Source organism: Micropterus salmoides, unplaced genomic scaffold (assembly GCF_014851395.1).
Source record: "Micropterus salmoides isolate LMB-PRFRI ecotype aquatic unplaced genomic scaffold, ASM1485139v1 Ms_hic_scaffold_8, whole genome shotgun sequence".
Classification (NCBI taxonomy): Eukaryota; Metazoa; Chordata; class Actinopteri; order Centrarchiformes; family Centrarchidae; genus Micropterus; species Micropterus salmoides.
The window spans coordinates 10,301,163-10,589,520 of NW_024044570.1; the positions used below are offsets into that span (position 1 = coordinate 10,301,163).

The window sequence follows — 288,358 nt, forward strand, 5'->3', positions numbered from 1 at the left end:
GTTACATAAATGGTTATTACCAATAAGTTTTGTATTGTACCTTGCAGAAATGAAGTGTCATAGTGCCATTTTGCAAATGGGTAAACGTAATTATTGCTTTATTTCTTAACACTGCAGCAGAAAGTCTCTGACTTATTCCCTCCAACAGAAAATACATTATGATTAGAGAAAATGCACAGTTAATATTCACTTGTACTACTCAAAGTAGCTGTTAAAGCTACTGCTGTGAGTTATCATATTGAATTCAGATCAACAAAAATTTGCTTTACTATTTCGCATGTGGAAATATAAATCAAGGGAATTGGCATATTTAAGAAGGATTTTAAACCTTCACTATTAAGTCATACAGAGAAGGTCTATACCTCCATATTAGGTGTTAGAGGTGTTCATAATTTGTCTTTACACTGAATATATTAGTATACAGTGTATATCTCATCTCCGGGATGAACGTTTGACAAATTGGCTGGACTTTAGCTGCCAACAGTGCTAAGATCAGCCAATTATTTCAGCAGCCGGAAATGATGACAAGACAAAAATGTAAGTGAACAATCTGTTCCTCCGGCTGATTCTGAAGCTACCTACTGAGAGCAACTAAGTGCCACAGTCCACCTCATGTCCTAAAATATGAATGGTGAATTCCTTCTTCCTTTACACATTTTCACGTGATGTTTAAAATTTAATTTGCTTCCATCACCTTTTTAACAACCTTTTAATTTATGTTTTTAATTGCAGTTGTTCAAAATAATTTTTTTTACCATTTCATTAGCTTGCTGTTTGTATGTTTTGTCCTATATAGCCTACCCTAGGACTTAGTTAGGTCCATTGCCTTTTTAATATCCTTTTTTACATTTATGTTTGTAGTATGATTGATTATTAATTGATTGATTTGTCACTCGTAAAGTAATAACTATCCAATAACAATTTAGGGACAAAAAATTATTCTTTTTCTGTTTTTTGAATGTCACATGTTCATTTACAGTTGTCCAAAGATAAGAAAAATTTAATTGAAATTACAAGTTACATGGTGGTTAAACTGTTCTAATTTAAAGGTGAAACACAATGAGAGTTTTTATCTTAGATACTTGATTGCCAGACATTCGACCTATGTTTGATTGTTTCACATTGCATTATACTGATTTTATATATATTTAAATACATTCACTCACACATAAGCATACATAACATATAAACAACACCACAGTAAGAACTACTGTATGGCATATTTGAAAATCAATAAAGGACAAAAATCTCTTTCACATTTTCCCCCCTTTTCAAGATTTCTCCCTACTCTGTTCTTACACCGGTGCAACAACATGGAGTTGCTCATATAACACGGACATAATACCTCACTTGCTTCCCACTAGCAAACACTGCCAATCTGATGAATAAGTGCAATCAAGAGCGCAAGGATAAAACAAGGAACAGAACCCGGTAAAACCCGTGCCTTTCAGACCCAACCTGAATGAGCCTACCTAAGTTCCGCTAAATAGACCCAACACCGTTCAGAGACTCAGGCTCTTTTCTGGGAAGGCTTTCCCAACAAAAAAATAAAATAGTAATAATCTGACAACGGCCGTAGACAAACACAGAATATGGCACAGCAGCTCACCAGCAAAAAATATAACTTCTTCTAGCCAGTAAGCCACAGGTTTAGTCGCCATGCACACATTGCAGTCAACTACTACAATGTAATCTCAAAATAATAGATGATCTCCCTTACCAGTTAGTAAAGTAATTTAGCCTTTTACCAAAATCAGCCAGATAAACAGGGCTGGTAAACTCAAAACATCTTTCCCAGCTGAGCTTGGCAGTAGTCCAAACTGTTATAATCCAAAACACAACAGGCATGATTGCAATGCTCTTTAAGATCAGGTGTTGTGGAGGATCACATGTTGTTGGGACCCATCCAGTTTGGGTCAGATTGCTAATCTAATCTAATCTTCTAATCTTATCTAAACTGTCATGGCTCAAGTATGTGACAGTAAGTACCCTCAATAATGTAATTTTAAAAAGATGTTACATATATGTATGTGTTAAATAACAACAGTATGTTTTTATGGCTCTGGACAGAAATGCTCTTGCCATATAATTTGGGAAACATTTCTATGAATTTTCATTAATTATTTCTACATTCTGTTTAACAAGTGACTAATATACAAACATCTCTCATTAAATCTAAAAACTATCATTGATGATAGTTTAATGATAACAATGATAATGATAATGATGAACAATATTGATATGTTGGATTTTGTCAAATGTTACGTAGTTCATCCATACTATTGAAAAAGTTTCAAAATCTTAGTGACTGATATCTAAAATTCAGCAGATAAAACCAAAATTATCTTTTTGTTATTAGGATTTGAACTGACTCTTTCAAGGTGATGAGCATGTACAACAAAGAATGCTCTATGTAAAAACCATGACAAAGAAAGAATCACTCAAGTACTTTTTGTGAAGTATAAGAGAAATCCTTTTATTACATTTGATTTCTATTCAGCTTTAGGTTTGTCCAGGTGTTTCAAATGTGTTATTAACCAGGTGTATTTTAAAATGTTTATACCAAATTGTCATGATTTACTAAGCTTGTTTTCTTCCAAGGAAGACATGTGGTAAATGACACTTGTTCCTTCAGTAATCAGTGCAAAGCTAAAAATAAAAGTTTTTTGTTGTTGTTTTTTTAAGCAAATCAGGGGAAAGAAATAGCTCCCAGGCTAACCTTCATCATGCTGTGAAACTAATCCAACTGAACTCTATCAAAAGCCACCATCTCTCACCAGAAGGACATATGAAATTATCCATTCTATATATTATGAATTTAATTGAAGTTTCTAACTACTACACAGAACTATTTCTGTAAAAGACCAAATGCAGACTCTTCACAATTTCAAAACAATGGTGAATGAAAGTATGATCCTGAGCAATGAAATTTAAATTACACACAAGCTCTTGGAGAGCTTTGCTTCTTTTGTTTGTGATTCGATTAAGTTTGCATGTGAAATAAGCCAGCAGAGATAGATTGCTGAGCCTGCGGCAAGAACACAAACATACCTGAAATGATGATGTAGGTTTTTCTGTGTTGTTAGGATCTACTGTGTAAAAGGTCTTTTCAAATAAGAGACTTTTCTCATGACATAATTTTTATATAATATACTGTATAACAATAATTAATGATCAACTGATTTGGTTTTTCAGTTTTCTGTCCTTTGCTAAAAACAGCAGCAGTCGCCATCTTGGTCACTCTGCCTTCAGATAAAGTAAATTTATATTTTTCAGAGAGACATTTAGCGATTATAGTCTGTTAATATTAAAAATTGGGTTTGTCCCAGAATGCTGTACAATAATTGGGGCAGATTATGATTAGCAAATTATGGACTGTGCCTTTAAGTTTGCATTTCAAAATGGAGCAGTCCTATCCAGAAAGTCTCCTTCAGCAGGAGGGGGGGATTCATTTGAGGCAAACCTTTTACTGACACACTTGGTATTTCTCATCTCATTATTGGGGCTGATTATAATTCATAGGCTATATTAAATGTCAGAGAAAGGCCAGGGTTTGTTATGCAAATGTTAAGCATAGAATGTGTTATTTTATTGAGATTTAGTTTTTTTTCACTACATTTGGTCAGAAAAAAGACAGAAAGCAAATGCCAATAAGAATTTAATAGTTTGTTGAAAACACAAAGTGTTGACATGGAATAATCCAAATGAACTAAACACAATGCAAGATATATTTTTCTTTCTTATGAGTCAAGTAGTGCCCCTAAAATACAAATTTAAAACACCTTTATCTCACAGCCTTGATGTATAGTAGATCAAAGCAGGGAGAGAAAATTGTGAGTGCTGCCTCTATTGGTCAGCGGCAGCAGCAGGGAGAGTGTAGGCAGCTGCCGTTCTCAATAAACATGCATTGCTCTTTGCCGCTGCATTCTGAGTTTAGGATGGTTCAACCTTTTCAGCCTTTTGAGCATGGCTAGCTGTGTGACCCACAGAAACCACAGCGAGGAAAAAGAGTGTATTTTATTGCTTTCTCAGTTGTCACAGCCAGTGCTGTGAATTTGGGTTTTTATATCTCTGTTGTTTCCCATCCCTTTTTGTTGGTCTCTCTGTATGTGTGTGATGGGCGTGGCTTCACTTTGGGCACCTGGTGGAACTACACACATGCTACGATTCAACACATCTACTGCCTGGTTAAATACTGGTTTCCCGTGACTCATTGCCAGTTTGTTCCTAATGTCATGTGGTAGTGGTGGAGTTTTTTCCTGAATTCTATTTTTGTGATTATCTCTTCAGCTCTGAGTAATTTTTGTGGTCTCTTCCTGTGCCTCAGAACTCCTGTGCTTCTACCTGCTTCATTACATTCATTACCAACCACCACATCCAATTCCTACCCGATGACGCCATCTCAAGCCAGCCTGCCTCTTGCCCACCAGCCACCACTTCATCTGTATGTTTGCTAATGAAAACTGTTAACATTTACATTGCCTGTTAGTGTTCTATTGTCTACTCTTGGGTCCACCAACACGAAACATAACATCACTGTCCTGAACTGTCCACCTCTTCAGAAGAAAAGAACTGATGGGACAGTTATTGTTTGATACTAGTTAGCAAAACTTGCTATATTAATCATGTCATTTTGCGGACATGGTTGGATTTTGTTGATTTAATAATAATAATAATAATGCATTTTATTTAATGCCGCCTTTCATAACACCCAAGGTCACCTCACAGACAATATACAGATCACTGCATAAAACAATACACACAGTGAACAAGCCGCATACAGATAAAATGCATTAAAAACTCAGTACAACATGTTATAAAAAAGCTTGTATAAAAAGATGTGTCTTAAGACGCGTTTTAAAAGTCAACAAGCAGTCGCTATTGCGAACATCAAGGGGAAGCGAGTTCCATAGGCGGGGGACAGCATAACTAAAGATCTGGCACCCATGGTATTTAGTCGAATCCGAGGTACCACAAGAGAAATTGAAGATGAAGATCTGAGAGCACATGGATAAGTTGTGTAAGGTATTGGGATGCAAGATTATGAAGTGCCATATAAGTAAGTAGCAGGATCTTAAATTCAACTCTATACTTTACTGGAAGCCAGTGCAATCGCTGAAGAACTGGAGAAATATGCTCAGTATAAGGAGTTCTAGAAAGGTGCAGAATTCTGAACTAATTGAAGCTTATGTAGCAATTTGGAGGGAACACCTGTGAAAAGAACATTACAGTTGTCTATACGTGAAGTGACGAGTGCATGAATAAGAACTGCAGTATTATTATTTGAAAGAAAGGGGCGGAGACGGTTAATATTACGTAAGTGGAAGTATGCGATCCGCGTGATATTATTAATTTGAGCTTCAAAGGATAGTGTGCTATCCATGATGACACCCAAACTTTTAACCTGTGAAGAAGGATAGATTACAGTATTGTCAATGTACAAAGAAAGACAATTAGATCTAGACAAAACAGATCGAGTGCCAGTAAGCAAAGCCTCAGTTTTGTTGCCATTTACCTTCAAGAAGTTAGCGGAAAGCCAATCTTTAATTTCAGCTAAACAGCTGGACAAAGATGGTGGTGGGAAAGAACCAGTGGGTTTGGCAGACAAGTAGAGTTGGGTGTCATCCGCATAACAGTGGAAATGAATCCCATATCTCCTCAAAATATAACCAAGAGGGAGCATGTAAATAATGAAAAGAAGCGGGCCCAAGACAGAATCCTGGGGAACACCAGTAGTGACTATGGATGTTCTTGATCCTTTTAATTGGATATGCTGACTGCATCCAGATAGATATGACCTAAACTAAGACAGAGCCGTGCCAGTAATACTAATAGAAGCTAATCTGTCAAGAAGTATCTTATGTGAGACAGTATCAAAAGCAGCGCTCAAGTCTAGAAGGACAAGTATGGATAAAAGCCCAGAGTCAGCTGCCAACAGTAGATCATTGGTTATTCTGACAAGAGCAGTCTCAGTGCTATGGTGGGGACGAAAGCCAGATTGAAATTGTTCATACAAATTATTATTAGAAAGATGTTCATGAATTTGAACTGCAATACACTTTTCCATTACCTTAGAGATAAATGGTAAATTTGAAATTGGACGAAAATTATCAAAATTAAATGGATCACCCCCTAGTTTCTTAAGAATGGGAGTAATAATAGCAGATTTAAGAGATGAAGATACAGAACCAGACACAAGTGAAGCATGAACAATTTTAGTAATCAATGGCGACAGGGCTGGTAAACAAGCTTTCACTAGAGGAGTAGGTAGAGGGTCTAACTGACAAGTCGAAGATTTAGATTTACCTATCAGACCCGTTATCTATGAAGTAGTTGGTAGTGTAAAGTTAGAGAAAAAAGAGTGGGGAGGTGTGTAAGTGATAGATTGACAGGAGTCATTGTGAAGAGTACCAGTAAGTATGCCTAATTGCTGATGGACATTTTCAACCTTAGATGCAAAAAAAGTCAAAAAATGATCACATAAGTCAGTGGAATACATATCAGATGGCAGAGAATCAGGTGGTTGCAGAATATTGTTGTTGTTAGCAAGAGTAGGCACATAAATGTTCTTTATATTCCGAAATGTGATCGAACGACACAGGTTTACCTTAAAAACTGCCAATTTGGCACAAAAGGACACCAGCGGGTGATCTGATATGGACAGATCAGAGACAGTACAATTATAAGGTGTTATACCAGAACAGCAAACGAGATCCAGAGTATGCCCCTTAGTATGAGTGGGCAATGTGTTAAATTGTTGCATACCAAAGCAATCCAAACATGATAAAAATTAACATGTAAATGCATTACTGACATTGTCTATATGAATGTTAAAATCACCCAGAATGATTACATTTGGAGACATGGAAGATAGATAAGTCAAAAGTTCAGATAGTTCAGTTAAGAAGACATTATTGCTCTTGGGAGTACGGTAAATAGTTGTGAGGATGGTAGGAATTGCACCATTGATTTTTAAAGCAGTTGTTTCAAAAGAAGAATATATAGACAAAGTTAACTGACATACTTTCAATTTCTCTTTATAAAGTATTGCTAGCCCCCCTCCCCGTTCCGTATCACGGGATTTACAAACATAACTATATCCTGGGGGAACAGACTGGTTTAGATGAAAAAAGTCGTCTGGTTTCTGCCATGTCTCAGACAGAGAAGTCACACTTACAGTCAAACAGTAGATCGTATATTAAATAATCCAAAGGAAAAATTGTTTTTACCAGAATTGTTGCCAACCGATCTGGCCAGGTAGGTTAATACACTGTGATCGACAGTCCGTGAGAGCCTCTTTGGTGAGCGTGGTTTAGATGACCAAAAGGACCATATTTGACATGAGCCATCAATGTTATAACTCCGCAGAGACCCGCGATGTATATATTTCCGACGTGGTATGTACACAATATCCGAGGGAAGATATGGAGCTGACGGAGGATTTAAAAGGACGCAAACAGAGCTGAGTAAGTTCCGCCGCCGAATACTGGAGCATCGACCATGCCACAGAATGGTGTATAGCAGAAAGAACGACCCAGATGTCGTTCATCCGCACCAGTAGCTCAGTGATCTTCATAGCTGATCCAAGTGCCAGAGGTACCACGAAGAACAGTCAGTAACCAGCAGGCAAACCGGATTTGGTAATCAGTGTTTGCATTTTGTGCTTCTACTATGATTGAGTAGGCTACTTAGTTAAATGATTTCTTTTTGTGTGCGTTGTAACCGTGTTTATTGTTGTTTCACGATCGTGTTGTTTCATGATCGGGAGTCTCCACAGGGATTATTTTGAAAATGAACCTGCTCTATTCTCTGTGGAGAGCCGCTTGTGAGTCTGGTGGACACAAGCATTGACTATAATGGCCGCGATTAGCTCCAGCAACCTCGCCGCAGCTGTAACAAGCCAGCGTCAGTGGATTTTAGGGGTAAAAGTAATCATCTGGATGAGCAGGAGGGTTGTGTGTTTCTTTAGCCTTTCCAAAACCCAAAACAGAAAAGTAAAAGTAAATAATTAAATTGTGTGTTTATCTGCTCTAATATTTGCTGCTAATTATTATATTAGCGAGTAACTAACTTAGTGCCTAAAGTGTACACAGGTTTCAAGTTCATAAGATTGATTATCTGAGAAAGCGGTACTTTTACCAAAAACATTGGTTATTCCTCATTGTATCTTGTTACATTAAAAATTAAAAATATTGTTTGAATATTTTTGCAATATAAATTGGTCAAATAAAGGGGATTGCTATTGAAGCATGTATTATGTGATACAGCAACAATTGTACTATTTGGTATTTCTCTACTCTTTAATTTGTGGAGGTATAGTGCAGTTCATTGGATGTACATTGGAAGTTCTAAATAATTAAGCTTGTAAAAATTAGAGCAGTAGCGATGAGCAATCTGCTGCTGATCTGATGCTTGATTAAAAGCAAGGTTGAGAGCTAATTCATCAGCCTTTAAATCCAATGGCAGGCTCATTACCCTTAAGGAGGTGGAGAGAAGTCACAGAGGTTTACAAGAATTGTTTGGCTTCCTAGGGGAGGTGGCAAAGAAAGATAATACCCTATTGGTTTTTTTCCTTGCACTTTCTCTGCATCATTATGCAAGATTAATAGAGCCCTGATGAACAATGAGGGCTTTGGTGGATTTCCATTCAGTATAGTGACTGTAACGGCCTTATTTTTGCTGTTATACAACCAGCTGCCTCATATAATGGCAGAGGTGGGGACAAACAGCAAAATAAAGCTCATGGACAAATTTTACGATTTCATCACAGTGTAATTTAGCTTTGACCATGGCTGTAAAGGCCTGTTAAATAAATGGGAAGCCTGCAAGTCGCATCTGGCACATTAAAGCTGACCCCCACTTAGTTCTGCTCTGGAGTGATGCATATTTTGAATAATGCAGAAGAGTTAAATTACTTCTCTTTCCTTTGAATTTTATTTCTGTCAGATATGATATTGATTTGCTCAATTGTGAGCAAGTATATATTTTTTATTTATTTACACTGATCACTTTAAACTTCATAGACGAACCATTCTAAAAATGTACATGCTTAAATGGTGTTACTGTTTGTAAGCTCCAACGTTTCCAATTGCCACAAAGTTAAAGAAAATTGTTTGTACATAGAAAACTAACTGATCAGACATTCCATACTTGTGACATAATTTATCTAACATGCCTAACATTATCTACTTGCAATTTGATTCTTCATAACAATGATGCCACATAACACTAATATTACAGCTGTCTTATCTTTAAATTACTCTCAGATTTGTGATGATGATGATGATGATGATGGCAATTAGCAAACAGAGCAGATGCTGAAATGTGCACGTGATCCCCAATTTTAAAAGCATTATCAAACTCAGGCTCCACCAGACGTTAGCTCGTCCTTGCTGATATGTTCATTTAAACCAGAGAGGAGCTTAATCAACACAAAATCTTCCATGAATCCACTCAAAAAGCTTAAGGGATCCAGAATACAATGAGGTGGGTTATTTAAGAGGACCTGCCATGCACATTTTCATCAATAAATAAGCCATAAATAAATGAGACCAGAGTGAGACTGAGCATAAACATAGCCACAGGTGAAGCTGTCAAAATGGCATGTATTTGAGTTTGTATACTGTGGATGAAATTATACTGCCCTACACTCCAAAAATATTCAACCAAATGAGAGGCAGGATTCTCCAAATGTCTCTCAAAATCCAAATAATGGTCATGTTGCGACTGTGACCTGCATTACATTTTGGACATAAATTTAAAAACAAACTGTATATAAGACACAAGTTTGTCTTGAGTTGATGTTGTTGTACACTGTAATGTATGATTACATACTTTATGTACTGTATACCTGGTGTTCTGCTTTTCCATCAGGACTCAGTGGGACAACGTGTCACTACCAAGCTGTTTGTTTTTCCATGTTTGGAGAATGTCATGCTTAAATAGCACGGTGATATGGGTCTGTATAAATTACTATTTTGCAGTTATACCATCAGTACTTGCATTAATGAATTTTCCCAAGGTCCCTGATGATGATATTATATGGATCCAGATTCTGTATTAACAATCGCATAAACAGGTACTGGTGGCCCCAGAACATGTATGATACCAGTTTAGCATATATTTTTAAAGAAATAAGTATGTATGAGTAAGTTTTTGTCTATATGTATATATCCTGAATGCAACACAAATGAAAGGAGAAAAAAAACTATTGACTAAGTGACTGGAACTGGATGGGGTTTGTATTATTAATGGAAAACCTCAGAATAGTCTGACATGACATTAAATGAATAATGGTGCTTTCAGACCAGCCGCAAATTTTCACCTCACGATACTTTCCTCGCGTGAGTACATTTGCTGAAAGTGCAAGGGCGATTTTAATGCGATAATGTGAATATAAACAACTCGCCATTATTACAACTGTATGAACCTATAAACATTTTATTGTGATTAAATAGCAATAAACGGATTAAACTGATGCCGAAATAACTACAACATGATGCAGATTTGTTAAACATATGAATTCGTGCTTTGTCAGGTCTGTCAGCAAGACAGCAGGACAACAACTTCTAAAATGTTTGTTTTCTGAATGGCTGTTTGGGTCGATCAGGGCTATGCTATGGTAACTTGGTCACAGTAAAGTACAATGATAGCTGGAATAAAGTTACAGACGCATGTTTTCTGAACTCACCAGGTAGTTCAACCTCCTCACTTTCTTTTCTCCCAGCAATGTCCAGTTTTGTCCAGTTTTTATATAAATATGAAGTTGTAGTCCGACAGAGCTAACGACGCTAACAACAACACTGGAACCGGATGTGCACGGAATCTAGCTGCTGAGAAGGTCCAGTAAAGATAAATCAACGTTAAAATCCCAAAAACTAAAGTAAAAGGCTAATTTAATAAAAGCAGTTAACTCCGAGCTCATCCTGAGAGTAAATGGCGTAGAATCCGACCGACTACGGGGGTTTATTTGTCCAATGGTTGCAGCACTGCTCCCTGCTCCTCTTCTCCAAATTTAGCAGTTTTCAGCCGGCCAGCAGATTTTCAATCCCCCGCTCTGCCTGGCCCTCTCCACACAACGGTCTGAAGCCTCAGTGACTTAGCGTCATGCGAATTCCTTCGCGTCGCTTCGCGCCGACAGACAGGAAAACGCGGCTCTACGCGTCTTTGCATTGACTTTGGATGTAAACTCACCACCCCGAACGCTCGCTTCGCTTTTGGTCTGAAAACACCATAACAGATTACACAATTTTAGCGCTTGATTCTCATTCAACTACTTATCAAAACAAAAACAGGAAAGTAACAGTTACACTGGGTCCTGGCTTATATTGGGAACAGTGTCACTGTCATCATAATCTGGGTACTTTTAGCAAGTACTCTCTGTATTTTGCACACAGTGGTGGTAATCAGTTTAGGTAAGTGGACATGTGGGGCTTTTTACAGGCTTGGGAAATAGAGGCAGATGTTGTAACTGTGCAGCAGGGAAATGTAACACAGCTGCTCAGGGGCCACCAGCCAATGTGGTCTGACAACACTCTGTGGGGAGAGAAGGGGCAGAGGGTGACCTGGAAGGCGTTTGGGGGTGCAAGGGAATGGCATCTTCATTTGTTGTAGATGGTAAAGGGGGTGTCTTGACTCTGATGCCCCCTCATCCTTCAAACTCTGATGTCTTTGTTTTGACTTCCCATAATCTTCCAAATGATTACCTCCCCACTTGCCCTTCACACTCATACAGTGCTATGTCTGTTGAGGGTACTCCACATGGGCAGGTGAGGTGTTAATAAACATGTAAAGTGCAGGATGCCTTTACTAAACCCCACCATAAACAGGAGACATCTGTCACTGTGGACACTTGATGAGGATAAAATGCAATATAGTATGTGCATCTCTAAAGTAATGAAGGTGTTTTCTTGATTCTCCAAGTGGGGCATTAGGGGCAGTGGAGTATGATAAGTTGGTATTGGTGAAGATACACTGTTGCAGTGTCTTAAATTCCATTTTCACTCTTCACTATATGGAGGATGGCAAATAGGATGGCGCTTAATATGGTAAATCCTCCATACAAACAAGCAAACTAAGGCAGTATGAGGATGTAGTGTGTAGAATCAGTTCTAGTTTTGTTTTTAAAGTTTTTTTTTTCAGCATATAGTATAGAGGCAGACAGGATGTGGGAGAGTGGGGGATACTTTATAATAATTATAATTATATAATTATAATAATTATTATTAATTAATAACCATTCACCCATCAGCACGCCCAGTTTGAAGTCTTATGAATGGAGATTTTTCCTTTGTTATTAGAGAGATAATACTCTTTAATTCTACATTTTCTCACCAGCCCTGGCTCATCATTATATTGTAACAAAATACATTAAAATAACTACTCCATATTGACATGTAACCTGGTGAACCACCACCGAACACTTGACCTCCATCAGTCACTTTGTAGACGGCTCATAATGGCAATGCCATTACTAATTGATTGGGACAAGAAGGATTAGACTACATGAGGTGGCACTGTCATTTTTCCCTTCTTGTAACAGCAGGCAAATACCCTGTGGGAGGGTTTTCTCATCATGATGGGAATCAGTCTGCTTGTATGCATGTGTTTCTCAGTGGCCTTTATTTACCTATAAGCCATGGTACTCTTGCCTGCATGCAAGAGTCAATATAGCATGGGTAATTAATTTGTTTGCACTTAAAAACCAGATGATTAAAATGACGTTTAAGATTATAACTGCTTCCTGCTTAAACCTGTCAACAGTTCTTTGATGACCACATGCTCTGAAAATTCGTAGCTCCTTTTGAGATGTCATAGCACATTCTGAGAGCATGAAAGTATCTTACATTGCAATGGAAAACAATATCCAAGTAATTAATTATTGTACATTACACAGAGAACAAAAATGTAAAAAGTGCAAAATGTAAATCAGTGTTAAAACAAAAGAAAAGTTTTAATGATCTAGCACCAACATAACTTGCATCTAATGTGTATGTTATTTTTAAAAGGTAAGGCACATTTTTGTATCATTGCGAATATAAATATTATTGCAATTTCTCTTTCCCAATTTAAATTTAAGGACCCTAATGTTCCATTCAAAACATACACATATAGCACAAACAGGTTGTGCAGTAATAAAGAATAGGCTATTTAGTGCCAGAGCCAGAGGGATAATAAGCAAAAGGAAAACACTTGTCTTCATGGCATATTTTCAGTCTTGAGTTTCCCTCCAATGTTTAATTTTATTTGCAGTATTTCCATTTTGTGTGACTGAGGTGGAACAAATCCTTGGTGTAGTGAACTAAAGTAATGCCACACTCATTCTGAGAGACCAAGGCAAGGATGCACTAACTGCTAACTTGCCTCCAATGTCATTGCTAGCATAATGAGCCCTGACATTCAACATTTCTCTCTCAGCTGACATGGTTGCTGTGTCACTGTGATTAGCCCCGACCTTCCATCTCCAGGATCAGAGTGGTTGTGACCCCTTGTTGCAACTAGTAATGGGTACCAGGACCTCAACTGTGACAGCCTTGTGTAAGGGTCAGATTGGAGACAAACCCAACAGAGCAACAATGGTGACAGTCGGGCACGCCAGTTCAGGATAAATGATGGGCTCTACAATGTAGATTCAATCAAAAAGGAGCTTAAGTTGATGATTGAATTAGTCCTACTCTTAAATGCATGTCATGTACTGTAAAGGCTAGTTAAACCTGTTGGATGGGAACCAGTAGCTGTCAAACTTGGGCTTATCCAGTAGCTTTTATCCTGGGTTTGGACTGGGTGATTTGTGCTAGATCAGCAGCTACTAGGGGTTATATGACTACCAATTTTTATTACTCAAAGGATTTTATCAATAGTCACAATGCTATTAATCCAATGACACTGTGATTTAGCTACCATGTTCGACTACATGTAACAGTGATAGTTTCAAATGTAGGATTATATCTTACAAGCTTGATGACTGCCCAGGCTGTAAAAACACTATTGCCCTACATCTAACCACTTAATATGTGTGGATCCATCTTTTTCTTCTTTTTGCTCACAAGCAAAAACCAAAATGCTCAACATACACCTGATAGAATTTTCTCCAGGAAAGAGTTAATTCGTGAAGTCCAGTTTTACAGACAAGACAAGTATTCACTAGCTATGTCACAAGCAAAGTCACTTTTTATTGTTTTTCTAACAGTAAAGGCTTACCTTAACATTTAAAATACATTTATTTACACATAAGTTTTGTGTTTGTAGCTTTATATAAGCATACTATAGTGAATGAATGGTGCTGAAAAAAGCATAAATGCACTGACTACTACACTAGACACATAATGTGCATCCTGTGGCAAACAGAGAAGGACACTGGGACTTAATGATGACATCTGATAGTACGTGGTCATTCAAAGATTTCAAAATGGGAAAATTTCAGTTATTACAGCTTTAAGGACAAGCATCAGGGGATACAAGCTGTCATAATGTCCGCCATATCCTACCTGAGAGCATGTTTCAAAATGAGTGCTGCCAATGACCAGCCATTAGTGCTTGGCAGCTGTGCCTCTAGCATTTCAATGTAAAACTGACATTTAGAAGAGAGCAGAAGACGCTATTGACACTTGGATAGACAGTAATTAGTTCCCCCTTTAGCATTCATTGTGTGAGGCATTTCATCACTAAATGTCAATTATCATGGCAGCTTCCATCAGTGATAACCTTCAGTAATCACTGTAAGCATTAAAGGGAAGGGTGCCTTTAAGAATAAGCTGACTTTATCCCCATTCTGACAGTTCTCTTTGACTGTACTAAATAATATGGAATAATGTAATGCTTATGAATCCAAAGGGATTCACCTGCTTTGACTGTTACCTGTGAAATGGCCTGCTCATGCTTCCGAAAGAAATATACCTTAAATTCTCAAACTTAATAGTAAATCATTGCTACTAAAATGTATTGACAAACATCTGTATTTTTGGAAATCATTTGAAATATATAATGGTACTGTATAGCTCTCTATTTCTACATGATTCTCTCAACGTTGGTTTTAATAATATACTTATGTCAACAAAGATGTTGTGAGTCGAAAAATATGTTACAGCATTTAATTCTCAAATTCACTTTTCCGCTGTTGCCAAAGGTAACAAGGTGTCTGTGTATTATACTTCATGAAGGAGTATATTAAGTAATGTGATGCACTAGTTTCATTTTACCCAATAGATTTCATAACAGACAACGAAAGAGCTTATGAATCCAGAAGAGGATCACTCAAAGCCATTCATCCATTCATCTGGATCCATTCATGTTGGGTGCAGCTGAATGTATGTAAGTGTGTCTGTGGGTGTGTGTTTGTACGTATGTATGCCACACACACAGGGGTATTGAAGCTCAGAGAGGGATAATCTGGAATGGCTCCAGGTTGCGGCTCAGTGCATCTCTTTTGAAACACACACACACACACACACACACACACACTTAAGAGTCCCCAGTTGCAGACATCCTCTGGCTCTGGCGCAGCAGAATGAACACTGGCTCCACATTAACCAGCCCTCTTCAAAAAGCTCTCTGAATAACCCTGCTACTCCAGTAAAATATCTAATCCAGGTCTCTCCGACTTTTTGCTGTGTTCAATCTGATATTTGTATTCTACTGCAGCCAAAGGCTGATTTCAGCACCATGTTATAGAAGGCAAACTCCATAACTGTGAAGAATTCGGACTTCAAACCATGGTGTAGAGTTTCATTAAGTTAAGTATTGTTCACCCAAAAAATGTTTCTCAGTTCTCTTCTAGGAGTGTCCATCCTAGTTTTTTGGAAGTGAATGGAATTTCATATTTGATTGCTCACCTCATTGGAAAATAACATTTAAACATTCAATTGCAACATCAATTTCACCCTTAACTCTGGATAATCCACCGAACACAGTGTATACAGTTTTCAATGGAACAACTTTTACCAATAAAACAGTAAGACAGTGGGGTCTGTGGAGGCAATGAGTCACCAGGAGGATGTGACAGGAGCTGTGTGTACCTGGTCTGCTGTTTTTAAACTAGTCTTCATAGCTACCAAAGATATACAGGAGTGAGAAGGTAATAACATAATGAATTAATGAGTCAACATTCAAAATACCCACCAGAAGAAGGTTCTTCACAGAACAAATGTGAATAAGGATAATATGGATCAGAACGGGAAAGGCATTAAGTGCTGTCCAACTTGGGGGCACAGGATGAATATATACAATTAGTAAAACAACTTCTTTACACAAAGGAAATAGCTGTGTTCCAACCATTAGCCAAAGCAGCTGAATCAAATAAAAATATCTAATAACCATGGCAACAAACGTGGATGTTGACATGCCCCAGATACATCTTCATATCATATTTACAGTCGATATTTACCCTGATGCAAAGGAAGTAAAATATGCATGGCGTCGTGTGAGAGCATCTAGATGTCTCATTATTGTAATACTATTACTTCCCTTTGAGAACTGATAGCTTTCAGAAAAAGTGAAAAGACAGGGACCAGACAGGCAGCAGTGCCAAAATACATGTATTATATATTAACAACATAACAATTTCTAATGATATACTTTCAGTGCTGAGAAAACAAACGTACGCCTCCATGGTGATTCACAAAGATGGAATACCAACAAGTACCTGCAATGTCCTGAATTCAAATTAAGCCCGGGGTATGAATTCCAGGCTTTGTCATTTTAGCCCCATCTCTCACCCATCGTCCCTGTTTCTTTTCTACTGTGAGTTATCAAATAATATCAGATGTCATGAGTTGAGAATGCATTCATTGTCAAACTTATTAAGCATTACATGTGAATTCCCAAGGCTAGTGTCTAATTAAAATTGGTTAACCACTAATTTGGGCCACAATGCACAGAATTAATAAGACAAAATAGCAACAAAGCTCACATCTTAAATAATGCAAAGGTGGTTCTTTATGCAGATACACAGTTAAACATTTGTGCCACTAACAGTGGGATGGGATCTTAACTTTTTCATATTCTTTTCAACATTTATGCCTTTTCATTTCAAATATTCATGGTAGGGCAGGGGAGGTCACATACTGCAAAATTCTTGGCAGCAAAATTGAACAGTTGGAGGAAGTTTCCACTGCAGGTAGCCCAGAGTTATGAGCATCACACCACCAAACAAATTGCTGGACAATGATAGCGGGCTGACAGAGTGAAAATTACTTTGTTGCTGTATGACACCTTAATATCCTTTTTTTTTCTCTCTGAAGAATAGTCTCCTTTGTAACAGATACAAACAACCCCTTTTTCTTTTTCTAAAGTATAATAGGATTTCTGACATTTTTTATGCACCCAAAACGGTTTCACCTACAATGCAATAACTAAAGTATATTCAAAAATATACATGCATAGATTCACATAACCTACAAAAACCTTGACAACAAAGCAAAAATTCTTGACTGTAATTCATAAGGGACCTGTTTGATGTTTCAGTATATTGCAGTGTCTAAAATCTGACAGCAAAGATAAATCTGTCTGTTATCTAGCTAGATAAGCCCAATATAAAAGCAAAATAAAAAACTTCCATAATCATGCCAAAATAGTGAAGATCTATTCAATCGGGAATTAAAATTTAGCTATACTGGCCAGGGTTTGTCCCACTCCACATTACTAGATGAGCAGTACAACCTTGGTTCTACAGACTGAAGATATCTCCAAAATAGCCATAATACCTAACTACATGTTATATTATGTGTGACACTACCAGTTTTCATTTAATCAGCCTCTCTATTGCCAAACAGGTACCCTCGAGAGCTTTCCTGACAAAACCTGAAAAGTTAAATAAATACCCACTCTGAAGGCACTTGTTTTGGGACATCAGTCACTTTTGCAGCACATTTCCCCTGGCAACTAAAAGTCAGTTTTTTCCTTCATCTTGATTTTTAGGACAAGTATCTGTAAGTCGAGGTATTAGGAGAAGGTGATTTTGCAAAGTAAAGTCATCTTATGTTTTAACATAGGTAATCCTATTCTATCCTCTTTTGGCAGGAAGTGTACCCTGCTGTAGTTCTATGTAATCATGTTGTATATAAGACACCACAGGAACATTCAGGCATATTCTAGCACTGCAATTCATACATTAAGCAAATAACTGATCAAAGCCTCTGTGCATACAGTACTTTACTAAATGTCATACTTAAATGGCTGTTATGGCATGTTGTTGTTTTTTTTAAATGTTCTACATTATATGTCAGGTCAGCCACAAATGTGCATGACTTACGTAAAGAAAAAGGAGTAGCATTAAACAGGAAAATGGCAATTTTGCATTTGTATTGAGTGGAATCATAGTTGAATGACCACAGACAAGTCCAGATGATTTATATTTGTACAGTGCCTACTGTGGCAGGTATGTACTGATTCATTCTTTTGAAATTGTAGTAAAATATTGATTGACATCTAACTGATTCAAGGATATTTTCTGTCAAACAATCTCATCACTACAAAGTCTGATACTTATCCAGCACCCCACCTTGTTCTCCTCCTGTGTTGTTCCAAGTTTAAGAGTGACTTTTAAGCTGATGATACAAGGGGCAACTTTTTGAGCAATGTTGCTGGCGACAAGTCCGACTATGTTTGAACAGATAGCGGCGGGGCAAGATGCGGAGTGGTGGGGGAAGGGGATCTTTACTCATTACCATTGACGGGAACATTGCCCAGCACCACTGCTCTAAAAGTTGCTCCGTGTATCATCAGCTTTAAGGGCAGCATTCACGACAACATGTGACATCAGCACATTGTCTTGCATCTCTTATGGTTGTCAGCCACTAACCTTAGCGTCAGCTAGCTATTGAAAAGACAAATGTATAACAGAAGCCTAAGAAATCATACTAAACAAACTTGGCTGGTTATAGTCACGGGCTAATATGATAGTTCAGTGTTTAGTTCTCGCAAACTTTTCAAAAATCGAAGCGCAAAAACTGCTAAAAACTTCTAAAAACTTGTCTTCCATTTTTTGTGAGGTACTGCTGGTACATTGATACTGCCTTCAAAACTGACCGTTATGGGGGCTGGTATACACACAGAACTTGAGAGATAATTAAATATATATAAGAATATTGTAACGTATAAAATAAATACAATAAAATATGTGTATATATCCATCCATGCATGCAATTCTGCAGTGCATTTTTGCATCTGTGAAGTTCGTCTACTCTCATCTTGCCGGCGTCTTGCGGTCTGTTGGCTCAGAACATGCTCCGCCCTCTGAGTGCTTGATCTGGGATGATGATCTTTCTCTGTAAAGACATTAGCATAACAGTGTCCAATTTCTGGTTGCTTGGCCAACCGGAGTCCTCTCTTCTGGGACGATCACAGCACCCACCGTGGTGCCTGGTCTGGTTTGATCGTCTCACGGTCTGCTGCTCTTTAATCAAAACCCTGGCTTCCTTTTCTGATGACTGTATTTCTGTCATAGGTAATACATGTTTCAGAAATTAAGCCAGAAAGAAAAATTGTAGCGGAGTTCGTAGGAGCTACTGGGCACAGCATTGGCATGTGCAGCCATTGCCATAGTCAAAATCTCCTTATCTAGTTGATCTCAACAATTTTGGCCTAGTCCTTTAACAACATTCACTGATATTTCAGCAATAAAGCTGAAAATAAATAACAGATTAAAACAAAATGTAGAGAAGTTAGAAGGAGCTACCAGCCACTGTAAAGTAAAACATAAAGTAGCACTCAACATGGAGCCATAGCCGGAGAACAAACAAAGAAAACAAAGTACAACAACCCAGCAAAGGACAAGAGAAGGTAGAATCAGTACAGCAGGCCAACAGTAGCACAGCTGCAAGCAGCACAGCAGACTCAAACAAGGAACACAATCAGACAAGGCACATTGATACAAATACAAACAATATGAGCATCAGGATAGATCTGGGGAACAACAATAGACATTGTATCTCTGACTTACAGACAACAGTAGGAACAGGAACAATCAATACACACCTGAAAGCAAATAAAACAAACATAAAAGCAGCACAGGGAGAGAGGATTGTTAGTGCAGTTATTGAACTGGAAAGCAAGCACAAGTATGCAAAATACTGTCTCGGACAAAGTCCTTGAAGGCAAGGAGAGATGAAATTGTCTAGGTTTATAGCCATTCTAGCTAACTTCATGATTTTTTCGCCGGTTTTCCCCTTGGACAAATAATTTTAATATAGCATGTTGCTTGTTTATGTAGAGCAGAATATGCAAGGTTTATTCTCCATCACTCTTCAATGCCACCTGTGATCCCTGTGATCCCAAAAGGTGTAAAAGTCTGCCAAGCACACTCGCTTGTGCTGTCTCCATTGAAAAACAGTCCTGTGGTGGATAATGCCAAAAATCTGATATAATGGGCCCCAAGATAATGATTACTTTGAGTGATGGCATAATGAGGTCTTTATAAATATGCATGGGTCACCAGGGGTAGCAATATTGTGGATTATTAAAACTGCAGGGTAAGAGGTCAAGCTAATGAGAGGAAGCTGAGGGGGTCACAGCCACTAACACAGGAATTAGCCAGGCCAGATGTCTGGAACATGGGTTGTTTTCACACCACTGAACAGTAAACTAATACATGCTTGAATCACCAGAGCTGAGGCTAAAACAAAGCTTTTGTCTCCATTATTTCTAAAACTGATTCAAAAGACAAATTTCCTCAGGATTATAGACAAGAAGGGTGTTGAAATTGAGGTGGGGATTCAACAGGAACATTTGCTAGCTGTCCTCATACAAACAGCCAATAAAGATGAGCAGGACTTATGAGCAGAATCTTAGTTAAGCAAATAGGAGTTGCATTGGCTTACATTTTTAAACAGGCTTTAAATAGGATTTTAGATGCTATTGAAAATGAAATGCCCGTCACCCCTGTGTTTACTGTTTTAATGACGGTTTAAAAGATCTGAGGTTACCAGAATGAAGTGTATTTCGACTTTGTATTTGCAAGACAACACGACAGTTGGTTCTACTAAGTGTTGCACAATGACTGTTTGAAAGATCTGTGGTTACCAGAGTGAAGTGTATTTTGACTTTGTATTTGCAAGACAACACGACAGTTGGTTCTACTAAGTGTTGCACATTAGCCACTTATTGAAATGCTTGTTCAAAGATAGATAGCAAAGCTGGTCCTCTATATTTCAACTTTAGCTTGACTTTGGAAACATCATTTGTTGAAGTTTTAAAATTGAATACAGTGTTTCCTCTAGGATGACTGTTTTGGGAGGGCCGCTGATGGGGGCTCTGTGTGTGTATGAGTGTGTGTGTGTGTGTGTGTGTGTGTACACATGGAGTGGAGCAGAGCAGGTGACATGTGAACTACTTGAGATGATGACAACTCGTTACATTACATAATACTGAAATTCTACCGTGGTGTTCTGTTGGGAGATCCAGGTGCCTAAACCAACAGTGAGTAAGTAACTATATATTGGTATTAGCAGGGGCGTAGGAGCGACTTTGAACCTGGGGAGGACACTGAAATTCTAGGGGGGTTTGGGGGCATGCTCATTTCTAATAACTTTTGAAAACAGAATGTATTTACTAGTGTAGTGTAAAGAGGGTATGTGCAGTGACAGAAGATGGAGAATAGACTGGGGAGGGGAGATGAAGACTCGGGTTCACAGTCAGAGAGACAGAGTATAATATAACTAGAACAACATCGACTACATACTTCTGTATATTATATTATTATTACTAGTTACTAAGGCAAGTAACGCTGCGTTACTCGTTACTGAATGCACCATCCTTGACGTAAATCCACGACTGTGTGACAGGTCAGCGGGACCGGACTTTGTTGTTCACGTCTGCTGATAGCCAAAACTAAAGGAAGAATGGAGAACGAGGGAGACAGGCGTTCTTTCCACAGCTGGAAGTAGCTACTGCCATTATTGTGTCACAGTCTAAGATGCAAAGAACATTGTGGTCAAGTGTAAACTCTGTGCGACCAGCAAAAAGGTTTCAACCGCGACATTTCTACATGGGGGTAGTGAAGGCAGTGTTTCCCATAATTAGCCTATAATTTGTACTGAGGAGCATATATTTCTGCAGCACCTCCTGGCTCGCTCCCTCTTTCTCTCTTCCCCTCCCCGCTGTCATTCTGTGGGAAACACTGGAAAGTAGCCTAATATAGTAACGTAACTGGTTACTTTTATCACCCATTAATAAGTAAAGTAATAAAATTACTTTTTAAAGGAATAATAAGTAACTAGTAATATATTACAATTTCTGAGTAACTTGCCCAACACCGGCCTAACAAAGTCATTTTACTGTGTGAATATTAGAAGATACTATACAGTATGTCTACTCCATTCAACTTACAAACCCATCCTCCTCAGTTATTTCTACTCCTATGGCCTCTGTCCTCTTCCTCTTAAAATACTATAGATACATAGCATTGACACATTCACACCTCAGGACAAGTTTTTAAGGTCAAGGATGGTCTCATACAGAAGCAAAAAGGTGGCCCGGGGGTTTGTCCCTAGTCAACCCACTCTCCAGACAAAGCATTTGACTGCGCCTCTGGGTCTTTAGAGACCTTTATTCCTGCATTCTTGAGAATTTTATGCAAGTACAGTACATCACTAAATGAGCCATTTAATACATTTTCAAAACTAGAAACACCTCTCTAACTCTCCTAAAGTAAAGCAATCACCTTAGCTGAGCCTTTGAGTACAATAAATAAATAAGCCATATCATCATCAATCTTACCATAAACTGGTGCTTTGGGCTGTGCTGGTTTTGACTCTGTTGTGCTATTGCCCTCATCTCTGCTGTCTGTCTCACGTTCACCCATGTCAGCCCTAGTATTGTGGCTGCTGGACAGTGGTGGATAGAGTAGAGTCTGAAAATCTTTACTCAAGTAAACGTACAATTACTCCCATAAAACATTCACTCAAGTAAAAGAATAATATATTTAATAATATATTTCATCTGCTGTGCATCATGTTAAAAAACAGCCGCTGTGCAAAATGGTTATTTCTAGGGAATGCTTTTCTTGTTGATTATCTGTAATTTAGCTATTTCTGTTTAATGTAGTTATTTTCCTTTTTAAAGCTACATGAAGTTATTGATAAGATCATTTTAAAATATCACGCTTGCTGCCCAGTCTGCTTTTGTTGCCTGTATATTTTATTATGGACATGTAGCCAGCCAAACCACTTGCTTTGCAATAGCACAGGCAGCCAATACAATCTGATTATTCCTATAGCACTGTTGAACATAATCTTTACAACGCAAAGAATTATTGTGGCAGTAACACGGGAGCAGCTCGTTGTTGAAGCTGTGCGTCATAGGTAAGCCCAACTGGACTGTTTTATCCACCGTATTCTCTCTCTGTGATTCTCAAAAATTTGCTGAATAAACAGCAGCTGGTAGCTGCTGAGTGAAAGCCAAGATTAGTTTCTCTGTCGGACATTGCTATAAAACAAATAGCAACCAATGTAAATTAGGCTAATTTCCATCAGAAACAGTGCTCTGCGCAGCGAGAGGATACTGTTAAGCAGGGGTGGACTGGCACAAGAATTCAGGCCGGGAATTTGACTCGACCCTAGGCCACCTCGTTAACACAAACCACCAAACCACTAATTTTTGTGGACTAACCTTTTTATATACAGTCTATGGCAGGGGTTTTCAAAGTCTGAGACTGCGGGCCTCTCCTCATCCAAAGCTTGGGAAATGCCCCCACCTCCCTCCATCTTTAATTTACTTGGTAAAATTCGCCTCAGTTCCTGGATGTCTGTGAGATCATGATTATATTATCTTATCTCAACATTTGAGCCAAAATAGCCTAATATTGCTGTTTGACATAACTTCTGACTGCACCAAATAGTTTTAAAAAAGGTCTGTCCTAAGCCATTTATTAGTTTCTGACTCTGATGGGGGGGAAACTGTTCCCCAAAACTACTGTATCTCTGAACTCTCAAACATGTGGGCTATTCTATCTCCTTTGGATAACTAATGCAATAAGTAATGTAACGTTAATATTGTTTCATTTCCATTCACTGATCCTTCCCTGAAACTGTTTGGAGACCCCCTAGGGAGGCCCGCCTCACACTTTGAAAACCCCTGGTCTATGGGACAAACCCTATTTGTTGATGTAACAGGCATCAAACCAATTATAGTCTTTGCCATGTTCATCTACTGACTTTTGGGACTGATCATTAAAGTAGCCTATTTGAACACTAAGTTTTCAAGACGAGGGCGGAGTTTCATCACAGTGCCCATCTGCTACCAAGTAATTTAATACCAAGTTTACATGACCCTGGACTCACTGAGTCTGCCTGCGTTGCCATTCTGTGAAAAAGCACTGCAGTCAAACCCTGTACAGACTCCGAATCGCATATGAACAATAAACGCAGTTAAAACAGACAAAAAGAAACAATTTAACTACAAAGCCTGATTAATCATAGTAGACATACATTAAGCAAGCACTAAGCACCAAATCAACCAAATCTAAACATCAGCAAATAACAAAAAACGTCAGCAAAATCACACAAGCAAAATGCTCTTATTCTGAAATGCTCCTTGTGGGATGAGGGAACTAATGCGGGCTGCAGTGAAGAAGGAAGTAGAATCACAAAGGACAAACAAGTTATTAACGTTGTGCAGGCTGCACACTTTGCTGCTGAGATGCTGAGGGGCGTCCAATGGAAGTTGAAGCCTGTCAGAGGATGGAACTAAACCGCGGTTCACACGCTGCCTGTGTGAGTCCGTGGGTGATAGGCTACGTAGCGTAAGTCTGCCCCTCAGACTTCCCATGATGCAAAGCGGTGAAGGGAGTTTTTTTTTATTTGCTAATAAGTTGCATTTGTTTGAAATACATATGTTACTTCATGATTGACATATTCTTAAAACATGTCTGCTTAGAAGATAATGTTTTTTGTAGGTAATTGTTATTGTTGTGGTGGTTTACATTGAAACCATGAGTGAAAGGACTGTTTCATTTGATAAGATGAGTTGAAGCTTTCTAAATGCTGACAGAGTAGAACTACATTTGTAGAAATTCAGTAGAGTGTGCGCTGGCCAAAATTTGCTACATATCAGAATTAATCCAGTGATCATCTGAGTTAGATGTTACAGTGTTTAGTAGTGATGTGTGATATTACTTAATTCCTATCCGATCCAATACCAAGTAATAGCCAGGCTGGTATTGCCAACACCGATACTTTTTACATATTTTATTTCTAGTTTAATGTGACCTCCACCCTCCCATTTCTGTATTTATGAGAAAAATAACGAGCAGGCTGTAGCCTTACCAATTCAAAATAATAGATGCATAATGACAAGACATCAAACTACTATCATATTCTTTAATTATAATAAAAATATCCTGCTCAGAACTGCTGCTTCATAACATCATCCTATTATTGTGACAGACTTAATCTCAGATGTTTAGCGAAGTTTGCGGTGTTGCCAAAGTATTTCACTGTCTTTGCACACACATCACACAGAGCAACATTATTACCTGTGACATTGCTAACAAAAACAATCCAGTTAAGTTTACAAAGGTAATAAGGCCTAATGTAAATGCTGAATAATTATATTTCCTGGGCAAACTGCTGTTTAAGCACAACGGAATATGAAGGCAATTAAAAATAGTATACTTTTATTTCGATTGTACATAGTAGCCTAAAAAGATTTTTAACTTTAACTTTCCATTCATTTGAACTTATTTGATTGTAAATTAATTGTATATTATTTGTTAATTGTATATTATTAAATTATTAAAACATAATACGAAAATATAGAAGGAGTATTTTACAGAATTGTAATGATAAATAGTAGTAATGAAAAAATAGTGGTAATAATAATGAGTACAGGTAGAGTTGATGTGGAATTGATTAAAATATTTAGAAAATCCTTAAAAGCTACAGTATTAGACAGAGTAACCTGAGTACTGAAACAGAAAATAAGTATTAGCTATATACTTAATAAGGCACAACAGATACTGTTGGCCTATGTGTGGCACAGATGTGGGATTTACATTTCATTATACACTTACATCTTCTTAAGCAGTGTGTTCATTTTCATTATGAAAGGATGGTGTTAGAGATGCTAAAATATATCCCAATAATAAAGGCTGATGCATTCCTTACTTTACCAGGAAAATGTTAATCAGAGTCAGTGTAGCTCTAAGCCTGGAAAAAGTTAGGTTGTCTGCATGCATACTGCCACCCAGAGACCTAAACATGTGGCAGTAAATGATGGAAGTTTTTTTCCCTTCTTTTCTTCCAAGAAATTAATTAGTAAATATTCCCAATGAAGAAATGTTGCACCTGCAGTTTCTCTGTGCGAGGCAAACAGATTATTCTGCCAGGTTATGGTTTGGTGCTTGCAGCCAATCCTACACAACCATGAATTATTAAATAGTACCTCCAGCTAAGCCTGGACTTTTTGTCCATCCACACAGAAGACAGTCCCAGCTTTCATTGCAATCCAGGCATTTGCTCTTGTCCTTGTTTAGCATTTGCAGTGCGGTCCGTGGGGTAATGCAGGCACAAAATCATAGTCCTGTGCATGACCGCATTTCTCTCTTCTCAACACCATTGTGACCCCCAAGAAATGTTCAGCCCCTGAATTCCCCTGTGTATCACCCAGCCAGTGCAGCATATGCATCAAGGAAAATGGTGGAATTGATTGCTTCAACAACAATACAAATTGCTTGCGCTCAAGCAATCTGTTGTGTATCCTCTGCAGGCGTGGAAACAGCAGCTTAGTTTTTGAATCTCTAGTAACCCATGGAAGCTACATACACCTATATGACATTAGTTGGCACTATTTATTCATTACTACGTTTTATCATTACGATACTGTTATTACTGTAAAATACTCCTATATTTTTATATTATTTTTTTAGATTGTATATTTCTTTATATTTTCTACATAACAACTTTCTCTTATTATTTCTGCTACCTAATGCCTTGATATGCATAGTGACCAACTTTAACAAACTGTTTTCCCTCAGGGATCAATAAAGTATTTCTGATTCTGATGTTGATACATTAGAAAATGTTCCTGTTTTAATTTCCTACTATCTACTATAACCTTTATTATAATGGTCATCTCAAAATCTCTGCTATCAAGATAGTACTCCAGGTGTGAGCTAAGTATCTATATTCTCCACAATAATGGCTAGTCCTGTACAGAGTTCAAATGATTGAAAGTTAATTAGGATTGGTCACTTACCACTGTGAACAACTGTCAACAACTAACTAATGTCACACTTTACCTATTTATACTTCAGCAGCAACAATAAGTAGAAAGACAGAAAAGTGATTAAAAGGATTGAACACACAGCTAACCTTTTCCACCATGCAACTTCTGACTGCACATTGTTGATGTTACTGGGAGTCATTAATAAGGAAAAAATTGTGCATCTATGAGGATTACTACAGAGTACAGAAGTCCCATAATAATGTGTTTTTTTTAAACTCTTGTACACACAAGTAATTCTCTTGGTCGCACAAGTTATTATCTTGTTCTTTCTGATGAGACATTGTATAGTGCCTCACAACTTTTGTGCATACAAGACAAAACAATATATGTTTTACAGGCATTCAGGGGCACCGTAGATTATTTAAATGCCAATATTTTCTGATTTTTATGCCAGCTTTCTTTGTAATGTGGGGAAAATCTGGCCTGGCTATATCCCAAGGCACAAAAATCCACCCACCAGAATCTATAAAACTCACAAAATGAATACATTATATCTTGATGTTTAACCAGTACACACCAAAGTGCAAACACAAGAAGTTGCAGTTTTATGGGAGGTTATTTGCAAGACTATGTCTTAGCCAGGTGCAGTTGCAAGGCAACAAATGGAGCCTCCTGGAAAGTACTCCTCTGCCCGAGAAATAGTTCAGCCCATCTCCCCCGTAAAGCGTTTTTACACTTGTTAGTACACCTAGCTAAAAATAATGCAGTCTAATACAGATTAGTATAGACTTTCAGTGTAATGTTAAAGTATAGTAAAATTTGTTGTGTTTGGTAAAAAAAACTAAACACAGGAAAACACCAAACACGGCAAGTTAGGCTGAAAAGCAGTTAACTAAATTAAGGTTCAAAGTCTAACAAAGATAACCGATGGCCATGCAGAATGAAGCAAGCTTCTCAGGTTAGCAGTCAGTCAAGAAGATAACGAGATTTACATACAGTATGGCTGAGAGCTGTGACAGAAAAGCTATGCAGACAATCTGGCAACCAAACACAGGAAACTGGCACTATGTCTGAAATCACTACTTCATACACTCATTCACTATTTCATGAATAAGAAACACTCTTTGCGGTGCTTTCCTGAATTATAAATTGAAATTTCAGAAGGATTTCAGACATGGAAAATAGAAAACAGTAAAAGCCACAAGGGAGGCAGAATGAATTACAAAGTGCAGGCTATCATGACCTTTGATCATAATCCTGACAAACATCCATTGGAGCCTGCTCTTTACAGCTATCCAAAGGACACAAACATCTGCTGTTCTACCAAGTGACCAAAAGACAGTAAAAGACAGTTTCACCTCAAAGGTTAGAGGCTCATTGCTTCCTCAGAATCCATTCATATTTCACTCACATTTATTAAATTCTATAACAACGTGGTATTCTGTTAACTTCCCATACAAGCCGTCGATTCAGGTCAGCATAAGCGGCATGTGCTGCATCCATACCAATACAATGATGGTGAAATTTTCCTTGGACACTTCAGGATCATAGGGACGTTTTCGTCATTAGGAAATACTCCCATGAAAATTGTAGGCAGTTAATTCTGTGTATTGTGTATTCTGCTTTATTGTGTTTGTCAGTGATTCTGGAAAGAGATGTTGAATAACGTGTATTTATTTATTTATTTTTATGTCGTGAGCAACACAAATTAAATTCCATTCATCAATCAAGGAGTGACTTTGAGGGTTCCTCTTATGTGGCATGAGATTTGTTTGGGTGGCGTGGGAGCCTGAAAAGCATGCGAGTTGGCAACCCTTTCTAACCACTTTGGTTATCCCTTAACTTTGCATATAACCATTATCATTATCTGGTAATTTTTTTATTTGTGCAATACTTTGGTTTATAACCAAATACCTGGAATGTGTTTTCCCATTAGCCATAAACATTCCATTTAGCCTCAGCTGTGCTTTATATTTAATGCCATCGAGCAAATGTTAGCATACTGTCAAGCTTAGAACGTGAAGATGGTAAACATCATACCAGCTAAACATTGTTTGGGTGGCATGAGAGCCTGAAAAGTGTGAGAGTTGGCAACCTTTTGTAAAAACTTTGGTTATTCCTTAACTTTGCATAAAACCATTATCATTATCTGGTCAAATTGTTATTTTTGCAATACTTTACTTTTGCTTACTTACCAAATACCTGCAATATGTATTCCCATCAGCCATTAAACATTTAGCCTGAGCTGTACTTTGTATTTAATGCCATTTAGCAAATGCAAATGCATAATATCTTGCTAAAGCCTAGTTCACACTACACGATTTTTAGCCCGATTTGCCGCTCGGCGAGCTCGGCGACCGTCAGGCTGTGATCGGGAGTAAATCAGGGGTTGATCAGCGGTCGCCAGTCGTTATTTGTGAACTACTCAATGACACGTCAAAACGGCTCCCCGACACATTTCTGACACATCGCCGACGTCTGCCAGATATCTAGCATGGCCGACTCGACATCCACATTCAGCCAATGAGAGCAGGCTGCTCACGGAGCAGGCAGCTACTTTTTCAAAACACGTTTCACTCCCCTCCAGCTCTCTCTGTAGCACAGACGATCCCTGCTACCTGTGTGTGCTATGTAGGTTCGCGTCATTTCCCGTTTCACATTTCATGTGTGTTTTCTTGACAAAACGTGGTTTGGGGACCAGTCTCGGGTGACAGAGTCGTTGTCAGCTTGCGTAGTGTGTGACCCCCTGTAATCGAGTCAGTCACATACTGTGAACGCCACAACGACGTCAAGACTCCCGTCACAAGACGGCAAGTTGTGTAGTGTGAACGGCACAGCCATTGGCCGACGCTGAAAGTCGTGTAGTCTGCACAAGCCTTAAGAAGGTGAAAATGGTCAACATTATACCAGCAAAACATTAACATGATAGCATTGTGATAGCATGTTGGCATGCCAATGAGACCAACTTCAATGAATCTATTTAAAAGTGTTGCATTTTTATTCATTTATTAATGAGTTTCTTAGTCAGTTTGCACCTTGAAGTGATAACATTCAATCCAGCTGTGTAAAGGACAGTCATCTTCATCCTTTAGCCTAACCAAGTGCCTCAACCACTGAAGGATGACCACTGACAACCATGGCTACACTGAGGAGAGAGATATCCTCTGCGCTCAACCCACCAGCCTCCCATCCATCCACCACTGATTCTTAATCCTGTAAACTGAGCACAATGGGGTGTCCTGACCGCTTATACCCACCCATACTCTTAACCCCTGCCTCGAAGTGTACGCTGATTTAGAGCATGAATCATCAGTGTAGGATTATATAGAGTGAGTCATGTCAGCCAAGGGATGCCCGCTGTGCTTTTCAAAGTATGTGTTGGCGGAAATATTTTGTAATGTGCGTGGTTGGTTGGACAATTCTGGAGGATACATTGTTGTTAAGGCATAAACCCAAGGATAAATTTATCAAGTCCAGTTTAACTTTCACCGAAGTTGCTGCAGGAAGTGTTGAGTTAAAGAAAAGTTGGTGTTTTTGTCTTTTTGCTTAGACTTTCAAGACAAAATTACAGTTACTTTTGACTTAGTAGTTTCACTTCTCACAACTATGGTACATGCTTAGATTTTAATATTATTTCAATGGTAAAACATATTTCTGGTGCAGTCGAACATAATGAAGATGCGCAGTACTACAGAACAGTCTTTCTTTTACTGTGATTTTCCAAGATTTCTATGTCACGTACTATACAGTGTTAGTATACATCGGACTGTGGTCATGACTAGCTGTAAGTTTGTATCCATGTAAATGTGATAAAAAGGAGATGGAAGCTAGCGACTGCCACAATTAGATATGGTGTTGTATCGTTGTTTGCAAAGTTAGTTTATATTCACCCAGTTGATATATTATCCTACCCAGGGTGTGTTTAGATCTTGGCTATCTGCCCGAGTGCATCAACCTCTTTCCATTCTCATCTTTCTCAGCCATCTTCCCAGCTTGTTTATATGTTCGGCTTTGTGCACGAGAAAGAGGCATTACTCAGCGTTCTGATACACAAACAGCTCTGATTGTAACAGAATCAGTGGTGTTTGCTTTCATCCCTGTATTCAGCTGTGCAGCATCACCTGCAGTCTTTTCAGATGTAGATATGGTGAAATAATTTCATTAACTCCCACTGTTAGATATGTGCAGTTCACACTGCAGTTCAGAATGAGGGAGAAATAAGGAGGGATGGAGAGACTCTCCTCCCCTCTTCCTCCTCCCTCCCCTCTCTCAATCTCTCATCACATACTGCAGCTCCTCCCTCCACCTTGCCCTTCTCCAGATCCCCTCCCTTCCGCTGTGTCTCTCTTTCTCTCTGTCTCCATCCCTCCTTCATTCTCCCTCAATCTTTCAGCCTAGCTGAGACTAACAGACGATACACCCTCCCTGTGTGTGTGTGTGTGTGTGTGTGTGCATGCGGCTTGCCGTGTGAACCACATGTGTCACTGTGTATACACATGTGGCTTCGCAACTGACGGGAAGGACTCATGAAGTGCTGTGGACTTGGATATCAGATCCTTCTCCTTATGCATATTTACCACATTTTTTAACAACACTCCAAATCCTCTATTAAAGAATCTCATTTTCCACCTCTCGGGGCAGCATCTTGATGGAATCTTCAATCCTTCCCCCAGTATCTTGGATTTAATGAGCAGCCTCCGTATGAAGAAAGCAATTTCTGGATTCCCTTCGTTACAGCTCTGGTAAGGATATCTCTCTCTTGTCTCCTTCTCGCTCTCACTCTCACTCTTGTTCTTTATATCCGTCACCTTTTCTTGCACTTCCTGCCTGATTTACTTCTCATAACATATTGACAGGTGCTAGCGATACACATTATGGGATAGGGGAGCAGAGATATAAAGCAAAGGAAGCTATTTAGGACATGGAGAGAGGGGGGAAATGAGGGCTGATGGGCTGGCTGGGGAGTGTGAGAGAGTGTAGGGAAAGAAGCAGGGAACAGAAATGTGTGCCGACACCAGCGCCGTTGCTAATGCTGTCAGAGGCTAGAGAGAAAAATGCTCCACTTGGTACTTGCTATTGATCTGCTGTTATTTTCAGCTCCTATCCCTTAGATACAACTTTGCATGGTCGCCCTGACAGTAAAAGTATGGGGTTTGGGAATTTGTTAATGCTGACATAAAGGTACTTTGTCATAATAAGGAGGTAAATCCTAATTCTGAAGGTGGATGTGCATTACAAATGGCTGAATTTAACATACTTGTGTGTGCTGCCTTCCGTTCAGAGCATGGAAGGACAGCATGAGAATGTGTGAATTATGTTTGTATGCAATGTGTGCATGCTAGGTGTGCTTATGTAGGTGTGATGCGACAAGGTGGGACTTCCTTTTTAGGATGCTTGCCTGCATACTTACACATATTCTCGTAGAGACCTCCTCAGCTGAAGTGGGGGGAGCTTCCCACCATGTTGATTTGTCTGATTACCTGATGGGGCCTTTTGACAACAGCTTTGACTTGTAAAGAGGACGTCAGACACTGATTTGAGATGGCTAACTTGCAGATGTGTTTAGAAAGTCATTTAATTACATGTAGTTTTACTGTTTGTTATCATTCTTATCTGTAGGAATATAAAACCGCTAGTCACATATTGATGAAGATGCCATCTTTATTTCACTTCACTCTCTCAGATGGAAGCATTAGGTAAAGTTGATGTTGCTATTTTGGTCCCCTTTGCATTGTGGATGAGCTTCTTTCCTTTTATCTTAACTGATGTCTCGTTATTAATTCCTGTTCTTCCAATCTCTCTCTTGTCTCTATGAGCTCTACAGGGAGAGGAGTAAAGAGAGATTGTTAGAAGGGAGAGAGTGAGAGATGCTTGAATACAAGAGTGAAAGGAGGAAGCTGGTACTGGTACTGAAAGCGGTGAAGAGAATAGGAGAGAGATGCTAGTGGAAGGTGAAATAGGGAGAGAGCAAAGGAGAGAGAATATATGAATGAATGATTGACAAGAAGCCAGAGACAAGAGGACGAAAGGGACAGAGAAGGAGGTAGTGTGCACTAACAAGCCTCCGAAAGAGCTTTTAGGCAGGCAAACCTCTTTTAAGGGTCAGGCAATTGGTAGGGGGTCAGTTTACACAAACATCCACGCTCTCTGAAGGAAAATATGCCGTAGATAGGCCAGAGCCTGCATCTCACACATGCCAGGCTGAATTTCCTATAAAGGATATCAATATTTATCCCGTTTCACATTTCAGAGAAGAAACCATGATAACACCGGTGGATGGAAAAATAATAAAAGATAAATCAAATTACCCCACCTTGGGTAGACCTTCTGCTTCTTTTTCATTTATAATTCCTTTCCAGCACTTAGGCAAGGTTGGCTGATATTGTTGCATATTGAAATACAGGTGCAGCCATAGTGGTTCGTGTTCATGTATTGCAGAGTTTTAGTATTATATTTGCAATGGTAATTGTGAAACATATATCAGATTAGATTAAATGTAGTGTATTTAAGGGCTTTGTCTCACTTTGTTTTAATTCAGTTTCTACAGCAACAACTGAACAGTCTTAATGAAATCTCAGTAAGGGTTTTAAATAAACAACACAAATCTGACTTCATTTAGTGAAGCTTTTATGAAGGTTTTAGTGCAGATGAAAGATTCAATCAAAAAGTTATCCCAGGATGCACCACCATTAAATCCAGATGCTGATGTATTTTGAACTAGAGGTATTCTGCTAATTGATTGGTTAATTTGGTAAGTATTAAGTGATGTCTCCCTCTTTCCCTCCCAGTCTCCCTTAGGCAAACACACACACACACACACACACCCATGACGTGCCTTAGTGTGGCTAGCAGGAGTCATTCTTACCCTACTCGGCTGCAGTAAAAGCTTGTCATGTAGTGGGTGACTTGCATCCAAGGGTGACTCAGAGTGCACATGAATGCCTCTCCACACACAGTAAGCACTGATACTGCCCATCGCCAAATGAGAAGTTAACAACTAATTTTTCCTCAACCTCCAAGGCAATTATTCTCAAGGCCGTAAAAGCGAATAATGGTTATTACCGATATGGTTTCATGATTTACCATGATGCATGAAATGAAGTTGGCAAATTTGTTCCAGCAATTCACAGCTAATGGTGTCCATAGTGGTGGACCAGCATTGAAAAGTTGTGTGGATATGGGCTTCCCATCCCAGTGTACTGTATTGCTAGACAATATTTAACAATTGGTAGATGTAAAAAAAAAACACTATTTCGATAACTGATTTACCAGTCATCTTCCTTTTACTTATACCCCATCAAAACAATTCATAACCCAGGTTTCATTCCGAAATGTAAAACATAATAACACTAAAATGTTTAAGAGTAAATTCAATTAAAGTTTTAATACACCTTCTGGATAGAGGCTGTCTATGACTTAAAAGGGATGAAGGATTAGCTGATTGCCAATTATGGATCCAAAATCCAGATCAACCTTTTTTCTTTTTTTTTTTACTCAAAACGAAGGAGCAGCAAAATTATTTTTTGATTGAATTATATTGATGTATTACCCTATTGCTCTCATGGATGTAAACTGGGCAATAAAATTAATAAACACCTTTCAATATAATGTAGTCCAGTGCAATTTGCATTTACAGTAACCACTGCCTAACAAATGACAATATAGTAGAATAAACTCTCAGTGTTGTCACAATGCTTGTCAAAGAGAGGTGTAACCCAGTACATAATTGAGCCCTGTAATTTTATTTTATTTGCTTTATTTTCCAATATTATTTTCTGTTTGGAAGAATAATCTGTCAATTAAAGACACTCTGTTCAGTAATGTTTCCTATTGGTTATATCAGGCAAGGCAGGCTTCTGATTGGTTAGGGTAGATAAGTCCCTCCCCTCCAGGCATCAGGCCGAGTGAGAGAGGCAGTACGAGCAGACGAGTGCTACATAATGTGAGAAGTAATAAGATGAGTAAAATGTTAATTGTGGTAAATAATTCTGTCATAAGCGCTAAGTATTCACTGAGACGACAGCTGTGTGAAGTGAATGAGTTGTCCAACAGACCAGTAAGCCAGGAATTAATCGCTTTTGGCCATGTCTTGGTGAGTTAACCAAACTACGACTTGAACTAGCACAGCTAACCATGTAGCCACGTTGTCTGCCGACGCATGGTCCGCAGATGCCTGTGGTTTCCCTGTTGATATGTGAACTTGACACTGTGTGCATTTAAAGTTTTAATTAATGTCGCCTATTTGTGCCTTGTAGATGGATACAGAAACATGAAGTATGAGTTGACATAATTTCTTTTACTTTGATGATATTGTCATTTACTTTTGTATATATAATACTTCTGTATTATGGTTGCACTGATGAGTACAGCTAGTGTTAATATTAAAGGGCAGCATGTTTTAAGAATATTAAATGTGTGTATTTAAGCTTGAAGACAGTGAAATGTGTGAAAAATGTGATGTTAATTCATTTCATTTAAAAAAAGGGGAAGGAATCATAATCCATGTGGTTAAAATAGCAATAAGGACATTTCATTTAAATACTACTATGTAAGAGTAGTGTTGGCCATAGTGTATTTGAATTTTTGTGATTGCTGTGTAGTAATAGCCTAATAGCCTATACAGGCTAGGTTTTTGAGATCCTGTGAAAACACCCTTAGATTTGGATTCTCCTTTATGGAGATGGCGAGCCACCCCTGAACCTGATCAACTTCTTAACGCAAAGAGCTGGACCTAGATCACCTTTTGGCCTTGTGGAGAACATCCATCTCTTCATTTTCACCCAGAGAGCTCCAGTGTGGTAGGAGGTTGAAGCTGCTAATCTCACGAGTACTCAAACTGAATTTGACTTGACTGACTGTTTGACTGAATCTAACTGAACTTAAAGGAACTTACCTGAAATTAAAGGATCTTACTGGAACTTAAAGGAGCCTAAGTAGAATTGAAAGGACAGGACGAAGGAGCCCACACGGTAGTTACGCTTTAATCTTGAAAAGTTGCATAGCTGTCTCTATTTGTTAGTCACTGTAACTTATGCTGTACATTTCCAGTATTCCAGAGTCTAATTGTTGACCCTGTTCTCTCTGCTCGCCCGCCATTCAGCGGTCTTGTGTATAGTTTTGCATGCATGCCGTTCGGCCGATAGCTGCATGCACATCGCGGTTCCTTGTGGGTCTATTTCAAGTAGCCTACTATTTAAAAACGATGTAATATTCTTTGTTTGATCAGTGGTGATAAATGATCCGAATGCCCTGCGAGGTGCGGACAACTCTGCACAACAATGGTGAAGTTAAGGCTCCATCTCTATAGCAAGTTCCTCTTCTGCCACTTCACACTCACACACACACATACATGCTACGCCTACACATTTCCCCTACCTTGAGGGTTAGGGTTACAATTCTGGATTTATTCACGCACTTTAAAAAGCATTTATTAAAAGCTTTTTTCATTTCTCATTTTTTTATTTACAGCATTAAATGTTGAAATGTATATTGTAATAGGCTGTATATTAACTTATTGAGAGAAAACTGGTAGTTCTATGTAAAATCAGACGTTGAGCAACCCCCATATCGCTAAAATGGAATGATGATGAGATTGACAGTCGAATAAGGCTCCGCCCATCGAAGCATCGAATCTTCGACTACTTGGGGTCAACCCTATCTCAGACAAAAGAAAATCAGCCTGAATAGCATGAGTCTTCAAGTTTTCAAAAGTGATTGATAAATAAAAATCCTGTAATAACAAATCTCTTCACCAACCTGGGATTTCAGCTGGCGGAGACTGAATAGATCTATCTGCAATCAGTTGTAGTATATCCCGCTTTTTATTAGACATAAAATATAATCAGCATTCCACATCACAGACATATTATTTTATCAAACACTGAAAAAGATGAGTCAGTAGTTCACTTAATAAATTTGCCACAAAATTTACCATGTTATTTTTTTTATAGAATCAGCACCTCGCACCACACTCACATGCATTCACATGCACTCATATTTGGGATTGGTCAAATACAACTGTAATTTGCAGCCATGGTTAAGAACGTTATTCTGCAGATACTCATGAAGGATGAGAGAGCAATATTTGTTCACTTCCCCTGCCTAGTTTTTTCCGTCTGGCTGAGTGAATCTAAATGGTATAAATTGGAAATTGTATAAATAATTCAGGAACAGCTTTTATCTTCTGTATTTGGATGCATTACTAGGCCAACACAATAGAGAGTTTTGTATCGGAAAGGATTCACCCCTCTCTGACCTTTTGTGTTCTACAAAATCAAATCAGATGCCTCCTTTGGTGCCCTAGTTTTCATTTGAGATACATTGCCTCTATGGAGAATTCCTTCAAGTGCAAATAAAATGTTACTCAGATTTTTTTTTCTTGTTCTTCATGATGAAATAGTGCAAAGGGTAATAAATCCTCATTCATTTGTTCATTTGTTCATTCATTCAGGGGCTAGACTACTACTAGTTGTTTTGTTATTCATGTGACATACAATATCTCTGACACCACTGATTAAATTAAAGTGAACTTTGAAATGACGGCTTTTGCCACTGCACTGCAACATTTTCAGAATTACATTGAGTGGCCTCACAGAGTGCAACAGTTACAATGTAATTCTGATTGGCCAATATGACTCCTACATTATATATAAAGGAAGACAAGACTAATTTAATTAACAAATTCACTAATTCAGATCGGCACCAGAAATGTCATCCTAGAGAAGTGGGAAGCCGTTATTTATATATAGTACTTTTACATAGTTGAGTGGTGTAGAAAACATTTGTGCTTCCATTTCACTATATAATTCATAATTCACTAAGTCCATATCAAGTAAACATCAAAAGTATCACACAAAGTAAGTAGAGACACAGCAAAATACCGGAACCCTTCTCTATTTGAGGACATACACTGAAGAGTTTGCTACGAAAATTAAAAGTGTACACAGGCAAAATCAAATTATCATCAAAACTTGAAATCTTTTTTGCAATACTCAATAATAAGAACTGCAATGTGAATAAACCTGTTTCCAAATTCATCATCATCATTATATTCAATCCAGTTATGAATAATTAACTAATTTAATCTCTCTTTAATGAAACCTTGCCTCTATTTAAAAAATGACTTGCTTACTGTAATTGCTGGGACACAACACAGTACGGGTTTTATTGATCATAATGCGGGGAGGGTTTCTTGAAAATGCACTTTGATGCACGTGAATAATATAGATCCATACTTCCTGTACTGTATATACATATACAGCATGTTCATTAAAATTATGCTGGGAAAAAGAAAGCATCAACTTTCTTTCTTCCACGTTACACAGCAAAATACAGTTTGACACTAAACCACAGCCAAGGGAAACTGTTTCCAACAGAGTTTCACTCCCTCTGAGTGACATACATGTGTGCAATGAGGAGTGAAACACAGCTGAAGAAAACCCATCAAAAAGCTCTTCTAAGAGTTATATACGTTTCTTTCTGCCCAAACCCAAGGAGATGGCCTTATTGTGTCAAAACACATTTCAATGTCAATTTACAAAAACTGTAGCCATTTGTCCCAATTATTAGTTTTGTCAAAATTGTTTGTGTTAGTCCATTACCAGCACTTGAAATTATAATACTTCGGTGTTGAATAGATTGTCTTTTATTGCTGCAACACTCAAAGCTGGGGAAGGTCAGATCGGAGAAATCACAAATGTTTGCCCAGATGCTCATGTTTTTTTTTTGATAGATGTGAGTGAAGAGATTGTGTATTGTTTTAAGCTGCTAGTCTTCAACATGTAAAGCTGTAGCCCAATATTAATAGTAATAATATAATAATAATTAATAATAATAATACCTCTTGATATTTATAGTAAATCTGTATTTTACTTTAAGACAGCAAACTGCATATAACATTTAATCATACTGGGGTAAACTTGGGTTAACTTCCTGCTCAGTTACAGATTTTATACTTAAAGTGTTTTGTTCAATAGTTGATAAGTAACAGATATTTTATCGTAATTATATTTAATATTAAGACCATGATACTTTGTTTAACCCGCAATCAATTTGCATTAGTAATAAAGTGTGGGACAACACTTCAGAAGCAATTTCTCAGACCTGTTCTTGCATCTGTGAGTGCTGGAGATTGTCACACCTGATAAGAGAGAATACAATGTGCCACTTGATCCAATATCAATATGTGGTCCAGGACATTTTTCACAGTCTTCACGGGTTATCTATTTTAGAAAACTGTCAGCCTTAATGTGTGAAGAAAATTGAGACCACTTTTATGCAGGATCCCTGTGCATACAGCCTTTGAAAATGATAAATGTCAGTGAGTCAGCATGATGACGTACAAACGCTCATTATTAAAATATTGCATTCTAGGCTGGTTGACAGCACTTTTTAATATTGAAATTGGTCCTACCCCCTCCACCCATGCACAAACACACACATTCACAGTTGGAGGTAAATAAAAAAAAAAAAAGCCCATTTAGTTGAGACCTCTCCGTTGCCCCCCAGCGTGTGTGTTACTCTGATGCCCTGGAACACACACTCCTTACAAATACTGGCGTGTGACTAATATTTCAAAAGCTGTAACACTCACAGCTTGCTTGCAAACATGCTAAAAAAGATATAATTAAACCATAAAGTAGTAAGCATTTATTTGTTTTAGATTAATTTCAGGCTCAAAGCAGCCGGTCTATTACATAAGCACAGCTGGGTGAGAGGTGCCTCTTTCACGAACATCATTCCTGGATCATTTCCCAGTCCTGACTGTACTGAAGTCTCCTCTACTGTATGATCAGCGTCAGTTGGAAGTGAAAACTCAGGCTAAAGTAAGCTGCCAATATCTTAAATTATCATGGATGATGCACCCAGGGCTCTATTTTTGGATCCACCAACCCATTCTCACTCTCCGACTCATCACATAAGGACGCATGGTCAAGACCCATCGGCATCAGTTTGTAACGCCCTAGGTATCCCGATAGCTTCATAGTTCAACGCAGTAACGCAATGCAGCAAGATAAAAGTAGGTGTATGATATCTAATACAAAAGACTGAGTAAGGAGGTGGTTGGGGTAGATGGAGGGCCAGAACCCAGACTTTGAACCAGGAGACCGGGGTTCGTGTCCTATGTGAAACAAAAAGTCAACATTAAATATTTTCATTTAAGTTACGCGAGTTACGTAAATTGTGTAATTTATGCAAGTGACGTTAGTTAAGTTACGTGTTAACTGACGTACATAGTTATTTTAAACCAAACCATGATCTTTTCCTAACCTTAACCAAGTAGTTTTGTTGCCTAAACCTAAACAAGTACTTTTTGTGCCTAACTTTTCGCAACTTTAATGACGTGCCGTTGTAAAATGTTGATGTTTCGAAACGCTAGCGTTTTATTTTGAAAGTGTAACCAGACGTTGCATATTTATTGTTTCCAACTTTATCGGACGTTGCATATTTGTTGTTTCTAAGCGTTGCTAACTTGACCGCAGAGCCTCCCGACTCATCAATTTGTGAACATGTTGGATCCACACATTGGGGTGTTCATTTTTTCTACTATTATTACACGGCAAGGCCAGGTCATGTAGCGACACTTATTTGGCACAGTCAGCCCAAAAGGGGGTCCAAGGAATTGGATGGCTTTGAAAATTACACATAAACACATTATTGTTGTCTGTAACGTGATGAATGTGTCTTCACTTTCACAGTCAAATGAGCATGCATGTTAGCTTTTCAAGCCACTGAGCCGGCAGTATGTTACTGCAAAAAGAGAAAGAAACAAAGGCGGCCTATACTCTAACACCTTTGCCACAGTTTTGTTTTGAAAATTGCTCTAAGATATCTGCCCTGGTACCATAGAAATGATCAAAGCATCCCTGACTTCATTGAAATAGGACTGCTGTAACAAAAAAAATTACCTGGCCACCACACCACAGAAACACAGTCTATCGTTTCCAGAGCTTAGGTTGATATTCAGCAAAAAAATGCAAATGCAGCAGATGTAAAAAAGAAAAAGCCAGCTGGTCTGCATAACTGTCACAGAGTATGTGAATTTTAACAGGAAGCAGGCCATCCAGGGTTTTATGTGATAGGGAGAGCATCTTACCTTGTCATCATTAGTATGCTGGTCAGATTTTGTGCACTCTCATCTTGGTTGGCCACTTCCCCATCTTAAATTATGTTTTGCCTTTTTGTACATGGCAGTCTCTTTCAGCAAACTGATGTCCAGGTTTAAATAAATAAACAAAGATCCTTACATATAAATGCTAATGAGCACATTCTAAAAGAGCACTTTTTAAGTGTCAAGGAAAAAGAACAGGGGCTTTGGCCTTGTGCCTTTCATTTGGTTCATTTGCTGAATCCTGCTGATAATTCAGCTAAATATATCATCCTTTTATTCATATAATTATACTGGAACCGGCCAGTGGACACAGTGACTCAAAATATGTTCAAATGTTCTTTAAAATATTGTAGTAGACCTAAATTTATTAGTTATGCATTTTAATAAATTTATGAGAATTGATACCCAATTATGAATTAAAATTCATAAAATCAGAATTTCCTCGTTAAGGGCACCACCGGAGTTGTTATAATCCTAGAGTCTCCGGACCTCTAGGTAGTTTTGAATAATTATACAATTATTACTAGTGATCAGTTAGTTAATAATCGCTCAATTATCTTAAATCAGTCAGTCAGTCTCATATCTAAAGGGTCAATTCTCTTGGCAGGAACTATAAATAGGCAACACACACAGCTCTTGATTATATTACAGTGAATTTATTCTCTAACTAAGGTGATAAAAAGATGGTTGGATACAGGGAACATAAACATTTGCTGAACAATGAGCTTGGAGGTTCGGTTGTGGGAAGCATTTGACTCATATGGCATAGAAGAGCTAATGAGAGTAAACTAATGTCATAATTTAGGAGTTAAAATGGACATCTGATCACAGAACGTGTGTTAAGTCTTACTGCTTGTCGACGGCCTGCTTTCGGCCTGTTGCACGGGTCCCACGCTAGCTGCCGATCCTGGCTTTTTGCTAGGGATTCCCCAGGGTTCTCACTTCACGTGTGTAGCTTCAAGCGAACAAAGGCCTGTTTGTTTCGCTGGTCGACTGAGGGCGTTGCCTGGCGCGGCACGCCGGCGCGTGCCGAAGCGTCCAGAGAGCAGAACAGAGTGGAAGAGAGCCAACAGCGAAGCGAAGAGAGAGAGAGAGCGAGGTCGCGTGTCGCTCTTTTGTTGTCTGGGGCGTGGTTCCCCAGGGGGCGTCTCAGGTTTCCCCAAGGGACTGCCTTTCTAAACTTAATGTTTGAAGAAAAGAAATCTATTTGCACGTATTATAATCAAACATTTTCCACAATCGAACCTCAATGGTTGAACGGTTGTACTGTTCTAAGCATTTGGTAACAGGAAACAATTGTCACATTATTGGTTAGGATATTTATACATTTAACGGCATTTCCGATGAGGGCATGTAATACTTATTTCGTCCACTTGGGGGAGCTCAGGTTACATGAGGAAAGCTTGGATTACATTAGATGAAGGAGTGTCTTGCTGAAAATAAAAACACTGCACAAGTAACTTCTTTTCAGCACTAATAAACAACAGATAGCAACAACAGTTAACATAACTACTCAAATTGAGGCAAACATATTCAGGTAACTAAAGATTTAATTAAATTGAATTAGATGCGTTGAGTCTTTTGGAGACTGCAGTCCTTTTACATTGAAAGTTCAGCTGTCCTGGACAATGTCACACTTAGGTGAGACAAGGAATATCCCTTTGATGTGGTAATAAAACAAAGAATAAGGTCAGTTGCCACGGAAACGTGTGTGGGGGGCCAGTTTTGATAGGCTGTTCAGGGAGATGCCAATGGCTGGCTCGTGTCCCTTTGTCAGTTTAACAGTCAGGCCCCGCGTTATCAGCTTCGGAATCAAAAAGGTGCCAGTTTTATGGTCGGGATAGCACTTAGAGAAAGCAACTTTGACCCCTCCCCTTCTTCTCTGGGGAGGAGAAAGGAATTTAGGGTAGCTCCACATTTATTCCATGTAAAATGCACAAATCCACACCGTTGTTCACTACAATATTATAGACATTGCATTTTGTGTGTTTTGTATTGCATCCTTTCCAACTCATGACAAAGGTTTTTATACTGTGAGTCATCTCTTCATTCTTCAAGATCAGTTTCTTGTTCATCCATGACCAGGTACCAAAATAGTTTTGGAAAACTTTTAGTTGTCTGATGCGTCTAGACCACCCACACACATGTTTTCACTCGCTGTGTCTGATTAGATCTCTCTTCAGGATTGTGTGGGTGTGTAAAGATGTGCTTGTTTCACACCTCCCTCACTCTCCTGTTAGTTTTGTTGCACCTGTTGGGTCAGAACAGCTTCCATCTTTATCAATGTCATTAGTACACCGACTTTGCTCAATCACAATTTCAATCACAGCATAGCTTCAACATTAACAAAAGGCTAATTACTCCCGTTAAAAAATTAAAACGCCTGTGTTAATGTGCGGGTCTGTAATCTCCTCTCAGAAGTCATGCTTGTCATCTCTTTTTTCAGCAATTTTGGCTTTAAATCCATGAGACTCATGATTCAGTAATGTTTCAACAGTATAAATCAGATGTACCTCATTCACCTGATAATAATCTATCATACCAGACATAAGGGAGACTGTAAGAAACATTTTATGACAGACAGTCCAGATTAGTCTGTCATATCCTCCTTTCAGGCTGAGATTTTCGAAACCTCCTTTGGAGGAGGCTCTGGAGAGATTTGCCTGATAGTTTATGCAGTCTGTAGTTGGTACTCACCAATCTAAAATTAGGCTGTATGTATGCAGTTTGTAGTTAGTGAGCAACAACTAAAAGTAGGCTATTTCATCAACAATCTTTTTTATACAGGCGATACATACACTTGTTTTATACGTACAATAGTTGTTCAGGCACTTGATTGCTTCTATCATTTAATATGGTTTGCTTTTACATATGTATACATGCAAACAGTTCATTCTAAAAAGGCTTTTTTTTAAATTCAGGTAATGTACAGCTTTGTTTTTACAGTATGCTGTATGTGTGTGTGTGTGTGGGTTTGTGCATACACTGAATACATGCGTGGTGCATGTTTTGTGCGTAATGGCATATGTTGGTAGCATGTGTTTGTGAATGAGTATCATCACCACCTGGGACAAGTGATCTACATAGAATTACATTAACACGGCATTGCTACTCATCACCTGCTCCAGCAGGGAGTAAATGCTGTCAGGAGTTGAGAGAGAAGATTATGATGGAAGAGGTTCAGGGAGGAGAAGGCTCCCTGTAGCTGCAGCAATAACGACCTTAAGTGGGCCAGGCTCAGGTGAGATTTCCACACTTAAGCCAAATTGGAAAAGACGCTCAGAGCAGAGAGCTAAGTGGCACTGGTGAGCTAGTGATATATCTGTAAAAGGGTTTGGAAAAGCATTATACCAAGCTGAGATACTTGTAATTCAGAAAAGCATTATGGATCCTATAAGAATTTTAAGAAGTACACAGGTGATGGGCTTTAATGGAACAGGTAATAACCCAGTTTTTTGATAATTGTGATATTGTGTTGTTCACTGAGAAGAGTTATAATAGCAGATTTAGAGACTTAACTCCCCCAATATTAATATTAAGAATGTATTCACCCATAGTACTGTAATATGCTTTGGAAGAAGCATCTGCCATGTCGCTTAAATGGCATATAGTATGCTGTAATTATACCTGAGGTCAAGGCCAGTTAAAGCATTGGTGAAATATTAATAATAATCCACAAATAATTGAAGCTGATGCAATGACTTTATGCATCCCCACTGTGAGAATTCTCTTCATAAGCATAAATCTGTGTTTTTGATTGAAATGAATATATATTAAAAGCAAACACTCTGCTGAATGTATTTCATTAAACAACCCTATAGGGTTACAGAGTTGATGTGGAGGAATGGCCACAGCATATTGTTATTCTGTGAGGCTACCTGCTCAGCTGTCTAAACCAAAGCCAACATTTAATTTGCAACCAAATTTACTCATTTTACTGCTGTAATCGAAGTGCCCCCTCTTTGCTCTTAATTTGACTTGCAGTGTATGGGAGGACAAAGCCACGGATTGGTGTGTGTGTGTGTGTAGGAGAGAGTGTGAAATGCAAGTGTATACTTGAAATAAAGTTTCAATGGGAATCCAAGCCTTTAAAGACAACTAGAAGTATTTTGCACTTTACTTCAGCTTCAAAGTGAATGTTGTGGAAAAAGAGGCGCAGACAGTAGACGAAACCCTCAAGGTGTAGACAGAAGTAAAGGGAAGAAAGAAAGGAGTACGATTTTGTCCCGTGATTTGGCAGCTTGTGTCACTTTTAAAATGGTGAAGTGTTCAGTGTTTATATGATAGGGATTGTGGATGTTACCTTTAAGTGACTGGTGTGAAAATAAGTGAAATGTGGGAAAAATGCTGTGGATATATGATCGTTCTTGCCCTATACACATTGGCCTAACTCCTTTTTGACCTTGTTTAAAATTACTAGTTATCTACAAGAGTTTATAGAAATGTTTATCTCAGAGTCTTCAAATGGTTTTGATATCATCTTCAAAACCAGCGCTTTTTTTCAATATTGTTTTCAGTTTGCAGCCAGAAACTGGTTGGAAATTGATTTCCAGAAATTCCTCCTGGGTATTATTTTTTTCTTTGTTGCCAGTTCCTGCCAACTTCTGACTTCTTCAAGGCCAGGCTAATAAATTAATCTTTGTCACACATTTCCACTGAGCACATTGGCTTTTGTTTCATGGCTCTATTATGAAGTATACAAAGAATAGACTGACACAGAAAAATAAAATAATGTAATAAATAATGGCAAAGTGCCATTGTAAATTATGATCTGTTAAAAACAAATCAAAGTAAAAGCAAAATCATGCAAGACTTGGGTCAGATCGTGTCTTGTAAATGTTGCTAATATTCTTGGAGCCAGCTGTTATGTTTAAGCAAAGATCTACAATCTCTCCTGGATTGATGCATTTTTCTTTGATTATCACTGCAGTAAGGGGAAAAGACAATAACACATTTATCTGCAGTCTTTTCCTGTGCATATTGTACTTCCATCTGGAGTTTCTGATAAGATAGAGAGCTAGCAACACAAACACACACACTCAAATCAGCCCCTTTGTATTTACAGCTTTACTTGAATGTTTAAAGCCATCACACATTGTGTGTGCACATTTTATATGCCAAATGCAGTCCTGTTGATAGAAATTAGTATTTCTTCATAATGCATGTAATTTTTCACATTGTTCTCTTTATATACAAATTCTTAATTTATTCCAAATTTTCTGTTATAGAGTACAATTTTGTTTCTGTCAGTTGAAATAGTTTTATTCAGATGCTTTAGATTTAATTTAAGAAAGGGGTTCACATAAGTATTGATACTTGAGTGATACCAAGTCTTCTTTTGAGTATTGATATTAGCATCTGATACCAAAAATATGGATCAACATCATCTTATATCTGTGCATGTGATGTGACCATGCTTCCTGAAAACCATGCATGTTTTTAAGTTGGGAATGAGGGGTTTTAAGACCAAAGATGAGGCTACTTTGTTTTTAGTTGATGACTAAATGATAAACTTTTCCCTGGCAGCATGTAATGTATACTGATTTCTGTTAAGCTAAAATGGTGCTGTGTTGAAGTTGTTCATGACCAGATGTCCCCATGGGGTTTAAATAGTGCTGTACATGTGTCAGTATAACCCTCTACATTCTTATTTACACTGGTTTTCCTTGCTCTATCCAGCCAGTGTTTTCAGCTGCAGTGGCCCAATTTCCATGCACAAATCATAAAAATGTTTCATCTCATCTCATTGGTACTGCAAACAGATGGACTGTCCTCTACCTTGGGGAACCAGTGTTTTCCCCTTCTCAATGTTCATTTTGTTGCTGAAGAGGATTTACTTTTCAGTAAGTTGACATCTCACTCCTGGTCACTTCCTATTTTATAACTTATTTCCACATATCTGTGAAGTAAAATAGGGTTTAGATGTATATTAATTTGAAAGAACAAAGCTTAAGGTTGTTATTAGATTTGATGTAAACAAATTTTTAACTAAAATTTTAATATTTCATGATTCAGTCTGAAATAAGTTTGCCTGTGAATTAGTCACTCCCTATTGAATAAAACACTGCACAATCCTGAGACGCTTTATTAGATTTGTCATCAAATGTAACTTATTATGTAGGATTAATCTTACAAGGACTTTAATTATATTGATGTTTGCACCTTTCTGCTAACTTCAGCAGGTATAAAATGTTAATTATATATAAAAATTATTTTGTCTAACAGATTGTTCTTGTAGCAAGGCTGGCATATCCATGTGTTAATAAGTACATAGGTGTGATTCAAACACAGTGCATGTGTCACTATATGACACAGAAACAACAGCATAACAATAACAATAACTAGACTATATTATATTTACTATGCTTTATGTCAAACAGGAATACAGGATACAACTACAGCTACTGAGCCTAATGGCAGAGCAAGACCCAGTAGACACTGATGAACTTAGTTCTGAATAAAAAGACTGCTAAAGTGATTATGACTGACAAATGCTCAAATCTTTAATAACAGACAAACAAGAGCTTAAGAGACAAAAACTACAAAACCGTTAATAACATAATTTTTCTTTGAATATGTCAACCAGCTTCTTTATGAGTGATCCAAACATGTACATAGAAAAGACTTTTACTGTCTGAGTGTCTTTTTTAGAAATGTCAAAATGTCTCTGTCAACCTGTGCTGGTCCCTTGCTCACCACATCAACATGTATTTGGTCATTTAGGACTGATGGATTCACAGGATAAGTAGTAACTGGAGAGACAGGTGTGGTAGTAAGCAGGATGGTACTGGTCCCCACTTCAGTAGGCATAGGTAGTGTGACATGTGACATGTTCATACGTTGGGTGTTCCTAGAGGCGAATAATTGTTTATTGTTGATGTAGGCCTAAACTTACCAGCATTGTCAGCTTCTTGGATGATACCAAAGATGGAGGTAGAGGTAGAGGCTGATGGACCTGCTATGAAATATAAGATAAGATAAATTGACTGAATTGAAATGAGATCTAGAGGATCTTAAAAGGTTATCATTGTAAGGTAACACCACGTTTATACTCACCAACAGTAGGAGCTGTGTTTACTGACACCTGTGACCATCTTCCAACCATGTTCTTTAAAGCGCTCCTGGAAAGGGGGTGGTGAGAGTAAATTAATGTTGGTCCTCAGTGTAGAGACCAAGCTGGGCATATGTGGATTTGGTCTTTTAAATGCTTTATAACACTGGAGCAGCTCAGCTCCATTAATCATACTATTAAATCGTAAACTATGGTATAATACTAAACCAATTTTATGCAGTTTGTAAAAGTTGTGATGCTAATCACATTTAGCGTGTTAGCATGTTAGCAAGTATGGCATTAGCATTACTAAGGCTAATGTAAGACGTTATGTGCAGATTATCTAAAAATATAGATATTGGAAAATGGAGCCTGTGGGCTTAACTTGTTACATACCTTTATCTTCTTGACTCCTCTTTTCTTCGAGGCCCGTCATTTGTCTATTTTCACGTCCAGTCATCTTCTGTTGTCAAACATCATCAGAACCTCTGACTGACCCAGCATAACGTGTAACGTCACAGGGTCAGTCAGGGTCAGAAGTCACAGGGAGGTCCGAGCGAGCTGACCCATCAGGGCAGCTAATTTAAAATATTTATTTATTAGATTTATAATAAAGAACTAAATAAAATAACCACTGGGCTTATTATGACACGTAATAGAGAGAGCTGTATATGATTGTATGTTATTATTTTATGTTTCTTTTTTCAGTATTTTTTTTTTTCACCACTAGCAAGCAGTGACTGTAGGGGGCCTATGCCACCACTAAGGTTGCTTAGTGGCTGGGCCGACTCCACCCCGACGAAACCATTGCTTATTGATACCTCAGGTCAGTGCCCTAAGTTGCTTAGTGTTCTGGTTCTTTTTCCTTGATCGACAACCTCAAAGCCAATCTTTAATATCATAGTCATACATCTCTAGTAAATTTTAACCCAGATGCTAAAATTGAAAGAGTGCAGCATGTAATTACAATACAACTTGTACACAGCTTGTGGTGGCTGGTTAAGTCACACTTAAACATTGTACCATCAGAATTAAAGTTATATCATGATGTTAAACTACTGCATAAATACTAGTTTGTCATTTGCTCTGTCCTTTTATAGCACCATCATCATCACATGGTACATCCTCCACTGTTGAGCAGTTAAAATGTGAGTTTGTTATGGAGAGAGAGGTTTTGAAATTCTATTGGGCAGTGACCTTTCCTCTACCACTCAGTGTACAAGCAAAGTACTCCTTGATTAAACTTCTTACCGACACCTTTAAAATTTGAAATTTACATTTAAAATGTTATTGTTTGTGGAATACACTATGCTGTAAGCACTTCTGTATCCCATTGGGATTTTTCTTCCTAGTCATTGTGCATGCCTGTGTGCCACAGGGAGGTATTAAGTCTGACACTGTAGACACAGTACTGAGGGAGGCTATTTATTTTCAGTAGTTATTAAATATAGCCTTGTTGTTTGTGGGGAATTAGCACATTATGCCATACGTACATAGTAGCAGGTTTCAACATTCGGAGGAAACAATGCACAGGTCACTGTAAACATCCCACAGTTCCCTGTTTTACCTCTGCAATTTACATTTGTGGCCAAAATATTAGACATTTGCTGCAGTTAACTTCAGAATATCAGATTTTGGGATATTTCTAGAAATGTGTTTTTCAAAACTTTCAACTAGTACATTTGACATTTCATTTACATCAAATGAGGCTTTTAAGAGAATGCCCAGTAATAATAATAATATGAATAATAAAGGTTTTTCTTTAGTTTAGGATGTTTTTAGGCGTTGAAAGCGCTAGTCACATGTGTAATTAGGTATGGTTATTAAACCCCACTGGTGTGTGGTAGAGAGCACTCTCTCTGTTAGTGTCTCATGATTTAAAAAGTGAGTGAAGTCTTGCAGGACACTCAGATTCACAGTGAGACTTTTGCAGCTGTGTCCCTCCAATTAGATCACACATTTATATCCTTTTAGTCCCCCCCCCCAAAAAGAAAATCACAGTTTGTCTGCTCCACATAAACCACTAGGAAGAACAAAAAAGATAAAAATACCTTCACAGCATGTCAAAGGCAGACATCATGCTCAAGTTTGAGTCATCTCGCACATCAGAAACTGCATGAACGCACCCATGATTTTCCCTTCTTCTGCTGTATCCCTAAATGCATCTGTCTTTGGTGGTCCTGTCAGTTCCTCAGTATCTCCCTTTGTCTTTGATCTGGAAATGGTTTACAATATCAATTTACCTGCTGTCCAGGTTTTTGCAGGAGTTGTTAACAGCTGCTTAAAACACTCACCAAAGTTGTTTTTATTGATGGTCGCACAGGTGCATGCTAGTCAGTGGGTTGAAGGGAGTCGTTTTAGGGGCAATAAAACAGTTGAAAGAATGACAGTCTGACAAAAGCAATATTTGTCTCATCAAGACAGCTGCATCCTGGACGACCTGATGTGTTTAATGGTGTAACGTTGAAGTTGTGGTTCTAAATGTCAGTTTAAAAATTCTAAATTGTTAGTGAAAAGAATTGTAACTAGGGCCAGAGGCATCATCACGAACACTTATGTCATGTACTAATATTTCTGTGGATTTGCCGGGTCTATGGACATACTGTATAAAGTGGAGTTTACATTCTATAAGTAACAAATATGGTTTAAGGTTGATAATGAATCCTGCTTATTATGGTGATCCCCTTACAGTCATTCTCAGTGTTGGGCAAGCTACTTGGAAAATGTAGTGAGCTAAGCTACTAGACACTCCACATTAAATGAAGTTTCCCTACACAGAAGCTACCCCCCAGTGAAATATAGCAAGCTAAGCTAAAAGTAGCTTAGTTACATCTAAGCTACTTTTAATTTTTTAATATTTAATAGTTAGGTCTGGTGACGCCATATATATATATACGTATATAAACATACTCATACACACAGTATAGGCCTAGTTTATATTGAACTAACTTCATTCCACAGTAGCAATAGAAAATTCTACTGCTTGTCAAAAAGCAAGACATATTTTTAATGAAACATAGGCCTATTGTGTTTTTATTCCTCTTTCTTTAGTTTTTATAATGTCATTTAATTGTTCATTAAGTATATTTTTTATTGTTTATATGTGAATGTGTGCTCTGGCAACATTGCAACCTAAACAACCTAAACATTCATGGCAATAGGCCTGAGAGAAAGAGAGAGAGAGAAATCTCTCATCTCATCTCATGGAAACAGGTTTCTGCCACTACATATCAAAGTTTCATCCTCACTAGAGGAAGAGGTGGCCAGGCTGGACCCTGATCCTTCTCACAAGAGGTGTTACAATAACTATCACAATAGAAAGTAAACGTCTCGGGTAACGTATGTAACCCTTGTTCCCCAAGAAGGGGAACGAGACACTGCATCGGTGACGACACTATGGGAACGCCTCTGGGCGTGGCTGGGCTGAAATCATGAATGAAACTACTCCAATCCTATTGGCGTTGCTAGAACGGTAGCGTGTGACGGCATAACTGGAGGCGTATATAAGCACGCCAGCACACCGGACACATTAGCTCTTTGCTATGAAGCAAGGCACTCCAGGCGGGGCGAGGTTTGGCCCCTTCTCGGGGGACAAGGGTTACATACGTAACCCACAGCATGCAGTAACCCGTAGGCACGACTAAGAGGAGAGCGCACGGGTGCCGGGTGCAGAAGGAAGGTCCAGACTGTAAAACCGGATGAAAGTGTGAGGAGTGGCCCAGCCAGCTGCCTCACACAAATCCTGGAGCAAAGCCCCTATGAGGAGGGCCCTAGAGGCCGCCATGCCTCGAGTAGAGTGCACCCTTACGGCCATAGGTGAAGGTAACCCGCGCAACTGATAGGCCAGGGAATTAGTCTGAACGATCCAGTTACTGATCGTGTGTTTAGAAGCAGGGAGCCCAACCTTGGGGGACCTGAAACACACTAGCAACTGGTCTGCTTTCCTCCACCGGGAGGACCTCAGAGTGAAAATACTCAGCGCTCTGACCAGGCAGAGCAGATGAAGTCTCCCGTCCTCCACCGTCACATGAGGTGGGGGTTGAAACGCCTGCAGCACCGTAGACCCTGCCAACATGGACGGAACCTTAGGGATATAGCCCGGGCAGGGGTGCAGGATGGCTCTGACCCTCCCCGGGGCAAACTACAGGCATTGAGAAGAAACCTGGAGATCCCCCACCCTCCTCAGAGAGGTGATAGCGAGGAGAAGGACATCTTAAGGGTCAGGTGCTTGACCTCAGCCGACTCCAGGGGTTCGAAGGGGGTCTCAGCCAGCACTTTGAGAACCACTGCCAGGTCCCAAGTGAGAACCCTGGAACGAGTCACGGGTCTCATCCTTCGGGCTCCACGGAGGAAGCGCACGACCAGTGGAAGCCTCCCCAGAGGCCCATCCCTCAGAGGGGCGTGGAACACTGCCATGGCAGCCACATACATCTTGAGTGTGGATGGGGAAAAAGGCCAGCAGAGAAACGGTCCTGGAGGAACTCCAGTACCATAGTCACCGGGCAGGTAACTGGGTCCACCGCCCGTTCTCTACACCAGGTGGCATTTAAACACATTCCACTTCAGGCCGTACATCCTTCTCGTGGACGGGGCTCTGGAGCTGAGCAGCGTCTCGACTGCTCCTGTCGTTAGGCCCGCCTCCAGGAACTGCGCCCCCTCAGGGGCCAGACCCATAGCTGCCATCAGACGGAGCGGATTTCCCCTCGGGGAGAATCCCTTGGATTTAACCCCCACTGCAGGGCTCTCATGTGCAGCAGGCCAGAAGGTATTATACTGGACGCTGCTGCCAGGAGACCCAACACCCTCTCAAAGTGTTTTACAGTGATGGTGCGGCCTAACTGCACTCTGGTCACTGTGGACCAAATGGACCCGACGCGTGCAGGCGACAGGTGGGCCCGCATAGTCGTTGAGTCCCACACCACCCCTAGGAACGTAGTCCGTTGGGCGGGCGTCAGCCGCAGCCCCAAACACTGAAGGTGGGCGAGGACGACATCTCGATGCTGAACCACTAACTCCCGAAACTGAGCCAAGATGAGCCAGTCGTCAATGTAGTTCAGTATGCGGATGCCTTGGACCCTCGTCGTGGCCAGAGCTGCATCCACGCATTTGGTGTGCTAGGCCGAACGGAAGAACCTGATACTGGTACGCCGCGCCCCCGAAGGCGAACCTCAGGAACTTCCTGTGAGAGGGACGGATGGAGATGTGGAAATATGCATCTCGCAGATCTATCGTGACAAACCAATTCTCGGATTGGATGTGACTGATGATGGCGGGGATGGTGAGCATCCTGAACCTGAATCTCCTCAGAGATTGGTTCAGGGACCGCAGATCCAAAATCAGACGCAACCCATCCTACTCCCTGACTGGCGGGGAAATAAGCTCTTTGGCCCCCCAGCAGAGAGCAAACTTCTTGTCCGAACACCTGGCTCTGCCCCGCTTGCACCGCAGTCCAGACCACCCCATTGAACTTCTGCGGGGGGTGGACCTGGAACTGCAGCCTGTAGCCATCCACTACGGTGCGCAGGACCCACGGGGAAATGTTTTCAAGGCTCCGCCATGCTTCTACAAAATCCGCCAAGGGAACCAGCTGGTGGCCGCTGGTTCCCCGGAGGTCCCCGGTGGCACCCTGAAGCGGAGGACCGCCAGGGAAAACATGCCGGCGACCCACGGTGTGTGAGCCCGATCGTTTTCCAGCTGCAACCCCTGAGGCGGGCAGACTGGTGAGAGCTCGCTGGCGGCTAGCGTGTCCCAAGAGCCAAGACGGCAGGAAAAACAGCGCCTGTTGCCTGAGCCGCCACAAGAGAGGGGACCTCGGTCAGCCTCTCGGGGGGCTGTGGGCGAGAGCGCCGCCTCGCGTCCCAGGATGTTGAGGGGGACTACGGGAAGTGACGCTTTGCTTCTGGCTCCGGCGGTAGGAGCTAGACGAGGGCTGAGCTTGTCTCTTTTCAATAGTCGCCGTCCTGGACGGAGCAGCCAATGATTGGTAACACGGAGTGTTAAGTCTCAGTCAGGTCCTCCTCAGAGGGACCTCCCCCTAGGCCTGGTACGCCTGCAAGATGGCCATAGTGTGCAGGCTTGCACCAGCTCGACCCGCTGCCATGTAGGCCTTGTCCACAAAAGCGGATGTTGTCCGACACGGCTTGGTGGGGAGCGCCGACATCTGAAGGAATGAAGCGAGGGTGGGAGAAAGATAGCTCGCGAGCACTTCCTCCCCCCAAGGCATCGTTCCGTAGCCGTGCTGCTTAGTTTCTGTCACGCTGCTGTAGTCCAGCAGAGGGGACACAGTCAGCCGTTCCATGATTTACATAACTCATTGTGCACATCAGGAAAGAACACGGGGGTGGCGCTCAGGCTGCAGAAAAGCTCATTGAAGTTACTGCCTGCCCGAAGCTCCTGCCCCGCCTCTCATAGCTGGGCGCGTCGTAAGCACGTCTAGCTCCTCAGAATCAGACTGTGCAAGCCTCTCCAAACTCATACCTCGGGCGGGAGAAGCCAAAAACGGACTACCGAACAGGGAAGAGAGGACGCGGAGTCAGCAGACGAGGAACGGGAAAAAGCCTCAGCAGTCCCGATGCCCTCGGAGATGTCGCGCTGGGAGCCCCTTGACCAAAGCCATCGTGCCGCTTCAGCAACCGCTGGGCGCGAGACACGGGGGAAGCGCATCCAGCCGTCTTCGAAAAAGAGAGCCGCACGGGACCTCAGCACCGTCATGGGCAGGGCCTCGCAATGGCCGCAAGCAGCCCCCTCGAGAGCTGCCTGGGCATGCGGAATCCCCAGACAGGAAACACACAGGGCATGAGTGTCCCCAGCCATGATGTAGCGCGGGCATGGAAAGACACACTGCCTGAACTGCTCACCAGCCATCTCCTCTGCTTCTCCTTCCAGATAACTAGAACTTCTTGTCGTAGCTTTCTTCTGAGTAGTCTCAAACATGCCAGAGTGCCTGCTGAATAGAAAAAAGCTAATGTATCCGGTGTGCCGGTGTGCTTATACACGCCTCCAGTTACGCCATCACACGCTACCGTTCTAGCAACGCCAATAGGATTGGAGTAGTTTCATTCATGATTTCAGCCCTGCCACGCCCAGAGGCGTTCCCATAGTGTCGTCACTGATGCAGTTCGAGTTCCCTCGAAGGGGAACTCAATTGTGCTTTATTCCCCTGAAACAAAGTTGCAGACATCAGCTCAAGAATCGGTACATGATGTCACCGTCACACGGAAGCGCTTCTGCCGGCTGCACATACAAGTCCGTGTATGGCGGTGGCGTCACTTACTGATCCTTCAGAAATGCTTGGTCAATAAAAGAGCTTCGCTACCAAAAAGCTATTTGATTCAGAAAACAGCTCCACTACCACCAAGCTACTGAGAAATGTAATTAAACTAGTAACGGTGCTCCTTGTAGCGACGCTACTGCCCAACACTGGACATTCTTATCTAGCTAGATAGATAATTGATAGTGAAAGTTACCATTGTTTTATAATGTTTTACTTAATGTACATGGCCTATATTTGTTTAAACTTAAGAGGATTGTTTTGACTGTCTCTTGACTTGTTTGGGATATTAGTACAGTTAGTAATGGGGGGAAAGGAGTTTTAGATTCATAGGATGCAGACCATGTTGAATGAAAGACACCATCACTTACCAGTACTACTGTAAGTGTGTAATGAGTGATGCTGCTTTTCACCACCACTATGACCAACTGTCAGCCTCTGCTTGCTTTGGTTTCACTCACTCTGTACCCATAGCAGGTTTCATAGTGCTTACTGTTTATTTATTTATGTATTCCTACTATGCTCATCTTCTACAGTACAGGCAGCCATTTAGGAGCAGAACAACCACTACCAAGGCTAAATTGATTACTTTTTTATGCAATAAATGCTTATCAGTGACCCCTATATGATTTACTGATTTATTGCCAGTGTGACCACGGCTCTCCAGTATTTCCCCTTGATATGCTCACAGATGAGTTAGAGGGTGCATGCTAAATTCTGTGTGGGAGATGATAGTCGAGAAGATCTCATTGGAATTCATAGTTGTTCTGTTGGTTTGTTTATTGTCCACCCCTCAGGCCATAGCTACTTTGCTGACGGCATAACAAAAGTGATTACACAGTGCAGATATCAGATATTTTTGATCGAAGCCTTGACCAAAGTTCCTTAACCTTAAAAAGAAAAAAAATGCCGAATGTATGGTTCTTAATCAATCAAAGCCCAGAGTGCAAGAGTTCTTTCTAATTTGTGTTATTGTTTGATATTAATTAAACATGAAGAAAAAAGGTTCTCTGCAGCGTGAATTGTCTGCAAGCATGTGGACGTAATGGAAGGTAAAAATACAGACATTTAAAGACACAGGAAATCTGCACACACCTTTCATTTATTTATCCATGCATACATGCATAACTGAATTAAGGAATGACATGGCATCTTTTGCCATAGAACTCCACTTCTTTGATAAAAATGCTGACTGATAGATAGTTACTTTGGGAATCTAAAAGTGTAATTTTGTTATAAGTCGCACATCAATTTTGGCAACATTGTTTAGATCATGTTCCTTCACAGTACTGTAACTCTACCACATATAGGTGAGGAATTTAAGTAATTTTTGTCTGGCATTGTATTATTACTACAAGCCTTACCTGTAGTGGAAGTGGAACTGAAACGGTGTTAGTGTGACAACATTAATATTGAAATCATAAAAAAATATAGAAAAAATACAGGGTCTGAAATGAGCACCCGCCCCCCGCTTGTCTATTAGATGTAAAAGGCTTATTTGGTTTTATTTTCATTGACCAGCTTTTGTATTAAAACTTAAAATAAGTATTTTTTGTTTGCTTGCTGGGATCGAGAAGAGGAGGTTTTGATGAGATCTGGATGTGGAGATTTGAATGAAATAAGGACTCTTTCTTTGGTGGTTGAACTTTGGGTTTTGTATGGAGCACTCACTATAGTGAACAACAAGTTCTTGTGTGTTTCGTGTTTCTTGTCAGTGGTACCTGAAATACCTTGTTGATAGTTATTGTTAAGTAAGGTGGGTAGGTCCTCTGTGCATGAAAATTGAATGAAACCATTATTTACATTAAGTGCTACCAAAATAAGCTTGATGTTATTCCTTCATTTAGAACATACATAGCAAAAGTGGAAGATATAATTTCTGAGTGGCAGACAAAAAATACTCACCTGCCACAGTGGCAGGGAGTGAAAAAAGTTCATTTCAGACCCTGCACAAATACTCTCCTGTGGGTAATTATGCTTAGAGGGCCCTTTGACGTGTGATCTAACAATTAAAATTGCAAAAAGCTGCAGTGTAGCAACAACCCCTGGGATGTCGTCACTTTAGCTGTGGAAGTATAATTGGTTGGTTGTCTGGTTACAGTACATGTTTACATAATTTGGCAATACAATTTGGTAAGAAAATGTTGACCACATTCTGTTATATCACAGTCTGTAGTTTTGTTTCATTTACCTTCTGAAAGATTGCAGTACATCTGTATTGATATAATACTGGTTAAGTATAGGTAGTTACATCAAATACATTGATGGAACAAATTACAGATTCAGTTTCTGATATTAAATAATTTGATCTTTCCCATCTATCATATGGTATTGATAACTGCTTGTATTTTTGTGATGTTATGTCCTGTAAATCTTATGCTAACAGCAGACCTTCGTGGACGTCATATTGATGGAGAGATGGAGGCCCCAATCAGAAACACACAACATTATTGTTAAACAATGGCATTTGTAGTCACTTTCAAAAAGCTACCCATTTTGAAGTCACTTTCTGTTTGGGCTTGATATTGATTTGTATCCTTCACTAAACAACTGTTCTCACCCTTCCAATCAGCTAGATACAAAGTAATTGCTTTGTCATTTCTGTCCAGAATGTTTACACTCAGCAGGTTTTCTTCATTTCAATCAGGAGCTGCTGGCACAGTAATGCCTGCAAATCAGGGTCCACCATTTTGATTGCTTCCACACATCATATCTGATTCAAAGAATAATTTTGAAAAGCAACATGAAGCACATGATTCACCAACTGACAAAAAGTGGCTTCAGAAAAAGTTAATACAAAACATGGTATAAGAACAAAATAACACAATCATTTGTCCTTGTTTGATGTCAGTCCAAATTGTTTTCTTTTTCTTCTTTGCCGATGTAGTTGAGTGTGTGTGACACAAATAGAATTAAATCTGCCTTGCTTTGGAAGGTTTTTCTCTCATTTAATTTTTACTTCTCGTTGTTATAGACTTTATTGTTGTTCCTGCACTTCAGGTGAGGTGGCAATTGAATGGTTGTGTGATGTTCTGTGCTTGTATTTGCAATTTGTGCGTTAGCCTTACAATTAAGCTCTGAGAGGTTGGGTGTGGGGAGTCCTATAATTGTGGCAGCAGTGTTGGTTATACACCAGGATGATAGGTCTCCCTCCCCCATTGTTGTCAAAATGACTTACACTTACTTACAAAAAAAAGACTTACATAATAATAATACATTATGTTGTGTATGAAAGTAGGATAATGTTGACACCTGTAAATATTTGTAAATATTTATATTAGATTGATGTGGTATGTTGCAATCACAACATGCAAATAAAAGGAGACTAGATTTAGATTTTAGGGTTAGGGTATGACCTCATGCCCTTTTTCCGTCTTAAATTAAATCTCCCCACACAGACAAAGATGGTAAAAGTCACCATAGGCCATCGCTCTGCACGTGTAATCGTGACTTCATCCTAAACTTACTGCTTCAAGTACTCAATGAGGAGTTTTATGGCTTTAAAATCTGAGGATGTATTTCTGTGCCCCTAGCACTCCACTGGCTCAGTCTAAAGGTTTGAGCACAAAGTGCACAGTTAATTAGTCACACCTCATTCAACTGGCTGACTCAAGGTTATTTGACTAATTATGTGCAGGTAGGGATAGTTATGCAAATACAACGATGTGAATGGTGTTGTTTCTTGTCCTTGCCTTACGACTCGCCAGGAGATGATGGGCTAAGGTAAAGGCAGTTGCATTACGTTCAATAAGCACGAAGTTAGGTATTTGACAGTTGTCATACCTTGTTTCAAATACAAGGGTCAGGGTCAGTTTGTGTAGGAAGATGAAAGCTAATGGACACACACTGCAGTCTTACAAGTGAAATCTTTTGATAGGATCCCATTTATAAATTTGAGGTGTCAATTTCTTGCGATTTACTTTGTCTGATAAATACGACGACTAAATAACTTTCAAGTCATACTGATCTTTGCAGTATTTAGTTTATTTCCTTTTACACAAAAATTATACAAATTGAGTTTTTCAGTGAACATTTGCACATTTTATGTAATGTCTCTCTTTTTAGTGAATGTGAGGTACGACGAGTTGGTATTCCTTTTCTATAATTAATGAGGCAAAACATAACTATTGCATAAGCACAATGAGTAAGTGATTTACAGGTATCACTTCACAGTGGTTTATCTCCAGCTTAAATTTTAGGCTTGACATATGGTAACAATAGGGAATTGTGATGGATGATTAGCCCTAAAATAACCACAACACACATCAATAGCAATTTCAATTTATAACAAAATCAATACCTTACTTGGCAGTTACTACATGGTTAAGGACCAAGGCATTTAAAGAGGTGGTATCATGCTCATTTTCAGGTTCAAAATCTTAATTAGGGGTTGTACCAGAACAGGTTTACATGGTTTAATTTTCATAAAAACACCATATTTTTCTCATACTGCACATTGCTGCAGCTCCTCTTTTCACCCCAGGTGTTGTACGCTCCGCTCTAGAACTACAGAGTGATGCATCGTACTTGTACAAAATCTTTGTTGGAAGTTGCACATGCGCAGTACCCAGGTAAGGACTACTAGTGAATCAGAACCAGAGAAGGGCGGATTGTAAGAAACAGGGTAATGTGATCCAAACCAAAGCCGCTTCAGACTTCAACCGTAACCTGGCAGATGGTATAAGTTATTACCAGTCCACAACCACATAACATTATTGTTCCACATCTTACCATGAACCACTGCAAAAATCCCCATATTTCAACTCAATTTTACATAAAAATTGGCCAAACAATTTGAACGTTTGCTCAGTAGCTTTTACATCGGGTGTAACATTAGCATTATAGCTTTAACATTAGCTGTGTTAGCCAACGTTTACAACAACTCCGCAGTCTGTGAAGTTACATTTCTGTGTTTATTTTAAATATAATTCACAACCAATAAAGGATACTTACAGGTTGTGATTGTGAATTTCCAGGCCCAAACAGAGTCGGAGTTGCATCGCCTTTTTTTTAGGACTAAACGTTGAACTTTTGCCGGTGTTCTGACGATCTATGCTGCCTTGCCGAAAAATGTTACCATAGCGCAAATCGATAGACTCGACTCTACTCGGCCCTGCTCCGTTTTCTATTGCAGATAGTACCCAGAGATAGTACGTAGCTTGTCGTCATAGCCACACAAAACTGCAGCGACATAATGTTCAATGCGACACACACACCAGCGATTCCACACAGCTTTCTCTTTTTTAAGTTAAAACGTTTCAAAAGTACTCAGAATGTAAGACAGATAAGCGGTATGAAAACCTTCCAGCTGTGTTTTCCTCTGCCGTTGTTGCTGCAGTGGTCTGTGTGACAGCGGGAGCAGAGGGCTCTGTGAGTGGGCGGCTGGCCGGCCTCGCCAGCTCCTCCCGCGGGTTGGCACAGACTTCCCCCGCAGCCACTTGCAGAGCTCCTCAACTCCGAAAATATTCAAGCACATTTTTGTTCAGCCATCACTTCTCGTAAAACTGTCAATATTCGAAATCTACACAGCTGATTTCTCACCTGGCCTCTGTCTGGTGCACGCAATGATGATGCAGTCAATAGTGAATATTCTCTCTGACCAATCAGCAGTCTGTTGTCTTTTCATGTTACATTTTAGTATCCCTCAGCTCGCTTGGAACCTCGACGGAGGTGATGTGATACGAAAAAAAAGTACCTGGAAGCAGGTACAGGTACAACATTTCTACAATGGAAAACCAAACAAAGGCGAGTCGAGCCAAGTCGAGCTGGTACTGTGCAGTGGAAAAGGGGCTTAACTAAAATCAAAGGGCCTCCGCTCAGGCTAGCTTGGTTTGAGGGCGTGCATGACCCCCGCTAGCCGCTTGGCAAGCTTTATGATGCGTTTTCATTGTGACGTCACAATGAAGGAAGGGAAACGGCTGGACTACAAACGAGAGTAGAGCAGTGCTTTCTGTTACTTTTTTTAAATGTTGCATCCTCCCCATATGGACATAATGGAGATTAATTTATGTAGATTGTATATGAATACTCCCAACCTGCTGGACCTCTATTCGCATTCTAACCGCTAAAAAAAAGAAGAGCTTTTAATAAAATAATCCACCTACTCAGATGTACAACTGGATTAATTAGCTGTATTCACAAGGCTAGTCAATCAATTGTATGAGCACAGCCTACATGAAAGCTCCTTGCACTTTTTGTACCTAGTACACACAGGGGTATTTCCTTCTGTTCAGGCCTTAATTGTTGCCATTAGAGACTGGATTCCAGTGGAGTAGAGAAGGTTATTTTCAACTTTAAAACAATTTAATTTGAATGCATATGCTTCGAGGAAATACATGAAAAAGAAAATTAGATTCTACATTACCCAAGGTTCTTTCTGAGTGCATAGTGGGCCCTGTTATAAGTTTTAGCACAATAAAGAGCTCATAAGGCAGAAAATATTTTATGTAGATACTGGACTGTTACTGTGTTTCACTCTTTTTTCACTCAACATCTGGTGTTCTCCCTTACTGCTAAAGTTTGATTGCATCTTATAAGTATCAGTCAATCAAAAATTGCACTGTCCTGTGTGACTTTGGTCTCCCCGACACTGAGTTTTAGGAGTAACAGGTTCATAGCCTTTTAATTAAAGACAAAAGCAGACGGAGGGAAAACTGGAACAAGAGCAGCTTTTCAATTATTTATTGACTTGCGACTCAGAAAGTCCACCTCATCCTGCCAGCACACAATCACCCAAACACAAAATAGAATTTCCCCTGTGCATACTGTAGCAAGGGTTATTCTCAGTCAGACTGATTTGTAAAAACCTTGCTAACTACTGCCGCAGTCAAAAACAGTGAGCAGCTATGACCAATTGCTTCTGAAAGACAAAAATTCTGGTTTGTGGGTTGATATTGTGTATACTCTGGAACAGCCTGCCCAAGGAAATCAGGGCGGCTGAGTCAGTGAACTCTTAAATCCCTTCTTAAAACATACTTTAAAAGAGGAGCCTTTCCTGATTTTAGTAGATTTTGATTATTTTCTTTTTTATTATATTGTTCTTTTAACTGTATTTTCATTTCTTATGTTTCTTCCTGCTTTTACTGTTTATCTACCATGTTATTTGTTTGATGTGTTTTATTGTCTTTGTTCTTGTGAAAGCACTTGTAATATTGTTTTGAAAAGTGCTCTATAAATAAAGATTATTATTATTATTAATAACAACAACAACAATCGATTCAACTTGTGTACTGAACAGTACAGAGTTGTCCTGAATTTTAGGCCATCAGCCAGAGGCTTGGAAGAAGTGGAAGTCGTGGTCTTTATTTAAAGGAAGAATGATTCCACTGGGAATGGCACTTTAATTATTTTAAACCAATATACATCTTCTTTTTCACGAAAGTAATGAAAGTTGGACCTATAGTCCCATGGGCGCAAAGCATGTTGCAGGTGGAGAGCAGTACAGAGATTGGAAAATATTTAATTCAAAACGAGTAGTTTGGAAATGTTCTTTTAGCATATATCATGCTTTTGCAATAAAAGTATTGGCCCAACTTTCTTGGTAATAGGACAGAGCTATGCAGAGATATGACATCACTTACTCTGCATGAGTACAATATATTCCTTTACAGGGCTGCCAACTTTTCAATTTAGTTTGGAGTGAGATTCGGTATTGTAGGTCGGTTCATTTTATGAGTAGGTAGGTCTTCTTTGTCATATCCCACCGCAGGGGTCAGAGTCATCCTTCTTTAATCCTCAGGAATTTTGTTTTAAAAGTTTAACAGCCACATTCACAGTTTAAAAGTATGTGTAGATGAAAAGCCAAGTCAATAATCATGGTCAGATCAGTGTGATCAGCATACTTGTCAGCCTACAGACATCACAGCAGAAATTGGACCAAACCTAACTAGGTATTTGTGAGTCTTTCCCCCAGAATCTATGTGTAAAACCAGAGACTTTATTTCTTGGGCCAGATAATGATTTTTTAACTAAAATGAGCTTTTTTAAACGTTAGGTCTTTGGCAGGACAAACATTTTTAATCAATGACTTTATAATCACTCACAATCTTAATTTCGTAAGATTTCTTAATGTCTTTTTATCTGAAACTTGGTTGGACCAAGATAACAGTGCCGCTGTCCTTATCGAGTCTACCCCTCCCAACTGAGAGTGAAACTAGAATGCATAAGAGAGGAGGTGGTGTTGCCATTTTGTTTAATGACTCCCTCCAATGCAAAAAGATGTCTTATGGGAATATTACTTCTTTTGAATTTTTAAATATCTACAGGCGCCCTAAATATTGTGCAAACATTTTGCTTGACTTTGGTGAACTGCTGTCTATAATCTGTATTGACTTTGACTGTGTAGTTATTGTTGGTGATTTTAACCTCCATGTTTACAACCCCCAGGACAGAGGGACTAAAGAACTGTGTTATGTTCTTAATAATTATGGACTGACTTAACATGTGACGGAGCCCACACACAATAAGGGGCACACTTTGGACTTAGTCATCTCCAAGGGTCTGAAAATTTCCAAGGTTGTGGTGACTGATGTTGCTCTTTCTGATCATTCATGTGTTTTCTTTGAGAATGCTATCTGCGTACAAACAGAGGTAATCACAAAACGGCTGAAATCACTGAAAACACCTGTGAAATATTTATTCAGGCTTTCTCTTCCACACCCACCCTCTCATGGGTCTCAGTCAATGAGCTTGTAGATAATTTCAATTCTAAAATTAGAAATATTATTGATGCCATTGCACCAGCCAAGATGAAGGTGGTCTCTGGTAAGAGAAATGCCACGCTGGTTAGAACTCAAAAAAAGGGAGTATCGAAAAGCTGAACGCAGGTGGCGGAAAACAAATCTCCAGGTTTATTTATGACGTCCATAAAGTGAGACTTTGCATTTATAACTTATAATAGAAAAATGCAAGGCGATCCTTCTTCTCTGACATCATCGCCAAAAACACTAATAATGCCCATGCCTTGTTTGCTACTGTCGACAGGCTAACAAACCCTCCTGTGTTTGTAGCCTCTGAACTTCTATCCACCAGGGCCTGCAATGAATTTGCCTCCTTCTTCACAGACAAAATTCAAACAATCAAGCAAACAAGCAATCAGTGCCTCCATGTCAGTAACAGGATATGTCTTTTCCCTGTGTCCACTTAAAAACAATTCATATAGCATGAGACAATTTGATTCTATTAACCATAAAAACCTTGAGGACATAATACAACATCTGAAATCCTCCTCATACTGCCTTGATATTCTGCCAGGTTTTTTCAAAAATGTTTCTAAATGCATGGCCTCAGATCTACAAATTGTCAACATGTCTCTCCTCTCAGGTTTTTTCCCACAGGCCCTGAAAACTGCAGTCATTAAGCCACTCTTAAAAAGAGCAATCTAGACAGGTCACCAATGAGCAATTATAGGCAAATATCAAATATCCCATTTTTAAGAAAAATAAATGAAAACGCTGTTTTTCAACAGCTTAGTGCTTTCTTGGCACTAAACTGTTTTGATGTCTTCCAATCAGGATTTCGACTACAACACAGCACTGAGACGGCTCTTGTTAAGGTCTTCAATGACATCCATTTAAACACTGAAAGTGGCAAAATTTCAGTCTTAGTATTATTGTATCTCAGTGCTGCATTCGACACGGTCGTCCACAACATGTCACTAGACAGACTTGAAAACTGGGTTGGACTTTCTGGCACAGTACAAAACTGGTTTGAATCCTACTTAAAGGACAGGGACCACTTTGTGTCTATAGGTAATCACACATCTGATCTGATGAACAAAAATGACATGTGGAGTTCCCCAAGGCTCCATTCTGGGGCCTCTTTTGTTTAACATCTACATGCTTCCACTGGCTCAGATTCTGAAAAACAACAAAATATGTTACCATAATTATGCAGATGACACACAGATTTACACAACCATATTACCAGGGGACTATGATCCCATACAAGTACTGAGTAACTGTACTGAACAGGTCAACGATTGGATGTGCCGGAATTTTCAGAAATCTTGGTGTAGTCATGGACTTAGACCTGAATTTAAGGAGACACATAAAGACAATTACAAGTCAGCTTACTATCACCTGAAGAATATATCAAAGATTAAAGGACTTATGTCTCAGCAAGACCCGCAAAAAAATTAACCATGCATTTATTTACAGTCAACTCGACTACTGTAACGGTGTCTTTACAGGGCTCCCTAAGAAATCCATCAGACAGCTGCAGCTGATTCAGAACGCTGCTGCTCGAGCCCTCACTAAGACCAAAAATGTGGATCACATCACTTCAGTTCTGAGGTCTTTAGGCTTCCTCTATGTCAAAGAATTGATTTGATTTGATCCTGCTGGTAGTTTTTAAAGCACTGAATGGTTTAGGGCCAAAATACATTTCTGATCTTCTGCTTCGTTATGAACAATCCAGACCTCTCAGGTCGTCTGGGACAGGTATGCTCTCTGTCCCAAGAGTCAAAACTAAACAAGGAGAAGCAGCGTTCAGTCATTATTCTCCGTATATCTGGAACAAACTCCCAGATAACTGCAGGTCTGCTCAAATTGTCAGTTCTTTTAAAGACGGAAGACTTTTCTTTTTACCACTGCCTTTAATTAAATCAAATTTAAAGCCATGGATTAGTAACTTTCACTGCACTGTAACATCCTGTTTACTTTTTCTTTGTTTTTAGATTTTCAGTGAACACTATTTACACGGTGAGAAATGAGTAGGTAATTGAGTGAAAAGAGAGTAAGATTGAACAGAGTGAAGGAAGTGGTCTTAAATCTCGTGATTTGCAGGACCCTCTGCCCACCTGTAAACGTGCAAGTGGGTCCAGAGTATTACTGGATCAAAGTGGCCTGCGGAGAGACATGTCCTGATATCTCTGTAGTGTCCGACGGTTTTTGGTGTTTCCAGCTGATAAGTTGGGTTTGCAGCGCGTAACCTCAGACATAACCAAACTCAGTGGACCCAAATATTGCTATGGACATGAGTACAGACTAGCTAGAGAGAGTAGATACTTGTTCTGTTTATTCTCTTTTCAAAGACAAAAAATAATTGAAACTCAGTTATTTGCACAACCCCTCAGCCTGTTTTTATTTTTATACTTTTTTAACCCTGATTGTACACTGCACTGTAACTTTTACTGTCCTGTTTTAACCTGTTTTTTAAAATCCTGTTTTTATTTTCTATTTCACCCTTTTCAAAATTATATATATATATATTTTAATGTGTTTCTTTTTCAATTTCCCTATGTTACTTTTATGTTTGATGTAAAGCACTTTGAATTGCCTTGTTGTTGAAATGTGCTATACAAATAAACTTGCCCTGCCTTACCTTCTTTGCATTTGAGATAATGTATGGAGTATTAAAGTTCATAATAAGCAAGAGTGTTTTTCTTTAGCGATGGAAGGGCCACTTATATAGTGGGTGGTCTGGGGGTACTCCCCCAGGTAAATTCTAGCATTAAACACTTAATTTCCTGCATTCTGGTGAAATTTTCTGGTGAAAACTTTTCTGCATCAATTTATGGCAGAAATGTTTTTATCTAGGCTATGTAAACGGAAACACTATAAATTCAGGCAGCAGGAGACAATTCAAAATATAAAAAAATTCATTATTTATAAGGCTTTCAAGCATTCTGTATTTCATATCCCTTTATGATTTAGTCATCCCTCCTCTTTGTGTCTTTGTTTGGGGAAGTAACCTCTTTAAATGTGCCTGCGGCACCTTTTCACCTCAAGGATCATTTATTGTAATTCAGTTAGAAACTCCTGGACTGGATGTTCAAAACTTTTTACACATTAACAATCTATCCCACATATCTGTGTAATCTGACATGTCCAGAAAGATTATTATGAGAATGACTTCATCATTTAATCACAATTTATAATATTTTTCAAAGTCTGCTCTGCTGCTCATTACTTGCTCTGTTATGATAGTAGGCTAACTTCAGACAGAACTCGTTTGGTACTTTATGGATGAGACCCGTGCAAAACGAAACTAACTGAAAACACTTGTGACCAGCAGAAATATCATCAAAAATCCACAAGTTAACTTCAGCAGCTCTGTGCAGCTCACAGTCCCAAACAGAGAAAGGCTGCGCTTCAGTTTTGACAAAACTCTAACAGCTACATTACCACTTGGTCAAAAACTGTCCACCACTAACTGCGCAAGAGCGAGTTTGCTTGATTACTGTCAAGCGTACACCGGTGTCGTATCAGCTGGGTGGAGTTGATTCGAGCCGAGTTGACCTCATAAGTTATACATAAGGTTTTCCAATGCATGATAAAATTTATGTGTGGCATGAGGATGTGTGAAAAGTGTCAGCTGCGTGACTCTCACACTCAGTATGTGAGAGTTGGCAGTTCTGCTTTATAACTGACATTTTCAAAAAGTTCAAAATTTTGACCATGAGTCACTATAGTTTTGATGTTCAACATTATGTGCAGATCTGACTCTCAGTCTAGGAGTTTGAAAAATATTTTTTTGCATATTTCATGATTTTGCAATAAAAAAGATCCACCTAGTGGCTGATTGGAACCAAATTTTGCACAAGCCTCAGCTTGATCAGCAATCAAATGCTTTGATCATAATGGCTCATAGAGTCTATGTACAAAATTTTGTGCAGATCGAACTTAATGCCTAGATGAAGTTTGAAAAAGTACACAGTAAAAGCACATTTCGCGATTTTGTGGGACAAAAATATAGGCAAAAATGGGCATGGCATATACCAGGAAATACAGCTTAATTCAGGGAACATGTGCATGCAAGGTGAGTGAATGTGCGACATACAATGTCGGAGTTACTGGCCAAACGCACTTACCTTGATTATAGCGCCACCTGCCAGAAGGGTTATACATATAGGAAGATCTTTCTTCCTCTGTACACAGTTAGTCACTGTCATGGATTGGCATCTAAACTTAAGCCTTATGCAATTTGATGATCTGATCTGCAACTAAGTATTAAGGGAGGGTGATGTAACAGCTTCAGATGAGATTCATGCTCTAAGGATATACACACATGGCCTCTAAGCAGTAGCAAGAGAAATTTGTTAAGTAATCAATTCTGCCAATTCTTTGGTCCAGTTTGTGATGGTACGTTTATCTAGAAAAAAGATGGAACTGTATAATAAAACTTAAGTCTCTGAGAATTTGCCCTCATCTTGATCTCTATGCAGATTGTAATCAAACACCAAAAATGTGTGTGATAAGCCATGTGCAGCATCAGCACTCACTATAAGATAGCAGAATGATGACGATGAATGTGCCATCCCTGATGTCCATATTGTGTTAATATTCTAGGAGTCACGAGCATCAAGGTATTGTACTTGTACCATAACTTCAATTAGTCACACGTGATATGCTTTTAATGTGGTTTACTGTTTGTTTTAATTTGTTTTTGCGCTGGGTTTATTCATGAGGTTTATTTACATATGTGAAGTACAGTATATAAATGAGTGTTTTTTGATTTTCAGTTACTCTTCTCTAGCATTCAATGTTGTGAGATACTTTAAGTGACAGAGATGCTCACAATTTTTTTGTCCAAGTCAAGTCTCAAGTCTCTTATGTTTGTAATGAACATTCTATCATCTGCTGCATGCAATCTATCATAAGAATCATATCATACAATCTAAGGAATTCAAATCATGTATTATCATCACTCCTTTATCTATTAGAATACAATATCAGCAGTGATCAGTTGTTTGGTTTATGCTCACTTATGAAAAAAGTTAATAACTGTATTTTACCTTGTAACATGAACATACTACAGTTTAGACCTACAGTATTGGCTAACAAATTGATGTAGACTAATAATACTCAGGCTAACAGGAAAATATTGCCAACATCATTAGGCATGCAATAATAACAGTAACCTATTTAACAACCACCTCTCAAACCCAATGAAATGGTAAAGTGACAAGGTCAACAAATAACCCCATACCTGCCTGTAGCCAACATTATCATTAATGTGGTTTTTCTCTCAGTTTGATGTGAACCAGAAGATAGTGGCAGCGGAACATGGATGACTATGTTACCCAACCATTTTTATAGTCATGGCAAAGCCAGAATACGTGGTAAGTAAACAAACTACTATTGAAATACTCAGCTAGCTAATCTAATTACGTTAAACTGCCTTAGAGCTAATAGCAAGCCCTATAGCCCTACAGGTGACTCAACAATTTGCGTGCGTTTTCAGATGCCTGATTAAGGTTGATGTGGTCAATCCAGTTTCCTTTTTTTGATACCGCAGCGAGTCCTTTGTTTGGGCCTTGTGTGATTTTATTATAGGCAATTATTACAAAACTGCACAGCAGCTGCAGGTGCGCTGTAGCTTTAGGGTCATCTGTGACCAGATGCATAAGGTTACACATGATATTAAGGGTAGGAATGACATTCAGCTCATCACATTTCCTTAATGTTAATGCGCTAAAAGAAATTAAAAATAAGATTGTTAATGAGTCCCAAATCTCAAGTCAAGCCTCAAATCACTGTGTGTGCGCTAAAAGAAATTAAAAATAAGATTGTTCATGAGTCCCAAATCTCTAGTCAAGCCTCAAATCACTGTGTGTGCGGCTTAAGTGCGACTTGAGTCTAAGTCACAAACTCCACTCCTCATCTCTGGTATGTGACATCCAAATGGTAAATGTTATGTTTGATCAATGTCACAATACATTATGCCAGATTTCAGACTTTCTTTCAGATCTTTTTGCTTGCATAAGCAGCGCTGTATATTTGTGTCACTTGTTTATTTTCCTGATTACTTGGGTTCATTACTTGTGGGTGCTAATTGTTTCTTTTTGAAAAATTGCAGCACACAATTAGTCAACCTGAGGACTAGTCCTTGTACTCTATGTATAAATATATATAGAGAGTAATAAATATAAATATAAATTTATTTCCTGTGTTCCCTACTTCTCCTCTTGTTTCAATGGCAACATGATAGGATATGAAGGACAGACTATTGGCTGTGAAGTTTCTAACTACACTAATGAAAATATTCCAGGAAGACACATCCCTCCATGTTGTAAGTTATAGGTATAGCTACAAGAGTTCTTTGCCAAAAACAGCAGTCATCCAGAAATGCTGTTTGTAGATATGGTGTCTTTTGTGATGCTGGATGATTTAGTCCAGTTTTAATGCTGAGTGGGACTGCTTTAAGAGTTAAGTGATTTGCTCCACAATACATCATCCAGCACAATCTCAAGTGGTTACAAAGGCTCACTTTGCCATATCCTCTCTGATGCTAGTATCCTCAGAGATCACATATCAGAATTCCTTGTTGTAAATTTTTTGCACAAAATCGGGTCAAGTAATTTATTAAACTTTCTGAACAAGCTTTTATTTTTATTTAGTTGGCTATAGAATGAAATATATATAATTCTTACCTCTGATTATCTTCCTTTCAAAGTCTTAGTCAGATGTAACTAGTGTAAACACAAATACCAGCTGGAGTGTCTTACTTATAAAAGCAAACATCTACTTGCAAGTACAAGTTTATGGTGTCAGAGGAAATAGCAAGCCTGATTCAGATGTCAGGTTTAGGTATGGAATGCACAGCATCCTCAGTGGAATGAGATTCTTATGGCTGTGTTAATACAGTTTCAGATACAAATGTTACTATCCTGCAATTTAAAAGCCATGGCAGGCTTTTTACTCAGTCTGTTGTGCTTTGCTGTTCCTTACATTTGTATTGGTACATCACTCTTGAGATACCCTTATGTACATATATCTGTACTTTGGGTTGCTAACAGCGAATCTGTAAAGCTTTGTCAGTTCCCTTTTTAGGCCACTTGGGGGCAGCAGAACAAGCTATACATACAATATTAGTATATATATAGAATAAAGTGGTATTCTATTCTATATTATATTGTATAAAGCTGCCATGATGAACTTACTAACTAACAGTTGACAATTTAAACGTCCAGCAGACACAGACCAACATTAGCATTGATTTGGAGTTGTGCTTCTGGACAGCAGATGACTGTGAGTTCAATATTAAATTTATTAAATTCACAGTCTATGCCAACTTCTGAGGTCAAAATCCAGCTCTTTAACTGCTAAATGCTCCACTGTTCTCACAAGCTTATCAGTACCTGTGTCTTTCTGTAGTTTAATGCTAGGCAGGAAACAACCAACACGTTGTTATTCCAGAACGCTTTGACAAAGCATTGATATTTGATGCACAAGTGTCAACCTTCAGTGTACATAGAGAAAGTAAGTAGTTTGGCAATATTGTTGCTATACATTCATGCCAATAAAGCTAATTTGAATTTGAAAGTCTTAGATCTTTGAGTTCAGCTCATGATGAATGGGGGCAAAAACAAAAGATTTGCATTTATAATTTTGTTCATTGTAAATAGCACTAGTGCGGGATATGATACCACTTCCATATGTCTCTACTTGACTTTCTCTGTCATTAATCTGAGATAATCACAGCTGTAAGGTTTAGTTAATGTTACCAACCTGACCAAAGGACACCGTCAAGTCATGTCGGGTCAGAGTGGAGCTAAAAATTTTGATACAGCACTTGTTACTCCCTTGAATCACGATCACACACTGACATGCCATGAAATCAATATGAAGCCAAGTAATAAGAGCCAGCAATCAGCAGCCTTATGAAGAGTAGGTTGGGTGCCATCATTATACATCATTCTGTTGATGCACAGCAACACCCATAGCTAAAGGCCATGCTAGATTTAGTACAGCAATTTTATGCTGTGAAGAAGACAGTTTGGCATAAGAGATAGTTTCCCCTAGTGTCAAGTTTTAATGACTCTGCACACAAAAACCTGCTGATATGCATAAATTCATACCAGTTTATGAACACACAAAAAATCTGAATCTGAAACTCTGTTTTGTTATTTATGACACATTGGAGAAAAAGGGCCACACAAGTTAATTTATTAGTCAGGTAAACCATTTCAAATGTGCTCCTGCATTAACAAAGAAAAACACGGAAGTCAAAACTATCAGATAACAGCAATAAAAAATATAAGAGAAATTCTTCATCATAGTGACGTTAACAAATAAATCCAGTTATTAGGACAGAGGAAATAAATAAATGAAAGGATATTAAAGACTTTAAAGTAAAACTGTGTCTTGAGATGAGATTTAGAAGATAATGATGATAGTTGTTGGTGTTAATTTGTGCTTTAACTAATGGTTGGGAGGTGAACTGGGGTCACTACATAAACAATAGCTTGTGTTGTGTACTGTATGTGAAAATGAGTCATTCATTCCACTGAAGTGTTCACACCAGTGTCTTAAAAGACATTCCACCACCGCGTTCACCTCTACAAATTTTTTCTCTGTTTGGGTGCACAGCATTTCATGCTTTCAAAACACATTTATTGTTTTTCAAATTGTTAAGGCTGACTGTCAATTGAGTTTTAATGCTTTTTTTCTTTTCTTCTATATCAACTTAATTGAAAAGCAGTATTAAGAGACACTTGATTTACTTGATGCGGCTTGCATTTGTTTGGAAAACAGTAAGTTGCATAGTTATTTATGGATTTACTGTTAATAATCCTTGTTAGGAAACACGTGGAAATAGTTCCAATTATTTGTAGACTAGTCTCTCCCATGGTTCGCATCACCTTGCAAGGAAACACCACAGGAGGTTATTTTAAGACAAATGAGATTTAACCAATTCTTGACACCCTGCTGTAAGACATGTTTGGGGTGGAGATATTTTTTTACAGAAAAATTACAGAATTATCCATTGTTTCATACATTAAATGGTTTATATTTAAATTCAGGGCCAACGCAAAATGACGTTCAGTAATAAGGTTAGGGTTAGGTCAAGTCAGGATTTCATTATCAAGTCCAGGAATCTGCATCAGTTGTCTAAATTTAATAATGCCAGTAAGTTGCATTATTTAATTTTCAATTACATTTTTTGGGGGGGTGGGGGGTGTGTTGGGGTATAATGACTTGTGCGGGAGTGTTCCTTTACTTTAAGCATGAAGGCCTGATCACTGAAATCCAGTTAAAACAGTCATGTACATATTTACTGTAATTGGCTTACCTTGATTAATTATATGAAGATGCAAAGCATAGCTGCAAACAACCATATTTAACAGTCAACAATTCCCTGATAATATTCTGCAAAGATAGTTACTGACATTCCCATTTACATTTTTAAATGTGTATTTAGGTTTTACTTTTTAATATACTGGTGTGAGATGAGGTCATTTTGACAAGGCAATGTCAAATGATAACTAAGCATCATCCCCATTTGCACTCATAGTGATCACCTTTATGAGAGCTTTTCATGGCTCTCATTTCTCTTGTTTACTGTTCAAACCACCTGGATCATTAAGTAAACATTGGATATCCACCAATTCCTCACCAGCTTTGTGCTCATTTCCATTGAAGCACTACCTTTTCCACCTTTCCCGGTTGACAGATGTTTGTTTTCTACCTACATGCGACAGGAGCGAAGATACCTACATTCCTCTAAGTGCGCCTTGCATGCACAAATAATCTTGACAACAACAGTGACATCCTGTCTTGAGCTTGACATTTTGAGAGAAGTTGGCTAGAACACAGTGATAATGAGAGGGAGTGGGAGGGAAGGAGGGACAGTGAGAATTGGGTCTAGTCTTAGATGTTGTGCCATCTCTTTATCACTCTTCATTTTTTTCTCCCTTCCTCATGTGCTTCACAACCAGCTTCTCCTGTCTCTCTCCTTCCCCCTACCTTTTTTAAACACTTTTTCTCTCTCTTACTTTCTTCTCTCCCACTGGGTCTTTTATCCTGTTCCTTGTATTACTTCACTATAGGCCAATTCTCAACATTCTGTCTCTCTCCATTTCCTTTCTTTCTTGAGCTCGTAAAATTATTAATTTCCCTTTTTAAGATGCTGTCACATCTAGGCACAGTAAAAGTCTGGAGCATTGTCTTTTTGTTTGAGAATATCCCTGAATCACCTCACCTGAATAGTAGACCTTTGTTATTGCCATAGCTCTCTCTCTTTGAGGGTTTGGCGTCAGCAGAATTATACCTGCTGTAGCTTTTTTAGAAAGGTTTCACTAATAGTTTAGGTTGGTGAAAACACATCTAAAAGAATTTTGGATGTTTAAAAAGTGCAGAGTGTATAAGACTAAACCCTTGAAGTGATACTCCAACTAAAATCTATCTTTTGTATATCAAAACCTCACCCTCTGAAGGCTTGAAGGGTGGCTGCAAAAAGTTTATAGTTTCTCTTTCAGAGAAAAGCAGCTAACAACACCAAACTCTTTGCTGACAGGCATAAATAACTAAGACATGTTACATTTTTAAGGTGGTGAAGACATTGGTATGACATGAATCTTAATATCTATTTTTAAGATTTCAAAATCTGGTTGAAGGTTCCAGTAGTGCTTTTTAAAAGTGGTTTATACATTTTCTGATTCTCATATATAAATAGACATGCAACACATAAGTAGTTGCATTTAAAACTTGTTTTCACACAGAAATCTTGTGTACACCAACCCTTTGGAATTACCTGGACTTCAGCATAAATTTGTAAAGGTGGTAGCAATCTAGAAGCTCACATGTAGGCCCTATTAAATTCAATAACATAGTTTCATGGTTACTGACATCCACCCACCCATAATACACATTTCCACGGCGGCACTTGAATCCCCGAAGTCCCAACCTTCCTCCCACTGCGGGTGTCCGTCTGCCTCCTACCTACACTGTCCTCTTTTTTGGAAACCATAATATGGTCACCCAGGTTGAAGCAGACTTTATTTGTTTATTGTTGTGACTTAGATGAAGATCAGATCACATTTTATGACCAATTTATGCAGAAATCTAGGCAATTCCAAAGGTTTCACATACTTTTCCTGCGACAGTACATGCTCTCAAATTAAGGTATTAAAAGTAATGTAAGATATGACGTGATACAAATGCACAAAATATAAAATAAATACAACTTACAGTTCAAATATTTCAGTATTTTGAAATTAAACAGAACAATTTTGGGAAAATTAGGCAAAAAAGCAAATTTTTTTATTGATACAGACTATTACATGTATCGTTGTGGAATGTTTCTGAGTGTACTTATAAATGCCTAAAACAATTAGACGTTAGTCTTAAAGCAGCATTTCTGGCCAGTAAGGAGAAGAATAAGTCCAAAACAAGCTCACAGACACACAGACATCCATGCATAATATCGCCTTATAAAGTTGCTATTGCTAACATGTTAGTTGCTATGGCTAACATGTTAGCTCTACCGCTTCCTCCTTTTTTTTAGCTCTAGTTTGCTCTCCACCAACTCTGTTGGTCTTTCTGTCTTTCTACCATTTGGAGCTTAGCAGGTAGTATATGGAGAAACAAACCAAAACAGTAAATGTATCGTAAAACCAAAAAATTAGCTTAAGATGCTTATAAAAGCTCCATAGAGGTGCAGTGCTGAGCACTATTTTTCTCTGCAATATGTTGCAACACGCAGCTATTTTAATATCACACAAAAAGGTTTTATTAATGTTAATAACAAATTAATGCACCTTTAAATCTCTCTGATTTTGGGGTGTATGTTAAAAGAATACACAGCTTTTAGGAAGACACTTTTCTATGTGATTCCTTAATGAAATCTCTCTTTCTTCTGCATCAGCAATTACAGCCATTTCCAGATATATAATAGACTGTGGCTTTAAAACTGCATAGTGTTACCCAGCCTGAAATAGCACTAGAGCAGGCGCTTCTGTATTAGGTCACGCTGCATACAATTGGTGTTTTTAAGATTCTTTATTCTGAGCATATACACCATATTTAAAGCCAGACTGAAATTCAATTTTGAAAGTAGTGTGACTAGTGCAGCAAAAAGTGTAATATAAAAACATAATGAATGACAATATTGATCTTTATCAGTCTTACTCCTGAGCTATTTTGGTATGATCCTTTAATGTTGAGTTTACCAACTGATGTGATGAAAATGTTGACTTGTAACACATGAAAACTTGTGATTTTGTGAACATCATTATAATGAATTTATTTATGTTGTGAGTAATAATATAAGTTATAACAAATTTTTTTGCAAATAAATTCTGACAAAACTGAGGTGATGATTTTTGCCTCAGACAACGTTACCTAAGATCAGGCAGACCATTGGGGTTCTATCATCCTCTGACTGCGGTGTTATGAGGATTTTGACAAATCCATGTGTTTTAACAGTCATGTTAAATCTGTGGTATGTTCCTGTTTTTTCCATCTCAGGAACATTGCTTAGGCTAGATCTGTGGCTTCAAAAAAGAGATGGACATATACATATTGTTCATGCTTTTATTTCATCCCGTTTGGATTATTGCAATGTACTGTACACTTGTTTAAACAAATCTTCTATGGACCGACTGCAAGTTGCACAGAATGCAGCTGCAAGATTTTTAACTAAGAACAGCAGGACACATTACTCCTGTGCTTAAGGCCCTTCATTGGCTTCCCATTGGTTTTAGAGTGCATTTTAAAATTTTAATCATTACTTACAGAGCCTTGCATGGCCAATCTGCCTCTTACATCCAGGATCTATTGCATGCGCACACCTCTGGTTGCTCTCTGAGGTCTTCAGGCCAAGACCTTGTACTGTTCCCAGAACACATTTTAAGACAGGAGGTGATTGTGCTTTCTGTGTAGTGGCTCCATGGCTCTGGATCTCTCTCTCTATATATATCAGGGCTCGACAATAAAGGTGGCCTGATGGCCCGGGGCCAGTAAAAAGTAATGTCGGGAGAGAATTGAACTAGCAACTCACTGGCCCGATCAACATTAGTATTTAAAAATGAATAAATTAATATAGCGGCAAGCGGCAATTTGCAGGTTCATACCTTTTTTCGCAATATCGCCATCAAAATAATTTCACATATATGGTTCAACATTGTTATAAAACATATCCTGCAAGTTTTGGAACAACTGGACAAACATTTCCTGATCTATAGCTTGATTTGTATCATTCCACGTCCTGTTACGATGCATTTAAAGCGCCACCTAGTGGTCGATTTGAATGAAACTTTCAAGGCATATTTCCGGCACTCATGTGGATATATCCTGTGAGTTTTGTGATGATTGGACCAAGGGTTGTGGATCTTTGTCTATTTATGTCCTGCACCACGCCCCTTTACACGTTTATTGGTCAATATCTTGAAAACGAAAGGAGCTATCAACAAGCTTTATACAACTATATATATGTTAGGTCCAATGATGATCCAGAGAAAATTTGGTGGCAAACGGAGCTACGATGTAGAAGGAGATGTAAAAAATGTGTTTGCATTATGGCAAGCAGCCATAAAAATTTTGTTTGTTTTAATGTGTTATGTATCTGTATGTGTTGGGCAATTGTTCTTCGAATACACTAGTTGACCTTTTGCTTAAAAAAACAACTACAGCTTTAATTTGTAGGAGTGCACTGACATCACCGAGCATAAATATTTATACATAGAGCAGCAGCACACAGTCAGGATGATAAAAGATGCTTCACTCACCAAAGCAGGCTCACTTTAGGAGAAAGGAAGAACGACGGCTTTTCCTCTGGGCAAACTTCTGGAGGACTGAAGTATTTCAGAGAGCCCGCAGACTCGTTGGGGCCCCGCAGTGCTGTTTAACATTTTCCACAGAGTTTAATAAACGTTATGATCCAACTGTCACTGAGCTTGTAGCAGTTTCCTCCACCTGTTTGTTGGGCAGCAATATTTAACCCTTTAAAGTAAGCTCAGCTTCACAGCATCGTCCAGATAACTCCCGCTGGTGTCATGTTTTGCAATCCTCTCAGAAAGATGAAGATGAAGACAGGTACAGGATGGTCTCCCTCAAAGCCAGAGGTGCTTATCAGGTCACGCACAGCGCTGTCAGTGGGACAGTGTCCATTTAACATTAGCTTGCTGTTAGCGATGTTGCTAACCTGTTACTATCTGCAGACTAGTACGGCTCTTACACACAGTACACAAACTACACTACACAACTACACAAAACTGTGTAGCAGTGTGACAAACTTATTATAAACTAGCCAGGCTACTGACTGTCTGTATATTAATTAAATTACACCTTTCTGTCTGCTGCAGCTTGTGGCAAAGTTACCTTCAGAGAAAAACACATGCTGGAGGCAGCAGGCTGACTCGTAACTCCGCTCCGCTCGACCTGTTAGGCCCACCCCTAACCAATCACAATTTTAGAAAGGTGACAGGCATCTACATAAACGAATCGGAGGCCTCTCTTAAAAAAACATCATAGTCCGTCACAGCTCAGGGTCAGAGGTTACCCTCTTAAAGTGACAGAGCCTAATTTGACAACACCCATATGCTGCTAAGCACCTTTTAACTCAAACCCAGGAGTGACATAATATCAGAATCTGCTTTATTTGCCAGGTATGTGTGCACATATGAGGAATGACTCTGGATTGTACATTGCTCACCATGCACTTACTTATACAATAATACAATAATAAAATCAAACACAGGCTGCAGTATAGAGAACATACACACACTATAAACAACAATAGACAGACTGAGACAATAGTGCAATGAGCAGAATGCAAAGGATGCAGGAGTAAATTATTATTACCATTATTATGTACATGTTGGGGGTGGATGTGATATACAGGTATGAATATACAGGTAGAATGAAACTTTCAGGGCATGTTTCAGTTACTTATGAGGACATATCCTGAGATGTGATGATTGGAGAATGAATATGAGATTTATAGTGTAATTTGTGTAATGCTAAACACCTTTCTTGCGTTTATACCGCCCCCTAGTAACGTATGTACATCAAAATTACGGTCTAGGAGGAGACGTCAAAAATGTGATTTTCAAAAAATTCAAAATGGCAGAAGAATTTTATAGGCGGACCTTAATGGTCCCAGAGGCTTTTTTGTAGAGCACATTGAGCTGCACCTGTGTGAGAAATTTCAAGTTAATCAAATTATGGTCCTATTTAGGGGGAAATATACGATAATGCAGGGTATGCTTTTGGGCGGGACTACCTTGTGATTGACAGGTCGCCATGGTAGCGACCTGTCATTTATATTCTTACACTTTATAGACTAGCTGTGGGGGTGTATGTCTGGCAGGAGTAGTGCTACTTTGGATTTAATGTAACTCTCAAAACATACCACTGCAAAAGTATACCCCTCTCTATTCTAAAAAAGGACAAAAACAACAAGGATGAACGGCAATATGTTGCATGTACTGTCTGAGCTATTATAGTGTAACTGACGTAAGAAGGAAGTAAGCATGATTTAGTTTTTACATTTGAGAAGTCGAAATCAGATAAGTTGGACTCAAACAGATTAATCGATCATCAAAATAGTTGGCAATTCATTTAATAGTTGACAACTAATTGATTATTCGACTAATCGTTGCAGATTTAATGTATTTACAAGGTGTGAAATCTCAATAGGTTTACCATCTAGTTTTAAATCCAGACTAACTACCTGACAGCCTGACACCAGACACAATTAGGAATATGTTATTTCATCATAACTTTTTGTTTCATGATGTACATCTGGTCTTTAACCTTCTGCACCAACATCAGACTTTTGAATATATTTACCTGTTAGTTGTATGTCGGGCCAGTTTGCTGGAGTTGCATAACTATTTAAAATAAATCTTGGTCATAAAAAAACGAACTGCTACAGGTTAAAAGATTTGTACATACAAACTCTGTCAGAAACAATGTTTGCCCCTAAGGAATTGTTGCAGTTACCTCACAGAAACACCACAAGAATGTTTTTGTGCGCAGCAAATATGGATCATGTCAAGGCTTATAGAGTAAGGCTTTGATTTGGGAAGGTTTAGACAGACAGCTGAGAAAATTCTCTTGGACAAGTATTTGGCAGCGGGTATTGAAAGTCAATGACTCATGTTACTCGTCTCATAATTGATCTGATCTAGCAGGTTCACGGTTGGTACATGTCACTGGAGGATTTAAGATTGTTTGGCCAAATTAGGTTTCTTTTATGCAGGCCCAGAGGATATGTAAAAATCAACGCATTGCCTTACACAAAGAAGTAAGGCAGGCTTTAGATAGAAAGAAATGAGGCAGCTATGCAGCAGTTTCTGCTAAAGCAATAAAGCTGAAAAAAGATGAAAGCCAGATAGTTAACATCAGTGACATCACTGCAGAGGGTGGATTGCGTCAGCTTCTTCAAACAGTCCTAATAAATACCAAAGGAGGGCTGACTGCCTATTCTTCTCAGAAAGGAGTGGGTCCCTGAGAATCTGTTGACAGTGCATTTGTAATCACAGTCCACTTTTTGGCCCCCAAAATGTCTTTCAGTTCAAGTCTGAGCAACTATAAAACTAATCAGGGAGATGAAATGGTTTCTCAAAGACTATTTTTTATGTGCCAGGCTATTTTTTGGCCAGGCCTAGTAACTTCCTGGAGTATCCACTGGTTGCCTGTAGCTGGTCCCATCTTTGAAGAGAGCCAGACTGGCTGTTTCCTCCCATTTCCTGTGTTTTTGCTAAGCTAACTGACAGCTGGGTGTAGCCTTATATTTTAATGGACAGATATGAGAGTGGTATTGATCTTGATGTAGCAAAGGTTGAAATATTCCTTCAATTAAAAAAAGGTGGTGATCTCTTTAATAGTTTGCTTATTGCCTGTGTATAGGCCTGTGCAACTCTGGGGAGACTATTCTATTCAGAAGTTTCACAGCAAACTTACAAAACAAGGGGTGGTGTGTGCCCCTACTCAGCATTATCATTATTAATGTGCAGCATTCAGATGACAATGTCAACAACCACTGCGCTGCCTAGTAATAAAGCTTGTGCGTGGCCAGTCTCTCCTTTGCTTTAATATGTACACTGAACAAAATTATAAATGCTACACTTTTGTTTTTGCCGCCATTCATCATGAGCTGAACTCAAAGATCTAAGACTTCTCTATGTACACAAAAGGCCTATTTCTCTTAAATGTTGTTCACAAATCTGTCAAAATCTGTGTTAGTGAGCATTCCTCCTTTGCTAATGAGATAATCCATCCGCCTCAAATGTGTGGCATATCAAGATGCTGATCAGACAGCATGGGTATTGCACAGGTGTGCCTTAGGCTGGCCAAAATAAAAGACCACTTGAAAATGTGCAGTTTCACTGTATTTGGAGGGTCCTGGATGGTCCGGGATGGTCCGGGGGGGTCCGGAAACCAGTCAGTATCTGGTGTGACCACCATTTGCCTCATGCAGTGCAACACATCTCCTTCGCATAGAGTTGATCAGGTTGTTGATTGTGGCCTGTGGAATGTTGGTCCACTCCTCTTCAATGTGCTGTGCAAAGTTGCTGGATATTGGCAGGACCTGGAACATGCTGTCGTATACACCGATCAAGAGCATCCCAAACATGCTCAATTGGTGACATGTCCGTTGAGTATGCTGTCCATGCAAGAACTGGGAGGTTTTAAGCTTCCAGGAATTGTGTACAGATCCTTGCAAAATGGGGCCGTACATTATCATGCTGCAACATGAGGTGATGGGCCTCAGGATTTCGTCACGGTGCCTCTGTGCATTCAAAATGCTATCAATAAATGCACCTGTGTTCGTTGTCCATAACACATGGCTGCCCATACCATAACCCCACTGCCTCCATGGGCCACTCGAGCCACAACATTTACATCAGCAAACTGCTCACCCACACGACGCCCTACACCCTGTCTGTCATCTGCCCTGTACAATGAAAACTGGGATTCATCTGTGAATAGAACACCTCTCCAAAGTGCCAGACACCATCAAATGTGAGCATTTGCCCACTCAAGTCGGTTATGATGCAGTCAGGTCAAGACCCCGATGAGGACGACAAGCATGCAGACGAGCTTCCCTGAGTTTGTGCAGAAATTCTTTGGTTATGCAAACTAATTGTTGAAGCAGCTGTCCGAGTGGCGCGTTGGCGTGATCTTGTTCCACTAGTGTATACATTGACATTTAATGCAATTTATTTTGTAAACTAAAGGTGTTCTGTAACAGTAGTATCATGTAGCATAGCATTTGTTCTTCACCCAACACCTCCTTTTCAAAAACACAGTAATGTTAACTCAGAGTACATTTTAACTGAGCTACTTTTACTTTTACTTGAGTATAATATTCTAGAACTATTTTAATCCCTGACAGCATTGTATGTGTGTCCCGGTACAGTATACAAGTCCACAGAACAGCAAAACTTTAGTTGACCTTCTTGTTGGAGTTTCTTCTCTTTCATCCTTATTTTACCAGGCAACTTGGCTAAGAGCATATTCTTGTTTACAGCAATGGCCTAGGGGAGCAGTTGCAAGAATAGGGAGGGCTACACACATAAACACTCACATTTGGGAATTGCCCGCCCGGTACAACTGCAGTTTACTGTTGGTCACAAAGCAGTTCCATTACAACAGTTGGGTGTGTTCAAATGTTAATTTAATGCAATGGGTAATCTTGCTCTTCGTGTTCATTTTTACACATTTAACTACTCATCAACAGATTGGTGCAATAGCTGCACTTTCCATTCCCATCTTTCAAACTAAGTGTTATTGTGGAAATTCTTAGCTGGTGCATTTAAAATTTGCTGGCTCAAGTTTCCCCCAGTTCCATCACTCCAGTGTACCCATTGCACTGTGGTGTGGGCGAGTATCACGTCACCAAGAGGCCTGTGTAGATGCTATGTCCCCATTACCGTTTTTCTTTATTTTGACGTTTGATGTTGTGCACTCATCCAATCCAATGAGCTGGCAGCTTCAATAGCAACTAGGGTAATTATTTACAGGAGGGATTGTGGAACATGCTAAAAATATCCCTTTTCCCTCCCTACAAGAGCTCCCTTGAGCTTTGAGAACAAGACAGGAGGAAGAGTAGGGAATAAGGCTGTGAAGAGGTTTAACTCATTCCATTCTTTTACATCCTGTTTTTCCCCTTTTTAATGTCCAGAATTAACAAAGATTAACTGACATGAGACTGTCTTAAAATTGGTAAGGTCTATTCAGAAACAAGATAATTCTTATCTACCGAAATTCTTAAATGATAGCTAAGCTGCATTATTTAAAAGAACTACAGATACTCTCCTGTTCACTGTAGATAAGCTTTCTCTTTGTTTGCCCTCTATCACTGGAAGGTCAGAGTATCAGGTTAGCTGTGCAACAGCATCTTGCTGCTGATAGCAACTTGGTGTTTTGTTTAAGGACACTTTGGCAAGGTGTATATATTCAATAAAACCCTGTTCCATTGAAGGCTTGTCTCCTGTTCACAGAGTTACTCCGCTGCCATACAGTGTAATAGAGTTTCGAAGTGGGTGAAGTTATTCTGGGCATCACTGGTTCCAGAAGTTAAAGGCCCATTCATTTTCTCAATATGTATTTTGGGTGATAGTGACAGTTGGATGGACACAAAACTCTTCTGGTTGACAATTTAGCATTAACCTGATAATGATGCTGTACCTGATTGAAACCTTTAACTTCTTAAAGGTTCTTCTACATAGCAACAACTTATGGGTAATGCGTTATCACCTGCCATGCCAAACTGCAGAAACCAATGATTTATCAGAAATAAAGTAATATTCAAGACTGGTAGCCATAACATAAACCTACGGGATGAATGCATTTGTATACTTGGCTGCAACCAAATTTTCACTGGTGACATAATAAAGCTTGACTTGACTTGGGATTGCATTTTCCAGAAGACTCTGTGTTTTGAAGTACATTGAGGATATCAGTAGAAGTCTGAGTGTGTTGTGACCTGGACTAACAGTTCCCAAAAGATTCAGCACATATACTGCACTATAGATGGCCTCAAAGCCACAGTGTCTTCTAATCTGAACACAGTCATTGAATGTAGCCAAAGGGAGTCCATTTCTCTGTAAATTGACACTTTAGGTGTACAATAAAGTACAAAACAGACTCTTAAATAGTGTTCATCTGTTCAACAAGTAGTCAAATGGATTTTTATGTATTCTTTTAGACACTTACTACCTGGATAACTGAGAGGAATAGACATAGTCATTCACTATTTAAGCAATTATCTGCAGGATTCTCATAATAAAAAGCAGATAGACAAAAATAACCGGCTTGCTGTACTGTGAAACAACAACATTTGAAAACTGCGAGTCTGAGTTCAAGTTATAGTCTCTATCACATGAATTTCTTTTTAGGTGTATTCTGATTTGCACAACTCCTTCCATTTAGTCTTTCTTAGACTCTATAGATTTAAATGATCCAGAATAATCTTGACAGGGGAAAGAAATGATCGAACGACTTCCTTGTTAATTAGCCTGCTGGTGTGGAATCTTTCAGTGGCCTCAAAAACTAGTGGCCCATGGGATGTTGTGCAAAGAAATCAGAAAAATTGTCTGTTATTTGCAGATTTGCAGGGTTTTGACTTATGTGAGGCTCCCTCTGACATGCTCCAATAATAGCTTTTACAGACATCACATATTTTCAAAATTGTGAGAAACTAACTGCTAATTAAAACTGCCAAATGTTAGATTATTTCATCTTGGCAAAATTAACATTTTGATTCAGTGCTGTGAAAAGTCTGCTGCTATCAGTATGCATGATAATCTAACATAAGCATCTGGTGCAGTCTTTTTACTAAGCAACTTGAGAGAGAGACTGTTCTGTTGCACAACTGTATTTATGTTCTCAAAAGTGGAGCTGAATTTACAGTGAACATTAGGTTGATTGAGAGGTTTTTGTATTTAGTGGGGGAAGTGAGATTTCTTTTTTCTCTTAATGTTGATTAGTCTATCCAGTCGATTTTGTTTAGGGCCATAGACTCAGTTTTTCTGCCTGGGGCGTTGTGGAATTCACATACAGGTTTCTCAAAGATACTGTATAGTAATGGCTAAGCAACATACTATAATTACAAATTTATTAATGATTTGACTTATTCAGCTTCATGGTTAATGGTGTCATCATTTGTTAAGTGCGTAGTACAATTAAATTACTCAATTTGGCTTGCTAGTTAACATTTGCATCTATACTGCCATTCTAAATATACCATCATATACTATTACTTAAATACAAACAAGTACTATCTGAGGCTTGTTATAAAATGTACATTCACATTCATGTACAAAATTATATCATGTGGATGAATTATGTCATGGCCATGACCCGATCAGCTTAATAAGGTCAGTAGCAGTGCTTGTCTGGCTTATTCGATTGATAGCCCACATTCTGAATAAAAACATTGGCCATTCATTTTAAACTATGTGTTTCTGTTGTTTCCCCCCCCATAATGCAGGAAAAATAAAAAGGAACAGTAATGCGTAATTAGTTAGGTCCTACAGTTAATGGTAATTGTAGCTCTCTGCCACTTATACTTCTTCCACCACCCTAACACAATGGAGAGGAAGGAAAAAAGATTTGTACATCTTTAAAAAAAAAACATCTGTGTCAACTCACAATGGTCCTGTCACTCCGCAGACCTTGAGGTCTACAATTTCACTGAGAGAAATTGTGGTGGCACTTTGGTAGAAAATAGTTCTAAATAATAGTTCTTGGTTACAGTGACCTTTTCCTTTTGTGCCAAAGTTTCGTGAAATATCAGTTATGTAGAGATCTGTAATTTAAGTTTAATCTGAAAATACTGCTGTTTTTAATTTTATTAAGTTACTTGCTTGCTTGTTAAAGAATACTTATTTACAAAAATATTTAGGAATAACCTTGATTTGATGGAGCATACCAAATTGAGTATCACACTCACATCCTACATGACTTCAGTGACAGCAGTGTCGTACTGTTTAGGATTTTGTGTTTCATGCTCTCCATAGTGCCAAGCCTGCATGATGAGTGTTCACAAGTTGCACATCATGAGAAAACTATAGCCAATTGTTCAGTTACTGTGGCAATAATAAACAATAAACAAAATTCTCAAGCTAATCATAATGTCTGGCAGTTAGCATATTATTTAATAACTAACTACACTTGATTTATTAAATAACGCTTTCCCAGAAAAGACAAATGAATACCTATCGTAGTCACTTGGAACTGTATTGATCCAGGTGGTTTGACTCAGCTGTGTGTTATTGGACTCTATATTGGATTTGAGCACCATCAATCAAATTCTCAACACCTCTCCTGTCACCTTGAAATCTGTCTTGACAATAAAAAAGTGTCTGGTCTTTTTTACTCAATCTTGTTGCTTCCTGCATGCCAGTAAGGTGTCAGTCTTTAGATTTTAATGATAATGGCTCACAGATGGCATATGCTGTACTGGTAAACAGGAAATAAGTGTAGACTTTAGACAGGAAGTAAGAGAGACAGGAAATTTAGGTCAGCGCTTCTAACTGGTAAACAAACCAGGAAAAAAACAACAACTTTCTGTTCCACTTCTCACAAAATAAACTTGTTTAAACAGTTTTTGAGTGGTGAGTTAAAAAGAAAACTTGATACAGCAAAATACTGATGTTTTTCCAGTAAAAGACTATTTTAAACTAAACTAATTTGGCATAGTGACGCATGAACAAACTCTATCACGCCATTTTGGAGAGCTGTTCACATTTATTGAGACCTAGAGGCTACTTTACAGTTGATCAATGCTTGATATCAAATAAAAAATTTGTGATTACAATAACAGGCATTAGGCACCCTTAAAGGTTAAAAGTGTAGTAATTTAGAGCAATGGTGTAGATCTTAGATTTTTGGAACATTTATTCATGTCAGTTGTATAATACATTGTGTAAGAAAGGGGTGGGGGGTTGGACGGATGGGTCAAGCAAACACCAGACTTTCACCCAGGAAACTGAGGCTCACATCTTGTATGAAACCAAGTCAACATTGAATATTATCATTATTATAGTTTCAAGTTAAATTAAAACTGCAAGCAGCGTTGGACGGGGAATCACACGTGAAGATCGTCGGGACGTGCTGCTGCCATGCAACAGATGCCGCAGCTTTGTTGACTAGGCTCTGAATTTTCACATGCTTGGAATGCTGGATGGAGGACTTAAACGACACTTCCTGTGTCCCATGTTTGGCACAAGAGAGCACCTGGTACCTGGTTAACACATTGTGAAACTTTCATGTAAATTGTGTGATGATTGTCACACAGGCGAGAGAGAGAGCGAGAGAAAGAGAGAGAGAGAGAGAGAGAGAGAAGGGTCTTTAATAGGCCTCACAATCGCCGTGCACAAAAACACACATGATTCGACTATCAGTCGACTATAGGCAGGACTTGAAGATTCTGATTCGACTATGTAAATCCTTAGTCGGGGACAGCCCTATAACTGACTATTGGCATATATATGTGTTCAGGGCGGGACCGTTATCAAGTTGTAAAGTTTGGTCAGATTTGAGCTTTTGAAGTTGATATGGCCAACCTGCTAGGAGTACTTCATTCAAGCATAAAACTTGTCATTTCTTGTTGCCATTAGGTGGCACTATGTCTTTGAGTGTATATGGATTTGGGACTGTTATTGTGAAATTTGGTACAGTTGTGAGTATGCACAGTGAAGTTACAACAACTTTATATTTCGAGTACGGAGTGTGTAAATCACCAAAAATCACAATTAAATCAAAAATGGCCGTCTTTCTGTTGGGTGTTGGGCATCACCCAAAAAAGCTTTTTTGTAAGTCTTGTAAGGCCGGGGACTGCTCGTAGTAGTGATGTGCAAGCGAGTAGTGATGTGCGAGACCACTTAATTCCTTAAATCCGATTCAGTACCAAGTGATACCCAGACTGGTATTGCCGATACCCATACCAATACTTTGTACATATTTTATTTCTAGTTTAATGTGTCCTCCCTCTCCCGTTTCTGTATTTATGAGAGAAATAAGGAGTAGGCTGTAGCCTTACCAATTCAAAATAATAGCTGCATAATGACAAGACATCAAACTTCTGTCATATTCTTTAGTTATAATAAAAATATCCTGCTCAGAACTGCCGCTTCATAACATCATCCTATTATTTTGACTTAATCTCAGATGTTTAGCGAAGTTTGCGGTGTTGCCAAAGTATTTCACTGTCATAGCACACAGATCACACACAGCGTCATTCTTACCTTCACAGCTAAAATACAGCCAGACGTGACTGTTTTTACAGTCAGCCACAGTAAGTATTCAATCGCGGGAAATGTAAAGGGCTGCAGCGGCTCCGTCACAGAGCCGTAGCGCAAGCATGACTTTGACAGGCGGAAGGAAAGTAGTTCCTATCAACTGAGTAGCCTATAATTAGACCATCCTGGTGACAGTAAGATACTTATGATAAAACACACACTCCGTTCAAATGAGTTTAGATACTGATCCTTTTATATGAGTATCGATCCTAGAGCAGGAAACGTTGGTATCAGAAATATCGATACTTTAGGATCGATCCGCACATCACTATAAGCGAGCCATTTTGCCATGCCAATGTGTGAAAGCCATAAGATATGTAATTTTTTGCCCCACCTCATGTGTGTGCAAAGTTTTGTGAGTTTTCACTGGACTTTGTTGTTTAGGTATGATGACATGTTGCTCAGATAACAAAGATTCCCTGAATAATAAGACATTTCTGTTTATTGAGAGGAAGCAAAATGCAACATAATACATGTACCACACAGGTCAGGAGAGTGAAAAACTCTAACTGACAAAACCTAAGTAGGTTTCACGTTTACTGTCAAGAATTATCTTGCTCTGTCAAGTTTTTGTACTGTACTGTATTCAGGGCTGGAACAATTAGTCAATGAATCAATAAATTGATTGGGAGAAAATTAATCAGCAACTATTTGATTTGATTTGATTTGAGTCATTATATTTGTATTATTATATTAATCAAATCTTGTCTGACCCAAGCTTCTCAGATATGAGGATTTTCTGTTATCTTTGTCATTCATGATAGAGATTCATGAAATTAACTTCTTTTGGGCTTTAGACTGTTAGCCAAAAAAACAAGACATTTGAAGACATTTCCTAGACTAAGCGTTTAATAAAGTAATTGAGAGGGCCTGAATGGGACTGTGCTGTCCAAACAATCATAATGTAGGCTACTATAAACTGTCTGAAAGAGTACTGAGTTGGAGCAGGGAGGACAGAAGGATGAAACCCAGGGCAGATTGTCACTGCATCACTGATGTAATACAGGCACTCACATACATAACTTTCAGCTACTTTACGTCTCCAAACGCTCTGACCTGTCCCATCTGGTGGCGAAGTTTAACATGGATGAAGAGATTGAGGTCCACACTATGGATAAAACATCCTTTCTCTCCAGCGACAGAGCTTACTACTTTCTGTTTTTTTAAAATCTCTAATTGGTGAGTTTCAATTTATTTATAGAAGAGAATTACCAATATACACATTTGAATCTCATTGATTAAAAAGATGGTAGTGTGCACATGCAGGTACGTACTGTTTTTTGCCAGAGTTAAACGTCTTTTTTTAATATTATTCTGCTTCAATTAACAAATGAACAATTACATAACACAAGCCATAGCATCTGCTGTATAAAAGTGATGCATAACAAGACTCATCTGTAACAAACCACTTGTGAAAAACTATCAATCCTATCAACACAAAAGTAGTTGAGTAAAATGCTTCTATACATATCACTGTCTGATGAATGGGGGCTCCTTGTATGGGGCTGAATTTCCAATTACTTTTCTGTGGCTTCTCCAGTCGGGATGGTAACCGCACATCTTTTGAAGGACGGAGAGGTGAATGCAAAATAGCCTGTGTGATTTTCTGCAGCCTGACCCCTCCAGCCTTTGATGTATGAAGCCCTGTGTGAACACCACGGCTGCAATATGTATGGGTTGTTTTCTTCACATCTTTTTGTTTGTGCTTGTTGTAATGTTACAGGTACAGACCACGGAGTCAATGCAAGTTTTAAACACTTGCCAGGTTCTGCTAGGCAAATGTCCTTGACAGTGGTGTGATGTGAATGTGCTTAATTCCTGCTGCAGGATTCACTACTCTTCTGTCAGGTGTTTATCAGTCCATAGAAAAGTGTCCAAGGAGAAGTGTAAAACAGAGCCATGTTAGCACTAAAATGTGCTCTAGGTCTTCTTATGATTCCTCGCTGGTCTCTGGCTAAATAATTGAACCCTCATTTGAGCAGTGGTGAATTGAGGATAAGAGTGTTTGGGCGAACTGCCTGCTGCTGTATCAAAGGAGAAAGCTGCTCTTGGTCCTTCACTGTGCAACTCTCTTACTCTGCCTCACTGGGTGATGGTTGGCCTCTGTCAGTATTTACAGTCTTTTATTTACTTGTCATGCCTTGAAGTCAACAAGCCTCTGCAGATAAAGATTTTTCCGAAATGATGCCTAGAATTAATAATGATGACTCAAGAGAGACAAAGCTCTATACTCTATTTGTTCAGTTGGTTAAACAGCAGACAGTTTCTCAGTTTGTGTGTGTGTGTGCATGAAAAAAAGACAAATGATGGAAGTGGGTTATAAAATAAAAGCCAAATCAAAGATTACTGACATTTTGATTCAAACTAATAAGTTGAATCAAGTTTTCTTTTTGAAATTTATACACTGTGTGCCTGCATTGCAATCAATAATTTCAGGCATGTTTCCTGTATCCTGAATTCCCTGTTGTAGTCCATTCTCAAGCCTTAGTGTCCCCTTCCTCTTTTGCTTAAGTCTGCTATTCAATTCTCAGGTCTTATTGTATCAAAAATCCAGAATCATCATAATACCTCTTTATGGCTGCAAACAAAGCAACCATGTCTGTCTGGCTGGCTTGTTTATATTAGAAAACAGTCCGGCGAATGGCTGAAAAAGCCTTTCTAGAAGTCAAGTCCCCCCACAATGGCAGAGGCTGCCCGTCTTTGATACGTCAATCAAGCTGACAGACAGCGCTTATCTCCACGTGAGAGAGAAATGGACCAAGCCCCCGTCCCTCTGTCAGTTGATCCATACGGGCAAAACCCGGAGAGTCTTTCAGGAGTTCATCAGTTCCACATCACAGATAACACTATTGAGATTGTGGGGGGGATCTCAGGGGGGGTTTCCATGCAGTTTGCAGTGCTTGGATCTTCTGTCTACACCTTGTTTGAGATGTGATCACATTTTATTTATTATGGATTTAAACTTGTTTTTTTTAAGTTTAGAAATGCATGTTTCACAGACTGCAAGAATTTACACGCACAGTAGTTAGTTTTTTTTAAAGGCCCTTGAATATTCCATACATAAACACACTAAGTCATACCACAGAAATGCTATTTGTGAATCTTTAACTACTCTAAGATGTTTGAACTGAGCTTTTGAGCCTGTGTTTGAATGAATCTCTCTATTATTCCCTAGGGAAAATTGATTTACAGTGCAACTGTAAACCTGTACAAAAAGCATTGAGTACTGCAATTTGTTACAAAAATGCAAACATGAGTAAAAATACACAAAAAAGAATGTAAAGTGGTGCAGAAGAACTTGTTTTTTTTTTTTTCAGCATTAATTATCTCACAACCCCTCAGATTTTCCTGGTGACCCTTTGGAGGTGACAGGACCCCTGTGTTTGGAACCACTGGAATAAACTATCTATCTGTATATAAAGTAGTTCAAACTAGCTACAGTACACTCCACCAACTACGACACTAAAAGTTGCTTATGCATTGATGCATGGTATAACCATGCATTTTGAGATCTACAATACTGCACACTCATGATTAAAAATGCCATTTTTTTTTACATTTAGCCCTGGAAAGTGACATTATTTTTGACCAAACATAAGATTTCCTCCCTTACTTCAAATTGAAAACAAGAAAGTTAAAACTTAATCAAAATTCCAACCACTGTGAGAGGTTGACTGTATGAAAATGTGTCAGCATCTTATTATCTTACTATCCAAATTATTCAGACTGTTTGTACTTCTGAGCCCCAGCCAGTCAGGAGTTGGACGTCTTACAGAATCACAAATTTACATTCGCCCATTAATCTCAAGAACCTAAAATGCCACTCCATTGCACTTTATCTCATTTATGCTTATGAAATAAGCTGAAGTGCTTTTGGCAGCATTTTTTGTTAGTCATGCACTAAATCTCAAGTTGTTTCACACCAAATCTCAAGTCATTTCACACCATCTGCTGCTCTCAAATTTGCCTTTTTTCCCTTTCTTTTCTTTCGACCATTCCTCAGTCCATTTGTGAATTAAATGTCTCTGGGTATAAATTTGACTATTTTGCCTCTGCCGCCATGTGGGGAATATGGTATTAGGTTGCAGCACTAATATAAATCTTTTCCTAAGCATCAGTGAGGGAATACTAACACTAAGTGTGCCTCGGGACTAGGTGTCACCATAAAATCATTATTAAAGGGGAAGGGAGGGCTTAATGTGCCATTGCATGATTGGTAATTGTTTACACAGAGTAGAAAGAGCCTGATGTGGAATTCTTTTCAAAATAATGGACTGGTAATTCATATGGAGAGGAGAAAGTAAAAGCCAAGACACCAATGGTATTGGTGATGGAGTGATAGCAGTTGTGATACTGAGTCAGCAGAAAGCAACGTTGACTTTTTTGATGAGGATGGTTCAAGTGAGGACCTGTGTGGATTCTGAGACTCTGAAACATCTGGCCATTGGATTCAGTACAGCATACTTCATGGTGATATATTTCTGCTGCGGTCAGGGCATGTAATGTAGATAGAAGCAGCTGTTATGATGCCGCAATCAGGGGTGTACTGGGACTGAAATTCAGCCTGAATCTTTGAGATGGAGAGGCCTTTTATGCAAGCGCCCTTTGGGGGCGGGCAGAAATATTTTTTGCAGTTATTTTAATACGTCTTAGTGTTTTTGATGTATACAGTGAATCAGATTATACTGAAGACCTTCAAGAAACTTCAGTATGACACCTGCCTCCTCAGTTTGTATAAGCTCTGCACTGAACAAGACCAGGTCAGGCAAGCCTGAGTCAGTGAGAGTGCAAAAATACTTAAATATACTCAAAAACTACATGCATGCATTCCCATAAAATAGAGCAGTGTGTGTGTGTGTGTGTGTGTGTGTGTGCATAAAAATCAGCTCTGAGTAGGCCTCTCCCTGGCTCAGCTTCCCCTGTGCTGGACCCTCTGCTTTTACTGATTGTACAGCTACATATGCATGAGAAGAACATCAGTAATAAATATGACTAACTTAGGGCTGTCCCTGACTAAGGATTGACATAGTCGAATCAGAATTGTAATGTCTTGCCCATAGTCAACTGATAGTCGAATCATGTATGTGCTTGTGCATGGCGATTGCTTCCAGGAGTGGGGGGTTACACAGGGTTGCTCCGCTTTCTTGTTTTCTCTCTGCTCACCTGTGATTCACCGGTCTTGTGCAGAGTTTTGCGTGTGTGTTGTATGTCCGACAACTGCATGTACATTGTGGTTCCTCGTGGGTCCATTTCAAGCGCTATTTAAAAACGATATAATAATCTTTGTTGAGTTCATTAATGGTGATAGCTGGTGAAGCTTTGGCTCCGTATCACAAGTGCACTGACCCCCTCTTCCTTGAGAGTTAGGGTTTTAAATTTTTGATTTATTCACATTTATTATTATTTACTCACTGATTTTAGTTCTATGTAAAATCAGACGTTGAGCACCCCTATATCACCAAAATGGCATGTTTAGCTGCGAAGCTTCAACTGTGAGATTGACAGTCGAATCAGGCTCCGCCCATCGAAGCATCGAATCTTCAACTATTCAGGCTCAGCCCAACTAACAATAATTTATTTTCTAATTCTAAAAACACACTGCCCCTGTACCTGTCACTGTTTTGTCTGGTTCCATTTACTTTCTCCTCCTGCTGCTTTTCTTTCCTGTCCTTCTCATACTCCTACTGCTGCACCTCTTGCTCCTTCTCTCCCCCCTCATCAACCTGTCCCTCTCCATCACCTCCACTGACATTAACAGCTAATATACATAAAACATACAGAGATTCCTTGCTTATAAAAGGATGTTGTCTTTGTGCGATAACACATTGCAAACTGTTGTTTATAATATAGGCTGTATAAATACATAGCCTAATGTATATGCCTGTCCATAAATGCATATATAAATAATTTCAGTATATAATAAATGCATTAGCCTCCTAATCATGCACCTGTCTCTGCCTGTGCAGGGTCCTGCCTCACTTGCTCCACCACACATTTCTTTTTCCTCTTTCTCTCTTTTCACCACATTTACTGTCTTATGCACTTATCATACAACCCAGTGCTGAGTTAACCCCCACCAAACGTTGAAAAATGACGATCAGTCCATATTGGGAGGGGCCGCTCATATCCCCCCTCAATATCCAAAGTATTGGTTTGGGCAGGCTGGAGCTGACCGGCCAGGGCTGTCGCGGATCATAGTAAAGTGCAAAGTAAAATTAGAAACTGAAAAATAAAAACTCCCGACACCCGCCCGGTTCGGCCTGAAAAGAACCTTCTCTTCAGGAACACTCCCGAACGTCGCAAAGGACTAGTCCGCCCCTGGCTGCATTTGAATATTAGAGTCTTGTACACCTATGCAAAGCTACATTATCAAGGTGAAGTCTGTTTGTTGCAAGTTATTGCTGTTTTGATTGCTATTTAAATTGTATCTCTGCCTCTACACAGAATTAATAACGTGGGAGAACTAAATCAAATCTAATACAACATTTTTTAAATAATTTTTCATATGGTTGGATTGGTCTTTAGATGTTCATGGTTGTAAATGCATCTTCTCTTAAAATGAAATAGCACCATAAAATCAAATCACAGTTAAAATTGTACTTTGGTTGTTATATGTTGCCCTGGCTGTAATCTAAAGTGGCCAAATATTGTATTATGAGGATGATTTATTTGATCCAAATGCATCTCTACCTGATTTCAAACTTGAGGACACTGGGGGTTAAAGTATTCCAACTACTTTAGGTAGTCTCTGCAGGCCCATGGGTTGCATGAACTGCTTATGGTTCTTCTGTCATCAGACCAAAACATAAGTATGCTTCTACTGTAGTGGCTATGCATTAATGAGTAGATATATCGCGCACTTTAAATGTGCAATCATGTTCTTCTAAGTTGTAAATTTCCCTCTCATTTCCAGCTCATTTCCTTGGCATCCCTGATGACTAATCTAATGGATAGCTGCCAAAGTCAGTCACAAAGAAATATGACCTACCATACCCGATGTGATTCTTCTTATCGTTAGTGGTTTACCTTATTAAAGATAACCCCCTGTTATAATAGCTCTCACCTATGTGATCAGATATTCCCTCCCCCCCATGAAGTAAAATGACTTGGTCTTCAAAGAGATGCTGGTGCTTTTATGTCCTCTGAAAGGATGCTATGTCCTCAGAAGTATGCTTAGAAGGTAAAAAAGTTCAGCAACTTGATCCTATCAGTAAATTTTCTTAATATTGTAATTGTGTCTCTACAGTAACAATCCATCCAAAACTGCAATTACAGTAAGTGAGGACAGTATTTCAGAATTGTATTAAACCCATAAACCCATTAAGAAAATTACTAAGACAAAAACTTTTGCCTACAGGACTGCGACTGTTATTGACTGGTATATCTTGGTGAAGTTATACAGTTATGCATAACTGTATGACACTGGGGACGCTGGGGACATGTCCCCACCACTTTTTGAAATGGCTGATTTTGTCCCCATCACTTTTTTAGAGCATAATTTGTTAAAAAAACATTCTGAAATATAGCTTGCACTTAAATAACAAATGAAAATGGTTTATTTGCACATTAAGAAAACATGCAGTGCAATTAAAATATAGAAGAAACAAATGTGCATTGTCCAGAAAAAGTAACTTGAGCTAAAAAAAAACAAAAACAAGCTACTGATTAAAAAATGACCCAAAAACGTGCATGCACCAATCATTAACTTTAACAATGTCTTGACACACTTTTTTGGCCAAATTTCCGTTCTCTCCCTTTGAACATGACAAAAGAGGAGGGAAGACTAAATCTTGCCTGCATATGTGTTGCCTCAGCAGGATGATATTAAATATATGAACAGATATTACTGTACACTCTATATACATTTCTAATAATAATTATTTGACAGATTTGTCATATTTGGAGAATGAAGGTGACTCATTCAGTTCCAGCTAACTCAAGCAGATATGTATCAAGACAAGGCACATTTGGCCGATGTTATATTGGCCTTGACAATTTGAGTAATTTATTAGATATTAGATAAAAGCAAACCATGGTGAGAGATTCCTTTATACTTTACTGCTCAATACAAATTACTAAAAGAGTAGAAAAAATAAGAATAAACTGTGCATGCCAATAAAAAAACTGTGTGGCATTTAGAATAAACTTGCAAGAAACATAGAATTTACTATTTATACACTGCATGCAAATGATGTGTTTATTACAGTATCTCATTAATTTAAAGGTGATTATATGGTTCTTCATTAGAACTCACTGGGTATAAATGGTCATTTGTTATTGCTGGGGGGTATTATATACTGTGAGATAGTGTATCCAATATGATTGCATTTCTTTTCTGTTAGATAATATGGAAAACAATATCTTGGGTTAATTCAGCACAACAGCTCATGACCCAAGAAACGACTGTGCTAATGTGTTAAGTGACAAAATTAACAAAGCTGAACTTGAAGATGCAGTAGTTGCAGTATCCAGCTTTCCTTTTTTTTGTTTTGGTCACACCTTGGGTGGAATGATTCATGAAATCATTTAGGCATCATTTTCAGGGATACACAGCCTCTTAATGATATTATAATTATACATTGAAGATTAATTTGCTTGTGTGAAGCAAATTATGTGATGGATTGCTTAAAAATTGGCATGGAGCGCTGCAAATGGTGAATCATGACTGAGCTCAAATTTCTCATTGTGCAATGAAATGACCAAAACATATGGTAATATATTTAAGCACCACTTTGACTTTTCACAGCAGCTGCAGACTAAAACCTGAAAAGGCACAGTGCATATTCAAAGCAAACAACACCACAATTAAGATCAGATTCAGGAAATTTTTCTTAATTGCCCTCCACAAATGAGTAATTGATTAATTGCTTATCTGTTAATTAAAGTGGACCTACAGAGCTCCCTGGACACCTCTCTCATCTGCCCCAGTTAAACTGCTGCCCTCTAATTAGAGATGGAACTAATGTGACGGCCAGCATTTGCAGCATCTTCCCCCTCGATGACTTAAAACCTCAGTCACCCAAACTTTGCTAGGTTCCCCTAATTACCTTGATTGTGTTGTGCTTTTAAATTAAGTCATTAAAATGATTTCAGACTCCTTTCAGAGGCATGAGTCATGAGCCATGAAAACAAGGACTCAGGGTGCACATAATTACTTTTGCATGTCAAAAGGTTTTTTGTTGCCTCATGGGAGGTTGACTGTGGTTATTTAGATTATGTTTTTCCACTGGGCTAGTGCTACTTAAATACTAAGTTTTTATGTTGAGAATAAATTGGGGATGGATAGTAAAATCTGTTTTTATAAAACCATAACAATATTACCCTTACAGACAAATACCAACCAATGTTGGGGTTTTTTTAGTGAACACAGCACTTGTTTCTTTCATACCTGTAGTTAATTTAAATTACTATTTTTGGTCAGTTCTGTGATTACACAGGCTTTACATAAAGAGATCAGGAGCTGTTAACATTAAGTCATAGGAACTGACAAGTAAGTCATTCATTGGACTGTTTTGGTGACTCTCTCACTCTGCATCGTCAGCACTACATTGATTCTCATGAGGAAATCTAATTCTGGTGGCTGACAGCAGGTCATGAAGCATTTTACTGCTTCTTATATGGTAATTTATCTGGTGTTATAAAGAGCTTCCAAAGAAATTATTTATTATGAGCATTATAAGTAAGACAGTAGCTGGACCTCATGTTATGAATGATAACAGGTAAAATCAAGATCAGCGAGAGGTGTCTTTTATCGAAGTATTGCTTTTAAATGAGGAACTGCCTAAATACACAGTAGGACACAAAAACAACACAGCTCATTTACACTTTATGATTGATCATTCCTGCACTCACATGGTGACATGTATATATGTTACCATGGTTAACAAATTATCTTGCATAAATATACGTGTTGCTTATCCAGGTCACTTGTAAGACCACTTCCTTCATGATCAACAGTTGGATTTAATAGTAGTTTAACTTCTAAACTTGTGCTAAAACAACAGAATATCATAATTCTTGTGCTTGGTCCTCATTGCTTTCACAACTCAAACAAATGGAACTAAACGGACAAACGCACCACAGTTTGAACTGCACCAACAGGTTAGGCGTGAAAGCAACTTCAGATTCACACTATTAATGTTAAATTCAATATGTTTTCTGACACTGACCTTTTGAAAACAAAACAAGTTTGTACCAAATAATATACCTGTTACATACCTGTATGTATACAAATACTCATGTACAGGACACAAGACAACTGGTTGTAATTAATCATATGGACCTCCAACCACTACAGATGTGAGCCTGACCTGCATAGAAAAATGAGCATATAGGTCATTTTAGCCATACAAAATTACGACTCATGTTTAAGTTTATAGTGACATTGACCTCTAGTGGTTGTACATCGCAAACACATGACAAAGATGATTGCGTATTATAAATAGCTATAAAATTGTACTGGTGGTGGCGGGTTGTGTAGATGGATAGTCAGTTAGGTGCTTTTCACCAGGGAGATTCAGTGTTCCGTTCCAACAATGTTCATTGTGAAACACTGATTTGTTTTTTTTAATAAAGTTAAGTTGCATGAGCTAAGTTAGTTTCGTAGCGTTAGCTAGCTAACTATATCAGTCTTAAAGGTGTTGACAGCCCCTAGTAAACCCTTACACTTACCCTAACCTTCACAGTGGTGTGTGCCTAAACCTAATTCAGTGATTCTATACATGTTGACCAGTGAACCCAACAGCTATGCACATCTGCCTCACGTCTGCTAGCAGGTAGGGTTCACCTCCTTAGTGTCGCTGCAGTGTCCACGTGTTTATGTCATTTGACGTAGGTCACGTGATTAACGTAATGTGGGTCCGGTCGGGAAATGAATTTAAAAATTTGGAGGCATGCACAAACTCCACCGATAGGGGCGCTATTGCGCTATTGTAGGATACGCTCATATGAGTCGCATATGCAACACCACTGGTAGGGGCGCTATTTTAGGATACGCTCATATAAGTGGGAGGTATTGTTTTCCTTAATTAGAATTTAAAGTACATGTCTCATCTGACCAAGAGAAATTTGATAAATGAATACAAGATTCTGTTGATTATTTTTCTGCCAATTAATTATTTTAAAATGATTTAGCACCGGATTAACTTAAATATAGTATACTTTTACCTTTAAAGGTGCAGTGGAATTTAGGGGAAATGAGAATAAACAACACAGGTGGTTTCACTTAAAGCCTGGCAAAATAAACTAGGCTGATGGGCTGGTGTGATGGAAGCAGAAAGAATCAAGTCAGTTTGACAGTAGAAAGTGAAAGACAGCATCACATAAATTAAGTAGTGGTTTGACAGAGCACTTGGTGCAGTGAATATCAAATATCAAAATTACATAAAGTCCCAATAACCAATTCAATTATCAATTGTTGTTTTGTGAAATATGGTATTTTTAGTTGAGTGTTGCTGTTGTTAACACTGACAGCAATCACAGAGTTTTCATACAAGCATCTTAAGAAATGTAGATCAAGAAGGAAGATCATTTCATGGCTTATTGGGAAAAGCTGATTTTTGTTTATTACAGTTAGGAGTACCTGTGTGGATTGCAGTCTGCCGTATGGTCTTTTTTGATTCAAAGTAGTCGCCAAGGTCAGACACGTTAAATCCTACACATTTGGTTACCTCTTTGCCTGTAAATACAATTTACTATCATGTCCTTGAATTTATTTAACATGAGCACCACATTTCTGGAAGTGAACACATAAGGTATTTGTGTTACATATAGTCCCTTTAATGTGTGTTGTGGTTCTTGAAGTTTGTGCACTACAATGTTTTACCGATATTCTGCAGTTACATCGAATTGCTATGCAATGAAATTGTTTCACTGTTGTGTAAACTATGACATGAAAGACTGCTTTAGTTTTCCACAGGTTTTGAAAATGATTGCCAACAATGCTAGCATGCAATTTTCAGTAAACAGTAATGGCACTCTAGAAACTTTTACACTGTGACAGAGGTGGGAGGAAAATGACAGGCCAAAATACAGAATGTCAAGGTTGAAGGTATTGCTTTAATGATCTGTGCTGTTGGACCTGCGTGAGAGGTGGTCCACATGACCCTGTAGCCTATACAGCTTTTGAACTGAAATTATTTTACAACACATCAAATTACAGGTATTTTCTCTGAGTAGTGTGATTTGGGTAAGATAAATGAAAATGAAGAAGTGTTCAGCTTCCTCTTAAGTGCAGTAGAGATTTGATTTTACTTGCTTTTACTTTAGCACTGCCATGATCTCCAGGACACTACTTTTTTTTTATAAGAAGCAGTAAAATGATTTTGTTTTGGAGAGGTAGTAGGTAGGAAGCAATCAGAGCATGTATTATTCATCAGTTTAAGAAATAATCCGTTTCCTCCAAGTCATTGTGGAGAACAGAAGAAAGACAGTTGGCTTTTAAAAATATAGTACGCTGAAAGTAACTCCAGGAAGTCACTGTACTTAATAAAGTATTTAAAATCTTTGATACATGCATATAAACCCATGTAAAACCACAAACTGACATTTTTCCAGTTGTATTTTGCAAGAATAAAACAAGCAAAATACAATGTGCACCTGTTGTTCATTTACTACTTTTGCTTTTGTGAATATGCAATTTGGGGCGTTTCAATTTTATTGTGAAAAGCAATGGGAGGGTAACATGCAAACATTTATTTACTACAAGCAATGTGATCTACCAAGCCTAAAAGCAATTTCATGTGAGTGCAACAGCAACTGTATTTAATACATTTGAAAGGAAGGTGCAAAGTGTTGTGCAGAGATAGCTGCTGTTATCGTTGCAAGAAGGAGACACAGCCATAATGACGTAAAAGACGTAAAGAAATTAAAATTATTATCTAATATTACTACTACTAATAATAGTATAAATAACAACAATAATAATAATAATAATATATCTAATATTATTATCTAATGTTATTATCTAATTGTTGTTTCGGTGAGATGGAAGAATTTAGAAAGTTGCGTGGTGCTGCGGAGAGCGCCCAGCTACAGTAGTGCATGCATCACGTAAAATTCATTCAGCCAGAAGGAACGATCACCAACTGTCCACAGCGCGCTGGTTGTAAGAGCGACACAATCCATTGTAGGTATCGGAGAGGGAATGGGGCGTTGGGACGTACAAGGCCAGGGACAAGAGATTGTAGATCGACCGGGTATGGTGCGGACGGTCTGTGATCGTTCCCTCTGGCTGGATGAAGCACGACGCTCCTGATTTTATGCATGATCTATTATGATACAGAAATATAGAAATTAATGACAAAAAGCATACTGACAATATTTTAGAGACCCCCAAAATTTCACAAATCCATGGCAGAAATGATTAAAACACGCAAAACCCTCATTTAAATACTGCCACCTCCATTGTGTTTACACCTGTTGTTATCTACTCAATAATTCTTAGTAAATCACCGGTAACAGGTAGGCTACTACAATTAAACGTGCAATATTTTACAATGCATGCGCAATTTAGAACTCTTTATTCAGGGTGTTAGTAAATCCGGCCCATACTGTTTAGGATTCAGTTTGTTGATTAATCCACCTATGGCTGCTTGTCTTCTTGTGTTTTCCCTTCATTGGCTTAGTGAAGGTTTATCATTCATACATTTTTCCCCATAATACACCAAGCTAGTCAATCAGTGAAAACACTTAATGCCTTGGAGCTTGTGAGTGTAAATGAGCAGTCCCAATAGTGCAGGTGGGGTTAAGCATCTTGCTCCTTGTGGCACCCTGAAGCCATTGTTAAATGCTGTTAATTGTTGAGAAAGATGAGATCTTTCATATTCCTTCTCCTGCTCACACAGGAACAGATCATCTGTGCTTGTAAAAATCTGATTGTTGGATTGTTTATCAGGCTACATTTCAAAACAAAAAATGTTTCTTAAAGTCTTATTTTTCATATCAAATCCCTTGTTTGTGAATTTTTAGCACAGACTACAGATTAGGGAAGAGTATTGTTGTAATACACAACACACTGACAGAAAGTTTATCCCCAAATGCAGATAAGAGGAACTGCAACAAGGATTTCTACTGAAATCATAAACAACACAATGACAGTGTTTTCCTTGCAAAGTCATGTACCAGATATTTTTGGCATGTGCTAATACCTGCCATCTGAACTATCTTGTCTGTTTGTTTATTTTTTTATTTTGCTGCTCTAGTATGAGTCTGCAATTTTATAATATTAGATATTGAACCAATCCATCCTCTTAAGTTAATGACAAATATGTTGTTTGGTAACTCTGCCAAGGGATTGGGAGTATTTTTCTCTTTGAGACACAAATTTATTTACTGCTTGAAAGATATAGGGCTTCAAAATCCTGTGTGGTTAATGTTCACAGACAGGGGCAGTTGAAAGGCGTCGTATAGAGGTTGGAACTGTGTTACCCACTGTGCATGCCACTGTAAGGTAAACTCTCCAGGATCCCTGTTAGTCACTGGGGCCATGATAAGTTTTTCTGGGTGCCTGGGGGGCATGCGCTTTTGATGCTTTTGCCTGTCAGGTGGCTTGTGGTGAGAACTAATCCTGTTCAAAATAGAAATGTTTTCTGCCTTGGGATGGAGGGAGGGGATGCAAGAGAGATGCGACCGGCCCAGAGGAGTCAGTCATCCATGTGCACAAGGAGAGATAGCCTAATCTTGTCACAGACACATGGGAAAAAAAGGAATGTCCCAAGCTATCAGTTGCAAAGACGTCGAGGAGATGATTTGTAAAATCATGCCAGCACATGAAAAGTTTTTTTTCTTTACAGAGGCTTTTCTGCTGTTGATCTGTAATTCAATTATACATACATTTATGTTATTTATTATTTCATATGCTTACCCTTGAAAATACTTTTCTGTCAAGCTTTCTGGTAGGATTTTTACATAAGACGCCCGTCTTCTATCATGCTCTTGTTTTCCATTCCGTTTTGTTCCCCTATTCTCCATTTTAATTGTTTATAAGTTAAATGCTGTGCAGATGGTGTTTATCAATGGCTCATCTTCTTTCTCCACAGTACCCTGTTTTCTATAGGGGTTTAATTTCTATGTAGACTTAAATATGTGTACTTTTGTCTTTTTGCAATTATCCCAACTTTGTCAAAGGAGAAGTAGCATGTTTTCAGGTTATTGTCTGGATCCTGTTATCCCTCTGACTCTCTCTTAAGAATATGTCAGTTAAGCATCCTTACTGCCTTAAGTCTCAGCTATACTTAGACAAACATATAGTAGCTACCTGCTACTTTGCATGCCATGGTGATGGTAGAGCGGGGGCAGTAAAACTGATATTCTCGGAGGTCCCGTCAATGTCACAGAGTGGCAGGAATAATTTTTGCATGCCCAAGCTGACGGCTTTCAAGTGGGGAAACAATGGGCCAATTCCCTTATCAGGCTCTGTTTCACTCTTAAAATACCCAGCAGCAGTTTTGATGGGGAGTTGACTTCCAGGTTTCACTCAAGCAGCTCCTTGTGCATTATCAGAGGGAAGCCAAGCATAGCACATCTTTACACAGTACATAACTTGCTTTCCCTGACACCAGGATTTTACTTCATTAATGGTTCGCCATTGTTGATTCAGCCCACTTCTGCATAACACTAGAGGTGTGGATTATAAATAACACAGAACCTCTTTTGCAGGTTTGGGTCTTTTATTGATTCATTCACTGCTTCTTGAAAGCTAACTGATAAAACTAAATAAGTGTGAACCGAGAAATTTTAGCACAGTATTCTTTAGCTGGAAACTGCAGCATATAGCCAGCCAGCCAAGCAAACAAACACGGCACTAAAAAGCTATTTAATTATTATAGCGTCCTCCGACATTGTTAGTTAAGTGCATGCTTTATTTATTTATTTAGCAAATGACCAAAGTTGTTGTTGCTTCTCATCATTTATAGCTTTACACATTTATATGTCAGATACTTTTACTTAGAAGTGACTGAATTAATTCCTTTTCAATGGCAATTATTTGTGTTTGTTTCCCTCTGCATTTAAGTTTCACTGCAGGGTTATAGCTTCATATCCATGTTGGCAATTGTTAGAGACCATATACCATCTTGAATATTGCCTATAGCAGCTCAAAGTAAAATTCTAATCAAATGCATTGGTTATATTAGAAAATGTCTCATGCGTTATCAATCCACAGCAGGCATTCAGTAAGTCAGTATTCAAATAATCATACAGTGCTGCATTTTACAATACCAATCAGTTATGACTGTCGCTGCCAAAGTCCGATTTCTTTTCAAAATGGTATCTGCCACAAATGCAAACTGTTTAGATTGTTAATCTTAATTTTGCAGTGTTTGTTAATGGCCTGTCCATAAGTGGCATTTAAGCTGTAGCACAAATTCTAAATAATCTGTGTAGCATATCTACGTTTGATTGTAATAAAATTATGAATGTTAATATTTCAGAAATATTAATTCATCTGATACCAAATATCATACATTGAAATTAATTGTTTGCCAGTAATGAGGCAGATGAGATGTAGAACATCTTGCAGCGGAAGAACAAGGTCTCCCTGTTTCTGCCAACAATTCTACAGACAAATTATACCAGCACAGATGCTCCAACACTTTGCTTTGAATCCAAGGTCTTACTTTTTGTAGCCAGGAAATTAAAGGAAAGTTCAACCCTTCTGATGTCAATGCATCAGCAAATTCTGTATGTGTCAATTGTGGAAGATAAAATATTTGCCAAGCCATTTGGTGGCTGTTCCCTTTTGCACTGTTTGCTGATAAATGTAGCTCAGCTCGTATAATGATATTACAGGGATTTGTGGTTGTAAAAACCATTGCAAATAGTTACAGCTTTTGATTTTTGGGACCAAGTGTCTGATGGTTTCATTATCTTGGACAAAATTGGTCATCAGGCGGTCCTAGTAGCCTCTAGTGGAAAATTCTGTAATACAAAAAACATTTTTTGGAAATGTCAATATTAATAATTTCACCAGAAGCTCTTTTGTTATTTATTTTCTGTAATGAAGGAACAAATCAACTATGGTACCCACAACCTCTGAACACTCAAGACCTCTTTGGCATTTTCAAAGTCTATACTAAAATTGTCTCTCACCCACGGAGAGGGAAATGGAGCATGTGGTTATTACTGGCAGCAAGTCGAGCTGTGAAATCAAAAACCAAAGCTGAAATATGGCAGTAGTTTTTGCAAAGATCTTCAGAATGAAGTTGCTGCATGTGTAAAAATATTGTTAATGTGAATGGTAGGCCAAATCAGTTTTTTTTTTCTTTTTCATTCTGCCTGAGGGATATTTATGCAAACTCCACTCTGTCAAATATGCTTCGTTTTGTTTATTCATGTCTCCTGAGAAATGCATATAGTTTGAAAGCTATGAATTTGCATTCTTGTTGATTGTTTAAACCAGGAATGGCTTAAACCTTAACCAATTGTTTAGGTTAACTGAAGTCAGGCTTTTCATAATGTCTTGCTTCCTTTCTGGAATATCACACAAGTCTTTTTAAAGATGATGATAATCAACATTTTTATACTCTCAATGAATCAAATGACTATGTGTATGTGAAAGCGGTCGCTTGTGGTGAGAACGTATAGAGTTATTATCACCCATCTCTGCAGTTCCACTCCATTTCTATGGAGCATTTCAACGTCTTTTAGCTCATTCTTGTGCTTCTGCAGCATGCAGCTTTGCTGTTTTGGTTCACTCTGCTCTTATCAGCATTTTTTTCTCGACACAGGAGGCAGCTGGTTTTAGTCAAAGAGCTTTCATAAATCCACTGTACACAGCAGGCAGACAAAGTTAGCGACTAACTGGTGAATATAACGGAGCACTGAGAACTAAGATATTTCCCCTAGGAGTTGGTGGAGACCAAAACAGAGCTAAATGAAAAGTAAATATTGGGACTTGTATTCATCAAATCAGAAACTCTGTCTCTGCTGGATGTGTAAGTAAGTGACTGTTTGCACACAAGTTTGCTACATCAACCAAAAAACTGACAATTTATTAGTGTATTTACAACTTGTTTCTGCTGCCCCCATGTAGACAGATAATCAGTTATTGAATGTTTAAAGAACCAGAAAAGCCACATTGCATTCAGTATATCCAAATAGAATATTGCATATATCTGTAAAAAAGGTATAGCAAGCAACTGGGTTCAGGAAATCAACGAAGCGCTGAGTCCTGCTTTTGAAATAAGAAACAATAATTTATCTGGTTCACTGTGACAGGAGTATGCTGTGGTTGGGATTCACAGTCATAGGATGCCCCCTTTTAATGTTAGTACATGCTACTAAACTATCAGGTGATAGTTAAATGGCTTTCAGTAAAAGGCTTCTTAAGATCAGTATAAACACCCACTAAAAGATGTCTCTGCTTCTGATTTTGGGGAACATAATTAAATAGCAATTTACTCAAGCAGATTAGTACTTTAAATCAACAGAAGATATATGGACTACATGCACATACAATATGATGACCTGATTAAATAGTGTCTTTTTATAGAGCAAAATAAATTATAGCTGTTAAAATAAAGAGTTTCTCTACATGCCATGCTTTCCTCAGACATGTCACTTTCATTACATTTATTTAACTGACGCTTTTATCCAAAGTGACTTACAATTGCTAAGTATGTCAGAGGTCGCATGCCTCTGGAGCAACTAGGGTTTAGTGTCTTGCTCAGGGACACATTGGTGGATGTGTCACAGTGTGGAACTGAACCCAGGACTCTGTTACACCAAAGGCATGTGTCTTATCCACTGTTCCATCACCACCACTTTCATAAGTGAAAATTCACTAATACATGTTAAACATTAAGTAACCTACCTGACTATCTAATTATCTTTATTAACTTAGAAGTAAGATTTTCACTGTTGGTTCTTGCAGGTCGCTGATCAATTGAAGAGGGAATGCTGCGAGGGTATGTGGATTAAGGGGAGACGTTACCCACCTCACACCTCCAGCCTCCCGCCTTCCGCACAGTAAGCAGCTCCAGCAGTTCTTTGGAATCAGCAGGCCAGCAATTACTGCCTGTGAGTATTATTGCACAACCTGAATTATGAGAAGCTTCTACTGATCTTCATGCAGTGTACAGAATTTGAGTTTTATCAGTGCACTGAAACAATAGATTTGCAGGCCTTGATTTTTTAAAACGAACCAACAATTAGTACAAATAGTACGAACAAAACAACTTGACACCTTCTTGCATGCCGTGGTATGAGGGTGCAACAGAGGCTTAAGAGAGCCGACTCATCTCACACTGGTCCTGAACAAACATTTCATATGCTGAAACATCTGATGTCCTCATCTTATCTGAGTTAATTAGTGTCATTCAACATCACTGGTGGTACATGTCAACCAAAGCATCCCTCAGAATGCATGAACTTCTTAATGGACTTTAGGTGTCTCTCAAGCAGGTGGTTGGGACATTTCAAAACAACAATTGGGGACTATTTTAAAGAACCATATGTCTGAGAAATTACAAATATATAATAATAGTTCCCAATAGTTTCCCAATTATCTTGTGACGGGAAATGCTGCCCGGATTGTGTTGGTTTAGGCAGAGCCCTATAGAAAGAGAGTTGCGTCAGCGGGGGTCCAAAATGCTTGATCGTCACATGGTTCATGGAGACGGCAGATAGTTCCCGGTGGGCAATTGAAAATGAGCGAGAGAAACGACAAAACAGTGATTTTAAGTGATGTTTGGTAATTTATACAATAAATGCGTTGATTTAAAATATTTGTACGCCCACTGACAGTGTATGTAGTTACAATGTTATTGTTACCTTGTTGACATTTTTTGGAAAGTGTGTTCCTCTACGTTCAGACTGCAGCCCAATGTGACCCAAATCCAATTTTTTTGCCTATGTGTGACTCAGATCTGATCTTTTTATGACAGTGTGAACAGGCCAAGTCACATGGAATCTGTTCTTTTCCAGTTCGGAATTGGGCCACTTCCATATGTGGTCCAAATCCGATACAGATCGGATCTTTTTAAATGCGACCTCATTCTGGACACTCAGGTCGCATTTGATGCATTTGATGACTGTAGAGCAGCTGTTCTGGTGCAGACAGAGCCGCGCTGAACGAAAAAGCTCCACAAAAAGCCTCTAACAAACATGTGGCTCTCTTCCTCCTCTACCTCGCTATCATCTGCTCACAAATTCCCTTTCTTATACCTGACCACAAGCTCTCTTCTGAGTTATGTGCATGCTATTTGTCCGAGCGGACACAGTGGAGAGAGAGAGAGATAGACGGAGTGAGTTGTGGGGCGCCAGAAACCGTAATGAAAAGAACAGAAAGTTTTTGTGTGGAGATGCTGCAGTCGGTCAGAAAAAGGAGTACTAATGTATGGTTTCCCAGCTGACATGGAGAGGAGGAAAAAAGGGGATTGACTCAGATCAACAGGAGCAACCTCACAATCGCTAAAAAGGCTAACCACAAAAAAATATGAAAGGTACTTTTTCCACAAAGATGTCACTGGCTGGTTTATTAAAACATCACTGCAGATAATCTTTAGGCTCCACTGAATCTCCCTGTGATTCTTGTGCTGAGAGAGGGAGAACAAAAGAGAGAAAGGGTTAGACAAACCTACACATCTCCTCAGTCATCAAGGTCATGGTTATTCAAGAAAAGTTTAATGGAGAGCAACTCGACTTGGCTGTAGATGATGTTTCAGAAGAAGTCCAGTTGCCCTCAATTCAACCTTTCTTGTAGACATCTACATAGGTTTGAATGAGAAAGTTATAGATTGATAACTTTTGGAACTTCATTAACAGCTTTAGCTGCAGATGTTGGCATCAGTTACTTGATAGTTTGTTAGTTCATGAATGTTTTTATTTTTTGAAACGCTTCCCACACACAGGAAATTTGATGATGAACTGTGATATGAATTTGAACAGTAATATTATTTGTAAAGTAATTATGTAATTAGTGTAAACATATCCAGTAAGTATTGAGTGTTCATCAATATAGTGCATTCAGCCACTATGATATAGTCCTAGCTGCTGACCAAAGCTATACTTAGGAGATAGGTAAAATAAGTATTAACTCTTAAAAAGTAGCATTTCTTATTTTAAATGGTAAAATATTATTTTGAATAAATATAAAAAATAACAGTGCCATGTCTTCTACATCAGTTTCAAAGATTGACAGAAGGAATATAGAGACTAAGAGAAGAGAAAGTGAGAGTGAAGAAAGAAGGGATGCAGACACTGAAAGAAGGGAAAGAAAATAATAACATTTTAAGTATGATTCGTTTAAAATGGTATATTATAATAGGCATTTACAATCATGTTGTTTTCTATCTCACCATGGTCCACTCAGCACTCCTGACCTTCAGCATCACTGCTCCTCCACCATGCAGAACCTACTGCTCTAATACAATACATGTTTACTAAGATCACTTTTATAACATGATAGTATACTACTTTTATAGTGTTAGGGTTAAATCTCCATTTATTTCTCAAAATTGAAACCTATTTTAGCAATCCTTTTAAACTGCATGTTTCAATCTCTCTTTCGTCCCTTGTATTCCAAAATGGATATTCATACAATGCTAATAATAAGGTTGAATTTTAATACAGTAAACATATCATGTCTCCAGCTTCAAGTCACTGTGAACGGTTTTAAACCAAGATCATGATCTTTTTAACCAAGTCCTGTGAGTGCCTAAACATAACCATGATGAAGATTAACAATGCTTTAGTTGCAAGAGAATAAAATGTAGAAAAGGAATGTAATGCGTTGTTTATAAATATAAATGTAAATATTTTACTGAAATGTTCAGTATTAATACTTTTGCAACTTACCAGATACATTCATTTACAAATTGTCCTTAAAATGTTGATAGAAAAGATACACTACATTTCCTTCAAAAAACATTTTCTTTTGTAGATTATTTGTGTATCAACGTAATTTCAGGGAGACAGGGTTTTATCACAATATTCCATTTAAGTTCGAGTTGAATGTGTGTTGCAGCAAAAGCTTTCAAAGTGGTTTAATTTACCATTGTGAGCCCCTGCATTTGAAAGGCACCTTTTATTTGACGGAGGAAATAAAGCTAAATTAAGTGCTTAACATGACATAAATAAACTTGTTTTCACTGTGACTGCTGTAGTGCCACAAATGCTCCCCCATTTGCATTTTAAGTTGCCTTACCTAATCAGCAGTAGAAAATTGTGTTTATGGCTTGTCAATAAGAAAACCATCCCCAGCAATGCAATTCTAGGGTGTCAGAGGTAATGCAATTTGATAAGCATTAGACCAGTAACACTTTCTGACAACACACAGATGAATTATTAATCAGCATTAAATTGATTTTTACACCCACTTGTATACAGACTATCTGGGGTGTCTTTAACTACGGGGGATTGAAATTTCACCATGTTATCAAGGTTTATGTCAGCGATAAAAATATCTGTTTACATTAAAGCATATTTGTACACTGCATACATAGTCTTTCTGAGTTCCATTGGTATGATTGCCATTATCCATGACAGATTATATAGTAATTTATATTCCTTGATTGCATTCTTTAAGGGTTAAACTGCTGACCTCTATAATGTGCTTATAACCCTGGCAGAGCTGCTGTAGCATTATCATCAATATCATCAGTAAATCCAATCCACTGTTTCACATTAAAATGAAAATGCACATAAAAGAAAAAGATGTGAAGTATAAAAACAGATATTTATGAATTCAGATATCATCTTCATCATCATCTAATAATTTCATACGCCTGCCTGTCTCTGTCAATATTCCACTCACTGTTAAGACAGAGTGATCCATTTTTTATATTATATTCATTTTTCCCTCATTACCCTACTTTTACCAGGCCATTGTTTAATTACACCTCTTCTGATTACTCTACCTCATAGTAGCTGACTATTCCCCAATTTGTTTCAACTGATTCCTTTGTGGGAAATTTCCAGGAAACTGAAATGTTTTTTCATGGCATACTATCCATTCTCAAGTGTGACTCCGTAACAGCCAAAATAGAAGAAAAGGCTAAGAAGAAAACATGTATTGAGATCTATTAGGTTTGTGTACCTAAGTAATATGTCCAGTAGACTGTAGCTATCTCCCAGCAGACAACCAGCCATCTCCGCTTTCAAGGGAGGAGCATTACAGGAAGTGCCATCACTTCAGCTTCTCTGTGTCAATTGCTCCAAAATGGCCAATTTCATGTCTACGATGTGTGTTTTCACATTTCTATCATCCCCTGCCGTAGTTATCTAGTTGCACTTAGGGCCATCAGTCATCGATGCTGCGTTGAGAGGAAGCCGATGTGCAGTAAAACTGACGGACGGCCTTACGCATGACTGAAGATGTATGAGACGTGCAGGCGAGCTAGTGGGGCTTTTTTTTAAATTCTATTTTCAGCGCTGGCATAAGGTGCCAACAGGGAAAATAGCCATGCTTACCATGGCTCTGACTGAACAGAACATTTTTTATGTGGCCTCTCAATCTTTGGAGTATGGAGTTTTAATGACGCTTACTAATACTGAAACAAAGAACTGTGACTTTACAGTGATTATACATCCAAATAAATTGGAGTTACTATAGTTAACAACAGTCAAATTTGATTGCAGACGTTTAGATATTGATTTTTGACAAGCTGCATGTTAAGAGCACTCTAGTATCTTGTCAGGTCATTAGAGATCCTCTCATGAAGTATTTCTGCAGTGTCGCTGTGTGTCATTGGTGCATTTAGATAACTTCAGAATCAGTCTCACTATGAACATTGACATTCACAATCAGAAAGAAAAGGGATGGTTTTTACATTCTGTGCAAAATTTTACCAAAAGTCGTCTTTTTGTGTATGTGTTTGAACAGTGTGACTGAACAGTCAGTTCTTCTTCTATTTACAGTTAGGTTGACATTAGTACCATAATTTCCCCAATGGATCTAAGACATTCTTCAAAAGACAGAATGTTATCTTCACTCGTGTGCATGCCATTTGGCATCCCCAACTCTAGAATACAATCAAACAATAAAATAGAATGAACAAAACATTTGTTGTCTAAAGTGCATTAAACCACTTTACCTGCACACTCATGTTATTTCTTGTTACCACTGTATGAGGGTAAGAGTTCCTCTTTCCATATCTCACTAAACTGTTCTGTACTATATCTGTGACAATAATTTGGAAGCCTCCTTTCTCTGAATTATCCAAGCCATTTATAATTCTTGACTGATGGATTTCTGATAATTCGAAAACACATCCCACTTCTTAATTTAAGTAAACACTCATTTTACTCAACACAGACCCATTTGGTCTAGTATGTGTAACGATTGCTTGGGAAGAAGAGTGGTCGTCTAATAATCGTAAGATTCCTAGTTTGATCCCTGGCTCCTCCAGCGAGAGTGTTGAAGTGTCCTAGCAAGACACTGAACCCATAACCGCTAATGTTGGCACCTTGCATGACATGTGTTGTAAAGCCCATTGAGTAGTCAGTAGACTACAAATTACAAAATACTTATAGAAGCTTAAAACCCCCTCCAGCCAGTTTTAACTGCCGTTTTTGGTGAACGTTCTTTCTCAAACAGAGAATGGGAGTGTGGTTAATAGTCGGACGTAATACATTACCATGACAACCAAAAACTGACTGGCTGGAGTGTTCACTAACGATATGCTGTGTTAACATCACTACACTGTAAAGTTTCGTACACTTTACTGTCTGGCAGGAGTAGCTATTACTTACCCATGACAGAAACTAATGTGCGAGTATCAGCTGTTATCAATCATACAGTCAATGGTCCTGTCACGCACTGCACACGATAACTCCCACTACGTTTTATGGTGCACTTATTTTACCACGGGGGTGTGCGGGGTGCCTTTGCCGATGCATTGGTAAAACGGCCGTCAGTAAAATGCATGTTGCAGACTGTATATAAGACGGTGGCAGGTGAAAGTGCGACGCGTTTTCTGTCATCTGTCCTCCAACACCGCACGCACAAATGCCATAATGAAAATGAACAGCACACTAAACCATGAGGAGGAAAATAAAAAATAAAATGAAGACCCTCTGTTAGCTAACTTTCTGCAATAACTATGCTAGCTAACTACACCTGGCTACAACTACAACTAAGTTAACTTAGCTAACTAAACTAGAAAGACAAACTAATAATCAGACACAGAGAGACATACCTACTGTAAGTTCTAAGTAAATTCCATGATAAATTGGTTAGCTAGCTTGATGTTTATCGGTTTGATGCTCTGACTTAACGAGGCGTGAAGGCGTGACAGCTTTTTAATGAGGCATGACATTGCACCTGCTCAAGCTTGGAGAATGACGTATGACTTATGGAATTACTATAGTCATACGTCACCACCCCGTTTTAACAACTAAGCAATTTTTGCAACTTTGAGCACAAAATTAAGCTATCCACATAGTTTGCCAAAAATATTTGGCAAACTATGTGGATAATCAACGTTGGCAGGAAATGACTCAGAAAAATATGAAATTTCATAGAAATGTCAATATACTGGAAATACACTGGAGGGGGGCTTTAAGATCAAAAGTTGTCAGTTATATTTATATATAAATATATATATATATATATAAAAATGTGTTATGCTGTGCCTTCAGAGTGGAGATGATATATTCTGCTGCACAAGATAACTGCCATGTACAGCATCAGAAAATGATTCATCATTTGCATAAGAACAATGAAGGGACATCTCTCAGCAAGCTCTAATGAGAAATGTTCTTGTTCGATGGCTTGCACTCCACCTTGAATACAACCCCCCCCACGACTTGACCTTTGAATTGTGAATATTCTCCACTACCTGAAACTGCATCCATGTTGACAAGACAGGGGAGGATGTAAAATAAGACATACAGAAATGCATGTGATCTGCTTATGAGATTCTTAAAGGAAAGCCCACAGTCCACATGCAGGCTTTCAACACTGTTGCTTCCTGCCTCTTCTTGTTTTCATCTCAGTGGCTGCATTTCAAAATGCTGCCCTGTCAATTTTCAAATCCAAGATTTATCTTTTGTATCGTTAGACACCATGACTGTATTTGATTGATCTGGAATTCATGAATTTCTCCTCAAAGAACGGTTGAGTGAAGCAGTCTGTTTTGTTTTTTTCTCGGTATCGGCAACATAATTGGTTTCTTGTGCTTTAGGGCAGTGCATCGTTCTTTATCCAATTAGAGAAAATTTCCCTCCAGTTGGACCCCTCAGCTTTCAATACAAGTTGTCAAAAGTAGATAATTATATTCTGATTTCACCAAAGGATATCTTTACACCAACCATTTAAAATCAAATAAGATACACTGGATTCTTCATTGGAATTTTTGGAAAATCCATGTAAGCTGTGTCTGAGCTCTCAGAACAAAATACTTTACAAGATATACCTGCCTGGACTGACATTCAAATCTGTTTTGACAAATAACAATTTTGACAGCAATGCTCTTTTTGCACAGTGGATTTTGAGGCTCTCTGAAGAGAAAACAAAGACAGAGGTAGAAGCAGCTGTACCTTTTAATCCAGCATTGTTTCCTTCATGCCATCTGATCAGAAATGTACACTGATTAAAACTCAAGATTAACAGAAAATGCCAACACAAAAAAATCATCGCTATTAAAAACATCATCGAGTGATCTACCTTGCATTTCATTGGCCTATTTTGTTTATATATATATATATATTTTTTTTTTTTAGCTTAGTCTTCTTGACTTCATGTCATGGTACTGTGTTTCCGGTGTAGCTAAGATGGAGTTTGAGGACAAATATCTTTCAACTGCATCTACAAGACGTCAGTCCCTTCTTTACAGGCTTTTTTCTAGCCTCACGTAAATTGCATGCAGGAAAAAAAGAATGGGCTAGTATGTCTCTAACTTCAGTGGCTTAAATGACATAACACACAACTCTTAGTCGTATGATCTTACTAAGCACTCTTAATCTGCAGGAGTACATTGAAACAAAATGAAACAATAAAAATATAGGGCTCTAGTTTTATGGCAGTAAACTCGCAGCAAACATCCTGTTGGCTTTCCCACCATTACAGTGCAGTTAACAAACACCTTCAAAACATCTCCATTCTTGTGAATACTTTTATAATCCAGAACCAGGTTTTTATGGTAGAATAGCTTCTGCTATTTACAAACACTAGATGTTTGCAAAGCTTTACAAGACATTTTTACTTTTTTTTTTTTTTTACAGGTAATAACTTCCTACCCAGTCATGGCAAGTTTAAATGGTGATCTAAGACAGCTGCCTAGATGCAGCAGAGCAGTGGTTGGAGTGGGCCGGTACTCACCGGCACTTCTACATTTTACTATTTTGCATTACAAGACTTTTTCTTGCGTACCGGCACTTCTCACAAGCTGCCAGTACTCTTTTCTGCCCTCTCCATATCAGGTTCTCTGGGCACTGTGTGACGCTCATCTGTTCCCGTTCTTGTCTGCCTGCTAATCTCTGTTGGTGGAGACAGAGTAGGGAGAAGCTCGGGTGCCTTTCATGCAGCCTTGTGCATAACGTTGCTAACCAATATCACTTTTAGCGAACAGACCGATCACAGCCAGGATGGGGCTGGTCATTAAAAAAAGTTCACTCGCTACAGCAAACTTTTGAAATGTTAAACTTGCCGATTCCAGCGTGTGAATGGGGAGGACTAGCACCTATTTTTTCCCCACTTCAAGCACTGCAGCAGAGTACTGTTTTTGTCTGTCATCATTATCAGTTTCATGTCATGTGTTGTTTACATATGACACTCCCTCCCCCTACTCACCACTTGTGCTTTGTGCCCACTGTGTACTCAGTTAACTTCTTAGACTGAGGAGGCATGTTTGTTTGTCAAAAAATACCATTCTCCAGTGTTATGTCAAAAGTAGTCAACACATGATATGTAAGCATGTTACCAGAGGCACTGCATCCCTGTCCTTTAACACACAAAAGAAATAAAATCTAACCTCAATAATGAAACAAAATCTTTCATTCATGACCTTGTCTGAGGCATTAAATATGCCAGGGCTGCCACTGTTTATTCTTGTTCCAGTATTCTAGCTGCAGAGCTTCAGTGTCACATAAGCTTTCTTTGAATGGATAAAAGTTATCAAGGGCTTTCACTGTTCTTATCTTCTTGCTTGGGTTGTTGGGGTAGCGGGTTGTAACATCTTGATCATCTAGAATGTTAAATAGTCACTCACTGAAATTTCTGTTGTACATTTAATTCAGTGTATATTCCTGGCGGCTGTGGCTCAGGAGGTAGAGCGGGTTGGCCGTTAATCGGAAGGTCAGCACTTCAATGCCCGACTCCTCCAGGCTGCATGTCGAAGTGTCCTTGGGCAAGATACTGAACCCCGAATTGCGGCTGTTCCGCCAGTGTATGAATGTTAGTTTCTGTTTGAGCACTTAGGCTCAGTGTATGAATGTGTTTGACTGGTGAATGCAGATGTTGTGTAAAAGTGCTTTGAGTGGTCGAAAAGACTAGAAAGGTGCTATACAAATATGGAGCATTTACATTTAAACTGCCCCTTAAGGAAGTCATTCGCTTTCAAGTGTGATTATTAATGATATTAAAATAACATCAATTACATTTAGATAAGTTGTTCAACAAGCTCACCAGTGTGTGAAAAGGTAATCAAAATAGTTCCACATTTGTGCCTAGTGTAAAGTGTGCTTCAGTGATCATGACATGGTCCCAAGCTTGTTCATGCGGAGCACTAATGGTCTAACAAGGAACTGCCATAACACGACTGCCACGAAATGCTATACTTTAGTAGAGGTAAGAGATTGGTGTGAACATCTGTCTTCAATTCCAATTACCCAAGTTCACATCCTATCTTGAAGTGGCATGTGAACTTGTGAACTTGTGTACTTTGAGTAAAGTTTTTTCATTACTTTATTTTTACAACCTAAAAATCATGCCAGTTGCTGTTGTCTCCCAAAAAGAAAAGCATGTGTTTGCCAAATGTAACATCCCCTTAACACCTTATTTTTGTGTGGTTTGTGTGAACTTAAACTAAAACCATAATCATTAATGTAAAGGGTGTGCAATGTGTTTTCATGTCCAAATTGAGATTTCAGAACATCATCACACAGAATCTGCATTTGTTTGAGATTCTTAATTGTCTGCAAACTTGGCCACTCTAGTCAGCCTAATCCATACTAATATGACATCTGCTACTTATTTAGATTTTTAATGCTTCAAATCCAGAAAAGGAAGACATATTTCAGCATCTGTGTTTCCTATAGCTGACCTCAAGATTCTAAATATGGCTCTAAAAGCCAAGACATTTCATTTTATACAGTTGATGAAAAATTAAAGGGAGATGTTTACTTACTAGTTCAGTAATTCTTGGCATAAATCGGCAACCATGGCAGTGCCAGAGAGCTAAAAGGCTAGGCTTAATTTACGGGGCGGTCACGTTGCCCAGGAGTTTAGCTTGACTTTTGGAAAGTCTTTTCTTCTTGCAGAACTGAACATCATTAGGTTTCTTTGCCTTTCAGCTCAACCTACTTTTCACACAAAAAGAAAAGGATAAGAGAAAAATCACCCCCTATTTTCCTTTTCTGTCAATAGCCACAGATTGCAGTTCAAAAGTAGCCTTGTTTTGCGTTTTTGAAATAATGCTGAGGCAAAATAGCCCCAAATCTCTTGGAGCAAAATGTGTGTTTGTGGAAGATTTGCTCTAATCCTTGCTGCTATGCACAAAACAAGAATCCAAGGTCAGCCTTCTAAAGGATGCAGGGGCCATATTTCTATCATGTTAAGGGTTTTACAGGATGCAGCTTTGTGGTACATAAGTGCTCTACTACCAATGTCTTGCAGAATACACACCTGTACACATTACATTAGCACACACACAGAGTCTAACTTTAAAACCAAAGGCACATGCATGTAAGGCACAGTGGTGGCAGTAGTGCACTAAAAACCCAGACACACATGCTTTGGATTAAGGTAAAATCTAAATTTTTTAGCATTATATTGTGTGTTGAAGACAAATTCAAGTTATATCTGTGATTTGTAGAAAATGTTGGGTTTTGAGGCTAAAATAAAAATAAGCATCCAAGTAGGATCAAATGCTGATAAAGACAAAACTGAATAAGATTTGTAGAATGAACAGGTACCGTCAGTACTGATGGCTGTCCTGTAATATACCTGTATAAACACTGTTTGCTGTTGGTTTTTGCTGTAAAGCTGTTGCCATGGAAACAGGTGGTATATTCATATATAGAGGGTGTTTGAATGGAAAATGAAGAAACAAAAGCTTGTTTCTAATGACAATGAAAAGAGAGCATAACTGGGATTTGAAGTATTATCTGTGTGAATGTCAGCACACTCATTGACACTCAGTGGCAGAAGAAATGCAAATACATCATGTTTTCTTACAGTTTGTCTGTGGTCGTGTGTTTGTTACACATAACTCATTATTTGGAGTGATATTAAAATGTCCCTCGAAGGGAGGATGTCAATGTGTTTGCTATATTAATGAATATTAGGCAATGCGAGGGCTGATTTCTTTTTCTATTGTTTCTTGTTATGTCACACTTTCAGTTTAAGGATCAGAAAAGTGCAGCTGGGATGAACTGAGTAGAGCTGTCAAATATTCAGTTCTAGCATTTTGTTGAATTTATGTTTAGACTTTACAAACAGTTTTGAGCTTAAAGGAGAGCAGCATCTACCTCTTGTAAAGGTTTATTCTTATCACATGTATGCTGTTGTGGCGAGATATTGCATTTAAAGTGATTGCAAAGCATCAGTGCATGAAGGTCATCGGCCCTCATATTGGTGGTTGCACTATGCTACCAAAGATTATACTACTGAGCTTGATCCAAGGTTGGCCGTTATGGTTTAGAGTTGATTCTACATCAAATATTGATGCGTTTAACAGACGAGAAATGGCTTACAGTGGATAAGAGTACAATAGAGAGAGCAGATGCAGTTTACCAAGAAACACATAGTTGCAGAGTCATGGGAAAGAATTTGATGCACAATTATGAATTTGTTACAGTAAAGTGAGTTGAAGAGTAAAAATGACAAGGACGTCAGAAGACTACTTTATGATAAAACCATATAGTTTTTTCCCCACTGTGTGTTGTGAACACTAAACACTTCCTGGCTTTGTTCAGTAATGTCAACAAGAGCTCATTTTCCACTGAGATTTGTTGATAATCCCTTGACACATGGTTTTGATTATGTTCATTTTGTTTTTGACATTTTACTGATGTTTTTATCAGGCTTGATTTACAATAGTTGAGCCTGTTGGATTTTAGTATCTTGTTCAAGGTCAAGGACACTTTGCTTCAGGGCAGGTGCTCAAAGTATAAAAGGGGCACATGGAACAAGGATTTAAATAGGGCTGTTCTCAAAATATCGATAAAGAAATATATTGTTGTGTAATCCTTGATTATATGCGTATACAGATGCTTCTGTATCGATACAACAACAAATGCTTTGACACAGTTTTGAAAAAGAAACACAGGGAATACCCAGATCTAGCTTTAAAACACGGTGGGCTGACATAACTTACAGGGAACAGTTGCTGTTGAGGGGTTGCTGGGAATGTTGCTGCTGCTGCTTTGGTTGCTGCTGATACTACTGGAGGTGATCTGTGACTAGAGATATTATAACAAACATAGAAGATATATAAGCTGATGAAACAAATATGTGACCATGACAAGATGTAAAGATTGCTGACAGTATTTGGGACCGGCTCACTATGACTGACCTGCTGTAGTTGCAGCCGCTGCCTAGGCTGACTGCTACGAGAAAATAAGAGGGAGACGCTCACAGAGACTGCTGCACACCGAGAGCTGCAGGTAGAGGAAATAAGATTCCAGGTTCAAAAAAGTGTGGGAAATAATCTGGGAAGGAAACAGTACTGGGAGAAAGGACTAGGTTAGCCAAGGCAGGGGTAAGAGTGAGACAAATCTATAGACAGGTGTGTGTGTGTGTGTGTGTGTGTGTGTGTGTGTGTGTGTAGGCAATATTGTGATAATGATTTTATATATTGCATTGTGAATCTGAGATATATATTGGATTTTGATTGACTATATGTCTAATCATAAATCTAAAAATGTGTGTGTGTTCATTCTGTTGGCTCATAATAACCATGACAGAGCAGCATTTACCTTTGACATTAACATTTCATACCTTTTTCTGAAATCTAATAGGGCCATTTCTTCTTCAATGTCAGGAATATTATATATTTTATATTGACACTGACATTATTACATGTACTTCCAGTTATTTAGTTCATATAATAGGTTTGCTATCTATTCAAATACTGTTCTGATTTAAATGATCGTTTTAAAACGGGCTGATAAGTAGGCTATAATTCGGGGGAATAAGTAATAAACCTGTTTTACCAAAGTTGTTATAATTATTTTAAGGCACACTACGTTTTTAATCAAGTTACTGTAATAATCCTAGTTGAAGTGAAAGGTTTTTAGTCAAATTATATAAAAAATACCAGACCTCACGACGCCCGTGAAACTTTTCTCCCTCAAACAGCAAGAACGAAGTGAACAGAGGAACTTTTTTTATCTGTGTGTAGAAGCAACGTTAGCTGTCGGCACAGTGTTAGTCGGCAGCTAAAGTTACTTCTACTGGCGACACGCAGCAATATACAACTACTGTGCTGCTCTCTTTGCGTCTTTCTTGTAAAATACATCCAACAACCCACAACAAGCACGTTGAGGCAAACCCCTCTTACCGGCGGGATCGCAGGTGTCCTGTAGGCAGAGCTGCTGAATCACTAACGGTGTGTGAACGGGAGGGCTCCTCACGGATGAGGTCATCAGAAGAAAGGTCATAATGTGGGTCATTTTATTTACTGCGAAATTATTTTTACTAATAGTTTGATTCGGTAGGCCTTCACAAAAGGACCTTTACAAATTTTAAAATTAATTAAATTTGTCATTGACAAAAGGGCACTTTGGGCATCAAAGGGCAAAAGGGCAGGTGCACAAGCACCCATAGCACCCCCCTCTGCACGTGCATGCTTTGCTTATAACTGCAGCCATGTATGGGCAGAGCTGTCCATGGACACATGGGCTTATCAGATCAATTTTATCTAGCTTATTATCTTCTGTCCACTGTATAGGTCAGTATGTCTGTTTTCTAGGTCACTGTGCTGTTCATGCTTGTGATGTCTGTCTTGATTATGATTGTACCCTGTTCATAAGACCATTTTATTTTTTGAAAAGATCACTCTCTGAACACCTTTGTATAATAAGCTAAGGCATAAAAATTGCATGCTGCTGTTGTGCACTCATGATTTGATGTTCCGTCTGCTTTTACAGGAAGAAGGAGGAAGAGAAGAAAAATCTTCCATCAATACCCCCTTGCATCACTTTCTATTACACAGGAGCAAACAATTCTATTTCCGTAACCTGATTAATGCACACCCACAACTCACAGCTACCTCTGCACACATACAAAAACATAATCATTTTTGTCTTGTCTCTGGTATGACCTCGCTGCATTCTGCAAACTGTGTAGTTTGTCTCTCTAGCATGCCTAAAGACACCTCAAAACCTATGATGTACTTCATGTGGCATTTACATTGGTGTGACATTCCTTTTTTTGCTGGGCTCATTCAACCAAATTGCACTATTCCCCTGACTCCACAACTACTTGCCTACACTACACTTCTTGCCATGTTACAAAAAGGGATGGTAGTTTTAGATTGCTTCTCTGTGTCCTATCCAGTTGCTGCCTGTCTCACAAACTTACTTCTTCAGCCAATTTTATTTTAATCTACACCCATGCTTCCAGAAGGGGCCTTTGGCAGAACATGCGTTGATAAAAGTTTTTCATGTAATATAAATACTTCATCATAAGACTATCTGTCGAATAATTCAATCCCAGTTATAAATATAGGTCATACAGTATTTGTCTAAATGAGGCTGAATTTTCAAAGCCACATTTAATTTCATCAAAGCCTATTGAAAATGGCGATTCAATAGGATGTCCACAATTTTCTTTGTCTGCTGGGTGTGTGAATAGCTGATTGATTGTCACCATGGGAGGCAGAATGACCTGTTATTTTTTGTGTAAGGACTATGTTTCTGGGAGTTTGTCTTGGTGATTTTCAGCCGTATATGTTCAAATTCAAACAAAAAATTGTGCTTATATCTGAATTAAAACAATATTGTTTCCCTCGTAGTTCAGTTAACAGAAAGTAAATATTCTTGTGGTATACCCCAAGATTCATTCATTCCTTGGTCCTTTCAGTCTGAAAACGTTGCCTTTAGGTTATTGTTTTTATTGTCATATAGCTGACAGAGAACCTTATGATATCATTTATAGCATCTATTGTATGAAATAGGCAGTATGAAGAGTTTCCCCTCATTGACCTCCCTCTGAGAACCGTACTTAATTTTTCTGTATTTCAGCCATGCAGATACTGTATCTTGCCTTTCCACGTCTTATGTTAAGACTAATTTTACATTTTTCACCTCCTTAAGTGAAATGGGAACATTACAGAATTAGAGCTCATAGATGACCATCATCTGCCCTCTCTACACAACCATTGACATAAAAAAGAAGTCTATCTAAATGGCCAGTTCCATAATACAGAACCGTTTTGCCAGCCATTGCTGCATTGCAAAGTAGAACACACTCCATTCCAGCCTGCCTCCATGTGCTACTTATCTATTAGTTAACTTAATTACATGCTGTACAGTATATGTGTGTTGCAGGATGCATGTCTTAATGTAGTAAGTTAGGTCAGGGCTTCATCTCACCAAAAAAGACATTAAAGTGAATGTAAATAGTTTTTATGAGAGATTATAAATGTTGTTTTATGTAACATGCAATGACAATAAAGGCATGAATTAATTAAATGGGGGGGGGGGGGGGGGGGGGGGGGTTGTAGCCTGCTTTTGCTCTGCCCATAGGGCTTTATGATTGGAAAGGGAAGTTGCTTTGGAAACATTGTGCCAAGTTCATCAGTATTTACCATAATAGTGGACTATGTGGAGTTTCTACCTGACATATAGCTGTCAGTGCTTGATCACAATCCAGATATGATGTTAAATCAATAGATGCAGCTTCACGGAAATGATGCAATATGACACTTTCCACAGTAAAAATGTGTCATTGCCAAAAATAGCATTACTTAGCTGATAATTTCCATTATGACACCTGCCTGGAAATACCCAAAAAGATCAACTGTTTTGCACATATTTCCTCTTAAAATGTTTTTTCCACCCAGAGTGTTATTTATTCTGACAGGTCATACACACAGTCACATTTGCGTGAATGCCCTGTCCTTGACCTATTTGGCCAGTATTTACGTGCTGTACATGGGAGTTTGGAATTATAGATTCACCAAATTACATAATTTCTGACTTACTTCTGCTTATTATTATTATTATGAACAATTAATACATTTTCCCCTTTTCCTTATTGGCAGAGGCACAGATGCCAGTTTTGACTGAAATCTAATTTGTTTACCAGTGCAAAGTTTCTGTACATCATAACTGAGCGCATCATGAGTACATACAGTCTGCTGATTCACTGAAAATGTGTTCTAATCTCATGACATATCATTGAAGTGCTGCATGTTTCAGTCCTGGATTCATAATGTTTTTCCTGCATGATGATCAAAGGTGATGACAGAAAATGTTGCAACATAGACTGTAGGGAAGCTAAACCATTTCTCTGTGTGTGTGTGTGTGTGTGTGTGTGTCTCTCTCTCTCTCACTCACTTACAATATTCAGCCTAGCATACTTTGCTTATTGCCACTGCTAGCAGTAACCCATTTTCTCAAGGCGTGGTAGACGGGTGGGTATAAAAGCAACAATGATCACAGAGGTTTTCCTCCTCAAGGTCAAGAATACAAATGTAAACTAGGAAACAGAGAAGTCAAGAAATTACTTTTTCATTCCCAGTAGCAAAACTAAATCTCCCATGGATATCCAAAAAAACAAAAAGATGTTTTGATTCTTCACGTACTTCTTTACCACTCTACAAGCTCAATCAGAAAAGATTGACAGTTGCTTTAAAAAGGCACATGTTTGGATAGGTAGAATAAATAGTTTCTGGAGGCTGCAGATTGCAAGGAAAAATAATTCTATGTAGATTTACCAGAACTGAAATTAAACCTTGCTTCTTATTCTTATTAGGCTTTATTCAGAGTTAAAAACACTCAAATAGGTTTCCAAAATTACAGGTGACGATGGTTGACATATATCTTAATGAACAACTCACTTGTCCAAAACTTACTGATTGGAGATTTACCCAGGTGGAGCTAGACATCCTTTGTTCTTTCACACCCTGGAGAGCAGTGAAGTGTGCCAGTACGATGGTAAGACAGTAAGCAGACCTTAATTGATACCACCAATTATTCTGTCTGCTGGCAACAAAGCGTGGCAAGTTACAGTGAGCAGCACATTGGTTTAATGAGACTAGATGTCCCAGTACTGGTTTCAGTGAGTCTGATGAGGACAACCATCAGGGAGAATACTGCAGTTGCATGCGATGATACAAGACACAGATCACAGGAAGAATCCATTAGACCCACAGTCAGTAACATGCAGTGAGGGAACACTTGTGTGGTCTAATCTAGAAATACAGCCTCACTGAAAGCATACATGGACCAGCTGTTTGACAAATAACCTGCCCTGGTGGCAGTGGCAGTAACTAATGTGTTGCATCGGAGGAAAATAGCATTGATTGTGAAGGAGTCATTTACTTCCTATTGAGGAGCAATTTGTTGGCCATTGTTTCTGCAGGAGGTGAAGGATGGTTTTCTCGATACTGGAGGTGCAGGTCAGTGGGCAGAGTTGTGCTGTAGATGATGTGTGCCATCCCAAAGTTCAAGCCAAAGGTGCTTTAATGATCTGGAAAGGTGGTCATTGATAAAGCGTGAAGGGCAATGACTCATTTGCAACAAAAGATGCATCAACGTGATCGCAGATCAGAATCCTCAAAGCGCGGCGGCTTCTAATCTTTTCCTCTACCCATGATTACTTGCAGCTCTGAGAATATCACGGTAGGAAGGTGAAATCAAGGTTAGATAATGACACTATCATGGGAATTACATTAGAACCGTTGAGACTTCAAAAAGGGTTCCTTACAAAAGCAATTATGTGGCCTCTTTGTCTCACTCTTTAATGGCACAACATTGTGTCAATAGCCTTAAAAGTAAGGTGCTAAGTAGGACTCAAGGGGCTGTGCCAAATGTCATTGCAAGGTCTCATTTAGATCTTCCTGTAGTGCAAAGGCTAGTTTACTGGGAAGCAGAGATTAATTACACGGTCATATTTAATATTGGCACAACCATTGAGCATGTTGCACAACCAGCCACAGAATAAACATCTGCATCACAAAATGGCAGAGTTTCAGGATAAATGTTCTGCCTTTTAAAACCCACCAATTTCAAACTCAAATTCCACTGGCATGTACTGCGATAGTTTATTATACTAATTCAATTCAGCACATAGCAAGTATTTTTGATGCCCATCTATCACGATCACAGTTATCACTGTTAATATTAATAATTCCACTTCTCCACTATTCTATTTATAAACACACTTTGTTCCAGTCTTGCCGTTTACAGTGTACACATGTGTGCACTGTAATAACAAACCACTTTAAATTGAAAAGCGTACTGTCTCTTACATCCCCTGTTTCAATGCCATTTAGGCATGTCACGACACCTGAAGCGAGCCATTGATGATCTGAGATTAATACAGTTACAAATAAAGACGCAAGGTCTTCCTTTGATTTGGGTGCAGCAGTCCTTTCAAACTAATTCACACAAAAATATGAATGTATGAATCACACAACACTGTTTATAACTAAAAAAACTTTTAGTTTATAATATGTCTAAATGTCAGTGGAATGGGAAGGGGCATAAGAGATTTACAAATTTTTATGTGAGCTAGCTGTTAGCAAAAGAATGTCATACACACCGAAAGTGAAATAATAGTGTAGTTAAGTGCTTTCATCAAGCAGCTGGCATTAAAGTTGTTTTGGACTCCCTCTTAGTGCAGAATCATTCACCCATAGATACACATTCCTAAATTTGGATTCCATGCAAAACAAAGATATTTTCATCAACCAAAAACTAAATATTTTTTCAGTCTGCCACAAAACCTACATTATTTTCAATCTAGGTAAGAACAAAAAAGTACATTACATTTACTCATTTGGCAGACACTTTTATCCAAAGTGACTTACATTTGAGGGACAACATACAAGCATCAACAGAGCATCAACTACAGATCTACAACTGACAATACATACTAGTAAGAGCAGTAATAAATACTAGTAAGAGCTCACAGTACATATCACATCAATGGGGTAAATACCTAGGGAAGGAAGTAAGAGTTAATAAAAAGTGCAATCAAAACAAAAAGTGCAATCAAGTAGTGCTACCACTGACATTTGGAACCTGCTAACACTTTGACTTTTTAAGGGGATTAGGGTTAGGGTTCATGGCATTTTCAGACAGCCAAAAATAATGAGGGACAAAGAGATGGAAAGACCAGCTGCAACCAAGGTCCCTAACATTAATCAGGGACATTGAGGTGTTTGGCGCCCTAATCCCCAGGCCACTAGGATACCCCACTTCCCTTTAAATAAATGTAATGTAACACTAAATGTATGTCATGTTTGTTTACTCTTAAATTGCTTATATTTCATTTGTTAGTTAAACTTCATAAAGTTTATGGTCACAAAAGTGTCTGGCCTTTAACAGAAACAGCATTTAGCAAAACTTCCTTTGTCCTGTACACAGTCAGGTGCCCTATTTGACTACTGGCAACAATATTTAGTTTCTTCTGAGATGTGAAACACAATTACAGACTTATTTTTCCCAGCAGTTTATTGAAGGAATACAATCACAAAGCAATAATAAGTGTTTTCAGCTCAAAACATTATACACCACTGTTAATACACAGGGCAACACAGCATGTGTCATTGTACACACTTTGCTGAGCCCACCTTGCCCTATCAATCGTTAGGAGACCTTTTAAACCTGCTGCTTCCCTGTGGTATTGGCTGTTCTCCAGCTGGGAGCAGCCAGTGTTTATTGGCTTTAGTATCAGTAGGATACTTGTGGTGGCTTGCCTCACCTTTAATTCTGAGATTCTTGCCAAGGCTGCGTCAAGTCCCTCATTGACTTCAGACATCAGCTAGAAACTCTGGTCAAGTGTGAGGCTCCTCAATAGAGTGAAGCCACAATTTTTGTCTCCCATGAAAAAGAAGCAGAGACTATTGATTGGCCTGTGCCGCTCTATTTGTTCGTCAAACATGAAATGTTAGTGATGTCCACAACACTTTTCAAATCTCAACAAAACATATAAGAATGATATATCTTCAAAAGACAGCAAGTGATCAAACTAAAGTGTCAAGATGAATGACTAACATTATTATTCTATACATGATGTCAAAGACACTGCTACTGATTTGATGACTCATACTAGGCTGGTAAATATTGACACACTGTTTTGGTATTTACAATTAATCTGATGAGTGTAAGTAGGTGTAGGTAGTGTAATTAAAAACTTATGAAATTGAAAGGCCCTAACCCTCTTAGTCAATCATATTTCCCAGATTGGCCAAATGAGGTTGGGTTATGGCATGTCTGAATCATTTTGGGTGATGACATTTGTACATTTTTGTTTCCTCCCTGTGAGAGAAAGAAAGGGAATTTGTTGCCAGCAGATTAGTGCTGAGTCAAGAAGAAAGTCTAAAGCAAGGGAGCAGTATGAGAAAACCCATTAAGGAATAGTGATTACAGGATTGTGTTCGTTGGGAGACCTGGTTGTAAAGTACCTTATACATACAGGACTTGAGGATTTGAATATAAATCAACAGTTCTTATGGTGAATGGGTCAGGCTTAGGCAGGAGATTTGAGGGTGGGGGTTGGCATTGTAGCACTCCTTCTTGTCCAACTGAGTCATGCAGCTTTTCTTGGTTCCCCGATAACTGTAATAGTAAGTGCTGTCCAGCTCTGGAGTGATTGGATCAACTTGACTAGATACAGATCCAGTAACGTCACAAGCCTTTTATTGACTGGCTTTGGGAGACAATCCTATCCTAACCCTATATTGGTCTGATTGGTCTGTTTGATCATATTATCCTTTTCAGTGGATTTATGTATTGAACACACACACACACACACACACACACACACACACACACACACACACTGGACACATTGAATACTCACTGTATGATAACATCATATGTTCTACCGGTCCAGTGTTGTAGTTTCAACATTTCATTGAATATTTGATGCTAATTTTTAGTGAAATACTGAAGGCCAAAATATCATGTTTTTTGTTGCAACATCATTACATCAAATGGAAATATTGTACATGCCCTCTGACATTCCTGACATATTTTGGCATCATTGACAATTCTGGGATCATGACCAGAATTTAACATGAAGCTATGTGGGATAAAGCAAAATGACTGAGATCTTCAGTGCTGTTTAAACTTTAATATCCATTAACCAAAAAGTAAAATGTTTCACAAATGTTAGTTGTCTTTCATAGGGATACCAGGATAACATTCAACGTAATGCATAATATCTAGACATCCCTGACTTGACTGAAGTGTGAGCAATGTCGCCTTTGTTTTTCTTTTGTAGCATTTTTTGAAAAATTACATAGTGATATAATATTTCTTTAATTTCCATTATGTCATGTAAAATATATTCATTACCACACAATATTTAATTTATCTTTGGGGGGATAACGCATGCCATGGTGCCTTTTTGCTGTTGCCAGTGTAGACTTTCATGCCACTACAAAGTCAATGACCCATTTCCTTTTCTCTGATTGGTTTAACTGAGCCTTGAGCATCACAGGCACCATCGTTGGAGCAGGAATGGATGAATAGTTACATGGCTTTCCCTCCTCAGTTTTAGCATGTAATTAACCTTCAATCTTCAGTGTCAGCTGTAATTATATAAATGCATTGTAGCACTGCAGGGGACTTCTTGTGCGGCAGAAGTCACCTGCTATTTTATTAATAGCCATTCTAGGCAGGAAACAGTTAATATGTGCTAGGTCCTCCCACGGTGAAAGGCTTTAATATTAGATAGCATGTACTGCTCAGAGAACAAAACAAGGAACCGCCCAACTATATACTCACAGGAAAATTATGCACTTAATGTCAGAGTCACTATGCCATGCCTCAACAATCATGTGAGAAGAATTAATCACTAGGACTGGTACAGCTAAGCCAATTTTCAAAATGTAATGTAAATATAATGCAAAATGTATTTTATGTTCCTAAACATACAGTACTTTATACCAAATCCATTTTGCAACATATTTCTCTGGGGAATGAGAAACTTATATGGCCTCTGTTTTCATCCAAATGCAATGTATGAATATAGATTCAATGCATTCATTTATTGTGTTCCTGCAAAAGGACTCAAAAAACTAAAATAATGTAATTCAGAGTCAAAACAACATTTAAACAAGAAAGCTAAATATAATATACAGAAAACTGCTCCATCTTCCTCTTCTCCCTTATCCACCCTCCACCCCCAATTACCAGCGTAGCTATACAGTAGTTCCCATATGATTTGCCCTTTAGTTGTTGGTCATTTTTTGAGATTTCATTTTTAGCAGATCTGATTTTGTTTGATCAACTGCCTGCCCAGCTGCATGTTTATTAGCTTTTAAAACTATATTCCTATGTACAGAAGGATGTATTCAGTTGTGGTTTCCTGTCCCTGTGAAGTCTGTTTCTTCCAATTTCCAGTGTTCCTTGTGGTTCTGAGCGAATTGAGTCACCTGTCTTGAGTCTGAGTCTGCAGTTGGATTCGCACCTACTTTTCTACAGTATATTATGTGACATCATGTCTTATACCATCAATGAAGGCAAGCAACAACAAACTAATAAAAGTGTGTGTTTCCATGGAATACTGTACAATTCACTGTCATGACCATACTCACATGCTGCTCATTTTACCACTTTGTGTTTGCATCAGAGATGGGGACTCGAGTTAGAGACTCGGACTCAAGTGCGATTTAAGTCGCACACACAGTGACTTGAGACTCGACTTGAGACTCGTCCACAAAAGACTTCAGATTCGACTCGAGGTGCAGGACTCGTGAACAATGTTTATTTTTAGGAAACGTCTGATGAGCTTGCCGTTATTCCCCTCCCTCCGTTACCTATAACCTGCATACATAACACGTAGTATCTGCTGTGCGCGGCCGCACGTGAGAGAGGACAACAAACACCAGCCACAGCTGTGCCATTCATCATAAACTTTGGCTTTAAAACTTCATAAAACAAGACCCAAACAAAGACGCGCTGAACGCAAATAGGTTAGTAACCTGTGGTGAGTAAACATGTTTAGCTCAGCATTGGCCATCTAACGTTAGCATGCTTCTTGCTTCAGCTACAACCTACGGGAGGTTTGCTCCGACTGTCGTTCGTTATGAAAAGATGAATGAGCGTTTGTTTACTTGCCAAACTTGTGGTGGTCGATTAACGTAATTATTTAGGTCCTGCTGGCTGCCATCACGTTAATTATTACCGTTGGCTAGAAAGAGGTTAAAGGTTTATTGTTAATCATGTAACCATACAATTTTATTTAGTTATAACGTTACACTGGTTTGAGAGTCTAGTGGATTGTTAACTTACAGTAGTTTAAGCTGTCAGTGATTGCATTGCACATTATGGTTGTGCTCTGTAAGTTAAAAACAGGTTACAGTCTATTGATTTGATAGTCAGGAGGATGTGTTGACTTACAGTAGTTTATAAACTGTCATTAACTGCATTGCACAAGTTGTGCTCTGTAAGTTAAAAACAGGTTACAGCTTTATTGTTGACTATGTAACTTTACAGTTTTATTTAGTTATAACTTACACTGGGTTTGAGAGTCTGGGGAGTGTGTTGACTTACAGTATTTAATAAGCTGTCAATAATTGCATTGCACATTACATGGTTGTGCTCTGTAAATGAAAAACAGGTTACAGTTACAGAATTCCTTATAGCTATGCAGTTTTATTAGCAATCTGTATTGAACGCAGCAGGTGATTCGTAATAACCACGAGAGACTTGAGACTTGACTTGGACTCTTGCTCAGAGACTTGGACTCTAGCTCAAAGACTTGAGACTTGACTTGGACTCTAGCTCAAAGACTTCTGGGCGTCTCTGGTTTGTATTAGTTTGTTTTTCTTTATTTCCCATTTATGCGCAAGATATCTTGATCCAAATTACATTAAATTAATAAACAAATCACTAACATAACATATTTCCCCTGTTTCTGTTTTTGTTTTGGGGTTTTTTCCCTGCTAGAGGTTAATTTTTAAGATTTACTGGTCTTATTTTCTGGAGTCCCAGCTATAATTCACATCAATTAGAGACACTAAGAAGTTAATTTTGTGTGGGAAGGACACTTTGATAAGGTACATCCTCACTGACATATTGCAATGATTGCATCAACTGTTAACATGCAATCAATCAGATACCTTCATCTGACGCTGCCATGCAAGGTGCCAAGGGCTCATCAGGACTGATACTGTGCTTTCTATACAAAGCACTCACAATAATACTTAGCTCACCCATACATAGCAATTGGGGTTCAGAATCTTGTCAAAGGACAACAAGGCCAGCTGTGGCTCAGGGGGTAGTACGGTATTCCACTTATCAGAAGGTCGGTGGTTTGATCCTCGGCTTTCCTAGTCTGGATGTTTAAGTATCCTTGGGCAAGATACAGAACCCTAAATTGCTCCCAATGGCTCTAAAAGGTCCCTGTTTTGTGTCTGGACAAGCTCTGCATGGTGTGGTTTAGTATCTCTATCTCTAATTGCCAGATGAAAGAAAAGCAGAGTCCTCTTTGACATTTAGCCCCTAAGACACTTACTTTTCAGCATTTCCATCACTGAAACTGGTAATAATGATCCCAATGCACTCCCTAACCTCCAAACATTCACACACACACACACCAAAACACAAACACATACTACAAGAGGACCGCAAGTTGCTCAGAGCCACACATGAGAAATGGCCATAACCCTGGAACAAATAAAGCCACCCAATAGAGAGCTAGCGTTTCCCCAACCAATAATTGCCTCAGAAACTGCATGGAAAGAATGAGATTTTGCTGACACAATGCAGTGACCAGAGTGAATGCAGTAGGTTGTATCCTCTCCACAGTGTGCTTGCTTGTTTGCTTGTGTGCTTGTGTGTGTGTGTGTGTGTGTGTGTGTGTGTATGTAGGTTCAAACATTTATGTATTTGCCATTTGACTCTACAGGGTAGACAGGTTGAAGAGGTTAAATGGTTTTATTTGGTATTGCCTGTTTGCACTGCTGAAACTCTTAATTCCATGCTCCTGTGAAATTGCTATTGTATCATAGCTGTATCTATCCTCTAACCTGAAAAAACGCTATAGGAAAAAATGACACTGCTATGATAACAGATTTCATTATACTGCTTTTTACAGAGTATTATAATACAAGAAACTCACTATGCTTAAGCAGGGTTAGCTTAGGAGAGGGAACTCTGCAAGGTTAAAATTTAAAAAATTACTTTTGTGTTTACTTTCTCTGTTAATAAAATTCTCTATTAGTCCCCATTATTGAAGTCATTAGATTTGGCCATTGAATTAAGAAATGTGTTATATATATTGGTTGATAGTTCAACAGCTATGTTAAAAGCTGATGAAAATGATAAAAGTTAGACTTGGACCGTGGAGAACGTAAGTGTACAAGCAGATCTTGTATGATGTCATTCATTTACTTATCCAGTGCAGCATTTTTAACAATAATTTGATGCACTTTTATGAATTGGGGAATGCAGCAAGGAGGTGTTGTGAATAGAGATTCAGTCCTTAAGCAAGTGTCAACTAGGGACTAACATGATGTTCTGTAGCTAATCGTGACATTTGAGCTGCTTGATTAATAAGAGAATTGTTCTGTGGAAATCAATAAAGTACCAGAATAACTATTTATCTGGTGAGGAAGCAATTCAACAATGTAGCTTGTGACACCTCTGGTAACCCCAAATTACATAAATAAAAAAATAAAATAAAAAAAATTCCCTTGGGGTGATTAAAGAGAAACTCTTGTTCTCAGTTGAGTCAATTCTACTGGTATGAATTTTAAATGTTTCCAGCAAATGTTGACAGATGCAGCTCTGTTTGACTGCGTTCCTGACAGACTTTGAATCACAGTGTGTTGTCTGTGCTGGAATGGGTATTGTTGTAAATCAAACAAGACAGAACTGTAGATTTTGTTTTCATTTGATTCACTGTGATTAATAAGCTATACACCATGTGGTGTTGTGCTAAACTCAGATAGCAGCTGCTAGACTTCTAGCAAGGTCAGAGCAAAATACTCCAGCACTTTAGATAATTTCCCAAAATAAAGATACAGAATACTAGTTTCTAGTATACCCTAAACAATATCAAATTTGATGGGTTCTTAAGGACTACAGAATATGGCACAGTGTAGTCACTGCGACTGGATGTTTGTACATCCAAGACAGAAGGTAGCGTTTGTGAATCATGGTGAAGAAATTATGCTGCTAAAGGCAAAGTCTGCCAATTTTTACAAATTAAAGTCTTTTTACAGTTCTTGGTAAGATTTGTGGCCCCGGAGGGAGCTGCGTGAAATTTTAAAAACTGCCTAAGGTGTTGTCACTTTGGGGGCTGAAGACAAAATTTAAAAAAGGGCTCACGAGACGTCTGTAGTCTTCATATGTTTAACGTTAGCAGCTCAAGACTACAGTAGCCGTTACTAAAATAACACACCCAAATAACTATGGGTATTGTAGGTGCTATTTGGCAAGGAAGAAGAATACATCATAAAAAAGACTCTCTGGTTCTGCTGCATCTTTCAGACAATCAGTCAGACAACGGTGAGTGCAGTGCTAAAGGGATGGAGTACTCTAGTAAATAAAACTATACATTGTCAAAGTAATTCATGGTATAGAGTGAGTTTTTAATAACAATAATAACTAGAACTGCAAGTAGTTGTGATAGGGGTCCGAGCCACCTGCCGAGAGCCGCGCCCCTGCCCCGCGGAGGCTATGCAAGCCCACCCCGACGCCCCACGGATGACAAGGGAACCGAGGCCCCTGAAATGTTGCACACGGAAATGGGAGTCCGTGGTGAATGAATTACCAGAGTTTCATATTAATGGACTTGTGGTTATGGAGGTATAACATTAATGTATGTCGATGGGAGTGTCATTTGATGTAAATTAACAGCAGCACCTAGAGGCCGATTGACACCAAATTTCATACAGGCCCTCGGGAAGGCATGCTACATAAGGTCCCCAAGTTTGGTGTACATTGGACATCCCTAACCTAACCTGCACATCTTTTGCCAATAAAAATTTCCTTAAACTTTTATCAGGTTGGTCCAGAGATGGTCCATGCCAAGTTTGGTGCTGATTAGACTTGTGGCTTCGGAGGAGTTAATTAAAATATGTTTTTCAGTTTTCCCGATTTTGCGAAAGAATCATCGCACAGAGGCGATCCGGCAGCATCCCCCAAACACGGCGATATAAGGTTCATGAATGTGCAATGTACTGTGTGGTAGTTAAGGGAAAAAAATATCCTTTGGTTCAAAATGCTGAACTGAAACTGAATAGGATTTTCCCACGCTATTTCAGCTTTGATTATAGTGCCAACTATAAAGTGAATTGCACTAAATTTTTCAGGTGACATCAGGGGCTCTTGGGGAACAAATGACTCAAATTTGGTATCAATCGGACTGATGGAGATATAAAATGAATGTAAGTCAAGTGGATTTTTTCAAACGTGTTAGATCTGCAATAACAGCCCCACCTACGGGCATATTAGGGTCAACTTTGGTCCGTGGAGTCAGGAGACGATTCTGAACAATTATACTCAAGGGTCATGTCAATGTGAGTTGCGGTTATAGAGGAACAGATAATTGCTGTTACACACCGCCTCCGAGGTAATTGCATTAATCCCCCGAACGCGTGGATATAATGTTTTTGATATGGGCCTTGATATGCGCAGGAGTTCCAAGCCCAAACGCGTTAACCTTGTTTGTAGCGCCCCCTAGAGGTAAAAAGGTGCGATTTTTTTACGCCTGAGGTACTTCCAGGGGTCTGTACCTACCCTATGAGTATTGCGTCTTTAGCACTTAACGTCTAGACTGCAATATCACTTTTAGCAGAAGAATAATAGTAAAAATCTTTATGATTACATTAGGGACCCAGCCCTGCTGGTCTTGGGAACAATGATGTCTTGCATTTGCGGTTTCCCATGCCCTTCTCGGGCTTGGACCCCTGATAAAGGCTAAAACACTTACATTGTGATCACTGGCGGTGTGTAGTTAGCTTATACTGATGCTATGTGTAAGCGACAGAAGGTGAAGGTTGTTGTTAGGAGGATGGGAAGTAATGGAAGCAGTACATAATGCATACAGAAAATACTAAAGAATCTGTAAAAAAAAAAATTTTTTCTTTGGCACTAGCACACAATGCACGCACACATTAAAATAAATGTCTAGGGTTTCAAGAGAAAAAAACAGAGGTTGCTACATTGAAGGCCTGGTTAATGGTGCTAGCCTTCAGAGATGAAATGACAAAGTGGGAACATTCTTGGTCCAAGTCACCACCTTGTTCAAATGAGGCATCAGATACAAGGCATTAGCTTTGTGCAAGCTCAGACCTTTCTATTGTTATATGTGTGAGGGGTTAAAAAGTGAGCAGTCTGTCATTTGCTTGGTATGAAAATGGTCTACTAAGAAAACAAATTATGTTTAAAAAGTAATGGATTTTTGATGCCCTGGTGGAGCTCTAATGCAGAGCAGATAACAAACAATTCCAGTGTGTTGAAGACAGTTTGTTATGTTGCAAAGCAATGTGAAACTTTGATTTGGCAAAACAAAATGATAGGCCTTTTCATTCCAGTTGTAATGTGAATAAAGTGATCATATTTACACATGAATGCATCCGTATGTGTTTTGAGCGTACTATATAGTGAGATAGTATGGATCAACTGATAATACTGGATGAATCAGTTGTGTGAATTTGTTTAACACAAAACTGAATAAACACAAATAATGACAAATACGACTGGGACAGTTGTAAATGTGGCTGAATTTGCAGTTATTGGCACACAGTTTCTAGAGGATTTCAGGTATATTATTCCCTCACACTATTAATCAAAAGCTATACTAAAATAGATTCTGGCTTCATTTGTCTTCCTTTTTTTTGCCAAAGCTATAGTGCTCTGATTCAATTCAAAGAACACAACAATGTAGAGTGTTTGAGGCACTACAATCACAAACATTATACAATAATCATTGAACATGTTCCTTGGAGTTTACCAGTTAGGTTTTTGTATGATATAGCACTTTTTAAGTGATGTATCTTATATACCTTGCCTCATAACCTTTCCATGATTTGTGCAATTTAGTGAGAATATTAAATGCATGAATAGCATTGGAAGTGCTGTCACTTGTAAAATAAGCCAGAGGAACTGGGCTTCCGCAATCATTTACATGTGTGTGACATCAACAGATTTTCACAAACACACACCCCATCAATGTGTTTATGAGAAGCCTTTGTTAAGTATAAAGGGATTTAATCATATCGTGTTCATATTGTTCGTGTTCAGTGAAGTTACACCTTTAACGGGCAGTTTTAAAGAGGTGGCATTATATTCATTTTCAGGTTCAAATTCTTAATTAGGAGTTGTACCAGAACAGGTTTACATGGTTTAATTTTCAAAAAACACCATATATTTCTCATACTGCACATTGCTGCAGCTCCTCTTTTCACCTTATGTGTTGTTACGCTCTTAAGCTACAGAGTGATGCATCTTTCTTGTACAAAATCTTTGTTGGGAGTTGCACATGCGCAGTTCCCAGGTAAGGACTACTAGCCAATCGGAAGCAGAGAAGGACGGGTTGTAAGAAACAAAGTAGTGTGATCCAAATCAAAGCCACTTCAGACTGCGACCGTAACCTAGCAGATGGTATAAGTTACTCACAAGTCCACAACCACACAACATCATTGTTCCACATCTTACCATAAACCACTACAAAAATCACCATATTTCAACTCAATTTTACATAAAAATTGGCCAAACAATTTGAGCGTTTGCTCAGTAGCTTTCACATCAGGTGTAACATTAGCATTATAGTTATAACTTTAGCTGTGTTAGCCAACGTTTAAAACAACTCCGCACCTGAACAGTCTGTGAAGTTACATTGCCGTGTTTATTTTAAATATAATTCACAACCAATAAAGCATACTTACAGATTGTGAATTTCCAGGCCCAAACAGAGTCAGAGTTGGATCGTCTTTTAGGACTAAACGTTGAACTGTTGCCGGTGTTATGATGATCTATGCTGCCTTGCCGAAAAATGTTACCATAGTGCAAATCGATAGACGCGACTCTACTCGGCCCTGCTCCGTTTTCCATGGCAGATAGTACCCAGAGATAGTATGTAGCTTGTCATCATAGCGACGCCACACACAACTGCAGCAACGTAATGTTCAATGCGACACACACACCAGCGATCCACACAGCTTTCTGTTATTTAAGTTAAAGCGTTTCAACATTACTCAGAATGTAAAGACAGATAAGCGGTATGAAAACCTTCCAGCTGTGTTTTCCTCTGCCGTTATTGCTGCAGCGGTCTGTGTGACGGCGGGAGCAGAGGGCTCTGTGAGCGGGCGGCTGGCCGGCCTCACACGCTCCTCCCGCGGGTTGGCACAGGCTTCCCCCGCAGCCACTTGCGGAGAAAATATTCAAGCACATTATTGTTCCGCCATCACTTCTCGTAAAACTGTCAATATTCGAAATCTACACAGTTGATTTCTCACCTCAAAACTTCTCAGAAGTGGATTTAGGGATGAAATTCCAATACGAAAACTGTAAAATATAAAACTTTCTGTTGCTGGCCTCTGTCTGGCGCATGCAATGATGATGCAGTCAATAGTGAATATTCTTTCTGACCAATCAGCAGTCTGACGTGTTTTCACGTTACATTTTAGTATCCCTCAGCTCGCTTGGAACCTCGACGGAGGTGATGTGATACGTGGAAGCAAGTACAGGTACAACATTTCTACAATGGAAAACCAAACAAAGGCGAGTCGAGGCAAGTTGAGCTGGTACTGTGCAGTGGAAAGGGGGCTTAACTAAAATCAAAGGGCCTCCGCTCAGGCTAGCTTGGTTTGAGGGCGTGCCTGACCCCACTAGCCGCTTGGCAAGCTATATGACACGTTTTCATTGTGATCTCACAGTGAAGGAAGGGAAACGACTGGACTACAAACGAGCTGTTTCAAGCAGTTCAGAGAAGAGTTTTCTGTGGGAGATGGAAACTCCCTTTGGGCTGGACTTTGGGCTTTTTCACTTTGCAAACCTATTACATGCTCAAAAAAGAGATATAACTCTATAAAGGAGAGGGGGAAAGCCAAAAAGCATAATACCACCTCTTTAACATGTTATGTATACATTGGAAAATTAAATGGTAATTGTAAATCATAAAATATCCTTGTTGTATGATGGAGTGAATTGTATAGAGGAAAATACACTGAACACTTAAAGGTAATGTTTGTTCATTTACAGGCAGTCAGAAATCAAAGAGAAAATGAGATTAGACCTTTCGCAGCATGCAATCACTCAATGGATCGACATGGATTTGGCTGTCAACAATTTACTAAAGCCATGGTGACAGCTATAAAGTGATTAACTGAGAAATCTCTCTACCCTTCAGAATTGTGTGGCGCTGGTGAGGAGTGGGTGGTGACCCTAAAACCGCTTGAAATAGTGATTACTTTACTAGTGTACACTACTCCTAATACCACTTTCTCACCCTCCTTTACTCTGAAAAACAAAAGGATAGGATTTGATTCAGGGACAGATTAGGATTGTGTCTGTGTATTTGTGCGTTCATGTGTCCACGTTTGTGGTGACCGCTTAGTCTGTGCACATTTGTGTGTGTGCCCATATTGCACAGAGATCGAGCGGTGGTAACATCTTTTAAAAGGAGCTCTTGTGTCAGGAAGCCATTGTCTGTGTGGCAAGATGACAGGCGAGGAGCCCAGGCGATGGATGGTGCCCTGCAGATGAAACAAATAAATAAAAATGGAGCCATTGTTTCAGAGGCCATGAGCAGAATTTCTGCAGGGGTCTGACGCTAAAGCGCTGCTCATAATAGCATGTCTATAGGGAAACATTTGTCACATTTATCTTGTTGGCAAAATGAAAACCCAAATTGCTCTCTTTACAAGATAAAACTGCATGTGCAGTTGTTGACCACTAAATGTATGGTCATAGTTTCATATAAACAGCATCAAGTGGTGAAACCACTACTAACAGACATTCTGTATCTGTCCTTTCTTGTGGAATGCCAAATGATAAAAAAGTAGTACTGGAATTTAATTATTAGGTTCATTATTAAAAAATTAACAACACAAATTTACAGGGGACTATTTGCTTTTTTGCTGGGGTCAAGCAATTACCATATTCGCACCTCCTTCCACCTTGACAGCTTGAAAGGGACAGAAAATAGAAAGTAAATTTTTCAAAGGCAGCAGACAAGGGGAGCCTACATATGATCACAAAAAACAATGAATCAGTGTATCAACACACATCATCCATTTTAGAAGAGCACAGAAATACGAGAATGAGTCTTTAAAAAAGTCAACATTACAGCGGACCCTGTCAAAAATGAACATGCTGAGTTATTCACAGCATGTTGACAGGAAAATAATGCTTTCACAAGTCTTTATTCCAAATTATACTCCCCTGACTCAAGGTGAAAGCACAAAAATAATGCCATTCCTCAACTCCCTTTACCTTCCATCATTGTCTGCCATCCAGACTAATAGTTCGGATGCTTACTCTAAAAGATCTTAAACACCCTTAGGACTCAGTGCCAACAGCAAAATATCCTGATTTAGACGGCATCCCTGAGGATCTGTCAGCCATCGCTGATATAATTGGACCTATTTTTCCAGAGTTGCTAGATTACTCTGTCATGGCTGACACCTCTTATATGAACTAAAAAGTTGCTTTGAACTTTGTTTCTCAAGAGTGGAGAGGATCCTTTTGAAATATGAAGTTTTCATTCTATTCCAGTGATGTTAGGTTATTTGAAAGTCCCATCATAAATCAGATATTTAAAACATTGCTACATGTTCTCTCCACTGCACTTAAACTTGTAGTAACTAGATTTGTTCAGTTATTATAGAAAAATCTCATGTTCTACTAACAGTTACACAGATCAGTATAATACTTATCCAAAGGAGATCCTGATGATGTAACTGGACGTCCTTAGGGACATAGATGACTGTAACATATTGCTGGAAAGAGGAAATAATAAAGCTAGTTTACTGGGAATTTCAGATAAGGAGCTGCAAACTTGCTTTAGTTACACCGTACAGGAGTAAATACAATTTAAAGGCTATTTGTTTTCAGGAACTAGTAACACATTCAGTCTTTTCCATTTTTTCCCTCTTGACCACATGCCATCAGGCAAACAATCTGTCATTACAGGAACATTTTCATTAACTGACTGAATATCTGTTGGGGAGCTTAATCTGCTTTGTCCCACTTTGGCCTTTCACCCTTTACTGACTTACTTTGACTAGATTTAAAAGACTACCTGAAGCCTACTTTCTGACTTCTAGTGGCACCAACATGTTTAATTCAATATTTAAACTAGAATCTTAAACAATAACATGTACTAATGTGAATATAAATCTAAAAGAAGAACAAAAAGAACAAACACACATTTGTAAGTGTGATGTATACAGGATGAGAGTTTGGTCCTCTATGAGGTTGTAAACACAATGTTATTGTTGTCCCAGTAAGATGGGAAAAAAATATTAAATTCTGCCTGCTCATGAAGTTGAAGGACAGCATCATTATCCCCAAAAAGAAAAATCTGTGTGCTAAAAAAACCAGTATAAATCTGTGATAACATAGAATACAAGAAGGCAAATTGCAGAGGATTATGCAGTCTCATTTGGGCCTCAGTGATAGATTATGCCCCAGCATTCAAAGACATTGTGTTTTGTTCAAGGGTGGAAGTGACTTTGCCAAGACATTGTGAGATAAGAAGCTAACTGTTATTAGTTTAATGGGAATGATAGTCTGCCCAAAGCAGTGTGTGCAAGTGACATGGGAGCATCATTTTTCTTTGCACAGCACTAGTAGCAGTAAGAGAGCTGCAGCCTGACAATTGTTTTGTAGGAAATCTAAACCACTGAAGATAAAGTGGTGCTCATATGACCATTGGCCTAACAGAGCTAGATGTCACTTGGATACAAAGTCCAGTAAAGTATTTGTTCTTCATTATAGAATGGGCAGTCAACACTAAATAATCTCAGATTACTTGATGATTCCACTGCAAAATTAAGAGTTGGAAAAGAAAGCTTGTTGGTTCCACGGTAAGTGTGTGTGTGTAATGGGGGAGGGGGGGCTGAGGAATATCTTTTGCAAAGATAATGGTTGCTTACAGCAGATGCTGTGTAGTTAGCTGCTCATTGTGTATATTTCTTCGTCTTTATAACCATCAAAAATATTGTCCTCTGGTGTACTGCCACTGTGTCAAACAGATTTTCATGATCTTGATGACTGTCATTATCATGTCAGTTCGACAGTTTTGCAACATTATGGCTTTGAACTGCCTGTCATTAAAATAGCTTTTATCCAAGGATGTCATGCTGCAAAAACAAAATGACCACCTCTAAACCATTTGAAGTCCCTCAACAATATCCAGTTCAGTGTGACAGGATGATATTAGTGTGTATGACTTTTGGATTTTGAATGTTTATTTGTGTAGGTTATGCATTTTCAAGGATAAAACCAGATGTCAGTAATGCCAAATTCCTTGTACATTTGGTTGCAGCATGCAAGCCCATATGACAATGCTTATTCAGGATTTTGGCAATACAAAGCCCATTGAGGGTAGTTTTCCCCCCCAACCTCGCCAGATACACTGCTTTCCATTTTGCACCAGGCATTTCACATAGCAGAACAATAATACAAGTCAGGGCAAATGAGTGACTGTGGGACAATGAGTGAGTCAATATACAGAATGCGTGTGTGTTTGTGTTTGTGTATGGAATTATGCAAATTGTCTTCACTACAGCTACAGAAGAGACAGTGGCTAGAAAAGACTGAACTAAAGGACAGCACAGAAGCACTAATCATGGCGGCACAAGAACAGGCACTCAGTACAAGAACAATTCAGGCTGGGGTCTATCACATAAGGCAGGACCCCAGGTGCAGACTGTGCAAGGATGCCCCTGAGACAGTACAGCACATAACAGCTGGGTGTAAGATGCAGGCAAGAACAGCGCACATGGAACACCATAACCAGGTAGCTGGCATAGTGTACCAGAACATCTTCTATGAGTGGTAATCCAGTGGTAATCAGAGCACTGGGGGCACCGTAACCCCTGAACTGGGAGAGTGGTTCCACTCCAGCAGATTACAGGTACAATATCTGAATCCTCTGTCCAGAAGAGTGCTGTCCTAGGAACAGATACTGCATAGAACCATTAAACTCACAGGCCTCTGGTAGAGAACCCAAGCTTTTAGGCATGTAGACGTGGTCAAGACAACTTGCTGAAGTTCAAACTGAGCATCAGAATGGGTAAGAAAGGGGATTTAAGTGACTTTCAACGTGGGATGGTTGTTGGTGCCAAACGGGTTGGTCTGGGTATTTCAGAAACTGCTGATCTACTGGGATTTTCACACGCAACCATCTCTAGGGTTTACAGAGAATGGTCTGAAAAAGAGTAAGAAGCGGCACTTGTGTGGACAAAAATGCATTGTTGAAATTAGAGGTCAGAGGACAATGGGCTGACTGGTTCGAGACGACAGAAAAGCAAAAGTAACTCAAATGACCACTCGTTACAACCAAGGTATGCAGAATACCATCTCTGAACACACAACATGTCTAACCTTGAAGCAGATCGGCTACAGCAGCAGAAGACCACACCGGGTGCCACTCCTGTCAGCTAAGAACTGGAAACTGAGGCTCCAATTCGCACAGGCTCACCAAAATTGGACAATAGATTATTGGAAAAACGTTGCCTGGTCTGATGAGTCTCGATTTCAGCTGAAACATTCAGATGGTAGGGTCAGAATTTGGTGTAAACAACATGAAAGCCTGGATCCATCCTGCCTTGTATCAACCATTCAGGTGGTGGTGTAATGGTGTGTCTTCCATTAGTACCAACTGAACATCATTTAAACGCGGCAGCCTATCTCAGTATTGTTGCTGACCATGTCCCTCCCTATATGACCACAGTGTGCCCATCTTCTGATGGCTACTTCCAGCAGGATAATGCTCCATGTCACACAGCTCAAATCATCTCAAACTGGTTTCTTGAGCAATACAACGAGTTCCCTTTACTCCAATGGCCTCCACAATCACCAGATCTCAATCCAATAGGTCAACATTGGGATGTGGTTGAACAGGATATTTGCATCATGGATGTACAGCCGACAAATGTGCAGCAACTGCGTGAGGCTATGGACCAAAGTCTTTAAGGAATGTTTCTAACACCTTTTAGGCAGTTCTGAAGGCATAAGGGGGTCCAACCCGGTACTAGCAAAGTGTGCCTAATAAAGTGTATATATCGAGAGAGACCATCAATCTGATGTCATCAGTCTAAACATATACCCTATAATGACAAAGCAAAAACACATTTTTATACATAATGTAAATATACAGAGATGTATATGTAGATACATATATAGAGAAGCATATGTGTAACATTCATAATAGAACTAAAATGTATTATTTGTCGTCATGTTCACTTCATCATATGTGTTGTAAAAGCATGTTGTACCTAATGTTGCAGAAAATGTTTACAGAAAATAAAATATGAATGTAAAAAGCCAAGCTGTTAGTGCAGATACCAAATTTCTTCCAGTCTTACAGCTAAACCAAGTTAAGAGACAATGAATGAGAACATGTTGCAAGTTGATATATTGAAGTAAGAAATGGTACGTAATTTGTCCAAAAACCCATAAGTACAAGAGTCGTTCAGAGATGTAGTAAGCGCCTGTGCTTCTAAAGTATATTTAGTTTAAAGGTCAGAAGGATAGGCATGTTGCAAGATGGTGGTAAAATGAGGGTAGAGCACAGAAAGACTGGTCTTGCTGTGGCAATGCTTGCGGTTCATTTCTATGTTCATATAATCCACAACAGATAAAATATGGATAAGCACTTGTGCATTTTAATGTGATACTTCCAATTTTTTACACTCACAGGTTTTAAGGTGGTCATGTTTGCATATTAAATGCCTGTCAATTTCTAAACAAATGATCAGAAATTTAATATGTTTACAATTTGAATCCTGGGTTGAATGTTTGTGTCAGAGCCAGATCTGTGATGACTTCCATCACCCAGGCATGGATACTTTTTAGTCTTGCAAAGGGGTTTTCCTCCTGTCTGAACTGCTGCTGCAGGAAGTGAGGCTGTTGTTGACTGGAATCAATAAAGAACAGGAATAATTTGCCTCTACTGTATCTGAGGTTCTGTCTGTGCTTCTGTAAAAAGGGAACATGACATTCCTGTGGCTGTGGACCTATCTGCCTTTGTCTAATTCTGTCCATGGTGCTGAACAGTATAAAAGTAGGTCTACTATTGTGCTTCTCAGCTTTGAATCAGTGTGACTGACACTCTCTGTGGTGCTAGAATCACAGCATACAAATATGCAGTCTGTAACACAGCTAGTAAGTATATAATCTGTACATGTTCACATTACCAAGCCCTTTGAGGTAGAAAACTCAAGTCAAAAAGTTTTGTGATAAGGGATGTTGTGAAGCTCCACTGTGTCATGGTTCCAGCCAAGCACTCGCACACCAGGGCATCCTCGTGGGCCAATATGATCAAGTTCTCTGGGATGTCGTGGAAACTTTGAGGGCCCTCTCGGCCATAACACATAACCCGGATTGGTAAACAGGTTGACCAGGCTTCGACATATTTTACTCATCCTGCCCCTAGAGCCCAGCCTAACATCCCGGCTTCCCTGCCTTCTTTAGCCCCATTAGCTCACCTACTCAGAGAGCCTCACGCCCCAGCACCAGAGCAATATTCAGTGTTCCCTAGTGTTCAAACAACATCCACTAACCTACATCACAGATAAGTCTAAAATATCATAAATTATGGGGATACTTAATAGGAATGCTCTAGTCTGGGCATCAGCGGTGTGGCATAGTCAGTAACCAGTTAAGTCTTCTCTTGATAGGTTTGTCTCTGAGATGTCCAGCTTGTGGCAGAGATGCAGCTAAATGTATTCTGTCCCTCCATAGGGCTGCCACATAGTGTAGCATAACATTCAGTAGGTCTCTGAGGAATGTTTCAAACACCTTGTTGGAAGTATGCCACAAAGAATTAAGGCAGTTCTGAAGGCAAAAGGGGGTCCAACTACTAGCAAGGTGTACCTAATAAAGTAGCCAGTGAGAGTATATACAGAGGTATAAGCTATAATGAAGATCTGTACAATCTAATGCAATCGCATAAATTTGGTAGCATATCATGATACTTAGGTAGTCTGTCTTGTCTTGTCCTGTTTGTCCAAAGGAACAAAATGTGAAAAAACACTTGAATGAAATGTGAAAAGATTAGGATTTCACTCAAGTTTTGTTCTGTCTTCTACTGTGGGGAAAAAAACATTCATTCTGAACACCAGAATTTAATTTGGCAAAAAGGGAAAAATGAATTAAGGTGGAGTGGAAGCTCCACTCCCTTGCAGACAAATTTCAAAAGCAAAAAAGTTAGGTCAAAAACACGTCTGTGTTTTTATAGAAAAATCTTGTCAATTGTGTGACTATTACAGTAAGGATGTGACGGGTTTTAATATCAGAAAAGGATTGAAGATAAGTAATAGGTGGAGCTTTTCAATACAATTAAACTGAAATAATGAAATCCACTTACCTGCTGAATAACAGGGAAATTAGTCTATCACAACAAGCAAATGCTTATTTTATCATCTCATCTTTTAGAGTCAAGAGTGTCCATGTGACTGACATCCCTCACACCCAGTATAACAAAAGATTAAGGACAAGCATGCGTGCCAATGTTGAGGAACACAGCAGAACAAATTAATTATTGATGGGATGCTTTCAAAGCCCATGGCGTCACTAGGTCTCCATTGTTACTCAGTTGTTGTTTGCAGCTTTTAGTTGGCAGAGAGGATGGAGATGAGGCAGGCAGGAATAAAGACCATGAACTTAGCCTCTTTCGTCCCTCCCGTGAAGTGCATGCAAAGCTAATTTCTCTTTTTTAATATGATTCTTTCTGGATTTTATTCATCTAGCAACACTCCGGACACATTTGACCAGTGTTGCTAATATAAGGATAATGCTTGGTCCAGCGGTCTGTCTCACATATGCTCAGATGCTGAATGTTGCCAAGCATCATTAGTTAAAACGGATTTAAATAATTTATTCTTTTCACCTTGTGAGTCTGCGTGTGTGTGTTATCATGGCAAAATGTGATCCTGGAGACACCTACTGTAGCAGGAACAACCACAGAAGCAGCTTTTAGTACTTTGCCAGATGTTGACACATCTGTCTGTGTGTGGACTGATTTTGTCAACTGGATAGCATCACAACCTTGCATGATGCAGTCACGAAACAGGTTGATGTGGTTGGTGTGGTCTGAGCAAGGGCGCCAGAAGTGCACCACCACTTTACGCCTCTGGCCCACATTTGTCACAGAATTAGCTTTGCCAAGATGGCAAGATCCAGGCAGACAAAAAAGTAATTGTTGTCCAACATTCAATAGTCACGGTCTTGCCAAACAACTGATCATTTATCTCTTGCTAATAATGGCACATTCTGCAGTCACAACTAACAATTTTCAATGTACATTCCTTGTATTAAGCCAAGGAATATTTTAGCAAAAAAAATATCTCATAACTAACATTGGTTAAAATTTGACCATGCGAGGATGGTTAGGCATTTAATAAATCTCGCACAGTTCTCCTGTTCTCACTTTTCTCATGTCATGTGTTTCATTGCACCATATACTCTGATTTTGCATCATGGCTGGTCTGATCCCATCCCAAGATAGTCTCTAGTTAATGCCATATCCATAGGGAGATATAATGTCAACTGACTCTTATACTAAAGTGGCTGTTAAATTACAGCTGAGTTTATATCCGCTCAGGTCTAGTATACTTATCTGAAAAAGAAGCAGCCAGTGTCCCCTTTAAGGAATGGTTTCACAGCCAGGTACTGGGAAACAGCTCTAAAATACAGAGAAAATACCCTGTGTTGCATAGCAGGGGTGCTTTGGCCATGCGTGAACTGATGCTGATGACATTCACATGTAGCTGTGATGCCTGAGTGGCTTAAGGTGCTCTGAGGGTCTGTGCAGAGAAGCTTGAGGATGCAAGAAGGACAGAGACACATGTTAGCACTGCCAGACAAATACTTAAGTGGTCTTTTAACTGTTGTGGGCTATTAGTGAAAACTGAAATACACCCGTGATGAGTGTGTTAGATGATGTAGGCACATGAAATGTAATTTGGAGTTTTAATACCAGAGTTCTGTTACCGCTCGGATCTCTTCCATTTGTTGTAGTTTCATGTTATAATTCAGTTACTAATACATTACATACAGTATTTAGAGGTAACTAATCACAGGAGACCCAAAGCACATTAGTCCCTTTCAGGTGTCAGCAGTGATGTTGCAACACACATAGCAATACTTGAATGCCTGCATGTTGACAACAGTGGATTTGAAAAGTTGTCACATGAAATATTTACACTCCTTGTTTTCTAAGTTCCGTGTACTGTCTTGATTAGAATGCCACAGCAAATACCTAACGATCACAACCCTGATTAAGCATATAAAATTTCAAAAGGATAATATGCTTGTAATAGCTGATTTGGAGAATGTAATGGAACTTATTTTGTATTTGACATTGGACACTCACAAAACTGGTAATTAAAACATGAATTGATTGATTTGACCATATATCATGCTTAAGATATCTATTACTAAAGTTAGTAAAATAGGTAGGAAATTAGTAGTGGTAGTATTTGATCTGCAGCTGAATTCTGATTAGAACTTTGTCTTGTTGTCTTCCTCTCATTTCGCCTAAACGAATGAACCCCTAACCCTCACCTTCCCATGGATGAGCAGAGGCTAGTGTTAAGGAATCCATCCTCTTTGCTGTCCTCCCACAAACTTTAGTTAATTAATGTATACCATGGGAAGAGATTACAAATGAGCCCTATCATTCAGCTACTAAAACTGACTTAATTCATCATGAATTGATCCCAGAATATTTACGAAGGGCCAGGGATGCTGAATTCCCCTTATTATCAAATCTGTAAGAACAGCAATCTGATCTTCTCTGATTTTGGCATTACATTAAAAACAATAAGATGAAAATGGTGGATTGGACAAGATAGTGTTTTGCTCCTTTGAAATATTTGCTCTTCTTGCTTTTAAAACCTCAGCAAACTAAGACTAATTGTGCCTGAGACTCCCTTTAAAATCACAGGAGACAGACAAAAGATCACATAGCCTATGTATTAGACAACATACTCCAGTGCCTGCTTCCTGCAAAAGGCTGTGTGTGAATGTGTGCGTGTGTGGTGTGTGTCTGTCTGCAGTATCTGAAGCCCACAGTGCCATCAGGCTCTCAAAAGAGGAACTGCTTTCTCATAGATCCACTCCCTCCTGCTGTCCATCTCCACTCCGGTCCCAGAGACTTAAATCTGATTGTATTTCTGTATTTGTCAGCAGCTTGCCGGTGAAACATTTGCATGTTGCAAGGGTAATCTAAACTACTTTGCTTCAATTTATCCTCAGAAGACATTCCCTGTTTTGAAATGTGTCCGTGCGCCTGCGTGCGCGTAAACGTTCATGTGCGCGCGAGCAGAGGAGGCTGAAATCTGCACAGACAAATCTGGACAGATAAGGCTGGTTAACAAAACGCGGGCGTCTAAATAAATAAACAGACTTCATGCGAACAGTGATCAAACACATACGGGCAAACACACACACAAGCACACACAGTTTTACCACACACACACACACACACACACACACACACACACACGAGTAGGACACCGGACAGAGAGCGTTCCGCCGATCATCTCCGTCCCTCCCTCCAGCAAGCAGATTGCCTGTGCCTCTGACGACAGCCAGTCACACAGTGTTGAGTGTCAGGCTGTGGAGAGACTGCATCAAGGAGCGAGAACTGTTCGCTTGCATCGGGAACGGTGCGTGGGAGTTGTTCTGTCTCTACCTGCCATTTGCATTCCTTCTTTAATCTCGACACTCATTCTCGGACGACTTCGGGCGCACAGGGAGTCCCATTACCAAGGGAGGATCGGGCTTTGTGTGTGTGTGTGTGTGTGTGTGTGTGTGTGTGTGTGTGTGCCTGTTTTAACTGCAACTGTTATCTTAGAACCGCGGTAGCTTACTGCCGTTGTGGAAAAAGTCATTGGAAATCTATAAGGAACGGCTGGCTGTTGTCTTGTCTCCCCACCCTCTCGTTTTTTGTTTTTTTTTTTTTAACGCTGGCTCTCAAGGCGATGGACTTGAGATAGTGCGTCTCAATTTGAGTGTTGGTGGCTGGGAGTTGCCGTCGGGGAGAAATGCGAAAGGATGCTTGGCAGCAGTGAAGCCTACAGAAGGTGAGTATCCGATGAAGAAAGCAAAGACAGGTTCATTTTAAGGCAGATATGTGTTGTTGTTTTTTTGTTTGTTTGTTTGTTCTTTAACTGCTCTTGGTGTTCATTCTTATGTCGATGCAGCTTAACGTGGGCTGAGGCCAAGGTTTTAGAGAGATGGATATCCAGAATGCAGCTAAACCCGGGTCTCTCTGGGCTACTTTGAAGAAAACATCCCTCAAATATGTGAATTCAAGTCAGGGGCGACATCGGTTCATACTACAGGCTTTCCTAAAACTCCACGCATCTCAGCTCAGCTAAAATATTCCTGAAAGTCTGCGATTATTGGGGCACAATCGGTTCACAGGACAGGGAAGCAAACGGGGACTTGAGCGTGGTTATGCGCGTCCTCTGTAGGTAATCCACTCAGATTCGAAATTAATTTATAGATTTGTTATCCATGCACATTTCGACAGTGTAATCTCTTTTTCTGGTAATTTCTCAACGAACGTGTGCTTGTCTAGGAGGAGGGAGGCTTAAGCCATTAATCAAATGTAATTGTCCAGTGTGTGTGTGTGTGTGTGTGTGTGTGCGCGCGCGCGTGCGTGTGAGAGTGTGTGTGTGAGAGAGAGAGAGAAAAAGGAGGGTGGGGGTTGCAAAATGTTATCTTAATGTGGCCTTTATTTGGCCACCTATAGACTCTGTTGAGATAACATTTCTCATTGTGTGGAAGTGTGAGCCAGTCGTGATCTCCCCCATATGCAGTTTGTTCATCTACAAAGATGGCTATCTGTTAAATGGGCAGGGTATGAAAGCAAAGCAGGCTTCTGCTGCAGCGGAGTCCAGCATTTTATTGATCCTCAGAAACGACTTTGAAATTTGTATTTTCACCAAGACAACAGTCGTGGGATCTATATATAGCTTACACTGGGACTACACGGACACAGGATGAAACTTGTGTGTTCATGGAGCCACATGCCGTCTGTTGTTTGTTATTCAAGCTGCATTTGCAGAGAAAAATATATGACAGTGCACCCTGAATTTTTTTCTCCCTTTATTGTCCTGCACTGCCTCTTATAATAACACACCAAAACAGTTGCGCATGAGTATCAGAAGACTGTGTGATGCTGTGCCTGCAGACATTCATAAAGTGCTGTAGCTCTATTGGTTATAAATAGCTGGAGGGAGCGGACAGCCAGATAGAACACGGGCAGCCTCCCATAGCTCGAGCAGCAGCACCGCCTCTCTGGCTTTATCAGGGCTCACTATCCAACATGATAGCTAAATGATACACTTTGAGATTTCACAGATGCACGGGCAAAGGTGTGGCAAAGGGGGCTCTATAGGTGCATTATAGGCTATCCTGGGTTCTTTGTTTTACCTAGAGTGCATATGCTCTCCTTTAAAAAAATCCTTTTTTAGTTTCCCTCTGCTTGGTCTCTGACTGTGTGTGTGGCACTCAATAGTGCTTCCAGAGTGACCTTATCACCCCAAATGTTTTTTTAATCCCTTAAAGTGTGACTACATTCCTATGTGTTTGTTAATCTCCATTTAGGCCTACAGGTTTAAACCCCTATTTTTAACTGTTGATCACTTTGATGATTAGGATGTTACTGATTCAATTATGGCTACCTTGCAACAGCCAAGAGGCTCCTGAAGTGTGTGATCAGCTTTGTCCCGACATCCTGGCTGCTTTCATTAAACAAATGTGCGGCCACTGACCTTGGCTATCTATGAGTTGTCGATAGGATTCACCTCTTTGCCCTGCAAAAGGCTATAGGACATGTAACAAAGAACCCCCTCCCTTCTATGCTACAACATTATGCTGCTGTTGACATACTATATTGAATTACAACACGTTGATCAATGTTTGCAATAAGCTAAACCTCTACATAGTGGTTGATACAGAGTATCAGATGTCGCAGGAAAATCATGCTTCTCAGAGCAGCATTATATTTCCATGAAGTATGGTTACATCTTGCCATGTTTGCCGTTTAATCACATTGAAATAAAAGAATGGAATAGCAAACCAATAAGAACAGAATATGAGCACATGTTGCATTTTAATCATTTGTGAAAGAAATCAGTTTCAGCATAGATTTTTCAGCAGATTGGGGCAGAGGAGCAGTCGAGACAGAGTGGGTGGTGTGGATCATGATGTTAGTGAATGATGACTGATCACAGGCTTGCCTTCTCACAACACTAAATGACCAATAGTGTTTGCTAAGCGGGCTAATGCTGGCTTATGACGTGTTAGCATGTATCTTGGAGACGCTCATCCTGGGTGTAAAGCTGACACCTACTGCATTGACAAGGTGTTTATTAGCTCCCAGTTGTAAGGCCATGATGCCTAAACAATGCTATGATGACACACGCTGAGGGTTTTCACCCGGGACGGCAATTATGTTGTTTTTATAAGATCTGGCTGCCATTCCACTTGATGCCACTGCCTTGATACATCAATGCCCGAGGGTTGATGGCATATTTATAAAAGGCCCGCGGTGGGATCATAGTAGCTGTGTGATAGGTGGGGGAGTAAGGTTCTTGTTCACAAGTCACTTGTCCATGGTGGATGTCTTTTGAAGTAAATAAGAAAGAGCAGCTTCAAGTGTTGTCTAAAAGTCATCAGTGTTTGTTGGTCTTTCTTTCAAAGCTTCAGCAGCGCGATCCCTTTGAGCGTAAGATTATTCATTTATTGTGAAAACAGCAACATTGCACAGCTCCTTAACAGCAAATATTTATTTCACTTGTTTTCTTTTTTTCTAACCTGCCCAAATTGAGTGTAACGTATGAAACCCTATGTGATTGTTTCTTATAATATACCAGCTGGTTGTCATGCATGGGACATGTCTCTGCACAAAAATACTCTATTGGGCAGAATTATGTCCAGCAAAATGTGGTTTTGTTCTTTTCTACAGTGTCCATGGTAGAAGGGCTACTATTCATACTGTTTTCACAGTGGCTTAATGTTTTGCAGGCCTTTGGGTGAATCACGCTGCTTTAATAAAGCTCTGTTGAATATCTATGAATTCATCCTGTGTTCCATCAGGTAATGCTGCATTGCATAGACATGCATCTGGGAATGCAACCTATGTGTTGATTTCCACATCAACATGTCATTTCTGAAATCAAACTTATGATTGAATTGCCCTTAATCTTGTGATGTTGGACATAATTATTGTATACACTAATCCAGAATTTACACAAAATTGGTAACCTTGTATTTCTCACATCAGTGATACCAAGGTCAAAGCCACATAAAGTAATGAACTGCTACAGAAAATCCCCATCCTGTTAACTTGGTTTTTATTTTAAGCTGTATGTTTAAGCTGCTATATAACAGGTCTTCCAGGCCTCATTGTAATCAATGGCAGCAATGCTAAGAAAAAAAACCCCAAAAATATCTGAAAAGATCAATTATGATTATAACTATATTAGTATTTGAATGAATTATTTTAATTGGAGTAGAGCCTTGTTAAGGCTCGTGCAGACTACACGACTTTCAGCGTCAGCCGATGGCAGTGCTGTTCACACTACACAACTTGCCGACTTGTGACGGTATCTTGAAGTCATTGTGGCGTTCACACTACGTGAGTGATCAGTGACACGGAGTCACACACTACATGAGCTGACAGCGGCTCTGTCACCCGACGGCTGGTCTCTAAACCACATTTTGTCAAAACAGCTGTTTTTTGTTATAAAGGCAAACAACATGGATGAAATAATGGATTAACAAAGGGAATTGTCTGAGCTACAGAAAGAGCTGGAGATGAGTAAAATGTGTTTTGCGGTCAAAAAGTAGCTGCCTTCTCTGCCAGCTGCCTGCTCTCATTGGCTGGATGCGGATGTCGAGTCGGCCGACTCCTCCAGATATTTGGCATGCTAGATATCTGACTGGTGTCTGCGATGTGTCAGCGGTGTGTCAGGGAACCGTTTTGATGCGTCGTTGAGTAGTTCACACAGAACGACTGGCGACTGCTGATCGATCGCCAATTTACCCCTGATCACAGCCTGATTGTCACCGAGCTCTCCTACCAGCAAATCAAGTTAAAAATCATGTAGTGTGAACTAGGCTTTAGGGGCATGTCTAAATGCATTCACATTATCCTGTAGGGTCCATTCACCTTGAAAGGATTCATGTTAGAAAAGCTCATCCAAGTGCAGCTAATTCTTCACAATGTTGTGAAAAATGTCTTTAGAGAATATCTGCAAAGGTGCCCCGAGAGAGTGATTTCACCTTTTGTGCTTGTGTGAAAAATCAAGGTGTCCACAAAAAAAGACTGGATTACCACATGTTTTCAAATGTCAACAGCCAGCAGAAATGGATTGGTGGCTAGAGTGTGCTTAGACTACTGCACCTCCACTGGCCTTGACCCTATTCCATCTACATGTCTCGGCCATTGTGATTACTCATAAATTTTCTCTGAAAATCGTTTTAATTAATTTATTTCCTGTTTATGAATCGTAACTGGATTTTGTCTGTGATATTCTATTGCATATAAACTGAATATATGTGTGTTGTATTTGTCTGTTTGTGTTTATTGTTGTAACCATATTTATGTTGTGATCTTGGCCAGGACACTCTTGAAATAATTTTTAATCTCAATAAGACTTTTACCTAATTAAATAAAGGATATAAATACACACATACACACAAGTAAATACAGCATCCATATAGATTCAATAAAATTATATTTTAATCCATTTATATTAAATAGATGCAAAATCCTAATTATTGCCACGGTTGAAATAACATCCTGCCAGTTGCTTGGAGGATGCATTTTTAAAAAAGGCATTGATGGTGGACGAGGTTTGGGTCAAAGGTTTGGGGGGTGTTATTGTGCTCCTCACGAACCCAGAGGGTTCTATTCACTGCATAGGGACTAATCAGGGCCTATGCTGGCACCCCTGTTGCCAGGCAAACTTAAACTTAGACACCCACCTTTTAGATGATTATGTGAATGACACACATGTCACTCTACTAAGCTGCTAGTGGGCTGTAAATTACATTTGCTGAGGCAGGCGATGGCCTCAGACACGTAGCTTGGCATAGAAGGCTTGAGGTAAAACACATGAATAGAAGTAGCTGAAGTAAGCGGCAAAAAGTACTCTTTACTTACCTCCGGTAGCCATATACATATGGTACTTCATTGTAACTGATTTAGGGAGTATGCAGTAATGTTGCTTATGCTTCAAGTGTATAGGCTGGACACATAAACTGCTGAAAACTGAAGTACCAAATGTCACATTTTTTGGGTGGGAATTCCATATCCATTGTTACTTACAATGCTTCCCTTCCTTTCCATCTGTAGAATATGAATATTATTGCCCCATTTGATATTTGCACATGCATTTATAACTAGAGTCTAAATAAATTGTTTTGCAGTGGTGATGATTAGTATTGTGCAGCAAAATTACAATATGTCGCATCTGTTTTATTGAAAGCATCTATTCACAGTGCTATTCAGTGGTGACTGGAAACCCAATAGTGGGACAACAGCAGCTCCACTTATACAGCCACACTTGAATGGAGCATATGATAGTTTCCATAAGTGGGAACAAGATTTCTGTTGTGTGTCTCACGTCGCTGGTGTAATAGCTGTTAAAATACCCCGTTGAGATCCAGAGTTCACAGAGTTCAGTGTTTAGGTACAGCACTAGCACTCTCAACTCTCTCTCCTTTGTCTAGTAGGCTGATCGAGGCTCTACTTAGAAGTGAACTTGTCATTTATACCTGATCTGCTAAAGGTTTCCTCAGATTTCAAAATGCTCAGGGTTTAGCTAACCAATATGCAGACCTGGAGTTCCTTGGCCTCCTTTACATTGAGCTAATTCATTCTAAATAAGGTCTGAACACATCCATTACAATTCATTAAGAACATGGACACCCCTGTTCAAATACTGCCACAGTAAGAAAGGCTACCCTCTATGATACTCGGAATAAAGCATTCTCTGCTAATTCAAATATTTTAATGCGTTTCAAGGCCATTATCCCCTCCTCTCGTCAGATACGTTTAGTTGCATTTTATCCATTGACAGTCTGTTCCCATTCATCATGTGATTCAAGACAACAGGGCGTTGCTTTGAGGTATAAAGGGGCAAAGGCTTTTAGTTCCCTAAAAGCTTACTTTCTCTCTCTCTTTGGTGCTCTCCCTCAATCTCACGCTTTCTGTTTAACTTCCCTAAAAGCTCTCTCTGTCCTTCTGTCTGTCTCTTTTTCTCCCTCCCTCACCATGGCTTTATATCACCCACTCGCTGTCAACGCAGAGAGAGCGCGAAAGAAATGACAGAACATTGTAACAAAGAACTGCTAATACTGTCGATGGATGAGAGCGAAGGTGCAGGGAGGAAACAAAAGGTCAGATTTCAGATTATCGACCAGACTGGGTGGCATGAGGAGATGTTAGTTTGCTAGACATGAAGAAGTAGCAGTAATCCCACCAACATTATACATGAAAAAGAGCTCAGTTCCTGTAGATATACTGGCACTTGAGCTTTGTCATTGAATGTGTTTACATCATATAATCAGGATGATATACTTTTGAATTCATGTGCCATATTCTTAAATATTCTAGAATATGTCTATATCTTGGAAATTAAATACCTGATTATGCCAGCTATGGTTATGCCTATTAAAATGAAGTATTCTGGCATGTCAATACCATATGCTGTCTGTTTTAAAACGTGACAAACAATGAAGGAGCTCTTGCCATTTGGTCATGTGCATTCCTGTTAAGTCTAAAATATGTTCACAAAGTATAAACACTGCAAACATTGAGAAATACACAATTAATCATGGCTGAAAGTAATAATTTGAATTACTGACCCCCCCAACATCATAATTTGCTCTACAACATTTTAAAAAAATAATTACAAATCCCCATCACAAGTCTTCACAGCCAAATTAATGTGTCAAAATTGCTTATTTAGTCTGACCAGCAGCCAAAACCCCAAAGTGCTCAATTTATAATGTTATGAAAACAAGAAAAAGAAGCAACTCCTCAGAGTAGTATTTTCTTTACTAAAAATTGGCTAAAAGAATAAACACTGATCAAAACAGGAATCATCTAAACAATTAACAATTTCAGCAACACCTCAGTTATTTTTAAGTTTTAATTGAACATTTGTTTTTTGTTTTTTTGTTTTGTTTTATTTCAAATTAAAAGGAGTTGTTTGCTGAAGTACATGACCGTAAGACAAACTGGGTCGAGTGATTTCTTTTTCATGTATTATCATCATCATTATTATTTTATTATCATCATTGTATTAAGATGTTAATAACATGAGGGTATGATAAAAATTTTCTTTACTGTAGTTAACATGCTTCTTTGCAGACGGGATCATTTAACATGTTTTTTACAGTCAGTCAGTATTATATTTCAACTTTAGACAGCGAGGTGAAAGGATATTAGAGAGAGAGGAGGGATGACATGTAACAAAAGTTTCCAGCCAGACCTAAATCAGGGACTTGGGGTTACAACGATTATTCGAATAATGGATTAGTTGTCAACTATTAAATTAAATCACTAACTATTTGGATAATCAATTGATCAAATTATTTGATTACAGCTTCTAAATGTGAATATGTTCTGATTTCTTCAGTAAACCAATTGACATAAAATTAAATTGACTCAAATATCTTTTATTTGAGGACGTCATCTTGGGCTATGGGAAACACTGATCGATATTGTTTACCATTTTCAGACATTTTACAGACAACTAATCGATGAATCTAGAAAGGAATCGACACTTTAATCGACAATATAAAGTAGTTGTTAGTTGCAGGCCTAATCTGGTATCATACTGAAGTGCTGTGTTTGTGACAGTGTAGACTTGATTTGGACTATGTGGTTAGTTTGCAGGACAGTAAAAAACACAGCCTCCTCTCTAAGATGAGCTTCCCAGAATGGATGGGGTTCATTAGGCAGATAGGCAAGATCGAGATTCAGCTTTCATTCACAAACCCAAATTAAGGGCACTTCATTGAAGGACAGGAGAAGCAGAATGTATGCCACATCTAAATGTACATTGTGATATACTTGGATTATTGTCTTTCATCTGGTATAAAAGCTAAGCATAGCTCTGACTTTACAAGTTTGACAAGTTGAAGTTGATTGATTGCTTATGTATTACATCTGGACAGACATATTTGAACTTTGGCACTGCCAGTCACATTCTTTAAATCTGAGGGGGATGAGTGAGGGCAGTTTAACATGTAAAATGGTGGTGGTGGTGGTGGTGGTGGTAGCGTGTGGGAGGATGGGGAGGGTGAGACTGATGAAAGAGCACGGCAGCGATCAAAGGCGAGAAAATGAAATGGCATTTGACCTTGTTGGATGCTGGCGAGTGACGTGTGGCCACAGAAGTGCAAAGTAGTTTGGGAACCTGTGGGAATCTGGAGGGGAGAGAGATCAAGTCTGCAGAGCGCTGATGTGGGGCGAAGGTATGGTCCAGGCAATTTAACCCTTCTATCTCATAACACATTTAACAGCGGACTCTGCTCAAAGGTGTGAAGGTGGGCAAAAGTTAATACCATGACAGCATCAGTCACTTTCAGGTGAGAAATATATATATATATTTATTTCTTGTGTGGCATGCAGTGAAGTATATGATATAACTCTCACCATACATTATATATTTCTTATGATGTGAAGTAATGGGTTCTGTAAATTGGTTTTATGCCCTAAAAAGAAACCTCAGGAGTAATCTCCCTCTATAACACAATCTACCCTCACCCTTGTCCTGAACCTGTGGTAGATATGCAAATGTCAAATAAATAATTCAACACTTAGCATTTTCTAGTGCTCCTGCCATGTTGCAAAAATGAGTAAAATATTGATAAGGAAAATATGTATCCATTCCATTTGACATGACTGGTCCATCAGCATCACATGCCAGGCTTTAGGACAGATAATAGCCTTAACATTTTCATCATGTGCATGGTACCATCATCATCACTGTTGAATGTCATAGGTAGCTGATGTAAAAACAAAGTAAAGTAACTAGACCTAAAACCAACAACTGTTTTCATTTTCAATTAATTTTTCAAATTTTTGATTAGTTGATTAACCATTTTGTGGATAAAACATCAGGAAATTGGGAAAAACACTTGCCCATGCCATTGTTGTCAACAATCTTGTTTTGTCCAACCAATAGTCTAAAACCCAAAGATAATCTGTTTACAATGATATAAAACACAGACATTCCACATATCTCCACAGAGAAGCTGTACCCAGGGGAATTTTTGCTTGATAAATACTTGAAACAATGAGTTGAGTTACCAAAACTGTTGAACGACTAATTGATTAATTAACTACCCATTTCAGTTCTAAATGCAGCATAAATGTTATTGAGCTTCTGCAGTACAACTGTGTATTGCCCTGAAGCACAATCTTTCAATTCTGTGTCATGTGGTAGCTGTCAGGTAGGATGGAGTTTGTTTGTTAATCCACAATTCCTCTTACTTCATCCATATGCCAACTCTATAAACATGAATGTGTTTAATCATCCAGACTGCACAAATAATTTTTTTTTAAACTGAGAGAAATCTGGAAACATTTTTCATCGCAGTTATCAGTGTTTCAGCACTGTTGGCTTATGTTTCCTCTGTAAATGTCATACAAGTTACATCACAGCAAGGTCAACATGACAAAGATGAAATTATAAAATGTGTGTCTACAAGCATATCATCTGCCTGTCAGCATGCTTCCACAAAGGCACTGCTCGTTGCGGGGAAACAAAGGAATTCTCATTAATTAAGGCATGAGTGGCAGAATGGCTCTCACTTCCTAGCTCTGCATATTGAGGTTGGATGGGCTTTGATATGAGTTGCACTCAGAATCTAATGAGGTTTTTCTAAGAGATAGTAATCCACATAGTGGAATTTGAGTACCTTTTTAAATCTGTTTTAGCAAGTAAGTAAGTAGTAAGTATCCAAAACTGAAAGGAATAGAGTTCTTATGCACGTTTCTGAAACTTTTTTTAAAGGGTGTACAAGTGTTGACAAGGGATTTGTGGTGTCTTTACCAACTGTAAAGCCATCTGGTATTACTATACAGGGTCACCTTGTCATTGATCCATGTGTAGCATGTGAAATACCTAGATTGTCTTTCCAAACAGGAGATTCTGCTCCCTCTAGTACATCCAGGATTAGCAGAGCTAGCGAGATGTGATTCTCTTCTTTTCGCTATCTTTATGACCTCCTCTCATACTACAGGGAACCAAAGATAGGGAATGGGAGGATACAAGGACAGCTTAGACAAGTAATTTCGCCTTTAATTGCTCAAACCTCCCATGAGTGCTATTGCTTAAGTATTGCAAAAACTGTTGTTGTTTTCCTCCACATAATCTTTGATATGAAGGTCAGCATTTTTCTCTAAGCATCTTATGAGAGAATTTGGAGCAGGTGGATTGCTCTGTGTGATGAGACAATGAGTGAACTGCACCTTCTTTTCATTCACTGTATTTACTTTGCAAATTTTCTCCCAAGCCCATCTTGGTCATCCTATATACAGTTCAGTCTTTGATTTTTTTTTTTTTTGTTCTGCTTAGTCCTCATTTCCCAGTCTATATCAATAGCGCAATTATGTGGGGTTTTATCTGGCTAATTAAGGCTTCATCTTTCGGGGCGATCTCTCAGAGGACATGGATTAAGCTCCCCTATCTCTGCACTGGAGCCACGGTGGGGTCAGCCAGACCCACTCCTCTCTCTGTACATTGTGGAGGGGAAAAAGCATTGGCATGAGGGTGTTTTAATGAAAAGTTTGGTGAAAAAAGTGGGAACCAAAGGATTTATTGATGAGCTGTAGTATAGGTTTTGTAAAAATATATAGTATAGTACGCTTTCTTTGGGCAAAAATGCACCCTCAAAGAGCCCAGGATTGTTTTTGTTTTCTATTGATTCATGCTGTTGTCATTCATGTGACAAATTCCATTATAAACTAAATACTGGGAATTATTTGCACTGCCAGTATGTGTCAGTTGCCCAGCCTATTTTACCAGCAGAAAGCTATTTGAATCGATAACCTAGCAGACCGTAGCCTTTGGACAATTAAATTACAATCAGTTTGCATGCCTCAACAGGTGTCATTTCGTTGGTATAATCAGGTGATTCCTTTTCGATGGAGTTGGGATCCTGAGTCACTGTTTGCTAGTGCAAGTACAGCACTACATGAATTTTAAATCCCTTGTTGTTCTGGGTCCATTCATTATATACCGTGTTTTCTCAAATAATATCACTGGCCATTGTCGCCAGGGGAGAAATAAGGGCAAGTCCGTAGGAAAAGTTGGTAGGAAAAAAAACGTAGTGCCTGTCATATAATATATAACATCTACAGACTGTACAAAATTCAGCTGCTCGGCTTTTAACTACAACCAAAAGGTACAATCACATGACTCCTGTTTTAGCCTCTTTACATTGGTAAGTGCTATATACATAAAGTTATTATTATTATTGTCCTATTTCAGTCACTTAGGGTGGGAATGCTTGTTATTGTCCAAGCCAAATTGTTTTTGTAGTAACATACAAGTGCCACAGGAACGTAATAGTTGCATCTGAAGTACCATATGGAAGCCGTGCAAGTCACAAAATTTTCCGCAACACAGTAGAGGGCGAATTTGAGCAGCTTGGCAACACAGAGATTAGGGTTGGGCCGATAGACGATGCCATCATTCATTGGCGAGGGCTGATGGACATCACAATTTTGAGCCAGCATCGTGACTCTACCGCCCCAAGAAATATAAAAGTTTCACATTAAACCGCCCTAAGAATCCCCACGAACAGTATAATTATTATTTTTGAATATACCTGCTTTGCACCTGCCTCTGACTTGTCTTCTCCCCTACTTTCACAAATCTACACCTCTGCTCTCTCACTGCAGACACACTTGCTTTCCCCGCCGCTCTCTCTCTCCTCTTTCCTGACTTTTTCCTTCAGCAGTATGTTTTATAAACTTGCCCAAAAGACATAGAACTTGTCTTTTTTCCCCCAAGTTTTGAAGCCTGTGTGAAACACATGACTTTATAAGATGAGTGCTACCCCCCCTCCCCTGCGCGACCCTCCCAATGTCATCGTCCATCCCGATGTTTCCTTGTAGACATTGTCCAATGACAATTTTGTAGACATCGCCCAACACCAACAGAGACTTGATATGAAATTCAAAGAGAGAGTTTGAGGAAAATTAAGGACCAAACTCTTCACGACATTTTGACACTGACCTGTAAAGAATTACATACTGGAACAAACACAAGGGCAAGCTGCTGTCAAGCTGCTGACAAGAGGAGAACATGGCTAACTTGGACGGAAGAGAGAAAGTTTGCTTGGAGCTACAGAAAGGCTTTCAGAGTGGATTTACCCAATGCAGGACATACTTAAACAAGTGCCAAGAAAAAATAAACATTTACCCTTCAGTGAGTGATGGAGGTAAGATGTTTGAGTCTACAGAGATTTTGCACCATTATGACTCAGAAAGACCCAAATCAACTCACCAAGAAACTTTCGTTTGTTGACCTTGTTGGCAAGACCGTATATTCTAAAATTATTTTAGAGGGACATCAGTGCCATGGACAAGACTGCAGTTTGGTTTGACATGGCATCCCCTGCTTATTAATACACAAGTTGAGTGCAGCTGTGAAAACCACTGGACATGAGAAAAGCCATCTCACACTTATCTTCAATGCAAAGGCCAACTGCACCAAACTCATGGCGTATACCATCTTCACTAGGGCAGCAGCGCCACCACCAAAGCTGAACTGAAATGTGGCTATAGTATCACAACAGTGGTGATCTTACGAGGCTGCACTAAATATATCCGAGCACCTGATGTGTAAACGTTCAAGCAGAGTCCGCATGATTCCTAACATCAGTGGATGGCTGGGGATGCAGATAGACAACACAAACAACCTGCTCGTGGACTGGGTGTTCGTAGCCTTTGACAAACTAGACAAGGATATGAAAAGAAAGTCTTTCAAATTTGTAGATGAGAGCGGAGACGATCTCGTCCTCTGCTTCAGGGAGCGACAGCCCTGTACTGCTGGATGAGTGGCTCTCACCCAGGTCAGACAGTGGAGTTGGGAGATCAGGCATCTCAGGGTGAGGAACAGTGAACTTATTCTTGAGGAGGAGGAGGACAATGATAATGGTGAGGAGGATGAGTATGAGGAGCATAATGACCACTTGTAATTTATCAATGTAAGCTCTGATGATTGTAATGTTTTAGGCAGTATCCTGTATTTTCCTTTTAAGTTTTCCTGCACCTGAAACTGAAGGTTATTAAATATTTGACTATGCTGTAACTCGGCATTGCCATTATATCCTTTATACCTAAAGTACCCGAGATTAGTTTGGTTTTCATTTTGTGACACCTGTGTATTTACCCTCCAGTACATGACTGCTCATACTTCACACAGATTTAATTGTGTGGAGTTAATGGTATTGATGACAGAACTTTTGAACTTTTAGCCAGCTCTTTAAAATTTAAAAACCTTGCATAAACCCACTTAAATCTATTTTTTTGTCTTCATAGAAAATGCTTTCCAATAAATGTCTTTTTACAGGGCTCAAACTGACACCACCGGGGTGTTTAAACCTTGACTCATTCATCCTGATCCACTTTGCTTTGTCGTACTTTAATCCCTTACACCTGGAGCGAGTTCAATTTCAAAATGTTTTGCAACGGTTTACAACGTTTTCGAATTGAACGATGAATATAATGTTTCCTTGCAACGTTCCACAATGGGCCTATTTGGTAGGCGTGTCACAGGTGTTACCCAATCAGTTCCGATAAGTTTGTAAACACAACGGTGTTAAAAAAACAAGTGGTGTGCTTGCGTACACAACAGCGTGTTCAAGGCACCATCATTTCTGTTGAAAAAAACGTTATGCTACATTTTGTCGGCGCTGAAATCGCCCCTGTTTTTTTTTAAAATGCATGTTTTGCTAAAGCTTCACAATAAAAGCCTTGTTAGGAAATGGAGGGACTCTGCCCACTGAAATGCTAGAGGGCTTTTAATTTGAAAGGGACACAGGAAGTGTTAGGTTTAACAGCAAGTGCAGTAACAATTTTTTTAATGAAATCTGATTAGACATCAGGGAAGCTTCATACTACATTGTACATACTCATCAAAGAGAGGAAAATGGAAAAAAGACCTGTCTCTAACATGAGCCTGCTTCAAATAATGGCTTCTCACAAACGTGTGACAGAAACAGACAGTTAACGTTGCCGTAATTACCTCAAAATAAAAGTGGTTGTCTCGAGCCGGATACCAAAGTGTGTGTGTGTCAGCTTATGATGCCAAAGTGTGTGTGTCAGTTTACAGCAGTGCCCACAAAACACAACGTTAGAGGTCTGTAATGTTAGAATGAGATGTGTAAAAATATTTTTGGTTCATTTTGAGATTATGGCGGAGCAAATTAAACAGTGGCAGGCCGCCATGGTGTCGTTAATTAATGGGAGGCACTGACCTGACTTTTCTCACACTGCAGTGGAGAGAAGAAAAAACAACACATTTTTTGTTTTTGTTATGGAACAGAAACACAATCTGCCTGAGGGTTAGGGTTAACTTTGCAACCCAACCCTTTATGTGCAGTTTTTATAATGCACCTCTGCCCAAGCCATTGAAGAAGATAAATCCTAAACAGGTAATGTGGGTCTGTACGTTTGAGAGCCATAAATCAAGAGCTGTGTGAGGAAAAAAACCCAAATAGCTTCATTTTTATATTTTAATGTATTGTTTCAAGATGAAATTGTGTCTTGAATCTTGTACTTTGTCACTTTGCTGAAGGTGTGGTTACAATGGCACCCATTTTAAATCCATGAAATACTGTCCTCTCCATCTCTGAATTAGGTTCACCTTCATGGATGTCCTCCAAAAACAAGTATTTGAAAGAACTATGCTGTTACCAAAATGAGAAAAATGACCCATGAGAAGGTCTCTGTTGCTTATTTTCTTTCAGTAATAGGTGGTGAAAACATGATAGTGACGAGAAGTGAAATGGTACATTTAGAGGTGGGAGGAAAGCCTTAGAAGACACATGGTGGGATTATTGCTTTAATACATTTAATGTCACCTAATTTATTACATTTAATGCCACCTTCCTTGAACAGGAATGGCTGTTGCACTTTAGGACTGCATTACATAAACCTATTTTGTATGGATGTAGTTAGCTATTGAATTATTTTGAGCAAGCTATGTACAAGTGCAACATATTTCTTGTCGGTGCTCTCTGGTGAACAAACTTTGTATGGACAACACAATTTCTAAAAGACCTCAAACCTATCTTTTGTATTACTGCACTGAAATTGCTTGGCATTAATCAGCTGTCATTTTACAGCAAAACTAATAATTGCCAGGCCAATTTATCACCAAAATGGTTCTAAAAATGGCATTTTAAACCCATCATTGATCCATTTTTTGTTTGTTTTATATTCTATCCAAGGTGTTTTCTGTCCTCTACTTGATATACAATGATCAGTCAGTCACGGTACTAGATCTTAATCTTTTTTTCTTTTCAGTCTGACAAGCATTTCTTGGTAATTTCTCCCTGAGCATTGATACTGATATACAACAATGAATGTTGAAAACAATCATTGCATTGTTGGAGTTCCCCTTTGTCCGTGTTTTGTATGTAATCTATGATTTTCTCCACTAAAGTAGGCAATAGCAGTATTCTCCAGTGTCTGATCCCAGTGCATTACAGTGGCATGTTTTTGCATCAGGCCCACCTCTCTATCAACTAATTACAGCCCATTTCTCTTTAAAGGCCTCATTGTGAGCTGCAGGGCAAGCCAAGCAAAGGGGACATTTTCTTTGCCACCCTGGGAGGAAAGCTTTTAGATGCCAGTCACAATTAAAGTCAATATGGCCCTGAGCCGCTCCATGCTGCCCATCACACTTCCTAGCAGCCAGTAAGATATAGCTTAAATTATTCATTATGAAATGAAGGCATGTTTCCATGTTGACTCCCTTAATCGAGGAACCAGTGTAGCTTGCGGCATAGTCAGAGCTATTTAAAGCCACAATCCTACAGACGTATATGGATGATTTGATATAGTGGTTATTCCATAAGCCAGTGTAAGAGCTTGCCCAAATACAAATATCCCCCACCCCCCACACATACACTCTCAGGGCAACTGCCAAATCCACTCACTTCATCTAAGGGAAATATTTATTCACTCACAAATTGAGTGAGAATAATATGTTCAGTCCCCCCTCTGAAAATGTTCATTTATCCTCCCTCCACCCTTGAATTATTTTTTGGGATATTTTCAGTTGGGTTAATTTGTAGAAATATAAAATTTTAACATCTGCACCTTCCAAAAAATGTTTCTTCCCCAAAAGCACTACTTAAAGTTTTGATTTCCATAAGTACTGTCATTCTTAAATTAAATCTGACACGATGTCTTGGCGAATGCCTATGTGCAATAGAAGTAGTAAGGGCTTAATTTAGCTGCATAATATTAACTCATCACAAGAATGATTTTATTAAGCAAAAATGTGCATTATTTAAATAAGTTTGGATGCTCTTGCAGGATATGAGAGTGAATTGACAGGGACTGTTTTTTTATTTTATGTGTCCTTTCGCCTGGGGTTGTGAACTTTAATTGCTTAATTTCTGTCTTGGCTGCCATACATATAAACATATAGAAAGCAATCATATTCAAAATAAAACTTTTAATATAAGTATTATTGTAAGAAAACAACTGAAGCATTCACAGGAGTGAATTTTCAGGTAGCTACTGGAGTTGCCTTTTAATAGAAATTGGATTTCAAATTGTGCAATAAAACAAGTTGATGCCTCATGTAGGTGAAGAAAAGATGGATGATTACATGATTTGTAAATGAAGTAAATGTTTTCATGGCTGCTCATCAAAGCAGCAATGGGGAGACCTGTTTATTTGCCTAAGCTCCTTTGCCTTTTGCACAATAGCCTGTGAATTCATTACAATAATAGTGTGTCTTCGTAATCAGAAGCTTGTGGGTACATTATGCTAGAGAAGAAAAAGGTTTGTTCATTTTGGATGAAAAGAATTGAACAACACTATTTTTGTTCACAAAAGACAAATGCGCATCTTAACTACAAGTTATAAATCTTAATTGTTATGTGGGTCTTTTATACCATGTAGTGCAAACAATCACGTCATTATTTTCTTGAAGTATGAGCAAAGCAACTTTGAAGAATGAGAAGTTAATACTGCCTCTGACTTAACTTAAACTTAAAACTCAATGTTGTTATTTGCAATTAGCAGCAGTAGTCTATTAAATATCATTAAATGTAATTAAATGCCCAGTCATGTTCTGAGAACCCATGGTGACAACATGTCAGACCAATAGTGAAAATCCCATAGATATTTCATTTTAATGATAGAAAAGCAAAACATCTTCAAATAAAAAACCTAGAACAAGCTAATAGACATTTTTGCTTAATAAATCACTTTAATGATGAGTACTTTTCCAAACTTCTTGTCTGTGTTCTGTGGATCAACTAATTGATTAATTAAAAAATAATTGCAGGAATAGATGCAAGTCATTAAGTATCTCTACCCTGTTGTTTACCCTTTATAGCCATTTTTATAGTATATTCTGTGAAACAAAGCTTGTGATGTGGAAATTTTATAAAACAGTGAGACTAGAAGTTCTGAGCGAAAAAAAACCCAAAACATATTCTCTTTGGCCCATTGCTTGAAACAGACTTTCTTAAAGCACCTCATGGGGCCTTGTTAGTGCTGGCCTCTCAATCTCCCAAACTAAACAAACTACAACAAGCCAGGCTCAGCCCACACACTGAAACACTCATCCAAGATCACAATTCAATATAAAATATAGAGCCCTGTGACCTTCATCGGTTATCGCATCTGCTACATTTACTGCCATGGCTGCAGTGTTTTCAGTTTCGCCAGTGTAGCAGCAAGTGGTGCTCCGGAGCACTGAAGGTTGGCATCTCTTGTGGTGTTTAGTAGAGTAACCATGCGTAACCGTGTGCCCCCCGTGACATAGTTACCTTAAGCCTTGAAGGCTCCGTCAGCAACTTGTCCCCAACCCAAAAGATCAGGTCTCAGAGTGGGGGGGAAAGCGTTATGGGACAAAGCAATACACATACAAACAGACATATAACAGCATCTGTGTGTGTGCGCGAATGTTAGTTAGAAGCAGCCTTCCCGCCTGTGAAGAATTTTCTCCCAGCCTTAGGGGGTGAAAAAGGAAACTGCCATTCCAGCAGCTCTCTCTGGGGGAGCTCAATCTTTCACAATCTAGCTGTTCTGCTTAGTTACTTTCTGCTCCCAAACACTTGAGATGTACTGTAGCTTCTATAATAAATACAGAGATACACATAAATAGATTTTTACTCACTCAGTAGTGCATAATTATATAACGGTCTAAAAGGAGCCACCTGATGTCTTTGGGCTTTTTTCTTATACTCCATAACACTGTATATTAAAGTTACTATATTCCTGTATTTGGACAATCACGTTCCCTTCGGAGTGAACTGTAATAACTTTTGTGATCCTCTGACTTTTCATCAAGTGCAATCATCTCAAAATTTCAATGTGTCCAAAACTTTGGTTTATAAAATATACCTGCAAAACTGATGACCTTCCCATCATCCATGGCTGTATCCTACTTTAGTCTTAAAGGCTAATTAGCTAGCTAACATGCTTAACGAACAAGCACAGTCTCAGCATTTATCGTTGCATTTAGTTTAAATCACTGCTGTGCCTAAGTAGAGTCTAAAAGAGCTGCAAGCTACTATTTTCATCCTTGTTAGTTTCAAATCATCAAAAGTTTCAGAATTAATAGTAGAACCAGTAACTAGTTTATCCTAATCAAGTTCAATTTCAGTTTACTTGCTTGTAAAGGTACAGAAGCTTCGCTTTAGATGCTAAAATGCTTGACAGGCTTAACATGAATCAAAGCCAATGTCAGAACACCTTTGTCCAATATTGTTTCACTTTACAATCAATATTGTATCATTGCTTTTAGAGCTATCTAAAACTAATATTGTGATGTTGATTTTTTTTTATTAGTTAGATACATCTTACATGTTATCTTTCCCGGGTCATTAAGACTGCATTACAGTTTAGTGATTTAAGAAACACTGTTATGAGCTTACATTACTACTTAGTGAAATGAACAATGGAGGCACCTGTTTAGCTCTCAAATCCAAAATGCTAATGTTTTTCTTAGAGACCATACCGCCCACACTTAGTTTAGGTGAAATATTATAACGGTTCAAATACTGTCATCTTTGTGAGCATCACATAGCTTTCTGTTGCTTCTGTTAAAAAAATGTAGTCAGATGGTAATAAAATGTGAGTTAGTCTTATTTGCCCTATCACACACAGCATTAACATTGTTAGAACATGTCAATCTAATCTGACTTTGATTAGGAAATTAAATCTGATGTTTTCTATTCTTCTAAACATAACTATTGGCAGGCATCTTTTTAGGTTTTGGATGTTATGAAAGGAGTGTGGGTTCTCATTAATGAGTGTTGATCTGAGCCCTTCTAAAATCCTGGATCTTTATAAAAGTCTGACATTCTGGAGGCTGTTCCTCTTTGAAAACACATCTCCTTTTGAACCAGAAATTAATGGTGATTCTCTGAACAGATCTGGTGAGATGAGGCTAATGAGCCTAATAATGATGGAACATCACAAAAGGACACACACTCCCTTCTCTCACACATAACACCCACCACATCTGTAAAATAAAAAATAAAAAACTAGCCCAAATTAGGGGCCTGGGTGCAACTTGGGTGCAATGATACATGACTTTTAACAACTATGATCATTAGACTACTGATCTCCACACACAGTGTCACCCATTTTGACATTATTATTAGCAATTTTTTTGTTTTATTTGAAAAACCTTGCCTGCCAGAAAAGCATATCCTCGTGAAGGAAAATCCAACTCAATTTAAGATTTTTCCCAAATTTCTTTGATTAATATTTGTAAGCATGGAAATTATGGCAAGAAAATACAACAATGATAATAAATTGAATTGTCTACTTCCACTACCACCGACACCACTCAATAAGGTCAGTGCAACAGGTCGACAGGCCATATAGCTTTAGGGATTCAATATCTAAAGACTCAAGGACCCTTAAAATGGATGGATAACTGCCTTTTAGGGACTGACACTATCACCTGTGGATCAAAAAAACGTACCATCAACATGAGAAATGTTTTATCACATTTACTTTTTTCTTAACCAACTCTTAAAAGGCCAGTCTTGCCAGAAAAAGATAAATATATATACATAGATACCTGAAAAAGAAACAGCCAGAAACAGAGGAGTGTTCCAAATATTTTGTCCACCCTATTTAAATCAGTTGGGGTAGACTAATATTAAAATCACTTTTATTCACAACATCATTATATTTTTACTTTCCATCTGTGCATGTTGAATGGAAACAACTGTTGCTGCTTTGCTGGTTACTCTAAATATGGTGTTTTCTTTTAAAATGTATTTTTACTGTAGCTGTGTGAAGGCCTTAGACATCAGTAAGCAGAGCACCTGCACAGAGACGTATATGACCCCTTTTGGAGGTGAAGTTCAGGAGGGACATGTAGACAGGTTCCACAGCAGAGTTTTGTCAGGACAACAGCTGGCCACCGTTGGAATTCTGCACCTTGTTGCACCAACCAGCTTCTTCGCCTGGATTAGGGCTTTTCTGTCCATCTGTCGGGCGTCGGCTTACACTTAAGCCCTGCCATTTCACAGGCCCAGCTCCAGCCAGCAATCCCACCAGGCAGCTTAGGTTTCTCAATGACACAAGAGTAACCTTTCTCTCAAAATTCAGCTAGGCCACATTATAGCAGTTTGAAAGTGGTCTTACTTGGGGAGGTAAAGGTCAGACACTCCTGGTTAAGATGGATTTAGCCAAGGTGTGGATGTCAATATACATGTTCTGTGTTATAACTTGAAGCTTCTGCTTACTGCAAAAAATTAAACGAAGAAGCATTTTAAGAAGCTGTTTAAATTATAATCTCAGCTGCTGGTTTTTTTCTTAGCATACACAATAGAACACAATTTTCAAATGTTGAAAATTACAGTAATATGGTGTGTTGAAAATGAATATGACCCCATATGAATTTGTTACATCTACTTGGGGGATTGGGGCTAGTGGCATCTGCTTACTGCAAATTGTTCTAGGAATAGACTACCAAAGTCATGCAAATAGTACAGTAAATAAGATTCTGCAGCTGGGTCTGTCCATTCAGGATTAGCCTGGCAGCTGACTAAGCAGTTTGCAGAGGAATGGGTTTTAAAGGATTTTAACAATTTGTGTTATAGATAACGTCAGCATCATCACAGGGATTTCGCAGAAGCTTACAGGTATTTAACTATGGTATTTAACAAGGCTCAGGAGTGATGTCTTGTGACAGGTAAACTAAGCTTTGGGCGATGGTTAAGTCTTAACAATACCACTGCCCACTTGTGTTTGATTGTGCTTATTGTGAAGAACTTAATGATGACAGACAATCCCATTCAGACGCATGGAACAAGATTTAGTGGAGTGATAGCACATTGTATGTGAAAGTTACATGTGGACGGAAAACCTGTTGAACATGGAGCGACAGGGTTTAAGTACAGTGAGTCAAAAAGATTGTGATCCTTCTAAAAGAAAAAAACACCATACAATAAGAATTATATGGAAATGGCTTGGGTTTTGAATAGGGCTTTACTTACTGTAATACTGTTATCCTGTGTATAAAAAGAAGCTGTTATCAGATATTTTCAGGACCAAAGATAAACTGCAAAAAATAAATGCTCTTCCCCGATATTAGATTGGATTCCAATTAGATTCTTTTCTTCTTCTGAGAAAACCAAGGTAAAGAAAGTTCAAAGGAAAACCGTCATTTGGTAAATGTTTCTTCATTTGAGACATTGCAGCACAAAATTAATTACAGCTTTGCAATGAACTTGACTAACTGTTAGAAGCATTGTACTTATTGTCCATTTAATTATGACTGTACATCCACTGATGAAATGGCTACTTTTATACCACTCTGTTGTAATAGGAGCATAGGACACCATCCCCTTCCTGATATGAGGCAACATCTTCAGGTTCCCAGTAGATTCTGGCATAAAGGCATTAATCTCACCATTTACTTATCTAGTTGTTATTGGTCTTGGACCAGTGGGTCCTCATTTATTGAGAACCATTGTCTTACTTCTTCTCGACCACATTCATTCCTTTGAGAAGCAAGCCCCCTCTCACTTCACCTCAATTAATGTAAGTCTCTGGGAGCTCGCTGGAGTGCTGATTGGAATGAAGAGCTGCATTCAGACTGTATGCCTGTAAGGGAATGATAACACCAGATCATTAACAAAACAGAGCAGCAAATGTTTACCTGTGGATGGCATTCTTCATCTTAATGTGTCCCTGCCTTTACTTGTTTCCTTGCATATTTGCTGCTGAAACCATGTGCAATAAATGTCGAAGCTGCTCTGTCATGAAAAAACAAAACAAAAACATGGCCACACATTTTGACTGAATGACTTTAAAAGCTTTAGTATCTCTCTAATGAATCTTGAAAAATAATCAGATTTATTATGACTGTGTAACCAAGAGCGGTATAATTCTGTAGGGAGTTTGACCTTGTGTAGAATAGTGAAGGGATTCATTAGGAAGTTGTCTGTCTGTTGAAGTTGCAGTCATGGAGCTTTACCAACAAGGGATTATGATTTGATCATTTTCCTGATTGGGTTTCAGTGTCAGTTGTAATAGAGTTGGACATAATAGCTTCTCATTGGCTAATATCTAATATGTGATGTGCCACATGACAGAGGGTGACATATGGAATTGGGCTTGTGAGAAGGCCACTCCTTCTTCTTAGGTGTCTTAGCATGACATACGAAGCCCCACACCACTCCATCTCACAGCACTCAGCACTGACTTGATCAATGTGGGTTGAGGAGTAAGAATGATTAAGTATGGCTGGAGGCAACGAGAAGCACAGTTGGCTCTGATGCAGGTCTCTGATCTCGGACATGCCATCATATCTGCCTGTATTCAAATCACTTTGTTTCACTTGATTACAGATGGCATCATCAAATCCCAGACTGGACTTTAACCTCAGATGGGATGAAATGTAATTGAGTATAGTAAATCCAACCCATAAATCCCCTTTTTTGATAAGTCTGACGTCCAGTTGTCTAATGGTACAGTGGCAAAACTTTGTTAGTGGTGACCACAGTGGTAGTAACACATGACCCCATAATTAACTGTCAACAGTAATGTCACAGATTTGTTTTCCCTTTTCACTACAGTCTCAATCTGTCACATGCATTGGGCTCCATGAAATCTGCTGAAGCAGAAAAGGGAGCCGTTTCCTTCTTCACTTCTGTGAATCAGGAAAAAGCACCATGTGACCAGTTAGCAATTAACTTTAAAGGCAAATTTAGAGCAGTAGATGAATTATCGGCATAGCACTGACAAAATTCTATGTGTTGTGACATCAGCCATCACACATAGACAAGAGTCCCCCCAGAGACATGTCTTGATGAGTGTGAATCAGATGTGAAGGGTTTTGTTTCCATGTTTTTTTTTCTTGCACATTTAATCTTGTCGGTGACTTACAATCCAGCTCCATGTGCTTGAATATTGGTTGCTGGAATATTTGTCTTTAAAGTGATGATTTAATTATTCATTAAAACCTATATCATTACTCTTTCCATCTGTCTGTTACTACTCAACCCCTCAATTCAACTAATATTTCAGAATCATTATCTACAAATCATAGCATAAATGATGCTCCAATGTTCAATTCACTCTACAACGTACACAATGACATTAATATTCTTTGTATATAACTAGTTATTCTAAAATGATAAAATCAATTGTTAATTGCATTGTTAGTGGAAGGGGTGGATGCATACTAACACATGGCATTGAAATTAAATATGGTTTGTTTTTTCTCTTAAACCCTCTCTCTGTAGCCAATTCCCTTGGTAGTTTATGGTGTATATTTTATCGCAAAAGATTGCATGAGCCAAATGTCAGCCACAGCACATACATCACACTTGCCACCATCCGTCTTTGATTGCATCCTCCTGTTACCGCGGCCCCACCCCCTACTGTTTTTTTAAACTCACACAGCAAAATCAGGCTGGCAGTAGGTAGAAGGAGTAAGGGTGAAAAAAAGACTCTATAGTATCAGAACAAACCACAGATGTGCTCAGCATGTGTGTCTGTGACACCGCATGAATTGGATTACCGTCTGATAAATGCTGTTACATCCACTTGAAGCTGCACCCCTTTCACTTCATATCAGGGTGATAGTATTGGCTGATTGATAGTCTGCAAGGTGTGCAGTGGAAATGGTGTTGAGCATGCAGGCACAATGAGGATGCAGTGCAAGATGTATGTAGATTACTAGTATTATTTGTCCTTTGATTTTCTAGCTAGGATCAGTACTTCACTCTTCTTATCACAAATAGGTCTGATATAATGTTGTGCATTCACAGCAGCTACTTGCATATGAAATAGCATTTGAAGCTCTGTGCACAAAAATGATCAATGCAGAATTCAAAACTGTCAGCATTCTCAATTATGCAAGCGCATACTCTATTACTCGTAAACGCCTACTTCTATTCATCTTGAGTCTGTGGTATGAATATTGCAATAGGATTCAGACTCTAGTCAATCTGTATAGCACACACCACCCTCTGTCCTTAGATGATCAATGCGGATAAGGAAAGACCACCCCCCCCAAAAAAACTTTTAACAGTAAAAAAATTTAAGCAACCTCAGGAAGAGCCCAGGTCACCCAGAATGGACAGACATGCAATATATGTTGTGTGTACTGAATAGATTCACAACAGAAAGTCATACATGACAATATACAATTATGATGACAAAATGTAGATTGGAAAACAAGTGAAGAGGATGGATCCAGGAGGACAACTGAGCAGAATCAGGCGTCACCCAATAAATAGGATCTGAGGCATACCACCACTGTTCTGTTGAATCTAATTGTGTCACATGAGAATGAAATTATTTCAGCATGTATCACTGTTGAAATAACCACCTGGCAGGAAAGAGACACAATGGCCAAAGTGTCTTAATACAAGTTTATACTGCTGTCAGTTCATACTGCTGTCCTCCACTTCCACCACATGTGATTTGAAACTGCTGAATTTAGCACAGAACTGCATATTTAAATGTCAGCCCATAGCTCAGGGACATCAGACCATGCTGTACAACCTCATATTTTTTCTCCTTTTATGGTTTGATCATTTTCCTTATTGGGTTTCAGTGTGAGTCCTAATAGAGTTGGACATAATAGCATCTCATTGACTGATATCCAATATGCGATAGCCACATCAAAGAGGGTAACAGACGGAATTGAGCTTGTGATAAGGCCACTCCTTCTTCTTAGGTGTCTTAGTGTGCCATACAAAGGCCCACTCCACTACCTCTCACAGCGCTCGGCACTGACTTGATCAATGTGGATTGAGGAGTAAGAATGATTAAGTATGGCTGGAGGCAACAACGAGCACAGCTGGCTCTGATGCAGGTCTCTGATCTCAGGATACCATCTTATCTGCCTGTTTTCAAATCACTTGTTTCTTTTCCTGATTACAGATGGCATCATCAAACCCCAATCTGAATTTTAACCTCAGAGGGAATATAATGAAATTAAGTAAAGTAAATCTAACCCATAAAGCCCCTTATTTGACGAGTCTGATCTAGTTGTCTAATCAAAGTCAGTGGCAAAAAGTTATTAGAGGTGAATACAATGGGAGTAACATGCCACCCTATAATTAACTATTATTAATGTCTGAGCTGGTGATTTTGTTCTACCATCTGCATTGAATTTCCACAACGTCAAAACTGATTTTGCGAAATGTTGGGTAGTTGAAGGTTGTGGGTTTGAACACCGGTCGTCCCGGTCTTTCTGTGTGGAGTTTGCATGTTCTCCCCGTGTCTGTGTGGGTTCTCTCCGGGGGCTCCGGCTTCCTCCCACCGTCCAAATACATGCGGACTAGATTAATTGGTGTTAAATTGTCCTTAGGTGTGCGTGTGCATGGTTGTTTGATGTGTGGCCCTGCGATGGACTGGCGACCTGTCCAGGGTGTACCTCGCCCGATGTCAGCTGGGATTGGCTCCAGCCCCCCTGCGACCCTGTACGCAGGATAAGCAGTTGATGATGGATGTATGGGTAGTTGAAATCACCAGTGTGATAGTCGTGTGAATTTAATTTTCTAATTAAATGTTTTGCTTCATCTCTGTGTTACCCCAGGTAACCGATAAGATGGCGGCTGGGGAAGCGACTGGGCACAGCTACCTGGTGGCTTGCTGGCAGCCCATTCTGATTCTGATGCTGGGCACCGTGCTTTCTGGCTCCACCACAGGCTGTCCATCCCGCTGTGAGTGCAATGTTCAAGAGCGCTCTGTGATGTGCCACCGCAAAAAGCTCATGACAGTTCCTGAGGGCATTCCTGCAGAAACAAGACTGCTGGACCTCAGCAAGAACCGTATTAGAACCATCAACCCAGATGAGTTTGCCATCTTTCCAAACCTCGAACACCTGGAGCTCAGTGAAAACACGATCTCCACTATTGAACCTGGAGCATTCAACAACCTTTATGGCTTGCGAACATTGGGGCTGCGTAGCAACAAGCTTAAGCTGATCCAGCTTGGTGTCTTCACAGGCCTGAGTAATCTCACACAACTGGACATAAGTGAGAACAAGATTGTCATCCTGTTGGACTACATGTTCCAAGATTTGTACAACCTCCGGTCTTTAGAAGTGGGCGATAACGACCTGGTTTTCATCTCCCACCGAGCTTTTCATGGCCTAAGTAGCCTTGAGCACCTGAGTCTTGAAAAGTGTAACTTGTCCTCTGTGCCAACAGAGGCTTTCACCCATCTCCACAGTTTGATCACTCTCAGGCTGCGTCACCTCAATATCAACGTCATACGGGATTACTCTTTCAAACGGCTCTATCGGCTGAAAGTGTTGGAAATAGCCAATTGGCCATATTTGGATACGATGACCCCAAATTGCTTGTATGGATTAAATCTCACCTCCTTGACCATTGCAAATGCCAACCTGACGACGATTCCTTATGTAGCCCTGCGGCACTTAGTTTATTTGCGCTTTCTTAATCTTTCATATAACCCTATCCATACCATTGAGGGGAATAAGCTCCACGATCTTCTGCGTCTTCAGGAATTTCATCTGGTTGGAGGTAGACTGGCAATGATTGAGCCCTACTCTTTCCGTGGTCTAAACTACCTGAAGATTCTAAATGTGTCTGGAAACTCTCTTAGCACTTTGGAGGAGTCTGCTTTCCATTCAGTTGGCAACCTGGAAACCCTTGCCTTGTATGATAATCCCCTTGCCTGTGACTGCCGACTGTTATGGGTTTTCCGACGACGCTGGAGACTGAACTTCAACAGGCAGCAGCCTACCTGTGCGTCCCCTGAGTTTGTCCAAGGCAAAGAATTTAAAGACTTTCCGGATGTTCTGCAGCCTAACTACTTCACATGTCGCAAGTCTAGGATTAGGGATCGCAAACCCCAGCAGAAATTTGTTGATGAGGGAGCCATCGTTCATTTTGCCTGCCAGGCAGATGGAGATCCTGCACCAGTGATAATGTGGCTATCCCCACAGAAAAAGTTTATCACCACCAAGACAATTGGAAGGCTCTCGGTGTTGCCAGACGGTAACCTTGAGGTGCGTTATGCCCAGATTCAAGACAATGGTACATATGTGTGTATAGCTAGCAATGCAGGTGGAAATGACACCTCTCTTGCTCACCTGCACATTCATAGCTACTCGCCTGACTGGCCACACCAGCCCAACAAGACATTTGCGTTCATCTCCAATCAGCCCACAGAAACTGGTGCTAACGGTACAAGAGCCAATGTCCCATTCCCCTTTGATATAAAGACGTTGATCATTGCGACCACAATGGGCTTCATCTCTTTTCTTGGCGTCGTCTTGTTTTGTCTGGTACTGCTCTTCCTTTGGAGCAGAGGTAAAGGCAACACTAAGCACAACATTGAGATTGAGTATGTGCCACGGAAATCGGACGCTGGCATGAGCAGCAGCACAGTGGATGCTCCTCGCAAGTTTAACATGAAAATGATTTAACGGACCTGTGGAATTCATTAATTTTGAATTTCAAAGCAAGACAAATGGAAAAGAAAACATTCTCTTTCCTCTCTTACAAACCTGTGGATCCTGGTCTGTTAACATAGAGTAATATGTTGTTTTTCCTGATTGAAGCACTAGCGAGGAGGACAATTTCTGACTTTCATAAGTGAGAGGGAATGAAAGCACACCCGGTGCCATGGGGCATTGGTGGTTTCTATGAGGCCTGTGGAGGCATTAATTGAAAGTCCGATTTGTCATAAGCAGTTCATATTCCTGTGGATTTATACTGGAAAAAATATATCAGAAAAGAAAAACATTTCAAACAGCCAGAATGCGATGGGCAGATCATATTTTGGCCATTGCTGTTTTTTGTCTGTATTTTTTCTTTAGTGTTTTTATTTTAAAGGTTAGTTGTCAAGTTATGAATGAGATGTGTATGGGTTGATGAGCACATTTCTACAACGTTGACGCATTTCAAGTACATCATTCTGATACATCAGTGTTACAATTGTGAATGCTATGTGCTACATATAGTCTTTTTAATTTCCTACAGTGATTATTGTTCTGTAATTCATCAAATGTAAATCTGTGTCACAATACCTGATAAAAACTGTTGAAAAACTATGCCCCAGCAATTAGCAGAAATAAATAACATAGTATGGCACAAATGTATTATGGGAAATTCTAAATTCTTAGTGTGCTATGTAAAAGTTACTTTGAATGTCACAGCAGCTAATAAAGTAAGTACAATGAATGGTACTGTAAAACAGTTTACAATGGCCATTATGTGACCTGAAAAACTAAGTAGTATAAGTTCTCTGAAAATATGTAGATTCATATATAGAGATGCATCAGTGCACAGTTTACTATTGATACCAATTTTCAGTGATGCACTGTAACAATCAGCCAAAATCCATGTAAGAATAATTGCATTTTCATAAAGACTAATATAACAATATTTAGTGTTGAAAAGTAGCAGAAAATCCTGTTTTAAAATGTGGCTTCTAATATAGGATTTTACCATTGGGGAAATGCTCTCATAAAGCATTTTCAGCCCAGTATATATTATTAGTATCAGTGTCACTCAACCCTAATTTTCAGATGTAACCCAGACAGTGTACACACATGGATTGAGGGCATGATACAGAAGAAAATCTGAGATGTTGTTGATATGATGCTCTGTACCAACAATAGATGCATCCTACTATTCTAAGGTTTGTCATCAAACAGAATGGTTGGTAGTGGTACTTTGATACTATAAGAGCTAATCCTTGACTTTTTAAATTGCATTTCAAAAAATATTATGTAATGGTATTATTATGTGCTCAACATGAATGCGAGGAAGAAATTTGTGGTGCTCACGTTTTTGGATACAATGTGCTCCTCAAGCTGTAGAAAATTTCTTTCATTGTTGTTTATTTTTCTTGATTGTTTTATAAAATCAATGACTTATTAATGCAGATGCTCCCCCCATTAAAGCCATGGAAATATTACCTTCCAGGATCATTTACACGTTTGCTATTCCCCAGAAATGTTTGTCAGGGGAAAAAGAACTGTGCATATTATACTCCCAGTTGGTCCTGCATATAAAATCTGAGGACACAGCCTTATCTTTTCAAGTACACACTGTGGACAGCTGGGCTTTGCAAACGTGTGTGAGGATAAAGGCTAAGTTGTTTATGATGGATGACATTACAGACAACGACACATCAGTGGGCTGGAAGTATGGACTGAATATGCAGATGGTTGGAGTGACAGATGGTTTAACCCATGAGCAATCTGAAGCAGCTTTGGTGTAATCCGTTTTGCATAAAGGAAAAAAAAATCACTGGATATGGCTCCTGGTTCTCCCTCTTGCTGATTATGAATGCTCCCTTCGTTCAAAGTGTGGCTACTGTACTTAGCCTTTTTTGGTCCCGAGTGATCCCGGGATTCTGTTTTTTGTTTCAGTTATTCCTTTTTTATTTTGACCCTGGACTACATTGACCATGTAGTCCAAGCCAACTTTTTACAAAAAAAAAGATAATAAAAAAGAATCTATGGAAAATAAATTCAAATTGTTCTGTGCAATAAAGGTAATATGCAGATTTTTTTTTTTTAATTAACACATTTTGTTGATGTTGAATTGTTGAGAATATGGTATGTTGTATTAAACAATCTATGGACTTTTTTAAACACATGGTGGTCCTATCTTGATTTTAAAGGTAAGGTTAGTAAGGACATGGCTGTCTTATAGCCAATAATGGCAGCTGTTTATGTCTGGGGTTTAGATAATGCTGGTTGGTACCAATGAAACAATGATAACTTACCTGATTTCTGGCTGTGAAAACTCTTTCACTCGTCACCATTTATGAACATGAAATATAATACAATACCCCTTTAGTCTTTGCTACCAAAGCACAAGCTAACATCTAGCTGAACATTTGGGTGTATTTTTTGTGTAACAGTGACCAAATCAACAATGTAATGTTTGATTTTTATGATTGAATACCTCATTAAATGATGATGCACACTGCAAGGTAATTTAATATAACATGTTTCAGCACTAATTATTTGTTTACAGGGGTATTGCTGGTTCATTTGCTCACTTGCCTGGCCTCTAAATATCAATTAACCACCATTAGTAAAGGAGTACAGACATTATGATATGTATATGGAATATTATTAATTTACACTGCATATTTGTAATCTTAAATAGACAATATTGGTAACGTAATTAGTAAGTGGACTTCAAATTGAAAGAACAGTTAGTAGCTGTTTAACACTGAATAACAGTTTTATTCTGGGATGTCTCTCGGCGAAACATGGACAAATTAGGTTACCATTTGAAGGTTATGGGAAGTGACCAGGGATCTGACTAGGACAGCCTAGTTTGATAAAACATGGTGTTGCTCTGCATTAAGTTTGGATCTCCGTCCCTTTTCTTTTTATTCCACATCCATGCTTCCTTGGTTAGGACTCCATGGGGACTTTTGACGTTCTTTCTTTCTTCAAGCTGTATCAAAGCATGCTCATTTATCTTCTGACTTGAAAACAGACAGGCAGAATAGCAGAGGTGAGAAGCTATTCTTGAGGCATCAGAGCCCTGGGGAGTAATGGAGACATCCATTGTTTTCATTCCTCAGATATTAGATCTTTGCTTAAAATTCTAGGTCAGGAACAGGCTGATGGATTCTGACACCATGCGACAAGTCGCCTCTCCTCAACTGAGCATGAAAATACAGACACACCTCTGGGTGTTCCTTGCACTCATCCAAATCAATGTGCTTAATGACATCTGGGAAACAATGTATGTAAGCAAAAGTGTGAATTTGCTGTTGGCAGTGCCTCCGTCACAAAATAGAATTTTCAGATGCCTAAAATAAAAAGCAAGTCATTTGAGATTTTTTTTTGTACTGAGGATGTAGAATCTAAACTCATGGCTGTTTCTCATATATCTCATATCCATATCAAAGGGTTTGATAGGGATACGATGTATCAATTTGAGTATTTTTTAAGTATGTTTCCAATATATCTACTGTGTGTTAATGCACCTATTGTAGTCACTGTCATTCAAACCCTACATATTCCCGGTCAATTTACAAACTAATCCCTATAGTTAACTAATGGAACATGCACAAGATGACTTAGAATCAAGAGTACTTTTAATTGTATTTGAAATACCCTACATCTAAATGAAAGGGCTCTTAATCAAACTAGACAACTGCATCAAACAGCACATTGTATGTGTTATAATGAATGCTAGTACTACCTGTTTGAATGCCTTTGACAAGCAGAATATAAACTTGCTACTGGCAACCCTATAGCTAGCAGCCTATAATCTGATTCATCCATAAACAGTAAATAAGTTATTGACAGAATAGTCAACAGTTAAAATTTTTTAAACTTTAAATACTGGGGGTTAAAATAACGAATTATCATAACATTTCTCTATCCTGTGCTTATTTGATACCTGCTCAGTGTACCACTAAAGATAAATATTGACAGATCATATTCATTGCAAAGCTATCAGATCCTAATGGTGGTTTTAAATAGGACCATACCAATGCCCACACAAGTCATAATCAATCTGAAACCAGCTTGTAAAATAGGTTGCAGTAATGTAAAGTACACACAATTAGTAGTTATAGGGCAAAAACATACCAAACTACTAGCATGGTCAATTAATTTGTGTTTTTTTTAATGGTAGGCTCACTGGGAAGAGTAACCAGCATGTTCAATATTTCAAAAACAATGTAGACATGACAGGACTAGAATCAATTCTTAGACAAACGAGGATCGAGGATCTAGGCCATTTCCAATTACAGACAATATAAGTAATGTTATAGGTGGAACATGATGTACCATATTAATGTATGTTTTTTTAAGCATGGAAATGTCTGCAATGCTAATGTAAAAAACTGTGAAGATTTGACAGGATGAATTCCACATAGAGGGATAGAACTTATGCTCATCTTAGAGTTGTGTGGTTGTTTATTGTTTATTGCTTATTGCTTCACTGTTGTAAAACTGCATCTGCTACATTTTCACGCATCATTGGGGCATATGGGATATAGCAGAAAACAACAAATTTCAAAAAGCACATGATGTGACGTCAGATTCCCCAGAAATCGGCATTTCCCAGAAAGTCACACGTGACAGCTGTATTATTGTTTTGTTTTAAATGGTAAACAGTGTTTGTTATTGTCATGTTATTGAACATGGAATATCCCCAACCACAGCAATGCACTGTTTTTACTATTTCCATGCATATGGATATGATTTAAAACAAACATCATGCTCAGTATTTCAGCTTTAATATGAACATAACAGACCATGACTACATCCTACTTTTGACAAAACCCCAAGGCTGAGCGGTGCACAGCTCTTCTAAGGAGACTGGACACACAACACAAAGGAGGAGTGCCTTGTTTCAGTAAAAGCCAAAATCAAAGCAGCAACATTCTTTGTTCAGAAGTGAGTAGCAATGTGTCAGTTTCTGGAGGCTGTTGACTGAATTTCTCTCTTCAGGATATTTGGGAAACTGGACATGACAGTTTATTTTGTTACTGACTTCCACTGACTGAATGATAAAGTTAGGAGGCTACCATCCAAGACAAACACGGGCATGTCTGCTTTATATCATTGTTAGCTGGGACACTACTTGACTGATAAGAGGCCCAAATCCCATATTAACGTGTGCTGCAGATCCATAGGTACATTTATTGAATGATTGCCAGGTGAAAATGACCATCTGTTTACTACAGGATCCTCACTGGTACAGCTGATATTAGGATTCTACAGTAAACAACCCAAAAATAAATGTTTTAACATATGCAAACTAATGAATGTGAAAATTGCTTACTACTTTAGTGGATCGCTAAATATGCATATCACTTCCCAGAAAAACTCCCAATACATTTTCTCAATATATCAACACAAATTACCATGTGATATGTGCAAAAGATGTCCTGATGGTGAGTTGTCTATATTTGTGACATAATATTCAGAATATTCATATTTATTTAATATGCTTTAAGTTGAATAGTCGGTGTGACTTTGATCCTTCTGGGTTCAGGGGTTTATGTCTGGTGTGGTTCCCATGAGGGGACTTAGCTGTTGCTTTGATGTTGAGCAGACAGTTTTGCATAGTCAATTAACACTTCTCTGAGCCCTGCTGCTAAAAAAAAAAGCCACCTGACTCCCCCCAGTTACTCACTTTTGACTGCTTTGCTATTGTTTTACTGTCTTGGCTGGCTCACGACTATTGAGCATGCACCAGGATGGCATCCAAAAAGGCGCTCTGTTGAGGCCCATTTTTGTCTGGGCCATATGCCACAGCCCATTTCTCTGTAGGCAACTCAATCTACCCTCCTTATTTATTTAATAACCCCATGAAAGAGTCATGAGTTCCCAATTCGAAAAATGTGACAGCCAAAAGACTGCATCTGTCTGCCATTAAAACCATCGTTTTGGCAGCCTGCTCAAATGGACTCACTGCTGGCAAAAGTCTATACTGAACGTATGATTTGTGCTGACTTTAGTGGACAGCAGAATGTTCGCAAGCAGATGTGTAACCAAGGTGATCTAAGCAATTATTAGCAAGGTAAATAGGTGAGGAGGTAAGGGGCCAATTCATCCTATAATTTTGTTCTATTTCCAATGCCCCTGTGTAAGGCCTAAATATGCCACTGTGAAATAATTGAGAGCTCAATTGTTGTTTCACCTTGAAGTGGCTCACCAGTCTGCAAATAATATTGGCTTCAGCCTACTTGCCTCAAGGACAGTGTGCTGCTGAAATTTGATGGGACAGCGGAGATGCCATTGCGAGATGGACGATGTGATCTGATGAAAACAGCACAGCCAGGCTGCTGCTCGCATTTGTCAGCATTGTTCCAAGATACCTGCACGTGAGTATAGGTTTCATTTTTCATTATGTTCTCCATGCCTTCTAATATTGTGTTTTTGTTTGTCTGGGTAGTTTTCCAGACATCCTACCATCATGCTATCTCAGTGATGTTAATGGTTTATCATACTGTATATAGAATAAAACAACAGAAGATAGGATTTGTAGAAGAAAATTTTCAGACAGATGGTATTATTTCTCATAATTTTCCGAAAATTTTTTCCTATATGATCTGAATAGTTGTTAATGTGATTGTGATTTATGTAAAATTTGATCTTGAAATCTTGAATTATATAAAATGAATTAATGTGTGTTGCTTTTACAGCTATTTTGTGTTTAGATTAAAAAGGGACAGTCCAGCTTTTTACTATTGTACTGAATATGTAGCTTTCTTTACTATTGGGATCCTGACTTTTAGCTCCGAAAAAAACCCCCAAAAAAACCTGTATCCTACACATCCCATAATGCAGCTTAATATGACTTCTTGCTACACCCTCCCTGCCTGGTTCAAACTCCATGCCCCAGTTTGCAACGCAGGGTTCCTGTGAAATAAAGTACAGTCTCCAAAGCCAGGCCTTGATACCTGGCTCATTTTTATTTTATTTGAGAATCGAAATGGTACTCTACCTCCTGAGGTACAGCGGGTTGCCCGTTAATCGGAAGGTCGGCGGTTCAATCACCAGCTCCTCCAGGCTGCATGTCGCAGTGTCCTTGGGCAAGATACTGAACCCCGAATTGCCCCTATTCCGCCAGTGTATGAATGTGTGTGAATGTTAGTTTCTGTTTGAGCACTTAGGCTTAGGCTCAGTGTGTGAATGTGTGAATGCAGATGTAGTGTAAAAGCGCTTTGACTGGAAAGGCGCTATACAAATAAGGAGCATTTACAAATAAAATGTACTTGATGGAAATGTGTGCCAGATTTCTTCAGTTAACCTTCTTAACTCAAGGCAATATCCAAAGGTATTTAATTCCCATTTAGCAGCTAATTGATCAACTGAAGTTATTGACCAACTTGGATGTTCTGTAACTAACGTTCCCAGGTGTATTACATTCCCAGAGAAGTCAGGAAGAGCAATTAGTAACTCAAAGACCATCTTGGTGCTGTTTGAGTGTCTTGGCCTTTACTTACTGTTCAAAATTAAAAATTTCGGGCACAGAGCTCTCACTCGAGTGTCTCCCTCCTAACTTGAAACAATCCTTTATCTTTTTTTTTATTAGTAACATAACTTTTTAATTTAGTGAATTTAAGGGCAGAGGGTGTACGAGACCATCCCATTTTAAAGTATTTTTGATGTAACTGTCAGCTAGACAGGAACACTCTTACAATCATCATTTAGGAAAATTCAACATTCAAAAAACTAAATTTGTCACTAGACCATTATCAACAATCTAATTATATATTTTATACATCAGTATGGTAGCCTTAACAACACACTGAAAAGATGATGGAAGCTCTTGAATCACTAATGCCTTCTATTCCAAAACTAAATAATTCCCAAAACACAGCTGTGCCTAATCAAAGGCATGTTTTCCTAATCGAGCACATTAAAAACACTAATTAAATTAATGATGGGCTACATTACAAATTCTGCCATCATTATGATCAACTGTGCACCCTATATTAGAGGTGCATATAACGGTTCACATAGAAGTGAAAGAACTCCATACTGACTGATGTTAATTACAGGCTGTTCTCAAAAGGAACAGATATATTTAAAACCACTTATATTTAACAACACCATAATTTTTGTATGGAGTGTGCTTTATTACATACTGCAATTTCCTGACACAGTCACTAATTTTCTATAGAGGTAATAATTACATTACAACTTTAGCAGATCAACTGATATACTACACTAAGTTCCAAAGAAGACTCAACAACACAAAAGGGACTGTGATCAGTTGTTCTCTAAGACCCAAATCCCTTGGAGTAAAATACTATAGATGTCAGAAACCAGTTGAATGCCTCAGCAATGACTTTCTCTTTACAAAGCCCTGGGGATGAGCAATACAACAATGGCAAGATACCACATAGCTGTAGATATTACAAATCTAAGCTGTTCTGGCTTTTTCAACAGTCTCACTACAGGAGCCCGCAGAAGAATTTTCTCTCATTCAGTGGGACAGAAATGCCCGGCTTTGCTCAGCTTTCAATTATTTAAAAAGGAGTCACAAGGAGAAAGATGAGGGTGAGGAAATCCCGTTTCTCTCGCATTCCACCGCAGAGGAGAGCCCTTAAGATTCCCCAGTTGTCTTATAAAATAATACAGAGTGATCTGAAATACTTTTATTTTCCTTTTTGTCTGACTTTCAATCATTCAATCACTTTTTTATTCATCAAAAACCACATCAATACCACTGCTCATGTATCTTGCTCAAGGTGTATTCATTATCAAAAACCAGACTGTCTGCTGTGTGATCTTTAGTATTTTACAAAGGAACCAAAGAGCATCAGATAATTTTCAGTTATTATCTCAGCTTTAAAAGGAAGGATTACTATCAGTAGTTATTACAATGAGATTATATATATATATATATATATATATATATATATATATATATATACTACTGAAAACATGCTGTGGGATATTAAAAATATATGGTTTACTATAATATTAGGAAAGCCAGGAGGAACATTGGCTCAAATAATTAGGGTAAAAATAAGTAAATTTTAAATCTCCTAGCAGTTAAAAAATTGTTTATATAGCTTACAGAGCTCTGTCATTTTTAGCAGAAATAAGACACAAAACAAGATAAAAATCCCTCTCTAATATTTTCATCACTGTGTAGAATTTTAAAAGCGGACAATCTTTTTCCTCACAGTATGTGTTTATAAATGTTCGGTTTTGTTTTTCTGTTTTACACCCATAATAGAAAAATATTGATTTTGATATTTAATGAGTCCGATTTGTGTAGATTTGTATGTTACACTTGATAAACCTGCGATATACTTGGGCGATGGCGATGCCTGATTAAATTTTAATTAAGATGAGCTTGAGCATCAACATAAGTGGGTTTTTTGTTAGAAAAACTGGACAATATTATATAGATGCATTACCGGAGACTGCAGCTACAGTGGGTACGGAAAGTATTTTTCACTCTTTGTTTCATTGCAGCCATTTTCCAAAAATCAAAAAAGTTTATTTCTCAGTAATGTACACTCAGCACCCCATCTTGACAGAAAAAAACAGAAATGTAGAAATTTTTGCAAATTTATTAAAAAAGAAAAACTGAAATATCAAATGGTCATAAGTATTCAGACCCTTTGCTCAGTATTTAGTAGAAGCACCCTTTTGATCTAATACAGCTATGAGTCGTTTTGGGAAAGATGCAACAAGTTTTTCACATCTGGATTTGGGTATCCTCTGCCATTCCTCCTTGCAGATCCTCTCCAGTTCTGTCAGGTTGGATGGTAAACGTTGGTGGACAGCCATTTTCAGGTCTCTCCAGAGATGCTCAATTGGGTTTAAGTCAGGGCTCTGGCTGGGCCATTCAAGAACAGCCACGGAGTTGTTGTGAAGCCACTCCTTCGTTATTTTAGCGGTGTGCTTAGGGTCATTGTCTTGTTGGAAGGTAAACCTTCGGCCCAGTCTGAGGTCCAGAGCACTCTGGAAAAGGTTTTCATCCAGGATATCCCTGTACTTGGCCGCATTCTTTCCCTCGATTGCAACCAGTCGTCCTGTCCCTGCAGCTGAAAAACCCCCCACAGCATGATGCTGCCACCACCATGCTTCACTGTTGAGACTGTATTGGACAGGTGATGAGCAGTGCCTGGTTTTCTCCACACATACCGCTTAGAATTAAGGCCAAAAAGTTCTATCTTGGTCTCATCAGACCAGAGGATCTTATTTATCACCATCTTGGAGTCCTTCAGGTGTTTTTTAGCAAACTTCATGCAGGCTTTCATGTGTCTTGCACTGAGGAGAGGCTTCCGTCGGGCCACTCTGCCATAAAGCCCCGACTGGTGGATTGCTGCAGTGATGGTTGACTTACTACAACTTTCTCCCATCTCCCGACTGCATCTCTGGAGCTCAGCCACAGTGACCTTTGGGTTCTTCTTTACCTCTCTCACCAAGGCTCTTCTCCCCCGATAGCTCAGTTTGGCCGGACGGCCAGCTCTAGGAAGGGTTCTGGTCGTCCCAAACGTCTTCCATTTGAGGATTATGGAGGCCACTGTGCTCTTAGGAACCTTAAGTGCAGCAGAAATTTTTTTGTAACCTTGGCCAGATCTGTGCCTTGCCACAATTCTGTCTCTGAGCTCTTCAGGCAGTTCCTTTGACCTCATGATTCTCATTTGCTCTGACATGCACTGTGAGCTGTAAGGTCTTATATAGACAGGTGTGTGGCTTTCCTAATCAAGTCCAATCAGTTTAATCAAACACAGCTGGACTCAAATGAAGGTGTAGAACCATCTTAAGGATGATCAGAAGAAATAGACAGCACCTGAGTTAAATATGAGTGTCACGGCAAAGGGTCTGAATACTTATGACCATGTGATATTTCAGTTTTTCTTTTTTAATAAATTTGCAAAAAATTTCTACATTTCTGTTTTTTTCTGTCAAGATGGGGTGCTGAGTGTACATTACTGAGAAATAAAATGAACTTTTTTGATTTTTGGAAAATGGCTGCAATGAAACAAAGGGGTCTGAATACTTTCCGTACCCACTGTATATAATATTGGCTCAACGTTCAGTTTGTAACTCACTACTGGAACAGGAAGATTTCCTGAGAATCCTCCGGTTTTTAAGATTTCTTCAGTATCAAATTTATTCAGTGATAGTTGTCAGTACATCCAATGGTACACAGCAAACATGAACTGTTCTTAGTTAATTCGACAAGCAGTATATTAACGAATCATACAAGAATTAAAAGGTTCAGGTAATTTTCATCCAGCCACTCTAGGCTACACTGTTTCACCCTGACCTTTATTTTCTGAGATGGACGAATTTAGAAAGTTGCATTAGGAGCGTTGGACTTCATCCAGCCAGAGGGAACGACCACTGACCGTCCAGTGCGCCTGTGTGTTTTAATTATTTTTTGCGATTATGAGATTCCAAAAATCTGTCTCTGCCGTGATTTCTAAACTCTCTTTGTCTTCCGGCAAACTTTCGTTGAATTTATCTTTTTTTGTTTGTTTGTAAAGTCATCTTATTTTCTTTTTGTTGAAGTTATCAAACCGTTAAGTCACGCAATTTTAATTCAAGAACGACCAAGTTCTTTTTAAGCTTTATTTCGTCGAGTTAACTCACTCCTCCCCACGACAAAGTCAGGAGGCCAGCCACGTGGTTAGTTACGCAAGCAGTAACAAAGGACAATCAAACCGACAACCCGAGCCAAGGTTAGCAGGCTATCCCTGCAAATTTTCTTCAATAAGCCGACCAAGGGGGTACCAAGACGCCAAGGCCCATGCGCTGACTAGTCGTGGGGCCGCCGACCAGCAACCCGGCTGGGAGAAACAACAAGCAGTAAGAAACCAACGGCATTTGTGGTTGAGTTGATGTCCAATAGTCTTTTAATCAATTAGCTTTAATCCTTAGTCATTCCAGCCTAAAACTCCTAGACAAATTTAGCCGAGTTAGTATCATATAACCTGCGTTTATTAGTTCTATTTCTCCCTATGAATTAAATTCTCCCCACAATGGAACTCAATTTACATTGAACTCCACAACATTCTCATTGTTGGCATTCTGTTTGTTTAGTCATTGTTTATTTCTTTCATATATTTTACTGCATTCATATCCACCTTTACTTAGTTAATAAATTTCACTGTAATCACAGAGAACTGTGTGTATTGTTTAGCTCCAGGTCACTGTAACGGAGGATTTATGCCTTCAATATGAGATTGACTGACTGATTTTATAGAAATGATTAAGCAATTACTGATTAACTGATTACTAGGAATAATTGTGTAATTATTAAACCCATAACGTTACCTAGGGAGTCCGGAGACACTGGGAGAACTGAATTTCCAGTGGTGCCCTAACGAGGATTTATGAGTTAATATTTCTGAAATATTAATATTCATAATTTGTATTAAAAATCATACGTAGACATGCTACATATGTCTACCGCCGAAGAGGGAGCAGGGCACTGGAGTGTACAGGGCGAGAGAGAGGAGGTCACGGGAGCGACCTGGTGCGCTATGGACGGTCGGTGATCCCTCTGGCTTGATGAAGCCTTACACTACTGATTAGGCATGATCCGTGATGACAGTCTACAAAAAATACCATATTGTCGATATTTTAGCGACCCCCACAAAATATTACAAATCATGTTTTCAGGGGAGCTCATGTCTTATTAAGAGGAGTAAAGTTCCCCTGGCTCCCCCATAGTTCGCACCCTGGCCGTAGCCTTGAGAAAAAACCCTTGATAAACATATTCATGTATTTTCTTAGATCACTCAGGTAACCAGCTGCTTCAGGTCAGCCTTGACCATGCCATATGTGAGGAGTTGGGGAGTGAGAACGGGTATACAACACCGGTCAAAGATAGAACAAAACGCTGCTCCTTTGTTGTCCATTTTGGTATTAAAACAGAAAAAAAAAAAAAAACCCAACGTTCCCCCCCCCCCCCCAATTCAGTTGGGATTATACAGTAACACGGGGTGTGATTTTGAATCCAGCCCTCAGTCACTTGGTGATTTTGGTTTCCATTGTTAGGTAATTTTTTTCTCAAAAATGTATACAATATACAGTAAAGATTTTGAACTTTGAACTATTTCGTTCAATGAGATCTGATGTGTGGTTTAAACGTTCCCTTCATTTTTTGATCACTGTATATTTATCTAAGTAACACAGTATATATTTTTATTTTTACTCTATTCTATTTGTAAATATTTGCATATGTTCTGTGCGCCATATGCACATATTTTTTATTATACTTTTATATATTTTATAACTTGTCAATTTAATATTTTGTTATAGTTATTGCTATGCACAAAGTCACTAAAGTAATTTCTTTGTGTAAACTTGGCAATAAAGCATATTCTGATTCTGAAGGGAGCTACAACTTGAATTTCATTGTGCAGCCCTGTGTTGAATGACAAAATAAATGTAAATGTAACCCTAACCCTAGGCTGGGTAGCAAAAAAGCTGTGTGGACAACCAATAGCCAAATAAGTTTGTACTTAAGCAGTACATTTACATGAAAGTACAACCTGAGCTGAACACAAAAGCAGCTTTGGCAGGTTGGTTCTGCATGTTGCACAAACACAATACAAACCTCTCACCAGGGTGTTGCTGTTCTTTGACTCAATTCAATTCAAAGAATAAATGTTCCCTTTTTCTATTTCACATAATTGATTTTTTTGCAGAGCTTGCATCCTAAAAAGGGACAACATTAGGTTTATAACAAGCTAAACACACATTTGGTGCTTCTCTTGATGATGCACACAGTGGGTCATGTGGTTTGTGCATGTAGTTGTGGAATATGTAGCTTTCTACACTTGACTGAACAAAGATGCACTTTTTTAAAATTTCGTCTCTTTTTGTCAAAAGGAGTTGCTTGAGCAGTTTTTGTTATTATTCAACAACAGCCTGACTAACTTAAAGTGCATTCATATCTGTGAGCGCACACAGTCAACTGCTGTTGGCCCCTGTCTCACTCTGAAACACTTTGCCTAAAAGAAACTTTATCTAATGTTCAGGTCACAGTTGGCTTAGCCATTTCATATTTGAAGTGAAATAGGAGGAACCAACTGGTGTTGTTGTCACCTAAAATTACAGATTGTTTGCAACAAAAGTCCCAATCATTTGTAAAAGGTGCTGATAGGTATGCATCACACTTAAAATATATTTAGGGCTGTACAATATAGAAATAACATATCATAGCATTTTTTCCTTCCATTGTATGTTGCCAAAGTACATCACATTGCTCAAAGGCATCTAAACTACTGTGGAGGAGCTTTTGGGCCCTCGTCAGGCTCAGTTGTTTGTGTCAATCTGTGTATGTGTGTGAAGCATTAATGCATCTTATATTGTGTGGGAAACTAAAGGTTTTGGAAAAACTGTAGCTAAAATGATGACCACTACAGCACCGATCTTTTGACCCCATTAAGGATGTGAGAAGGTTTAACTGGAAGTCACCCTGGAGACAACAGATCTGAATTGATACCTGCTGGTTATCTCAAGTTAAACATTCTCTAACAATGGTGCAAGTCAGTGAGGAAAAATCTGTTCACTAATGTCATATTCCTTGTGCTGACAGGATGTGTGACACATCTGACTGCAGAAACCAAGTGCTCCTGGGCTGAATTTACCTGAGGACTCATTTTTTGGCACATTAAAGAGAGACTCAAGAGACTCAAAGCTCTATGATCTCTGAAAGCAAGAAAGCAGTATAAGCTGAGAGCTTGCTACTCTTGAAAGAACAGCGAAAAACAGGTGTGTTGTTACATTATGGCTTGGCACTTCTGAAATGGGAGTAGATTGAGATATAGTAAAAAAAAAAAAGTGAAGTTAGTGAAATATGTGCAAGGTATTTATCTGTGTGTAAATGGTGCAGAGGCACAGATGTGCAGGCACAGATAATTCATGACAGCTGCAGAGTTGCACACCTGATAAAGGAAAATAAAGTACCAGAGAAAAAAGGTGCTGCAGAGAGGATACAGATTAAAAAGAATGAAAGGACACTGCAGCAGCATGCAGCCAAGTGATCTATACAAAAGGATATATTTCAAGCAGGTGGGCAGTGTTAAAGCAATGCTTCTAAAATAGTGAGTTAACTGCTGTGGTTATGTGTCATTTCAAATTAAGACTTTTCCCAATTTTCATTCTAGGTGGCCACTTAGGCTTCTCACCGTTTCAAATAAATGAGAACAGACATTATAGGCATCCCCATGTTTTAAATAGTACAGCTTGTATTTGGCAAGATATTCTTGATGTTACAGACAATGTGACTTCAGTGGGAAATGAAAATATGTTTCCATACACTAGATTTTATTTAATTCAATTTACAGTTTGAGTGCCAATGTCTTGTTTTGGAGCTGTGTCAAATACATTTATTTGTTATTTAGCGGTTTAATTTGTTTCCTAAAGCCTAGGCCTTAGCCTTTTTGGGGCCCTAGGCAAGATTGTGTTTTGGGCATCCCCTAGTCATTTCTTCATTCCCACAAAACCACTGATAATCAGTGCCCAGTTATTTGGACCATTAAATAGCAGTGATATTAGCTTTGTAGAGAAAGATTCTTTACTGTATAGGTGTCTCTGGTGAGGTCTAAGGCTTCTGTTAATTTACTTCAATTATGTTATGTTGATGTTGAGTAGTGTTCCCTCATCTTGCTGTGTTCTTGGGCATGTACAAAATAAACTTGATAACCCCACTTTTGTGCCAGTGTCCTCCTCAGCTTTGCCAAGTTACTTTCTTGTCTCCATGGATACTGCATAGAGCCATTGACACAAATGGTTGGACTACACCAGAGAAATACAGACAGGTTTTCAGTGCGTTATTGTTGTTAATGAGCTTGTGCCAACACCTAAAGTGGCGGTAATGGCTTTATTTTTCTTTTAAGTAAATCACAAACACATTTTCTTTAGATTTATTTATTCTTTTCACAAATGATGCTAATTTCCTATCTGAGTGCACGCATTTTGGTTAACAGTATTCATGAATTATTTAGTGATTTATACCTGTCCTTTGTTTCTCCACATGCTGCTGCTGCTGCTGAGTCATCTGCCAAAGGCGGTGCTGGAGTTTGAGACTGCCTTTTATACTCCACCACAGGAAGTGGAAGGAACCAACTCCTGGCAGCGGGCAGAGGGACTCTGAACTACAAAAATCTTAACAACACAGCAGCATGTGGATATTTGTTTGCTAGATTAATATTGGGTTTCAGTAGTGTTTGTTTGTTATGGTTGGTTGTTGGGTTTATTTTGGGTCTTTTTAATTGTAGTCAATTAAGTTTTCTCCCCTTTGTGTTTGGTGTAGGCTAGCCTGTGTGTGTGTATATATACCCCTCATTCTGTGTCATTCAGGAGGTCAGGTTTGTTATGTTCAGACTGGTTTTGTTATTTTGACCTGTGTAAGACCCACTTTGAGTAACTCTGTTGGTACCTTTTTTTGTGTAATATGGTTTGAAACTTTATTTGATTTGTTGGCTAAATAAAGCCTAAACTTTTCAAATCCTTGACCTTGTGTCCCTGCCTTTACTGCTTGGTCCCTGACAGAGCTCTTACGGCGATCACTGCTAGATATACAATATAAGCTTCCACAGATAAAAATAACTAGACCAACACGACCAGCATCTCCTGACAGGTGGATGATGTAAAATGTAATGACATATGTCTGGTTCTGAATTGAATGGTGTATGTTAAATCATAATAAGTAAAAATCACATGGGCAGCAAAGTATTAGTACCGTAAAACTTAAATTTAGGGCTTGGGCTATTATTTGCTTCAATCTAGGCCTTTAATTCCTTTCATACAAAACTCTTGCTCAGCAAGCGAGTACACACGGTGCAGGAAGACGAGAAAATATTGTTTGTCAGTAAAGTGCAGTCTTTGTTTGACATACAAAGTTAGCAGAGAGTGAGCAAAGGACTTCACATGACAATATTCACAACTTGTTTTAATTTCTATGAAAAACTGTTTTGATTCTTTTTATCATGGACCCATACAGACTAAAGGAATATAAATAATTGAGTGCCTCAAAAGGTAGGAAGTCACCACTTTTTTGTCTCTAATGTTTACCATGCCAGTACATCTGAATAAATCACAGATATGCTTTGGTATCATAGTTTCCGTAAAATTTACTTAGATTTTCTCATTTAGCTTTTACTTAAAACAATTTACACTCGCTATATGTCAGAGGTCGCACGCCTTCGGAGCAACGAGGGGTTAAGTGTCTTGTTCAGGGTGAATCCAACCCATCTAACAATGTGACAAAAGTTCAAACATTTATATTTGTATGCACGATACAACTATCTCAAGCAGGTGACTCGTGGGCTTTAAGAGGTTTTATCCAACCAAAGAACTTCTATTAAAAAATTACCAGGCATCTAATTGAGAAACACGTTTATTTTTCAAAATGTAGCCACACCCGGCCAATAAAAGGGACTCTGTGTTGAAGTTTAACAGTGTGATTAATAGACATTATTTGAGCTTGTAAAGATGGACAGTTATGAACAGGCCTTGTTCAACAGGGATCTGCAATAAACTACACTAACTACTTTAGCTTTTGCCATTACTCTGCAATGGCAGAAATAAGTAGTGACACATACAGTAGCAAATTTCTTTGTAAGTGAGATATAACTGAAAGTGAAAATTCAAAGGAAGTAACATACACTTAGAGCTAGAGAGGAGTCATGCACCCACATGGATTGTATGAGTGACAGAGACGTGTCAGCTGATCGCATCCAATAGTTTGGCAGTTCAGTGTGTCTGCTCCCAAGCACCTTAATGTCAAGTTCAGAAATTGCCTAGTAGCCTAACTTAAGTAAACTATGCTTGATGGGACCAACAAAAACTATACAAAAACAATAACAACAGCACCAAAATGACTCACTCAAAAGACAACAGTTTTTTTCCCCCAGCCACTCAGATGGCAGTTTATTAAGTTAAAGGTATTAGTTTACAACTACTAAAGCCAGTAAGGTAATAGCTAGATTACATTCCTTCAGTAAGAAGTGTATTGGTTTTACAGTATTAGTTTCCTCCCCTCCTACTTCTTGTCTTTTCACTGAGCTTCAGAGTAATGTTACGTAGCCAGAAAACACGTGTGTAGTGGATTTCTGGCTCCACCCATTTGGGTACTCTGCCAATAAGCTCATGTCTGTCTGGAGAGCAGCTCTGACTCTGAGTAATGTTTGCATAATTTAAACTCCAATCTGCATGAAACTGAATTAGTTAGTCTTGCTGGTGCTATCCTTTCCCACATTTGACCTACACACAATACACATTACCATGTATCATGTGGCACAGGTCAATGACAGGCAACTGCTGATATTTAAGATTAAAAAAAACATCAAAACTAACTAAAAAAAAAGATCTGTCAAGTTCTCAAAAATATGTCTGTCTGAAAAATTTCATGTGTTTGATGCTTTGCAAAAAATGATGAAAAACATCTTCTGCTCAAACTTACTCTAGTCGTTTTTGTGTATTAGCCTTTAGTCAGTCCTGCATACTGCCCCTACACACCTACACATCTGATATAGATTTGAACATATCTGAAAATGTGTCCATCCTTTAGTGTGTGAGCAGTTATTATAAAGGTTGATTACAATTAATTATGTCTGTCTCAATGGATGATTTTCTTTGCAGTGTTACTGCTACCGAGGGCAGCTGTCTGTGTATGTTACTGTTGCTGCTGTGTTTTCTCTACATGGTAACGAGGCTGTGAAATTTCTGGCAGGGGGTTGGCTGGTTTTTGAGGAAATTCTGGCTGATCCCGCCTCCCACATCAGATATCCCCAATTGGAGAAGTGCAACAACCCTCCTCCATTCCCTGAGCTGCCTGCAAGACCGCCTTCAAGCTTCCTCCGGTTCAAATAGGCTGGTCTGCTGGTATGTCGAGGCATCTACCATTTCCCATGTAATTTGCCTCTGTGCTGGTCATTGTATTGAACCCGGTGTGTGCGTGTCCTTAGTGGCAACCATCTTCTTGTTAGTTGTGTTACTGAGAGTCGGTAACACATCCTGTTTTGAAGTGATTTGTGTTTGGTCTGCAGAATTGGGCCAGGGAACAGCTTATTACTGATACTGCATACACCTGTTAGTCATTTATTGTATTAGGCCCACCAGGTTTAGGGGTGCTGCGCTCCGTGTTTTTGTTTGTTCCTTTTCATGATAGTTTAGTAATCCCTCGTTTAAGTGGGATCTCTTTTGGTTATATTTTGTTCTTTGTTTTACGCAGGTCTGGTTTATGTTTATGTCCCCCTTACCCCTATAGCGAGCGGGGACGTAACAGCAGTCTAATCAAAACCAAATACCACACCAAGTGCCATTCTCTGCATTTTTATAAATGACACAAGACATTTACTTGCCTTAAGCACTACCTCCTACCCAGGCCCAACAGTATAATGAATTTATGAGGAATGGACCTTGTTTCTCACCAGATATGCAGAGCCTGACTTTGCCATTAAAGATAATTAAACTTGCTCATAGAAATGAGTCACAGGGAGCTACCGGGAAGGGTCTGATTGCTTAGACCCCATGCTATATATGTTTCATTCGAAACTAATCTGTGCAAGGTAAATGCATTTGCTCTGAACTTGAGGCCAAATAAAATATGTTGCATTCTACCATCAATTATGCTTGTCCACCAACAAGGCTGCTACAATAAGATTGTGGTAAATGTAAAATTAATGAAAAAAGGGGGGGGGGGGGGGGGTGTAGGGTAGTGTTTAAATTACCACCAATGTGGGAGAAAATGGTACAAAAACACATTCCTGGGATTTGATTGGTAACTATGGCATTACATAATCATACGTCATAGATTTATACTGTACTTACTTAATACTGGAAGCAAGAAAAAGAGAACCACTGCCATAAACTAGCTAATTCACTCATAGCTCCAGTTCTGTACTTAATGCACACAGAAGAGTGTGATATTGATCTTCTCATCTATCTCTAAAGAAAGTACATTCAGTGTATGTCCCAAAATGTTCTACTGCTTGGTTGCTACTTAAACACCAGCTGTTTTCAAAACAACTGGGAATTTTTCTCTTTTGTTTTCTTATATCACATGACAAGTTTTTCTATTCACAGGTAAAAACATACACATGAACATTCTTTTTCTGCCATTATATCTGAAAATGTTTTTTGCGCAAAAAATGTAAGGGAATGCAAAACAAATTTACACATATTGCTTTTGTACAAGGTATGCAATATTTTACATTTGATATCTAAACATAATATATTCAGACATTTATCATGGTTTAGTGTTGTTTCGATAACCATTTTAATCTTGACCAGATTAAACACAATACAGTTTTTCAGTACTACATATTTAGATTCAACATTGCAGAAAACAAAGCGAAGATTGATCAACACAGGTTCTTCATCACTGCTGGGCAATTAGGTTGGCATACTTGTGTATGAAGGTACACACACACACATCTGCAGCACCTATTAATAATTCATGTAGAGACCACACAACCACACAAGATTAACCTTGATCTGTCCTACAATAATGCATTACTGTATTGCACAAATTTTTAATACTGCAGCTTTTGAATCCACCTGTTTGATTTGTTATGTGTCTCTGTGTGTTATACAGAGGAGTCTGTGTAGGAGGTTGTTTACATAAGAAATGTGTACAGTGAGGATGTATGAGCCTTCCTGCATGCATTATGGGTTGGGGGAGTGAATGGGTGGGCTCAGTTCAGGAAATGGACAAAAAGAATGCTGCCATATAGAGTTCTCCAAGATATTCAGACATTTCTGTTTTTATTATCCACTTATAAATGGGGAAGTAGCTGGTAAGTCACCTTGGAACCATTTTGAATCTAAAGAGAGGGATTGTGAATAGACTGTGAATAGGTAAAAGACAGTCTCTCTCTGTGGTTGATTTAGACAACAGGAGCTAGCTAACACTGCTAACACTTACTCTGAATTTATACTAACAGTATTAGTAGTGAGCTCAATGAAATCTCAGACATTAATAAACACTGCAGCGTTTACGACCATGGGCGCCTATAGGGGGGGAAGTTAGGACAATTCCAAGGGCACCTGACTAACAAGGGCCCCAAAAATAATTATAAACTAATATCAAATTATATTATATTATATAAACCATCATCATTGAGTATAAACATACTTCAAATATAATAATGAAATGAATGATCTCTTTGTTTTTGGCAATATAAGTTAAATATCCCCATTGACCAAAAAGTAAACATCCACACTGACCGACCACCTACCCTGTATCTGCATGAAATGGTTTGGTCCTGCCTCATCAGTGACTGTGTTTAGTTGCAGTCAGTAGATGCGCCAGAAATACAGTGATCACAATGTTGCCAAGTAAACCAAAATCTGGTTTTACAAAAAGGAAAGAGAGAAAAGAGAGTGAAAGACAAAGGAAAGGATGTCAGTCTGGAACCCAAGAAAGGTGGGTAGCCTTTAGCCTGTAAGTAGTATTAAATTGTTGGCTTAATGTCCACAGTGAAATGAGCTAGTTAGCTACAGACTAGTGTTAGCCTACATTTCATCAACATTTAATCAGTGCAAGGAAACGTTTAGCAAGATATCCATATTAAATCATTGTCCCTGCCCCTTTTAGCAGACAACAGATGAGTCAGCAGCACCCCAGTCTCCCCATAACTGTAGCCCTCCCTGTCACAGAGAAGAAGGTGAGCAACGCTGTGTTAATGACAAGCCAGTTAGCATCATTCCAGGGAGTCTGTGGGGATTTCTCTGTCTCTCTATATATTTACCATAACATAAAATGACGATGAAATATTTCTTAATGAAATTCAAATGCAAATTATTTTCTCACATAATGATCATTATGAAATAAATAAAATAAAAAACTTCCTGTCTGGGGCGGCGCGGTGGTGCAGTGGTTAGCACTGTCGCCTCACAGCAAGAAGGTCGCCCGGTTGCCCCGGCCTTTCTGTGTGGAGTTTTCATGTTCTACCCGTGTCCGCGTGGGTTCTCTCCGGGTGCTCCAGCTTCCTCCCATGCAGGCTAGGTTCATTGGTGTCTCTGAAATTGTCCTTAGGTGTGAATGTGAGTGTGAGTAGTTGTTTGTCTATGTGTGGCCCTGCGATGGACTGGCGACTGGCTGGTGTACCCTGCCTTACGCCCAATGTCAGCTTAGATTGGCTCCAGCCCCCCGCGACCCTGTACGCAGGATAAGCGGTTGATGATGGATGGATGGACTTCCTGTCTGTACTGGATGGTGGACAGCAGCTTACCTCAGCCTGCATGCAAGTTACAGACTATATTATAATAATCCAGTTTAATATGTTCATTTAGATTGAATTATATATATATTAATGACATTTATTAATGACTTATTTATCTATCTATTATTCCCATCATGAAGGGCAATTTGTTTGAGAAGCTAATAGTGAACTGCATCCTCTTGTGCTAATACTAATATTGAACTACAAGAAGCCAGTCACTTGCAAGCTTTTAATTAGAGTTATGTAAAGCTTTTGATGGGACAGTTAAGTCATAGGGAAGTGGTGACAACAGCTGCGGAGAGGGTTTTTTTGTCATGGGGCCCAAAATTCCTGGCGGCCCCCCTGTTTACGACTCTGTGGAATTGCATGGGGGAGTTTGAATAAGCATTTTCGAGACTTGCTGAGGGGCGTGGCGTGAGCGCGGGTCTCGGTGTAGGTCAAAGTTCATCAGACCAGAAGGCGGGATTTGAAGAGGAAGACGATAACATAAAGCAATGGCGCAGCAGAAGCTGCAGGTAGGTAATCATAGCTCAGTGCAGCAAAAGTTGAACAAATTATGTTATTGGACAAATACTTATTCTTTTTAAATAGTTATTCATTGGAGCGGTTTAATGCTGTTAATCTAAATAATCGTATAACCTTTAAAAATAAGCCTTTTATAATGTTAGTCCAAAGTTTTATGTTTCTATTAAGATCCATAGTTCTGTGTTTTATTAATCTTATTTATTTATTTATTCATGCTATAATTCCCTGTGTATTTGTATAATGTTTTGTAAATAAAGTTTTTCTTTAAATCACAGGCTTCTGTCAACTATAACGTTCACACGTACGTGGTAGAAATTGGGCAGAAATAAGTATGCGCATGTGCAGAACAGATCATACAGAAAGGTGGTGCTGCCAATCATTACAGACTCTACCGCGAGGGGGCGTGGGGTGAGTGACATTAGGAGTTGGCTGGCTGGTGGAGTCCCTCTCTCCATGACTTGGTTTATTTATATATTTCATACAATTTATTCATATTGTTTATTTCATTATGTTTTCTTGATTTACACTTAACATACACTTATGGCCTCCATAAATATACTCATTCTTTCAATGGAGTTCAAATTCAAAATAACACCTACCATTATGCCAGGCCCATTAAGTGGATCAGCCAGCTAACAGTGGAGAACATGTTCTAATATTAGATTAGCTCAAGTTAGTACTTGTGTTCTTCAATCCCCAATACACTAACCAGTCACACTGTGAACCTCACAGCATTGTAATTCTAAGCCAAATTATCTCTACTACTCTGGCTCCCTTTTGTAATTTTCAGACTGTAACATTTGAAAGTTTTTGTCTGATCATCATTACTTTGAGTAACTTTGAGCACTGCAAAGAAGTAGTTGCTTTATTTTGACTTCTTCAAACAGCCAATTAATCTGGTTGTCTCCTTTGTTTAGTAAACACCACTTAACACACCTCTGGACATCACGGATTTGCATTTGAAGATGATCGTTCATCGTTGCTAGCCTATAGATATTTGTACTGTCTAGAAAGCATCAAGTGGAAAGCCCAGCCAATGTGCGGACCTCTTTAAAATTGCACTAGGAAACAATTGAACATGCACTACAAAACCTTCCACTTCATTCTCTGCTGCTCGTATCTCTCCCCTAAGTCACCAAACCCACAAGTTCATACGGCAGCAGAAGGAGCCGATTGCCCTGTGTAGGGCACGGCAAAAGCCTCGGCAGGACCCTGGTCCCTCTCACCGAGCCCGTTCTCATCTCAGGGCGTCATATACCGATGATTTGAGAAAGAGTGACAAAGCGTAGTTATTTGACGCTAAAGGTACCCTTTACACCCCGAAGCCGCTACGCTTACCACAACCATCACAAATGTTAGTACTTAAACCTAAGTCAGTGACTTAGCCTCCCTTGTGTTGCTGCAACGTAGCGTTTCATACGGACGCCTTTAGCCTCAAATAACTACGCTTTTTCACGCTGTCTGAAAGCGTCAGTTATGATGCATTGAGATGAGAATGTGTTGTCTCTCAACCCCGACTCGTCTTCTCAAAGAGGCCCCTCAGCAGCCCAGGGCAGAGCACCCCAGGCTTCAGAGGCAGCTGCGACTGTGTCTAAGAGCGGGATGAGAAGCTAGTACACCATACTCACCACTGTCCCCCTCTCAAAAGTTATACCCCACCGTTTGTCATCATGCCTCTTTGCCACTCGTCGATACGAGCATAATGGCAAACATACTGAGGCCGAAGCTCAGTGTTAAGCTGGGGTGTGATTACATACATGTTTTGTACTATACACTGCTGTGGGCAAAGGAGTGATAGGTAGTTTTTTCTTTGTTGGTGGTTGTTTCTCAGCCATTGTGTTTGCTAAGTTCATCTTGAAGCCAAGCAGTTTGTTTCATCAGTTAATTGTTTGGTCTAAAAAATGTCAGGAAAAAAATGCCATTCACAAATTCCCAGAGCCCAAAGAGACATCTGAAACTTAAAGCCAAATAGGGCCAAACAGGGGTCACTATGTAGTTTCTATAGCAAGCACCTGTTGTCCATTTAACTTACTCTAATGGAAAACAGTGAAAAGCAGCAAATCAGTAAAGCAGCTGGAAAAAGCTAATTTTATGAAATATTTTATCAATTGACTAAATGTCTCATTACATAGCATTTTCCTCTTTTGTGCATTCACATTTTTGTCAGATTTGTATTCATTTGATGAGCTCTCATTCAAGAACAAAATGACCTTAAGACATTTTAAATAAAGATTATGACATTAAAAGCAAACCAGCATTCATACCAGCTTTGCATTAATAAATGATTCTTGTTCTGAAAGAATGTAATGCTCCCCATGAAGGACACCTCACAATCTTTTATAGTCTGTTCTGCCAACATTTCTCTGAATTGTGCATTACGCTGCTCAGCTTTCTTTAGCTCACAAATCTTATGACCATCTGTATTCATTCTCCACCAGGATTTGGTGAAGAACTCACGTTAGTGTAACCAGTCTAAACTTTTAGTTTGAATAAACATTTAATGTTACATAACTTTCATCAGTAGGTCTCAGTTGTTGTGAGAAATACCTGTTAGATCCATATGCCTAACAAGTCAACATGTGCATGTACAACACAAAATAGCACCGCAATGCATATGGCTTTACGCTTCTTTCTAATTAATCTGTTTTAATAGAAACTGAACACCCAAGCTGCATGAAATATAATAGGGTGTTAATGGACACACTGCACTTTTACACAACACTACATGCAACAGTGTTCATTTTACCCCACTGTACTCTGCTCAGACTGCATATTACAAATGAACATAAAGCTGTTTAAGCACTGACAAAGTGATCAGCATGAGTGAAAGTGAGGCATACCAAAGTTTTCAGATCACCAGTGTTGATAATATGTAATGCCTACTTTTTTTTCTCAATGTCACAAAGTTGAATTCTAATCCAAGTTGAATAAAATATGTTATCCAAATTTATGCTTATACTGACAGTTGTGAAACCATTAGCAGTTAGAATAAGCATACATGAATTAAATTTACAACAATTTTGACATACAGTTAATCATCCCTTTGTCAAGCAAAAGCCCAAGATTTTCTGCTTGTCTTTGTTTTATAGGATTGTAAATTGGCCATCTCATTGGTTTGTAATGGTAAACGGACAACAAGAAATTTGTAGACATCACCTTCAGCTCTGCAAACTTGTTGACTATTCTTCATGATATATGATAGACACTTAATCAAAAGAAAACTGACAGATTAATAGGTAATTATATTAACGATGCCAGTAAATAACCATTGTCATTTCTACAATGTAGTAGCTTGTTGCCATCGGTGTATACAGACCATTCAATAAAAATAACATATTGAGCATGATCTCTTGTTTTTGATATCACAACATGTTAAAGGGGCATTATGGAGTTTCCAGCGGCCACTAGCGGTGCGGTTTTAAGATTGCAACCAGGCGTGTGCTCGTACGCGTGCTTGCTTGAACTCATGAGCGAACATAATCCGAAACACAACTGTCATACAGAAATCCTGCAATAAACACCAGCATGCAGGCTGTGGCTTTTCACACAGACATGTTCAGGCTACTTCAATGTTCCCGTCTCAGAGGCAGCTCAACACCGGCTCCGTAATGTTACTTCATTCAGCGCAGCCAGCTGCATATCAGCACAATCCTCCCGGAAAAAAGGTGGAGTGACACCGGCTATAGACAGGCAGGGAGACTGTTTCACACAACATGCTGGAAAGTCAGGTAAACCCCTACTGCAACGTTACAGTAATAGTTTTAGAGGCTACAGGTTGACCTAATCCATGCTCGTTACATGATCACGGTACATTTACTGCATTTAGCCTGCTGCTTTCAGTAACTATCTTTATTATCTGTGTATCTTTCACCAGAGGCTCAGCAATGTCAGCACAGCTAAATGCATTGAATGATAACGCAACGGGCAGTGAGCTGGGCTGATTATTATAACGAGATTGTGTCACACTTTATAACAGTTAGACTGCAGTAGGTAAATTTACTGTAGTGTTAGTGGATGGCTCTTCCTCTGGGTTGTATATTATGTGGGTCACGTTAGTTACAGCGACTGAGAGGTGGAGAAGCTGTATACCTGTGTATCGGTAAAAGGCAATAAATCTAAATTAAACTTTACGAAGCAAACAGCAGCAGGTCCAAGCTAATGTAGCGTTAGCTGGCTGCTCCTGGCTGCATCACTATAGGATAGTAAACAAATCGCTCCACATTTTTTTCTCCAGCTTTACTAATGCTCACTTTGTTCTTACTGGACATCATCTGAACCTGTTTGGTCTGATGGGCTTCAGCACATAAACCTTTATTGTTGTATTGTATCCTTATGTGGAGCCTGTGTTTTGCCGTGAGCTGGTTGTTTTATGGTGTTAGTGGGCTGCATGTCGTGAGCTGCTGTGTTGTCGCTGTAGTCAGAGAGAGGCTCGGGAGCGATCACAGGGCTGAATCCGACCCGGAGACCTCACATTAAAAGCAGAATAGTGGCTGATGCAAGCAACGGAGAAAACAGGCGTGTGCTTCATTTCTAAATGAGTTTTGAGCCCACTGACAATAAGGCAATGAAAATTTGATTTATTAAAATCAAAAACTTACATACAGCCCCTTTAATGCGAGTTGGCACTGCGCTTTTCACTTTTGCAAAGATGTCTATTCCATGTGTGCTTCTGTGTTAAACCAATGTCTTGTCAGGCACATGCATGAGTGCTTTGTCTGAGTGCAATGTGAGAAGTAGTTCAGAGAGGTAAATACCACTTGCATAATAAGGGTTTGACAAAACATTCCATGGCAGCTTCTTTCATAGGACGTTTTCAGTGCACTCTTTGTGCCAATGCAGAAGACCTAATTCAAATCTGCTCTTTCCATAAACCTGATAGGTGTATAACTGTGTTTTTGTGCATTTTAGCTTCTTTTAAAAAGAAATATTTAGTGAATTTTTTGCTTTTGCTTAATTGCTGTTGCTGGTACTATAGTTCAAAGCTTTGACATGTTTGTCAAAAGACAAGCTGTTCATGTTTTCAGCATTAAGGTATTTTACAGTTCAAATTTTTTTTGGAACTGCTGCACTTTTCTCACCAAGGATTATGAAAACACAGTGAAATATTGTCATGAATCTGCCTGAGGCAATGCTTTTAAAATGTGGCTGGAAAGGTGTGCATTTCTCACCCTTATGAGACACCTTATTTGTCACTAATTTCTGTGAAATGGTGGATGAGATGTGAAATCGGATGTGACAAAAGTATTCCCTCTGGAAACATACAGTAGAACATGGATTAGTTGAGCATTTGCATAGAACAGCGTTGATGCTCTATTATTAATTTCCAGAATGGGAATGATGAAAATAAAATGACAGAGTGGAGCGTGGCCTGTCCTTAAAAGTTATGCAAACATTGCTGCTTCAAAAGAAAGTGTCCACTTGCTGACTGAGGCTCAAATATGTCTATATATATAAGCAAGAAGAGAGTGCTGGTTTGCAGTTCAGGCTACTGCTTACAAAGCCAGAACATTTTAACTAATGAAAATGTGACACGTGATTTGAATGTGTTGGTATGCTAGACAGGAAGATAAAGAGCAACAATGACAGTCTCCACTAGGAAAGTAGCTTCTCATGTTCTCCAAGAAATACTTCCATGGTTAATGTTTTGCAAATAAAAGGGGACAATCCCACAAACAAATATTATTAGCCAGTGTTCAGTAGCAGTTCAAAGGATTAGTGCTAAACAAACCCTTTGTTCTAAGTTGCAAGCATATCCATCTGACAATCACATCCCCGCCCCTTTGTTTTTTCTGATGAAACCCCGGGCCGAAAAGCTCTGTTACTTCAAGATGTCCTTTAGAAGACATGGTAGAGTGGCTTGTCTTGCTAATGGCAGTGTGTGTCTGTTAAAACCCAACACAGTTGGTATGCCACATGTTTATATTCTTACTTTGTGGTCATATCAGCTGTCTCCTCCTTACAATAAGTATTAAAAGCATCACTGTATTATTATGTATCGTCATGCCAATCACAAGGTAAAATGTAGAAATACAACATTCAAGTTACAAAGTTATCTAGCAGCAACGGGTTGCACAGCTTGCACATATCTGATTTGCCAGTGAAACACATCGCAGAATGATGTTGAATTGTGTTCTGGCAAAAGTTGATGTTTTCAACTTCTTTCCCAAAGCAGCCAAGCCCTCTGCTTTGGCACCCCAAAAATTGTGTTAGTCTGTCTTCCTGCCTTACACCCAGAATAACCCGAATTTAAGATGAATATTCAGACGAATTGCAAACTCACTGTTACTCAGTTTGACATAATGTTCATTTTACCTGCTTTGTTTACAATTTTATTAGCCTCTGATTGGCCAACATGGCTTTATGGTTAGGGTCATATCGCCTGGTGGTTTGGCATGCTCTCATGCACAGCGTGGCGTGTTTTTGCGTTTTCATGTAAACAGAAAAATAATTTTTAATGGAGGAAAAACTTATAAAATACCTGTGTACGTGTGGACTAGGCCTAAGATGTGAGTGTTGATATGAAGGACTAAAAGAAGATTAGGGCTGAAGCACATCTGTAACAGATCTTTTACCACAAACAAGTGGTTTTTGACCTCGTAACTGACATCAATATGTACGACGGCATTAATTATTTTTCATTCTTTTTAATAATTCTTCTGTGTATTTAGCTGTTATGATGTGCATACAACATTGTTCAGAATTTAACTTTCTACAAAAGGTGTTAGCTCCTCATCTCAGCAGAAATATGGAATATAAAACGTTCACAAAGCATTATAAGTAAAGCATTTATAAACAAAATTCTTTGAAGAGAAAATACCACTAAATGCTGTGGTAAATAGATGTCTATGAAGATTCTCAGTCATCCAGGTCATAGTTATCCAACGAAGGTTAAAATGAAGGGCAACTGGACTTGGTTGAAGCTACTGGAAGACGTTTCGTCCCTTATCCAAAGGACTTCTTCAGTTCTTCCAGAACTGAAGAAACGTCGACGAAAGGGGACGAAACGTCTTCCAGTAGCTTCAACCAAGTCCAGTTGCCCTTCATTTTAACCTTCGTTGGCTGTGGTAAATATTTTTGTTTCTTGAATAATGGGGTATTTTCAAAACAGTGAGGCAAAGCCTACATAGGTTGGGTTTCCCTGTTTTCCTTTTACCTTTGCCTCTTACAGTGCTGTGGTTCGACAGACTGAGAGGACAAAAGGACACAGGAGGGTAACAGGAAAACGGCAGAAATATCTGGTCGAGTATAACAGAGTAGTTGCTGGCCCTGGAGGCTCACTCACTGTCCTCCAAAGCAATGCTTCAATTCCCCAGACTAATATTCTGTGAATCTGTCCAGCCTTCAGTGTCTATCTCTTTTAACCCCCTGTGTTCTGGATGGAGTGAGTCGCACAGTGATGGAAATTGTCTTCTAAAAAAAGTAAAGAAACATGGAATTCTAATTCTTAAAATTGGTAAATAGTTAAACTGAAATCTGCAACTGAGAACATGTTAGCTGAAATATTAATATAATGACGCTAGTGTTGGTAGTGATGCAAGTGAAATCAGAGCCAGTGACTGGAGGGTAACTAGCATCACCCAAACTCTCCATCATGGTCAAAATGACTTTGAGCAACATACCAGATGTCAAGGTGTTCTAAGGTCAGTGCACTAAGCAGAGTGTATTTATGCGCAAATGGAGCATGAAGAACTATTGTAGTCTAATGTAGAACTTTTAGCATCAGACAGTGAAGATGACACATGGCCAAAAGCTAGTGCATCAAACATCATTCAATATTTGACCAGACACAATGGGTCCTCTCAGTACTGGTTACAAATATTATCATACATCGCTAACAAGCCAAAGACTATAAGCGAATTAACTGAGAGATCTGTCTGTATCACCCGGTAGCAGGGTAGGAGGACTCAGAGCACCGGATCATGCCAGGCTGAGGATTACTACCTCCACACACACACACAGCTCAAAAGCTCTCTATTAGATTAAAAAGCACTTTCTGTGCCATCAGGACCCAGATTGTAAGGTTTGTTGCGTGTTATTTTTAAAGTTTTTTGCAGACCAGATAATTTTCAGATCCCAATATATGGCTCATGTAGTCACTGTTTCACTGTATGTTATGTTCAGTGTTTTGAGAAATGATCCGGAGCCAACAGTGCATCAAAGATTGACAGGAGAGACTGAGACGTGAGCTGAATCAAAAGCAGGTGCACCTAGACAGATGGATTATTATGTATACTGAAGAGGTGACGCTGATCCTGATCTGATCCTGGATATCTGAAATGGAAATATGTGGAAATGTGCATTATATGTAGATTCAATGTTTGTTGAAAGGAATTTGTTTATACATTTTGAGAAAAGCACTTATTTATCGTCTTTCTGACACTGATTTCAATATTTTGATCTCAATCTCATGTTTGAGCATAAAGTAAGAGTCATGACAATTGTCCTTTTTGTTTAACCTGTACATAGACAGAAAAGTAAAAACAATTTGTGGTTTTAATAGGAGTTATGTGCTGGAACTACTTCTTGGCGAACAACAACAGATCACACTGACTGCCAGGTTTGATATCACCATGTCTGCATAGACACCAAAACTTGTGCTCACTTGTTTAAGGATATATATAAGCAGAGTGTTGTTTTCTTATGAAGACAAAGCCCTCATGCATAGCCAGCTCATACCTGACTTCTAAAAAAGGCTTGAACTGGCACGTGTGTAGACAGATTTGTTTTCCAGTGTTCCATGCACATTTTCTAAATCTGGCCCCAAGTATCAAGTTACTGACATTTCACAAGAGATTCAGAGTTGTTGTAGCTCAGTGTTTGCTGTTAGGACATTGGGGCATAACATTTGCACTTTATTATCTGGTTATGTAAGCTTAGATGGCTGTCGAAGTTTGTGTTTGTTATTATCAAGTCTATCTATTTTAGAGCAGCCAAATAGCAGTTGTTATAAATTAAATAATTACTGTCATTATAGTACCACCTCTTAACTGTTTAGCATTCAGTTAAATAGAGAACATTCCTGTTATATTATCATCACATCTGTAAACAGCATTATTGCATTTGGATTTCATAAACCAAGAGAAAGATAAACACAGACTGTGGTTATTAGGCAAGTGAAACACAATTTGAGGCTTTAATCACCTTGTTGTTATACACACCAATGTTTGTTTGCTAAGCAGATCTGTTAGTGTGTTATGAAACCGCATGGCAGAAAATTATCAAACAGGTTGATCAACATAGTTTGGTCTTATACATGATTTGAGGTCTAAACCCATACAGTCTAACCCAAACTGTGTAATTTGCTTTCCTGCCATCATCAAAGGATTCCACTTGTGATACTGGGCAGCTGATGAGGAGTTTGAATTTCTCTCCCAGAAATATTGCTGCCAGCTATTTGACTCAATGTGTTTTTAAGCTGTCATTTTTGGGGCCTTTTAATTGTATTTGTTTTCCCTGATGTAGAAGCACTATGCCATACAAACAACAGTGAATTGATTAATGTATTTGTTCTGGTTTTGTTGTTGAATGTATTCCCTGCATCATTAACAACTGTATATACAAAATTGTGATACATCCAGTAAAAGGCTCTTCTTCCACTGGGGAATTCTTACCAGTGTTTCTCCCTAGTTTAGCAACATCTAAATTATTCAGTTGAGGAGTACAATATGTTGTGAAATTTATTTGACCAATTTCGTATATTCATTGTACTGACTCCACAGGATCTAAACTACCAACGGCAATGTGTAAACATTGTTTTATTTATCCTATCGAGTGAAATAGAACATGTGGTGGGGTCATAGACTGTATATAAAAACGGTGGGGTATAGCTCGCGATTACTATTAGCCTACTAGTGGGGAACTGATCAGATTGCTACAAAGTAAGCATGTGTACAGAGTGCAACGAGAATGCCAGTAACAAACGGCAACAACAGTTAGGGCAGCTGTAAAATGGATCTGAACTGGCAGCACAATTGATCTGCCCACATGTGACCGGGTGCAGGAGGTGACAGCAGTTCCAAGAATTGTTTGTACTTCTACCCTTAGGAGAACCACAGAGGCTTGTAGTGGTATAATCGCTATATATTTGAAGAAACACCTACACCTATGTCTTGTTAGATCAAAAGGGGGGCACCAGAGGTGTAATTAATAAATACCGTTTCATGTTCTCCAGGAAGATATTAAAGAGTAATTTTGGAGAGGAGATAGGTGAATAATAAATGCAATGGCACATGACTGGAACTTGAATCAATGAATTTCACCAGGTCTTTCAGTACACAGCAAGACAAATTGGATTTGAGTGTTTAAAATGTTGCTACCAACATATCATAATCTTCAAATCTGTTGGGATTTTCACTTAACAATTACAATGTGGGTATCAAGGAAACAATGTGATGTTCAAAAAGAAGTCTAATTAAAACACTTACCAAAAGCAGAACAAAAGACTTTGTATTGTCTTAACGTTAAAGTTAAGATTGACCTACTATTGTGACTTTCCCCAGCAACTAGGTCTTCAGGGAGAAGATTGAAATCAATTCACTCCTGATGAGGGCAAAAGCACCCTTGGCACAGCAGACACTCATCAACACAGTCTTCCCTGACAAACACAGAGATACTTCAAATGGTTCAGTCCTTAGAAGTACAGCATCAACAGAACAATGCTAATTTGGACTGAATACCCACTTTAGATTTGGATGTGGCTTTAGATGACAGACTTGCGGCGTTTATCTGGGCCCCAGATTCTCAGTCAGAGCCTCCTGTCCTCCCCTGTGATTTTCTCCTCCCCTTCTCCCAGTTAATAATGCTGCACATTATTTCCCATGCAGATAGCCACAGAGCGTGAATTCAATTTAAGTGCAGAGGAGTGTGAGAACAAACTCAACTGGAGAGGAATGTCTGAATTTCAATATTTTCCCATTTAATAAAGCATTCATGTGCTCTGTGATTTAATAAACACTGCTCAGGGAGGGGAGGGCTCAAGGTAAAGGCCCGATCACACAGAGCACACTTTGCAGGTTGAAAATGTGGCGCACTGCACTGCCTTTTTTGTTGAAGCCTACAGTTGTACAAAAAGTAGCACAGTGCGAATCATCTGTCCTTAGCCCAACCCTTATTTTGCTGTGTAGTACCTTTTTATTGAAATATAGATGAATAAATAAATGGATAGGCCAGGGGTACTTGCTCTGGCTGTTATTTTAGGATGAGTCAGGGATAGTTTGATAGTCAGTTGTCGGACTTAGCATCACAAAAACTACAGGGTCCTGCTGAGTAGCTGAGAATTTGTTTGCGGTAGGTTGTTTGTTTGAAAGTGAACTCTATATTTTGGGTTTAGGCCTTGGTGATGTGAGACTTGTTACTTTCTAACTAGCTTAACATTGCAATGGTAACATTAACTTAACACAAACCATAACCTGTATGCTACCAGTTAACTATTAGTGCAGTTTAAATGAATGAAAACAACACTAATTTCCCTCCAGGCCAGCTATTTTTTTTCAAATCATGTTAACAATGGTTAGTAAAATCATGTAGCTCCATGTATCTAGCAACAGCCACCACTAGTTTTTCCTCCACTATTGTTGTCTAATTGGAAAAAAACAGGCAATGACGTTGGGTACTTTTCTACTGAGTTGAAGTTTTTTCTACTCAAGGTACTCAGAGTGCTCCTGCAAAAATATGAGGTGCTCAGAGCGTCTTAAAACACGGGGCACGCAAGGTGCATTAACAGTACACTTGTTGAATGCATCAATTATATATTTTTTCATATATTAGCAATGCTTATATCCTATCTTCCACCATTACTAATGTTTGTTTTGTCTTATTTTACTTTGATAGAAAAGAATCAAGATTGGAGGAGAAGAGTTTTTTGCCAGTAGAATGGCATGCAGTAACTGAATATTTAATTCTTTTACAGGCAAGTTCAGCAACAGCAAAGGTCCAGACAAGTTACTGGGTACGTATTGAACACAAGCAGAGTTGCCTCTGGTAAGTAGTGACAGAATGAGTAGGAGAGATGAGATACAGGATGGTGGAGGTGGGTCAGACCGTCAAGTCACTGAGCTGTGCCCACAATAGGTACTGTACACCAACCATAAATAAACCACCTTGACAAGACAGCGTCATTTGTCAACATTAGGTTCTTGTGAAGCGAAACCAGATAGCCAGCAGACAGTCATTTACAAGAAAACGTGCTTTGCTGAGATGCTGGAATAAATCTCTTATATTTGTATTACCTGCATTGTATTTATTACATGAAAATGTGAAACCAACAAAAAAAGAGACTGAAGTGAAGGACCATGATAGGACTTTGGAGTCCAGGATTATTAGTAAAACTTTGCTGCAATGTGTGTTGTTAGATAAGATTATCACTTAATTTAATCTTTGGTTGTGTATTATCCATGTGTTTACATATATAAATAGTAATATAAATATGAATAGTAGCATTAAAATGTTACATATGCAATTACAAAGATGAAGAAAAGCACTAAGTTATGCTAGCGCAGTTAACAGTATTATAAATGCTTTGCTCATATATTTTGGTATTATAGATGTCATCATGTTATTTAACCCTAACTTTTAAACATTTAAGAGGGATGTAAAAAGGATACATAACCATCAACCATAAGGCCTTGCAAGAGTGAATCAATTTAAACTTAACCAACTTTTAAATTTAGTAAAATTGCAGACAAATAAGTGATCTCGGCTCGGTTTCACCATCTGGGAAACAGATGGAATTTAGCAAGAACTGCTGGACTGTTTACCAACACTCAGCAGACCACAACTACATTTTACTTCCTCTTTTACTGGATTACCCTGCAGCACCATCAATACTTTACATGGAATGAACAGGTACAGTGTGATCAATCCTCCTTGTTCTTTTCCTCGTCTGATTGGATTTTGAGCTTAAGTCCTTGGTAGCTCTCCCCAGGATTTGGACTGTACTAAAATCATTCCTGGGCTCTCTCTGTGAATGAAGCTTTATGGTGCAAATGCTGAACTTTCTGTAGCCCGAGTAATAGCCCTTACAAGTCTGGTTATATTGGCAATATAATGCCTTGAAGGGTTTCTCTGTTGGCAGGGTAGGTCCTTGGCAATAGACAGGAGCAGGTTACAACTTTATTGCAGCAGAGTTGAAACATATCAGGAGTTTTAGTATCGCTGCTTTTAATTATTATTTCATGACTGTGACATTATGGAGTGTGACAAATTTCACCATCTGGGGAATGGATTATTTTGTTACTATAATCCCCCACACACACACACACACTTGTAATTTGAGGCTATGATCTTGAGCCATTTGGATTGTAATAATGTAAAAAGGAATACTTCATTATTATTAATTATCCATATTATGCATAATTACACTCTAATGTGATGTTTGTGATGCCAGGTGCTGTCATGTCAGGTACTCAATGAATGTGATTCAGTTAGTTCTGGCAAGGTAAAATTGCTGGAGTACAGTAGGGTGTAATTTTATCTCAAGTGGTACACATATTTATTTTGTGCCAAATTTCAAGTGGTTTTAGAAAAAGGAACACAAGTATTTTCATCATGTAAAAGCTAAGTATCCATGCATAGTACCATGCACTCTGACATTACTGTCAGAAGAGAAAATAAACAAGCAATTCTGACACCATTCAATTAATATAGACAAAGGGAAATTTTCATTTCATTTACCAGCTTAGTATCATCATGAGTAGTATGTTCAAATGAACAATGTTCCCTCTATGTTGCCTGCAAAACTAGAGCTGTTGTTCGAACACAGATTGTACTTCTGCATTTGTTGTATTCCCACCTCCACAGACAGTCGGATCCTGAGAGGAGAGGCTCTTCACCATTCGAAAATCAAAACATCCTGTCCAAAATCACCTGGCTAAAACAACCACAAGAAGACAATAGCAGAAGGCAATGTTCCTGTAGATATGGAAGAAAATTATTTTAATAGAGTAATGCTGGAATCTGTTCAAGACCAACTTAGTACATACACTGCCAAAGTTTGTTACCTGGCAGTGCAATTGTTTAGCCTTTTTGGAGTTGGGGAAGTTTACCCACTTCTGAGAAATGGCCCCAGTGCATTCTGGATGTTGTAGGTTTTCTACCTTTTGAGCAAAAGGGACCACCACAGTCCTTTCTCTGTTTTCTTTTTCATCTAGCACTAATTAAAAATAATTGAACCTTCTATAAATTATATTTACAGAAGGTATAAAGAAAATATCTATAAATACCCTGTTCCCAATAAGTTATACCTAAAATTAAACTTAAAGAAAAGTCATTTTCAGCAAAGTAATTCTCTAAAAATGTCTTTCAAAGATTTGCTTAAAAAAATCTATATCTACTCTCTGAAAAAAACTTAAATTAAAATACATGATAAATGCCTCATTATGCCAAATGGTGGTTACTGATCCCTTGCTTAACTAAATTGTCTTGCTTTCACCTTCATTTTTATTTTCAACAGAGGAGATTTACTATTATTAAAGGCTGCTCCAACTGGACTTGTTGACAGATCCTACAAAGATCTTCCTCCAAATAGTGAATTCACACTGATCACGTTGGATCCGGACAATCAAAGTTTCTTATTGAAGTACCCTTTGGGTACAAAAACTAGTTAAGAGTGTTTTTCAGGATGAAGGCACACCCTCTGAATCAGACTCACAACCAGTGGTTAAATAGGTTTCCTACTGTTCACTTGAAAAAGGGAACTCCAGAGGAACAGGGCTGCCTTTGTTTCCAAGCAGCAGTGGGGCAGAGTGGGAGGGGTGTGATTTTGCCTGGAGTGTGGAGTTGGTGTTTTAAAAGTAAAAGTGTGTTCCTTCTCACTCAAAGAGACTGCTGCATCCCACAAGCAAGCTGTGTTCAGAAGCAACTTTTCTGGATTTATTTGGCCATATTTGACAGCTGGACCGTTTTTGCAGTCCATCTTTTGGCCACAAATAGCCAGGAGCCTTGTTCCCTGACAGGATGGACGTTTGATGTAATAACACACATCCAGTCTGTGAACAGTGTTCATCTGTGTATGTGTGAATGTGACAGCTCAGACAGACAGATTTCAAACTCAACTCCAGCTGTTATTTTCCGCCACTCCAGGCCATCTCTTTCACTCTTACTCTTATTTTACATTAAGGAAGTGGAATCATAAAACTCTGGATAACAGAGAGTAGAATATCTTTACCTAGAGCAGACACATCTTTCCACTGCCAACATAGAATCTATGTTTGTCTTTACTTTGCATCTTTTCATTGTTTTTTATACATTCACACCCATCACCCATGCAACTTCAGGCAGTATTTGCCATGTTTGCTATGGCAAACAGTTTGAGCATAGAAGTGAGGAATAGGCGTGTAAGAAAGCTACTATTTGTATTTATATCTGTTTATGTCACAAAAATATCTGGATTAATACCTGAAGAGGGTGTAGTTTAAACCAAAAGTGAAATGAAATTGTCTGGTTTGCATTAAATTGCATTGACTCATTCCATGAGTAATCCTCATACTGTACACATACCTATAGATAGCTAGCAACAAAATATACAAAAACCTGAATTAATCAAATAATAAGGCATGATTTGTATTGGAACAGCTCCTTCAAAAAAGTAAAGAAGTCTAATAAAGGCTGTGTAACTGTTATTTTTGTCATAACCAATGGCATTCTGTTTCTTAAATTCTAACATATAATAACTGTGTTGTCCTGCTTATAATTTAAGCTCATGATACTATCATAATCAGTACAAAACTATAAGCAACATTCCTTTAGTTAAAAGCCTCATAAGAGTATCTCCAGAAGAACAATCTTTATTTAAGCCCATTGTATATGTACACTTCAGTCAATCATAGAAAAGTGTGTATTTCTTTGCTTGTATATTAATTGCTTTCACCATGACTGGTCATATACATACGTTACATGGCAACCACATTTGTAGCAACAAGCATTCATTAATCTCCATCTCGTCAAACCAGGCAGCCCTCCAATGTGAGTACCTTGGAACCATTCATGAGAATGTTGCAGATCACCACATGTATTTAAGGTTGCTTCTTCCTCTCATTAACAAGTTTGCTGGCAATTATGTGCTTGTGCATGCTATGCGTAAATGGTCCGTGCGAGTGTGTGTGTTACAGGGTTTATAGTATCTTTCTCATTGCACCTTTGAAAATGGGGGCGGATGGTATGTGAAGATGTTTTGAAGTGTTTACAGCATTTCAAAATGTCCACATGCAATGCACTGCAATGAAATATCCATCTTGACAAGTAATTTTGTCTGCAGACCACTAACATGATAGAAGTACAGGTTAATTAAAAGAAAATCCTAAAACAATTTAAATCACATTGGTAAAAGTTAGCATTTTAATCAACACAATTTTTACACTGATTAGAAATTAAATATGATTTTAAGATCACTTATATACTCAATGATGTGTCTGTGTGGAAACCCATGTAACATGCCATATTATGTCAAAACATTATTAATGCAGCGCAGCATCTCATTTAAACAAAAATAGAATTTGTCATTTTCATTTCATACAGCACATTAAGCACAAACTTGACTGTATTTTAATTGGCTTCTCATGCGCCAAATGGTAAATTAAAAAGATAACAGAATAAATTATCGATGAAAAGGTGACTAAAACTCAAAATAAATTAACAGCTGAACACATGATGGAAAAAACAACCCACGAAAATAAAACTAATTCACTTTTAAAGACATTTTCACTCTCTTTCACTCTTCACTAAACCCTTGTAAACATTCTATTAAACACTAAATTAACTGGGTAAACAAAAGATTATCACTTCCCAATCTTTCCATGAAATGGAAACATTAAGTTCAAATCAAACAAAACAGAACAAACATGTTCTCATAGCAAATTTTGTTAATATTGTTTTCATGCTACAATCGTTTAGGGGTTAAACAAATGTTTTCAGGCTTTAAGACATAGTGCAGACTGTAAAAAGGAGGTATGGTGCAGTTTTAGGAGACTGATTTTAATATTTTGGACACAAGCATCCAAGTATGTTTAAAATCTTTTTTGGCCACTCATCTATTTATGTTCAACAATCTAATGAATATGTGAGATAGGCCTGCTCAGCAGCCAGAAGTCTCTCTAATAAGGTTGAGCATTGATTGGTTCAGTTTGAAGATATCTAGCCACACCATACACCATTGACCTTTACTCCAGCATGAACCCTACAGCTGCAGTAGAAAGTGATATTGAATGTTTAATGGTACATGTAGTCAATGGCCAATTCTCATATTTAGAGAGCAGGGCTGCCGATGGCCAATATATTATACCAATATCAAGAATTGTATGTATAATTCCATTATTCCATGCAGAGTACAATCCAATATACATAGTTATCTTAGCCAGTAAAATGTTAATGGCATTTTATTAATTAATGAAACAGATAAATTATACATTGGGTTATGCTGTAGAAGTTGACTGGTGTTTAAGGGAGAGTGGAATATAGTTTGTCAGAAGTGATGTCACTGAACTGCATTATCCTCTAAAGTATAACAATATATATTTAAAGCTTGCCAGTAATGGTCTAAGATTAGATCTGTTGTCATTTAGGATGATGTATCGACCTAGTGAGTGCAGGTATTGGCTGATGCTGATAATCTCAAAATGCCAGCCCAAGTCATTATTCAAAATTATACAATTACTCAATGCAATGTGTGTTAAAAAACAACCTTCCAAAAAAACTCCTCACAGCTAAACACAATTTTACTAACAAAATGCTTGTTTTTTTAACCAAAACACAACAGAGAAAGATGTTATCACTTGAATATGTAGAACTAAACCTTAACCATTACTGTTTGGATTCAGTGAACAACTGACATGTGTCAACATTTATTGACCTGAGAACTCTGACATGCTGTGTATTCACCTTCGATTGGTTCAACATGAATAAGTCAGCTCGAGACTCCTCCATCTTATCATCAGCGGTTAAGTGATGGAATAGAGGTCAGCCTGTGCAGCAAGCAAGACGTGAGATGTTTCTATGCCAAGGGATAATAAGCACAGGCAATTGAGTCCCATGTTGTCAGGGAGTCACTATCTGCCTTCCGCTGGATAACAAGAGGGGATCAGAACCCCGCTTTTTCAGGGCGGCGAGGGAGCCGAGTTGAATGTCACTCTCCAAAAGCTATTTCCAAGAGCTCACCTAACATCTCCTTTTCAAGGTCAGGAGACAAGAGGATTTGACTGGGATGTGTTTATGGGCTGATTGCCAACACCAATCCAATTTTCCAAATTCAGTCAGGGCATAATGTCCTGAAATTGTATTTAAAAATTACATGCATCATCTTTTCTCAATCTTTGGCCTATCAAGGGACATTTTCTTATGGACACGATAATATAATGATAGCCATCTTAATTTATCATGATTTTTCAAAACAAAGTCACAAAATTGATACAATCATACAATAAATGGGCTGACTGACTGTAAAAATTAAACCAATCACCTTTTGTCCTAACTTTGTTTTTGAGAAACCTTGACAAGTCAGTAAGTGCTTTACAGTTAAGCCCGACTGATGCATTGGTGGGGACGTTAGCTTATTTAATTTAATATACATTCCATTTCATTCATTGCAAAAGATACATTTGATTGTCACTGCTGAAAACAGACTCCTCAGTAAATAACTTCTTCCAAATTCTTTAATCACCAAATTTAAATGGTGAAAAATGTTGTTAATTTTGACAGTGCTCAAAAATCTAAATGAATGGTGAGGTCTAAAACAGTTCAAAAGCTACACGGATAAAAGGGAAAAGAAAATCATAGACAAGTACTTCCACAGCAAAAGCCTGATCAGCTTTAGTCTTTAATCTAAACACAGGAAAAGTGCAAAAATAGAAAAGAAAAAAGTGAGGGGGCCCGCAAAGCCTTCAACATAATCACAAAATTCAATTCTACAATGAGCAGGCACTGAAGAGACACTAAATCAAGCAGAAAGAAGGTGCAGTCTATTGCATTTTGAACATACTGGAGTCAAGCCTCTATTTCTTTTATTTATTTCTTCTACTTTTCTTGGACAGCCTTAACAAAAGCAACCATCTAAACGCCAGTGATTTTACCCTCTTATTTCAGTATTTAATAACAGATAAGCCTGTGCAGTAATCACAAATCCAGTATTATCATCAAAGCCATTCCATCTCTTTATTGTTAGATTGAAACAATGGATCAAAATCTGAGAAGTGCCTCATTTTGAGTAGGTGTTTTGTTCTCAGCTGCAGGAGGGGAACAAAAAGAAAACAGTTTGACCAATACATTTCATATGAGCATAGTCTTTGCTAGAGAGCCAGTGAACATGTCAGATGAAAAGAAATTAACATCTAAGAAACATTTGCAAACAAATAATGTGAACAAAAATGTTGAAAAATGTCAAAGTAGATGTGGGAAAGCAAGCCTCCTCGGTAGAAGCTGTCTGACTGTTTTGTGTTTATGGCCAGCAGGCATTTGCTCAGTATCACAGCGGCTTGTGTGTCATTACTCCTCAGAGTCACAAATGAGCTCTAAGCGCGCCGCTGCCAGCAGGTAGAAGCAGGGACATAGAAATGAATATTGATAACTCTGTCAAGAGCACAGGTAGAATGTCAATAACATAGTTACACCAATTTATATGGCTTTCTCTCATTTTGTCTTGAAAATGCATCTCAAAGAGGTATAGATTTCAATAACAACACATGTATACAGCTTAGAAGAATGCAAGTGTAAAGCTTGAATGAATCATCATTGCAGCTCCACCCACTGTGACCATCACCTCGCACACAATTTTTTTTCTGCAGGCATTATGTTTTGCAGAATGGAAGGCTCTGGGATCTGTTACCTTTGTCCTGTGCTCAAAACGCCCCGTGTTATACATCTGTTTACCTTGCCAATCGAGGCTGCTACTCGAAGCAACTGTCCTCTTCTTCAGCAGATAAAAATGGATATATATCTTTAATATATCTCCTGTAGGTGAAAATGTAGTCCTGCAAGCCACACTGATGCCTATGTATTACAATAATTGTATGCTCAGCTAAAACTAGTAGAGACCAGAACAGCAACATGTAATTCCAGGATCAACATCTTAACTGGGATGCAGTTGTATAAGCTATGTGTTCTGTTTTGTTTAGTTTTTTTCTAAATTGAACTTGTAATTAAACTCGATTCCACATACATCAACAAGCATAATGCAAACCATTCTGTTTCTATTAACATAAAGAGGAAATGTTGATACTGAATGTATCAGTAAAATGTTGACTGACAACATATTTCATTTATTTTGCATCTTGCAAAACACTATTCACTTGTAGAGACAACAGCATTATTTAACTTGTTACATTTAGGCACTGGCACTACTACTAAAAAAGTCAGCAGTGACTTGAGATTCAAGATATTTATTAGTATTTAAGTAATATCACAATCTTTCCCAAACCTAAATCAAACTGCCTTTGTTGGCTAACTTTGCCTTCATTTGGTTTGTGCTCAGCACCCTGGCAGCGACACAGTAGTTTGCATTACTGGAGGTAACACACCTGTGTTTAATCACTCATCGGCTTTCCACAGTTCACCGCATATTTGGAAGGAAGAGGGTAGTTAAAATGGGCTTGCTTTAGACCTTTTCTCACAGTGGACATTTTGACTTGTAAAACACAGGTGTAACTAATTACATTAATTACGGCTGCATTCTATTTAGGCGTTTCAGTGCCAGAGCTCTGGTATTGGGCATGCTGACTCACTACACGGCTTACTGGCAAACCTAAAGAAAACAGAGCCATCGTTAATGTTATTAGGTAATATTATTAGTTACACATGTACTTTACTTGCTCTGACAAGTGAGTTTAAGCAAAACATAACAATATTGAACTGTTTTGGTTTTTCTGAAGTTTTTCTGAAGTCATTGTATTTTGAATGCTTCTACCACTTTATTTTTCTACCATTCACATCAAGATCCTTATGAATGACTGGGGAAAAAATATTGTTTTGGAAGATCCAATATATTAAGACCAAACACCATCCAAATATGGAAGCTTCAAATCAGTCAAAGGCCAACATTTAAGGTATATAGTAATTAATAAAGTAATATGATGCCCAGGCACAGAATGCACAGTTGTTGTTAGGAGCAATGAGATGAAGTTAAGAAGAAGAGGTATAGATTTCAATAACAACACATGTATACAGCTTAGAAGAATGCAAGTGTAAAGCTTTGAAGTTTTGTTTGTATGTCATGTGTTAGTAAGATAGCATCACTTGATAAACTCTGAATTATGTTTTGCTCTATTTTGTATGTTTATTGATTCCATTACAGTATGGATCCATTTTAGGAACTAAACAACAACTCTACTAGATGAAAAAAAGGCTGTAAGGATGCAAAACAGGTGGAATAACCAGTAATGAGTAAAGCAGAGGTACAATGACATTGGCAGCCACCTTCTCCGTTGTGAAATGTCAGTCTTTACCAACAGTCCCTTTCATCCCGCATAATTTAAATGCAGCAAATGCCTTCTCCTTCTTTTTCATCTTCATGTACTACGGAATGCCACCAAAGACTTGAGTTGGTTTTCATTTATTCTCCAATCAACATTGTACCACCTCAGATTAAAATCAGATTAAAAAATAACTATCCTTTATTATTTTAAAATCAAGGCGATCTGCACACCAAGCACATTTTTGTAGCATTTCCCGTGTGTGTGTCTCTATGTTGGGCAACCATGCAAGTGTGCACTTGCATTTTACTTTCTTATCTGCACACAAATACACAGCTGTAAGCAGCAAATGTATTTTTGTACCTGGCTCTCCACACATAACACACCTGGGCGATCTTCCTCTTGGGACAGCTAACAATAGGGCAGTCAACTATGCCTAAAGCGAATTAAACCACTCCATTAATTCACAACTCCAGAGGGATTCAATTCTATTTTCATGTAACACCGGCGAGACATGAATCTTCCAGTGCTATTCACATGAAAACATGTGCCAAAACAACAAATTAAATTTTTTCAGTAAAACCTTAAACTCACAAATGTATGTCTGTTAGACATAACATAGGTCAAGTGTTATTTTTATGAGAAAAACCTTTTTGTGATATATCAGTTTGAGAATGATGATCCATAAGCTACAGTACACTAGAAATGCATTTATTTCGGCATCACGCATCAATTCTGGCATCTCACTTCTGCCATTTAGGGGGAAAATGTGAACCCACTTTCAATTCCAATTACTAGAGAAAATCCCCCCTGCCAGTGAGAGCTAGAGAGCTGTGTTGGAGATCCTCATTGCGTAGCCAGTGTGCATCGGTCATTAGCTTCCCACTGGGTGCAGCAGCACGCATGGTCTCCCAAGCAGCCAGACCACTCCACATCCTCCATCCCTCAGTAAACACCTCTCCCCACACCACGCACATACTCCACAAAACTAATGTATTAAATCCAGTATAATAAAACACGTCTTATGGGAACAAAACTGTGCCATGGTGGTTCAAGGTTTTAACTTTTTTGCACCAAAATCAACAGCACGTTAACAGAATTTCTGTTGTTTGCTATTAGCTCTCACTGCTGTTCTAACAGTAATTAAGGAAATTTAGCACATCTTCATATCTGTGTGATTCCACTTTCTGTGTCTGCAGTTTGATGGAAGTTTGAGTAGACTTTCCCCTGCCAGTTCCCTGGTGTTATCTGAAATGCCATGCAGAGGATTGCATCAGCATATTGAACATAACCAGGGAATGTGGGAAATAAGGCTCACATACATTTTAAACTTTCTTGTGGAGTGAAGTTAGATTTAATATAATCTTTGCTTTGTCAAGAGCGAGGTCAGTGGTGTCTTTGCCAGCTACATAGACCTAACATTTTCTTTAAAATGTGGAAAACCATGTTGGAGGAGCAGCAGGAGTGCTGCTCTTCACTGTGACACCTTGTTTGATTCTATTCTCACTCTGCTTGAGACTTGCCAAGGGAATTGATTAATATTCATGGAGAGAATCAACACTGCGTTTGTCTGAAATTCAAGAGGAAATACTGAACATAAGAAACAACAATGCAAAATTAGGGCAACACAATGTGAGCAATACATGCTAATCATAGAAAATCTATTTGTGGCATATTTGAGGCTTCAGTTTATAGTAAATTTAAAATTACGCATCACACATGGCCAGCTTGTGGCAGAGATGGAAAAAGTGTTTACCTGTCACACACACATTGAGATATGACATTTATCTATCAGATATGACTGTCCCACTCAAAAGTCATTTTTGTTTTGCTTCAGTTTGTGTAAACATATTTGGCGCATAATGGAAGAGAAACAGCAGGGCAAAGGTAATAGTTTTTTGTGTATCCTTAACTGCGTATTTGAAGAAGCCATTTAGCCCATTTGAATGCCAGTGCTGAATACCCATTCCAAGGCACAGTCATGAATTCAAGTTGAGGGGAGTGTACTGACAAAATATTTCACTTAAAATGAAATTTGTGTCCAAAGAAAGAAAGAGTCTAATCTCTTGACCTGAGAATAATCCTTTTCATTAAGCTGGTTTGGGAAATAGTAATAACCGCAGCTCTGATGGCTATAAAGAAAATCAGTATTAGTTAGTGTTGGTAGTATTCATGAGTTTCAGCTTAGAAATCTTTACCCAAAGAGAAACACTTGAGGCTGCTTTTTAAAAGCTTTGATTTAAAGTTATGATGATTTACAAAGACAGACCATCATTTTATCCTCCTGATAAAAGTGTACATTCTTTCAGACTTTCTTACTTTAATGTTGTATAAAGCTAAGAAAATGGAATCTTTTTTTAATACACTAGAATTTAAAGTGTCTAGAGTTTGCTGTATCAACCTGAGTGTCGGAACCCCTCAAAGGGTTACAAGATAAATCTGCGGAGTTATTAAGATGATCAAAAGGAAAGGAAAGCAGAAAGTGAACATTTATGCTACACACAATAAGTACACTTAAAAATCTATATAATCAGCAGGGAATTGATTGATCGATGGACCACATCGGTTATAAATCAGAGCAGCACACCCTAATGTCGGGAAGTGAGTCTTGACTCAATAAGACAAACAGTCCAATCTGTCACAATCAGGCTAAACTTACAACTTCTGCTACCTGATTTCCTAGAAGAAACTGGAAAAATGGGGGGAAATAGCTCTTTGGTTGACCTGGTCATAACCCGTAAACGTATAAAAACATGATTATGGGTGATAGATGTTTAACTAAAAGGGGGATTATCTTTTTGAGTAAAGGAGTTTGTTGAAGTTGGATGATGACCATTACGATGTTTTACCTCCCTTTGGGCTGGTAATTGTCATGGGGTCAGCCCCAGCCTGAATGATTAAAACTAGGAGACTTCTGAATGAAAGAGTTGGTGATCATCCTGTGAAAATACATAGAAGCACATTTTTCTAGGAACTTGAAAGTGTAGTGTCATTACCCACTATCATTTAAAAAGTATTATCATTTGTTTTAGTTTCTGCTCTTGTTCATGTTGTCAGAGTAGAATCCATTTGTTTTAAATGGAGGAAACTCTTATTCGTCTATCCTGTAAAGTTTCAGCTGCAGGCTGTTGGATTTTATAGCCTCTCTCCTCCCCTGTGAGGAGATCACAACACTATGAGAGAACAAAAGATATTGCCTGCAGTGTGCACTTCCAAGTTCAGTATAACAACCAAACTGGAATGATGAGCAGTCCCTTGAACAAAAGAGGAAAAAAAGAAACTAGGGACATTTTTGCTGTTTCATTGGTTGTTTTCCAAATGTGTAATAATATTAATGAAATTGTCACCTCTGGGCTTGTAATACTGTTGTTCATACCACCATTTTTAATAGGTTTGTTGTTCTTGTGTATCCAATAAGTGGAATCAGCCCTTTGCTCAATGTGCTGCAGCCTAAAGCTAGATGTGCTGTATAAACAACAGCATAATGAAGAACATCTGTTGCTGAATGCCTGCATCCCACCTTGATAGATCAGGAGGAGGAGGCAAATGAAAATGAATCAATGGAATAGTGTGCCTCAAATATCCATTCATTTGACAGAAATTCTGTTGTGAGGTTTACATTTCAGTCTTTCATAGCTAATGTGCCAAACACATTATACTATAAATGTATATTATTCCTACTCCTCTGTCTCCATCACTCACACCTGCATACAAATCTATAAGTTTATCAAGATCATAAGAGATGGAGACCAGGAACATGACATACAGCCAGTGTGTTCCTGACTAAAGAATTAAAAATCTCACCCGTTTCATAGGCCAGCTTCAATGTCCATATGACAATATTGATGCAACGTGGATATAAATTTGACTTTACTACATTTTGACCTTAGCTTATTATGTCCGAAACTGCATTAAATGTAAAGAGTCATTTTAGGACTACAATAAATGTACTGAAACTATAAATCTAAAGCCACGTTTGAATTCTGTCTTTCTTAATAGGAACTTCATTTGTATTGAAGGAGTCTGCATCTCATGTGTGTGACGTTGCTGTAAGTCTGTCAATAAATTACACAAGGTCTGAATTTTGAAGTAGGTCATTATTAATGGGGCAGCACTAGCAAGCATTCAATAATATACCCCCGACCTGTTTTCAATGGATTAAATTTCCATCCTCCAAAAGCGCAAGGAATATATTCATTTCACTGCTTCTATGATGGCAGTCATCCAACTCAGTGCTATAATACGACACTGCTTCATTTGATATGGGTGTATTAGGAGCAGGGATATCAACAAGAGTCTACGCGAGTGACTGAAAATGAGCAGATTCCTGAAGACTTCCTGCCAAGGTGATGGGCAATGTCCCATTTGTTTCTTCTCAAACACCTCAAGCACAAAATAAATGCTGTGTGTCAGCGATAATGGAAGATTGATTTGATGCCAGGACAAAACAATATATTAATGGCAGTCATAAATGCTGAGCAGTGGGGTGAAACTACTACATAAATGAAAAAACAGGGGGGGGGTTCCAGCTGTGATCAACAATTCAAAAGAATGTAGTGAAATGTTGCAGAACTGGTTGTGCCCCCAACAGGATAATCATTCACTTGACATTTACTGAGCTCAGACTGTTGGATTTGGTTGCACCTTGAGAAAAAGAATCATTCACATTTGTGCATCACATTTACTGCAACCCAGATTTCCTCCCTACATAATAAGCACCTTTTACCCAGAATGTTACAAAACAGTATAATAACATGCACTTGTAATGCACATAAACTTGTGCTTAAGTACATATTCATCTTTCTGCTACTTTTTAGCCTCTGAAATCCTTGTGGCACTCATTAAACTTTGCCTCATTGCTTTTCTACTTTTGTGTTGAATGTTTCTGAATGTGTATTTTCCCCACTGGTGAGTCTAGGGATGGGAAGAAATTGAAAACTTCTCAAGCAGAATTCACAACTCATCATCCTCCTTGCCTCGCAGATGAGCCACATATTGGCCTCGGTGTCACAAGTGAATCTATTGAGGTGATGTGTATGCCCTAAATCCCTTATATGACCTTTTGTGTTTTTATAGTATGCGCTAATTGGAATCTCGTGTGCTAATGGCCATGAGCATCCAGTTTAATAAGGCCACCAAGACAGTTTATGAATATTTCTGCGTCATTTCACACAAAGAAATAGTCACTTTGATTAATATATTGCATGTGTATTTGTAATCATTTCAGGCAGGAATTTAAATTTGGTTTGATGAGATTCCACTGTGAACGATGCACATAAGCTGGCAATCTTACAGGGAGCCCTCTCTATTTTTAGATCTGCTCTTTAATTTTTCATAAATTGTTTGCTATGTGTGTTGCCTGGTTTTCCTGTCACTGTGGCAATGGTGCGAATTCTAAATTGCTGTTGTGCATATTTTTCAATTGTTCAAAACCGTTTTGGAAGTGTCTAAGCCTTAGTCCTTGGTGTGGACATCAGTTGAGTGACAAATGAGAGTGAGCGTTTCAAAGAGCTGAGCTGCCATGCCCTACCAACTGTAACATGTCTGTTAGCCTATGAATGTTGACACAAACATAGGTTTTATATTTATTCAACAAAGTCACATATCAATCTCTCATTACTGATAGAGCTGTCTGTCCCTTTATAACAGTAAACATTTGTGAGGACACATCTTGCTTTTAAGTTTATTTTATACAAGGAAAGTAGAAGCTGGCCAGCCAAGCTTGCTAGCATCAGCAACAATTTCCAATAAACATTTTATGTTTTGCTTGTTATTTCAGCATCTGGTGATTGCTAATGGCCAATTCTTGTAAACCTGAAGTTGTTTGTGGTGCCTTACAAAAGTTGCGTTAGACTTTCTCATTGTCCGTCATTTTGACAGACATGGTCGTAAAAAATTCTGTCATAATCTATTATAATCTGCCATTTTCATGTTTTAATGATAGTGAGACATATACCCTATATAATTTTCAAAAACAACAACTTACAGATTATTAGGGCTGTGGCGATTCATCGACGTAGTCAACATAATCAATTAAGTCGACTTGCATTTCCGTGTGTCGAAGCGGTGCTGCATCCGGTGTTAGCAGGGATTCCCCCGGCGCCTTCGACCGTCTAAAGTTTGGGAGTATTTTAGACAAACACTCCAAGACGTGCTGCTCGGTGAGCTCTGTGAACTGGAAATAGCTTCACTGCAGAACAAATGCTGTCCACAAGTACGTGAAGCAGCATGAACACGTGAAACGAAAGTATACGGGTGCACGTTGTCTAGACAGCAGCACCGCAAATTTTTACTTTCTGTCTCCACACAAGCACAGCACATTGTCAGCACTAGTACACCATACACCACATAGTCCGTTAAAATGTATTTTCCCCCATCGCCTTCATGTAAGTAAAGTAATTTCTGCACTCCTGCTGTCATGGTAATGTAACATTACACTGTGTGTCATCTAACGTTTGGCCGTACCATATTTTCGGTTTATTTAATGGCCATATATGAGAGAGAAAGCAGCTGAATCTAACAATACAGATGATCTGTGACTGTACAGTCTGCGAATCATTTCAGTTGTTTTCTTTGCCCCACACTGAAGCAGAAATATATTTGATTATCATACTGCATTACTCAATATTGAAATAAATCCATGTAAGAAACATTTAAAGTTTTAAGTAGCCCAATTAATGTCTGTTAGTCATTATCACAACAGATCAGTGACGTGGAAATTGGATTAATTTTAAGATATGCTACTATTGTCATTATTGAAATGTGCTTCATCAGGATGATTGAATAAAATATTGATTTTTTGATTAGACATGTTTTTGATATTTATTGTGGATAAATTGGTATGTTAATTGAGTAATAGGCAACATTTTTTTCTTTAGATTAAACAAAAATAATCATTAGATTAATCAACTAATCAAAAAAATAATCGATATACTAATCGATTTGAAAAATAATCGTTATGTACAGATGAACAAATTTTATTTTACCACATGAAGCAGATTAATCATTTACCATCTTGCTGCCACTTCCTTCACCCATAACATTAGCTGCCACTGGCTGATAAACGCTATGAGTTATTTTGCTTGTCCTTCACCATCCACCACACATCCCTCTTTTTCCTCCTTTATCATCCAGAATACAATTATTGGGCTTTCTAAAAGAAACTTCTGCTGTTATATAGCATGTGTGTTATCCATTACGACACCTGGGCCCAGTTGTTCAAAAAGTTTAATCTGAATCAGAATGATCTGGATTTGGAAATCCCATGTTTTGCTATCCTGGATCATGTAACCCCTCTTACTTTTGTGCCATTTTTTCAAAGCAACATTTGATGGGATCACTATGATCCAGATACAAACTTATCAGGATTACCAAATCAGGATTTCCAGTGCTCTAAAGACCCCATCTGACCCACAACAAATGTACATTATTCACAGATACACTGTGGATATTTTAAGCATGTGTTGTCCAATCATTTCATCTCCATGTAGTCTGTAATGCTAAAATAAATATGTTAATGTACAATGGATTTATATTCCTTAGCTTCTGACCTTTCAAAGGAAATCATAATTATGCATCTAGGCCTAATGGTTGAGGTGATTGTTGAAACTGATTTATTTTGGGTATGTTATTTTAGGCGTTTTTCCTGGAAATAGGCGCCAGGGTTCATGTGGTTTTAACAAGGTTTTAAATGCTTTGCCAAGGTGACGCGCCGGGCCTGAAGTTAACTTCCGTTCTGTTTGTTAATCACTGGGTTTGTGTTTACTGGCTAATATGATGAGTGATATCCAATACAGTGTTTCCCATACATTCATTTATTTGTGGTGGCCCACTACATTATCAGCACTGACTGCCACATATTGATTTCCGTTTTATTTTAATATTTAAGATTTGCATATTCGCTCAGCACCTCCTCTCCCTCTCTCTCTCCCACAAACACACAGCGGACCAGTCTGTGTATAGAATGGTTAGTATCATGAACATCGCTGCACAAATCCGTCCAACGTCAATGTCGGAGATCCCCCCGGCCAAGCTTGCCACAGTTATGCTTTCATTCTGTGGGAAACACTGCGGTAAATCAGACAGGTTGGTAGAAAAACATTCTTGTCTCAAATTTTTGTTCAACGGGCCTAGAAGTGTGACCACATCACATTTCAGTTTGGTCAAGTAACGATTCTTTTCTTCGACTGGCAGCTAAGGTTATTTACTTGTTATGGATTGCTTGCGGAAGTCTGCCGGAAGTTAAGTTTGGGCCAGACTAACGCACGTGCACAGTACCGTTTGTTTATGTTGTTACCGTTGAAAGCGTTTATGAATGTGGTAACGTTATTTTGCAACACTAACGTTAGATTTGGTTGAGACCAACGTTAACAGTTAAATATGAATCAGTTACTAATTACGTTAACATTTACTTACATCTCAAACAAACAATTTAGAGCAAATCAATTGACCCTTTTACATAACGTTATTTACGAGTGGTTTATTTGGATGTGACCTGATAATATTACTTGTAATAAATGTAATAAGTTAGCGGTAGAGTCCTTAGTTACATGATGGAAGCTATACACCTTGTAAAACGTTAAGCCTCGAATATCCGCAGCGGACTACTTCTGTTTATACTAATTTCTGCAGTCAGCTGGCAGACATCTTTCACACATGCGTGGTAGATTGGTTGGTGCCCTGGTAGCGCTACTCGCCACGCGTCCTGACACGGACAGGTCCGCACGGTCACAAAAAATGAGAGGCGCGTGGACCCTACGTGTACCCCCTCTGATGACGGACCCTCGCGGACGTGGAAAGTATAAATCTTGCCTTAGCCATGGCTGTTTTCACATTAATTAATTCCCCACACCGCTATTTTGAGTAACATTGCTGCTGTCGGCAGGGATGTGTGACATTATTGTCTGGAATAGGACACTTGAGAGAGAAAGGTACTTTATATTTGTCACAAGATTTTAGTGATCAGTTCTAGTTGAGGATCTGATGCCTCCACATCTGCTACTCAAAGCTTAAACTGTATGTAACGTTACAAGGACAACTTGGCTACAGGACATTTGACAACTGATATTAAATTGTCTGTCTTAAAAGGACAACACAAAAACATTTAAAGACTGTCTCCCTTGTTCCATTTTCTCCCACGTATGTGACATAATAGTGCTGTCAATGTTAAAACACTGAGGCATCTTTTAGAGGACTATCAAAAAATTAGAATACCATGGAAAAGTTCATTGTGAACCAGAACCAGACTGAGATTAAAGGCTTCAGAAACCTTTGCAGATGTATAATTTACAATACAGAAATGTATTTAGGCTATTCTAAAACTTTTATACATATTGAGATACTGGAGTTTTTATTTCCATGAGATGTAAACCATAATCATAAAGATGAAAACAAAAACTTCACTCCACTTTGTGTAATGAATCTAGAAAATATCAAAGATTCACTTTTTGAATTAAATTACGTTAGAAAAGTAACTTCTCCACTTCTCCTCTAGTATCTTCAACCAAGTCTAGTTGCCCTTGACTTTAACCTTCTTTGGATAACTATGACCTGGATGACTGAGGATCTTCACAGATAAGTTCTCCACAATATTCTATTTTTTAAAGACTCACCTATGTTGTTCACTTTATATTTTTCATCACCTTAAACATTTATTACACATTTTCCTCCCAGAGTCACATTGTGGATCAGATGTCCCACCTGGCGCCCAGAGAGCTGCAGAGACCTGGGAAGCCTCCTCATTGTGCTGTTAGCATGGACTGAGGTGGAAAGGTGTTCTCTCCTTCTGTTTACTTTGAATTTTAAATATTGTCCATATTTGTGTTATAGGTCTATTTAAAAGTCAGTCAGTCAGTGTCTCCTCTCTCTCTCTCTCAGCACTCCCTGTCTTTAGTACTTACTGAAAAGTTAATCGTATACCACAGATAAAACCTGAAGCAAAGCTGAACTCATCAGTCTAGTATAAGTTGAAAAGTAAAAATACTCCCAACATGTTTCACATGAAATGTTGAAAAATAATTAGGCAGTGTATTTCAGTGTGTGCCGGAGTATTTTTACTTTCTACCTTATACTTTACTACAAATAAGGAGCCACACACCCAGTAACAGAGTCTGAAGCTTTTGAAGAGTGCGTTGTGTTTGCTGCTCTGATATAAGTCTAGTTTAAACACAGAATAATATTCATATACAGTGTGCATATCCAAACCATCGTGTGGGTAAGTGCTAAAACAAAGAATGATCTGCACAGAGTAATTAGGAATCCCACTAAGTGGTATTTATTGTGACCTTGCAAACTCTGAGGTCTCAGAGCTGATTGAATGCACTTTTGCATTCTATACAATGTAAGCCACACAAGACCTTCTCAGAGGTCGCAATAAATGACACCTCCTACAGGGCTTCAAAACTATTCAGTGTGCAGATAATTCTTTGTTTCTCAGAGTAATTTCTCAATCAGTCACATTTGTCTCTTAAAGAAATGTCAAAATAAAACAGTATATAACATCAACCTTTCATTTCTTACTTTCTACCAACATATGCAAAATTTTAACCTATAAATACCATCTTATTTTCATTCACAGCTGTTAACTATAATATATTGTTGAGATTAGAGATTAGTCATTCAATATGTACTTTGAATCAATCATACCCTCTGATGAACTCACAAAGAATAGTATATTGTTTTTAAACAGTACACTTGGAGGAGCATGGCTCTCCTCAGCGATCAGGCAGAACTCTGCAGCCGCTCTCCCCTCAGCTCTCTGCCTTTAAACCCTTCGTGTCCCTCTGATTCAGGTGCAGCCACTTATAATAGTGTCTGACTAGTATCTAACTGAACAGTGACTCCCTTACAGTATGAAGCCAAATCTAACACTGCCCGTTTGTAAAGTTTACTGTTTACATAACGTCAACTGACAGATCTGAGCCAGAGACATTTGGCTGAGCCTTTACTTTACAACTTCACACACGTCTTTTCTTCAAAGCATTATCACCCTAATGTCTAACACTAAGGTTAATCGAATACCGTAAAACTTTCAATAATAGCCCGGGCTTTTATTTGCTAAAATCAATGTATTGATCCTGCCTATATTTGGGACTGGCGTCTATCTGGTACAGGCCTTTTAATTCCTTTTGCACAAAACTGAAACTACTATGAAACAGTTTTTCAAACAGAATAATACTAGTATAAAAATTATCAAATAATATCAAATACACGTCATTCATTTGATCTAGCTCCAACAGACGGTTTATGCACTTTTGTTTTGAAGTAACATCACGAAAACAGCACAGTGCAAGATGAGAGAAGTGTGGCTGAAGTTAGCAGAGAGCAATGGACTTCACATGACAGGATTCACAATTTGGATTCATTTTATGAAAAGCTGTTTTGATTATTTTGATTGCTGGACCCTTACAGACTAAAGGAATATAAGTAATCAAGGAACGGACACATTTGGATTTGAAGAGCGACTTAAGTAGGAAGGTAACGGCAGTGAGCACTTTTTTTTTTCTATCCTCACTTGTACCATGCAGGTTACACCAGTAAATCTATAGGAATTAGACTTTGGGGCTTGTTGTTTCCGTTAAACGCACTGAACTATTGGTATTGTGGAGAATCTAACCGATCTAAGATGTGTAGCATGTCCATACTGACATGTTGATCATACATTTAAACATTAATCTTTGTGTTCACGATCTAAGCAGCTTAGAAGCAGCTAAAGTGGGCCACCACGCGGGGTTTAAGAGGTTTTATGCATCCAAAGAACTTCTATAAAAACCAGACCTGGCGTTTATTTGTGGTGTGTTCCCACACCAGGCCACAGGGTATATACAGGAATCCTGAAGTAAAATTCAATACCTTTTTAAGACCTTTTCAAGACTTTTTCAACACTTTTAAGACTGCCGCGGAACTTTGGGCTGTAACCGATTAAATCAGCCACATAACTTTAAAAGGGACATTTTTGAGTTTTTAAAAGGAATTTAAATATATTTATAACATATTTATTGCCTATATGTCATCAGGTTGTAATGCCACCTAAAAATTGAAGCATTCACCTACTCTCTCAGTTACCTATAACGACCTGTATGGGCCAACTGTTCTCTATGTGAAGGACTGGTCAGGTTTCCTGCAAAAACCCACTGTCTTACGTAGGCTAGGCACAGTGTAGACACAGTGTAATTTTGTGTTTTACTTAGTTTAAACTAGATAATGTGAGCTTGCCTGCAATGATATGTGTGATAACTTTCATCGACCACTTGATCAATACAACAAAATTCAAATAGGCCAGGGGGGAACAAAGATGAAGAGAATAAACTGAGTGATGAATAACGTTAGTAGTGTAGGCAGTGTAGCACAGGCACAACTTGGAGGAGGAACGGGTCTAAATGACAGTATTAGTATAGTATTATAACATTAAATTAAAAGTATATTGTTAATTTAATAGTAAACTGTAAATTTGATATTAATATATTCATTGTGTTAAAATATCCAATATAATTTCATATAATAGTATGTCAATAATCATACCCATTTACGCAGAAGAATCGGTTCAACATTTATAAAGTTTGTTGTAGCACATCAGACTTTTTTTTAAAAATCGCGCTCCATCCAGGCTGTGATTGATCGATTCACAAAAAGTGACATTGACGAGAGCATTGGGTTTATGAAAAGTTGAATGTGTTTCAATAAAAGGCAGAGATTTAGCTAAATAGCCAGCTAACGTTCGCTAAACCCCAATTTTCCCTGTTGTCTTCTTTCTTACCATTCCGCTGCTGGTGGCGCATCTCACTCTTGTTTTTCAGGAACGGGGCTGTTCAAGTGGCCATAGAGCGACCGGCCAACCGTGTTAATTCCGTTACTCTTCATCGCCACTCCGACTATGTTTTGGACAATTAGCATTGCAGTTCTGGTGGGGTGGGAGATTAGGCCTACGGTTGGTTGTACTCGTAAATCATTTTCTGGTTCGCACGGATCTATTTTTTTGGAGCGTTTAAGAGTGAAATAGGCGCACGGTAGATCCCTGCGCCTAACGTTACAGAGACGTATCACACAGTCACTACTCACTGCCTGTCTAGTATTTTTGGCTATGCGTTCACCTACACTTTTAGCAAACAAACGTTTGGACAAACAGGATTTTCCCATTGAAAAAAATATCTTCAAAATTGAATACCTTGTTAAATGGCGATTAAGACTTTAATACTTTTTAATGGCCTTAATTTTCATAAAATTGATTTATTACCTTTTAAGACTTTTTAAGACCCCGCGGACACCCTGGGCCTGTAAAGGAGATAGGCGGCTATCTGGGACTCTATTCCTATTAATTGAAGTTTTACGGTACATTTTGTCTTCTCTCCTTTTGCTGACTTGTCTTTGACTCCTGAAAAGCTGCGGTTAGAACATACTAACTCCCATTAACTTAGCATCATTAGCAGCTTGGGGCTGCTCGTATCTGGCTAATTAGCGTAACGAGCTAAGCCAACAAGCTATATGCCGACAGCGATACCTGTTAAATATCGTTAACACATGATTAAAATACAGGAATTTCACTCACCAACTGGAACACGGACTTCTTGGAGGTTCTCTCTCCAATAAACCGCACACCCTGCCATTATTCATCTGGTATCTGCATGTAGAAATGTCCAAAAGGCTCAAACAAGCTGAGCCTCAGAGCTCTGTGTATTAGGTGAGGTGAGCTAACAGACGGCAGTCACTCGGCTAACAGTGACAGGGCCGGAGCCACCTGTCAATCAAAGCAGCGACGCCTCTAATAATGCAGAACAAAGGCTTAATATAATTTAAACAGGTGAGTTATAAAAAAAATTCACCCCCCCTCACTGAGGTCACGAAGGGCAAAATTAGCTATATACACTAAAAACATTTTTTTTAAACCAGGCTGTAAACATGTCTGTGACAAAGTGGGTTTGCTCACCACTTGATCCATATAGATCATTATCTATTGAACACCTTTCTGTTTTATATTGTATAAGTGTTTATTTTTGTAATTTATAAAATGCTTGTGTAAAAGTACACCACTTACTATCCCTGTCGTTTGTGTTTGCATTACAGCAAAGCATATAATAAGTTAAAGTAAACACACAGTCATAAGTTAGTTTCAGTTTCATTTTATTAGGTTGCAAGTTTAAACATGGTTTAATTGTTTTCTTGTGTTAATACTTACAATTGTTTGTTCCTTTGTTCAGTTCTGACAATTATTTGGGGAGGGGCCGGCCTAAGCATTTCCTATTTTACAGGAATAGGGTGGTCATGGATGACATCACTGGGCCAAACCAAGTAGAGGGTTTTCTTTCTTTATAGGAATGTTTCTTTTGGTTGTTTTTGGTTATTATAAATAAATGTGTAAATATCCCTGAACCTGTTTTCTAGTCAGTGGAGTGAACTGGTAACTAAGTTCCAAATGTTAAGAGACATCTAGATATTAATGTTATGGAGTAGATCAACCTGAATCAGAATGGGATGGGCTGCAGCAGTTTGGGTGTGAATTGAACTCCCTATATAAATGGTGGGATTTGTGCTCCCAGGGAGAAAAAAAAAGAGGCGAGGCTGTGCTGCTGTGAACAAGTCCCTTTTGTTAGCGTTGCTATAAGTTTATTGAGGGATTGTCTTAAGTCCTTTTGTTTGTTTGTTTGTGTGTTGAGTTATCCATGTACTGCAGACCACTGTAAACAATCACCTCTGGGAACATACCATGTTTGAGTCTGCCTACTTACCACCTTCCTAGCTACTCTGGTCAGGCTACACCACATTTGGTGGCAGTGATGGGATGGCTTGCCGTGAGGTCATTGGAGGCGTGCCCGGTGACCGTATGAGGGACCCCCAGGGTGGGGAACCCTGGGATGGGAGAAGTACGGTTGGCGGATGTGTGAGGGGCGCCTGTGTGCGTGAAGTGCATGGGTGTGCTTCCCGAAGGAGAAGGCAGTGTGACGGTGTACCATCATCACTACGGTTAAGAATGTGCTGTGACTGCCATACCAACGAGCCTGGCTCTTTGGCGTTGCAGTCAAGTTGCATGTTTAGTATCCTGCAGACGTGGGTTTGAATCCGGGCAAGGTTACTGCTTTCGCCCTTCGCTACAATGTTTCATTCTGTTGTAATGTTGGGCTTTTTAACATGGGGGCCAATGGAGATTAACTCCCTTCTGTAGCCAGTGGCCACTTGATGAATTGCAGGTTTTTGGTCTTCCCGGAATGGCTTCTTCCCGGAAACCGGAAGTTTGCCGCTTGAGGGATCCCAATCCTACTAAAAAGTTTTGATCAACACAAACTGAAGGTTTGATCCAGATCAAACCCAGGATTAGATTACGTGATCTGATCTAATCCTTTTTTTCTTTTGAACAACCCGTTTTCTAGATTTGATCTAATCTGATAGCCGAAATCCAATTAGATTACTTTTGAACAACTGGGCCCAGGGCACACTTATCTGCCTCTTAAAATTAAGTAAAGTGAAGTAAGGAAAACCTTGAGCATGCAAGCCCACAAATGACAATATACACTCACTCGCCACTTTATTAGGTACATCTTGCTAGTACCGGGTTGGACCCCCTTTTGCCTTCAGAACTGCCTTAATTCTTTGTGGCATACTTTAAACAAGTTGTTGGAAACATCCCTCAGAGACTTTGGTCCAAATTGATATGATAGAATAGATATGAAGAATTTGCTGCAGATTTTTCAGCTGCACATCCAAGATGTGAACCTCCCGTTCCACCACATCCCAAAGGTGCTCTATTGGATTGAGATCAGGTGACTGTGGAGACCATTTGAGTACAGTGAATTCATTGTAATGTTCAAGCAACCACTTTGAAATAATTTGAGCTTTTTGACATGGTGCATTATCCTGCTGGAAGCTGGGTACACTGTGGTCAAAAGCAACAATACTCAGGTAGGTTAAGGGGCCCAAAGTGTGCCAAGAAAATATCCCCCACACCATTACACCACCACAACCAGCCTGAACCGTTGATACAAGGCAGGATAGAGCTTTCATGTTGTTTAAGAGAAATTCTGATCATCTATCATTCTAATCCTACCATCTGAATGTTGCAGCTGAAATTGAGTCTAATCTGAACAGGCAACGTTTTTCCAATCTTTTGGTGAGCCTGTGCGAATTTTAGCCTCAGTTTCCTGTTCTTCCTTGAGTGGCACCCGGTGTGGTCTTCTGCTGCTGTAGCCCATCTGCTTCAAGGTTCGACGTGTTGTGCATTTAGAGATGGTATTCTGCATACCTTGTTTGTAACGAGTGGTTATTTGAGTTACTGTTGACTTTCTGTCATCAAGACCAGTCTTCCTAATCTCCTCTGACATCAACAAGGCATTTTTTCCCCACACAACTGCTGCTCACTGGCTATTTTCTCTTTTTCAGACCATTCTTTGTAAACCCTAGAGATGGTTGTGCGTGAAAATCCTAGTAGATCAGCAGTTTCTGAAATACTCAGACCAGCCCAGCTGGCACCAATGAACCTTGCCACGTTCAAAGTCACCTTTATCCCCTTTCTTCCCCATTCTGACGCTCGGTTTGAACTTCATCAAGTTGTCTTGACCACGTCTACATGCCTACATGCATTGAGTTGCTGCCATGTGATTGGCTGATTTGTGTTAAGCAATTGAACAGGTGCACCGAATGAAGGAGATGCACACTAATATGATTTTCAGTGTGGGCAATAAAGGGAATTTGGGGGGTTTATTTGTATTTTGTCACCAGAGATGCAGTGCCCTACTCCCTTTAGCACTATTGTGACAGTATCACAGTATGTGACAGTGTCACTAGTTGTAGGATGTCACATTTAAGATGATCTTTATCATGCTTGCTATTGCAGGGTGACAAGCACTAGGCTGCGTGACTCTTGTTAGTTAAAGTGTATGTAAGGACAATGTTTTACCGTCTACCACTAATCCTCTGAGCTGTAATGCTGACAGAGGTTTTGCTTTATTCTAGTAATTTAAGCAACAAGCATGAGAATCCATGTGATTAAGCAATCAGAAACTGTAAAGATAAAGGGGATTCTCATGAGATTATTGTTATGACAGTCAGGCACATTTGACAGGCACATTTGTTGTTTGCAGTAGCCATCTATCTATCCATTTAAAAACAACACGAACAATACTAATAATAGTGAAAAAACAAAGGAAATTTTTGACAATGGGCATAAGTAAAGTACACAATGTACACAATCATATTTCCATGTTGGGAATACCAATTACCAATTAGGAAATAGTCAAACACCTATGTATCAAATTCAAATAAAATGGAGCAATTCACATTTCAAATTGAAATTTCCAGACAGCGATATCTAATGGGAGCCTCACATAACGCTGGCATGAGATCAGCAGTGCAGCTATCACTGGCGCAGGGTTAAAACTATCTGGCTCCTGTCCAGCTGAGTACCAGATCAGATGTGAGATACATTCAGAAAGAACAATGCAAAGTACAGCTGCACCTCCACAGTTCAAGACATAAGTTGCAGGGCATTGGGCAGGAACTATGCACAGATGTAGGAGTGTTTATCCCCAGGTTCCAAAGACCTCCATCCTGGTTGGAAAGTAGGCCATAAAAAAAAAAAGGGAAAAAAGAGGCCAACAGCTGACTAGCCTGTGGCTGAACATCAAGCACACGGTGGAGCTGCACTTTGTGCTGCAGGAGGAGGGACAGAGGGTTCTGAATTGCTCAGTGCACCAAGTGATATTTCAATTTGATTTCCTGGATTTGTGCTACGATTAAAAAAAAGTTAAAAAAAACATTATGATTCACTCGCTGGTACACATGAGGAATAGATTTATTTCAACCCTGTTAAGAGAACTATACATATATAGAGTGTAACATATTATCGGAGGGAAGTTTCGCATAAATCATGAAAAGAACTACCTTAACAGAGGTTAAGGCGTATTTATCTGAAAAAAACAAAAGGCATAAATGTTTGTATGGAAAGTATAACTGATCATATTCAGTCCAAATATTTCATTTGTAGAGCTAGTGGTTTTTGGTGGCATTCTGCTTGTAAAATCTTGTGGTCTCTTGTGGTTAAAATAAATACAAAATAAATGGACAAAATAAAATAAACTCCTTACAATTTAAGAACATGTAATACATTTTAAAGCTTACTATGTTCTAGACTTAGTTGATGTGTTAAACAAACTCAGTGGTTGATGCTAAAGTTTTACCTTCTATTGAATTGCAATATAAATGGTATATGTTCCTGTTATTTTGTCCAACCCATGTATCATTACTGACAGAAATTATATACACCCCCTCTTTCAGAACTGTATTGCTGCTGCTGTGTTGTGTTCGCTTACGTCACTGAGATAAAGAGCTGTCTGCCTTTCTTTGAGGCATTATAGTGCTAAACTCCAACAGGCAGGCTGAGGCAAAGCAACTGATTTCTTTCACTACCATGGAAGACGGAAAAAAAAGATAAATATTTTTGTTTTTGGGTGACATTCCTCTCATTGTCTTACTGACATGGCAGCAGCGGAAATGCACCGATTGCTTTAAAGGGTTTGGAAATACCCACAGAGAGAGGGATAAATGGTTTGGGAGTAAAAAGAAAGAAAAGGAAATGCACTGATTGGTTTGGGAACAAACACAGGAAGAAGAATACACTAATGTAGTCAAGTGCTTTAGGGTGTTATGAGTGCTAAGGCGAGGTGTGCTTCCTGGTTTAAATTCCACTTTGCAGAAGCTTTGTTTGCTTGGATTGCATTTAGTTAGAACCTGCTTTCACTCAACTGATGCAATAGCAATCTTAATATTTGACTTTCCTGAGGTATATAAATCACACGCTGCTGGTGAGTGGGTGAGGATTATATCCAGCCTTGTATTTATTATAATCCACTCCATGTCAGGCACACTCGCAGCAGCAGGATTGTAGTCAGTAGGGAGACTGCCTACCTACCTAGTTTGTTTTAAATATTACCTACAAAGTCAAAAAAACTCAAATAAAATACTTTAATTGACTTGGTGTATAGTCAAAGTCTGTATGTATTTTTTTCTTACAGTTAGCATGTTAAAGTGAAGTAACTTTCCGTCAAGCTCATGGTGGAATGACCACTATGCGTACAGCTGTTTTTAGACCAAAGAGAGGGCAACAATGGAGTAAATCCCATCTGCCAACACAGACAGACAATCTTTAGAAGTTAACAAGTAATAATATATAAAAAAGACAGTTTTGACAGCTTTGCTCTTCTATATCAGAGTGCGACGGTGGGCTATTGTCCTTGCTTTTATTTGTGCATGCCTTTTAGTAATGGGTTTTCTGATGTGAAAAGAAGTTATCTCTCAATAGCAGAATGTCTCTCTTGGGCATACGCGCCCTTAGGAAAAAAAACTAACATTTTTTTCGTTGTTTTAAGAAAGGGTAGCACTTTATAATAACTACACACTATAAAGCATTAGTTAAGCATTAGTAAATAAGGAATTCATTTATAAAGCATTGTTCATACATTAATACACATTAATAAGTAATTTACACGTTATGCTGAGATTGTTCATATTCTTTCTCGGGAAAGTATCAAAAAACAGGCAGTTAACCTATGTAATAATTTTCTTACACTTTCCAAATTATCTTATGAACCATTAACAACTCATATATAAATGGTTTGTCATTAAAATAATACTTCATTTATAAATAGTGAACTGATCATGTATAAAGTATGAAAATAGAATTATTAAGGACATTATACATGCTTATTAATTAAGAATACAACATGTATAACTGTTTATAAATTACTTACTAATGTGTATTAACCTAAGAACAACGTTTTATACATGATTAAAAATGTACTAATACTTAACTGCTTCACAGTGTGTAGATAACACAGAATACAACATGTATAACTGTATTTATGAATGACTTACTAATGTGTATTAATGTATGAACAATGTTTTAGAAATGATGAATTCCGTATTTACTAATGCTTAACTAATGCTTTATAGTGTGTAGTTATTATAAAGTGCTACCTAAAAAAGTTATCGTTTTGGTACAGCAACAAGGAAGACTTCAGCAAATGTACTTTTATTGACTCAAAAATGCTTTACTTATAATTAATCTAAGTATGTATTACAAGCATGCATAACTTGCGTCCTCTAGGCCAACTGCTCTGCCACTTAACATCATAATGCGCAAAACACAACGGTGGATCTACGGTATTAGCCGAATATCGGTTCATGCACAGGATTATCGCTGTGGTAAGAGATGCACATATTACATTTTTCCTGGCTGATTCCAGTTACTGATTTTTTAACAGGTCTGACCTGCCGGTTTTAATTTTGGCTGATTCCAATTTTCTTTCTTTCTAAGATCTATAACTGACAGCATACACAAACATTTGTGTAACTATTTATTGTAAAAATCTATTTTGATTAGGATCCCCATCAGCACCAGTATAAATGTTAGCTATTCTCACTGGTCTCAATTGTATGGTCATAATGAAACACTGATTATAAAATAACATTTTCAGTGGAAGGAGATGAAAATAAATTCCACACCATTTTAATTCTACTTAATTTTCCAATTTATTTTTGTGTTTGATCACAAACTACAGTAATCTGCTCACCTTTCTTTTCCCGTCAGACACATAAGCACACACCTACACCTGTAGGGGGAAAGCAGGCAGTGGACAAAACCACTGTGAGGCAAGAGAGGGGGGACTCAAAATGTTTCAAAATCAAAAAAGCACTTTAATTGCCCTGTTTGTATGGTTTTACTATTTTCACAGTTATTTCAAGTATATATCATTATATTATTTGATGGTTTTTAAGGGGGGGATACCTCTCTGATAGAGGGAGATATGTCCCCCACCGTGATTTCTGCCTATGATTACAATTTGGTGTGCCCCTGATAATTTTTGTTACATATTTGTTCAAATTTCCTTTTCATGGCTTTACTCTTTGTTTTACTTGTAACTGGTCCTTTCCTCTTACATGAGCATTTAGGCTCAGAGCTGTGAGGTCTCAGTGACTCTAAAATCTAAATCTTCCACAGCTTATTGCTGCCTGCTTATAATACAGGGGATCTAGGAATTGAAGCTTAATCTGTTTAGTAATCTGCTAAGTAGGTCTGAAGATGTGAATCACTAAAATGCCTATGATGCCAAATTGTGAGGGAATGTGAAAACATTATTATGAAACACAACTAATTGGGATGCTAAAAGCCCTACCTAGCACCATTACAATTCTTAGAACATTATGAACTGCTGTTACAATAATATTTAAATGCTCATTTGACAGCATTTAACACTGCTCCTTCAAGAGTGTTCATTATGTTGTTACTCTCAGGATAAAGATAAAGATGAACATGAATGTCAGCCGAGGTAAGAAAAGAAAAAAAAAGAAAAAGTGATGCTCTTCTCCAGTCCTTTATTGGACCTTTAAGTGCAGTCTCACAGAAATCATTACTGTCCCAATACTGTCCTCATATTTTGATTCTTAACTTTATTCCAGAGAATGTATGATTATGTATTTTTATGTCCTACTGAAAGAGAATCGAATTTCTTTAAACACAGTTATACATAGGATTGTCCAGTACATCGACTTCATGCTGGTGGCTTGTGAACAATGTCATAATAATAAAGATGAAGGGTTGAAAACTTGAGTCAGTTGAGAGTTTTTACAGCTGGTCCTAGGAGTCAAACCATACGCCCTAACATCAGAATAACATTTTTACTGTCACTCAAGTGATTCTACACTGAACTGCATATAGGTCCAATTATATTTTTGTGATATATCAAACCATTTTACAGGAAAATCCTTAGATTGACTTTGATTATCTTATTGGGAATAAACAAAAAAACAGCTATATAGAAAACTGGAGAATAATAGTATCCCATCCCACAGTCACAGCAGTCAATTTAACAAACGATCACCGCTGTGTAACATTAAAACACCACAGTTATAGCGGTGACTGCCTAGCTTCACAGATTGTTTGGTAAAATAAAAACAGAATAAACTCATAGATGTGTACAACTAATGCAGAGGTTTAGTGTGTGTCTCAAAATATAAATTCATTTCATAATTGAAGTTTATATATTCATATATAGCAGGGGCTGTATTACAGAAACTTCTTAACCGGCAGATCCTATCTTAACTGTTTGGTAGCCATGGTAATAAGGGTTAGGAACTGATTTAGGAAAAAAGCCATTACAGATTAACTAAGTTAGGGCCCGTGGTCACTAAAGTGTGTTTTTCCGATGCCAGCGTCTTTTTTCAATTCATTGCAATGGGAGCTCCGCGTTTTTACCAGCTCGAAAAAACGCCAGCAGCATGACGAGGCGCTGAGCGTTTTTTTCCACGCCGGGTGCTGAGCGTTTTGTTCTGGTCGCCGAGAGTTGAAAAATGTTTGACTTTGGGAAAACGCTGCACTTGTCACTTTTACCCAGCTGTCCAATCACAGTAGAGGAGGGGCGGGACAAATACCACACCGTAGCAACGGTTACTATCCAGGAACCGGGCTTTGTCGAACCTCAGCTCTTGGACTAAACGGTGGTACTCGCCGAGATGTTTCTTTGCCCACAAAATCACATGAACCCACATACACAGAGTCCTCTCTCTCAACCTGCTTCAGCATTCTCTTCACACAGAGCAAGAGCCAGAACAAGTACTCTACTCTGTGTTGACATTTTTACAACTAGTAAAGTTAGCTAGAACTACTAGTGTGCTGACAAACTGCCTGGGAGCTCCTCCTCCCCTTCAATCAGTGGTGAACCAGGTGGAACAAATCTTCCAGGCAATCTGAGCGTGCCAGTACCTGGCTTTAGACCGCAGTGGAAGGAGCATATATAGCACCACAAAACCAAGGATCTTGATCTTTGTCATTAAAGTGATTTTGCAAGACCAAGCCCTCCACAAAACTGTGAAGGACAGCCGGTAAGCGCCATATTGGCCATGTTTGATTAGATTGACTTAAGCAGTGTAGTGCTAATGATGCTCTGGAAAAACAGACTCTTAACTCTTGCTGACTTTGATAGGACTTTTTGCAGTGGTATTTGTAAATTCAAATGTTGTTTGGTTTTATCAAACAAGTGGGGAAAAGGAAAGATAAGAAAATATACATTTTGACAATTAAAATACCAACTGATTTGGTTTGGTATAATGTATCTAGTTGTGTGGCTACATACTAGTTGATACCTTATAATAATTCTTTACTAGAAATATATGGCTTAAAACTAATGATTAGAAAGTAAATAGAATTTTTTACTACTAAAAATTACTAAAAAATATTTTGTATTGCATTTGACTAAAATGTGAATTTGACTAAAAATGTACTAGCTCTGATCATTTGATTTAAAATTATGGGTATTTATTTGGATAATATTTACTTTAAAATTGGAAACCTTGTAACTTATAATGGCAGAAATATGTTTGTCTGAGTTAAATGTGAATAATTTCATTTTGGCTGTTAACTCGGATAATAACTTGTATTTGTCATCTCTCTTTTGAGGTTTTTCACCTGTTTACTGCCCACCAAAGATTGGTTAATAAAAGACGAACAACTGATCCCATGGCTGTTTATTGAGTGAAATCCAGTTAAAAAACTTCATGTGGAGGGATTGTCCTTTTCAAGTGGGGAATTGCACAAGAAATAAATCAAAACTTGACAACTAGCAACAAATGTTTCAAAGCAACCAAAGCAGTCGGAAAAAACGCTCAGCCTCAAAAACGCCTGCTAGCGCTCGCTGCTGGGAGTTTCCAGAAGAGCAGCTGGCACTTTTAGCTGGCAAAAAACACTTTGGTGGACAGGGCCCCCAAAGTTTCTTTCCTAACTTGAGATAGGAGAAGTGTATTACAGAAGCATCGTAAAATCTTAAACTCTCCTAACTTTAGGATAACTATTAAGCTGTCTTAACTAACATTTTCACTGTTTGTTAACTTCTTCCCTTTGGCTGCTCTTTTATTGCTTTTGCAAAACCAATGATGTCAACAGGGGTAACTTATTCATTGAGAGGCTTATCGCAGATCCTATCAATGTGTGTTTGACGACAAAACGTTCATTGGTAGGTAGACTACCCCGAGTGATGATCTTACAGTTAGCCGAGCAACTACAACCAGCTTTGGAGAGGCCGACCCGGCGACACGGGGCTCTACTGGTTGTGGTGCAACTACCAAATGCGCTTCGTTTTTTTGAAAAAGGCTATTTTCAAAATGAAGTGGCAAAAATATCTTAGCCCACTATGTCATGCAATTTAACAGAGGTGGCAACAGCAATTAGCAATTTGGCAGATCGTTACATACAATTTCCAAGACGGGATGAACTCACGGCAATCAAGGCTGCTTTCTACCATGAGTATCAGATGCCTGGTGTAATTGGACTGGTTGATGGGTTTCTTATCAAAGGCCCCAGTGGGGAGGATGAGGCAACATACATGTGCAAAGAATCCCATGTCATCAACATCCAAGCATTTTATAGCGAAGTGGCCCGGCTCAACTCATAATGCTTTCATCTTCAACACAAGGTAAGCTGGTATTTCAGGACTATCCCGACAAAACAAGAAAACTTACAAACCTTATTACCTTCACTACAGCACCATCTAGTGGACCTTAGTAAATTTAAAATGACTGAAATCAGGGACGATTTATAAGCCCCATGCTGTCCCCTGAAACAGCACTAGAACACATCTTCACAAAATTTTGACTCTCGTTGATTCCAAAACAAGGAATAGTTGGATTGATTTTGGAAATATATTTTAAAGTTTTTAATATTAGTTATTTTGGCCTATTAGTTAAGCTAAGTAGCCTGTGTAAGCCCCTTTTTAGCAATACTCTGCACTCAGACAAATAGACCTACATTCACAACTAAAATTTAATTTACGCCAATAGGCATACAAATATAAATTTACAAGGAATAATTTTGTTTCATCCATCCTTCTAGCTTTGTTTTATTTCTGAAGCATTACACTAACAATAACACAAATTAACACTTAAGCATTTGTCTGCAGTGACATCAGTGCTTATCTGGAGGAAAGAGGTCAGTCCAGTACTTGTTTCTTTAAATATAGCAACCAATTAGATGGTCAAAAAGTATCAAAGAAGAGTCCAACAAGGTGTGGGAGTCACTATAAAGCACCATTTGAAGGCAGAACTTCCTTTTCTGACACTTGGTCACAGGAGCAGGTGGCGTGAGAAGACAGCCAGATTATTTGGTTTGGAAATCTTCTTTAAAATGACATGAACTTTAATTAAATAAAAATATGTTTGTGTGTATGAAGGTGTAGAGAAGCCTTTTGTTATAATAAGATTGTTCTATGTAAATAAAGAGCAGGATTCGTCTGTTAGGTAAATCCCATCTGACAGCAGGGACAGTGAGGAGGAGTGGAGAAAAAGGTTTGAGCAGAAGTGAAATAATCCTAATAAACCTTCAGAAGTTCTTTCAGTAACTCTGGTCGCCATTCAAATGACTGTTATAAAATGGTTTATACAGCAGAGAATATACAAAATGGGGGGTCAAATATCAAGTTGTACGTATTCTTGTTGTATTTTCATTGGCATTGGAAACTTACCAGTAACTTACTGGTATCTAGGTATCTGTCTATAAAAATATATAAAAGGGAGTATGAATATGAAGACACCGATGAAGATGACTCCCATCCCTAACTAGGGTTGGTTATCATGAACCATTTACAAGAATAGTGGATTCAATAAGAAATGTGCGTTTGGATTCTGCTTATCAGTTCCTAACTTTCTGCATATTTCACTGGTGCTCCCGACTGATCTTATCTGCCTGGACCTGCTAAGCGGACCTAATGTCCCGTCATTTGTTACGCAGTACGTCAACAAAGCAACATCTCACGCTCAGGTACAAAACACAGGCGAGCGGACATTCACCTTTTATACTGAAGGGAAACAAATGATGTCTACAGATGATTCCAATATATAGGCTATTTTTCTTGGACACGAGTCCCCAGAGACTTCTTTCACTTTAGCCATGAAGGGGAAGATGAGCAAGGAGAAAGTGGATAAAGGTCACAGAGTGGTGACAAGATTTGTGGTGAAAGAGTTGGAATCAGAACAAAATCAATAAGTAGAATTGGAATCAGATTTGGAATCGATAAAAGTAAAACAATACCTAACCCTATCCCTAACCAGGATGTTGGCTTGGACACTAGGCTACCTCACACAGGAACACCAATAGTAATAAAGAACTGCTTTTTGAAGTTTCACAGGGAGTGAAATGTCATTACATAAATATTATATGACACGACACACTACATGATACAAACCTATCAAATCCAATTGATCAATGTGTTTCAAGTCATTTTTCCTTTTTGCTTAATGATTTCTTGCCATTTTTTAAAAAGATTTATGATTTTTTATTGCTGTCTGAGCATTGTCTTATGATCTGTGAATTCATAATTTTCTGTACGATTCTATACCATTGTTGCACAATGTTCCCCTGGGGCAACCAAAAAATATTTTGGGGTTTGAAGGGTTTGAAAAGTTTTATTATAAGAATGTCCCAAAACGAAGCAAGAAATTATGTGGAATCCTTTCCATCATGTACCAGAGACAGGAGCATCTGTTTGGAGTCTGGAAGAGCAGGTATTAGCCAAAAAAAAAACCACCCCACAACAACGTTATTGAGATGACAGGAGGCTAAACATCTCAACATGGGCCTAATCTTGTAAATATTGTTCAAATATCAGATTCGATGCCATGACATAAGTTGAGGTCACCACCAGTATTCACCAGAGAAAGTGATATTAATCATCAAAGCTATAGCAGTGCTACACAACCCATGTAGACTGGCAAACCTCCCGGGACCCTGAGATGGACACCCATCAGAAGGCGATGAAGCTGAAGAAATGCAGCCACAGGGAGTTAACACTGGGCTCCAGATGAGAAATCAGCTAAATCCAGGATTTCTTTGCAAGACAATAAGATATATAATATATGAAAAGATAGCGGATATTAATATACATAAATAAATAAGTAATTTAGAATCAGAATCAGCTTTATTGCCAGGTATGTGTACACATACGAGGAATTTGACTCAGGATTGTACATTGCTCACGATGTGCTTACTGAAATAATACAAAAACACAATAATAAAATAAATCAGACACAGGCTACAGTGTAGACAACACAAATATACACACTATGAACAAAAAACGATATATTGACAAATAGTGCAGTGAGCAGAGTGCAAAGGATGCAGGAGTATTATTAATATCATCATATCATCATTATTATGTACATGTCGGAGGTGGAAGTGATATACAGATACACATACATGCACACATGTACACATGTACACAGTGTGATGGAGCATAGTTCAAAGGATGTATATACACAATATGACAACAGTATGAACAGCACTGAAATAGTGAATAAATAAGTGATAACCATTAAACAGGTGGCTGATTAGAAACAGTGTTCCTGGATTATTGCACAGGAGTTGTTCCTGAGACTGTGAGTCAGATGTCATGACTCTGGAAATGTAAGTCCTGAATGGAAAGCAGGCAGGCACCGATGATCTTTTTTGCAGTCCTGACTGTCCGTGGAGTCTGCTCCTATCCTTTTTGGTGTCAGATCCAAACCAGACAGTGATGGATGAGGAGAGGACAGACTGAATGATATCTGTGTAAAAGTGGATCAGCAGCTCCTTAGGCAGGTTGAGCTTCCTGAGTTGGTGCAGGAAGTACATCCTCTGCTGGGCCTTCTTGATGATGGTGTCAGTGTTGGGCTCCCACTTTAGATCCTGGGATATAGTGGATCCCAGAAACCTGAAGGATTCCACAGCAGACACAGGGCTGTTGAGTATGGTGATGGGGGGCAGAGTGGGGGAGCTCCTCCTGAAGTCCACAATCATCTCCACAGTTTTGAGCATGTTAAGCTCAAGGTTGTTCTGACCACACCAGAGAGCAAGTTGATCAACCTCCCGTCTGTAGGCTGACTCATCAACGTCACGGATAAGGCCGATGACCGTTGTGTCGTCAGCAAACTTCAGGAGTTTGACAGATGGATCTCTTGAGGTGCAGTCGTTGGTGCAGAGGGAGAAGAGCAGTGGGGAGAGCACACACCCCTGGGGGATGGCAGTGCTAATAGTCCGGGTGCTGGATGTGATAATCCACTGACAGGTGGAAGCTGGCACAGTGAGCTGGGTGAGTTTGGTGCGGAGGTGTTGAATGATGGTGTTGAACGCCGAGCACGAACAGGATCCTTGCAAATGTCCCTGGAGAGTCGTGGTGATGCAATGCAGTCCCAAATTGACAGCATCATCCACTGACCTGTTAGTCCTGTTGGCAAACTGCAGGGGATCCAGCAAGGGGCCTGTAATGTCCTTCAGATGGGCCAATGCCAGTCTTTCAAAGGATTTCATGACTACAGATGTCAGGGCAACGGGCCTGTAGTCATTTAGTCCAGAGATGGAGGTTTTTTTGGGGACCGGGATGATTTTGGAGTGTTTGAAGCAGGAGGGAACGTCACATAGTTCCAGTGATCTGTTTAAGATCTGTGTGAAGATGGGGGCCAGCTGGTCTGCACAGATTTTCAGGCAGGATGGTGACACACTGTCAGGTCCAGGAGCCTTCCTGACCTTCTGCCTTTGGAAGAGGTGGCTCTCATCCTCTTCACAGATCAGGAGCGCAGATGAGGGGTCAGAGGTTATACAGTTATACAGGATTCTGTCCCCGCTTCTGAAGGCCTCCGCTTTGGTCTGACGAAGCTGCCTGAGTTTTGCTGTGAACCACGGTTTTTGGTTGTTGTGCGGAAGATTTTGGTCGACACACACGTCCTCACAAAAACTGATGTAAGATTTCACAGTGTCAGTCAGTTCATCCAGGTCAGTAGCTGCAGCCTCAAAAACACTCCAGTCAGTGCAGTCAAAACAGGCCTGTAGTTGCAGCTTTGACTTGTTGGTCCATCTTTTTACAGTCTTTACAACAGGTTTAGCAGATTTAATTTTTTGCTTGTATGTCGGGATAAAATGAACCAGACAGTGATAGAGAGTCCTAAGGCTGCACTGGGGACAGAGCGACAGGTGTCCTTTAATGTTGTGTAGCAGTGGTCCAGTATGTTGTTAATATGCTGTCTGTACTGTGGAAGTTCATGACTGAGGTTTGCTTTGTTAAAGTCCCCAAGAACAATGAGAAGGGAGTCTGGATGTATTTTCTCCACGTTAGTTTTCTGGTCGGCCAGGTGTAGTAACTAGTGATGGGAAAAGTCACTCTTTTGACAGAATCAAGTCATCAAATCCCATTCATTAAAATGAACTAATCTTTTTTTGTGTCATTTCGTTCATTTTAACTAGGCTGGTTATTGCGGCGCTGCAGCCCTCTAGTGGGTGATTTTTTTAAAAACAGCACAGTTCTCAAACACAGAAGGCTGCCTGGCTTGCTCTAATTGACAAAGTATAATGCACAAATTCACCTCTTGATCTTTCTCTGTCATGGTTCTATAAAGCCCCATGGAGCCACAACCAAATTCAAACCATGGAAACGGATTAGGCCACTAATCCGGCTAAATCCGTCCATTATACCACAGTCTTTCCTGAGTATACTACCAGACCAGCCATATATATGTATATAATTATAATTACTATCTTTATATCTCTAAAATGCTCATTCATACACCCCTATCTATGAGTAAAATCTATATATTAACATCAGATTTGCGGGGAATATATTGAAGTAATAAGCTTGAAACTCTAGATGAATAAAACAAACTCTTATTAAAATTTAACAAATTTAATAATAATCTCAAACACTGCCAGGTTGTTCACCAGCTGTGAAACAACAGCACAGCTCTGTTGCTAAATAAAAAGTTACGTTCTCTGGTGGACCGGATCAGCTGTTAGCTGTAAACACACCTCAGGGCTAACGCTAACGTTGCTATGTGGCTGTGTTTTTGTTTTAAGGACCCGGTCCCTTTGTTTTGGAGAGAGACAAACTCAGAGGTAATTCGGCTCCCGGTAGACCCTGTCAGGGCTCTGAAGTGGAGCAGACCCAGAATAACTCTCATCAGCTGTTAGCTGTAAACACTAGCAGGACTTAAGTTATGGTATAGCAGTGTTAAAACTATGGCACAACATCACTGCGCTGCACTAATGTTATGCTTTGTTAAATGTCACACGATTATCAAACTGACTTGCCTCTCATTCCCCGGTGCTGGCAGTAAACTCAGCCTGCCGGGTGACAACAGACTCCGAGGACCCATGTGAGTGGTGAATGATTAGTTCATTCCTGCACCACACTAGCCTATGTCACGTGAAAAATGAACAACTCAAACCTAGAGACCCACAGTTATGAGTCCTGAATTTATCAATTCTGCTTCCTGTGCTGCCTGCTAACCACAGCCCTGTAGCCAAGATGCCACGTGACAGATGAATGACTCAAACCCAGAGACCCACAGTTGAGAGTCGTGAACTAATTAATACTGTTTACAGTGCTGACGGAGCCCATGCAGCAGCCGTATGACGAGTGAATGTAACAGTCCAAGACTATTCACGCATCCGTGAAAATTAACGAATTACTCACTGATTCAGTAAAACAGAGGGCGGCAGATCTGCAGAAGTCCGAGTTAGTTCTGTTGAGGAGAAGCAGTTCATCTATTTTGTTGGCCAGAGAGCAGACATTTGCCAGGTGGATAGAAGGGAGCGTAGTGCGAAAAACCCCGCTGACTCAGCTTAACCAGCACGTCAGCTTGTTTCACCCTATGGCGTCTGCGTCTCCAGTAGATTACATACAGAGCTGCTGCTCCTCCAACTAATAACTCCGGGAAAGTTCCGGGTTCGTTAAGGAGCGGTGGAAATTAGCCGTTTAAAGTCCAATATTTAAGAGCTCTTCTCTGGTAAATGTTATGAGAGAGGGAAGGCAGAAAACAGAGTTATTAAACAAAAACACAAAAAGCACAACGGAGCATAATCCAGAGGCTGCCGTATACTATGATCTGGTGGATCTATGTATACATAGATCTGTTATAAAAATAAAACTAGATTGATAAATACTATATTAAATAAACAAAAATGAAAATGGATTGCTTATATTTCATTATTGCACTTTTTGCCCAGCAGTTTTGCAATGCACTTCTCTAGTGTGAACTTAATAACTAACTAACTAAAATTAAGTAAAAGCTTTCTTCAGTCCATCTTAATAAACCAATTAAGTCCTAATTCATGTATGTTCAAGTGAATAAAATCAAAAATTTATTGAACATATTGTTATTGAAAAAAATTATATCGCGATATTTAGTTATTGTTTAATTGTCCAGCCCTAGTATTTAGGATTTCCTAACCTGAGATAAGGTAGGATGAAGTAAGATAAAATAGTATTCCTAAAGTTATCTAAGATTTGCTTCTGTAATACCAGTTTGGGAAAAATCCTATCTTAGACTCTTTCTATCTTAACTTAAGACCACAAGTCTAGACTGTACACTTTCTTATATTATTTACAGAGACGCAACAATTCTCACCATGAGCAAGCAGTTGGCGACAATGGCCAGGAAAAACTCCCTTTTAACAGGTAGAAACCTCGAGCAGAACCTAGACTCAGCTGAACTGTCTAGATGACTGTGCAGCGAGAAAGACAGAGAGGACACAGTAGCCCAACCATTGACTGTATAAAAGAAGTGGGCATAGTCATTGTGATGTCACCCATTGGTTTCTTGACTGCCGTTTTGAAGCCTCGAGTTTGGCCGTCACCATGTTAATGTTTTGCAACAAGGAACCAGGTGTGACGATATTCGGATGAGACCGTGGCGCTAGCTGGCTTTGTTAGCTAGGTGCATCCATAAATCACTTAGCCTGACACGCTGCCCTGCCGACATCTCTTTCGCCGAGTGGTCACAGCAAATCTAGGCTAGTCCACTATAGCCGGAGAGAGACAGCCAAAGTCAGGTCTCTCTTGGTATAACCTGGTTGGTTTTGTTTCCTCCACCAGCGGCTCGTAGCGCCTGTTGCAGCAGGCAAGGCTGTCTACCTGCCACTGCTTCTCAGGGAAGCTGTGAGCTTGAGGCTGACGTCAACACTGGGTGACGTGTCAACCACAGTCACAGCAGCTGTGGTGCGTTCAAGGCCCGGTCGTCCTTTTCCAACTTTTTTGAATGCAGCCCTTGGAAAAAGTCTAAGCTTTATTATTTATTTAAAAATAATAATAATAATAATAAAAAGGGTGACAGAGGGACAGAGGCTGATGCACACCACCAGACCTCCTCCCTCCGTTATGTGTCCAGCATGCATTTATTTGTGTCATGTGCTGCTGTGTACACACTGAAAATGCTGTGAATGTTCAACTGATTAAATACAGTACATTCCTAAAGAGGATTCTCCTCCCCACTGAAACCCCTCCATCTTCGGCTCGGTGTGTAACACGCTTCAGTCTCCACAAAACTGTACGTTCACCAATGCTAAGCTAATGATCCGACCTACGGCCCACACTGCTCTCCTTGCTAAGCTTGAGAGAGACAGTGGGAGGGCCCAGGTCTTTGCTGCGCTATTCAAACCTCTGGGACAAAAGCCCATGTCCCACATCGCTCTCCTGGTGGTATGCGAGCGAGACGGTAGTAGGACCTGGGCTTCCTCCTTGCTAGCCGGCTGTCCGGCCCGCGCAACTGGTCACCTACATCGCCTGGCAGCCGAATGAAGGGCTGTTGCCATGACGGTGACACAATGCAGCAATGCGAGCCAACTCTGCGTTCGCTGCACTGGATAGCAGGATGCCCTGTCCTGACTCGGCTTCACTCGGAAGCTGCGTTGTTATTGACTGCTTCACTGACGACACGCTCACGGCGACACTATTGCACTTTGAGCCGTCATTGGAGCAGCGAGCTGTGGTGCGTTCAAAGACACCAGAGAGCAACCGGCCCTGGTGCGTTCAGGGACACTATAGCCTGTTCAACGCGGCCACCTGAACCAGCATAATGGACAAGAGGGCGTTTCCACATGCTGATGATCAAGAAAATGCTGGAGCCAGTGCAGCCCGGCAACTGGTTCACCGCCATCGACCTGAAAGACGCCTATTTCATGTCGAGGTGACACAGTAACAGGGAATTTCTAGGCTTCTCCTCTCAGGGGGTAGCCTATAAATACATTATACACTGTCAACTACTCGCTAGCCCCCCACACACTCAGCAGATGCATCGCACTGCAATCGTTGTGCGAGAAGGGCATGAGGGTTCCTTTCTACTCACAACCTCATGGTCATGGAGATTGAAGCCTTGAGTGATCTCCACACAGCCCAGTTGATTTTGCACCTCAACAGCCTGGGGTTGCAATCAATTGGGAAGAGAGCTCCCCCCAGCCGCCGCAGCGAACGGAGTTGCTGCTCGGCAGGGTGTCTTCATCCATGTCAGTCTTCATAGATGAGTCACTGGATGGGGAGGGACCTGCCAGGGGAGTGCAGTGAGTGTTGTGGCTCCCCGAGGAGAGCCGAGGGGTCACACACCACAATCCACTCCAGGTGGTGTTTCTAGTGTGGTGGTGCATTTCCTCCAGCGCATACATCAACAGACAGGGCGAAGTCCAATCCACGGCTCTGTTGGCGCAGGCAGGGAACCTATAGACGTGGGCATCAGAACACCTGCTGTCTTTGAAAGCCCTTCACGTCCCAGGCTTGGAGAATGGCAGTGGCTGACCTCATGTTGAGGGCTGGCCCCCAACTGAGCGGGTGGAGACTGCACAACAATGTGGTTCAGCAGATCTGAGTTCGCTTCAGGAGAGCCGAGGTGGATCTGTTCTCAATTCAGCCACAGGACAGCTCACACTTGGGGATGGATGCATTACACACGCCATTGCTGTTTGTATTCCTCCCAACCCCATCTCACTCCAGTTAGGTGAGGTGTCAGTCATTCGTCATTCTGGTAGAAGTGACGCAGCCTACAGTGACAGAGCCCTGGCCTGTACCTATGGTCTGGGGGGCTCTGTCTCAAGGGTGAGGCTTCATATGCACAATGCTGGTGTTGGACCAGCCTCTCTAGGTTTTTCTCCTAAAATTGTGGAGAGGCAGACTCAGGCTGGTCTAGCCACTGAGGTCACACAGACCATCCACCACGTCCTGCTGTAAAGCTAAGTGGTTGGGCTTTCAGCGTTGATGCATTGAGAGGGAGACGGATCTGCCTACCTGTTCGGTGGGATCCGTTTTCTCTTTCCTGCAAGATCTGATAGAGAAGGGGCTGTTGCGCTGCAGCTATCTCTCCTATCACAGGGAGTTTGGTGACAGAACAGTCTTCACCCACTCCCTCGTGATGCGCTTTCTGCAGGGTGTGAGAAGACAGCAACCGGTGTCCTCATTGAAAATGCTATCTCTCGAACAGCCTGCACCTTGCTCTCACCTCTGCTAAGAAGGTGAGTGAGCTGTGTGCCTGTCGGTTCACCCCAGCTGCATGCTGGTTCTTGGTGTCCACAGTGCAGCCGGATTGAGACAACACACCTCCTTTGTTCTTAAGAACATAAGGAGCATGTTCAGGTCCAGGAGAATAAATCTGGATGCTTTCTACCCCACTTGGGGTGCAGGGAGGTGAGAGTGCATCTGTTGTTTCCATGTGTGCTAGGCTAACGTCCTATGTAGAGCACACAGCCCCCATTCGATGCACTGGTCAACTGTTCATCTGTTTTAGTGATCGTGCAGTCAGTAAAACCCTGTCCAAGAAGAACCTGGCCAGCTGGCTTTGTGAGTGAACCTCCCAAGCCTGGACACGGGCGGGAACAGACCCACCCTTAGCCGTGCGTGCACTAAGAAGTGTGGAAGTGTCTACGACCCTTTTTCAGCGGGGTGTGTGTCGAAGAGATCTGCACAATGGCATCTTGGCCCTTACTGTGCCCGTTTGTGCGTTTCTATCTTTTAGATATGTCGGGCTCCTTCTCGGGATCCACCTCGCAAGTGCGACCTAGGATCTGAAAAGTGAGGATCTGCTGACTACTGGGTGTAGAGGGGGAACATACACTGGCAGTGCCTGACGTTTCAGTGAGAAGTCAGGGCAGTCCAGGTGTTAATGGTCAGGCCAAGCCCCTATTAGTCCTGCGACCTTCTCAGGGGTGTCCCACCACTCTGTCACTAGGTGAAGTGGTGGTCAGGGTTGGTGTGGTGGCTTGTCGTGGCTAGGACGGACAGTCATCAGGCTGTGTGAGATAGAACGAAGGTTACGACATGGTAACCCTAGTTCTATAAGCACAGTCGGAGCCCTCTACCGATGAGCCCTGCCGCTCTGACGGCGTCTGCTGAAGAGGCGGTTGGATGCTGAGGCAGTAGGGACACTGTTATTTATACGTCACACATGTATCGATAGCAACGTCCTATTGGTTGGCTACTTGCACGATAAAATTTCAGTGGGCAAGTGCGTGCGTGTGATTGGAAGTGGTAGTACCCATAGAGTCCAGTAGAGGGCTCTGCCTGAGCCCAATGCCAGTTCTACATATGTAAAACAATATTAATGTGGTAGTGGTACAGATAAAATCTGTAAACTGAGTCTGTATTTGTCCAGTATCTTCAGCACTTTCAATAGTCGAATGTGAAGTATATTTAGGATAGGGTGCCAAAATGTCTGACATCATTTTCCTTGCCAACTTTTTCTTTTCAAAGTCACTGCTGGATGAATTGATTCACCATACATCCATCAAACTTATTAAGAAGTGAATTATGAACAGCTCTCTGATGGACATTCTTACTGAGAAACAGAATAAGAGTTTCCTTTATTTCTATTGTCTGAGACTTTACATGAAGTTTTAGCCCACAAGTGAGAAGTATTGGGCATCTTCTTTAACAGTTTCTCTTTATTGATGCACATAGCACTGCAAGTACTTCCTTTCTTGTATATCATCTTCACCATTGTTACCTTCATATTTTAAGTCTTTCTCTGTATTCTCTTTTCATCCTCAGCTGATCTGAAGAACTGAGGCTCAAAGTGCATTTAGATGTGGCACATAAAAGTCTACTTAAATCCCTGTTAAAGCAATAAAGTCATATTGTAAGTAACTGTGTAACTAAGTATTTGTATTTACCTTATATCAATATATCATTGCCTTATCTATATCCTATTACAGTTTAAGTTTAATATAATTTGTCCCACTGTTTCCTAAATATTGGAGTCAGTGGTAAATAGTGAGCCACCAAGAAGTTTGGTCTGTGTCCTGTGTTCTTCAACCTACTGACCAATGTTAGTTTGTTTTGCATGTGTCTACTGTTGGAAAGTGTAATAAACAGATTACAGCTACATTGCATTGTAGACCTGTGAAGCTAAGGACTTAATGAAATGAGTTCCAAAAAGCAGGAAGACTGTCATTTTGATGGATATGTATTCTGTTTACTGTTCATTCAACCTGGCAGTTTTGAAAAGTGGAGACTTAAAATTATTGCAACTGAGTTTAAGAGTGACTGACACTAACCATGCATTAGTGGGCTGTATTGTTGATACATCCTTCTGGGTATATTGAGGCGTGTGTCACAACAGCAAAGATTGACATTTACCAAATCCTGAAAAGCTCATGGATATTTACATGATTAAAAGTGTACCAGGAGCAGATTTCAAAACTTGGAGAAACTTTACACTCATACAGTTTGTTTTGCAAAACAGATGTCAAAAGGAATGGATGACTTAAGGGCTTAGAACCTGAAGGTCATAAGTATCTTGACTGACTTTAGAAGAGAGATCAAATACTTATTCCACTCTTTGAAATGCAGATTAAACCTTTAATGTTTTGTTGCATGTTTTTGGCTCCAGCAATGACTTTCTCTTTGCTACTTTCTATTTTACTTATTAATTTATTTGTCAAGGACAGTGAAAAAAAAAAACAATAAAAAAACATTGGTCACTAATTTTGGCAGGAGTGTACAAGTCAAAAGGAGAACCTAGGTGCACACCATGTGCAGACAGAAGTGCAGGCTGGACTGTACCTTCTGGTGGGCTGTAGGAAAAATAATATGCTGTTCATATTCTGTCAAACTGATTTTGGTGACTACATAACTGTTATCTCACACATTACAATTTGCATAGATGGCATTTACAGAAGCATAGAACAATCCCTGAAACAATGCTCAGACTGACTTTTTATAGGCGTTTTATTATAAATAAAGAATTGTTATGTGTTCCTTTCTGATGTTCTAACTATGATTGTTCTATTTTAAAAAGAAAAGCCTTAAAAATGTTTGAAATTGTGTTTGTTGTTCCTGGGGTCGAAATGACACCGAACACAATACATGTTACTCTCCTTGATAACAGATATTCTTTTTTTTCCTAATGTTATAAATAACAAAAATCTGCAATTAGAAATAATATCAAGCCATTAAAACACCAAAAGGAACGTTCTTTCCCATTTTTGGGTCAACCAGTAAGTTTTTATGGTAATTTGCATATATTTCAATGTCACGTAATAGGTATTTTGGATGTATAAGAGGGGGTGGGAGAGGGGTTATATTTTATTAGAAGGATGTGTACATACATTTTTAATATTGTAAATTGTCCATATTGTACATCACAGTGCTTTAATGTCACCAGGACAAATCCTCTTACTGTTATCATACTCTGCTTTTAAAGTGTGCCCGATTCTAGTATATAGACTCTAATAAGGCTCAGTCTATCAATCCAATGCAAAATGATCCCTTTACCCCCTAAAAACATTCATCACATGGATAAACAGAAGCTGCAGTGGTGTCATTCATACTGGGAAGGACAATAGCTTCCTGTCAGATAACTGTCTTCACCCATACACAAAAAACACAACCAACCACTGTCAGCTCAACAGACAGCAACAAACAGTGCCTAAAGTAATGATCTCTAACATTTCATGTAAATGCTTTTTGTGACTTTAACATGGTTTGACATAACACAACATCAGTTCAACATAGCAAGAGCGGTGTGTTTGGAATAAATAAAGAAACAGGATGAGAAGAAGAGGCAGTGGAAATGGTTGAACAGACAACAAGACAAGCATCACCTTTTTTCATCAACAGAAAATTACTCATTCGATTACACTACTGACAAGTCCGGCAACATGTTGATTTACAAAAGCCCCAGCTTGAGCCTCTCGTGCATAATCATTACATTACTGGATTCAAGGTAAGCATTTGATTTTACAAACACAAATACCCAAGGATCTTTGACAAACCCAGAAGGTCATTTGACAACATTTACTGAGGATATTTCTAGAATCTTAAAAAAAATATAACTAAAAAACCAAGCAAGTTAAATTTTGCGCAAAAATAGAAAATAAAAAGAAGTAACATGACCATATACTAGTATGTCTAAAAAGTTTAATAAATATTTCATTTCATTTCCATATATTTGGATGAAGAAAAAGCCAATTTGGGGAAATGGGTTAATAAATCTTTTTATTGTGCTATTTCATGAGAGGCACAAACTGTAGGCTAGATATCCAAATGGTCTTTAGCAAATATGATTTAAAAAATGATTTAAAAAAAATATTTGTTATATTTTCTGTGGCAAAAAAACAAGAATATTTGTAATGCTGAATGAGCCTGCCATGGCTTTGATCTTTACAATGTTTTTTTCTTTATTATTAATTTTGTCCTCCTCAGTGCTACACTCAGCTTTACTTAAATGACTAAAATGGAAACGAAAAGTGTCTCGACAGGAATCAGAGAAGCGTTTCTTCTCTAAGAGTCAGTGGTTTGCTGAGATGTGTTTTTGAAAAGTATGTTTTATTCACATGGGCAAAAGACTTTATCCTTTCTGGCCCAGTCATTTTCATCCCTAGAGTTCTCGGCACAGAAAGCAGGCCTCATGTAGACTCATTTGTGGCAATTAAAAGTATAATTCCTTTAATTTAATGATTTTGTACCTTTTGGGTAGTTGAAAGCTTCTCTGGCTTCACCCATCATTTTTTTCCAAACAAATCACTGAGCACAAGGTACTGAATCATGAACATGCACACTCAAATCCAATATAACTAGATTGGTTTTATAACTTGTGATGAATGACTCTGCAGCAGCTGAATATAGGTTACCTTAACACTATTCTGTCTTGTTCTGATGGGAAAACACGCCCCCAAGTCGGTTAAGATTCAAGATTTCTGACTTGAGGCAACTAAGTGGGAATACAATCTGCTGGTTCTGTACAATATTATAATGAGCCCACTTGGTCAGACAGTTAACATTAATATTCTTTGACTGAGAACACTCCTTTAGTACATGTTGCTCTGAGCTGTGATTAGCTCTTCTGTCAAATCAGCCATCAACCCAACAACATCCAGATTATTGCAGATTATGCATCAAGCCTAGTACATGTGATCGTTTAACTCCTAATTTTAACAGAACTGCAAACTCTCAAGGCTTCTACTCAGAATTCCTGTCGACTCTCTTCCTTCTCGTATTCTCTTTCTCATACTAGTCACATAGAATAATTAACTCAACCAAATGGTGTGTAATTGCAGTGTCAGTCTAATCTGCATATGGTGCAAAACAATACAACATGTTAAATAAGCAGTAAAAATATTAAAATAATTTCAGAGATATAATAATCTTCACAATTAATTTAAAGTAAATGTTTCTTATTAGCTCAAAATAACTAACACATCAGTACAACTGTGCAATATAACCCAGTTTATAAACAGAACTGGTTTAGATTGCATCACTCCTTACGTGGACTACAGATCAAAAGTTCCACATGGTGATTTCTACTGCCAAATAGGCCTACTGTATTGTCGTAGTATATATGCAAAAACAAGTCTCAGGAGCCACATTGTAGCTACCTATTGAACATACTGTGAGGAACCTCTACAATTTCGGATCTGTCCTCTGCTGACCCAAACAGAAGCTTAAGGACCTGTTTAATAATTAAATCATCTGTTTGTATAATTCTGCTGCATATAAAATATGTTTTGAGGCAAGAGGAAAACTACTTTAGAATATGAAAACCATGTTAATAAGCATGCATACATCATTTCTAAAGCTTCAAGGTAAATGCATGTGTATCCATATTTTCTGCAATCAAAGCGAAACCTTTACAGTACATCTGACATTAATGTTGCCACGGAAAATGCATAAATCATCAGTGCCACAGTGGAAAAACTGCGACACTGCAGGTCATCATGTTAGTGAATGTACCACGGTTGATGAACTTTGGGACTACGGTTGGAAAATCCCATCAGTTATAATAATATATACAATATGTCCCACCAGTGTTCATGTTCCACTTCTGATTATGAAATGCATTATTCAAACTCAAATATCAGCTGAATTATTTGCATAGCCTCCCACTGTTCTCTGAGCAAGAGTGTAATCTGTTTCATTCCGTCTCGGCCCTGTAAGGAAACGGTAACTTGTAATCAGGCAAGCAAAAGCAAAGTTAAAATTAGGATTAATTCAGATTTTGGTGTGTTGTCATGTTTTCCTGACTGGCAGATTATTGGAACTACACTTAAGCACCTTAACTTTGCGCAGGCAATTTAGCAGCATTATGAGTTTGCATAAACCTTGAATAATGCTGCTAGATGGAGGGGTTTGCAGTGCATCTGAGGTGCAGAGAGAACTGAATTTGAATGCCACATAAAACCTTTGGAGCTGGCATCACAGTGCTGAATGTTTGGCGAGGCTTTGGGCATATTATCCTTAGTGAAGTGCTGTTTTATGATTGTGTGCTACCAGAGGCCAAGTTACTGAACAACTGTAACCACTGATCATGTAAGCCTTCAGAGGTCATGACACATACAGCGCAAATAATGTTTGTTAGCTTCAAGTTCCCTTTCACAATAGTCAGCGTGTGTGTTTTCATAAATTTTTGGTTGTTTTGCAAACAACTAATCCAGTATTTCACTTTGGTATTTGAATATGGCCCTGGGCCTGGAAATTTGTCCTACATAATATATTTTTTTTCTGCCTCAGCTACCACAGTGTGCAGTCTCTGTTCCAATTAGACCTCCTGAATTAGGAATCAGTTCTTGATTAAACAAAATTGATCAAATATCATATTAGGAAATTTTCCACATTTTTTCCCCTCGCCTATTTTTTCATAGTTCATTTATCAGCTTCTCATACCCTTGGGTAAAAATTGTTCTAACCGAGTTAAGTGCTTTTGCAAAGCTCCACTATGGTGCTCTGATTTATACATTAAGATTTATTTACTCCTAAAGTAAAGTTGCTAGAGGGTTTATGTTTTGATGCTGATGAAAAAAGAAATATGAAAAATGTTTAAGCTGTTGGACGGCCTCTAGTGAGATATCCGAGGACAACCCAGTATGAATTAATACAGTTTTTATGACATGCCGTGGTGTGGTTAATCAATGTATCCACATATAGTTTTATTTTACAATAAATTAAATCTCTGCATGTAAAACTAATACCTGCTACATATCTATAGAATAGGATGTACATTGGACAGAGTAATTCATCTGTGCCTGTGAACATACAGCTTTGTCTTTTTCGATTGCTGAGCTATCCCTTGCCTGTCCACATCACAAGCTGAAATGAAAAATTTAGCTGAAACTTTCTCAATTTCAGCCAGTTCTTGGCATACATTATTTTGAAATGTGTCATTGGTTGCTATGTTTAATTGGGAGCTGTCTGCACAGATATAAGCCCAGGAAAGAGGGATGGGCTGACAGCAAAACAACATTTCCCACCAGAGAGCAAAAACCTGCCAGTAATAAAAGATGTGATCGGCTCTTTGTGTGTTTTCATATGACAGTCCATTAGTAGGAGGGGAATATGGGTTCAGGACGGATAGGCAGATCTGTACATTCTGTAATGGTGTTATTAGCATTAACTGCATGGAAGGAGACAAGAAGCAAGTGTGTGTGTGTGTGTGTGTGTGTGTGTGTGTGTGTGTGTGTGTGTGTGTGTATTTCCTAGTGAGTGTAGCTGGACTATACGCAGTACAATAATGAAAACATGTCTATGTTTACTCACTGACTTTCAAAACTCAAAGCAATTGAGCACCCTTCACACATGCATGTAGTTGCATCTGCAGGCTGAGGGGTCTTTATATATTATTATTATTAATGACAGAAAAGGGCTTATTAGTCCAAATTAATGTGAAGGTCAATGGTGAGGAATCAACGACTTAACATCAACACATTGCAGTGTCATACGGATGCCTTCCACTATTCATTAAAAAAGGCCCCGGGAGACCATCAGCAACAGTTTGTTTAAATGCACTATTAAATGCAGCCATTTTCTTTTCATAAATTTAAAATCAACATTAGCATAATTTGAGTCTTACAGATTCTGTTAACATAATGGTGAAAAAGAGATGCCTTTTGATCCTGCTAAAGCCTAGTTGGCGCTACACAATTTTAAGCCTGATTTGCCAGTCGCCGAGCTCACCGACCATTGAGAAGTGATCAGGGGAAGATCACCGCCAATCGTTATGTGTGAACTACTCAACGACATCAAAATGGCTTGCCAACGCCAGCCAGATATTTAGCATGCTGGAGGAGTCGGCCGACTCGCAATTCACCTCCAGCCAATGAGAGCAGGCGGCTGGCAGAACAGGCAACTACTTTTTCACTACAACACACTTTTTACTCACCTCCAACTTTCATTTTTCCCCCAACAACTATCACTATTGTTGATTTCCAGTTTGATTGAGACATTGTAGAAGTACTTTAAATTGCCAGTGGCTCAAGGAGAGTGTACTAAATGTGAGAGTTTTGACGATTGCTTCATTTTCCTAACCTTCATCAAATGGTCAACTTGCAAAACTAATAGTCTACAGTGACAAATCTGTGCTTTGAGCTCAACACTTACATCAGCATGATAACAATGACAATGCTAACATGGAGTTGCTAATCTTTTATACGTGAAAGGGCACCAAACTTATTAGGACTCGTCCTCTGGGCACCATGGATATCTGTATCATATTTCACGGCATCCATCCCTGGTGGTGCAAGAGAAAAAGTCAGGGGATCAGCAAAGCCTGCAGATTTTAATGGCAATCCATCAAATTTTTTCAGTTCGAGTCTGGACAGTTCATGGTGGACCACCTAACCAACCAACCAACATTGCAATACCTATGCTGCTAGCATGGCTAAGAATTCTGCAATTGCAATGAGACAATTTGGAGAGTGGCCATTTTGTACATAAATAAATAAGCGACTAACATTCTTTTGATTAATCGGCAATGCAAACTCAGCATAATGCTGAATTCTACCAAGGCCTTAAAAGCAGAAGATGAGATGCTCCTTTCACCGTCTCAGCATAACTCATCCTCCCCGTCTGTGCAGGGTATACTTCTGGGAGAAGTGTAATGTATCGTATGAGCTTTACCTTAGGATAGCCTCTAAATGACTCCTTTAAAGTTGGACTGACCCAGCATGTGTTGGAGACAGAAGTGGGTCTGAAAAAATTATTTCTTGTTATTAATTTCTGTCTAAGCATTTTGTGTACAGATCAATAGAGATGTATTGGTATGTCAGCTTTGACTATAGGTTTGACTAATTCCAATGGGATAGTCAATAATGAGTAATTATCACCTCATTCTTTGTTCTATGTGAGTTTTAAAGAACAAAGTTATCAGACTCTCTTTGGCTACCCAGGTCAAAATTTCAACTGAATTACTAACTCAGCTGTATTTTGTTTTGTTAATTTGGACTATCTGGGGCCATTTTAATCCCATTTTGGAATGACATCAAGTGTTTCTCACAATTACTGGCTCAGTGTCTGAATTGCAAGGGCCATATCACCAGTGATGGGTTATTCTAACATTACTTTTATGTAGAGCCAGTTAAAGTTTTTTTTCTGGTTTTGCTCTGCTGTGGATGATGCAGTGTGATACACAATGCATTGCCCTGGTCCTGAATTGCCAAGGTTTCTTCTAAATTATTTTACTGCCTGGATGACTGACTGAAATTTTCAATTTGCATAGGCAAAAATCAAATTACCAGCCTCCCCTGATAATAGTAATGCAGCCAAGAAGGGGCTTTAGTATGCACAAAATGTGTTTCCTATTCATAGGAAGCATTGCATGGATCACAGCATAGGTGAAAGTCTTGTTGTTGTTGTTTTGTGGGTTTCATAAAGAAATGCTCATGTACACAAACCTCTGAACTAGAGGTGTTTGAAAGAGGTGAGAAATATCTGAGGGTTGTGTTTTATCTGATTTTAAAAAAATAACATTTTAGACATTCTGATTGCAAGAATACAATCATGTATAGATGCACACAGGTGGTTCACTCTTCCCGCTCATTGTCCTCCTTTGCCTCCACATCACCGGCCCCTCATCAGAAATTAAAATGGCTCACTGAGGGTGAGCCATTGGGTGAAGCCCTGAGCAGCTGGTTCTCCCAGAATCAGCCATATGGACCACTAGGGTTGGTGTTATTTTTGCATTCAGTCCTGTCGAACATGCTAGGGGAAATTAAAGTTCAACCTGCCTGTCTGTCTGTGGATGAGTCCACCAAGCTCTGATCCACGACAGAAATTCATTCCGACTGTAGTCATAGCAACAAGCTAGGTTTAATTTGCTCAGCTTGAAATGACCAGGAAGCACTTTTACTGAAGGAGACTTTCTCCCATCTTTGTCTCACACACTCCTAGATGAGGAGAAAACATCAATATCTGCATGTACTGAAATTGGCACACGCATTTTTACATTTTCAAACTGATTTCATAAATTGTGTTCAGTGCATTATTGGCATAGGATGCAATGCTGTTTTTATGTGCTGGTAAAAATACTAAATCCAGATGAAATCAGAAGTTTTTTTTTTTTTTTTTAAACATGTTCTTTTTGGAAAAACAAAAATGTAAAGCTGTTAATTACTTTTTTCCTAATTTCCAATGGTCAGTGAGAGCATTTTGAATAAACCAGACTACAATGCCACAACCAGCTCCATGATGCTGTACTTACTGAGGTACTGAGCCTAATGCTCAGTTCAGCATGCTATCATGCTCACAATAATGTTGCTAACAAGCTCCTGTTTAGAAAGTATGATGATTATAATGTTCACCATCTTAGTTCAGCGTCCTAGCATGCCGATTTTTACTAATTAGCACTAAACACCAAGTACAGCCGAGGCAATGGACAAGTAATTTGTTTTGTAAATGTAGCCAGGTGAACCAGGGGTACAGAGTTCAATAGTGTTATGTGGGTTATAATGTTATGTAATTGCTGGTGGGATTATTTCAGCAATAACGTTCCTTTCTATGTAATGGCACTGCCACTTTAAGAGTAGTACATGGGAGGGATCGCGCAAGAGGGTAGAGTTTCTGACGGGACACAGCAAAAAACGGAAGTGTCGGACTGTGGAGTAGAGAAACGGCAAGAGTTCTATTTTGGTTTATCGATACCGAGGATATCTGACCAGTAGTGATCAATACTAAAGTATCGACATGCCAACGTTACCTGCTCTAGGATCGATACTCATATAAAAGGATCGATATCTAAACGCAGTAATTAGGAGTGAGTGTGTGTTTATCATAAGTATCTTACTGTCACCAGGATGGTCTAATTATACTCTGTTGATAGGAACTACTTCTCCTTCCGCCTGACAAGTCACGCTAACCAAATTATATTTTGTGAATGGATGTACTTTATGTTTTCGGGTAAATTTAAATATTTTACCTTGAGTTATGACCTTGTGCATTCTGTGGCTAAATTAATGTATTTATTTATATTTCTGGGTTTTTGTTTGTTGTCTCTATTTAGAAAAGGTCACTACTGTTGTCTAGAATGTGGTGATTTCTAGACTTTGCTGCTGTGTAGACTTTTTGTTGAAGTCTACCAGAGTGACTGTAAACTCCTTTATGGCAGCTGTTTACATACTGTGGTATGGTTAGGGGGTACTATAATGTACTGTTAGATCAAATAGTTGAGATCAGATGAAATAAGTAAATGACAAGTGATTAAGTGAGAGAGTAAGTCCTGTGTTTATTATAACCTCCAACTGCCTTAAATCCTTGATTTTACATTGTTAATGCTGTTCTCGTTTGAGTCCAGTCAGGGAATAAAAACCCATAAAATTTATTGTGTGTTTGGCCTCATCATTCCTGGCCCGGCCACATAAATATCTGGTCTTAAAGTATTAGGCAAATAAAAAATGTGACCTGATGATGGTGCTACACAAAAAAGTTAAGGATCACCAAGGTTATTAATCCTGTGGGGCACGTGAATGTTTGTACAAAATTTCATTACAATCTCTCTAACAAGACATTTTACTAAAAAAAAAACCCACAACACTGTCAGTCAGTGGAGCACCTAAGTTAGTAGTCTTAGTAGGCTAAAAGGTTTTAGGAGCCCTGGTTTGATGGTTAATAAGTAACATTCCCCCAACCTTACGGTCTACATGCCCTTCATCAAAGGACTAAACTCTCAGTAGTTAAAGATTATGCACTCAACCATCAGCATGAAGAGCTGAATATGAAGGAGGCTGTTGCTGGAGAATGCCTATTCAGTTGACTTTCCCTGGTTAAATAAAGGTTTAGAGAACGATTGGACTATAGTACAAGGGGGGGGGGGATCTTAAGCTGCATCTTCAAAGAGGAAACTCTTCATAGCAGAGTAGCTCCACCACCCACTGGGTTTTTTAATCCTGAGAATCCCAGTATCCTCCGTGTCCTGGGAATGAAGAAGGTTCAGGAGATGGGGTTAAGCTGCCTTCCTGAAATGGTGAAGAGTTGGAAATTCTGACTGTCTGCTGGAAAATAACAACAGAAATTTGAATTTTTTTTCTTATTAAGAGTGTCAGTCCTGACAAGTAACAATATTACTTTATTTATTACTGGGTGATAAAAGTAACTAGTTATGTTACTCTTTACGTTACTATATTACTTTCACTACCACCCCCACCCCCAGAAAACAAACCAGTCTCAAGTAAATCCCGAATTTTGAACTACTGTTTTTCTGCACATGTATTTCTAAGAGCAAGATTCAATGTTTTACAAAACGTTAAACTTTGCTTAACGACACTTTCTCCCGACTAGTCCGAGCATCACTGGCAGTAGCGGCCAGAGTTTCACGTTGCTGTGCTGCTTTAGCAGATGCTTCAATAAATTAAAGGTAGAAAGTTGAAAGTTTTTTGCTGGTTTAATATATATAGCACTTAATTCAATCAAAAGAAAAAAAACCCCCTAAACATAACTATCTTGTGAACATACTCAAGGCAGCACAATGTCACTGGGAAGCCAATTTAGTAATATAAACTTCTTTTTCTCTTTTCCAGAAGAGAGCTTGTAAACCAAAAGGACATGATTCCTACTCTGAAGAGCATTATAGTAATGTGCTTAAGCCAGTCAATGACAATCTGCCATTCAAATTTAATATTTTATGCATACAAGATCTGAAAGTGGTAGCACTAGTCTTTGTCTGCACATGGAGCTTGTCATACACCCATATACCATTGTCAATTTAACTTTATTATGATGAAAAAAATCTTGATGTTACTCAAGGCAGGAATATTTTTAGATCATAGTAAACCCTCAGCACGAGCCAAGACGCATTTCAAAATAGAGACTATTGTTGATGTTGATATAATGTAAACATCATGTAAACACAAATACTACTTTTAACATCCTTGAATTGTTAGTGATGCATGAATATAAATATTACAGAAGAATCACTGAAATAATGTTTAAAGATACTTTTTTTTTCAACATACTATACCAGAATTTAACTTCCAAAGCTGAATATTCCATTTAAAGCTTGAACAGAAATAAATTCAACAGACCAAGGTCTACACATTACAAACATAAAATCTTGTTTTAACTGGGCCTCTGTGATTATGTTTATGGTTTAGAATACTTAAATACAATCCCTGATTAGAAACTCAACATTGAGAATGTAAAAAAACTTTTCTTGGTGTCTGTCATTCCCTGTACATTGGCAACATTGTTGAACCAAAAGACTTATAAACAACAATAAATATAAAAAAGACTGCTACAATCTGGGAACATTTACATAAAAACATCTCATGATCATCCCATCGTAGTTTGTGCTGCCAGTTACTATGCAAACCAACATGACGCCATAACATTCCCAGACTCTGGCAAGCAAAGCCATCGCCTTCATTGAGCCAACATTGCCAAAACAGCTTTAATGGTACTAAAATGCTAATGCTATGAAGTAAAAAAAAAAAAACGAAATTGATGTAGACAGATAATGAGATGTACCGTGATATGCCCCCACCCTAACGTCTCCCCCTGTCTATGCTGTTCACATGTGTCATGTTTTCTTTTATGTGAGAGAAAGTCACATTAGTACAGACGCAGGCTGCTGAGGCTTTTTGCAACCTGACATGAGTACAGTGGTGTGGATGCTTACAGTGTGACGCAAGTACAGCAAATGGGGTCAATTTTAATTGTGGGAAACAGGAGGATTTGTAGGTTAAAGTTAATTTATCATTATTTTTTCATTTCTAATCCCACATGTACAGTATGTTGATGTGCTGGGTGGTGGGTGTGATGAACCAACTTTACTTTATAATGAATTCAAGACAGTGATGGACAAGCCATGACGTTTAATGACATTTCTAATTAGGTTGCCCATGTTATGTAGCTCTCATGATATTAGAGGGTATATAAACATTTAAGGAAACAATCAACACAGTGTAAGAAAAAACTTCAGTGTGACAAAAGCTTCCTGAAATGTGTAGGCTGAGGTCAGTTCCGCTGATCTGCACTCAGCTCCCCATTCCCTAAAAATATCAAACACTTTAACATTATATGTTGTCTTGATGTTGCTGTCTTAATATAGATCATAATGCTGTACTTTCATACACCAAACAGCCAACAGTGTGTGAAATTCATGTCTTGCTTTCCAATTACACTGATCTGTTTTTCAGCTGCATCATTCTACAAAAATACAACACATGAACAAGCAAGAGGACACAGAACAATATAATTCAGTTTTTTAAACTTTGGCCCTGTGTTTTCTGAAGTGCTGAATATTCAGCCAAGGCTATTTTTGAGAAGTAACTTTATTCATGTTGACTCTACAGCAGTGCCTGCCAAAGACCTAGACATCAAACAGCGGTGGCCTATTGATTAGAGCAACAAGAAAGCAAGAAAACCGAATTGTTTTTAGAACGGTTTGAACCTTTGCATTGATGTTTCTTTGCTCAAAGCTTGCTTAAAGGTTAAGTGTGTAAAATTTAGAGGCATCTAGCGGTGAGGTTGTGAATTGTAACTGTCTAGTCTACCTCCTCCAGAGTATGGTGCTTTGAAAGCGACAAAAAATAAAAATAAATACATTCTGTGATACTGTGATGCCGAAATAGATCTCAGTCATGACAATAATAGTTACTCACATAATCACTTTCTCTTTTGTGGTTTTGCCTGCAAAATAAAAGCGCAACCAAATATCTAGTCTAAATTTAAATGCTCCGTATTTGTATAGTGCCTTTCTAGTCTTTTCGACCACTCAAAGCGCTTTTACACTAAATCGCATACACCATTCACACACATTCATACAATGCGCTCAAACAGAAACTAACATTCACACACATTTATACAGCCACCAGGGGCAATTCAGGGTTCAGTATCTTGTCTAAGGACACTTCGACATGCATCCTGGAGGACCCGCATCTGTAGGTTGAAGGATGTGGATCAAATAACGGAACGCACACACACACACACACACACACACACACACACACACACACAGCAGCACATGCTTTATTGACAGCATGTGAAACAGTTGCTTCATGATCAGTTTGTTGAAGAGGGAAAAAATTATTTCTCCCAACATGGGATCAAACATGAAACCTTCTAGGTGAGAGTCTTGCACTTTACTGACTGAACAAACCAAACACCATAACATACAGTTTAAATATGTCTTATGTGTGTTCTCAACCACCATCTAATGGATAAAAAAAATTACTCCAATGCAAAACTCATTTGTCCACCCCTGCTTCACATAATTAGTTCCTCTTCTTCAAACATACATATTCAGAGAATGTAGTGACCATATGCGCTCTGTAGTGCTGTTTGTGTGTTTTGAGCTACTGTAGAAATATGGCAGTGCAACATGTACAGATACAGTTATATTGCATTTCTGTCTCTAGATCCTCAGATATAGTACACACTGGACCTTTAAGGATGGCCAGGAGGCTCAGTTTCTTCGAATTGAAATCAAGTGGTATGAAAAATCTGAATGTGTCATATTACAGAGGTACATGTGAAGGCTGCGGTTATCATTCTGTGTTAATTACTTTTACAGTTAATAGATTAGAACAAATGTTTTGATCCACAATGTACAATATCAACAAGAAATACTCAGATTCATAAATTTGGCACTCTTTAATAGTCACTAGTGTTCTATTCCACTCCTCCTTGACGACATCACGGAGCTGGCTGATGTTAGAGACCTTGCACTCCTCCACCTTCCGTTTGAGGATGCCCCACAGATTCTCAATAGGGTTTAGGTCTGGAGCATAGACTGTATATAAGAAGTGGACGTAGACATTGTGACGTCACCCGTTGGTTTGTGGACTGCCGTTTTCAAGCCTGGAGTTTGGCCGATAGGGCGCTGCAGTGTTGATTTTTTTGCGACCAGCGGCACCGGATGTGACCATCTTTGGATGAGATGGTGGAGCGGCCATGTGTGGAGCTAGCTATTTTGCTTAGCTAGGTGCATCTGTAATTCACCATAACTGTCATTTTAACAGGGCTGAAAATTTTGTCTAGCAAACAAGCTTAAAACTGAATGTCCTCACTAGAGAAAGTGAACGGCCAACTCCTAAAAAGCTTTTTCAACAGTGCTGGTTAAATTTACAGTGCCGTGGCTAAGAGTCGCTTTAGCCTGATTGACAGGTTGCCGAGGTATGACAGATAATCCCGCCCTGAAGCATACTCTGCTCTATAGTCCATTTTCCTCTAAATGGGACCATAATTAACTAAATGAACATCATATTGTATAAAGAAGACTTGAAACTAGCGATTGAGACTATAAACTCATTATGAAAGTGTTTACTGAGGTAATGAATCAGGTGAGAAGTAGCGTCATTTTACCATTGTTTCTAATGGAACTGGACTTCTTTTTGAGTCTCCCCCTGCTGGCCGTTCGATAGAAGGCAGGTTTAAGGGACTTCTGCATTCGCCTCAGGTTTCTGACTGGAAGCTTCCTGCTTGGCCAGTCCATCACCTTTACCCCTCAGCTTCTTTAGCAAGGCAGTGGTCATCTTTGAGTTGTGTTTGGGGTTGTTATCATATTGGAATACTGCCATACGGCCCAGTCTCCAAAGGGAGGGGATTGTGCTCTGCTTTAGTATGTCACAGTACATGTTGGCATTCATGGCTCCCTCAATGAACTGTAGCTCCCCTGTGCCGGCAGCACTCATGCAGCCCCAGACCATGACACTCCCACCACCATGCTTGACTGTAGGCAAGAGACTGTAGGCACTCCTCATCTGGATGGCACCACACACTTGACACCATCTGAACCAAATAAGTTTATCTCGGTCTCATCAGATCTGCTCGTCTTCAGCAAACTGTTTGCAGGCTTTTTTGTGACACGCTGACACCCACCCCTTCAACCTCTGCAGCAATGCTGGCAGCACTCATTCATCTATTTCCCAAAAACAACCTCTGGATATGACGCTGAGCCAGGCACTCAATTTCTTGGCCTGTTCTGAGTGGAACCGGTCCTGATGAACCGCTGGATGGTCTTGGCCACAGTGCTGCAGCTCAGTTTCAGGGTCTCTGCAATCTTCTTATAGCCTAGGCCATCTTTATGTAGAGCAACAATTCTTTTATTCAGATCTTCAGAGAGTTCTTTGCAATGAGGTGCTATGTTGAACTTCCAGTGACCAGTATGAGGTAGTGTTAGAGTGATAACACAAAATTTGACACACCTGCTCCTCCTTCACACCTGAGACCTTGTAACACTAATGAGTCATATTTCATCAGGGAGGGAAACGTCTAAATTTTCACTTAGGGGTGTGCTCAGTTTTGTTGCCAGCGTTCTAGACATTAATGGCTGTGTTATGTGTTATTTTGAGGGGACAGCAAATTTACACTGTTATAAAAGCTGTACACTCACTACTTTACACTGTAGCAAAGTGTCATTTCTTCAGTGTTGTTACATGAAAAGATTTTTGTATTACTTTTGTGAGACAGACAGACAGAAAGAACCCCAATGGTCGGAATAACACTGGATTTGTCACTAGTTACTTTTTAGAAATAAAGTTGCTGAAGGTTTGAAAAAGGTAAGGAGCAGACCAAACCACTTTGAGGCAATGCAAAACGCATTGGGCTCATAGTAGAGAATAAGAGCTGTTAACTAAATACATTGACTAGACTCTGACGGACAACAGTGGTTAGATTTGAATTTTTGGATCAAAATTATTGCTAGGGACAATTCAGTAGTCGCTGGGTACTGGTTGAGATTCTATGCTCTTGGTAGTTATGGTCTGGTACACCTGTCACAGGTACTTTCCAACTGTCATTTGACAATCGACCTTTTATTACGTTTATGTATGAGGACATTTTGAGAACAAAGAATTTTATTTTCCTCTGAAATAAAATGTAAAAGTCGCACAAAATGGAAATATCTTGAGTGAAACAGAAGTCACTTTATCACTTAACACTATAGGTTCTGAACTTTAAAGAATTGAGGATACATGGGGGCATGACACTGACTACATGATCAAAATCACTGAGTCCCTCTAATCGCCTGTAGTCAAGTGTAACCCACCATGTGCTCGAACACGTGCAGCAGCGTGCCATCAGAGCCACAGTGCGAGGATGACTCACCACATATGCGGTCGCTCACTGCCAGATCTACAGCGAGGCCTTGCCTGCAGGTACACACACAAAGAGAAAACACTGACTGCAATGCTGATGCCTGAAGACAAATGCCTGTCCAAATACTCCTCTAAGTGCACAGCAAGATAATTAGGAAATAATCCACTGAGGCTGAAAATAAAGCACACAAGAACTATTAGCAATTACCAGCTCTCACCTGTTTACATGACACATTCATTGCTTTTGTAATGACTCTTTACTGTACCAGGCCCTGGCAAGGACTACATGGGAAGGGTGGTTTTATGTTGGAGTCAGTTTGTTTATGCTAGTTATGTTACTGGTTTTAAATGTAAGAAGATTGTATGCATGTTGGTTAATAAGCTAGTTTGCAAATTCTTACTATTCTTGTTAGACTTAAATATACTCAACTGTGGATACAGGTCAGCAATAAATTACATTAGCAAATTCTTGTGCCGTAAGATCAGAAAATCCGTTCATCTAATTGCCAACCCGATGCATAGGAAAGCATGACAAAAATACTGTTTTTTGTTCTTAAAGAGCACTCAATCTTTTGTCACCTATAAAGGTAAAAAAACTACACTTATCTAATTTACACGTACTTTGCACTTTACTACACTCTCCTCAAATTTACTCAAAGCTCATTAACATGGGCTTGCTCACACCACTGAATTAATCCCTAAACCATCTACCTTAAAATAAACAAAATAACATACATTTATACATGTGACATAATTACATTATGTCTGTCATTATTATCAAAGTTTTGACAGCATTATCAAACTTATTTTATATTGAAAGGGATTAAGAAGATAAATATGCCCTATTGAGTACCCCAACTAAGCTTGGAGTTGGCCTAATTACAAAGACACCAGCTCCAAAACCCCAGCCGAGCCATTCATGATGGGGCGATTCATTGTGCTGTGCAAAAGCTACAGCCAGTCTGATACTGAATCAGCCTAACATTGTTCAGACAGGTGTTTAATGAGAAGTTCTAACTCCCAGAGACTGATGGGATGGATTAATGGACATTTTCCCATGTTTTCCTGTAGAGAATGCAGGGCTCAAACTCATACACAATTTTCTTAGCCAAATGCTTTAAACTGTAGGAATACCTGGCAGAAATAGATTCCTTATGTGACCACCAATTCATTGCTATTTGACAATAGACAATGTTATATGGAATAATAGGGGGTGAAGAGAAATAGTGAATTGGTATTGTGTTTACTCCAAACAAGACAGACTGCAAGAATGAGGCAGAGGGAGAATGTTTTTAAAAAAAATGATCTATAGATAGATCTTTTACTATAATGTCAGCTAACTTATATCAGCAGGCATTTGTCTTCACCACAATGTTCCACTTTCACACATACATGTCCAAGACATTGAATAAAAGGTCTTGAGAGATGAAAAGTTTTTTGGCAATGTTTATAATTGTACTTATGATGTAATTATCAGGTGTCAAACCTATCTTGAAATCTTGGAATCATTGCTTTAAAAATAATTGTATTGAATGTATTTTCTCAGCCTTTAAAGATCAATCATTGTGTTTCTTTAACTTGGCACTACCATTATGCTAAAACCTCTTCATAATGTCCATAGGGTCACATCTTCCTTCTCAGATAGCTCTATTTATTGTCTTTTTTAGGAAGTGACATTGTTTTACTCAGCCAAGGGATAGCTTGTCAATCCATTCACATGTTTTTGACTCTCCATGTTTTTGTGCATGTTGTGTTGCATTAAAATGGTTGAAGAAGGATGATTGATATATTTAGACCCTGGTCTTTTACCCTTTTCCCCAAGCAGATCTCATTGATTTTCTGAAATGTGGTTGGGAATCACAATCATTCTTGAAAAAGAAATAGCCCAGAACATGTCAGATGGGTGAAACAAAGTCCGCCTGCCACTGCTGAGTTTAGCTCACCAGGGAACCTAAAACAGCATGCCAAAGGCTGCCTCTATTAAAGTCACAACCAAGGAGGAAATGTAGAGTGTCTCAGTACACAGACATGAAAATGCTTCATTACCTTTAGAAAACCAATGGTGGCTGTTCAGGGTTGATAACAAAATTGCCCTCAGGTCAGAACCACAGTGCTTAAAAGCACCATTGAGAATACTGCAGTGATGAGCCTGTGAGTGAGATGTGTTTTCTTCTGGACATTACTGTCAAAAAACTGCCTCTGTTTATGATTGAAAATGCATGTAGTTAATTTCTCTAATATCCCTGCCATGTAAACATGTATTCAGTCATTCATCTCAATAGGCCGATTAAAATAACCCCTTTTTGTATAAGCTGCTCTGATACACAGCCCGTGTTCAGCAATACCACATCCACCATGGACATTTTTAATAGTTATTAGTAATTCTATTATCACTGTGGGATGTCCGATTACCTCCCAGGCCTATTGTGCCATATCAAGCGGGTATACAATTTACAGCACAGGATGCAAGGGATCCAATGACACTGGGGTAATCTGATGTAATGAAATAATAATAAAAATGATGAAAAAGACTGTGGCAACCCGGGAGGGGAAATCTTTCTTTGGCATTTGATACCTTAGGGGTCGTTTACATATGATCCCGGTAAATCACCAAATCATTATGGATGATCCCAATGACTTTCTCTCCCTCCCTGTGTGATAGATTAACTATGCAGTAATGGACAGTGCAAATCGCTGTAAGTTCTAAGCCAGCCAGAGGAGACAGGGCTGGCTGGGCAGAGTGATAGATTAGGGATTTTTAAATACTCCTCCTGGTGAGTTCTACCGCAGCCAAAAGAGCAGCTGGGGTTTTTCTCACTCTGCAAGGGGGGTGGAGAAGGGCCACAGATGGCCATGGGCCCTGCAGGTCAACACTATTCAAAGATGCATCCTGGAGTAAATGAGTGCGTAAATTAATCGAGGCCTGCGGATGCATTGGAATTTACGGCACTATGTTCTGCAGTAATGAAGCCTGTACTTTAAATCCATATTATATATGACACATACGCTATTAAAGAAGTCTTTGCAGAACTACAACTGCTCTGTCAAGCTCAGCAGAACATCATAACTCCTTATTGATTTGAAGATACATTTTACTTAGTCAAGGAGAATTATAATGTAAACATTTCAATTTTGAAATAACTAAATCACCACTGAAAACACTGCCAGAATGGTGGTTCATTTTTTGGGCTACATGCCAGCTAGCACAATTTGAACACCCTCCTTATATACTGTGCATGTCTGTGTTATCCCACCCCGTGATCTCTGTTCCCCTTTGTTTGTTGCTGCAATTTGTCAGTATTTGTGGTGGCATGCATAACCTTTATAAACCTTTTTAAGGTGAGCACAGATGATTTGGCCTTTTTGGAGCTCTGTTAGTCATCCCACGCTGGTTTGAAAACATCAAAGGGCTGATTGCAAAACCTATTTTAGAGCTGACAAAAGCTGCTTATTAGCATTCAACCTAACATGAACCAACTTTGTTACAGTGTTTGTCATTGTAAATAAGTTACTCCAGAATGAAAGTCCTTTTGCATGAAGTGAACATTATTTGGCATTCCGTCTATTTCTCTGATATAATTAACGAAAATGATAATATTGTAAAACTGTTACATAGCTTTTACTCCATACAAAATTAACATTCTCAGCCCCTTTGTTGGATTGAATGCAATTATTGTTGCTATCAGGCCACCAAATCTTAAGACACTGTTACAAGTGATTGCAGATGCATGAATGAATGAAGGGACGATCATGCCATGATAATTAGATTTTCTCATTAAAACAGAAGCTATTGCCTTCAGATATCGCTGACCATGCCAGCCTGAGGTCATTGAAGTCCAGTCTGACTTAATTACATTATAAGTAACCAACAGGTTGGCTAGTTGGCTTCATTGCTTATAAAGAGAATAATTTAAAAACACACATGCACACACATCTTGGACAGATAAAGTATCTGCAAGAACCTGTACCCATGCAGGCTGCTGGGTCATGCAAATCTGGATTTATGCCAAAGGATATTTCTTAACAGGCTTGCCTGATACTAGAGGTGGCATGGATTACTGCGGTCAGTCACACCACAGACAGGGGCTGGCTTCAAGGTAGATTTCAGAAGACCACTTAACAACTGTTGACTTTGCCTGGAGTTTCAACAAACAGATTGCTTTCCCTTTCCTTAAAAATACTGTATCAAGCATTATTTGGTGGAATTATTGCTAGCTTGATATCATAAGAGACAAGTTTCAAGTCTGACCGTCAGTACCATAATTCTGAGGCACCTCTGTTACGCTTGGTTGTGTGTGTACAATTTCTATTGTAGCAGTGTTTTGATGAATAGAATTCCCTCTGTATCAAGTCCTATTCAAAACATCATAAGAATTACACCTTTTTTCACTGGTACTGTACCTTGACATGTCAGTCATAACCCAGTTTTCATTTTAAAATAAACAATCTCTTATTTACCAAATACTTGAGTGCACTGTGACCCCACTGTGAGTGTGCGTGTGGATCCCACTTTTTGGTAGTGCACTCCAACGTTAAGCCTTCCTCAGGGGCTTTGATGTGTCAACTGATTTCTGGGGGTGGAGACACTGAGCGATTTACAGTGGCAGAGATACGATCAAATGCATCGGGAGACAATACATCTGGATGTGCCGTGAGAGCAGAACCTGTTCATGTCAAGAGAAGGATGGAAAGAGAGAGGTGCACAGTTTCTTACCTGAGGCAACGTGTCATCTCAGCTGGGAAGATTTGTATCATAGTTTTGATGTTTGATGTCACTCAAGCTATCTTTTGTAAAAGAGTGCCAATATGGTAATACATCTAATTATAAAAGTAAAAAATGACAAGTGTACTTCTACTTTAGTATACTTGAAAAAAGTTCAATAGCAAACTTAGGCTTATACTTCTACTGCTATTAGTTAAGACAGATAAAAAGTGTATCTCTGCCAAGTTTTATATTTGATTTGTTTAATGATTCACTGTCTAGTTAAAATCTGTGTTCACGGAAGGTCTGAACAACAAAAGCACCATACAACTTTCTTCATTTATTAAAACTGATTTCCCTTCTCTATTATTTCTCCCATTAACTTTTATTATGGAGACAATTAAAGTCATAGAGAGTATGTCTGACTGTCTGCCAGAAACACTTTTTACATAATTTCCCGCCATTTCCATACAGTCATCCTGAGTGTTTAGTCCAAATAGTCGACAATAAAACGAAGTAAAAGAGTAAGGAGTCGGACTAAACAAGTCACAAAACAAAAGCCTAATTAATACAATATAAATTGCAATAATCGATAATATAAACACATTATCCCAGTAGAAATGATCCTGTGCCTCAGTATAGGCCAACAGTATATCAGCACAGTGCACATGCGCACAAACTCCATCAAGCTGTTAAAGCCGACTGACAGCTAACCCAGCTGTGATCAGCTGCCGCCGTCATCAGAAACAGACGTTGCTTCACGTGACGCTTTGGAGGAAAGGACGTCTCATTTCCATAAAACCCATTTCTTCCTTCCTTCTCTCCTCCCATGGTCTTCATGCATCCCCGATGGGCGTGACTAAAATGCAAGGAAAAGACGCAAGTGAGGGAAAAGTGTATGCAATTAAGAGAACTGAGAAGCACCCATGGTGTACATTTATAAACATTAAAGTGTAATAGGTCAGAAAGTCGGTGGTCTCTCCCGTGAGGTGGTTCGCACCATCCAGGGGTCGAGAGCTGCCTCCACTCAGTCCTCTTACTCCTTTAAGTGGTCGGCTTTCCAACGCTGGTGTCTGGACCAGGGGACGGACCCAGTTGCCTGTCCGCTGCCGGGGGTGTTTTCGTTCCTCTAATTGCTCATGGAAAGGGGGCTGGTGTTCAGTACGGTTAAAACCTACACTGCCGCCATTTCGTCCTGTCACGAGGGCTTCGGGGACAGGACGGTGTTCTCCCACCCCTTGGGGAAGCGTTTCCTTAGAGGCGTGCGGAGGCGCAGGCCGGTGACGTGGCCTATTGCCCCACAGTGGGACAAGAGGGTCAGTGATCTGGTTCTCAGTGCTGAAGAAAAGGCATTGGGAGCCAAAGGCTGGGTCTCACCATTGTATATATACACAAGGTGCGGAAGTAGGAGAGGCCCATGCTGTGGGTGGGCGTAGACTAAAATTCTCAGTGCTGCTCAGGCGCACGCAAGGGGTAAACCCAATAGCAATAGCCTTAGAGGGCTGCACCTATACTCATAGAATCCGGGTGACAGTACGTAACCCCCGTTATGTTGCATTACTCTATATTATGTGGGTCACGTAAGTTACAGCGACTCACACGGTGATGAAGCTGTGTATCGATAAAACTTAAATTTAACAAGGACTCTCAAGTCTCACGCATTCACCGTGAGACAAACGCTTTTCAGCCAGTTCACACACTCACACGCCACACCTTGTATTTCTCACGCTGAGATGTAAGTTAAGAGATAACGTCCTTGAAGTTGTCCCGCTATATTTAATTAATGGAAGATCATTTTTGTGCCGAGTTCATTTCTTTCTCTGTAGCCTACTAAATGCCAGAGCCGTTAAGCCCATCATAAATTAAAATGTGTTGTTTCCGGGTAAATTCCGTGATCCTGCAAGCGCATTCGTTACCAGGCAAAATGGATGCGGGTGCACACAGAGTGGAAGTTGGAAGCGCAAGACCTGATGAATGCGGTAAATAGTTTGTTTTTTTAGCATTTTGACCATTCCTGGATGAAATCACTTGCATGTGATCAAAGATAGTGAGAGCAGCTGATGTTGGGAGTATAGCCAAATGCGTGCTAAATGATTATTGATGATGCAGTCAAAAACTCTCCAAACTCTCTGCAACCTGCTTTGGCTTTTTTAGCCAGTGGTGAGCTAAGTAACTTAGGTCTATTCAGATCCTTTTAAAGAAAAAATAAAAGTACCAATACCTCACTGTAAAAATACTCTGCAAGTGCATTGAAAAAGTTAAACAGGTGGTATTGGGCTTTTTGGCTTTTATTGAGTTATATATCTTTTTTGTGCATGTAACAGGTTTGCAAAGTGAAAAAGCCCAAAGTCCAGCCCAAAGGGAGTTCCCATCTCCCACAGAAAGCACTGGTCTGAACCACTAGAAAATAGCTCGTTTGTAGTCCAGCCCTTCACTTCCTTTACTTGTGATGTCACAATGAAAACGTGTCATAAAGCTTGCCAAGCAGCTAGCGGGGGTCAGGCACGCCCTCAAACCACACTAGTGTGAGCGGGGGCCCTAGCGGAGGCCCTTTGGCTCAACTCGCCTTTGTTTGGTTTTCCGTTGTAGAAATGTTGCACCTGTACCTGCTTCCAGGTACTTTTTTTCATATCATCTCACCTCCATCGAGGTAACGCGAAAACACGTCAGACTGATGATTGGTCAGAGAGAATCGTCACTATTCACTGCATCATCATTGCGTGCACCAGACAGAGGCCAGCAACAGCGGCAGAAGAAAACACAGCTGTAAGATTCTCATACCGCTTATCTGTCTTTACAATGACAAACGTTTCAACTTAAAAAAGAGAAAGCTGTGTGGATCATTTGTGTGCGTGTCGCATTGAACATTACATCGCGGCAGTTGTGTGTGTTGCGTCGCTATGACAACAGGCTACGTACTATCTCTGGGTACTATCTGCAATGGAAAATGGAGCAGGGCCGAGTAGAGTCGAGTCTATCGATTTGCGCTATGGTAGCATTTTTCGGCAAGGCAGCATAGATCATCAGAACACCGGAACAACGTTTAGTCCTAAAAGACGATCCAACTCTGACTCTGTTTGGGCCTGGAAATTCACAATCACAACCTGTAAGTATGCTTTATTGGTTGTGAATTATATTTCAAACAAACACGGAAATGTAACTTCACAGACTGTTCAAATGCGGAGTTGCTGTAAACATTGGCTAACATAGCTAAAGTTATAGCTATAATGCTAATGTTACACCTGATGTGAAAGCTACTGAGCAAACGTTCAGATTGTTTGGCCAATTTTTATGTAAAATTGAGTTGAAATTGATGGATGTAGTTGTTTATGGTAAGATGTGGAACAATGATGTTGTGTGGTTGTGGACTTGTGAGTAACTTTTACCATCTGCTAGGTTACGGTCGCAGTCTGAAGCGGCTTTGATTTGGATCACACTACCTTGTTCCTTATGACCCGCCCTTCTCTGCTTCCGATTGGCTAGTAGTCCTTACCTGGGAACTGGGCATGTGCAACTCTCAACAAAGATTTTGTACAAGTAATATGCATCACTCTGTAGCTTAAGAGCGGAGTGTACAACACATAGGGTGAAAAGAGGAGCTGCAGCAATGTGCAGTATGAGAAAAATATGGTGTTTTTTGAAAATTAAACCATGTAAACCTGTTCTGGTACAACCGCTAAATAAGATTTTGAACCTGAAAATGAGCATAATACAACCTCTTTAAGTAAAAGTATGTAAGTAGGCTATAAGCAGGAGAAATTATAAGTAGCCTATTAAAAATAAAAGTAGCCAACTCAAAGCAGAAAGAAAAACAACTGTATTCTTTTATATATCATTTGATTATTATTCCTCATGCTTTAATGTAGTTGGTTGAAAAAAGAAAATACTCTAGTTCAGTACAAATACCTTGTGTACTTATGTACAGTACTGTTTTGTTACCGTCCACCACTGGCCTTAGCTCTGGCTGCCTGAAACTAAAGAAAGGACTAGAGATGTTTTTCTATATTTTGGCTCTGGACAGAGCGCTATCATCCATCATGATGGTGAAAATGGCTGGCCTTGAGCCATGGTGCTTCCAGTGGGAGCCCTCTATCCCTGTTACCATAGACTGTATATAAAAAGCCTGTTACCAAGGCATTAAAATGTGCAACAAACAATTGCAACACAAAACACCATCCATAAGCTGAAATGTGTAGCCTACTCACACACACAACTTGGCATACATGCGTAGGACAAGTTCTGCCATCCTCCCATAGATGTCATTTACACTGGGGACGCTGGGAACATGTCCCCACCATTTTTTGAAATGGTTGATTTTGTTCCCACCACTTTTTTAAAGCATAATTTGTTTTTAAAAAATTATGAAACGCAGTGCAATTAAAATATAGAAGAAACAAATGTGCATTGTCCAAAAAAGTAACTTCAGCTAAAAAAAATTACTAATTAGGAAATGTCCCAAAAACATGCATGCACCAATCAGTAACTTTGACAACTTCTTGACACAGTTTCTTTTTGGCCAAGTTTTCCGTTCGCACTGAGGATATCTTTAAAACACTGTTTGAGGATCTTGTAATCTCGTGAACCTATTATTGTGTATCATGATGATGATGATCTTGTGAGCTAGGTGTCTCTTCACACTCCTAATCTGAGCCCATAGTCCCACTTTTCAACACAAAGTGATGCCCTGGCATCCTACTATATGTGTACAGCACTGCACACAAATTTTTTAATTTTGATACATTTTTATTTTTGAAATACAAGTTTATATATAAATAATCTTCAGATTTACCTATTGTTATAATTTCAATTTGTTCAGGTTATGAAGTTTTGCTGTGAGCCGGTTGTTTTATGGTGTTGGTGGACTGCATGTCGATTTATTTTCACTGGAGCTTCTCCGCAGCGAGCTTCCGTGCACAACCGGTTCCAATTTTGTTGTTGGCGTCGGTTGGCACCCAGAGCTCTGTTGGACTACTTCTTCATATTTTAACGACGAACCTTTCTTGTGGCGTTAACTATGTAGTGCTGGGTAGACGTGGGTAAAATAAGAGGACGGGGACAACTTCTTCAGGCAAACTGCGTCCACTTGTTTAATGATCCATCACACGCCCGCAACCGCAAAACACACACAACAAACACTGTCAAAGATCACCATCCCTAGTTCCTGTTAAAGCTCGGAAACAAAATACAACATATGTATATAGTTAACATTAAATTATGCAACTTATTGAGCTGGGTGACTGTCCGAAGAAGGAATAGCCGTAAGCATTTATAGTCGACAGGGCACCATCAACCTGTTCACGTTTCTAACAGATTTTCCCCACTCAGCGACAAACCTGCTGAGAAACCAACTCTGATCATTGGCAGCTCCATTTTGAGAAACGTGAAGTTAGCGAAGCCAGCGGCCATAGTTAAGTGCATCCCTGGGGCTAGAGCGGGCGACACTGAGTCTTATTTGAAACTGCTGGCTAAGGATAGACGTAAATACAGTAAGATTGTTGTTCACGTCGGTGACTCCCAGTTACGCCAATCGGAGGTCACTAAGATTAATGTTGAGTCGGTGTGTACATATGCAAAAACAATGTCCGACACCGTAGTTTTCTCTGGACCCCTGCCAAATCTGACCAGTGATGACATGTATAGCCGCATGTCGTCATTCCGCCGCTGGTTGTAGAGGTGGTGTCAGCAAACGATGTGGGCGTTGTAGATCATTGGCAGACTTTCTGGGGAAGACCTGGTCTGATCTGGAGAGACGGCATCCATCCCACTTGGAAAGGAGCAGCTCTCATTTCTAGAAATTTGGCCAAGTTTATTAGTGGACCTGGGGCCTAAGCACTTCCGTGACGCATTATCTAAAGATATAGTTTCCCTTGATGGCATCGCCCTGGCCTCCAGCACCACTGTGAGGAATCTTGGAGTTATCTTTGATCAGGACATGTCGTTTAAGTCTCACATTAAGCAAATTTCAAGGACCGCCTTTTTTCACCTACGTAATATTGCGAAAATCAGGAACATCCTGTCTAAAAATGATGCAGAAAAACTAGTCCATGCATTTGTTACTTCTAGGCTGGATTACTGCAATTCCTTATTATCAGGCTCCTCGAAAAAGTCCGTTAAGAGTGTTCAGCTGATCCAGAATGCTGCAGCACGTGTTCTGACAGGAACCAGGAAAAGAGATCATATTTCTCCTGTCTTAGCTTCTTTGCATTGGCTTCCAGTAAAATCCAGAATAGAATTTAAAATCATTCTTCTTACGTACAAAGCTCTTAATGGTCAGGCACCATCTTATCTTGAAGAGCTCATAGTACCTTACTACCCCACCAGAGCACTGCGCTCCCAGAATGCAGGGTTACTTGTGGTTCCTAGAGTCTCCAAAAGTAGACTAGGAGCCAGAGCGTTCAGCTATCAAGCTCCTCTCCTGTGGAACCAAGTTCCAGTTTGGGTTCAGGAGGCAGACACCATCTCCACATTTAAGAGTAGGCTTAAGACTTTCCTCTTTGACAAAGCTTATAGTTAGGGCCTCATCCCATTATTGCATGTTACTAACACAACTTCTCCCCTTTCCAGTAGTCTTGTGCTTTCTCGTCCCTCTCTTCTCTCCTCCTATCACTTCCTGAAGGTGTTTCTGGCTCTGGAGCTGTGGAGTCTGGATCTGTGGCTGCGGGTCACCTGCTGCCCCCGTCTTCCTGCTCGACACCCTCTGCTGCAACAACTTTTGTTACTAGTCCTATTGTTATTATTGTTATTATAATCATTAACATTACGACTGTTACCATTAACACTACTATAAATATCTGTACCATTTTTCATTTAGTCTATAGCAACATCACCTTTACTGTCTGTACCTCTGTGTGTATATTGTGTAGGCTGTCTCCCTCCCCTCTCTCTCTCCTTCCATCCCTCTCTTTTTCTCTCTGTTCCTCTCTTGCCCCCTCTCTCTCTCTCCTTCACCCCAACCGGTCGAGGCAGATGGCCGCCCACCCTGAGCCATGGTTCTGCTCGAGGTTTCTGCCTCTTAAAAGGAAGTTTTTCCTTGCCTCTGTCGCCTAGTGCTTGCTCTTGGTGGGAACTGTTGGGCTTCTATAAATAGCATCATAGAGTATGGTCAAGACCTGCTCTTTTATGAAAAGCGTTGTGAGATAACTGTTGTTGTGATTTGGCGCTATATAAATAAAATTGAATTGAATTAAAATAAATCTTAAAATAAATCTCATCTTACAATATTAATAAAAAAACTGACAAAACTTGCTTGAAAAAACAAAAGCAAGAAAGTTGAACTACCTGATGAGTTCAGAAAATGTGTGTCTGTTACTTTATTCCAGCTATCGTTGTACTTTACTATGAACAAGTTAGCATCGATCCGAACTCCATTCAGAAAACAAACATTGTAGAAGTTGTTGTCTGCTGTCCTGCTGACAGACCTGACAAAGCATGAATTCATATGTTTAACAAATCGGCATCATATTGTAGTTACTTTGGCATCAGTTGGCATTGCAATTAAATCACAGAAAAATGTTTACTTTGGGTTCATACTGCAGAGCTGTAGTCATCGCGGGTTCTGTTTATTTGGTTATCGCCTTGTGTGAGAACACTTGGCAGTAGTCCAGTGATAAAACCACCGCAATGAAAGCACTGCGAGGATTAAATTCACATTTGGTCTGAATGCACAGTTATATAATTTCTTGCATGCTAAAATCAACACTGACATAATCCCGGCGGTAGGATAGTAATATTGATCATGTTAGCTGGAGAAGTAATGTGGAAAGCCATACAACTTTAGTATTTTGCACCAGATAACGTTAGTAACTGTAAATGCTCTAAATGCAAATGCCCTGTATGTGTATAGCACGTTTCTAGTCTTTGCAACCACTCAAAGCGCTTTTATGTGACAAGTGGTATGTGGCAGTATAGTTCATAACTCATTTTGATACCAAGTAATCTATTTGAAAAGTAAACCCATTTTTAAGTTCATTACAGTATTCCATTTTCAGGAAATTACACTTACAATAGTTGTTATATTAATGTTTATATTAGAATGTATTAAGTTTTGTAACTGTTTAAAACTATACAGAGAATAATATTAAGAAGTGGAATGCAGATAATGCTGATCCTTGTCTGTGTGGGTTAATTGCTGGTCGATGTGTTGGTAATGCCTCGGGGCTCCAGTAGGGGGATCGTGCTACTCTTCTCCCGCTACTTTCCCCCTTCTTAAGGTAATTACTACTCACAAAGCAATGTAAACTTTAACACATGTTGATAGTACATTTCGTTATGTTACTGTGGTTTTATATGAGTAAAAGAAAAGGTTTTGCATGTGTATATTGTTTAGAGTTTCGTGCTAACTGGGAAGATGCGTAACGGTATGCTAGCAGCCAGAGACCTCATGGCCCCGTCATGTCCACGTCCCGCCATGTCCAAGCGTTTACTTTGTCGTTGGTGTTTAAGCAAGCTACTGCTACGTCCACATATTTTAGCCGTAAGGTTTATTGTGTAATTGTCACTGTGTGTGTTTACACCACATCGCATTCACCATTCACTGAGCCTAACTGCTAAAACAGAAACTAATATTCACACACATTCATACACGGGGGGGAACAGCCACCAGGGGCAATTCGGGGTTCAGTATCTTGCCCAAGGGCACTGACATGCAGAATGGAGGAGCCAGGGATTGAACCACCGATCTTACGATTAACGGGCAACCTGCTACATCTCCTGAGCCACAACCAGCCATGGTGGTGTTAGCCGGCAAGCTAACGTTATCTAACTT

The 288,358-nt window shown here is 39.0% G+C and overlaps 1 protein-coding gene across 3 annotated transcripts; it reads left to right on the plus strand.

Moving 5' to 3' along the window:
- Positions 1 to 31,544: 31,544 nt before the first annotated feature.
- On the plus strand, positions 31,545 to 180,378 carry lingo1a (leucine rich repeat and Ig domain containing 1a). 3 transcript variants are annotated; one of them, XM_038706781.1, is made up of 3 exons: positions 31,545 to 31,898; positions 107,436 to 107,581; positions 176,341 to 180,378. In XM_038706781.1, the coding sequence occupies exon 3, from the start codon at positions 176,353 to 176,355 to the stop codon at positions 178,198 to 178,200; it is 1,848 nt and encodes a 615-aa protein (XP_038562709.1). In that variant the 5' UTR covers positions 31,545 to 31,898; positions 107,436 to 107,581; positions 176,341 to 176,352; the 3' UTR covers positions 178,201 to 180,378. The 3 variants fall into 3 exon arrangements, with proteins under 3 accessions (XP_038562709.1, XP_038562707.1, XP_038562710.1); XM_038706779.1 differs by lacking the exons at positions 31,545 to 31,898; positions 107,436 to 107,581 and adding an exon at positions 149,444 to 150,114; XM_038706782.1 differs by lacking the exons at positions 31,545 to 31,898; positions 107,436 to 107,581 and adding an exon at positions 149,444 to 149,697.
- Positions 180,379 to 288,358: the final 107,980 nt, after the last annotated feature.

What these genes read in the sequence shown, in the direction of transcription:
- lingo1a (XM_038706781.1), top strand. Translation starts at nt 176,353, where the DNA reads ATGGCGGCTGGGGAAGCGACTGGGCACAGCTACCTGGTGGCTTGCTGG.